This window comes from Ictidomys tridecemlineatus, chromosome 12 (genome assembly GCF_052094955.1).
Source record: "Ictidomys tridecemlineatus isolate mIctTri1 chromosome 12, mIctTri1.hap1, whole genome shotgun sequence".
Lineage (NCBI taxonomy): Eukaryota > Metazoa > Chordata > Mammalia > Rodentia > Sciuridae > Ictidomys > Ictidomys tridecemlineatus.
The window spans coordinates 82,207,519-82,495,876 of record NC_135488.1 but is presented as its reverse complement, the minus strand read 5'-3'; the positions used below and the strand labels follow the sequence as shown (position 1 = coordinate 82,495,876).

At 39.5% G+C, this 288,358-nt stretch overlaps 1 protein-coding gene across 4 annotated transcripts; it reads right to left on the bottom strand.

Annotated features, from left to right (window-relative positions):
* Positions 1–98,945: 98,945 nt before the first annotated feature.
* On the bottom strand, positions 98,946–254,425 carry Fshr (follicle stimulating hormone receptor). Of its 4 annotated transcripts, none has more exons than XM_078029230.1 (10): positions 254,156–254,425; positions 188,161–188,232; positions 148,246–148,320; positions 146,076–146,147; positions 124,544–124,615; positions 123,019–123,096; positions 119,281–119,349; positions 119,096–119,170; positions 106,562–106,747; positions 98,946–102,153 (listed from the first exon to the last, which is right to left on the bottom strand). In XM_078029230.1, the coding sequence occupies exons 1-10, from the start codon at positions 254,308–254,310 to the stop codon at positions 100,920–100,922; spliced, it is 2,088 nt and encodes a 695-aa protein (XP_077885356.1). In that variant the 5' UTR covers positions 254,311–254,425; the 3' UTR covers positions 98,946–100,919. The 4 variants fall into 4 exon arrangements, with proteins under 4 accessions (XP_077885356.1, XP_005324527.2, XP_077885357.1 ...); XM_005324470.3 differs by having other exon boundaries at positions 146,076–146,150; positions 254,156–254,424; XM_078029231.1 differs by lacking the exon at positions 148,246–148,320 and having other exon boundaries at positions 146,076–146,150.
* Between the last annotated feature and the right edge of the window lie 33,933 nt (positions 254,426–288,358).

Genomic DNA, 288,358 nt, shown 5'->3' with positions numbered 1-288,358 from the left:
ATCAGGCTTGGCAAACTATGACCTGTGGGCCAAATACAGTCACCTGCTTGGTTTTGGAATGTAACCATACTCTCTTTTTAATATATTATCTATAAACCTTCAATGAAGAGTTGAGGAATTGTAATAGAAACTTGTGTCCCATAAAGCCTAAATTTTTACTCAACCTAGATGCCCTTCGACAGACAAATGGATAAAGAAAATGTGGTATAAGTACACAATGGAATATTACTCAGCCTTAAAGAAGAACAAAATTATGGCATTTGCAGGTAAATGGATGGAGCTAGAGAATATCACGTTAAGTGAAATAAACCGATCCCCCAAAGCCAAAGGCAGATATTTTCTCTGATAAGCGGATGCTGCTCCATAATGGGGGGAGGGGGGCTAAGGAAGAATGGAGGAACTTTGGATTGGGCAAAGGGGAGTGAGGGGAGGGGAGGTTGGTGAGAATGGGAAAGACAGTGGAATGAGATGGACATTATTACCCTATATACATCTATGATTACACGACCAGTATTTCTCTGCATTGTGTACAGCCAGAGGAGTGAGTTGTAGTGCTCCATTTGTGTACAATGTGTCAAAATGTGTCCTGCTGTCATGTATAACTAATTAGAACAAATAAAAAATAAAAAGTAAAAAGGGATGGGAATGTAGTTTAATGACAGAGTGCCCCTGGGTTCAATCCCCAGGACCACAAAGAAAAAGAAGAAAAAGAAAGTTGGAACCTAAGGGATGAAGCAGATTTCAAGGTGGAGGAGAAATGTCCTGTCAGATAGAGCAATTACCAAGGGGACCCTTCAGGAACTGGAAAAAAAATACAGGATGACTGAATGGCTGCTTAGAATACAGAGGCCAGTTTCTGATTTCCATGTGGCTTAGTGGGATCATGTGACTAAATTCTGACAAATGAGATATGAGTGATTGGTGTAGTTCCCAGGAGGGGTGTTCTCTTCCTACTGGCTAGATTTATAAAATGATAGCTTGTACCAGACCAATCCATTGGCCCATCAGGAGCCTACTGGACATGATGGAGCATTAAGATAACATAATCTGGATTTCAGCCACAGGTCACCTGCTTGAACTTTTACACAAGACAAATATACTTCTGTCTTGCTTAAGCCATTTTTTAAAAGTGTTTGTTATTCTCAGCTGCTTAATCTTTATTCTTCATGGTTGCTCACCCTGTGAGGGGAGGAGGAATCCAGTGACTTTTTTTTTTTTTCAAATAGCCTGCTTTATGAATCCCTATACCTGTTAATCTGGTTTCTGCTGGTTTAGAAGTCTTGGATTCCGAGACAAAAGTCTTCAGTCAGGGACAGGAATGGTTCTAGTGCACAGGAAGTTGAGATAGTGTTAGACTCTTTACACTGTTTGCAAACAGGGAAAATTGGTTATTGAGCTGAATGGGGTGATTCACCATGATTACCAAGAAGACAGATGGCTACTACATTTTTGGATTTTATGGACTCTATGGGTGCAGTCTGAGGAAGTGTTTATTCTGTCATACCAAGTGATCAAGGTTAATGTATAATTACAGAGGAAAAATGATTGGGATCTCAAAATCCTACAAAGTTCACTTCTCCAGTCACTGCAGAATCTCTAGTTCTGTCAGAGGTTCTGGTTAAAGACCAGAGGAACACAGAGTAGATATTAGAGGTGATGGTGGGGCATAAATATCAGCTATAGTTTTATAGCCAGCTAGAGATAGGAAACTATCACTTCTACTTGTTGTATCTTCTTGCTTACTATATATCATTATTTTTTTACTTTCATTGTCTCTTACTTTCTCAGGTGATATTGGCATATTCCAAGCTGGGATTTTTGTTTTTACTTTTTGTTTACTATTTAATCCATAAGTGCAGACCATAAAGTTAAGATAATGATGGAATTTTCCAGGAATTCTAGATCTAAAAACATGTGTGTGTGAGTGTCTGTGTCTGTGTGTGTGTGTGTGTATGTGTGTATGTGTGTATCTGTCTGTCTCTATGTTCTGGTAAGCTACCCAGTAGCAGACCAACATAGTCATTATTTTGATCTATCTGTTATACCTTCCCAACTTTCTTCCCTTCTCTTCTTCTGGTAACAGATGCTCTATCCCTGACATTGTTCCAGACTGGCCCTCCAAATTGTATCCCATACCTTGGCTCTAGGGATAAGTTCATCCAGTTGAATTATTCCTCTTGGAACTTTTAAATTTAGCCAATTCATGGGAGGATGGAAAGCTAAATCTTCATGTTGAAATGCCCTTGAACATTTCCATTGTTGGGATTTTCACCACTTCTTTCTTTTGTGTCTTCTCTAGACTTGACAGTTTAGTTCTTTCTACAATCTAAAAAGTAATTTTAGGCTCCTTCCATTTTTAAATTTATGTTAGCCAGAATAATTTTCTATTGCTTGCAACCAGGAACATTGACATAGAATCTACAAATTCCAAAATGAACATGAAATTCAGATATACCTACTTTATACAAAGAAGAAGGCAAGTGATTGTTTAAGGTCATAAGAAAATTGATGAAGCCAGCACTAGCAATAGGTCATTTGACTCTTTGTTCAGTACTCTTGAAACTAGTTTATATTGTGCTCAAACTGCTTCCTTTAATAAACGCAAATGATTTGCCTTTTTCTTCAAAGCAAAGTGACTATAAACATGATGGTACAGGCTGTGAAACAAGGGAAAATGTGAAGCATCTTTGTTCATATTGGGTTTGGAAGCAAAAGAACAAAAATTAAAAACAACAAATAACAAAACCTGCAAGTGTTGATTAAAGACAGAACAAATTGTCCCCAAAGTTTACAATGTAAAACAAGGCAAATTCTGAGAATTAAGTTGATAAGCATACACAGCAGTGTAATTTTTTCTTAATTAAACTGACAAAGATCCCCAGTTCCACATAAATCAACACAAAGCAACAAACCTATAATGCTAAAAGGAAGGGCATTAAGAGTTGCTGAAAGGAGGATACAGGAAAAAAAATGTAATGAAGTAACCCATGCTTGCCTGACTTTATATTCCTGGGGTAGGTGGTTGGTTGGGGTGGGGAGGGGAAGCAGGGAGACAGAGGAAAAATAGTGGGTTCCACAGGCTAATTTCTTGGGTCATCATTAGCAGGAGGTACATGAGACAGAGAGAGTGGCTAACATCTTCCACTTTTTGAATTAAAAAACCCATGAAATTTAAATAGAGATTAAAAGAACTATCAAAAGAACAAAGAAGAGCTGGTCCAGGAGAACCCCCTGTTCTGAGATGAGACAGTGGGCTGTGAAGGCACGTGGGCATTATTTCCACCTCTGTCCCCCCATCCCTGCTCTGTGAGCACTGACTTCTCTTCTTCCTCTACCCACAGCCTCCTGCCTCCCTCTGGGGCTTGATTCTTAGGAGATCTTTGTGATGCGTTTCTTCATGCCTCTGTGGATACACTGCCAAAATTCAGACCAATATTTTACGATTCATTTCATTCTATATAAGAAATGGCTTAATTTTTTAGTAAACAAGTACAAAATACATGTGCCTTCTGCAGTCAGATGAGCCCTTGCCAATCAATAATGACACCACTCCTCAATGAGTTCCTTTGGCATCAGAATCCTTCTCAACACAACTTCAAGATAGCCACACCCACCAGTTAGAGATGGTCCATGAAGTAAAGTCTGTTCGTCATTTCCAAATTAATTAGGAGGTGGGTTTTGAGAAAGATGGCTGAAGATTCACAGTATCCTTTTCAGCAGGATAGCCTTGGGTAATTAACTGAATGGCTCTGAGCCTCATTGGTAAAAATAGAACATATGTTGTACTAAATAGTATCCTGGAATGATTTTAATCAGATGTGGTTAGACACACAGATATGGATATGACTGTCATGAAGGAAGAAGTTTATATTCAATAGATTCCTAGAAATAGGAGACACAGCATGCCCTGCAGGGCTACACAAGAAGCACCAGGGTGGCCATGGTGGGTCAGGAGGCAGAAAAAAGGTGAGAGGGAAACATGGCCAGAGCCGTTATTGCAGTTTTCATAGGAAGGAGTGGGCGAATAAGAGGCAATAGGTTGACCAGCTCTGGAATTGGCTAGTTTGGTCTTGGCTAGTGAGTGGACTTCAGGTTGTAGGGGCCCCTGTATGATTAGGGTGGAGGATAGTTCCTCCTGTCATATTCCTAGCTGGAGGAGGTAGTTCAGAGTATGGGCTCTGATTGGTTGGTTTGTACATCCTTTGCATATCCTGTTGCTCCAAGGTAACTGGTTTACCCTCTCTGGGAATTAGCTATCCCTGTTTAATCCCTGGATTATCAAGGTCCTGAGATGTCAAACCATCCTAAAATACAGACAATTAGAAAAAACAAAAAAGAGCACAACACAGTTGTCTTAAAGCTTGAAGAAAGATAGGTGCAGCTGGATCATATTTAGAGCCATTAATGGATGTCTTTTTCCTATTTGGAATTCTCTACCCGTCTCCCTTCCTCCCAGCCATGGAAGCATAGTGCAGTGCCCAAGAGGAGCTATGTGGTGGGAACAGAACTGAAGCAGCCTCAGAGACTCTCCTGCTTCTGTTTTAAAACACTATCCTATCAGAGAATTATAGAGGTTTTCCAGAGGAGATTGAATTGCACAAGATAGAATGATTAGAAAAAGCAAGAGCAAGGGAAAGGCTTTCCTCAGAGTAAAAGTGCTGCAGTCCAGCTGCAGCAAAATAACCGGGGGGTGACCAACAACTTGTGTACATTGATACAGCAGGAGTGGGAGCCGTTTATTGTAGGACAAGAGGGGTATATATACATTCTACACAGCTTATCTTAATTAACATAAACTAGATACAGCAGTCAACCAATAATAATCATGGACTCTGATTCCATGAGGCTCCACACTTAATGGCTCGCTGGCGTTACTTCATAAACCACTCCCTCTGGCAAAATGCTAGGCGCCATCTTGACGTGTTTATAGACCCTAACATAAAAGGAGATTCCCAGATTCTTCAGGCGGGGTGGCGGTGGGTGGTCTGCTTGTTTCTTTGGAAGCCAAGAGAAGAATGGCTGCAGGTACACACAGTCCTAGATGGGATTTCCCCACACTGCAAAGGGTCCCAGGCCTGTTCAGGGTGCCTCTGCAGATAGAGTGAGCCACCGTATCTGAAAGGTCATGCCAGCCAGGACAGTGGATGTACCTGTGGAAGTCTGTGCATGGTGAAGTAGGCTGGAGTACCTTGGTACTTTACATGGCCTCTTGGGTTGACAAAATCCAAGAGATGACTGATATGAAGTATTCTGACAGCCTGGTAGGATGGAAATTCAAAATAAAAATTAAATCACTTTATAGAAAATAAGCACCCTTAAGTCAGGACTGAGATTCCTACCCGCTTTACCTGTAAGTCTAGAACGACTGGCCAGGCACATGGTGAACACCTTAAACCACAGATACTGTTATTAGAGAATGTGAAGAAATCCTTTTGTGAAAAAATTCCTTACAATATGCTTGACCATCCCAGCAAAACTACATTTTTCTCTTCATGCACATTATTCCCTTCCCTGCTGTGTTCTGTGTTCCACGGGGCTATCTTTATGGGCTGCAGGACCAGCCTGCCCCTGCTGGCTGGCTTCTGGTTGGGGCTGATGTCAACAGGAGCTGGGACTGTGGGTGTTCTGAACAGTTTTCTCCCTACTAGGCACCGAGGGTCTGGTTATGGCTGCACACCTTGCTGGTGGCTCCCCCTTTCCTATAACCACACTACTTCCTTCCTTGCCTTTCAGGCCTCAGAGTGGGGATGAGCTCCTTATATGGTTAGTTCTGAGAGCTTAATACTTACTGTTGTTCCCCTAACCCTGCCCATTTTTCTGAGGGCAATCCCTTCATTACATCCTCTTCATTTGAAACATTGGAGTAGAAATGCTTTTTGCTAGGACCTTGACTGATAAGGTAAGCAAGATGATTTCTTTGGTTGTTTTCCCAGTAACAAGAATGGTTATAGTGATCTGGTCACTTTGTCCAACTCTGATTCCATGAGGCCCCACAGCTCCTATCAGTCAGCATGAAGGCTGATTGGGACTATGGGTCACTCTGGCTGCTGGCACTGAAGGGCAATGTTTGCATAAAGACAGGAAAATGGACAACTGGGGCCTTCAAGGGTATTGGCATCAATTTGACCTGGGTTCAAGTTTTGTTTGTAGCTATGACTTATTTGCACTTGGAAAATTTGAATAGCCTCTCTAGGTATTTATTTCTTCATCTGTAACATATGCTCAATATTAGCTTTCACCTCCTTGGAGGGGGTAGGAACAAACGAGGCCATGAGGTCAAGTGCTGAGCACATTTGTACTAGCTTTGAGAATGTGAATGTGGTCAGAGGTGTTGCTTTCTGGTGTCAGTCATTGGTTTCCATAAAGTCAAACTCTTGTCCCAGCTGCCTTAGCATCTTGCTCTGAGCTAAAAAGGTACAGGGTGTGATTTGTATTTCTACAATGACTAAGTGATATATATCCTTTCATATGCTCATTGGCCACTTGTGTATCTGATTTGGAAAAATACCTATGTAAGTGTTTTGCCCATTTAAAAAAATACATTATTCTTTTAAAAAGAATAAAATAAAAAGATACAGGCTGTCTCATCCTGGGAATGCCTACACTGAGGTGGAATGACCCTTGCCTTATCTGCTCCAGGGAAGAAACTTTCAGAAACTGAGAATGTGTTGGATCCTCAGTAGTTACTTCCTGGGATGTGACTTTTGAGTCAAAATGGAAGGTTGCTAAGCATGATGGCTTCATTGACTCTCTGACACCTCAAAAGCCCTCTTATAGATTCCGTAGTGAGACCTCAGGCCCAAGACGACCCATAGTTGAAGAAATACCCTAGCTCCTAATTCCCCCTAGGCAAATGACCCACAACAGAGCCTTGGGACAGGCTGTGACAAAGTCCTGGAGGAGCAGTTTAGGGCATTGCATGCTTCGAGAGCTGGAAGGTCACAAAGGTGGTAGGCAGTTTCTCTAGAATTTTTCCAGGAAAGCTCACTTGGGGCTCCTTTAGGTTATGAATATAGCTTTGGCAAAGTCTTTGCTGTGCAGGAACAGAAGTCTAGGTAGTGATTCTTAGCTCTGGCTACACTGGGGATCATCTGAGGAGCTGTACAAAATTCTGATTCCCAGCTCCCAACTAGTTCCTATCAGGCTGAGATCAGGGTTCTTTGCCTCTAATTATCTGCTTGTTTTTTTAAGTTTGTGCCTCTGTCCCTTTTCAGAAGGAAGTAAGGCTTGATTTGAGGTCTTACTAATTCAGGCCAAGATTGAACACTAGGCAAATATTTAGGGAAAACAACTCATGCCTTTGCTGGCTACTGCCTGTAACCCATCGGGCTCCAGTTATGGATTCAGGGCAAGCAAGTGAGTAGGGGAGGGTGGGGAAGAGGAACCCCTTTGTGATTCACTGCTTGTTAGGTTACTTCATCATCCTCCCTTGCTTGATGGGGATTTCCAACCACAGAGGCTGTCTGTCTAAGCTGGTACATTTGTGTTGGCACTCCAGTTTCTTGGCTACTTTTTAATTTTGAATTGGTCTCTGGGTTAGTAGGTGGTATTCAGTCTCTCTCTTCTCTTTTGGTCTGCCCCTCCACTCTCAACCCGTCTCCCTCCCCGGGTGCTTAACCACTAAACCACATTTCCAGCTCTTTACATTTTATTTTGAGCCAGAGTCTTGCTAAATTACTTAGGGCCTTGCTAAATTGCTGAATGGCTTTGAACTTGTGATCCTCCTGCCTCAGACTCGCATGCGCCACTGCCCCCATCACAGTCTGTGTTCCTCAACAGCAAATGAGCATATTCACTAGTGAGTGGATGAATGCGTGCCCGTCCTTCTTGCTGCAGGATTCTCAGGGAACTGTGCTCAAGTGCAGCATTGCCCTCTTGTGCATGGCTATGCATCACCAGCATAAAGATTCTCAGCAGGAGCTCAGCCCCACAGCAGGAGCTTCCTTAGTTGGAAGTTCTCATTACCTGCTCCTCTCTCTGCTCTGGTTAATATCTTCTGCCACCCCCTGCCACGAGTGGTTACTGTGGTCAGCTCGACAAGCACTGCCAGGTGGATGCCCTTGATCTCACTGAGAAATGTCAAACTGACCATCCAGTAGGACTTTGCTAGGGCAGGGAGAAAGCTTTTATTTTAAATGACAATTTGGGAACAAAATAGGAGGTGAAACCTAGCCTGGAAGTCCAGCTGGGATTTTGAGGTAGGTAGGTGGGAAATCAGCTCTAGGCAATATTCTGTCCCTTACTTGAATTAGAGTGTGTAACTTTTGGCAAATTGCTGACCATCTCTGGGCATCCGTTTCCTATTCTGCACTGTAAGGGACTGAAATACGTGATTTTTAAAGTCCCTTCCAAGGTTTATTCTCTCTCTACTGCTCTGCTACTGGGCCTCTCAGACAGATGTTGCCTTGCTGGCTGCTGGACACTAGCTGCAACTAGCAGGTGAGAAAGATGCCGGCAGTGTCCTGGTAGAAAACCCTTCCCTGCTTGAGTACAGTCTCTGCCCCCTAATGGAGTCTATGGGTACCTGTATTCCCTGTGCCATCTCATCTTTCCTCATTAGCTCCTTGCTCCTGGGCTAAATGCTCTGGAAAGCGGATCATTTCAGGGAAAGGGACTTAGCTGAGCTGGGGAGGGTGGCTAGGCTCATGGAGCAGAGCTGGGCTTGGGGGAGAGTTAGGGCTTCCCTCGACAGATAGGTCCTCAGCTTCTTCATGCATCACGTCTTCGTATCTCAGGTGGACACAAATCCAGGCATCATTAATCTTTCTCTTCCTCTTTAAACGCTGTGTCAAAGAGCAGCCTACAAACTGAAGATACTTTTTGAATTGAGATAGCATTTGGCAACAAATCTTTTATAAATGATGGCATTGACATTATATCTCTGTTAGAGTAATTTACTCCTCACAGTAATTTTGACTTAGTTTGTTTGACGCAGAGGGTTATTTTAATCTTCCTTCCAGTTGTTATTGATGAGGGCTCTTAGAAAAAGATTAGAAGATTAGTTTAAAATTATCCCCAGCGAATTTAAAACAATAACAGGGATGTGAACACAGAATAAAACAAATTAAGGGCTGCCATAGATGTATTAGCAGACTATTGTTTGAGGAATTGGGGACATAATGTTGGCATGGAGACAAGGTTTGGACCCACCCTCTTACTCAGCTTGTCTGAGGGTGCCCCTTCCTCTCTCCCACTCCTGTCCCTCCCGTGCTCATCTCTGCCTTTGTGCTCCTGCTTACACTTTCCCTGTCCCCACGGTGCTGGTGCTTAGCCCACTCAGTGCAATGCAGTGTCTTCCAGCATAAAGCATCCTTTCACCCTCACCTTTCTTTAAAAATTTTCTTTGAAACCAATGTCCCCACATCAACTGTCAGACCGATATCACGGGGAGCAGTGCCCGTCATTTTACAAGGAATTGCTACTAGTTTCCTAAGATAATGACAGTTATTCCGAGAAAGATAAGAGGTGGGGTTTATAAACCAGTGACTCTGGGAATGTTGAGTTAAAGGTAAAAAAGAGGTGTTTTGCAGGACTTATGAGAGCCTTTAATGTACTATCAGTGAATCTCCCAACTTGAAGACACAATGTGCAGGTTCTTCCAAAGTCTCCTTGTTTATCTCCAGTAGTGGGGGTGTTTAAGGTAAGAATTCTTAGGGGGGTAAGGAAAACATGAATCTAAAAATGTGACAATCATACTGCTGGGGCTTGTGGAGACTGAGATATTGTTTGAGAACTAGAAGACTCTAAAGAGGTTCTAAGTCACTCATATCCAGAGTTCATGAACTCTGTTGTCTTTTGTTTGTTTTTGTTTTTGTGGTGCTGGGGATTGAACCCATGGCCTTGTGCATGCTAGGCAAAGCACTCTACCAACTGAGCTAAACCCCAGTCCCAACCAAGTTGTCTTTTTTATAAATAGGGCCCACATACTCACTAGAACATATTCCTATGCTACTCTTCTGCTCAACTCTATCTCTAATCCAGATTCATGATAAAGCCAACATGTCCGGGTTGATTGATCACTGCTGTCTCTGCTTGACAGTCATGTGCCAGGATTTCGAAGGGAAGATGGCCAGCGTCTCACTAGGGGGCTCTTTTGCCCAGAGGAATCTAAGCCACCCTAATTAGCCACCCTAAATCTTAATATCTCAAATAATTAACAAATAATAAAACATAGAAATGTATTTACAAAAGCGAAGCCCCTGATAGATCTAGTCCACATGGGTTCTTGAACTAGACAAAGACAAGATAGCTCTGGTGGTTTATTTGAAAGGGAATATCAAAGGCAGGGGTAAGGTGTCAAGGATGGAGTCTTGCTTTGTGATGTCTTGCAGTCAGAAGGTTAATTGATATCTTGGAAGTGCTGTGTGGGATCTTAGGCAGAGTTTGAGGGGGAAGTTCACCTGCTTCAGGCCGTCAGTCCCTATGGGGAATGCCCCAGGAGTTCCCAGTGCCAGACTTATCCCCTCAGGAAGCTACTGTGTGGAATATAGTACACACACAGCCCACAGACGTCTCGAGACACCAGGATACACCAAAGACCACTGGAAGCAAAAGAGAATATGTGGCCCCTTTGGTCTGCAACACTGTCAGTGATTGCCTGTATGAAAAGTCTACCTTAGCATCGCTTCCCGAGAAAAAGGGCTGTGGTCCGTGCAGCGTTAGCTAGAGGAAAGGCGGGAGGCAGTCTCCTCAGTAACTAGGATGGTTTATCTCCCAAGCACCACATACACATATACCTGTTTTCCTCTATATTGATTTCCAAAGATACCACAATTTATTATACTCTATCAAGCCTACGACTGTGAAGGCAATCTCACCCCCATGTGGGAAGCAGTGTAATGTCACAGCAGATAGCACAAGCAGAGAGTCAGGTGACATGGAACCTCATGTGATCATCAAGTCCACGGTCTCCCAGTGATTTGTTTAAAGCAGCAGACCTCAGCCTGGAAAGAGTCTATGCTTTATGGCCTCAGTGTAGAAATGCATCTCTGGCCTCTCACTGAACGTGTTGATTGCTTAGCATCTGGATTAGTGGGTATCTAGTTGGTTCCTGAAGAGTTCATCGGTGTGGCATGAGAAAACACACTCTTTCAGTCAAGGCAAGAAATTGCTTCCTATGTTTGAAGGAAGGGATGATGAACTCTATTTTAAGTTCTCCTGTGGATGGGCGCTTCATTTTAGAGCATGGAGACATGATTTCAGATGGGTCAAATGCATCATTGCTTCTTTACTTCCACACAGCCTCTTCTGACTCTCTAGGAAAACATGCTGCAGGACAAAACTGGATTCAGACCATTGCTTGCGCTCTCTCTCTCTCTCTCTCTCTCTCTCACTCTCTCTCTTTTTAAAAGCCAACTGACCCAGTGCTCAAGATTTGAAAAACAAATTTTTTGTTAGTCTTAGTTTTGGAGGTATTGGAGGATCTGTTTGTATATGGAGATATGAATTCATGGAAGAGCCTTCTTAGCATGGTGGGATGATCAGAGGAAGTGTGGATGAATTATTATGAAATGTTGATAAGCACAGGTTGAGGCAAGGGAAGGAGAAGTCAGTCTTCCAGGCCAGGGAAATCAAAGGCATTTTGGCCCTCATCTATCCAATCTGGCTGGTGTCATGTCCAAAGAGTATGGTTTGTGAGTACACGCATGGCAGAACTCAGCTCTAAAGTTTTACCTGTCTATGGCCTAATTGGCAGTGATTCCAGTTGATTCTGTGGGTTAGGTGTGTCTGGTGGAAGCTACACAGTTGAATGTGAACATGTTTGAGAATCAGACAGACCTGGGATTAAAATTTGATTTTGCTAAGGGTGTGTGCCCTTAGACTTATTTTTTGTGTAAATCTCTATGGGATTCCATATTTTTATCTGCAAAATTAACATAGTAATACCAATTTATCAGATTTTCCTGTGTATAAGATGGTGTGCTTAAACTTTAGAAAAATATTTGGTACCTCACATTATTTGTTCTCAATCAACTTTTATCCTTCTTTTTTAGTCAAAATATATAGGATTTGCCTCTTATTTAACAAAACCAGTGGACTTAATCCTGGTACCTGTATCTTTCTCCACTTCTGCCTTGGTTCCCCAACCCCCTACTTCATTCCTTGCTCCTTTCATTAAACAGATTTTTTCCCCCTGAAGGTGATGAAGAGATCCGTAGTAAGAAACTCAAATTCCACCTGGTATGATTTACCTTTTCCATGGGGGATTTTATAATTCACACATTGCTGGTGCCATCCTGCTTGTCTTAGGAGTATTTCCTCCTCCCCACCATCTCCTGACTTTAAAATTTCCCCATCCCAGGCATGAATGTTCTCAAAACAACTTTGAACTTTTACTTACACACGACTAAACAGGCATTCTATGGAAAGACATCTTTCCCAAGGGAGCAAAAATCCTTCCTTTTAATTCTCACAGGACAACTAAAGCAGCTGGAATTTTTAAGCACTACTAAATATTGAAGAACAAAGGAATTAAAAACAGAACCAAAAACAGTTGGCTTACATACTTGAGATTTCTGATCCTGCACCAAGTAGTTTGCATTCAAGGCTTTTGGGCCTTGTCCTTTGATCTTTTTTTGATAATCAACACTTCAGCTCTCTCTCTGTGTGTGTGTGTGTGTGTGTGTGTGTGTGTGTTTGTGTATGTGGGAGGGCAATCGGTACAACTTTATAGTCTATGAGCTTCTTATACTCAGATATTTGTTTCTCTTCATTTGAAGGGGATAACTAACACCTGTCTCTAAGATATGTCACAGCCATGTTACCATTTTATTTGCAGTTGCTGAGGATTCAGCTTTCAGATTAGGTATCAGTTGATCATATCCCTGCAAATTAATGCCAAGAGTGATTTAGCCTGTTGGTGAGCTCCTACCCCTTTCATACAGGGAGAGGGGTCTTCTTTTTATAAGCTTAGACAATATAAAGGTCACGACGTCCCTGAAAAGACAACACCCATGCATGAAAACTGATGTCTTTTCCATGATCTCTCAAGCTTCTAACAAAGAGTGATGCAGAGGAGCCCAAACATGGGAATCTGGTCAGAGGAAATGTTGGCAGGGTTTAAGCCAGAAGATAAAAGCGTCTCTGTGGAAAAGCTGAGGCTGAAGGGGAACCTGGATTTGTGGCTCCATATAGATAGGCCCAGGAGCACAGGCTGTCACGGAGGTCTGCAATCCCAAGTTAGAGGTCGGGAGCATAACCATGCCTAGGCCTCACTTGATGGTGAAGAGAATCAGCAATTCTGGCCTTGATGGTCACAGGCCTTGACAGGACTGACTGAACTTGCAGAGTGCAGAGGTTATTAGAGGCAGCTGGGAAAGGCATACCAGGGTAATGACTGGACCTCTCTCTCTCATTCTTTCTACCAGCTTTCTTGTGACTATCTCTGTCACTCTGGTTCTAGCTCTTTCTCTCTTTTATCAGCTTTTCCTTAGACCTGAGAGTGTGAGAATACTCTGGGTGTCTCCTGTTAGAATTGCAGTTTCCTGGGACCCATTCCCAGCGATTCTAATTCATTAGGTCTGGGTTGAAATTTCAACAGCCGTACACTGATTCTCAAACAGGAGTCTGTGGACCTCACTTGACAAGGGTCACCTCCAAGTACTACATCTATAAATGGGTTTTATTTCCCTTTACCTGAAGGAATAAAAAATAATCTGTTCTGAAGTCTGCACAAGCCATTGATAACTGTTGGCTAAACATGAACCTGCTGTTGACTTTCTGACTACATTATGGGCATTAGCCAGGAGCTAAGATTCTTGTAAGGAAAAGCTATGATTTTAATTTACCAGCTGCATACATGTGGAGACATATAGTTCATGACACTATGCTTATCCTTGTGTACGCAGAGTTCATTTATCTTGATGTTAAGTAGCAGGAATTGTCATTCAGAAATTAAAACTCATTTCTATAAATTGATAGTGGGTATTGCTGCTCCTAACTGTGGATTAAAGTGATCAACCACAAATGTTCATATTTCTTTATTCACATCATTATTGCTGCAATGTGATGTTTCCCAATCCTAAAAGCCTTTGCAATGTTTTTATCTAATGAGGATATAAATAGCAAATGTTTTCAAGATATTAAGAAAATCTCTCCACAGGGCCTCGGAGTTTAACCGTTCCTCCTTTCAGGCCTTCAGTATAAGAAACACTGCTGTTGGGCTTTAAATCTGTATTATTGTTTTTATTATTTTTTAAAATTTTTAGTTGTAGATGGATACAATACCTTTAATTTGTTTGGTTAGTTTTTTACGTGCTGGGGATTGAGCCCAGTGCTTCATGCATGCTAGGCAAGAACTCTACCACTGAGCCATAACCCCATACCCCTGTATTATTGTTTTTTTTTTTTTTTTAGAGAGAGAGAGAGAGAGAGAGAGAGAGAGAGAGAGAGAGAGAGAGAGAGAGAGAGTTTTTTTAGTATTTATTTTTCTGTTTTCGGCGGACACAACATCTTTGTTTGTATGTGTTGCCGAGGATCAAACCCGGGCCGCATGCATGCCGGGCGAGCATGCTACCGCTTGAGCCACATCCCCAGCCCATTATTGTTATTTTTAAAGGACTTTTTGCTATTGTGCTTAAAGGTTATTTGTCATGAGATTGGAGATGGCCAATACCATGTATGTACTCAAGGGGAGTCCTGATGTCTGGGATCTTGTTCCTGCCTGACACTAGCCAGCTGTGTGACTCTGATCAAGACAAGAGTATCTTACTCTTTGATTTCTGATCTGTAAATGGAGGATGGCACTTGTCTTAACTTCCAAGTATTTGAGAGGGTCAAATGAGAAACTGGGTGGGGAAGTTCTCAGGGAAAGAAGCCTGTGCCAAATCCAAACAACACTATTATTTTAGACCTGGTTTTAATAAAAAGCTGTGGTAGGAAAATGCATCATAATCTCTGTATTGATGCTGGCATCCAGAAACTCAGTGCAAAGTAAGCACCATTTTAATTATGTTTTAAATACAAAAACCAGCAGCATTTGAGATATCTTCTATTTTTAACAATAATTTATTTCTTGTTTTTCAAAGTTATTTGATATTCAGCGATATCTCACCTGAGGAATTCATTGTGTGCATGAGCCCATTTATCTATACCACAGACACAGGAAGTAGCCCAAAAGATCTAAAGAACATGACAGAATCACAGCTCTATAGAAAATAGTTGTTGCAGAGGTGACAGCAGAAGTCAGGGACTTACCACGGAGTGCCAACATTGTCACTGGTCATCTGAAGTTTCCAGATGTGGGATATTTACAGCAGGAACCTTAGGGCCATGTATCAGCTGGGTGAGAGGTGGTTCCACACCAACCCTTAAACAACTAAAAAGATCAGAATTTATTAAGTGTAACTCTGTAAACTAAATGTCATGTCATCTGTCTCATCACTAGGGCACGCTTGTCTTAAGACTAGGTGGTTTAATGTATTTGTCAATATCTACACTATTAAATTTAATTAATATTAGTATCATCCAGGGAAGAATAATTATATACTCTAGAGGATTAGGAATTGCTAGAGACATATTCTGGTACAGAATCCAATACCAATAAACCAAGCAAGTTGCTATTTTTCTATTATTAAAAAAAGGCCTAGGACTGGGGATATAGCTCAGTTGGTAGAGTGCTTGCCTCACATGCACAAGGCCCTGGCTTTGATACCCAGCAACACACACACACACACACACACACACACACACACACACACAAATAAATAAATAAATAAATTTTTAAAAAAGTTTATATTGAAAGCTCAGCCAGGGGCTGGGGTTGTGGCTCAGTGGTAGAGCACTTGCTTAGCATGTGTGAGGCCCTGGGTTCGATCTTCAGCACCACATAAAAATGAAATAAAGATATTTTGTCCACCTACAACTAAACCATAAATTAAAAAAAATAAGAAAAGTCAACCAATCAAAAATTGTTAGCACACTGAATGAAAATGGCCTAGAAAACTTTACAATGTGGGACAAATATAAGGCATTATGTTGATATTTCTAATTGTTTTAGGCATCATTGAGTTCATTCTTTTTAATTTTTTTGCTTTTTTGAGATATAGCATGCATTTCATAAACAACATATATCTTAAATGCAAATGAACTCAATATTTATTTAAACTGTAAATTCTTTAAAAGAAAGATTCCCTGTTGTGCCTTATGTGTCTGGCCAAGAAGAGGCTATTGCAATAGGTTATATGCTAAGATTGGATTTGTCCAGGTACCAAAGTGGATATATCAGTATTGCTGGAATAGGAATCAGCTTTATGTGCACTTCTTTTCAGCCCAGAGTGTGTATGTGTATTTAAAAGCATTTACATTTGTGAGCATATGGGTGCTAAAGAACAATATATAGAAGATCTCTTTTAAAGTTCCAGTGTATGATTTTTTATTTACTTCATGATGATTTGAAAGTGATACACATTTAGTAGAAACTATACTCCAAAGTTTGAATTTTGATCTTTGTCCAAGCTAGCAAGTGTGGTAGAATATTCCTTCTAGATGCTGGGCAATGTCAGTGAGCCACAGCTCCTAGTCATCAGTGGGATCATGAAGGTGAACAGTGGATACTGTAAAGTGCACTGTGTTGCTAAGATGTGATAATCAGTAGGCTAGGTATATTAAATGCATTTTATCTTATGATGGGTTTTCAGGACAAAACCCTATTGTAAGTGGAGGAGCATCTGTATATGAGTTGATAGAGCGTATGTGTATATAACCTAATAGACTCCATTTATCTACAAAGAGCAGAGATCCAATGAAGAAAAAGCATAAGGCCTCAGGTACCTGGACTGCAGCTGGAATAGGAAACACCCAGGACCAGGGGAGCAGGAACCTCATCATCATGAGTCACATGTTTCTTCTCTAAGGCACCTTTGCCTTCCTCTACATGACTGCTCTAGCTTGCCCAGGTTACTAGTCTCTCTGTTCCTTACTCATGGTTTCCTCTCTATCAAAACTATGTGTCTTGTCCATGAACTCAGCATGCCTTTACTCCATCTCCACATTAAGGCATATTTTCAGTTTTGGCTTCTGCTAATTCCATGTTTCTTGATTCAATTAAAAAAAAAAGATTAGTATAGGCATCTGACCAGCCTTCTGATCAATTGACTTTGGGTTGGGAATTCAACATCTGATCCCATTGAACTGTGGCCAGGGGGTAGGAAGATACTCTGGAGGCAAATCATGTCTGTCCTTTGAGCAGGGACCACAGGCTGGGCAGTGTTACTACAATGTCCTGCTGTTTAAATATAGTGAAATGTAAACTAGGACGGGGGCTTCCTTAATGGTGCCAGTGAATATTGGGATCATCTGACAATACAAGGAAAAGAGAGAGAAAAGAGAGAGCACTACCATAAAGGATTCAATTCTTCCTACCCATTCTGGAGAAATGAACCTTGTTCAATGATGAAAAATCATGCACCAAGTCAATTCAGCCAAACAGATAACTGTGGGGGCATGGCTTTTAGAAGTTGCTATAGCAGAGAAGAGCCCGTGTTGTGAGGGATGAGTTAGCTTTGCAGATGTCACTTCATAAAACACTGACTCAGAAAGCAACATGCTTCTGCCTGTTGCCCACATGAGTAAAACCAGTGGCTTCTCCAGACTTAGATATCTCAGGAATTTCCATGTCTTTTTTTGCAGCATCATCCTTAGCACTGAAAATATGTATGTATAATATTGTATTTTTTTAATTGCCTTAGTATAATTTTGTAGAATACGGGCTTCTCTGGTATTTTAGATTTTGGAGGAAAAAGAAGAGAGAATAAGCTGGAGAGAGGGCATGCTGGGAAGAATGCTCAAATTTAACACAAAGGAGCTGCTGTGTGGTTACTAAGGATGTGACCCAGATTTGATGTTGAAAATGTGCATGGAACTAGGGGAAGTGAGCTTAGAGGCTGTAGCAAGAGATATTTTGAATGTCTGTTCAGCCTTAGGCAGAAAGGTCCCTCAGGAGCCTTTTGTCACTGAAATCCCACTTATGTGTCAGGAAGAGGGAGGCCCCTTCTGTCCTATTATGAAACTTTGGGAACAGGGGGCGGTATTTAGTAGTCTCAGCTCCAGCTCCTTGTTTGCAGCCTTAGTGCTTGGCCTGTCTTCTTCTTCTATTGTAGCTTGACTTAAACCTACTCTCATTCTTGCTCAGAAAAAAAAAAAAAACACAACAGCTCATTTAATGCATGCCTTGGTTTTCAAATCTGTCTTGCTAGAAGCAACTCTGGATGCCATATAGTTGTACCAGGACTTCCTGGCAGCTTGTGTCTGGAAGATCACCCATCTAGAGGTCCTTCAGTTGCCTAAAGCTCTCGAAGGTTCCCATGAACATCACAGAAGTCAAAGACTGGGAAGAAGAAAGTGGTTAACATTTTACCTGCTATCAGAGGCATTTACCACCTGTAGATGTGAGAGTTTTACATACATAAAGCCATGTGGTGGTGCTGCAGTTATAGGAGATGAGTGTTCCTTTCCTGACTGTCTCTTCAAAGTCTAAGATGGGGCTGGGGCTCACAAGCAATCAGACAATTGTATCAGTGATGGCGTCTGCAAGCCAGTAGATGTTGATGGCAGAGTCAGTCTGTCATTTTTAAACACATTGGCCAAGGCTGTGTTTTTTTTTACCATAATCCCCAGGAGTGCACTGGAAACATTTTCTAGTGCTTTTTCTCCAGCAGGACTTTAGCTTAAGAAGACTCGAGGAGGAGATATTTGGCCAGTTTTCCTTTAGAATTTATAAGGATGGTTTCAGATTCCATGAAATATGAGCTGTGGAGACTACCTTAGAGTTGCCCTGTGATTTTAAATTGTGGGACAAGGAGAGTTGGGTGATAGAGCCAAGAGAATCTGAAATCTGGACTCCAAAGGGAGAAAGAGATTTCCTTGCCGTGAATGGTAACCTGTGATTAGTGAGTCTCCTCAATTTAGAACATATTCTCCATAATTGGTACCAATACCCCGTCTGCATCCCTCATCCCCCTACGTTTGACTGCTCCAAGAGGTGCTTGCTTGCTCCTTTGCAGACCATGAATGTCCACATATCTTTGCTCACGTCTAAAAGCCCTACTGCTTCCATGATCAATCTGGAGCATAAAGTGTCTTGCAACTGGGTCTCTTAGTCAGCATGTGTAACAGCTTATTTTTTTTTCACACTTTTGAAGGAGTTGAGTGTTTGTTTCATCCAAGCCCCTCCCCTGAGTCACCCAGCTAGTTTCCCTGAGATCTTGCTGTCCTCATGGTCCTTCTTGCTCCAGAACAGAGTCCCCAGTCCTCAACTAATCTCAGGGTCTCCTCCTGTGACCTACCCATTCACATGCTTCTCTAATTCCTTTTCCTGCTTCTCCCCAAATGACACTGTCCTCCCCCTACCCCACATCTGTTGCTTTGTATGAAGTGCCCCCTCTGCCTGCATCAGCCTACGTAGTAAAGTCTAATCCCGCAGAGTCTGCCTGAAATCTTACCATTTTGTAAACCTCCCTCCACATCTTTTTCCTCTCCTGTTTCTTCTTGTCCTGAGTTTTCAAAGAGCCAGATATTTGAGGAGAAAGTTATTGTTGTTTTACAATTATTGTTGTTTGAATATTAAGACAAAAATGTGAATGATTCAAAGAAACTGGTTTTTTGTTGTTGTTTGTTTTAATAATAAACCACAGAAGAGGAGAGAACTCAGGATGATTACTGAGAAGTTTTTGGAAGCAAAATCATTCCTGGATGGTTGATAAGGAGTTTGGAGAGAGAATTAGAACTAGAGTTTAGAGCTACTAATGGGTTCTTATCAGACCCTAGGGTTAGAGGGTAGGAGGTCGATTCTTCTAAAGACTGGGATCTGAGGCCAGAGGTGACATGTGCCTCCCCTCCTGGGGGAACTTTGGGAGGAGAACTCTCAGTGCTGCCTCAGCGTGCTGGCTTCTGATGCATGGAGTGGTCCACAGGTAATTTTATGCAGGAAGAGTGTCTGAGTTAGACATCCTCTTTCCTCTCCATTTCACATGGATTTGGCTCCCAAGAGGCCTGGAAAAGGTCTTAAAAGTCTTTAACGAGGTGATTGTTCAAAGCCCAGTAGATCAGACTGGGATTCATCTATAGACTGGTCAGGGAGCCCAAAGCAGAGGTTGTAGGATAGATATTTCAAGTTTGAGAATAAATGGAAGGAGAAGCTGCCCTGTCTGAGGGTCAGCCAAGCCGGCGAGAGAGCCAAAGTGTGGGCTGAGATGGAAGGAGAAATCCAAGGGCAACCCCAGGCTTTGCTTTGCTAACAGATGGATAACGAGTGAACTTGGTCACTCAATCATTAATTATGATCCATGCCATGAGGACATGAATCCAGCATGGTGATAGAATGATTATAGGTGTAGTGGGTTGTGCAGAGGGCACTGAAGCTACAGGTGGTCAAGCAGGAGGAGGAGCTTAAGGCAGAGAGAACACTATTGAAGTCTCTGGAAGCATAGAGAGTCGTTGGGTTTGGGGAACTAGAAGGAAGTCCAGTAGTTGAACTTGGTGCATGAGGAACAGAGGGAGGCAGAAGAGGCAGACCTGTGGCCCTGGAACTGAGTTTTATTTTTTATCCTCAGTAAAATGGGAAGCTGTGGGTTTGAACAAAGGGGTGACATGGTCTGATTGTCTTTTGAAAGAATACTGAGACCATTCAGGGGAACCTCGATTAGAGGAAGGTCAAGAATAGAAACCTGGAGACAAGAACTTTCCACCTGCACCGGAAAGTTAGGCCTATTTAATTTTTTTTTCCCTCTTGATTCCTGTTATGGTCTGGATGTGGAATGGCCCCCAAAGGCTCATGTGCTGAAAGGCTTGGTTCCAAAATCACCAATGTCCATAGGTGAGGATTTTAGGTAATTATTCTATAACGAGTGTTCTAACCTCAGCAGTAGGCTAATCCCTTTGATGGATTATTGGGAATTGGGACCTAATTGGAGAAAGAAGGTCACCAGTGTGTGCCCTGGATGGGTTGATCTTGTCCCTGGCCATTTTATCTCCCTTTTTCTCTGTGTCTTGGCTGCTGTGAGCTGAGTAGCTTTCTTTTGCCTTTCCCTTCTACCATGATGTTCTGCCTTGCCTCAGGCCCAAAGCAATGAGGTCAACCAACCATGGACTGAAGCCTCTGAAACCATGGGCCAGAATAAATCTTTCCTCTTCTAAGTTGTTTTTCTCAGGTATTTGTCACAGCAAGACAAGCTAACAAACAAAATTCCTTTGCTCAGAGCATTCTTTCTGTCCTGGGGTTTGACATGGGACTGAGGTGCTCTAAAAGCCTTTCAGGAGTTCAGTTCAATTCAATGCATATTTATTAAAGATTTGTGTGTCCTCATCCCTGAGAAAAGCACTGTGGGGGCTACAGAAGCCAAATACCTGATATCTGTCCCCAAGGAGCTTTAAAATGACCTGTATAGAAAAGTCATTTGTTTATTTGTTAAGTATATGGCTATCTTCTACCATCTAGGGGCTGCACATAAGGGAAGACTAAGATATGGTCTTTGTCCTGAAGGTCATGTTCTGGAGAGATAGAAGGTTAAGGAAGTGTTTATACAGCATTATATAATAGTGGTGTATGCTGCATGCTAAGGGTCTTGCTTTATGAGGTAGAGAATCTTCACAGAAGAAGTAACATTTGTGTAGTATCTGAACCATGAATAGAGGTGGGATTCTGGCAAAGGTGAGAAAGAGTTTAGGCCTAGGACTACTATTCAAAAGTAGCATGCTGGACTCTATACTTAATGCAAATCAACAGATGTTATGTGCAACATGAGTCAGCAGTAGAGCTGGCTGCTAAGAAAGCAAGTGCCATTTGGGTTGCATTAATGATATGAAATGGACCCCTTCCTAGAATGAAGGAGATGATTGTGTGGTGCTGTCAATACCGCAGAGAGTTATTATGTGCAGATCAGGTTAATTCTCTTGAAGAATGATACAGAGTTAGAATTAGCTGGATGTGTTAGTCTGGGACCTCTGGGAAATAAAATCCAGGATAGGATTAAATATATGATGAATTTTAAAGGGAAATGCCTTGAGAGAATACCAGGGAGGGAGCCAGAGGAGGCTGGGAGAGTCACCAGAAACAAGTCTGACCCTGAGTTCAGGAGAGAGGTAAGAAAGTTGGATAGAATCATTCTAGACTGCAATGCAGGCTAAGGAAGGGTTGGTAGGACCTCCTGGGAGACTTTGAGCCAAAGTTGGTAAATGGAGATACCTGTATTTCCTGGGATTTAACACCCCAGTGCACTAACTGGGAGCAGCCTGGGGGAAATGTGTCCTCAGTGTAAACGTGACACGGATTTCTGAGAAGCAGCTGGAGTCCTTGCTGATTAAACTCTGTCTCTGTAGCTCATGGATTGGGAGGCTCATTTATGGGTACCCCCAGATGGTGATCATGGCAGTGAGAAAATCAACACTGCATGTGCAGTGTATTTAGCCTAAGTCAGTCTCAGGTGACTTTGATTATTCATTTTTAAATCAGTATTTTATTTGAAATTTACTTATCAGTCTGCTACATGCTGGAGATACCATTAGGAAACAGAGAGATCCTACTGTCTAGGAGTTCTCAGGCTTGTGGAGAACAGTAGCTTTCTATGTGGCCTGGTGTGCAATGCATGAACACAGAACTCCAGGAACACAGCTTGGTGATGATGCTGGTGGTGACAGAGTCACCCAAATCCTGGAAGGGACTGAAACTGGTCTTTTAAGAACAAACTGCCAGTTTTTCAGTGAAGAAGGGGGGAAAGAAGCTCACTAATATTTAATGAGACATTACATATGAGATGACATTTAATTTTCATATGAATATTATAATTGGATTTTTTTTGGCCTCAGCTTGTGGAAACAATGAGAGGATAGGTTTGGGATCAATATAGACAAGAACTTTCTGATGGATGGAACTTTACAAAGATAGGATATAGGTCAGTTTCAGTTATTTATTTATTTATTTTTGCAGCTGTGACCAAAAGACCTGACAAGAACAATTTTAGAGAAGGAAAGGTTTTCTCGGGGCTCATGGTTCCAAAGGTCTCAGTCTATAGATGGTTGGCTCCATTGCTCTGGGAAGATGAAGCATCACATCATGGTGGGAGGAGTGTGGCAGAGGAAAGTCGCTCAAGACACTGCAACAGGGGGGAGAGAGAGAGAGAGAGAGAGAGAGAGAGAGAGAGAGAGAGAGAGAGAGAGAGAGAGAGAGAGAGAGAGAGAGGGGAAGCGAGTTCACACACGCATGAATCATGTCCCCAGTGACTCACCTCCTCCAGCCATACTCTACATACCTATAAAACTCCCCAGTTAATATTTATCAGGGGATTAATATACTGATTAGCTTAATACTCTCATAACCCAGTCATTTCCCCTTTAAACTTTCTAGCATTGTCTCACACATGAGATTTCGGGAGACACCTCATATCTAAATCATAACAGTTGCCTTGGTGAGTTTTAGTGCTTCTAAGATCTAGCTGGGAAGTCATTAGCTGAGGTGGGCTCTGGTTGAGAAAGGGTGGTTGTGGTTTTCTAGGGGACTTGAGATTCTGTGGTTTGAAGGACTTTTTATCTGCTCTACAGTACCTAGAAAGTGACCATGGTGACTCCAAGTCTGGCCACTGTTTGTCATGAGGCCTTGAAAAAATATTGATTGTTCTGGGCTTTAGCTTCCTTATCTGTAAAATGAACGTTAGAAACCTTTCTGCCCGCTGTCCCTGAACCATTGTTAATTCTTCTGTACCTATGGGTCACTCTCTGCAGATTAAAAGTTCCAGACAGAGTATTGGCCGCATCCAGGTGCTCTGCTGACCTCAAGCAATTGATGGCAAGAAGAAAAAAAAAATGTTTGCTCTTTTAGCCTTTAGGAGCCTTCTAAGACTCCCACAGAAGGGTAGTATCCTCACCAGGAATGCTTGGGATAATGGTTGACCGAATAGAAAACAAAACAAATAGCCAAGGGCCATTTAGTCTTTGAGAAATGGATGAATGTCTGTGAAAGTATTTTCTGTACAGTAAAGTGCTCTGCTAATGCCAGGAGTTACTGAGTTGTGGTTATCATCCTTCCACAGTGTTTCTTTTTTTTTTATTTTTCTCCCAAGGTCCCTGCACTTCTTTGCCACTTCAGTTTTCCAGGTTATACTTGGAGTACTGTTGCTTGTGAACCCTCGAAGGAACGATGTGCATGGTTTTCACCCTGGGTTCTGATCAGAGGGCGGGGGCAAGGGAGACTGAAGAGTGATGCAGCCGGGCAGCAGTGTCCGTCTACCACCCAGCAGTCTGGAGGTGGAAAGTCCCTTCAGAGTTGTTGGGAGTTGGGCCAAATTGGCTGGGTTGTTTGATGCCTGCATCCATCACTCATTGAATATGGGTCACTCAGGGAAGGAAGTGTGATCTTGCTTGGGGATGTGATCTCTGTAGCAATCCCTGGAGGATGGACAGCTGAAGGCTATCTGCCACCCTTAGCCCCAGCAACTGCCTTTCTTAAATGGGGATCTGGATGGTGTCGAACATGGTGTCCCTCCCACTCCCCACATCCAGCTTCATCATGAGAGGGGCAGCTCTGCTTTGATCTCTTTTGTAGGTAGAGTTTCTACACACAAGTCCCTTTGAAAGATGAGTTCTTCTGCTAAAAATGTTGACGTCTCTGCTCTTCCCCAACCCTCTTAACATTTTGGGTAAGGAAACTGAGGGCCAGCGTCTCTATTTCTTTTCCATTCTACCATGGCTAGGATCTCTTTATCTTGACTTGCTTTCTTTATATCTGGCACCCTTGAGGACAGACAGACTGAATATGGTTGGTTTCCTGGCAATAATTCTTTTCTTCTTATTACTAGTAGAACTTCAGTTTATGCTTAGGAGCATGTGCCCAGCTAAGGACCTACTTTTCCAGTCCAGTTTACAGCTTGTGGTAGCCCATAGTATAGTTCTAGTTCATAACAAGTATGCTAATGTTTCTGGGAATATATGATTCATTAATGTAAGTACCTTCCTTCTCCTTGTACTTCCTCTCAATACCTCGAATACAGACATCATGGATGGAGGTCTTGCAGCCATTCTGAGAGAATAAGGACAAGACGTATGCTCTAAGAATGGTAGAGCAGAAAGCTAGAAATGCCTGGGACCCAGATAACCATTGTGGAACTCTCATCTGTCTCCTCTGAACTTATGTTATATTAGGGAAATAAAAACCCCTCACTGCCAGATAGATAATGCCTAGTTAATCAAGAAAGCAGACTCTTGGACCTGATGCATTCCGATTAATACCTTCAATTGCCCTGGTTTCTGAGGCATCCATGTATTCCTGAATGAAAATTTGGTAAAGGGAAAAGAGAATGTGTTGAGAACTTAGAAGACTGGGTTCTTACTCTAGTGTGGTCATTCACTAGTCCTGTACTTATAGGCCAGTCAGCTGACCTCTTTGGAGCTCAGTTGGCCCTGTGATAAAGGGAGTGAGTTGCAGTAGATATTAGAGGTTCTTTACAGTGCTCTACGTCATTACTCCTCTCATTCTCTGGCTCAGACCACCCTGGAACAGATCTCTGGAGGGTCGCACTTTGGCTCAGTAATTTTAGGCTGGGAACTTGTGGATGGGACAGTGTGAGAAATATCTATGCTCCAAAAGGTTGTATCTTGCTAAGGATGATCCAGTTTATTAAGGATTTTCTTCATAAGAAATCTTTGTATTTTTGTGGGTTGATTATTGACTTAATTAGTGTAATTAAGCACAATTACAAAATTAGTGCGGATCTGTGTAATCAGGTACTAACAATGTGTAATTAGGTAACTACATCTTGTAATTAGAGACTTGAAAGTGCGGTACCATTTTAGAATCCTTATTCTACTTTGTCAAAAAAAATTGTCCCAAATCTGCACAAAAATCATTTACAAGAAGTTCACTTATTCAATAGTTGAATAGAGTTTCTATTCCTGTAAATCATTAATAGCACTATTTTTTTTCTTATTAGGTAGTAAGAATTTGTATTCTTTTCAAATCAAACCTCTTTTGGTCACAGAATTAAAATAAATTTCCTTCATACTTTTTCATTGTTGTTTGAAAAAGTAGCATATTACTCAGGAAATCAATTAAGGGGTTTGAAAAATGAAAAGGAGAAAATCTCAGTTTCATTCCAGAGGATGTAAAGTAGAAGGTGGCAGGCTTGAAAACAGTAATTTGAATTCTGGAAAAGAAAATCCAGATATAGCATTTCACGAATAATGTTGAAGTCATATCATCAGTCTTTGGAATTAGTTTGATTAATTTTTAAAAGTATTTTGGATCCAAATAACTTTTATGCTTTGATAAATTTATTATAGGGATTCCAAGATGATGGAAATGATCCAAGTCTGTGAGGTTCTCAGTCTTACAAGTAGTTTTGCAAGAATTGTCCTCAAATGAGCATCCAGAAAACTTCAAAGGGAATCTTTGCTTTTCTTCATAAGAATCACGGCATATTTTGTTGTTCTGTGAATGGGCCAAGAGCTGCATGCTGTGGCTAGGTTGGAGAAGAGGGGACTTATAAAGGAGACTCATCTGAGACATGGTGAGGTACAGTGGCATGGCCTCTAATGCTCCCCCTTTCAGAACCTGAGAGCAGCTCCTAAAAGGTACAGGAAGTATACCAGGCTGGGAATCAGCATATGTGGATCTTGGTGCCAGTTCTGCTATTAATCATCACTGTGATTTTTCTGGGATATATATACCTAAAAAGTGTTTTTCTTGTTTTATTTAGTTGTCCATCAAATGGACAAAGGGCAAAGAAAATTATGCAGCACTGTGTTTGTGTTGGGTTATTTCTGTTATTATTTGGGGGGCAGTGTGAATCTTTTGATATTCTTCCATTTTTTTTTAATGTAGATCCCTGCATTACTCTCTTAATCAGGCAAGTGTGGATTTTGAAAGCTGACAGGGGTTTTTGATGAAAGATCCTGGTTTTGCAGTTGGAACTGAGGCCCAGAGAGATCAAGTGGCTTGCCTGGTTAAAAGTTAGCTAACATCAGAGTTCTTTGGACTCTCAACCACGTGCCTTTTGCAGTTGCTCTTATTACACATGGCTAGTGCTGCCCTGGGGGCTGGGTGGAGTTGGGGATACCATCTCCTCTTATTTCTGAATCTTTTGGAGGATAGCAAAATTTTTCTGCACGTTGACATTTTCTCTCTGGTTGTTGTTGCCTCTCAGTAGCTCCCTTTCCTAAAATATGGGAGGAGGCAGGCATTGTACTAGATAAAGGGACACAGAGTTTCCTTGGGGGAATTATGAGAACTTGGGATAAAGATGAAAAACATAGAGGAATTGGCTTTGCTTTATGCAGTGCATGATATTCTGGGGATTTGAGGTGAGAATGAGGGTGGGGGAAGGGTTGTTTTGACTGTGGTAGTTTTTATCCTAGTAGGGAGATGGTTTGTGGCTTTGTTTGCAGCAGGCTGAGGGGTAGATCCCACACTGTGTCTGTTAGTATCCTAATGTCATGTTCCTGAGACATCCAGCCTTCTTTATGTCTCTAGTTTTTAGCGGTTACCACTTGCAAAATCTTAACTGAGATGGTTGGGTCTGTCGATCTGCTTCAGGACCTTTTTTCTTAACAATTGATAGAAAGAGTACTTTCCTTTCAGAATTTGATAAAGATAATAAGAAGATTTATTTTAGATGACTGAACCCACTCTGTGAAATGGATGTATAATTTACAGAGGAGCTAACTTAAATATAACATATAGGCAGAACTATAGTCATTACATACTATGGTTCTTTTTTTTTATTGCCTTATCTCTCCTTCCTAAGAAATAGAAAAAAATGTTAGCCATTCCCGGTTTCTATTCAGCTCTTCTTTTTTCAGCACTTCGTTTTTTAATCTCTCATCTGTGTTCATTACAGTTCACATCCCACCCTGAACTGCCTTAGAATGGTTTCTTTATTGAATGAAAGACTTTAATATCAATTATGGAGACTTTTCAGCATCTTTATAGGCAATTATTCAAGTTGAGACTTCATTTCTTAATGGACTGCATCTCTGAAGCTCTAGCTATCTTAATTCCCATTCCTACTGTTCCATGTTATGCTAAAACTTCTAATTTGCATTTTTAAAAAATTCTTACTACTTTTCTGATACTGGATAAGTCTGTTGAGTTTTTGTTATGGTTTGGATAGTGTCCCCAAAAGCTCCTGTGATAATGCACGAACGTTTGGAGGTGAAATGATTGGATTGGGAGAGCTGTGGCCTAATCAGTCCATCTCAGTCTAAATGGATTGTTACTGGGTAGTAACTGAAGGTAGGTGGGGTGTGACTGGGGGAGGAGGGTCACTGGAAGGGACATGCCCTGGAAGGACTCATAGTCCCTGCTTGACGACCCTTCCCCTTTTCCTCTCTGCTCCCTGGCAATCTAGAGGGGAACAGCTCCCCTCTGTTTTATCTTTCTGCTTCATATGATGTTGTCTCACCTTGGGCCCAGAGTTACAGAGTCAGCCTACTGTGGATTAAACTTGTGAAACTGTGGCCCCAATTAAACTATTCCTCCTCTAAGTTGTTCTTGTCAGGTGCTTTGGTCACAGTAATGAAGAGCTGACTGATGTATTTCTGCATAGGTTTGGACTGCTCAGGCTTGTGCATGGTAAGAAGAGATTTCCCATTCTGGGTTTTTTTTTTTGTTGTTTTCATTGAGATTGAACCTTCCTTGCTGGCCACACTGGGGTAGAAATCCCCTGCATTCCAAGGTTTCTGGCATTTAAAAGTTTAACCTTAAAATTATTATCCAATTCTGGATTCTGTTAGCCAGATGAGAACAATGGTCAGGAAGTTTAGCCTCTGCCTATAGAAGAACATCAAATTGTAAAAAATTCTGTCTTCATTTGGTTTTCTTGAAAAGTGACATCATGTGTTTTATCTATTTGGGGCCAACAGCATTGTGTTTTCTGTTAGTTATTTTAAGCTTACTATGTTATTAAGTCATATACTATGAAGCATCTGAGATTTTACTCTATGGTAAGCTAAAAAGCAATGGTTATTGTTTGTGTAATAAGTGTGTATTTGTGTGTGTGTGTACGAACCTGTGGGTCAAAGATAGATCATTAAGCTCAGCAAAATCTGCAGTTGGAGTAATTTCTTAGAACTAGTTCTCTAAGCCCCATCTCCACAGAGTGACATAGTGAGGGCCAGATGCCACCTGCACACATAGTAGGGTGCATTATGAGAGAGGGAACCCCTAAATCAGAAAGCTCTGATCTTACATAGGGCTGTTGCCAACCTGCCCATCCTGCACTTCTAAAGGAGAAAAACGACATTGTTATTCAGAACAATCACCCAACTTTCTCCAGGTGGGAATAGGATAAATCCTAACTACTCTGGAATGTCCCCAGGAAGGGTCTTAAGTGTTAACTATACTGGTCAAGAAACAAATCCTTCCTCTGACCAGGAGGGATACACTATCTTGAGTTTCCAAGGCTGATTGCTATTTACACATCTTTAAAGAGATATTGTGAAATGTGCAGAAATGCTAGATTATTGGAGAATTACCTTCCAACATATATGAAGGCAGCATCTTTCCCATAAACAAATAAATAACTAAAACCACAAAGCACATAAACATTTGAGGTCTTTCATGACCTACAGAAAAAAATTTAAATTCCTCAGCTTGGCATTCAAGCTGTGTCATTATCTGTTTCATTTCCACATTCACCATTTCTAACTCTCTGCTTGTATACTTAGAGTAGCAAGAGTCTAGAAGACGTTTACTGATCAGGGGGTATGTGTCTGCATGCTTGTGGACATCTGCAAATGCTGTTTCCCTAGGACAAGAGTCCAGAAAATGGACATATTTTCTAGTCATATTGCCTTACTAAATTATCACATGATAAAGTAGAATTTTAAAATTTTATTCTTTTTTGCATTCAAGAAAACTGACTTTAGAGAGGATAAAAAACTTTCTTAAATAAGCAGAAAAACTGGGATTTACAATTATTTTCCCTCATTCCAAATCTGGAGTCTGCACACCACACTAAGGTTAAGACTGATATTTCAGATCAAATGACAAAGATGTAGAAATAACACCTTGATCAGGTCACAGACTCTAAATAGCCATGCCCTGGGTTTAGCCGAGGTGTGCTGTGGAGCAGGCAGTCAGGGGTATATGGTCAGTTGGACTCCAGTTGCCCAGAGCCCTTCATCAGGCAATGCACCTGGTACATAGAAGCATGTTTGAAAGTTGACATAGTTTTTCACGCATTCTATAATTTTGTCTGAATTATTCAGACTACCTAATCCTCTGTAATTTTCAGAACTTAATAGCTTTTAAATTCTTTTCTCAATCTTTATTCATTGCTCTCTTGACTGGGGTACTTAGCTTTTAACTAAATGGCCTTTGCAGGTGAGCAATAAATACCAGGAAACAGGAGTCTCTTGGGACAGACCTAGGTACCACCCTTTCCTTACCCTCCCTCAACCTCCACTCCCTACTCTCTAGTCCTTCTCCAGACCACACCTGTGATCTCTGTGAGGTCTCAGAGGTGGGGTCTAGCCCGTGAGCCATGGGGAGGAGTTATCTTCAGATACTCCCTGCCCCACACCAGGGACTCCCCAAAAGGGCAGGATGCCCTGGGTCCTCAGCTCCATGAGTGTCCCAGCAGGAACAGTGTGCTGGCCACTGGCTGCCCACTGAGCAACGCGTCAGTCACTTGGGGAATTTCATAAAAATACTATTCCCAGCCACACCAGATTTAATAATCTCTGTCAATGAGGCTCCCATACTGTATTTTCAGAAAAAAATCATAGGTGATTATTGACTTGGTTTATCCTTTGACCAGGGTTCAGGAACCTTGTGTGTAGAAGGAAAAACACCCTGATTCCATGCCTTGATTCAGATCAAACCTGAATCTTGTTACCACTTATCTTAGGTCTCTGTTTTCACATCTATACAGAGAAGGGTTGGGTTAGGTAATTTATTTGGCTCCTTAAATTTTTATTTAATTTTTTAAAATTTTTATGTGTATGGGGACTCAATCCAGGGCCTTGTGCATGCTAGGCAAGTGCTCTACCACTGAACTAATCCCCAGTTTTTTTATTTTTTATTTTGCTAAGTTGCCCAGGCTGACCTCAAACTTGAAATCCCCTTGTCTCATCCTCCCAAGTAGCTAGGATTAGAGGCCTGCACCACCACACCCAGCCTGGGTTCTTTACACTTTTAACTTCCTAAGATGAGGTCAGAGTTGCTCTGGCCCTAGAGAAAGCTCACACTGGCCTCAAAAAAACACTTCCAATGAAGACTCTCTGAGGTGTGGCCTCTTGATCAGTCCTTGATCATTTCCTCCTCAGGTAGGACACAGAGTTCTCCCCCTCGGGACTGCTGCAGCACTGTCACTGTGGATGTTTGTGCTGTTTCTGGGCTCCCCTTCCTTGCAATCAGGTGGAAACACTGTTTTCAGGGTAGAATTATTTTAACTGGCTTAATGCAATTTGGCCTAAACTCTTGGAGAGTTCTCTGCAAAAGTTTATGAGCTATGGCTCCTGAAGTAGAGCAGCTTATCATCTGGTTGTGCAAACACAAACGACATTCAACAGTGATTCCAAATGGGATCATAGGTGCTCAGGAACAGGAAGACTGGAAGCACTGGAGGAGTTGGGAAGAAGGTTCCATGGAGAAACTGTTGGGAATTTAGCCAAGTCTCTGGTGCTGTTAGAGGCCAGTGGGGCAGAGAGAAAAGGGGAGGTTGCTGCAGGATGAAAGATCATCCTTTGTCTACCTAGTATAAATTCTGAGTGATGCAAGGATGTGACAAGTGTCATTCTGAGAATATCTTTTTAGGTGGAGGTCTACACAATGGTTGAGACAAGGGAGAAAGGAAATCCATTAGTTGAGGAGTTAATTTGTGGCTATGAACATGGGACCCCAATTCTGGGACTATTCTTGATTCCTTGGCCTGATGAAACCCTTTTGCCTTGGATTGAGTGCCCCTGGTATAACATGACCTCAGTCAGTTCAAAGTCGATTTGCTTAAACACGTCTTTGTAACATCAGGTCCTATAGGGGTCTGAAGGTGATAAGGAGAGGGACCCTCATTTCAGAAAGGTTATAATCTAGTAAATAGCTGTGTTTCTCCCTGCTAGGTCCTGCCTCTGTGCCTGCAAGTTTCAAGAGTTATCTGTTTGTTCTGCTTTCATTCTTCCATTTATTCTTTGAGTACACCAAGAACAATCAAAGGCATGAAGAGGAATTCAAGTCACTATGAAATACTCTTCCTGCTCTCATGGATCTATATAGAAAAAGCTGTGGGCAAGGGATGTCATAATTAACAATCACCTGCTAAACGTGAGACCTCCACTCCAAGAAAAATAGAAGCCATAGGAGGAACAGATAAGAGAGGCCAGAGAAGTCTTCTTGGAGAAGTGAATCTTCATCTAGCAAGATGATAAGAGGATTTGCCTAGATTGGTGACCTCTAAAAATACAAGATGCAAGCCACAAAGGTCATTTGAAGTTCTCTAGTAGCTACTTTCAAAGAAGTGAAAAGAAACAGTCACAACATGTCATCAACTATGTATTTTTATCATATAAAATTTATTCATGAAACTTCTTCACTAAATTTTCAAGATCCAGAGTCTATTTTATACATGCAGAACATCTCAACTTGAACTGGTCACATTTCCCATGCTCAATGGGTGATATGTGTTGGACAGCAAAGGAGGGTGGGTAGGTGAGCCAAGAGATGGAGTTGTGTCACCCTGAAATGTCTGATCTGGAAGGTGGGACCCTGGAAGCTGGTGAGGTGGGTAGAGGGAGGGTTCTGGGCAGCTATTATGGGAACAAAAAGTCTGGACCTGAGAAGCAGAGGACTGTAGGAAAAAGAAGAATAAAAATAACTGTAAGTTCTAGGGAGTAAAAGACTTGGTGCAGGGAGGTACCCATGTTTTCTGACACAACAAACAAATTCTAAATGACTCTGGGAGAAAAGAGGCCTGACTAGGAGCTGCATTTCCAGAGAAATGAGAGTCCTTAAAGCTGTCTGAATAGAAAATAAGGTTATCATTATGCCTTATCATTAGAAGAGAGAAGAATATTAAAAGGACTCAGTTCAGCTTGAATAAAAAAGATAAATTTCAAGTAAACTGGCATACAGTTTATCCATGACTGGATTTGCTGTAATAAAGTCGGCGAGGGAATAAGCCGGGTGATTTACAGGGAGCCTGCTTCTGTAAAATTTACAAACTGCTGTGATAAAATGTCACCTTTTATGATGCATTCCACTCGGGCTGCATATATAAAGGGCACTGCAATGGAAAGAGTTGCAAAAACAAAGCAGTTGCCTGGCTCCCCAGCTGCCACTGTCTGCTTTTCCAGCAGAATTGGGGATTTATGGAAAGATGACCTCGACACTCGCCTTTTATGGTTGTGGATTACAAACTGCCAGTGAAATGGCATCGTTTCCTTTCGTCTTTATATGGCGACCTCAGAGACTGCTTTCAATAATTTAGACTAGGAAAACTTGGGGTGAGGTGGGTAGGGAAGGGTGGGACGAGAGAGAGGAGACCTGTGATTCCAGGGGTCCTAATCCAGTGTGGAAGGTGAGTGTACCCCTGAGTGGTTTAACACCAGTGGAGCAGGTATGAGTGTTTACTACAGTCCATGTCCCAATCCTTCCACTTCCGGACCAAAGTTTATCTATTGTGTGCCTCCATCTGCCTGTTTGGTGGGAAATTAAATCTTGGCCATTTTGGGGTTTCCTTCCCTGACTTTTTCAGATGACAGAAGAATCCTGGACCTACACAGTGCCCCACACTGGGAAGCAGGTCCTCAGTCCATGGCATTTCCATCTGCATATTTGCCTTTTAGACTACATGGTATCCATGGAGGGCAATATGGTCCCTCTGTCTTCCAGTCCTAATGTTCCCAGGGAAAAGCCACAGACATGTCCCTTCTCTACTTTCCCCAATGATCAGACTGCTGTCCAAAAGCCCCCCAGTAAGTCTGGTGGTTTTTCCCTCTCTCAGTGCTGCACTCCTGTCAAGCAAGCCCAGTGTGGTCTTCCTCAATGGGCCCGATGCATTCCTTCCCTTCCGGATCTGTATGTATGTGTGTGTGTGTGTGTGTGTGTGTGTGTGTGTGTGTGTGTGTGTGTGGCGCACAAGTGTGCATGCATGGGTGTGTGTAAAGATCAATTTGGATCTGGGGGAAAAAAGGCAATGTTGGCTTCTTGATCTTGTAGTGAATGTGGGGAAAACAGTGTTCACACTCTTTCTTTCTCAAGAATTCTCCCATTTATACTAGGTAGATAAAGTAAATGGTGTGGTGAGACGTAAAACAGTGCCTTGAGATACTGCTGCTCAGAGAGATTACTTTGATTATGGGGTAGCCAAGAACAGTTGTATGGGAATGGTGGGATTTGATGGGCATTGTTAAGGACAGAATAAGTTCGCTTTGTAGGTGAGGTCATTTCAGCCAAAGGGGAAAGCTTGAAGCAGGGTCACAGTGGGAAGGGTGGGGCCAGGGAGAGAAGGGTATTGTTGTGTGTGATGGGGGATGAGGTGAGAACTGGGGGAGGAGGTCTAGGACTGGCATGTGGATAAGTGGAAGAGAGGTTGGTGGCTGTTGTGTGGGGTGCTAAGCAGTATAAAAAATAACACAGCTATGTCAAGTACTTAAGGTCATCCTTGGCAGTTCTCAAGTAGTGGAAATAATTCAGCTTATAAAACTGGATATGTGGGTGGCATTGAAAACAAGAATGCTTTCCTGAGATGCTTGTTCACCAGATACCAGAGAAAATCCAGGCTGTCGTGTTAATAGATACCTGGCTAGCTTTATCCAAAGGATACTCTTTTAACTTAGCCAGTACCTAATTCTCCATGCATCAAGGTCCAGGGCAGCCTGAATTACTGAAGTCTTTCTGGCTGCCCTAATCCCTGCCCTGTCTACCTTTGCTGCTTCTTTTGTTGTGCAGCTGCTGTTGTCCAATCTCTGCCCATTGGACCTGGGCAATACCAGAAGGGGCCAACTGGCCCTTCAGAGTGCAGAGCCCAGTAAAGCCTCGTGGAGTTGCATTGCCAGGGAGACTGGCAGCTGGAGGCTGGTTGGCTAGGAGACATGGCCATGGAGAATCACTGTGTCAACAGTACAACTTGAGAATAGACAACAGAGCAAACTAACCGACCTTGTAGAGGTAAAGAGAATTGAGAGCAAGTCATTCCAGGATGGGATAAATAAGGTTAAGTGGTTTAGATCTAGCACGAGTTCACTAAAGAACCTCCATTATGAACTGCTTGGTACACATGATGCTGGGTGATCAGGGGGACTTGCAAGGACTGTAGACCTAGCTTCTAACAAAGGGACCAGAACTAGCTGGTTTAAACTCCACTTCCCCTGAGATCTGAGGTGTCCTTGCTGGAGGAGGAAAACAGCAGCTTCCTTGTTCCTTTCCTTCTTGGTTGTAAGACAGTGGCCTGGACATTCCCTTCTGCAATCATGATTGGTCACATCTAGATAGGGCACCAAACTCAAAATCTTGGTTCAGCATTTCTATGCTTTGGCTCCCTGCTTTTCCAACTCAAGTTGGGCTTTGGGAACTGTCCATTAAGGGTCTGTCATTGCAAAAGATGTATCTCCCAAATTAAGAGTTTAACTAGATTTCATTCTGGGAATTGAGAAAGAACTAGCAATAATTTAGCTTATAAAACTGTAGTTTAATGAAAGTATAAGACAATAGGCCCGGTAGAGGATTTTTACTATCAAGATGAGAGTTTCTATGGGCTGTTCTGACAGATTTACTGTTGTTTTAACTTAATAAGCTATTTCTGTTTTAGCGTTGTTATTGTTTCTGTGGTTATAGGATACTCTGTATTGTTTTATTATATTATCCCTCCTCCTCAGATTTATGGTGGCATTTTTCTCTTTGCTTAGCTTGTAAATATATGAATTTCCTCTGATTCTCCCAACTCTTCCAGACACATGTAGAAACAGGCAGTTTGTCAGCAAATGGAGTAGAATTTGCCCTTCCTTCCTCCTTTCTTTCCTTCCTTCCTTCCTTCCTGCCTGCCTGTCTGCCTTCATTCCTTAAGGTTCCTCTTGAAGTTTGTTCCCTCCTCCCAAATTGCTTGCATTTCTTCTTTCAAGCAAACCCAATAAAAGTAACACAAATTCGTTCTTATGCTTGTCAAGCATTTTTAGATTTTATATCTGTTGTGATCTTTATGACCGCTCTCTGTAGTGGGTCAGGCATATTTACTATCCCCCTTTTACACATTGGGAAATGTAATTCTAAGATGATAGTAGATAAACTCCCCATGCTTACTTAGCAGGTCAGTTGCATAATGTAAACCAGAACTCAGGTTTCCTGGCCAGTGGTCTAGGTCCGTTCAGAGATAGAAGTGCTCAGTCAAAGGCAAGAGGCTTCTTCTAGCAGCAAAGATGGATCACCAAAATAAGCCTGTTGGACTCTCTATCACTGGTACCCTTATCTACTCAATAGACAATATGGATCTTTTTTTTTTCTCCTTAATATTATCCAAGAATTGCAGCTGAGGAGAAATAGTGATATTAAACCTGTCTCCTTCACTGTTGGTAGACAGAGCTGGTCAATAATGGGCAAGATGGTGGTCAAAATAAAGCAGGAGAGTTATAATGTCCATGTGGTGTTATTCAGGGAAAAGTATCAAATTTAATAGAAAATAGATGCAAAGAGCAGCAATACCTGTGTGAGGTACATTGTCTCAGTTAATCCTTTCAACAATATATCATGCTAAGTAAAATAAACCAATCCCCCCAAAACTAAGGCCCAATGTTCTCTCTAATATGTGGGTGCTAATGCACAATAAGGGGGGTGGGGCACTAGAGAAGAATAGAGTTACTTTAGATTAGGTAGAGGGAAGTGAAGGGAGGGGAAGGGAGAGGATGTCGGGATAGGAAGGACAGTAGAATGAAACAGACATTATTACTTTATGTATATATGTGACTACATGACCAATATGATTTTGCGATATGTTCACTCGGAAAAATGAGAAATTATATCCCATCTATGTATGATATATCAAAGTGCATAAATGCATTCTACTGTTATGTGTAACTAATTAAAACAAATAAAAAATTAAAAAAATACTGCATGGTAGGCGAGCCTCAGTTTATAAAGAGAAACCTGGGGTTAGGAGAGAGTCAGGGATTTTTTTGTGTGTGTGTGATCAAGCAGCCATGTGGCTGGGATTCAAATATTCCTCTAAAGCCCCTAGCTTTGGACTCCTGACCACTTTATTCACCAATAAGTGAAAACTTTTTGGCTGTGTTTGAATTTTAAAGAAGATGAATTCAAAATTAATCTCTTAGATAAATTTCTTTCTGGAAGTCAATTGGGAAAGGGAGAAAGTGAAATGATTGTTCCTGGAGCTTCGGGCAGCCGATTAGGCTGGGGCTCTAGGACTCATTCATCCATATCCATCACCTTCTGGTTTTTCAGATACAGTGTAAAGATCTTTTCTAGTTCTTACAGTCTAGGTTTCCAGGACTGAAATCTCTCACGTCTCTGCCTTCCAGGATGTGACCTTTGTGTTCCATTCAGGGAGGTTATGAGCTGAGTGTATGCTGACCATCTAGGATTTTCGATTTGTTGGAGCTGGCTCTGTACCCAGTTGTCCTCCTTCCTGTGGAAAGCCTCAGTCACAACTTTCAAAGAATTTCCTGCCCTCAGGAAATCCTGCTTGATTTGGCTGAAAATCCAGAGTGTGGGGCAAAGGGTTCACCCTCTCCATTTTATCTCTTTTAGTTTCCCCCTCCCTCTCCATCCCTCATATTTCAGATTTCTCCCATTTGAGTTTCAATGATGGTTAGAGGGTACTTTTCCTAAATACTGGAAATTCCTGATGGTCTGGAAAGACCCGGTGGACTTCTCTCGTTTACTGCCTTCATATAATGTCAACTTTCTTGCCTGTCTTCCTTTTCTTTTCTTTCCATCATCCCTTCCCTCTTCTTTTCACTCATTTATTCATGTGGTTTTTATTGAGAGCTTTCCTTTATGGTGGTCCTTACTGGAGGAAGTGCTAAGCAGGATGGATCATGGGGTCATTCTAGGGGCCATTCTGATAGTTTTACAGCCTGTACTCAGTGAGGTTCAGAAATGCTGGAACTGCTAACCTGGGGTGAGCTGCTCAATTTCTTATTTTCTAGGAGAGTATTTTCACTATTATTATTAGTATTCTTACGTTCTTTTAGCATCAGCATTCCCAGCTCCAGGTGACTACCTGATTTATCACCAATATTTTACTTTTAGCCAATTCTGCTATTTCTTTGAGCCCTAACTCAGCATCCCAAGTCTCAGTATCGTAACTCTGAGAGGAGACGGTGTAGGGCATAGGCCCAGGATCTAAGACGGCTGGTTTTAACTCACAGGAATTATTCTATAAGCACTGAATTGAATCTGCACCAACACCTAGCCTCCAAGGTCCAGGATAGATCAGGTTTTTGGCAATGATCATGGGCCCCAGACAATAACAAGCTGCTAAAAATTTCAAGGTGGGGACAAATACAATCAATATATGGCTTTATTAAGTACTTACTGAGATTTTGAGATATTCCAGGTCAGCGATTTTTCTTTATTTTCCTTAGAAACCCTAGTGTAGAGCTCAGTACTGAGCATAGAGAGGCCTGAAACTTTGAGTAGCATTAATGAATAAATATGTGCATGGCACTGATTGTCAAGAGGAGAAATCACAGGCTGGAGCATTTTCAAAAGGCTTTTGTAGTACTGAGAAAAAATGACTTGGAGATTGATTTCATATGGAGGAAAGGAAATAATAAACACTGATTTTAGGTTTATTATTAAAACTTTGGAGAATGGGGTGATTAAGTCTTTAAATAAGAGAGCAGGATTGAGGTGGGGAGGGCCATTGCCAACATTCATGTAAGCTTTGAGATTAAAGTGATACCGTGGCATCTGGTGAACATACAGAGCAGGCAGCAGAGAGAAGATAAGAGATCATGACAGAGGTCAGCTCTGGGAATGGGAATGTTGCAGTGTTCTACTAGTAGGTGATATTTGCTGTGGGAGAAAACTAGATATTTGAGGGAGGGATGGATTTCAGAGAGAATGAAATAAATGACTGAAAAAAAGTGAATTAATGAGAAACTAATCCTTATATGAAGTTTATGGGTTTGACTAAATAGTTGCATAAAAATCTAAATTAGTTATGACACTATTTCTAATGCCATATGGTAACTCTTAATGACAATTATTTTAAAATGTTACAGACTGAAAATGATAAATGATTTTTTTTCTATGTGGCACCAATTCATACTCTTACTTATCCATCTACTTATCCATCCACATCCATCTGCCTCTCCATTCATCATGCATCCATCCGTCGATCTATTCATCCATCCATCAATCCATCTGTCCATCCTTCCCCCAAAACTTCCACTACTCACCCAGCCATAAATGCTCCAATATATATAGAATGGCTATTCTAGGATAGGCCAAGGAATGGTGATCTTATCATCTTAGCAATGATGATAAATTTAATACTCAAGTCATATTAAAGATAAATTTTTCTTGGAGCAAAATCGACAAACAACCCTTAAACCCTGAAACTGCTATATACCCCTCCTACTTCTATATCCCCGCCCCCAGGGAAATAAAGCTGAAATGGGATTTTAGAGCCTTCAGAGATCAGATGTCAGTTTTGAAAATGTTTTGTAAACCTCAGCAGTGAGCTTTAGGCACTTCCGTCTTTTTTTTTTTTTTTTTTTGCTCAGCAAATTCCATCGTTCCCTCTTTGTCCCCCGGAGTCTAGAACTGTTCAACTCCTGATCCATGAGAAATACAGTGATTGATACTTTTAATATGAGTGGGTAACCTATGAACATGGGAGTCCTATTGTAGTGGTAGGTGGGGAATGAGCTGTTTTATAGGTAGAGTTTTCTTTCCAGATCCTGAAGAGGGTCATATAAAAATGTGCAGGGGTAGGGGCATCAAAACTCAAGGAGAAGCTCAGTCTGGTCTCTTACTCAGGTCTGAGATGGTGGGAGGGTTTCATTTCCCTCCCTTTTTCTTTCCTCTTTTATCTCTCCTTTACTTTTTTCCTTATTTCATCTTCTAATCTCTTTCTGCTGAAGTCAAATCACTGGCTCACTTTAGTTGGGACTTCTTTGGGGCTCAGGGTCAGTGGTGTCCTCTCTTTGATGAGAATGAGGATTGGGTCAGCTCAGTCGCCATCTCCCCTGTGACTCTGGTTCCTGTCCTGCCACCAGAAGGAAAAGTTTATTACGGTCTGTGCTTAGAGCATAGTAAAGCTCACCTTTTCCCTCCTTGCCAATCAATTTAAGGAACCTCCTTTGGGGCAGTTCTGTAAGGGCCACATTAATAGTCGGCACATATATGTGCCCTGGTAGCACCAACCCCCCACCACATATATCTCCTTTTCCCTCCTTCGGCTCCATACTGACAAACACGATAGCTCACCATCTGCAGTACCCTTGTATTAAATTTTCCATCTGTAACCATTTCTTCCTTAGAGCCTTCCTACTGGTAGCCAGTGTAGCTCTGTCCAAGTCTGATCTTCCCAGATGATACCTTGGTCTCCAGCACAAACCTCCAAAACTTAGAGTAATGTCAATATCTCCAGAATTCTATTCTCTGGTCATCCTTTTGCTTGTTGGCCATGTGGTGATTAGTCAGGGGGGTTCTTATAAAAGGAGTAGACAATGAGCTACTTGACTTTGAGGAGCTACTAGACACTGTGATTGAGGCAGCTGGGAGACACTTTGGGAAGAGGCTATTCCCAGAGACCCTCCTAGCTCTTTGTGATGCTTCCTATGGCAATGTTAGCCTTCAAACAAATTATAGTGATTGAAGGCATGGACTTTTGAATTGAACAGTCTTGGTTTCAATCTGACTTTGTCGGTTCCTGTATGTGTAACTAGATAACTTCTTTTGCTTCTCTGAGATCTGTTTATGCATTTCCCAAATACCATGGTACCTGTCTCACAAGGCTGATGTGAGGGTTCAATGCGATGGTGATATCTAGCCAGGGATGCTTAGTGTGTACCAGAAAATGAGTCTAAGTGGTCCTTACAAGAATTGCATCCTTTAGTCCATCCAATAACTATATCATACCCATTTTGTAGGTGAGGAAGCCAAAACTGAGAGGAGGTAAGTAACTTGCCCAAGGTTTCATCATTAGCAAGAGGCACAGCGTGTGAATCTGATTCTGTAGTGGTTCTCTCAACCAGTTCACCATATTGCCTTCCAGATTATGGGAGTATAGCCCTTGTTAGTCAATGTTAAATATTATGATATAATCACCCCAAAGCATGAATTTATTTAGCATTTTAACTCATTTATTTACCTGTCCAATTTCCAAAAGGAAATTCATGAGGATGTGGATAGGATTTTGTCTATTTTGCTTACTGTTGCAACCCTAGTGCCTAGAACAATGCTTGGAATAGAATAGGGGCTTAATAAATTAATAAATGAATGTATCCACTCTCTCATCCATCAACAAAGGTACTGAATATCCTACTATGTGTCAGACTCTGTGTCAGATGCTAGGATAAGATAACATCCCTGACCTTGGGGTGCTCATAATCTGGTGAGGGAAACAGATTTGTGAACCAGCAACTCAATTTCAGTATGATGTATCTAAGGTGTTATCAAATTTAGGGCAAAGGGAGGGGACAGCTCTCTTTTCTTTTGTGTTGCTGCCTAATTTCATCTAGTGCTGCCACCTGATATCCTTCCAGTCAGCACGTTCCTGTCTACTAGGATTAGATTGCATTCAGCTGGATGAGGTATAATTTCCTTCCAAGAGGAGGAGATGGCAGGGCTGTGACTGGAAGTGTTTTGTCATTCAAGCTGTGAACTGCATGACTCCAAGGGGTGCTGTTAATGTAGACTGTGATGAAAATGGTGCCATCATGGTCCTGCAATGTGATAGTCCTGTGACAGCTGCTTTTAGGTCATCTCTGAATCATTTAGTTCCAAATTTAGGAGATTTAAGATGACTTACATAAAGCCTTTGAGATCCCATTCAAATGCATTTGCTGGGTACCAGAAACCTGGGTGGAGAGCCAAACGTGGTCAGTTAACAGTTAACTGCATTGCTACAGGGAATGAGCTGTGTTGGGTCCTGAGCTATTTAAACCTAGTTGAACATGGGCCACACTGATATCACCATCAATATGATTGTAGTGGTTGAAAGCATGGACTTTTGAATTGCTCCTTATGCAAACTTGGTCCCCTCTTGTCTTCCATACCCATCTCACTTAGTACTATTTTGGGTTCTGACAAGGTAGGCTGTCAAGTTCAGCCCTAGGCAACCTTGTGGAGTTGAAATTAGGTTTCTTTTTGTTGTTGTTTTTAAACAAGCCTTCTCATGTTTCCCAGATCTCTTCCTAACAGGATAGGAAAGTGGAAGGGCTGGGAAACTTCTGAAACTCATCACCTTGGGATGGCAGGGACTGAATATCAGTGAGAGGGAGCCTGAGGTTTTAGCAGACTTTGGAAAATCAGCAGTGCTTAGCCCCAAGAGGAGGTGGATGCTTCCATAACAGAATTTAATTCTTGCTGACCAGGCTGTGTCCCTTACATTAAAGCATATGGAATTGCCTGGTTTTGGGTATAGGGGCTCCTCCTGACCCCTCCGATCCAGGAGCTAACTCTTCTATGCAAGATTTTAAGTCACTCTCAAAGCCTGGCTAATGTTTCTCACTGGGCTCTCCCTCCTTTCTTCACACTTGGTTTCTCCCCTAGAGCTAATTAGTTCCTGTCTCTTATGTTGGGATTCCAAAAATGGGTCAGAATTTCAGCATATGGTAAAAAAGAACAATGCCCTGGAGAATTAGTTCTCATCTTTGGCTGTAAACTTATTGTCCTCCTAAGCTTTGGGAAAGCTAGCTTCCCTCTCTGGGCCAAGGTTTCTCCATCTGTTATTAGTATTTTCCTATCACTTAGGAGAATGTCCTCCTTTTAGAGCTCTTGTGAAGAAAGGTGCTATGGTCTGAATGTGTTCCCCCAAAAGTCACACGTTGAAACTAAATCCTCAAAGCAACAGAGTCAAAAGATGGGGCTTCTCAGAGGTGATTAGGTCACGAGGGCTCCACCCTCACTAATGGGATTAGTGCCCTTATAAAAGAAGCCCCAATGCGCTAGCTCACTCCGCCATGTGAGGACGCAGTGAGATGGTCCTGTGTGAATCATAACGCAAACCCTCAACTAGACTAGTTTGCTGGTGCCTTGATCTTGGACTTTCCAACTTCTTGAACTGTAAGAGAAATTTCTGTTGTTTAGAAGTCACCCAGCTTGTGATATTTTGTCACCAGTACCCTAATCTGACTAAGAGGAGACACCAAGACAATGAATGAGGTATTTGAAGAGGCCTTTGTATTAGGGGAATGTGAAATACGGTTGCTTGTTTGCTATTTCAGCACAGTTTGGTTTGGTTGTTTGTTTTTCCCCAGAGCTGTGGATATAGAGAGGTGCCTTTTAGTTTCCAAACTCCAAGGATTGACCTCTCATCCTATGGCAAAGTAGATAGAACCAGCAAAGAGCATCTGAAGTCTCCTTTGGGATAAAGATAAAGATGTTTCATTAACATTGGATTCATAATGGGCTTTGTTAGAGTAATACTGTCTGCTGTAAAATATAAATTCCCAAAGTATAAGTAGCTTAAAATAGAAGTTTCTCATTAACAGTCAAATGTCTGTGTTCGTTGTCAGTAAATAGCTATTCTCCTTGCACTTTTTAGAGACCAGGTTTCTTCCATCCCCCAAGGGCAGTGGTTTTCAATCTTGGCTGATCACTTGAATCATGTATGGAAACTTAAAAACTGATGCCTGGATCCTACCCCAAGATTCTTATTTAATTGAATTCTGTTGTGGCCCTTATGCTGGGATTTTTTTTTAAAGCCTCAGATGTCTAAACACATAAACATATTCAGCCAATGCTGAGACCCACTAATGTCTTGAGGTCACAATGACTCCATGCCATAGAAAGGGGACATACATTTCAGTCACTTATACATCTGTGTTCTCGGGGCCAAGAGGTTGAGTTCTCTAAGGCCCAGGACACCTGACCTCTGGCACAGACACCTGGAGTAGGTGTTGATTCAAAAGCCTTTTCTGGCCCGTGGGAGAAGAATGGATATCACCTGATTACTCTGGATTTGGGAAACCTGGCCACTCCATATTCCCGTCTGCAGCCTGGTAGTAATGGACAGTTTGTTATTTGTTGCAATAGAGTGCTGCTGACTTGGCAGGCAGGCAAACTTGGTTATGGTACCAGCAAAGAGCATCTGAAGTCTCCTTTGGGATAAAGATAAAGATGTTTCATTAACATTGAATTCATAATGGGCTTTGTTAGAGTAATACTGTCTGCTTACTAAAAATTCCTATCTTGCCTTAAATAAGAGAAGGTTGGTTATGGTGCTGGAAATGACAGGCATGAGGCAGGGGTGGGATCATTATCAAATCTCTCACCAAAGGAAGATGCAGAGGCTCTTCAGTGGCTGGGATTAAGTGAGTGAGAGAGACTGTGTTTCACCAAGAGGCTGAGAAATAGCCCTAAGGCCACACTTTCCCTATTAGATTGGACAATGGCACCATCTTCCCAACAGGCTGGGACCTCCTACAAAGTTGAGGATCAGTCTACTCTAATGAGTCCTGGAGCATCAAATGGTAGGCTGCTCCCTCTTTCCTCTGTATCTTCATTGTCCCCCAAGTAAGGAGACCATCCTGCAGTCCTGGGTGAGAGGTCCCTCTCCAGAAATAGGACAGGACAGGGGCCCATCTGGGCCTGGCTGAAGGTCCCCACTGGGGTGGCTGAGGTTGCTGACCGGGGCTGTTGATAGGGGAGGTGTCAGAGATGGTAGGAAGCTTTCCTGTTAGTATCAGGGAAAGAACAGCTGGGTACAGCTAATGCAGCCTGTCAGTTCTTAGCCTGGAATGTGACAAGACTGTCTTTGTGTGACTCAAATTAATTCTGCATGTGTCTAGTGTTGAGAGAACAGTGGCAGCAGGAGGAAGGAGAGGCAGGGACAGGACTGGGAAATGGATAAAGATGGTCTCTGGGACTTCCCCATTCCCTCTAAGCCCCTGCCCTCTTCAGGTGCTTAGTACCTTTGGACCCTTCTCCCTGGTGGACCTGCATTGAGGCGGGGACTGGGTTACTCCAGAGTCTTCTGAGTGATTGTCTCCTTGGATACCAAGATGGCAAAGGTGAAGCAGCAGCTGTTGAGGGCACTGTCTACAGCTGATGCTACAGGTTTGTCTGACACTCCAGGCAGATGGCAGCCAATTACATCATCATCAGTACCCTTAGGGGAAAAGCCTGCTCATCTTATGATTTATCTTTTGGGGTCCTGAAGCCCTCATCTTTTTGTTTCTCTTGGCATGTTGGAGTCTGCAAGGAAAGCTTCTGTCATATGAATTGCTGAAAATATCAAGTGCCTAGTGTGTGCCATGTACTGTGTTTGACACATTTTCTAGTGATGGTTCAAGCTTCACAGCAGATACTCAGGGTATCTATTTTTGTCCCATTTTTTTACAGATGAAAAAATAGGCTCAGAGAAGGAAAGGAATGTGCCTAGGGTCATGTAGCTTGTTAAGAGGTGTGAAACTGTCTGATTTCAAAGTTGCCTCCCGCCTGCTCTGATTCCCAGCTGGTTTTCTAAAACATCTTTGTAGATGAACAATGAATTATTATATATAAGAGATGAGACACTGTTTTATAAGGCAGAATTTTGCAGTCCTGAATCAAAACACATCATATCCTCTATCCTTTTGGGAAAAAAAAATATGGTTCTGTATCAGTGGCTAGAAAATGAAATCCTAAGATCCCAATGTTCCTACTGTGTCTCCTTGGCCTAAATGTCACCTGTTATTTTGGTATAATCTTCAGCAAGCTCCTTCTCCTTCCCCTTTCCTCTGACCAAGCGATACAAGGCGATTTTATCTTTTTTTGTTCTTAAACTATGCCCTCAGCCAGTTCTAAGATGGTATTTAACCAAGAGGATGGTGGGTGGGTGAGCCCTCAGAGATGAAGTGGTCCATATTTCTGAACAGCATGATATTTCTTTTAAAAAATGTATTCAATATTGTAATTTCTTTGATTTATTTTATTCATAATACATAACTTGTGATAATGTACGTAATATTACAGGAATATATATCAATTGATTTATCAGTTAAGAAACATGGTTTACAATTTTGGGAAGTATAGAAATATTCAATAAAGTGTGAAAGATGAATATAAAATGTCGCACCTTTCTCAGAATATTTTAACATGTGGCTATGACAAAGGAATAATGGGATTTCTATAATAGGCTAGCCAATAGGAGAGATGGAAGAGGAGGAATATTAAGGGTAAGAGGGTTCTTCTCAGCACCTCCAAATCATACTCCATGCAGCCCATGAAGGTTTGAAAGCACATGAGGGAGATTCAAGATTTTTCTGTTCTCCTTGATCCTCCAGATGGTAACTGACTACATGAATGTTCTTTGCTTCTCAGGCTGGTGTGTTTTGGGTGGAGATAGGAGGGGTATGAATGAGAGAAGACTAGCATGGAGGGGGATCCCACCGGGCCCTTTTGTTCTAACTGTCCAGGAGCACTTGATTGGACCAGTCATTGTGATCATAACCAGTATGGGACATGGACGTTTTTTTCCCTTGTGCTACTGGGGAAGTGAACCCAGGGCCTCACCCTTGCCAGACAAGCATTCCACCACTGAGCAGCACAGCCCTATAACCAGCATGGAAGAAGCAGAACTTAGATTAACTTCTCTATATACTTCTCTACACTTAGATTAACTCAGTGGGAGATCTTTCTCTACATCTGCAGACTCCATGGCCTTTCTGCTCATTCTTAGGAGATAGTCTTAGGACTGTATCAGCTCCAGACTAGAGTCAGGAATTAGAACAGCCAGTCCAAAACAGGTATCAAAATTCAGAACTGGACCAATGTGAAATACCCCCCACCCCACCCCCAAGAGCAGAGCTGCCTCACTCTGAAAGTCTGCGAGGGAAAATGGGGCTTTGCCCTCTGTTCCTCTTCCTCTCCCTCTCCAGTTTGATGCTATTTTGATCCCTCCCCCCATGGATTGACGTGAAAGGTGGGAGAAAATTGGACAGTTTTTATTGGCTGGGTGCCTGCATACTTTCTGAGCCTGAAAAGTGGTTAAAGGAAAGTCTTTTTCTATTGAGTCTCTTGTAGTCTCCTTGGGGTTTCCCTGATAGTTTCCTCTCCCTGTCCTGCTCTTCCAAGTATTCCCTTGGGATTTCTTACTCAGCTTCTGGACATTGGGTACATCTCTAGTCTCTTATAGGCACCCCCCTCAGGGCCCACAGTGACTTCATGTCTATTGTCTTTCCTTGATGACTTACATGTGGTCCATGAAGAAGTCTCCTACATCCCTCAGGTATATAGACTCATCTCTGTGCAGCAGCCTCTCAGCTACCACCACGTAGTTGCTCTTTTCTAGACTTGTACATTTCCTAGGAAGCAGTTAAACCTCGCATACGGAGCTTGTGATGTTCCTGAGACATGAGCCAGGTACCAGTCCTCAATCCCTCTATTGCAGAACTCAGAAGTCAGAAGCAGAGCATCCTGAGGACTTACCTTGAAGTCCCTCTCTGGGTGAGTTGTTAGGGGTAGTTCATCCCTATCCCTGGGGAAAAAAAAAAAAGTGGAATGGCAAGTCACAGACTGCAACCACTCTCCAAAGAAATCTCCCAGTCAACCTCTTTTAAAATCCTTCTTGGCTGTAGCCTTGTATCTTGATCTGGTTAAGGGTCCACACATGATGGAACAGGTTCTCTTTCATTCCCTTTGTAAATTCTTACACTGTGTGCCTGCGCCTGGAAGGCCTACCTCCTGCTTCCTTTGATATCCTAAACCATTGTTTTGGTGCTCCCATCAAAACTGAAGCAAGATGCATTCCGTTCTAACATCCTGAGCATGAGCCATCTGACCTTGGCTGTCATACTTCAAGAGGAGACATGGCAGACTTGATAGCCATGGGTGCCAGGATGCTCATCACACCAACCATAAAAGAGTGGGGCTGGGAGGTGACAGCTGAAAAAGACCAAGGAGGGTAACGTGGGGACTAGGAGATAAGAGGATGGAGGAAAGGGCTCCTGTTATCCCCCAAGAGGATAGAATCCTTTGCATGAGGCTTTGACCCCATTTGAGCTGACAGTATTCTCCTAGGAACAGAATATAATCCTTGTATCCACATCAACCCAAATCCCCATCCCACAGACTCTTGGCGAGGACAAACTGCCCACCTAAAAGAAGCAGGAGGGAGCTTTCTGTGATACTAATGCTTTGGCTCACACTGCAGAACCTCCAAGCCCTTTCTTTCTCCCTGGCCTAATTTAGCCTTTGCTCAGCTTCTTGCTGAGGTATAGTACTGTATTCTGTTAAAATCAAGAATAAAGATGAACTGAGCTGCCCAGACTTATGCAACTCTCGGGGGCAGGGCCCAGGAAAGAGTGCAGGCTGCTTGACTCCTGGGGCTGGAAATCAATCCCAGGAGATGTTTCCATGGCCAAGAAACGCCTCCCATATTACAGGCATTCTTCAGAGTGAAGGGCTCTGATCTCCAATTAGAATGAGGACCTGTGTTGGCGCAGAGCTCCGGTGGGGCTCGTAAACTTCAGAACATCAAAGCTGGGTTCTGCTGGCTCCTTGCGGTGGGAAGCAACACCACACAGTGGTTGGGAACCCTGCCCCTGGAGTGAGGAGACCTAGGTTTGAATTTCTATTGTCGTAATTCCAAATGGTGTAACCTGTAACAGGTGATGTTTTTCCTGGGCCTTGCTTTTCTCATCTGTTACATGGTTGTAATAGAACATGATTAAATGAGATAATCCACGTAAACCACAAGGCACATAATTATTTCTGTAACCATTACTCTTATTAGATTACTGTGACAGCTCACAGAAGGAAAGTACGTACTTGGCACTCAGACTCCTGTTTCTGAACTCTTGTGGTAGGCCTCCTATTTCTTCTTTTCTGTCCCTACATTCTCTTTTCCCTTTGGCCTGCAAACCTATTGCCAATGGGTTAGAGAATATATATATATATATACACACACACACACACACACACACACACACACACACACACACACAACACTCCATAGTGACTTGATAGTGTAAGATAATCTGTCTTTGGATAGTTCCTTCATTTGACAACCACAGAATTAATATTCATGCTCTCATGGTTTTAGCACAAGAAAGCGCTGTCCCATTGCATCCGAGTACAGATAGTTCCATCTTTCTTGGAATTGCATTTCCCTAAAAGTCACCTGGATCAGCAAGCAAGGAGTCATGACAGGGAACCCCCCTTAACTGGATAATCTTGTTTGGGACTCAGACACGGTTAGGTTATCCTGGTTGATTTCCTTTTCCCAATCCCTCAACACCATTTTGTTAATATATACAGTTGTAGTTTGCTGTTCCAGTAGAAAAAGCCAGAAGTGCCCATGAATTGCCTCATAAAAGAAACTCCATTTAGAAAGTCTTATTCACTAAGGATTTATTAGCTCTTTACACTCTGGAAAGCTGGAGTTTTATTTTGACTCAGTGTTAATTTGCACCCAGACTGGCCAGGGTAATTTCACTGGCCTGGACACAGCAGGCCAGTTAGAGGTAAGAGCTTTTCAGCTGCCAGCAACTTCCCCTTTGATTTAAGGTGACAGAGGTTATGGGTGTGCATTTAGGGTGAGGGGTCCTATTTCTCCAGGTTACACCCACCCAGGCTTGTTCCTCCACCCAGGCTAAGCCAGAAAGTCTTAAATTTTAACTACTAGAAATAGTCGTTGGGGGTGGGAGTGAGACAGACCACCTACAAATTCACTGCCCTAGAAAATTTACAGGAAAATGTGCAAGTAATGTAAGTTCTGTGCATGGTCAGAGGGAGGGTGGAATAATGAGGAAAGTTCACATTTGGATTGAATGTCAGCAGAAGGCAACCTTGCCAAGGTGGCCTCAGGGTTGCAGGATCGGTATCTGTGAGCAGAGTGCAGGCAAGGACAGGTCAGGGTGTGCTGGGTTGCTCAGGAAAATCTTCATGAAGTGACAGGACTTTGACTGGGTCGGCAAGCATGGGCTTTATTTGGACAGGCCAAGAGGAAGGGAGACACTGAGGATTATTAAAAAGACCTCCCTTGGCTTTGGATTTCAGCCAGGACTCGTCTGCCATTGGAAAGGGAGACTTGTTACAGATTGCAGAGCTATGCTCAGGCTTAGCTGCATGGGACGACACTAAGAATTTGGGAACATATGGAAAAAGAATTGCCGGGTATGTCTCTGTCTCCTCCTACTTTTTGCTCTCCCACCTAAGGCTTAAGAACTAAGTAATTGATACAGGAGAAGATGAAAGGTGAAAGTTATTTTTATTTAGAAATAACCACTTCGGGTATCCCCTGAATTTTTTTATGGGGAGGGGGCCACTTAAGCAATCTGGAAAACATTCACAAAGATGGAAGTCAGGTCAAAGACCTCTGAGGATGAAGGAGAGAGCTGCCACATGCCTGCAACCCTCATTCTGCAGGAGACAACAGCAGGGGCGTCTTCTGGCCAGAATCTATTTTGAGTTATAGTTTTGTGAAAATTAAAGTTTATGAGGCAAAGCCCAAGGAGGGGGTTATGGGGAGGGCAGGAGAATATGCTGCTCAGAGCTGACACTTGTTCCTGAAAAGAGGAAGAAGAATAAAGAATCAATAATAACCTAGAGTCACAATGTAAAAACAGTCTTACAGCTTAATTTTGACCCTGGAATATCAAGAAAAGGCTGAAAGATGCAATTTCATTCTATTTAATAAGTGAAGGAAGAATCTTATGAAGACTTCTCTAAAAATTGGCATGTCAGAGGGTGAGTTTAGATGTCCACATGGGGCAGAAGGGAGCAGGTCTCTCCCCATGCTCTCAGCCATTGTGACGTTCATTTGGTCATCTCAGCTCTGGGAAGGTTTTCTTATTCCATTTTTCCTTTGGGGAAACTGAGAGATTAGTTAACTCATTTGTAGTCACACAGTAGCTGAGGAAGGATTTGAACCCATTTGTTACGCCATTATAAATCACAACACCATTTATATAGCAACCTTATTTTCCAATAATGTGCATAGCACACGTTTTATTATTCTACTTTGTAGGTCTTTTGCCAGGCTGCCTGAAATAAAACCATCTGAGGACAGGCACTGGCTTGATTTAATGTTAGGGATTGGTACCTTATGGTACTTGATGTTTAATAAGCATTTTTAAAAGCTGGAAGGAGGATGAGATATGGTTATTCATAGACAGTGCCTTGCACATGACAAGAATTCAATACATGTTATCTATCATGATGATAATGATGATGATAATGAAGATGATTAAACAGTCTCTTCCCAAAAGGATTTCCTGTGACAGACTATTGATTTCTGCAAAAGAATCAGCCTAATAGAATACAGATTGTCATCTCTGCATCATTAATTATGAAGCACTTATAAAATGCAGATGAGGACACAGGCTCTGGCTCCCAGAGCTTAATCCGCCTTCTATTGCCTCCCAATGGTGCCAGAGGGCTCTGGTCCTAAGCAGTGGAGGACAATGTATGTTTAGGTTTTGGTTTTGTCAATGAAAACATTAGAGGTTCCTCTTCTACTAGAACTAACTTGCTGCGGAGGCTTTCCTTAGGAATATACCCAGCCTTCTCTTCTGAGTGACAGGTGTTCTCCTAGCCAGTAGCTAGCTTTCTTTTTGCATATCCCAGACCATCTCCCCTCGACCAGGCTCTCCTTTCCCTATGTAAAGACAAGATGAGGAAGACTCCATTCGGGGCTAAGGGAAGATGAGGGCACAGCAAATAGAAACACCAAATGGGGAATTGAATACCAAATACATTCTGCTACAAATAATTGCCAGCAGGCCTCAGAGAAGGGGCAGAAATTTGTGCCTGGGTTGGGTGGTTGGTGGAATAGTTTTCTTAGAGAACAGGGCCCTGAACTGTTGGGGCCCCAGCGAGTCCTTAGGTACATAAAAGTCAGTCTGTTTAGCTTTGAATCTCAGCTCCACTACTTTCTAGATGTATGATCTTGGTAGGGTTCTTCATCTTTTTGTGCCTCAGTTTCCTCATCTATAAAATAAGAACGATAAAAATATCTACCTCGTAAGTTGTGAAGGTTAAATGAGTTCTCCAGCACTAGGAACAGTGTCTGGCACCTGGATCTTAGAGACAGGAAAGAGAATTAAGGTTACATTTATGCTTTCTCCTAGCCAGGGCAAGGTCTGACTCATCCCATTTTACTGGTGACATGGCCCAAGGCAAAATGTTTTCCCACGGACATGCCTGAAAGCACATAGGAGTGGCTCCCTGGGTGGCTGCAAACTGGAAAACAATTTTCTGAAGGGCTTAATGTGCAATTTAGGAATATATTTGGGCCTAGGGAGATGTTGGCCCCAAGGGGGGAAATTTTTGTTTCTTTTGGAAACTCAGAAGTCCTGTGCTTGGCTTCCCTTTAAGTGTGGAGCTCAGCCACTGGTTTATGTATGAGCCTTGCAGGGAACAGGGTCTCACCTGAGGTTGCGTCTGTTCTTTTCAACAGTCATTAGGCATTTATTGATCATCTTCAATGTGCCATGTTTCTGCTTTTGCAGAGCTTACAACTTATTAGCTGACACAGATGACTAAAGAGGTAATTGCGCTATACTGTGGCAATCCCTGTCCTGGGAGAAGTGGGGGGCTCCTTGTTCGCAAGTGGGAGGAGCTAAGTGAATCCAGTCCAGGAGAGTGGAAGGGAGGACATGTAAATTAAGTTCCAAAGGAGGAGGAATTAGTCTAGGGTTGTGAGGTTGGAGGTGAGGGTGGAAGTGATCTGACCTATTGACATGGGCAGAAGATAGTACCACGTAGGCACATGTGAAAGTGGTGTGTGTGTGTGTGTGTGTGTGTGTGTGTGTGTGTGTGTGTGTGTGCCTGTGTGTGTGTGTATGAAGAAAGATGGGATGCAGTAGTCAGGAAAGACTTGAACTGGATTAAGGAGAGGAATACAGTTTTTGTAATATTTTACCACCCAACTTTGGGCAAATTATCTCACCTGTATGAAACTCAATTTCTTCAACTGTGAAATGGACATTATAATAACATGAGCTTGGCCTACTTCCCGAGGCTGTTCCACATCAGTAGGTCTGAAACAGTTAAACCTGTGGTATTCCATACATTCAGGGAATTGTCTTTGTGATCTTTTGATTTAGGAAGGTGACTTCTCTCATAAATTCACAGTACTAGGAGGATGTGGAAGAGGTTAGGATCACTACTATGAACACCATCTTTAACATTTCCAGAGCCATCATTAGAGACAGAGCAGTGAAGCCTACTTTTTGGTGGTGATCCTTAGTAGATAAACTAAATGGTAAGCGGCCGCCCATGCTGTCCACCCCCACCCCTTCCCTACAGCCCTTCCCCACCTGCTTTGGCACAATATACAAAAAGATGGCTCCTCCTCTGTCTCTCTAAATCTCAGCTGCAAAGCATTCTTTCTTGCTGTTACTTTTCCATTTCTTATTTGTAGTGATTATTTGGTCAGGTGGGACAGACAATGGTGAGAATGCTGTATTGTGGAACAGTAGGATGCCTCAGGGGCCTTCTGATGCTGCAGAGAGTTGATGGGGAGGACTTCAGACAAATGCTCTAGAGAAAGGTTGTGAGAGAGGCAAGCCCCATGTACTCAGGAAGGTCAGGTGGGGCTGGGGCTGTAGCTCAGTGGTACGGGGCTGGCCTAGCGTGAATAAGACCTTGGGTTCAGTTCCCAGCATAGGTCTTCCATCCTGATCCCCATTTCAAGTTCACTGTGACCTCAGTAGGTTACTTTTCTTCCCAAAGCCTTTTTTTTCCTCTTTGTGAACTAGAAAGAATAATAGTATCAGTTTTATAGTGGGGCAATATATATGGATGTGTATATATGGATATATATATGCATATGTATGTATATGTGTGTGTGTATATATATATGTATTGAAATCATGACTTACAAATATAAAAGAACATGTGTCAAAGACTTTATGTAACTCATTAGTTAATAAAGGAACCTGTGAGATGACATAATGGGCTTAAAGGGGAATTCAGAGAACCACAGCTAATGTAGACAATAAGGGACAGGAAATTGTCACCATACGGGAGATCAAGGTGGCCTCACCAGAGGCAGAGGAGAGTTGTACTCAGAACTTTCAGGCTTTTGATATCACAGAGTGAGGAACTGAAGCTCCAAACCCGGGTTCTTGTGTCCCGACAAAAGGAAATTTAAAGTCAGACATGAAAAGTCAAGCAAGAGAATTTTATTATGAGTAAGGCTCCAGCAGAGACCATGTTTGGGGATGGGGTGAGGAAAGGGGAGGGAGAGAGTCATTTTCCAGCAGAGGATGGCAAAGGAAATAATGCTACTTTCAGATTTATTATTGGTTGATGGACTGGGGTCCACTTTTGTCATCTTTATCAATCAGATGTTTGACTGCTCCTCAATTCAGGAAGGGAATTCTGGACCATAGTTGGTGTTTTTCTGAAACTCTCATGGAGACCATTCCATTGGGGGTGGGGGGTTCATCTTGAAATCCTATATAAATGCAGGTGATGGGGTCAATGATGGGGCAAACTTCATCTTAGTGTACCTGTGCTTTTAACAAAAAATTCCCTTCCGGATAGTCACTGGAAAACCTTTGGCCATATTCTAACTTTACAATGACCTTAAGCAGAAAAGGTGGTGTCTGACAATGTACAGGAGTTAGCCCCATTGATCTTTTTGCCTTATTTTTAATTGGTTCCCTTTGTTTCCATGTAGTAACTCAGTGTTAGTACACCTGTTGTTCTATAAGTCACTTGATTGTGCATTAAAGGCAATTTCCAAGAAACCCTGTGGCCCTGCCATGTTATTGGTTCACATTTCACTGCCCATTACTATTACCTACCACTGACACATCACAAAAAAGAATTTAAGGATGTATCAGGTTTTAGCAAAGAGGAAAGAGCTTTATTAGACAGTGAAAGTTGAGCTAGAAACCTGTGATCCCAGTGACTTGGGAGGATAAGGCAGGAGGATCATAAGTTTGAGGCCAGCCTCAGCAACTTAGTGAGCAAAAGTTGGACTGGTGATGCAGCTCAGTTCAATTTTTAGTAGTGCACATACAAATTTTAAAAAATTGGAGAAAAAGACCAATGAAGTTACAAATACATATTTAAGATACCCAGAACTTTGAGAGCAAGAAGCACTTTTTTGGTGATTTAGGCGTTCATTTTATTTATTTTTTAATTGTTGGTACTGGGGATTGAACCCAGGGGTACTTTACCATGGAGCTACAGCCCTCCCCCTTCCTTTTTTTGGGGGGGGGGTACCAGGGATTGAACTCGGGGCACTCGACTACTGAGTCACATCCCAGCCCTATTTTGTATTTTATTTAGAGACAAGGTCTCACTGAGCTGCTTAGTACCTCACTTTTGCTGAGGCTGGCTTGAACTCATGATCCTCCTGCCTCAGTCTCCTGAGCCTCTGAGATTACAGGCATAAGCCACTGTGCTGGCTCAGCCCTACCCCTTTTTTTCATTTGTAATTTTGAGACAGAGTTTCACTGAGTTGGTGAGTCTGAACTTGAACAGGTGTGTATCACTGTACCTGACTCAGACTTTTCTTTTAAAGGACACTCTGTGAGGGGTGGGCATGGGGAGGCATGTGGGATAAACTCAGTTTTTTTTGTGCATCACAAGATGTTGCTATGGTCTGGCCTTTCTTTTTCTTTTATAGGATCTTTAGGTTGATGTTTTCTGCTCTGACTAATAGATAACTTAGGGATGAACCCATATTAGGTTTCTTAAAATATATCTCCCTTTGTTTTATCTAATCTAAAGGTACATTGTGTAAACTAACAGAGCTTGTGAGCATGAAACAAAGCAATTTTTGTAGATGAGTGAACTTACAGTAACTTTAAGATTTATAGATTTCTCAAGAATTTGAGAGTGACAGCCTAGGAAGAATAGGCCAGGGAGACCCTTGGGGATTTTAGATTTAAAGGTAGACTCCTCTTCCTTTCCTTTTCTTTCTTTTCTACCTTTTATTTCTTCTATTCGTCCTCAAAATGAATTTACAATTAGGTGCAAACTAGGTGTATTCAAGAGGCAATAATCAAGTGCATTCTACTGGCCACATTTCATTTGGATTTCAATGAAAGTTATTTCCAAGGTTAACAATTTCCCTTACTTACCGAGTTATAGAATAGCTCCATAAATCATAACTCAGAGCATGCCTTGTTTTCCACTCAAGGCATCCAGTAATCTTCTTAGTCCATTTCAAAGTCTTTCCTACATTTTCCTCTCACTTATGTAGAGAGAATGTATACAGAGCACTTAGTAAAGATTAAGTGCTCAATAAATGCTCACTATTATAAAAATCATTGAAATTAATAGTAACAATAACTCTGACAGCAATTTGGATTTTTATCTTCCTGAAGTAAAGCTTTGATTATGATATCCTTTTCAGAAAGTCTCAGTGAGGCAGCATTGTTTCTGAAATAAATTCTACACTTCTTAGCTAGACATTTAAGGCTCTTTGATATGTCCCCATCCAAACTTACAAGTCTATTTCCCACCTCTAACTTCCTGCAAGGTCTGTCAGGATGCCTGGAATTTCACTTTTTTTGGTTGCGGGGAGTACTGGGGATTGAATTCGGGGGCACGCAAATGCTGAGCCACATCCCCAGCTCTATTTTGTATTTTATTTAGAGACAGGGTCTCACTAACTTGCTTTGCATTTTGGTTTTGCTGAAGCTGGCTTTGAATTGGAGATCTTCCTGCCTCAGCCGCCTGAGCTGCTGGGATTACAGGCATGTGCCACTGTGCAGGCGTTGAATTTTCCCTTTAAGGATGAATTTGCTTTGATAATGTAGAGCTTTGGTTCTCTAAGTACTCCCTCTGAAAATGCAAATGGCATCAAGGGAGGAGTCTGCCTAGACAGAATTTGTAGCAACACAGTTGTCCAGGGAGCAAGTATACTAGTGTGCTCAGGTTTCCATAACAAGATACTGATAGGGGACAGACATGTGCGTGGTGGGAATATGAGATTAAGGGAATGATTCTATAAACTGGGCCTGCTGTGCTGACTCCCACATGCTCTCAGCTTTGAAAAGCAATTTATCTGCAGCCCAGCCAGGCTTAAGTCAACAGAGTATGTTACATTCCTCAGCAAACTACTTATTGTCTACAGGAGAAATGTTGATTCTGAAATGTCAATGAGAAGCGTATAAGTTACCCTGCAATGTAGGGGTACTTTATTGACCAGATCTTGGAACTTAGGGAGATAAAGATATTCTCCCCACCCATAATAGCTGTAAGAACAAGTTCCAATGAAAACAGATCAGCATGGACCAAAGTGACCTAAAGTTTTCTTGGCTGTAGGAACTCAAAAGTCCTGTAGTCAGTCAAAAGCCAAAAGATGGACCTGGGCAGGACCCTCTGGAAACGGTCCCTCTCCTCTCTGAAAGGACCCACTCTCTCCCTTGAGAGTACCTCCTTTCCTATCCCTTCTGATAAACTCAGGCCTGCTACTTGAGTGACATGTCTGAAATTTTTTTTTTACTTGATCATAAGAATTAGGGTTTGAAGGGGGGTCTTCCTGCTGCCTGTTTCCCAGAAGGCCCTGTAACAATCCCACAGGATTCTTACATCACAGACAGACATTTTCTCACAGTTTGGGAGATTGGGGAGTCCGTGATCAAAGCACGGGTGGGTATGTTTTTAGTGCCGTCTTCCCAAGCCACCTTCTTAAGTGCTCACATGCTCTTTCTGGTCAATGTGAGGGAGGGAAAGACCTCTGGTAGCTCTTCCTCTTTTGTTTAAGATAATTTTTAATTATAATTAATACATTAATTGTACAAATTAATGAGATTCACTCTAATCTTTCCTTATGTGCATGTGTCATGCATTCATCTTATCCATCCACTCTTCCATCCCTCCACTTACCTTCCCCCGGTACCCTCCCCAGTCCTCCTAATAATCCCTCTTCCTTTTTCTTAAGAGATGTAAGATTTTTTTGAGGGATAACTGTGAAGAAGCAGCGGGGGCATGACAAAGACATCTTCCCTAGTAATCTCTCTTCTGTCAGGTACTTAGTTACGAAGGTAGCATTGTGTTCTCAGCCCTTTTGCTTTGGCATGAGAAAATTTTGGGCAAGATACTTTGGTAAAAAGTTTACTAGAAGGGAAAGGAGAAGGAAAAAAAGACACTGTGAAGGCAGAGAGTGAGTCCTCTCAGGGAGGAGAGTGACTAGTACCTTCTTTGTTTCCCAGTTTTATTGGGATCTTAAGGAAGTTTTTTAGAGATTCCTGCTTAGCAACCACCTTTCAACTTTTTTTTTTCCACCTTTCAACTTTTGACTCACAGTAGGCTTGTATCAGATTTTTAATTCCCCACTGTTATTTTATGTTTAGTGGTCTTTACTTTTAATTATCCTGTCTTTCTGAGTCCTGAAATTTTTGGTCTGTAAAAAGGTCATGAAAATCTCTTCTTCAGGGTAATTTATATTCTTATTATCAGGGAGGCCCTGACAGTAGCTGCAGATAACAGGTTGTTTTTGATGAGAAATATAGCATGTCCTATTGACTTAAGCCAGGATAGGGCTGGAGTAGCTTTAGATAAATTGCCTTTTTTTTTTTTTAAAGAAAGTATGTCTGTGTCTGGCTTATCTCACTTAACATGGTGACCTCTATTTCCTGAAAATGACAGAATTTAATTCTTCTTTGTGACTGAATAATATTCCACTTTGCATATGTGCCACATTTTCTTTACCCAGTCATCAGTTGATGGGCACCTAGTCTGATCCTATGTCATGGTTTTTGTGAATAGTGCCAGAGTAAATATGGATACGTAAGTATTTCTTTTGTATGCTGACTTCATTTCCTGACTTTATATACTGAGGAGTGGAATAATTGGATTATATAATAGTTCTACTTTTAGTTTTCTGAGTAAACTCCATATTAATATCTGGAATATATAAAGAACTCAAAAAACTTAACAGAAAGTCAATCATCCAACTAAAAAAAATGGCCAAGTGGTCTGAATAGAAATTTCTCAAAAGAAGAAATGCAAATGACCAAATAAAAAATTGAAAAATGCTCAATATCATTAGCCATTAGGGAAATTCAAATTAAAACTACAGTGTAGGGCTGGATAAATAGCTAAGTTGGTAGAGTGCTTGCCTCACATGCACAAGGCCTTGGGTTTGATCCTTAGCAAACACCAAAGGGGGAAAAAATTCAGTGTGATACCATCTTACCCCAAAGAGAGTGGCTATCATAAAAAAACAAACCAATGCTGGTGAGGATGTGAAGAAAAAAATACCTTTGTTCACTGTTGAGAATGTAAACTAGTACAGCAACTGTGGAAAACTGTGTAGAAACTCTTAAGTTTCTCTAAGATTTCTCAAGTCCTATCAGATTAGGGCCCTACCCTGGGATGTCCTTTAACCTTAATTACCTCCCTAAATGCCCTGTCTCTAAATGCAGATCTACTGGGGGTTAGGGTTTTAACAATTCAGTGCATAAGTCAAAATATAAGATAAGGGTAATAAAAAATGAAGAGAAAATGTGATGTCTCATTGTGCTTTTAATTTGCATTTAAAATATGAAACAGTTTTTCATATGTTGAGCAGTCATTTAAATATCCTTTCTGGTAAGTTCCTTATCTATTATTAATTTTGGGTTATTATTTTGTCTTAATTTATATAAATTCTTTATCTATTCTTGATATAAACTCTGCCAGCACTTTGCCATTATATTGACCCCGATTTTCTAATTCGTGTCTTCTCCTGTTAGTGAATTCTCTTTCTAGTCTCCTTTGGTTTATTTGCTTTTAATTAATTTTTTGAGTTCAATGTATATTTCATGTATTTTTAATCTATTTTGCCTTTTTTAAAGTAAGGCAATGATTATTCTGAATATTATATTTGTTTTTCTTTGGGTTCATATGTAGTGTTTTAATCATCATTATTTTATTTATTGATTTTTATTGCATTGGGACCTGAAAATAATGTTTCTGGAAATTTATTGGCATTTTCCTTTTTATGTAATAGATGACCATTATTATATATCATAACCAACAGGAAAAAGAAAGATGGTGTTCAGAGGAGTAACCACAGATTTATTTATTTTTATTAATTTATTTGATATTTATCCTCAGACAAGGATAACTCTAGTTATTGCTATTATCTAAATGTTTGCATTCCCTTAAAATGCATGTGTTCAAACCTAGTCCCCAGTGTGACAGGATTTAAGAAGTGGGGCCTATGGGGCCAGAGCGGGATGAATGGGAGTAGTGTTCTTATAAAGGAGGCATAAAGGAGCTTGTTGGCCCTTCTACCTTGTAGGGATACAAGGAGAAGCCACCAGAGTCCGTCCTTACCAGATGCCGAATCTGCTGGCAACTTGATCTTGGACCCTCAACCTCAGAACCATGAGGAATGATAAATACATGTCTGTTGTTTATAATCCACACTGTTTATGATATTTTGTTACAGCTTCCTGAGTGGATTGAGACAGCGGGCTGTTTAGACATGGGGCATCTTATGTGATTGATTTGGGAGCATATTTGGCCTTTCAGGTTTTCCTAATTGGAAGTGGAGGTAAAAATTAAAGATACTGGAGGTTATTGATGCATTTTGTGCCAAATGCTACAGGGACTGTTTTTTGCTCTCCTGGATTGATTGCTGCAGAGTATGGGTCTCCCAGTTTTTGTTTTCCCCTTATTTAAATTTTTTTCCTTGGGAATTCTCATTATGTTTATTCTACCTATCTATTACTTGCCTTCCATAGAAATTCTCTTCTCTCAAGTCCTTTTAGATTTTATTTATTTTTCTTTTTTCTTTTTTTTTTTAGTACTGGGGATTGAACCCAGAGGCACTTGGCCACTGAGCCAAATCCCCAACCCTGTTTTTGTTTGTTTGTTTGTTTGTTTGTTTTTTTACTTCAGCCACTCTATTTTTTTTTATTGGTTGTTCAAAACATTACAAAGCTTATGACATATCATCTTTCATACATTTGATTCAAGTGAGTTACGAACTCCCATTTTTACCCCAAATACAAATTGCAGAACCACGTCAGTTACACATTCACATTTTTATATTTTATTCTACTTTTCGTTAGTTCTCGTTATGTACCATTTTTTTGCTTACTGGTGTTTCTTTTCCTCGTTGATCCTTGATTTTTCTATTTCTGTAGTGGATTTACTTTTACTCTTCTACTCCTTTCCTAATGCTTTCCTAATGTATGTAAATCTCTTCACATTTTGTTTATATCCTTGAGCTCTTGTATATGTGCTTTGTGCTCATGTTTAAAAAAAGAAATTGCTTTATTAAATACATTTAAATTTCCATCATATTTTTCATTTTCTTCATGGCAATGCTATTGTGTCCTTCATAGCCATTTACTTTTCTTGATACTTTCTTAATTTTAAAATTTTTATATCATTCTTTTACAATGAGAAACTGAAGGATTTATTCATTCTGGGAGTTAAATCTAAGCAGAAAATGAAATGTCACAAAGAAAAAGAAATACTAATTTAATTATGTATTTAATTTTTTTTACCCAGTAAATTCTAAATGGTGCTTAAAAATACAATCCCTAGTCATAGAATACAACTGTTAACATTTTTTTTTTTGCAAATCTTATGCTGTTTTTTAAAAAATTACTCAACTTTAACCCATTAGGTGTTAAAAGGAGAAACCAAAATAATTCAGATCAGCTGAATTTTTTCTGACCCAAGTTTTGTATGTAAGTTCATTTAGACTTTAATCAGTAAAGAGAGTCATATGTATTACTTTTTATTTATTATTTATTTACTACTATTTTAAAAGCATTTTTTTCTTTTCTTCTGCTGCTATAGATGCATATTGATAACATGGCAAAATCAGACTCTTCTGTTTTTTAGGATCTCAAAGTGTACTTCCAGCTTTGATAGTTTCTTTCTTCCTATTAAAAACTAAAATTTACATCACAGTATGTGCCCCTCACCTTCAAGGAACACGTTTCTTCACAAGTTTTGGAAGGTGCAGTTGAATCTTTGTCCCTAGAATCTTTTCTACCCTGCTCCTTCCTGTATGGATTGTAGCTATTGTGTTTTTGTGTGGTGGGGTGGGGGATGGTGAGGGTTGATATCTTTGTCCATTTGAACTATTATTGCAAAAATACTCATGACTGGGTAATTTATAAATAGATATTCTCTCATAGTCTGGAGCTGGTCAGATCTAGGATAATTGTAAGAGTCCAAGATCATGGGCAGATTTGGTATCTGGTGAGGACCTAGTCTTTCAAGATGGTACCTTTTTTTTTTTTTTTTTTGAGAGAGAGAGAGAGAGAGAATTTTTAATTTTTTTTTTTTAGTTTTCGGTGGACACAACATCTTTGTTTGTATGTGGTGCTGAGGATCGAACCTGAGCCGCACGCATGCCAGGCGAGCGCGCTACCGCTTGAGCCACATCCCCAGCCCAAGAAGATGGTACCTTGATGGTGTGTCCACACATAGTAAAAGGGCAAAAAGGGTCTAGCTACTTCCCTGCAACCCTGTCACCCTGTCATAAGGTTGCTAATCTCATCTACAAAGGAGGGGACCTGATGACCTAATCACCTCTTAAAAGTGCTGCTTCTTAATTCTATTGCATTGGAATTTAAGTTTCAACGGTGCATTTTGGAAGGACACAAATGCTCAAACCATAACACTGGGGATTGGGATTTTAACTGTCTCCCAGTCTTGCTGAAAATGGAGCTTGTCTTTTTCTCTTTGTTCTTGCTACTTTTAGATAATTTTGTGTCATTTTTTTCAAGTAAATGAGAGGGAAATGTTGATTCTGTGCCATCATGTTCAAGTCACTATTCAAGGTTGCCTCGTGGAAGCACAGGGAACAGTAGCATCTGGCAGTGACTGGGAATGATCTTCAAAATTGCTGGCTCAAAAAAAGGGAGCCTACCACTCTGTGAACAGATGAACCTATTTCTTACTATCATCTGTGCCTGCACTTCAGCTGGCATTTAAATGATCACATCAGTCGTCTTTACTTTTAAAAATCTTAATTGTCAGTTATAGCAATCAGATCTCTATTGTTTGCCTCTAGGGAAAAAAAAACTAACCTTTTATTGTCAAATAGTACAAAACAAACCGAAAATTAGTATTTGAGCTAGTACTTTAGGAAAAAATTGGGAAATAAAATTCAAACTTTGGTCATGCTTAATTGGTAGTATAGTAGTGGAAATATTTTATAAATTTTTTCTTTAATTAACTTTCCTTACAAATTATCCTAGATCTAACCTTACAAGAAAGATAAAAAGAAAGATGAAAGTAATCTCTGGTATATGATTTTAAAAATTTTCTCCTTTTAGATATACGTAACAGTAGAGTGTGTTTTGACATATCATACATACATGGAATAGAACTTATTCTAACTAGGATCCCATTCTTTTTTTTAAAAGAGAGAGAGAGAGAGAGAGAGAGAGAGAGAGAGAGAGAGAGAGAGAGAGAGAGAGAGAGAGAGAAGAATTTCAATATTTATTCATTTGTTTTATTTTTAGTTTTTCAGCGGACACAACATCTTGTTTGAATGTGGTCCTGAGGATCGAACCCGGGCCACACGCATGCCAAGCGAGCGCACTATTGCTTGAGCCACATCCCCAGCCCTAGGATCCCATTCTTGTGGTTGTACATGATGTGGAGATTCACTGGTTGTGTATTCATACATGAACATAGGAAAGTTATGTCTGATTAATTCTACTGTCTTTCCTATTTCCATCCTTCCTTCCTTTCATTCCTTTTTGTCTAATCCAGTGAACTTTTATTCCCCCTCTCATTGTGTGTTAGCATGCACATATCAGAGAGAACATTCTGCCTTGTTTTTTGTGTGTGGGGGATTGGCTTATTTCACTTACCTTGATAGTCTCCAGTTCCATCCAAATGCCATAATTTAATTCTTCTTTATGGCTGAGTAATATTCCATTGTGTCTATATGCCACATTTTCTTTATCCATTCATCTGTCAAATGGAACTGAGATCAGTTCTATAGCTTAGCTATTGTGAATTGAGCTACTATAAACATTGATGTGCCTGCATCACTCTAGTATGTTGACTTTAAGTCCTTTGGGTATAGACCCAGGAGTGGGATAACTTGGTCAAATGGTGGTTACATTCCAAGTTTTTTGAGGAAAGTCCATATTCCTTTCTAGAGTGGTTGAACCAATATGCAGTACCACCAGAAATGTATACAGGAACCTTTTCCTCCACATCCTTGCCAACATTTATTGTTACTAGTATTCTTGATAATTGCCATTGCGACTGGAGTGACATGAAATCTCAGTGTAGCTTTAATTTGAATTTCTCTAATTGCTAGAGATGTTGAACATTTTTTTACATATTTGTTTATCAATCATATTTCTTCTTCTGTGAAGTTCCTGTTCAGTTCCTTATCCCATTTATTGACTGGTTCAACATACAGAAATCAATAAACATAATTCATCACATCATAAGACTTAAAGACACGAATTAAATGATGATCTCAACAGATGCCAAAAGAGGTATTTGACAAAATACAGCATTAATTCATGTTTAAAACGCTAGAAAACCTTAGTACACACAACGTTGTAGAAGTTATATATGTTAAACCCAAGGCCAACATCATTCTAAAGAAAAATTGAAAATATTCCCTCTAAAAACTGGAACAAGACAATGACAAGTGGGGATTGAACTCAAGGCAGCTGAGAAGCTGCCTATTTGCTTTCTTGGCTTCATGCCATTGAGTATCCAGGAAAGCGACCTTTTCTATTCCACCATCTTGAAAAAGGCTTCTGGGATATGATTTTTGAGAGTTTCTAGACAATCCCTTGGGGGAAGGGGAAAGTGTCCTCAGTGGACACTTATGGGCTTTTCTTCCTGCTTGACTTTGCAAGATGGCAATGAACTCCTCTTGAGGCCTGTTCCTGCAGGCCTCTTCCAAAATGCAGATTTCCACAGGTGAGACAATGTACCCGAGTCTCATTTATCCAGCACTGAGCTGACCTTGGGAGATTCTTCTACTTACTTGATTCTCATCGCAGTCCTCTGAGAAAGAACTCCCTGATAATTTTCTGCCTTTTCTCCCATGGGTGATCGTCACTTGATCAATTTTAGATCAAGCCACCGATCCAGTGGATTAAGCTCAACTCAAAGTATGGCATTGAAGGTGGAGTTGGATACTTCTGCCTCTCTCCTGGTCAGGCCTGGGACTTGAAGCCCAAACCCTTTTGTGAAGGATCGGTCAGAACCTGAGCCTTTAATTAGCTTCAAAGGGGAGCTCGGAGAGGTTAATTATGCCTAAATAGATCAGAGCCCAGTGTTTACCTTCTCTTTTATGAGATCAGGTTTTTTTTTTTCTCATTCCCAGTTGACATTTATGAACACCTTTGATGCAATATTTAGAACTGAGAGGGAGGAAGTAAAGGGCAGACTTCAATGTGACCTTGAACTCTTAGGAACTTGATCTTTAATCAGACCTATGCACAGCATATAGCATACCTGTGTAGCTAGGAATAAAATGGTGCTGATTTCCATCCTGCATTTGTTCTCTGAATTTCTCCCTCGAATTTTGCTGGGAGGGGATAGGGTAATTAACTGGGCAAAGTTAGGTCATTCTTTGGACCCTGGCCATAATAGCATCATAATGATACCTGGCTATTCTAGGTCTCTTATTTTTCCAGATGAATTTCATAATTTCTTTTTCTATTTCTGTGAGGAATGCCATTAGGATTTTGATCGGAATTGCATTGAATCTGTACAGTGCTTTTGGTAATATCGTCACTTTAATAATATTAATTCTGCCTATCCATGAGCAAGGTAGATATTTCCATCTTCTAAGGTCTTCTTCTATTTCTCTCTTTAGGGTTCTATAGTTTTCATTGTATAGATCTTTCATCTCTTTTGTTGATTCCAAAGTATTTTATTTTATTTTTTTGAGGATATTGTGAATGGGGTAGTTTTCCTCATTTCCTTTTCAGAGGATTTGTCACTGATATACAGGAATGCCTTTGATTTATGGGTGTTGTTTTTATATCCTGCCACTTTGCTGAATTCATTTACTAGTTCTAGAAGTTTCTTGGTAGAACCTTTTGGGTCTTCTAGGTATAGAATCATATCATTAGCAAATAGTGCTAGTTTAAGTTCTTCTTTTCCTATAGTTATTCTTTTATTTCTTTCATCTGTCTAATTGCTCTGGCCAGTGTTTCAAGAACTATGTTGAATAGAAGTGGTGAGAGAGGGCATCCCTGTCTTGTTCCAGATTTTAGAAGGAATGCCTTCAGTTTTTCTCCGTTTATCAGGAAGAGTGAAACAGGTGGTATCGCTATACCAGATCTTAAACTATACTACAGAGCAATAGTAACAAAAACAGCATGATACCGGCAACAAAACAGGCTGGTGGACCAACAGATAGAGGACCAACAGGATAGAGGACACAGAGACTAACCCACAGAACTATAACTACCTTATATTAGACAAAGGTGCTAAAAGCATGCACTGGAAAAAGGATAGCATCTTCAACAAATGGTGCTGGGAAAACTGGAAATCCATATGCAACAAAATAAAATTGAATCCCTCTCTCTCACCAAGCACAAAAATTAACTCAAAATGGATCAAGGATCTAAGAATTAAACCAGAGACTCTATTAGAAGAAAAAGTAGGCCCTACTCTCCATCACATGGGGCTAGGCCCCAACTTCCTTAATCAGACACCTATAGCACAAGAATTAAAACCAAGAATCAACAAATGGGATGAATTCAAACTAAAAAGTTTTTTCTTAGCAAGAGAAATAATTTGTGAGGTGAATAGGGAGCCTACATCCTGGGAACAAATTTTCACTCCTCACATATCAGATAGAGCTCTAATCTCTAGGGTATACAAAGAACTCAAATAAATAAATTAATTAAATAAATAAACACCAAAAAAAATAAATAACCCCATCTACCTGGCACTCTTAACTTGTAAAGTAACCTTACTGAGATGTCGTAAAGACCAGGGGCCGAGACTGCTCTGTAGAGATGAGGTACATTTCACCAGCTGAGAGAAAGAAAGTCCTGGAACACGTGGCAGAGGACCAGGAGAGGGTCTGGGACAAGGGATTTGGTGACAAGACTTTTTAAATTCACTGAGTGATCTGGAGAAAGGAAAAAGCCCACTGGTATACCTATTTTGTTTAAATGCCTCTCCACTGCTTGTTCTGAGGATGAAATCAAATCCTTTTGGCCAGAAATCTCCACCTGACATGGACCTTGTCTCATGTCGTATCACACCTTGTGTCAGTTAGCTCTCTGCTGCTGTAATCTGCTGAGTACCTGAGATGATCAACTACAAAGATAAATGGTTTATTTTGGCTCAGTTTTGGAGGTGTCCTTGGTGGACTGAGCAATTGCAGTTAGGCCTCTGTTGGGGGAGCAGTACCTTGCAGTGGGGGTGCCTGGAGGAGCAAAACTATTTACCTCATCGCTGGGATTTTTCATACCCAAACTATGGCACACCTCACCCCGGGCATACAGCCATACTGACTTTTAAGTGATTAGGCTCAGCAAGTCTCCCAGTGTTTCAGGGCTTCAACCTCACTTGTGCCGTTTCCTGTCAGAAGGTTTGACTCGCCTGGCAGATACCACCTTATCCAGTATGTCCTCACTTAAACTGTCACTTCAGGGAAGTATTGCAGGTATTCTGTGTTTAAAACAAAATTCAGGTATGCAAAAGAATAAAGAGATATTCTGCCTAGTGACAAGAAAAAAAAATATGGTGACCTTGTGAATCCATTAGCCCAATGGCTTCCAGAATTTTCTGTTTCAGAATTAGGTTATGTCAATTTGGATATTTCCCCCACCTTTGGTCTCCATGAGGATGTATCTAATTTGTGAGGTTGCTGGAAAGTTGTCAAGGAATTTGGGAGGGTGTCAAGTCCTTGGAGTCCAATGTCTGTTTCTGTCACTGCCTTTTGCCTGCTCTCTGATTAGGAGCCTACCCTTCAGTCTTTTGTCAAGGTGTGCTCTCTTCTAGGTGTGGGGGGTTCATTATCAAGAGAACTAACTATGTCCTCATGCCATTCATGGAAAGACGGTCCACCACCCAACCTCAGCTAACATGTGGCTTTTCCTGGTCCCAAGACATCCTTGGGATGACCTCACTTTCTCCCTCCCAGCTAACTCCTAGGATCACCTAAATATGTAAATCAACTTTTCAGTTATCCTAGTTTGAAGAATTTTCTTGGAATAGTCTGATATTCTGATCCTCAGTGTCATGTGATTGATACTCTAGTCCAGGCTTATAGAATTCAAAAAACTCTTATTTCTCAATAAGACTAGCCCTTGCCAATGAAAGCTTTCAAGTCAGTTTGCTCTAATAGCAGATTTAAAAGTCTATTTTGAAACTCAAACACTGAAAGTGGACTATTTTTTTTTCTCTTTATATTCTTGCTATAAAAATTGCTTTTTTTTTTTTTATAGAGTATCAACTACCTCTAACTGTATAGGGAAGAACTACAGGAAATTGGGGGATATGGCGAAAAGTACTTTTTTTTTTCCAGGAAATGAGTTCACTATAGAAATATCCTTCAACATCTGGACCAGATCAGGAGCCACTGCTGAAATTATACTAAAGTGACTTGCATCTCTGTCAGTGTAAGGTTCATGTGTCCCACCGAACTCTGAGCTTCATGCAAGATCTGAAACTGTCTTGCTGACCCCCAAAGCCTGAGCTCTAAGCACAAGACTTGGCCACAAGTCCCCATTCATGAATGAACAATCTGAGGAGACACTGAGAAAACAGGATGGTTCTGACACCCAAGGCTGGGGATGCTGAATGGACAAAAGAGGCAAATGGCTCCACACTAGTTCCTCTTGATTAGTACCAGTAATGCTTGTAGGAGCAATGAGAGTTTGAATGTTGTATGGACCTCTTGGTCCAGAATCTTTGTACTCTCCATAGATTTCAAGTTGATGTTGAGTTCAGTTAGGAAGAAATTCTGGTTTTACATGACAATCGGGAAAAACACCCCATCTATAGGTAGGTAGCACTATTTGCATCCAAATATAGAGGCTCCTTATGTGATTCTAACACTCATCCTGTCACTCCCTCTAAACATGAGCTGCATGTAATTCTGGCTCTCTACAGAAGAGGCTCTGTGTTTCCATGGTGAGGACAAGGCTTTGTAAAGTTCCGCACGCCTATGCCTGGCTCTGGGGTCAAAGGTTCCCTGTGGAACAAGCAGACTTGCTTGAAGAAAACAAACACGGTAAAATAACAAGCTGGTAATTTGCTTTCTCATTTTATCAGGTTGTCAGGAAATTTGTGTGTGCTGTATATGTTTTTATAATTTGAAAAGCATATCTGAATCTTTCTTGTCAGAATTGATTATTTTGGGACTTTAAAGGCAATACATTAAATCAGGGAGCAAAACTATGGAAATTCCTGACTTGAAAGCAGATGGCGAAATTTCTTACTCACTTGGCTCTTTGGGAATCCTGGCACGTTGTGGGTACTCTAAAGAAAGGGCTAATGTCATTAGGGTCAGTGTGTCAATATATTCTTTCCCAGAGAGGGACACAAGAGGAAAATATAAACAAGGCTTAGCTAAATCTCTGCATGACCCAAGATCCAGAAGTTTGGTGGCATGATGTTGGATTTGGAGACCGATGTCAGAGAGAATACTTTTATATAATGGATTCAGAGACCAGGAGAAGACCTCTAAGATCAATGATCCATATCTTACAGATATGGAAGCTGAGGCCCAAATATGAAAATCAACTTGCTCAAAGTGAACTCATTGTAATATTTTACTGCTTCTCCTTTTAATTAATAAGCTAAATAAAATAACACATGTTCACTTTATATTTGTGCAAAAGTTGCTTCATTAGTGGCGGGGCTATGATATGATCACTTAAGCCACTGCTTCTCAGACATTTTCATACAAATCACATGAGGATTATGTCAAGAATGCAGATTCTGATTCAGGAGCAGAGACATGGTCTGAGTATTTGCATTTCTAACATGCTTCCAGGTGATATTGATATTCCTGTTCCCCGGGCAACATCGACTTTAAAAAAATTGGGTAGCAGGAACCTAATACTACACCACTCAGTACCTCCTTCAGAGAAGATTCTGGGCTAGAGTGTAGAAACAATGCTCAGGAGTACTCCCCAGTGTGGGTTCTCACTGAGGTAAGTTCAATAGAGGATGATCTGTAAGTCAGGGAAGCAAAGTCTGGCTTATATGGCTCTGTTCAAGTTCTTTTTTAGCCTTTTATTGTTGATTCTCTCACTGTTTTCTTGCTTCTCTCCCGACTCAGGGTCTTACATGTTAATCATGTATGAAAAAAAATTATGAAAGACTTTGCAATGTCTTCCTCTCTCCCGCATGCCCTCCCTCCTGACCTGCCCCTCCAAAAAAAAAAAAAAATTCTGTGGATTTCTAGGTGTTGTTGCATATCCACCTGGATTATCTGATTCTTATGGACTGCTCTTCTAATTTTTTTTGAACTTTTTTTTTTTTGTGATACTGGGAACTGAACACCAGGGGTGTTTATACCACTGAGCTATGTCCCCAGCCCTTTTAAAATTTTTTATTTTGAGTCCAGGATCTTGCTAAGTTGTTAGGGCCTCACTAAGTTGCTGAAGCTGGCCTTGAGCTTGTAATCCTCCTGCCTCAGCCTCTTACATCTCTAGAATTACAGATAGGTGTCACCAATAGTTTCTCCAAAAGAAGTAAGATTATCTCTGATTTTAATATGAAATTTTAGAGTTAATGGCTCAGTGACATTTATTGAATCCTATTTATGAACCCAGCCTTTTTGGGGGAACTGTGAAGTATACAGAAATGCAAACGTCCTCATCCCTGCTTTTGCTGAATGCACAGTGAAAGGAGAGGATAGTAACAGATCTTGATTTATTTTCAACATTTCATGAAACACTTAGTGCCATGGTATCTTGTGGAAACTGAAAGAATCCAGAGTCACTCATGAAGCAACTAAAAGTTCAGGGAAGTGAACAGCTTTGCCTAGGGGTACATGGCTAGGATGTGGTGGAGCAAGGACTGTATTTCCTCATACTACCTTTTAATGACTTGTGTATTTGAAGGACTTGGGTCTTCACTCAGTGACTTGGTCAATGATAGGAGGAGAATAGACATATAAGTGGAGCCTGTTGGAACTGGTGCTCTTTATCTGGTTGAAGGACTCTTCTAGGAATAATGAAGAATCAATGAAAATATGTAGGCGTATGCTTTGCTATGGATAGATTGATATCTCCTATGTCTACCTTGGTCCTTGAGCCTGCAGATACAGAAGGTGACCACAAAATGTCTCTCTGCAGATAAAGAGCTCAATGCCACTACAGATGAGCATGGCTATGTGAAGTGGTGGTGGTAGAATACATAAGAAGGAGCATGTTTTAGAATCACATTGATTGAGTTTAAATTGCATTTCATCACTAACAAGATGTTTACCCTGTGTTGTTTACCTGGCTTTGCTCTCATCAGAACCATATATCAACTGCATCCTATGTCTCATCTCCATAAACAACCTCACATCTCCTCTCCTGGGAACCTGAAAAAAAAATCTATAAAATAGGCTAGCACAATATCATAGAATTATTTTAAAAAATTTAATAAGATACTATGAGAAACACAGTATAGATCCTAGTCAGAATTCATCAAATATTATTTACTTTCTCTTCATTTTTGCTGCTTTTTTAAAAAAATTTTACCATTTACATTCAACTGTTTACCCAGAAGAGAATTAATGGCTCAGTGACATTTATTGAATCCCTGTTATGAATCCAGCCTTTTTGGGGAACTGTGAAGAATACAGAAATGCAAATGTCCTCATCCCTGCTTTCACTGAATGCACAGTGTAAGGAGAGGATAGTAACAGACCTTGAGCAAGTAAAACATGAATACAGTCGGAATTTGGAGAAGTGAGGCACAAGCAATGGTTGGCAAAAGTGATGTGGGCATGGTACCATCAAAGGCCGGGTGGTAGGAAGGAGCATGTTATGGGGAAGGAATGGCTTAGCCCTCCCAGAGGGTGGTGTCGAGGAGCAGTGGGCCAGATAAGGAAAGCAGGCCTGTGCTGTTCCAGAGAAGACCTGTTCACAGAGCTAAGCAGTTGGGGCCCAATGACAGCAGCAGCAGCAATCCCCAGTGATTGTGGAACAGTGGACTAGGGGATGCACTTTGCAAGTCCCTCTGGAGTTTCTCCCATGTGCTCTGTTTGCTGCCATTGAGCTCCTTGTGTCTCTGCTGGAGGTTGGAGACTTCACTTGTTCCTCTAAGAATGATTCTGAGGTTGCCTCGGAGGAATATTGAACACAGCCTTTGTTGTGGGAAGAGATGACAATTTCCATGTCATGTGGAGGCAGCTCTCCCAGATTCCTGCATGTCATGCTTCCTTCTCTGAGTGTTTGTACTTCTGATTACTGTGAATGGGAAGATGTCACCTGTAATCTTTTCATCGTAAGCCTGTTTAATAATAATAATAATTATTATTATTATTATTTTGCTCTCTGGAGCCTCAGTTTAATGAAAAGGTATCATTTTGACTGACTGCTAAAAAATTGGGCTTTGCTGTTCTAATCAATATATTTCGTTACCATTGTCATTTCTGGACAAGCCCCTTGGTAATGGAATTGCATATGATGATTTTGACAAACTTCCACTCAAAACCAAGGCAATTTCAATGTCTTGGGGACCAGATGCCAGGGGCCTTTGGGCATAAGGGAAGGGAGCAGCCTTCTTTATATGGATGCATAACTTCCAAGGGTGAAGCTATTGTGGGCAGATCATCATGACCCTGTATGCACATTCATCAGTGACTGAAGGGGAGGACCTGACCCCTGGAGAAAGGCAAGAGAGGAGACATACACGAGCCACCTGGGAGAGGAGATGTGAGGTCGTTTATGGAGATGAGATGCAGGATGTCGCTGATATATGGTTCTGATGAGAGCAAAGCCAGGGCAGCTACCAGTCCCTACAGTGACCACCATGATAATGAAAAATAAAAATAAAAGATATCCTGGTAGAGTATTTTACATACACTATTTCATTTTTATTCTCACAGTAACCCTGAAAGGTCGATTTTATGAATCTTATTTTATAGGTAATGACAGATCCAGGATTAAAATCCTGGTCTTTCTGAGGTTGGAGACTGAGCTCTCCTCAGCACTGCACTACCTTCCAGGAAGACTGCTAAGTGGAAGGGATCTCGGCTGGAGGTTAAACTGTTCTTACCCTGGATTTAGCATCCCGAGGAATGTGGGCTGTGCTTGCCAACACTCTATTTGCACAGGGGACAGGGATATAGGCAAGAGCTTCTCAGCAAAAGAGAGAAGTCAGTTCTGGCATCCAGGATGGTTGTCTTCCAGCTGAAATTTGGGACTGATTTGGAATATGACTAGCAACTGAGAGTCGGGCTCCACTTCAGTGCAGTTCCCTTGTAATGAAACCCAGAAGTTAGGAATCAGGGTGACCAAACAGGCCAGATGTTTGGGCTGAACAGAAAGATTGGGAGAGGTGTGTGGTAAAGACCACCATAAAGCAATGAAGGAAATAAAGGGTCCCAGATGGAGCTAGGAGAAGGGCTTTATGAAGATCATGTGGTTGAGAGATACTAAAGGAACCTCAGATGTGAGGAAAGTGGTTGGGGTTGGAGAGGGGACTTCATGAACAACTTTGCCTTTCAGATTCTGATAAAGGCAAGCAAGCACAAACTTCTGTACTTCTTGACCACATGTCAGGGGCCACTTGTTAGACTTTTCATAAGTAACCACATCAAAGGCAAGAAGAGACCCTGAAAATCATCAGAAGTAACTCCCTTTGGGACATATCTCTGCCTATCGTGTGTGGTGTTCCTATTGTGATAAATATCCTGTGTTATAGTGAAATATGTAACTCAGGTAACTTAATTTCCCTAGACCTTGGTTTCTTTATCTGTAAAATGAATGAACTAGGCTAGATGATTTCCAAACTATTTGTGAACTTTAATGTTCTGAGAGTCCATGGATTTCAAGCATAGGCAATTAGGCAATGAAAGTCTCCCCCATATTTTCCCAATTTATGGAGATGAGATGCAGGATGTTACTGATATACGGTTCTGATGAGAGCAAAGCCAGGGCAATTCTAGCCCTGGTCTTGAATCCTCTATTTAATGGAAAATCAAATTAACTGAGTGAATAGTTCTCCCCCCCTGTAATGTTAATTCTGGCTAAGATTTTTCTGCAAAAACACCCAACTTCCTAAATCTCTCCTGAAACCCTTCTTGGGTGGTCACAAAGGCAGGGCAGGTCAACATTAGTAGAATTTAGTGAAAATGATGGCAAATGAAGAGGTCAGCTATTGGTACAGGTTAACCCTGGTCAGCTTCCCAGTAATTCTGGAGGTAGCATAGGAGCAGCACAGAACCAAAATAGTAGAACACATAGGCACTGGGAAACTGGGATGGGAATGGAGATATCACCAAGGGTTCAGCAAGAATGCAGATAAAGCTGCTGAAGGCAGTGTGTCTGCTTTCTGCTTTCCTGCCTCCCTGAGGGATAGGGTAACCGTGAAACATAAGCTGGGGTAATTCTGGCCACCATAAGTGGTCTCTCTCAGTCTTTCCAGATTAGTTCTCCCCATACAGAACATGGGGACAAGATCAGCTCTTGGTCACCTTGAACAGGCTGACACAACTTCTCTTCCTAAGCTCTATGGTGGTCACTAAAATCCGTCACTCAGGTACTGAGATGTATAAATGTTGTTTGAAAACTAACACTTATTTTCTGGTGATAAAAGAATTGCCTTTCTTTCATTATTGTTCCATCAACTCCAACTCGCACCAGGGCTCAGGTTTTGACGCACACTTGTGTAATTGCCTGCTCCAGCAATAAAGAAGTTATATTCTCTTCCGTTGTGATGGCAACAGAACATTTTAGGAATTTCAGCTCCCCTCTGGCCTCTCCACCTGTGATGTGCTTGTTGGGGGAGGGATGCTGGATCTGCTTCTTTGCCCATTTTCTAAAATTAAATTCCCCTATAAATTCGCTCCAAATAATTGAGATTAAGGGTGAGATCATATAAACAAATAAAGGGTTGTAATCCTGTGCCCACTGGTCAGCAGTAGTGAAGCATCTCTTGGTTTTGCAGAAGGGTCCTTTCAAACCACTTTCTGGGAGAGAGAGCTCTCCAGCTTGGTTTGGGATGTCAGAAACACTTCCCTCCTCTCCCTTCAGTATTACTCTTCCTGTTTGTTTCCCTAGACTGCCAGGGTCTGCTCTCAATTTAGCCTGCCAACCTTCGTTCTTGTGGGTCTACCCTTCAGGAGCAGGCCGCACCATTGCTAGCCTCGAGACTTGGCTAGATTCCTTTTATGGTGGAGAACAGGTAATTGGAGGGAGGTGGCCTTTCTCTCCTCAGGTTCCTCTTTCTTCTGAGTTCTGCCAGAGAATAGAGAGATCACATAGCTTGTCCAAAATGGGGACAACTTTTAAAATTCCATGTAAACACTATGGATTTACATGGAATATTAAAAATGTTCCTTTTTATTTATATTTTTACATGGAATATTAAAAATGTTCCTTTTTATTTATACGTGACAGAATGTATTTTGACATGTAACACATACATAGATGATAACTTCTCATTACTGTGGTTGCACATGGTGTGGAGATTCACTGGTCGTGTATTCATATATGAACATAGGAAAGTTATCTCCGATTCATTCTACTGTCTCTCCTATTTCCATGCCCCTTCCCTTCCTTTCATTTCCCTTTGTCTAATCCACTGAACATTTCTATTATCACAGGAAGTCCGCCTGATGGCCCTGACCAGCTGTTTTGTTCTCATGGGATATTTGGTATCAGTCTGGATTGAGGCATGAGGAGTTAGAACTGAGTGTTCGTAGTCCCCACAATATGCATGTGTCAAAGTTTGCTTAAACTATAATCTATAGATAATGGATTGAAAACCATTTTCTGTAAAACCCATATAGTACATTTTTGGCTATGTGGCCATATGGTCTCTGTTGTGACTATTTGACTCTGCTATCATACCACAGTAGCACCCATAGACAATACAGAAACAGTATATCTGTGTTTCGATAAAACTTTGTTATACAAACAGGGAGTAGGACAGATTAGGCCCACAGGCTGTAGTTTGTCACCCCATGCCTTATACAGCCATCTATTTTTTTTTTTTCATGGAGCTTAGAAATATATTTGGAAAATTCAATTTAGGTACATTTTAGAATGACCAAATTCTTTCTCTTTTTAAAACTTCAATATGCAAGACTTCAAACCGACATGAAAGTAAAGAGAACAGCATAGTGGATCCACACATTCCTATCACCTAGTTTCAGCAATTATCAATAGACGGCAAACATTATTTTTGATGACCCCCCCTATTATACATTTTTTAGTGCATGAGACTATGTGTCAAAATGCAGCCCCATTTCAAAAATCATTTAATAAAACAGATCTTTTAATCTGGGCAAGTCAAACATTGGATATTTTCAAAAACAAGCATATTTTAATAAAATTTGACAATCATCAGTGACTCCTGAGAGTCATACATTCTAAGCTCATGCTCTAAAGCATCTTGGCTTCCCAGGAGGGTGGCTGTCCCCACGTTGGTTGTGTGAGGTGGAATTGCACACTACGGATTTACATGGAATATTACAAATGCCACAGGCTGTGTGCAGCTGTGGCAGAGCGCTTCTGTTTCCTGGTGTTCTTACAGCCCCTGGGCTGTTCCTTAACAAGCCCTGTCCTTGTCTTCAGGGAGTGACAGCTGTGGACTGCAAGGCTGGTGTGAACTGAGCAGATGTTCAGATGCAGAACATTCTTCTCCCTCTCCTTGGCCCTTGCCACCCCCACATCTGCTGGGAGAAGCCTCATGGTGGGCTTTGTTCAGTAAATAGAAGCTAAGAGAGTTGGAATGGAAAAGGGCCTTCCTGAGCATGTTGTTCAGCTCTCATAGATGACAGGCAATGAAGGAGAGAAGTGAATGATTTACCCAAAGCCACACAGCTAGGTTGCAACAGAGCAGGATCTCAGACCTCCATACTGTTCAGCATTGCAAGAAAACAAAGTGGGGGAGGGGAGTCCTGCTCCAGATCACCAGCTGATTCTTTCCTCTATCTGAGTTCTCATTTGGGTCCAGCTAACTCACCTGGCTTTCCACTGATTCTTGAGTAACTAATCTCTGGCTAAAGCATGTCACCAACTCAAACAGCCCTCAGAGAAAATCGTGTACTAACAGCGGAGGCTTTGGCATAAAAATCACGCTCTGTGCTAAGTACCAAGCAAGGCCTTTGCTTTCATCCTTCCTTCTCACAGGATCCTTCTTGCCGGTTTAGGCCAAGCTCTGCCATTGGAAAACCTATATCTTCCTCCCCAGCACCTACACATCCAGACACTGCCCCACTGCTTGAAGTTGAGGAAGCTTCTCCCAACTGCAGGATAAATTGTTTCCCAATGCAAATCCTCCCCTCTGCCCCCCAACAGCTGGTGCTTCTGGTTGATGTCACATTTAAACTTCAACCCAAGTGCTTCCTCCTTCTCTGGACTCCCATTTTTATCGGAGAATGGATCAGTGACCGAATCAGTAAATATGATGAGTGATTCCCAGCACCATGATACTTTTTCTGCTGGGGGCTTTTGAAGGCTTCCTGTTTGCACTGGAGCAGAAGGCAAACTCCTTCACCCTCCTCAGGGCCCTGCATGCTGAGCCCTGCCCACTTCTCCATTCTTCTCTCATTGACTTTCTTCTTTGCAATCCATCTTTCTAGGGACTGACAGATGTCCCCCACCTCAGGGACTTTGCACATCCTCTTCATCTATATAGAACACTGTTTTCTGACTTGATGGACTAATATCCCTTCTTCAGGAAAGTCTTGTATGCCAGATCCAGAATTCAGCTGCTGTTCGTTAGGCTGTATAAAACACGTGCCCTCTGTGCCACTCATCTGCTTGTTTGTGTTTTTCTCACGTAACACCCTTACCCCTAGGCGGTCAGCTCCACAAGGAGCAGGACCACACTTTATTTATTTTTTTATTTTATTTTATTTTATTTATTTATTTTTTTATTGATTGTTCAAAACATTACAGAGCTCAAGACATATCATCTTTCATACATTCGACTCAATTGGGTTTTGAACTCCCCAAATACATAATACAGACTCACTTCTGTTACATACTCACATTTTTACATAATGGCATATTAGTGACTGTTGTATTCTGCTACCTTTCCTATCCCCTACTATCCCCCCTCCCCTCCCCTCCCCTCCCATCTTCCCTCTCTACCTCCTCTGCTGTTGTTCAATTCTCTCCCCCTTTTTTCCCCCCACCCCCTTGCCCCTCATAACCTCTTATAATTTTGTGTATCACTGAAGGCAGGACCACACTTTATGACTGAATACCTCAGCCTATCGTTATGTCTGGAATTTGGGTGTACCTAATAAATATTAGCTAAGTCTATTTTTCTAATTGTCTATGTCCGTCTCTCTCTACCTATCTAAACATTCTCTCCTTCCCAGATTGCGAACTCTGTGTTTAGGAACCAAGATTTCTATTCCTGTTTCTACCATAGGGATCATTCAATAATTATTCACCCAGAACACTGTTTTTATACTAGCGGGGCTTTGGGGGGATCATAGCTCATTTGAGAGGTTGTTTCTCTAATTTTGTGTTTTTTTGTATTTAGAATATAATGTCGTTTTTTTAATAGACTTTATTTTTTTTTTAAGAGCAGTTTTAGGCTCACAGAAAAATTAGACAGAAAGCACAGAGCTCCCATGTCCTCCTGCCCCTGAAAACCCACAGCTGCCTGTACTACCAGCATCCCATCTCCCACCAGAGTGGTACATTTGCTATACCCGATGAACTCACATTGACACATCATTATCACCCACAGTCCATAGTTACATTAAAGTTCACTTTGGGTGGTGCACATTCTATGGGTCTGGACAAATGTATAATGACATGTAACCATTATTATAGTATCATACAGGGCAGTTGCATGGCCCTAAAATTTCCCCGTGCTCTGCCTATTCATCCTTCCTTCCCCCTAACCCCTGGGAGCCATTGATCTTTTTACTGCCTCCACCGTTTTGCCTTCTCCAGAATGTCACATAGTTGAAATCAGATAGCACGTAGCCTTTTCAGATTGGTTTCTTTCACTTAGTAATGTGTATTTCAGTTTCCTCTGTTAATATGCTTTTTAAAAGTTATAAAATGATCTAACCCAGTATTTTTTTTTAATGTGTATGTTTTATAGAAGGTTCCTGAGTGTTTTAGGTGGAAAAGTGACTCATGGCCAATTAGATTGGCACCCCTGACTATCTGCTCTTCTTTGGGGAGGGTCAAGTTCATGATAGCATTATTAGCATTGTTGAACCCACTGTTGCTTCAGAGATTTTTTTCTGGAAAGAGCTATTAATTATTTGTCACAGGACAGAGTCCGTGTAGTCCTTATCTAACACAGTCCCTCATTTCACCTCCTCTTCTGTTTTAATTCTTATTCAGACAGTAGCCCTATCACATTATCTTTAACTGCTTTGGTGAAAATAGTACCAGAAAGCACCTCATGAAGTAATATTTTAGCAGTACCACATGTTATGTGCCAAATTTATCCATCCAAATGTTGCTGTGGTAACAGCACAAACAGCTGAATACTAGATAACACAAACCTGTAAGCAGAACAGAAATTTCTATCAATAAATTCATGGCTGCTTGGGAAAAACTGGTCACATTCATGATATGTTAATTTAAGGCCTTGGAGGAGTTGTGAAAGGGTTAAAGGCAGAGTCAGTAGTTGAAAGTTTATCAGCAATTAATGCTTTGGAGTAGATCTGTGCATATGTTTATCCATATTGTCTGTATGATCTTTGGTCATTTGAGTACATGTCAAACAAATCAGCATCGGGAACTGGCCAGGGTCTGCTCATTATGTGCAAGGACAACACCATATTGAAGCTTCTGTTTATTTGATGACTAGCTCATCATTCACTCTGTTATCTGAAGTAGGGACTCTTCTCTAGTCATGTTCTAGAAGTTGCCCACTGGATAGTATCATACTCAGCACATCTATTTCTTTATGTCTGTAATATCATTCTTCATCTTGACTGAAAATACTCATCCTTCAAGACCCAATCTAGTTACTCTTTCGGTGAAGCTTTGCTTGATGCCTATCTGTCCTATTCCAGGTGGAACCAGGTCTGAGTTTCTATTTATAGTGCCAATCTCACTGTTTCATAATTCCTTGTTATGCTAAGCTGCAGATTTCTTAAGGATAATTATAACATCATCTTTATGCTAAAAACCATCCCATGTCTGGCCCATAGTAGACATTCTATAAATATTCTATGAGTGAATGAAAGAAATAATGGATGAATCAATCACTTAGGTACCTAAGACCTTCAAAATCAGCAATTAATATTGGGAATATGAACAAACACGAATCTTGTTGATTGCTTTTTAGGCTCCATAAGTATCAATTTGATAAGCTAATTCTTCCAACTATAATAAGCATAATTTAGATTTTTAGGTTTCCAACAAAAATGATCAAAACTGGGATGCACTGCTAATTTGCCTCCTAGTAACAAAAACTGGTAGTTTCACAGTTTTTGCTATGGCAAGGCACATGTACAATTTTTTGCCTAATTAACTTCATCTACCCTCAAAAGTTTAGAAGTTGTTTCTTAATTTATGAAAATGACTTAAAAAGTTCAGCAAAGATTTTGAGGTTTTAGAAATCAATTTAGGCATTTTCTTTCTTTTTTTTTTTATGCCACCAACTATGTTAAATGTCTCCCATTGTTTCATTACAGTTCACTTCCTGGGTAGTCCAGGATAAGGTGTGGGATGGGGATAGAGCACTGGGTCCTGTTGAATAAAAATGAAAAGGGTGAGAAGTGAGAATTCAGCGATTTCTCTTTAAGACATTCCTCATTTCTTTGATTTCTCTCTCCAACTCAGAAACCGCATCAGAGCAAGACTACTGTCTTGTTGGGCCCCGGCTATACTCCCGGTGCCTAATTAATGCCTGCTCTGTGATAAGTTTTTGCCAAGCCTATTTAGAACAAAAATATGCTGAAATGTGGTCACAATGGGAGCGAGTGAGAGCCTGAATAGACCCTAGAGAGAGACGGGAAAGTGGGATGACTAGTGTTCATGCAGATGCAGAGCCCACTGCCCTTAGATCTGACTAGGAAAAGGGCATTGGGAAAGGAAGGAGTTAAACTAGCTGTAAACTGTGGAGGCTGATGAGTTGAAGTGGTTAATGGAGAGGAGTGGAGTTTGGAGGTGAATCTCTGATTTAGGTAAAAGGAAATGAAATTTGAAATTTCAATGAGTGACAGATTCTAGGTAGTTAAAAATATGAAATAGATCTTAGAAGAGAGGCTTCCACGGGCTAATGAGTAGTGGGCAAAAGCAAAACTGCCAGAGGACTATTCAGTGCTTATCAAGGATACATCATATTATTATTTTTAGTCTTCAGTAGGCGTTCAATAAATACTTGTTTGAAAGAGAAATCAGAATTTGTGTCTTTTTTTAGAAGCAGCTATTTTTGCTTGAGTTATACTTCTTCAATTACCAGACAGTTGCTGAGATTGATCCTATACTAACTTCAGTGAAAGTGAAGCATTCACCCCAGACTATGGTTACCTGTAATTATCTACAAAGTGGTTCATATTTGGTGTTCACCTGGAAGCTTTAGGCTGCTAAGAACAGTCTGTTGGCAGGGTAGCACATCACCTCTATATGAATCTAAGTGTATTGACTTAGTAAGTGCCTAAATTTCAAAATAATCTCTTTTTTTTGGTAAAAAGGGACATATACATTTTGTGGCACTATAAATTAGCATAACCACCGTGGAAATCAGTATGAAGATTACTCAAAAGAATGGAGCCACCACATAACCCAGTAATACAACTCCTTGGTATTTAACCTAAAAATTATAGCAGCCTAATTCACAAGAGCCAAACTATGGAGCCAGCTTAAGTGTGCCTCAGTAAATGGATGGATAAAGAACATCTCACAAAGTTTTATTCAGTCATAAAGAATAAAATTGTGTTGTTTGCAGGCAAATGAATGGAACTTGAAAGCATTATGTTAAATGAAACAAACTATACTCAGAAAGTTAAGAGTCATAAGTTTTCTCTCATATGTATAAACTAGAGATTAAAAAGGGGGAAAGGGAGAGGGTCTCATGAAATAGAAGGAAGGCCAGTAGAGTAATGTGTACAGGGAAGATATAAGGGAAAGGTGAGGTATTGAGGCATGAAATTGACCGATTTGTATTACATTACCAGTATGAATGTGTCACAATGAACCCCACTACTATGTATAATTAACATGCATCAATAAAACTAACTATAAAAATACAATTGATTTTTTATATATTAGAAGATTCTTGATTTCCTTAGAAAAATTATTGCTGGATGTTTGCTGAAAACTTAGCTGGGGTAGGGGACCAGAGGGTGGGGAAAAGAATCAAGGACGTGCTGCAGTTACTACTTTTACCACTAGATGGTGATCTTGTACTGATTTGGTGGGCCACCTATTGACCAAGGGTGGCATACTGCCATTCTAGGTGGTTGAAGCCCACTACGGTGAAATAAAGAAGCTTTTTTTTTTTTTTTATGTGAAATAAGATGATCACTGAGATTTGAACCAATAAATACTTATTTATTGAGACTTACTTATACAAAATTCGATGAACTGAGAATACTTGAGCATCTGAGTACGTGGAACGGGGTGGAGAATACTGTTTTAGGAAGTACGAAGCCTGGGTTCTTGTTCACCTGTTGCCACTTGCTTGTGGTAAATTTGGGAAGCCATTTAACTTCCAAGAGTGTCAATAACTTCATTTGTAAGATGGGAGATGATAAAACCTAACTTGTCATCAGCTGGGCTAATTGTTCCTACAAACTCTCTTGTCCTCTGGGATGGGGAAGGAGAGGTAGAGATTTACCGTTTCCTTAGAGGAGAGATGGCATCAGAGTGGTTTGTTATTGTCTACTTAAAAAAAAATTTAACTTTCTTTCTTGGTTAGGTGGATAAAGGCTTAGTAGAAGATATTTTCTTTGTTGAGAGAACCATGAGTCTTTGCTATAGAATGAGAGTACAAAGGGGGATGGTACTGTCATTTGTGTGTGTCTGCTTGGGTCTAGGACCATAGACAGGTGGAGAAGTAGACACTATTAATTATCATTGGGAATTATGATAATATTATTGATTTATCAGGACACTCTTAATTGTCACTAAATCCTTACAACAACCCATGATGGTTGAGAGATTTAAAGGAGTTCTTGTAATATATTTTTATTCAATGTTAAGAGCTTATTTTGAATCTCATCATTAACATAAATTATAATGACAGTGTTTTTATTTCAGGCTTAATCAAAGGACCTTGCATATAGGATACCTTATCCATTTATCCAGAAATGATTTGGTTTTTAAATTAATGCTATTCCACTAATATGTCTCTAGTAGGGCAAACTTCTAGGAGGCTTAAGTTACTGCAGTTTTTCTCAGTTTTCCACAGGGTACTATGCAAATGCTGAGTTGCATTTGGCAGAAAGAAGGAGCTATCCTAGAGAGAAAGATTCTAACCTAGTAATCCAGAATTTCCAAAACTGAGCCATAGAAAGTGTCTTGCTGGATCTCAGAGTACTTAGTGCTTACACAGAACTCATTGAAGAAATGAAATAATAAATTTTCTGAGATGTAACCATGGAAGTGTTCTAGATTAAATGTTGTCTGGATCTTCTTACTGGAACAGAATAAGTAAAATTAGAGTAGGGGAGTATTTGCTTTTTTTGGGGGAAGGAAAGGAACAGATATGGAGCTATGGAAGTTTGAAAAGATACACTACAAGAAAAGATGAATTAGATGAAGGCAGGGATGTTCCTAGAGGGTATGTGTCTGTGACTATCTGTTCAGTCCTCTTAGGAGTTAATGCCTTTGAACAATTTTTAAAAGTAGCCAAATATTCTCTCTCTAGTGTCCCTGGTGAGCTTTGATCAAATTAAATTGATTCTGAAATTCTCTCTTTGGTGCGAAGACGGTTAGGAAAGCTGTGTAGCCTGAGTCAAGAGTTAACAGTTAATTTAACCTCTGCACTAAGTCACAAATACCCTCCGTCTTAGGGTTGAATATAATTTTTTTCCACACAAAGTTTTTTATTGTGTACCCTTAATATTTCTGGAGTCTTATATGGTCCAGTCTTTGCATGGTAGTGTTTTTCCTCCCTCTGAACCTAACAATAGAGATGTCATAGGGGGAAAAAGTAAGATTGATAGATTTCTGCCATTTTTTCATTAACTAACACAAAAATGTGAGAACCCTCAGGGAAACGAATGTGTTTGGCTGCCAGGGTGGAAGGAATGATGAACTGAAGAGGAAGAAAGCCAGAGACGTCCAGGGGATTGACCTGCAGAGAGTTCTCCAGCGTGGGTGTGCTTTCTTTTCCTGTGTTACTGTGGGCGTTGACCCCTGGCTGTCTCTGGGGGTGGGGAAGCTTCAGCACCAGGCAAAGTGGCCGGGTAGCTTCAGGGCAGCTCTAGAAGCCAGTAGTGACAACACCTGGATCCCCCCCCTCCCCCCACAGCATTCTCTTACTCTGGTTCTCCTTCATTTCAGAGTTGATTACAATGGAGGCTGAGTATTCTTAATGAGACCACGAGACTGGGCAATGAGAGGAGGGGAACGCTTGGTGGTGGCTGGGGAATGGTTGAATTCCGATTGCAACTTTTGAGGCTTTCTGTGTTGAAAACCAGCTTCCTTCCACTCCCCTGGAGAACAAACAAGGCTAAAGTATGTCCCTTCTCCAAGGCAGAGATGATTTGCAAAAGCAGTTGATATTCCTAAGGGCCTAAGAGATTAGTTTAGCACCCCCCTCCCCGCCCCCAAAGTGTGATCTTTGAGAGTCAAAGTTCCATGGGAGAGATTTAACAAAATACATGTTAAACCAGAGAAAACAGATGAACAACCATTAAAAAAATATGCAAGTATATCAATTAACCTTAGAAAGATAAAGGAGAATATTGAAAAGTTAAGCAGGGTGAAACCAATTAGATATACTGGGTTTACACATAATTGCAGAAATCAAGAACTCAATGGATGGGTTGCTTATCAGGAATGGCCAGCCAAAGCACATGCTGGTGGATTGAAATCCCAGAACAGGGAACTTTCTTAGAATGAATTGGAAAAGGATAGAAAAATTAAAGAATATGTTTGGGAGATTGAAGTAGAAGAGTAAATATTCCCCTAATAAGATCACAGAAAAAAAGACCCTGAACCGAAAGGATATGGAGAGTGCTGAACAGGAGAGGAGACCCCACACAGATATTCTGTAGTAATAGTAAAGGATATCAAAGAAAAAAAGAGGAAATTCTACACGTTTTCAGAGATAAAGAACATATTACCTAAAAGGAGGAAGAAATTCAGATTGCAATCATATGTTTCAACAGTTATTCTAGATATGGGGAAAACAGTGAATTAATAGCTGCAAAGTATTAGAGAAAAAAACACCAGTAAAACTAAAATTTTATAATGGGCAAAATTATTATTTAAATGTGAGGTTGAATTAGAGACATTTTGGGGCATGTAATGTCTCATAGTAATCCCTACCAAGGCATCAATTTGAAAGAACTTCTGAGAAATTAATCTGGGAGGAGGATTCAATGACTCTAGGAATAATGGTAAAGAAATAATGAACAAGGACAGAATATATGTTATTTTGAATATACAAAGATTACTTTTTTAAAAACCTGACAGCAAAGTTAGCTCCCAAAGAAGTTATCATTAAATTCCCAAGATCCAACCTCTAAACTACAAATAAACAGTTTAGCCATCAGAGAAAATTAAGACCAACTTATGTTTTTATTGATAGTTCCCAAAGAATGGCACAGTAGTCATTTTTGTATATGTCATCTTATGCCTAAGAGAAAGACTTCTCCTTGGAGTATGTTCCAAAAAGTGGGTGTTTTTTTGTTTTTGTTTTTGTTTTGCCACTGTGACCAAAAGATCTGACAATTAGAGGAGGAAAAGTTTATTTGGTGGCTTATAAAGGTCTCAGAAGCCTTTTATGGTGTCAGAAGTCTCAGCCCATAGATGGCCAACTCCATTCCTTGAGGCCTGAGATGAGGAAGAACATCGTGGCAGAAGTGTGTGGTGGAGGAAAGTGGTTGGAAAGTGGTTGGCACCCAGGAAGAGGAAGGGGAGGGGGAGAGAGGAGCAACCCTCATGGAGGGGGAGAGAGAGATGGGGTGGAGAGAGATAGAGAGAGAGAGAGAGAGAGATAGAGATATCACACTAGCTGTCCTTGTCACTACAAAATATAATTCTCCTAAAGGCACCTCCCAATGACCCACCTTCACCAGCCACACTCTACTTGCCTATAGTTACCTCCCAGTTAATCCCTAACAGGGGTTCAGTGCACTGATTTTAAGGCTCTCATAACCCCTCTAAATTTTCTTGAATTGTCCCACACATGAGCTTTGGAGGACACCTCATATCTAACTGTGGGAATTCTAAATCTACGATACATGCATTTTTATTCACAACCAAACTGATCTCTAAAGATTCATGAATCTCTGCTTGTAAATTAAAGTTGGGAATTTCATTGGATTTACACATTCTTTGGGGGGTGGATTGTTACCTTTACAATACTGAAACTTCATATGGATGAATATATTTCTTTTCTTTTTCTTTTTGAGAGAGAGAGAGAGAGACAGAGAGAGAGAGAGAATGAATTATTTTTTTTTAGTTCTCGCGGACACAACATCTTTGTTGGTATGTGGTGCTGAGGATTGAACCTGGGCCGCACGCATGCCAGGTGAGCGCGCTACCGATTGAGCCACATCCCCAGCCCTTGGATGAATATATTTCACCCCATCATTTATTTAGATTTGTTTTCAATAAATTTTATAATTTTCTTTGTCTTGCAAAGTCCTAGACTTTGTTATACTTCTAAATCCCTGATAGTTTTTCATTATTGGTATGAGAGTTTTTCCCTTCCTCTACTATAATGGCTAATTATTAGTAAAGGAACACAATGGATTCTATGGATTGAAAAATATACAGATATAATTTACATACAATAAAATCCATAGATCTTAAATGTCCAGTTTGGTAGTTTTTTACGTGTGTGTAATCAACACAAAATGTAGTTACTTCTATACCATGGAGGTCCCTTTTCAGTTAGCCCTCTAAACTAGAGATAACTACTTTTTGATTTTTTTCAGACTTTAATTTTTTCTTATCTTTTTTTTTTTACTTTATATAGGTGGAATTATGCAGTATTTATTCCTGTGTGTCTAGTTTCATTCATTTAACAATATTTTTAAAGATTCATTCACCATTGTTGTGGTATATTATCAGTAATTTATTAATTTTTATGGCTGAATAATATTCCCTTGTATAAATACACCACAATTCACCCATTCACTTGACATTTAAATTACTTGCAGTTTAGAGTTTTTATGAATAAGGCTGCCATATACAGATTGTTTTGTGATGTGTTCTAAATTTTCTCTTATGTAAACTGGAGGTGGAGTCATATAGTAGATATGTTTATTCTCCCCTTTTTATTTGTTGGGTTGTTTATCTTTTTATATGTTCATTTGTAGGTATTTATATGTGTTCTGTACACGAGTCCATTGTCAGATACGTCTTGAATGTTTTTTTCCTCAGGGTTTGGCTTGTCTTTTCATTTTTAAAATGTGTTTTTCAGTGGGCAAAATACTTAATTTTGAGGGAGTCCAATCTATGTTTTTTTAATGATTAGTGCTTTTTGAGGCCTGACTCGAAATTTTGGTTTACCTAAGGTCATAAAGGCAAATTTAGGTTTCACCTAAAAGTTTTTATAGTTTTTAGCGTTTATTGCTGTAATTTTTATTTTGTTTTGTGTCTAGTCAAGGGACTGCTCTTCACTGTTAGCATATATTCTTTTTACCCCCTTTTTAGAGAGGTGGGTACTGGGGATTGAACCCAGGGACATTCTACCACTGAGCTACGTCCTCAGCAGTTTTTATTTTATGACAGGGTCTTGCTAAGTTGCTGGTTGGCCTTATAATCCTCTTGCCTCAGCCTCCTAAATTGCTGGGATTACAGGCATGCCCTGCTGTGCTTGTAACAGATTCCTTTTGTTTCACATTTTTAAATTGATGCATTATAGTTGCACGTAATGATGGGATTTGTTATCACACATTCATATGTGTCCATAATATAACAATATAAGTTGGCCAATATTCCCTGAAACATATATTCTTAAACTAAAAAATGTCTTCCATGTCTAAAGGTAGTTTAGTTTGACCATCTTGGTATTATTTTTTAAGCAACTAAAAATATTGATTTCTAAAGAGTCAGTAGTTAATTGCATGTACCCATGTTATTGTCTCTATTCTTAGCATTATGTGGCTCTCCTCCATTTCCCTCTGGCCTTGTTTTCCAGGTCTGGGGCAGTGGACTCTTAGTCACTGTATTCCAGAAAGTCTGCTCTGTCTTCCCAGTGCTGGCAGAAAGAGTTCACAGCTGTGCATTCTGGGTTGACAGCCAAGGAAGCTGAGTTGATTTCTGTTGATAATCCTGCTTTGCTGGTGGTTCTTGAGACTGACTATTTCTCAGCTGGGCCCTGACTATCTCCTGGGCTATTCTATGCTGCCTGAGAAGTTCAAATTATGTGACGTGGACTCAACTTCTCTTCATTTTACTTTGTCTGTCTTCTCGTGCAGCCCAAAGCTGCAATGCTGCCCACCTGAATGCCCTGTGAGCTCCAACTCCACTCGGTTCCACCCTGGCTCTCAGCACCCTGCCTTTCCTTCCTGCACCGCATGAGTCATGTGCCTCATCTCCTAAGGGTAAAGCAATAGGGGGTGGCTGGAGCTCAGCTAATGAAGTCACATTAGTAACTTTCCCAAGCAACCTTTGCATTTCAGCTGGACCAGTATTCATGATTGTGTAGTTTCTGACATTCTTTCACACACCAACTCACATGCTTTTTAGATAATCGTGCATTTCCCCAAATTTACATGAGAAGAAATTGAGAATCCTAGACATTAAGTGACTTCATCAACGTCACCAAATAGGTGAAGGATGAAGTGCAAACTTCAAACTAAGGCTTTGGATATGTGTGTGTGTGTGTGTGTGTGTGTGTGTGTGTGTGTGTTTTCTTCCCATCACAGTGTGATTGATAGGTTAGTACCATACCCTTTTGGGTTGAATGTCTCCCAAAGCCCCGTGTGTTAAAGGCTTGGTTTTTAAGGTAGCATTATTGGAGATGATGAAACCTTTAGGAGGTGATACCTTGTGAGAAGATCTTGGGTCATTGGGGGTGTGAACTTTAAGGGAATTGTGGGTCCACTGCCTCTTCCTCTAAAAAAAAAAAAATTATGTTTTCTCCTGGTTCATGAGAAAACTGCTTATTTTCTCGGCTACACATTCCCACCATGATGTGCTTTCCTTGTTAGAGAGCTAAAGAATTATAGTCACCTGATTTTGGAATGGAATCTCTAGAACCATGAGCCAAAATATACCTTTTCTCTTTAAGTAAGTTGCCTCAGGTATTTTGTTATAGTAATGGAGAGATGACTAATTTAAAGATAATATAAAGACACAGAGTTCAGGTGTTGGAGGACACTGATAAGGAGAGCCTGGATTTGGGGTGAGGGAGAAAAGAAAGCAGAGGGAGAGGAAGCTTTATTCTCTTTCACATCAAATCATGGGACTGCAGGGGATTGTGCATACACATTGCAGCCTGCATATCACAGTGACCTAACTAATTTATCCACTGTCAGTGGAATTAATCATGCATTTCCTTATGATCCCTCCTCTTTGGTCCTACACCGATATACACACACACACATCTTTTTTTTTATTCTAGTGAAGGTAAGAAGCATTTTATGAATTTTGCAGCATATTAGGAAAATAATCTGAGGGTCAATGGCAATAGTAAGCTTTGCAAATATTTTGCTGGATTTGCAATTAGTGATAGAATATATGGAACCAGAGTTAGTTGCCACATAAACTGAAGAGAAATGCTAGAGTGACAGAAGGGATTGTAGAAAGAGCTGTGCTTTGCCACCAGACAGAATTTTGACTGTCCTGTCTCAGATAACATCCACCCCCTTCACAGATCCTCCCCATTACATTTTCTATTCATTTATTTTTAGCACTGTTCCAATATGTTATGTTGCCTCTTTATGGACTTAGTTGTTTGTTATCTGTCTTCTTCATCAGAATGCAAGCTCCATCTGGGTAGTAGCCACCTTGTCTATTGTGGGTAGGTCTGTATCCAAGGAGTCTGGCATACTTAGTCCACACTAAGAGCTCAATAATCATTGAATGAACAAATGAATGAATAAGAAAATCCTGTTTTAGCTAGTTACCAGCCATTTAATATTGGGTATTTTTAAAAGTTTGTTTTAGCTCATAGTTTTATAAGTTAGTAAAAATACTGCTCATCTGAGTGCTGGGTTGTGTTTTTTTTTTTTTTTGTTTTTTTTTTGTTTTTTTTTTTTTACACTTTTTGCATCTGTAAATTTGGATGATACTTAAATACTTGCCTTGCAGAATTGTCGGAATAATGATTTGAAATCATGGTGTGAAGTCATAGCATGACATCAGACATATTAAGAGCTGAATGAATATTATTTCCTAAGGCAAACTTCTGTTCAAGTGGTTTACCAATAAAAGAAATCAGATGAGATCAGATGAGATGTTCCCATTTGGCAGAGAGAGAGAGAGAGAGAGAGAGAGAGAGAGAGAGAGAGAGAGAGAGAGAGAGAGAGAATATGCGTGCACACATGTCTCTGTGTGTGTGTGTGTGTGTGTGTGTGTGTGTGTATGTGTGTAATTTCAAAGAAGGTAAACATATCCCTAAAACACCAGGCAGTTGTCTTTCTCTCTTACTGGACATGGTTTCCTGCCTGGTAAAACTGAATCTGGTAAAAAAAACCCTCTGATCCCATGGTAACTTTAAATGACCACATAAATGAAAATATATATTTACTTGTCTATTTCCCGAGTTAATTTCTGTGGAAGAAGGAAGACATTCTAAGTTTTGTGATACTGCTTCCTAGTAAGTGCTTAATCAATGTATGTTGAATTGAAAGCGATGCTTGAGCTGTTTTCATAGATGCAGACGCTGTCTTGGCAGACAAATGTAGGGAGGGCCTTCTGGGCAGGGGCATGGCAGCCGGGGGATGAGACATGCTCCTGGAGGGAAGGCGTGAGAAAGTCAGTGAAGTAGCTGGAGATTTGGGGAGGAGAGGGTTTCTAAAGGGAGAGACTTCAGAGGGGTGAGGGTTATTTTAGAAAATTTGAAGATCAGCCTGTGGTTACAAGTTGCCAAAATCCATGAAAGTGTAAGGCCCTGAGAATGAATTGGTTCATGCATTGCAGGGCTGAAGCTGAGTCTGGCTGAAGGACGTGGAGTCACTAGGTGCAGAAGTGGGGAAGGACATGGAGACTCAGGTGCCAATGTGTGTGACTCAGTTTTCTGTCACTATAGCAAAAAAGCTAAGTTAGTCAACTTACAATGAGGAAAAGTTTGTTTTAGCTCCTAGTTTTATAAGTTTCAGTCCACGATTGATTGGCCTGTTACTTTAGGCCTGTGACAAGGCAGTATATCATGGGTAGGAGCATGTGGCAGAGCAAAACTGCTCATTTTGTGGCCAAGGAACAAAAGAAAATGAGAAGGGTACGGAAGTCCCTCAATCCCCTCAAAGGCGTGCCCCCCAAGACCTCCCACTAGGCCCCACCTCTTAAAGTTTCTGCAGCCTCCCAGCAGGACCTCCAGGCCTCACCACTTGGGCCAGGGGGACACTTGAGATCAAACGGTAGCAGATGGGTTTTGATAAATATGTCACAATGAGGCAGAGATGGTGAGATGATCTGGAAGACAGAGCAGGGTCAATGTGGATGTGTCCCACGTTCATATGACAACCCAAGACTGTCAACTGCGCTTGGAGTGATTTTTCTCAGCAGTGGCATTTGCGGGATACCAATTCAGTAGCACTGCTTCATGAATTCCACCACTGACATTCACAGGGCTCCAGGAAGTGCTAACAGAAGGACTGGCCTGTCACACCCCCTCCTTTCCACCCTAACTCTATGGAGCATTCATGAGGCCATTCCAGCCCGCATCTCTGAGATCCAGTAACACCCTGCAAACAGCCAGCCATAGGCCTGCAGTGTGCATAGTGGGGGTGCCGCCCTCTCTGCGCATGACAAGACAGACCTTGGGTATGTAGGCAGATTTTGTATCAGTATGTTCAGTGTGGGGTTGGGTCATCATGTCCCTTTGGCTTTGTGGGCTCCCAGACTCCTTGCTTGTGTTTAGAGCCTGGCCAAAGGGCAACCAGCATGGGCCCTGTGTGCTCAGGCCTAAGGACACTTCTGCTCTTACATTGTTTCATTACCAAACATTATTCATTTATGAAATGATACATTGCTGCAGAAAAATATGGTCAAGTCCATGCAATGGTCTTATTCTCCTCCAACAAATGAGCTCTTTCAGGGTTGAGCAGAGATACTCTTAAATTAAAGGTTATTCTCCTCTTGAGGAAACCCCTAGGAGTTTTTATACTCTTAACCACGTCGGCTCACTGCCAAGATTGGGCCATGAATTAGGGATCTCTTGGGCCAGAGTACACTTTGTGGTCTTTATCTTTGTCTCTCTCTGGCTTTTACTGAGTTCAGCCACATGCCAGCCAGGGGGCTCCTGTGCTTAGGATCCGAAGGAAAAATGGTATTACAGGGAATTAGTAAAAATACTGCTCATCTGAGTGCTGGGTTGTGCTTTGTGACTCCATTTCCCCTGTTCATTTGATGAATCATACCATCAAGTCTCTGTCTGACATGATCAGTGAGTGTCTGTTGTGTGAGTGCCCAGCAGCTGGCCAGCTGTCGACCTGTCTGGCTGCCAGAGGGGTCTGATCCAGGCCAAGGCCCTTTATTCTTGTGGAGACTGGAATTTCCAATAGCTGTACTTTTCTTTAGGAGGTGGATGCATTCAGTGTGACAATCATTTAAGAGACAGTTTGAACTGGAACAAAGGAGTTTGAATTCTACTCTTATTCTGCCATTGCATAACTGCATGACCTTGGATTGGTCACTTGACCTTATAAAGGCAATTTTTTTCTGCTTTTGTTTTTCTTTTATTGATTTTTTTTTAGTTAGATATAACATTGGGATATGTTTTGACACAATCACAAAAGCATGGAATATAATTTGCTCTAATTCAGTTCCCAGCACTTCTCCTTTGCTTCCTTCCCTCTACTCTACTGATCTTTCTGAAAGTATGTTTTTTTTTTTAAATCAGTGTCTTGTGGACATACTTGATGTTGAGATTCTCTGTGGCATATTCACATAAACACATACAAAAGTTCGATCAGATTCATTCCACTGTTCTTCCCTTTTCCCATCCTCCTTTCTCCCCCTCAATTCTCTTCTTCTATTCTACTGATCTTTCCTCTGTTTTGATGAAATATCTCCCTCACCCCTTAGTTTGGATTAGCATCCGCATATTAGAGCAAACATTCGACCTTTGACTTTTTGGGTTATTCTACCTCACAGGAATGTTTTAAGGATCTAATGAGCCAGTGCAAGTCCAAGTCTTCCAGAATGTGTAAAAGCCCATTGAAATGTAAGAGATTATTATCACTGTGGTGTGAGTCATTTATCATCTCCTTTCCAAAATGACAGCTCCACAGGAGAGCGGCTTTGCTGTAGGAAGGCTGGAGGGTTGACTACAGAGGATTAGAGTGGGAGCTGGGACACCAGGATGACAGGGAAGGGGACGATGAGGCAGAGCAAGCTGTTAGAGGAAACGAAAAGTGACTGAAAGTGAATGGAATTGAAGATCTCCTAGTGTTAAATACTAGGCTCTGTCATCAGGGTGTGTGTGTGTGTGTGTGTGTGTGTGTGTGTGTGTGTGTGTATGTGTGTTTCCACTTAGCACCCACCCTTTTAGAAATAAGGACATCCTTATTTCCAAAATGTCTTCCTGTATTTTTGGTCTTGCTCTCTTACTACTTTCCCTGACCCACTTTGCTGGGATCTAGCCCCATGATGTTTTTCTGGAACAAACCAGGCTCACTCAAGCCTGTGATCTTGTGCACCTGTTCCTTTTACCTGGGACACCCTTCCCTCCACATGGGCATGTCCCATTTTTCTGCTTCTTCAGGTCTCTAGTCTAAATTCATCTTCTTAGGGAGGCCCCTAATTACCCCTTGATGTTTCATATCACACCCCTTTGCCCTGATTTTTGTCATCAGCACTTGTCACTGTGTAACATCAATGCATCTTAATTATTTATCTTGTATGTCATTTGTCACCCCCAACTAGAATGGAACATCTTCCAAGTTTTGTCTGTTTACTACTGTATTTTCAGTGACAGGAATTGTGCTTGGGTTATAGTAGGCATTTGGTGAGAATTTGTTGAATGAATGAGTGAAGTGGAAAAAAGAACTTGTGTGGGCTGCTTCAGAGTTAGAGGTGGTGACCAATGATATGATTTATCACAATATGTCTTTAGATTAGATTCTCTCCCACAAGTGAGTTGGTTCTTGAATTTTGACCTAAAGCTATTCACTGAAATTCGTGGAAACCCAAGCTGGTTTGAGCATTCCAGACTCCTAGCAAGGAGCACTTGGCACAGAAGCCTGGTTAAACCGTGACTGGTGTTCCAGCAGATCAAGGTGGATGGGCGTCTACCTGGAACATTTCCTGAATTGGTACCTTGTATTGTGGTATTAGGAGCCCAGATGGAAGCCATTCATGCTGCACAGAGAATAGAGGGGAAGGAAGATTTCCTTGGTGATTCTGTAGGGACGTGGTCTATGAAAGGTTTCCATCACTCCATAGACAGAGACAGTCTATTCTTCATGGTATTTTTCACTTTTCTTTTTTCTTTCCTTTTCTTCCCTCTCCTGCTTCCTTCCTTTCTCCTCTCCCTTCCTCTACTCAATAAAGGCCAGGAGTGTCCTGTGGTGGTCACCCGAAGTCAGTGCACCTAAACTTCCCTCTCCCACTGGAGAATTTTGAGCAAACCAAAATGGGAAATCAATACAAACAGAAGAGGGAGAACGTGAATTCTTATAACTCTTTGACAGTCTTACAAAACCACCCTTGGTATTTAATTACCTAGAGTGGATGTTTTTTAGGCTCACCCCTCAATTCCAGGAGGCTGGCTATATAAGTACGGGATATACTTGTGTCTTGCCTGTCTTTGGGGATGCTACTAAGCCCCTTGACTTAGGAAATTAAAAGGAAGAGCTCAGGCCAAATTCCAGTCCTTGCTGTGAGTCATAAAACCCTGGAAAAGTCACTTCCCCTCTTTGTCTTCTCATCTTTGTGTGCATTGGAGAGTGCAGCCAGACTGTCCTGAGTAGTGTTTGGTGCTGATAAAATTCTCACATTTCTCAGGCCATCCTCCAGCCTGAATTGTGAGGACAGATAAGAACAACTCTTCCAAGTTCTGGAATACAATCCCTTCTAACTTGAAAAATTTCAGGAAGCAAGGAGCTTTTTGGGTGGCCAAAGTCTCACCAGAGGCCCTGGGTACCCTTCCCTTTCGCCCTGTCCTGACTGCCTGCTTTCCATAATAGGAACACAAAGTTGTTTGATAAATTCACTCTTTAGAAATAGAAACCCTGTGGTATAGCTTCTGCTGTTTGTAAAGCAATTTAAAATCGTCTCTGGCCAAACTATATCCTTATGCAGCTCATTAATACCTGGCAGTTTAAATGACCCGCACTAATGATACCTGGGGGGAAAAATTGCCTGAAAGTTCTCTAAATGTAGAGCTCCAAATATTCTTTGCATCTTATTATGTGGTGAATATCACAAAAATAAGATGACTTTTATTGGCATTCTCCTTTTGTGTGTATTTATAATGTCTCAGGATTCAGGGAATACTGTGTTGTAAAAACAAAAACAAACAAACAAATAAACAGAAGAAAAGGATACGAGACCACAATAAATACAATAAATAGAGCACCTTATAAACCATGGGATTCTATTCATTTTTGAGGCCTGCCTATCCCAGAACAGAAGGAACAGGGGCTGTGGCTCATGCTGGAGAGAACATGATGAAGATCTTGGATTTTGAAAAGGAAGAAGCCATCTTTACATTGTCTGATGTCTGAGGTGAGGAAGCTTTGAAGACCTTCAGAAATATTTTTCCGTTACTTTAAACTAGATCCGGAGACCCAGATGTTTGTGGGTGTAGCCCTGGGAAACCTGGAACGTCACGGGGATGCTGGGCCTTTCTGCTGGGATCTAAGCCTGGGCTCATTCATGGTTGACCTCCTTGCATCAATTTTGCAGGCATTTTCTTAAGACAAAGATGCATAAGTACCAGCTTAATAGGGAGCAGAATCAGGGCTTGGTTTTCTTTCCATGGCCCCATTCTCTTTTCTCCTCATCTCTTCCCTATCCCCCTGCTAATCCATTTATCTTATTTATTATTCTCCTCCACCCCTCCTCCTTCCTCTTTCTCCTTTTCCTTTGCCACATTTGCCTCAGATGGAATTTCCTGGGCAGTGTCTACCTCTAGTGGTTGTCTTCATATCTTGGGTTTGTTCTAGAGAGGGATGGAACAGAATAACATAGGGAAGATGAGCTGGGCTACAGATACTAGGTGGAGGGAAAGGGGAGAGAAGGTGTGAGGGTGCCATATGTATCTTGACCTTGCACCCCTCTCCCTCCCTAACTTCATCCCATGGGGGAGGATTTTGTTTGGTTCAGATTGGAGGATGAGGTTGACCACCCAGCCATATCTCCTAATCCAGCTCCCCCTTCTACCTTCGAATTGGAAGAGCCTGTCTCCCACTGGGGGCTGAAAGTGGCAGTCTCACTGTGTCACTTCTCTTGTATCCAGGGCAAGAGTCTTGGATAATGAGTAGGAAGGAATGCTTTTTTAAGGGTCTGAGGGGAGAAATATTCTCCCCATTGAAAAGGTAGATGCATGGAAGGAAAGACAGCTCTTCTTTTCTCTGGATTTGATCATGACTGCATGTGGCATCGGAAACTGCTAAAGCAGCTTTGCTACCAGGAGGAAAGACGTGGTAGAACACTCTGGGGATGGCAGGGCAAGAGGATGGAAAGGTCCCGGGTCCTTGAGATCATGAAGTTTTCAATCCAAGCCAAGAACATCTTATGTAACTGTCCTTACGTTCAAATTACTTGCAGTTGGTGTTTCTGCTGTGTGTAGCTGAAAGCATTTTGATGAGAACCTTCGAGCACAACCTTATGGTTGGGCTGTATTTTGTGCTGACTCTTAATTTAGTTTATTTACTAGACTAGGTGATATTTTCAACAAACAAAACATTCTATATATTTGTCTCTTCTCCCCAGTGCCCTTCTTATGCAGAAGCTGAAAGTTCATTGCTTGCTTATGCCTTTATAAACTTCCCTAATAAAACACTTTATGAACCCAAAGCTTGAGGCCAAAAATTTCAACAATCTTTTTTCTGATTTTCTAATGAATGTCCTTTGATGCTGGCCTAAATAAAACACAGTGCCACTTGTAAGAGCCGCAGCCTCTTGGTGGTATAATATTTCCTTTGGTTTTTTTTTCCTTCCTCTATTCAGACTTCTCAGAGATGAGACCCAAATACATGGACCTCTTGGGGAAACAATGCCCTCCAGTGCCCTAGCCCATCCGTCACTACTGCTTCTGTATGTGGCAAGATAAAAATGTTTTTTCACAGTGTGTACCCATTGCATCTCTTTACTTTGCCACCTAGGAACTTCTGGATTTTCCTATTCAGTGTCTTTGTTCCAATCCCTCTAAGAAGGATCCTACCTTGTCCAACTACTTGCTGGGATTCAGTAAGGAAATATCTGGAGAAAGGGAGAAGGGAGGAAGGTAATAAAGAGGCCAGTCAGGTTAGGGCTGAAGGAGTATATGGGGGTTAATATTTGAAAGACACAAGCTCACAGTCCACGGTGAGATCAGGGTAGGGGGCAACACACAGGGCTGGCATTTATCCAGTTTGTACCCTGATGGCCAAATGGAATTCTCACAGCCACTATTCATCCTGAGAGATCAGTACCTGGGTTATACAAGCAGCTGATGTTTTAAATACTTAAATATTTAATATTATGGAGACATAGTATTTTAAGAAATCTCTGGTTGTTTTTAGTCCTCATCATGGTGTTTTGAGATTTGAAATAAAAGCTGAAAAGAAAAAAAAAACAGAAACCAGTATTATTTTGAAACTTCTTGTGGTTATGTGTTTATGTGTGTGTATGCATGCATGTGTGTATATGTGTGTGTTTCTATCTGGTTCACCATCAGGACTGGCCCCACCACTCTGGAGTCACTATTTTGACTGTATAACCTGAATAATCACACTTAAGGGAAGTGGGATTGTTATACTGGATTCTAGCAGGTTTTATCGCCAATACAGGAGGTATAGGTTATGTTTCTTTTCCTAGAGACTTATCAACAGGGTTTACCAAACCTGAATTAAGTTACCCCAAAATATGTTTGCTTATGCAAGAAGAGTTTCGTCTCTTGCCTGGCAGCACTGTAGTGTCAGAGCGATGGGTAGAATATCTTCTGAGCTTCTCTTGGTGTATATTTGTCTCTGAACATATTTTTGCTTGTCAGAGTCAAAATCTCTTAAACCAGTGTGTCATTAGCAGCTGTGTTGTGAGGTAATTACTACTCAATCATATTTACAATTTAGCTTCTACTTGCTTTTGAGTCCAAATTCAGAAATGTGTTGCCTCTGGCCATAAACAAGGAAGAAGAGAGACAGAAGATGGAGCTGGGACCACCCAACAGTGCTGCAAACTGGAGTGCAGAGGCTGGGGAGGAAAGTGCTAAATAAAAATCCTTTGTTTGTTTGTAGAGCTTTAGATCATTTCTCTTCAATAGAAATGTAATGCAAACCACAAATGCAAACCACATATGTAGTTTTAAATTTTCTAGAAGCCACATTAAAAATGTAAAAAGAAAGAATTGAAACTAATTTTCAATGTTTTATTATGTCCTAGTATGTCCAAAAAAGCATTATTCCAGTACATAATCAATGTAAGAATTATCAAGCTATTTTATAGTCTTTCTTTTTTTTTCCCCATTTGTATTAAGTACTTGAAATTCAGTGTGTACTTTATACTTATAGCAAACATCAATTCAGGCTAGTCACACTTCAAGGGCTCAGTAGCCACTGGTGGCTGGTAGCTACTGTACTAAACAGTGGAACGCTAGACTATTTACAAGGAAAATTATTTTTCACTTGATGCTCACCATATACTGAGATGTTGCCAAGTCAGATGGGCGGAGATGACTTTTTTTTTTTTCTGGCTGTATAAAGGCTTCCTTCTTAATGCATTTGGGATCAACTTTTGAAATGTTTGCCCAAGGGCAAGAGGAGGAAGGACTGGCTTTGACATTGAAAGACGATACTGAGAGAGGAGACTCCGAGCTTTATGGGCTAGCCAAGGCACAGTGCTTGGTGAAATTTATGGTGGATATTTATGATTCAATTATTCAGATGGGGTCATTTATGAGAATAGATGTGGGTGGTATGGTTATTTATCAGGCGCTATATGCTGTAATGGAATGAGTTCTAGACTGAGGGTCATGACAGCTGGTTATTAGTCCAGGCACTGGTGTGAGAGGAGAGAATGAACTAACGCATACCAAACCAGTTCCAGAACTAGGTAGGATGTAACCATTTTCTTATCCACTCAACATCATGGGCCCAAAAGTTAGTTAGATACACACACACACACACACACACACACACACACACACACATACACACACTCACAAGAACTTGAACTTGAAGAGGTCGAGTCCTGCCTTATTATGGAGTCTGAATAAAACCTCGGCTCTGACTGATTCCAAAGCTGATGATAATGTTAATGTTCTTAACATTATAATTCATATGCATATCAAATATTAGGTATATCTTCTGTTGGGGCTCAACTAGAGAAGAAGAATCAGTCATACCTATGTATGTATGCATATATCCATAGGTGGTAAATATTTGTTACAGAGAATTGGCTTATGTAGTTGGGGGCTGGATGAGCAATCCGTAAGAATGTTATATCCACAGCTGATGCTGGCGCTTAAGTCCTCATGGCAGGCAGTCATAAAAGACAGATCACGAACATGCTAGAGGCCGCAGCATAAGGTGCAACCTCATGGAGACAACCTGGGTCCTGTTTCCATTCGGACTGCCTCCGAGCCTGGCAATGAAAGAATCCTGAAGAAGTCGGGCCTTTCGTCATGGACCTAAACCCACATGCAAGGCCCAGGAGTCCAACAAGAAGGATCCAGGGGAAAGTGGAGCAATTATAAACCCAGCTGCATCTTCAGAGTAATGAGCTGAGTCAGCATCATCAACAAAATATATTGAATTGCAAAAATGACTGTTTCTTTCTTCTGACTTCCCATTATCTCAAGGAATTTCCTTGTGATCCACCCTAACTGGAAATACACGAGAAAGAGAATTCTGGGAAATGCAGTTGAGTCTATTACGAAGCCATCATGGGTGTTTAATGAACATTTTTTGAATGAATGAATGAATTCTGTGGTGCATCCCTCCGAAGTTCTCTGGGAGTCACAACACCTAATCCTATCTCTACCTCTTACAAGACAGTCAGTCATGAGTTCTTTGAGTCCTGATTGCTTCATTTGTAAAACTCAAAGAATAATCCCTGTCCTGCCTGTTTAATAGAATTTTTATAAGGATCAGTTGAGATAATCTGAACAAATCACATTGAACATTATAACGCATAAGACAAATGTGATGTAGTGTTGTATTTTAATTTTTATTATTAATAATTCAGTTTCCTAATGTGTCACATGAAATTAGTAGTTCCTGACCCATTTACCTTACAGGTAGCTAGAAATTCAATTAGATGAATCAAGTAGAAATGCTGATAGCTCTTCCTTGGCCTCCTCTTCAAAGGAAAATGTAATTGTCATGTATCAGGGAGATACATTCTCACACTGGCTTTTACTTCTGGGCTAAATGGCTTAGAGGGACAAGTGTGTAACTGGAACCATTGGCGACTCTCGGAGCTGAAGAGCAGTGGCCATTCCTTGGATGGCAGTTGTGGGCAGTGGAGGAGGTTTCTGTCCTGTAAATTTGGGCTTGCATTTCATAACAGCCAAACTTGCTCAGTAGAATAAAGAAATCCCTTCGAAAATTCTTAGTAAAGATGGCATAAAGGAAAGGGTTGGCACATGAGTTGATGGGGTAGAACAAGACCAGGAGGATCTTTGCTTTGGACACAGTGATGAGGGGCACCTTGAGGGAGGCTGAAATGGCAAAGAAAGAAATGGGCGCCATGCAGAGGAAGTCGGTGAAGATGAGCGTGGCCATGCGCTTGGCAATCTTGGTGTCGCTAGAGGAGGACACAATGTTAGGATTCCTCACTGTGAGGTAGATGTGGGTGTAGCAGCCACAGATGACCACAAAGGCTAGAACATTGAGCACAAGGAGGGACATGACATAGAGCTGTGACAAAGGGCTGTCGATATCCATGGGCAGGCAGATGCTCACCTTCATATAACTGCTGATGCCAAAGATGGGAAAGAGGGCAGCTACAAAAGCAAAGATCCAGCCCATCGCCATGACACTGGTAGCATGGCGGAGCTGCACCTTGCAGTCCAGTTGCATAGCATGGGTAATAGTATGCCACCTTTCCAGGGTGATGGCTGTCAGGGTATAGACTGATAGCTCACTGGCAAAGACAGTGAAGAAGCCAGCAGCATCACAACCTGCTCCAGTTTGCCAGTCAATGGCATAGTTGTGGTATTGGCTCTTGGTGTGGATATCAACTGACGCTATGAGCAGCAAGTAGATTCCAATGCAGAGATCGGCAAAGGCCAGATTGCACATAAGGAACCGGGGCACTGTGAGTTTGTATTGGCTGGTAGTCAGGATCACCAGCACTATGATGTTCCCAGTGATGGCCAGGATGCTAATAAACCATATCAAGACTCTGAGGATGTTGTACCCCATTATATCTTCACATGGGTTGAATGCATCTGGCTTAGGGGAGCAGGTCACATCAACCACTTCATTGCATAAGTCATAGTCAAATTCACCATACATCATGTCAAATGCTCTGCCATAATTGGACTCATCGTCTTCTGTCAAAGAGACTCTCTGACCCCTAGCCTGAGTCAAATAATCCACTTCTTGTCTTAAAATAGATTTGTTGCAAATTGGATGAAGCTCAGAGCTAGAAATAAAAAAAAAAAGGAATAGAATCAACATCCTGGATCCAAAATGGCAAATATATCACCATCTTTGCACAGGATAGAAATAATGAGGTTTTTTTTTTTTTTTTTTTTTTTTGTGAGACTGTTTTTCCTTCTAACATTTGTCTGCCCTTGAGGCTGAGCTCATGGGTTAATGCTGCTTACTGTAAATGAACAGAACAACTTGTATGTATATATTCCTAGAGTTGGATGGCCCACGGGGGAAACCATCTGGCCACAACCTGAATGTGGGGAGGAAGGCGTCTGGGACTAGCTAAACCTTGCTGTTAAGTGCAAATAATTTACAGACTTGGTATCATCTCTACCCTTTTCCTTCTCTGATCTCTATTCAGCTATATATTAATATGCCAGAGGAGGACATACTCTTATTACTCTACTCTATATTCCAGTCACTGGAAGACCAGGTTGCTCTCTAACACAAATGAGAACTTGTTTGCTTGTTTTATATACACAAATTAGAGAATCAGAATCTGTAGTTAGTTCCCAGTCAGCCCCATCCCTTAGCTCATTGGTACTCAGGCTACTGGTAGGCTAGATAATTTGCCTGAAATGTTACCAGGGTCCTGTTCTTTATTATCTCTCTCCCCAGGGACCACAAGAAGTTTCAGGCATGTGTTTGTCCTTCAAGGTAAGCCTGGTTCTCTCATGTTAAATTGTTCCCTAGTGGATATCCAACAGAGCAAAAGAAGGTTGCAAAGGGGCCTGGTTGATTGCAAGATTATAACATTTCACAGGGAAGCTGGCATTTCTTGGGCTCAATATTCTGCCTTGATTTTACTCTCAAACCCAAACATACAAGAGTTCATGTCAACAGGACAAAGGCACTTACACAAGGCTTTGAATAAAGTCCAGATGATAAATATTCAACCCATGAATATATCAGTATATGCATAAATACTCTACCAATTCTCTGCATGTAGTAATTCTGTTTTGAAGCAAAGGTTTAAAGGATGAATATGGTTCATGTTGGAAGTATTTTTTAATGGAAAAAAAATTACACATGTCTATCCCTTCTTCTCTTTCCTTGTTGGGGGATGTTTACAGCAATATTAAATGATGCATTTTCTCAAAAGCGAACATAAGTTCAGCTAGGATATGAGTATTAAGACCCTTCAAAAAGCCCTCAATGAGCAGGAGACAGGTGACTAGAAAAGTGAAAGAGACACAGACTCTATTTGCTTCTACAGGAGCAATACTTGCTAAGTGCCTGACACACACAGACTGAGCCTCCCCATCTCAGCCTCACAAGAAGGGGCTTTAATAGGGAGAAAAATCTCTCTCCTCTCCTCTCCTCACCTCTGGGAAGTGAATTGAATCATCAGGAAGTCATTATCTCTTGGCCCAGGGGATTCTTTCTTTCTTTCTTTTTTTTTTTTTGGCTGAAGAAAGTGCCATCTTTTAGTTTATAAACAGTTAGGGTTTCTCAAATCAGTCGCAGGTTGCACTAAGCAGGCTAAACATGTAACACATAGGTAGCTAAAACTGAACCACAGTTCAGAAAATCTTTTGGTTCAGCCAGAAATCTTATAAGAAAGTGAATCAAGCTCTGAGATGAGCCCAGAGGAGACAAGAGGGCCATTCTGTGGTTCTTACTCTAACTCCTAAATCTTGTTCCTGATTAGCTACAGCCCAATTCTAGGAACAGAAAGTAAGTAACCTGGAGCTTACTGTAATTTGGTTCATTGGAATGAGATCTGACTAAACTATCTAGAGACAGCTAGCTCTAGGGGCTCACGGTTGGCTTGTGTGAAGATTCCTACTGCTGACGCTGCAACCAACATATTCTAGATATCGATGCTTCCTGTTCCTGAAATGAAAGTGACTCACTGACATGAGATAGGGAGTAAGGTAAACTATGTGTGTTTCTGAGATGAGAACAGAAACGAAATTGGAAGCTGAGGGACATGTAGTCTTGCCTGTGCAATACCTTGGTAAACCCTAAGCATGGCAAGGAGTTGGGAATTCATCTTAGGGTCAGTTTGGCGTTTGTGAACTGCAGTCAGTCAATGAACAGATGCTTAGAGGGTAGCATAGCCAGTGTTCCAGAGCCTCAGTTTTGGAGACAGAAAGAGTAGAGGGTTTGGATATGAGTTTGGTTGATGATAATAACTTAATCAAGTGATTTAATATCTCTGAGCCTCAATTTCTGCCTCTTTGAGAAGCAAATAATATTAATAACGATAATGATATTACCTTTGTAATATGAATTGAGCTAAGTGTGATTGTATTATGGCACCTGGCTGTGAATACTCAGCATTATGAAGACAGATGATGGTGTTTACTTATTGGGTTCTCGTTGGGGTCTTAGCCCTGTGCAGGTACTTAGAAAGATATGCCACAGTGCATCAATTTAAAATCTAATTGTGAATAAATGGACTAAATACAAGAAGAACTGAAGAATAAATTAAAAACAAAATGATACAAGCTGAATATAGAACTATGATAAGAAAATATCTGCTTCAATGACAAATGAGGGGTGTGGTGGATCCACCTAGAGTCCAGGAGGACCAGCAGCCAAAACCTCCCAGTAACAGGGGCCTCCTGTTTACACTGTGGGCATTAGTTCCAAATGAGGAGCAGGAGAACAATCTTATCTTACAACTGTAAACTTGAATCTCATTACCAACCATACCTCCTATGGTATATAATGAAACGACACTAATTCATGAATAAACCCCAGGATTCTCTTTTGAAAAGCATTATTATTTTGTATCAGGTTTGTGCGTGTGGACTTGTTAAATGTAAAAACCAAACCCCACATTTTGGTATGTTGTAGAAGAAGTGTGGGCCTCCCCTGGCTGTACCTTGACAGGCCCTGATGTGAAGTTCTACTAGGGACCTAGAGGATAAGAACCAGCGGGTCTGGAGGGATCAGAGAAGGTTTCCTGTCATGAGACAGTGTAAGGCAGAATGGAGAATTCTGGTTGGGAGAGGCCTGAGGCTATGTCTACACAACCAGGAGGTGGCAAGACCGGAGAAATCTGAGTAGCATGGTAAGATGATAGGTTTCCTGTAGCATGTGGGCACAGGGCCAGGAGCAGGCCAGGAGCAGCTCTTACAGTGATCTTGACATCCTTTGAGTTTCCTCCTGAGAGGTATCCAGTTGCAGGGTCTTGGCAGCAAATTGGAATCATTTTTTGGCCTGACTAGGATAATTCCTGTCTGGAAAATAAAAGAGATAAACCTTTTGCCCAAACCCAGGCTCTTAAGAATTCTAGTTGTCAGGAAGAAATGCTCTGGCTTTTTGAGCTAATCTGTGAGGACTGCCTGATTCTGGATAGTTTCCAGAACTAATTCTGAAAAGCAGCTCTTTTTTTCTGCAAATCTTTCAAGTGGGTCTGAGTGCTCCTAAGTTACTTTGAAATATTCTGGGGTAGGGACTGCTGTGTTGCTTTTTGTTTTGTTTTGCTTTTGAGTAGGGGGTATTTCCACATTTGCAGTTCAATATATGTTGAAGCTTGAATTATTGAGGAGTCTGTTAAACAGTGAGATAATATCCCAGGGCAGCTGTCTTAGTTCTGGGCTACTGTACAAGAATAGCGAAAAGGCATCATTTGATTGAGTACAACTACAGGGTGTGAGTTTTATCAGTGAGCTAGGGAGAGGATGAGAGCTTTGAGAACTGATATTCAGTAAGTTCTTACCTCCAATAGGTCCTTTAAATGTCTGAAATGTGTGTAATCTCCAAAGTCACTGCTCTGCTCTCTCCAGATCCTGTCTATGGTTACCTCAATTTTTTAACCAGTAACCTACTGGGCCTTGCCTGTGTTTAGGTTATCCTCTTTAAATTGCACTTCCTGAAGCTGCTCTTCCTTGAAAGCCACAGTGAAGAGATGTCTCCATTTTTGTCCTCTCAGTGAGTTGATAAGATCTGTAGGTGGGTTGGAGAGGCTCAGAGTGGTCGGAGTGTGTTACAGATGTGCACATTAGTCTCTTGGACGGCATTTTTTGCTTCTCACCTCCAAAGCTGATTTTGATGTTAGCAGGATGGGACATTATGGGGTACAGAGTTTGGGACTTGAAAGGTAAATACATATTGGTACAAAGAGAAAGAATATTAAGCATCAATTATGAATCAGGTGCTATGCTTGATGTTTTTCATGTTTTCTTATTTAATATTTGGTAGATGCTCTGTTATGTGGCTGACCCTCTCTTATGAGCCCATTTTCAAAGAAATTATGAGTCCAGCCCTCCCTAGCCCTCCATGAAACTGAATCTTTCATCTGGAACATGCCTCGGGACTTTAATCAGGGAGCTCTCTCTGTGCATGGATTCTCTTCATGTCACAGACAGGTAGACGGTATGGACTGAGTTCTACTCTGGGGAAATGCCCAAGTCAGGCTCCAGGGATGGACACAGAAGACTCACATTTGCCGTCTCCAGTTTGCAAAGGCACAGCAGTGGCTGGGGTAGGTGAGGCTGGCCTCCACGAGGGCAACAAACTTTTCCAGACTGGGAAGCTTTTTTAAGTTGTAAGCGGACCTGGCCCTCAGCTTCTTAAGATTTTCTAAGCCATAGCTAGGCAGGGAGTGGATCCTTGTTCTCGAAATATCTCTACAAGAAGAAAAGGTAAATATAACATGATTACTATGGGCCTAAGTATTTCTGCTCTCAGCAGGCTAAATAGCAGACATTCTAGTGTAGAGGATGGGAAGGGAGTTTATCATACCTACCTTGGTCAGATCAATAGGTGGCTAACAGGATATTTGGTTTGGATAGGATCCCTGACCCTGTGTTCCTGGTAGGAGGAGTTAGATAACAGCTTGCTCTGCCTCCTGGATACACTTGCTTCCTGGCCGATTTGGGGCTCAACTCCTGCTGGTGAGGAGAATTAGTCACCTTCTCCTCTGTCATCTGTCTGTTTGTGTCCAGTGATTTACACAGGTCTGAGAGATTGAGGCCATTCCCCTCCCCCATAAAACTAGCTATAAACATCTTTCCAGTGAACCATGATGAAATCTGTGGCCAAATTTTAGAAAAAGGTGAGAAGAGAACACACCTAATGGGAAGAGGAGTCTGGAGGGCAGAAGTGGCAGATAGAGAGGTAGTTAAGAGCTTGTCCTCCTATGCCTGTTAGATTGGTGACCTTGGTCAAGTTATCTCACTTCTCCATGTTTCAAATGTAAAATGAAGGGGTAGAAGTCATATTTACTTCAGAGGCTGTTGTGGGAATTAAATGAATTATTGAATATAAGGAACTTCCAGAGATAGTACTTAATGATTGACAACTATTATTAGTAAACATCTCACACAGGGAGATTGGGGTGAAAGATGGGAAGAGGGAGAGAGGGGAGGAATGAATGATTTATTTATAAATGAATGTTTAGGGAGAGGAGGACAGAGGCAGTTGTATGGTGAATCAGCAGAGGTCTAAGGGGAGCCAACACAAATGCACAGTTCATCTGGGTCCCAGTCCCTGCAGGGATCCGAGTTCCATTCTTTTTGGCAGCAACACCATTGATGTGGGTACTTTTCTGGCAGCACCAAAGGCAGCTGCAACCCTCAAAACAAAGACCAGGTGTTGAAAATGAGAAGATTTAAATGGTACCACCTTGGACCTGTTGAGACCAGGATTTGGCTAAGAGTGGGTGCTTCTGAAGTGGGTGGTAGCAGGTGAGTTCATTTAAGCACCCTTGGATATACTTGACAAAAAAAGAATCTTTTAATATGGGCTCTCCCTGTAAGTCAAAGCTGTAGGCACTCAGGGCAAATGAACCTTGGGGGTGTGAATATATATCTTCTATTCCATATGTTCTCACAGTCTGGTGAAAATTACATTCTTCAAACCTTTTTTTTTTCCCCCCACTGTCATTTCTCTTGCTAAAAAGTTGATCATGGTTTCTTACTGTCCACCCAAATCCCCTTTAACTGTTGCTTTCCTTGTCTGGAATCTAGAGGGCAGAAGTGTCAGAGTAAGTTTGGAGAAATACCAATTTTAAAGAACAGCTAGAAGAGATGTGAAAAAAAAAATCAGAAAGAAGTCAAAGGAGATGTCAGAAAAAAATCCAGAGGGATGTGATGCCAAGAATGAGTATCTCAGAAAGAAGGGGTGTTTTACCTCATTTAACCAAACCTACACTAGTATTCCATACGTCATATCATTAAATTCCTCATCTCAGAATCCAATCAAGTTGCTCCCCAGCCCCTAGAGGTACAAGGCTTGCTACGGCCAACTCTGGCTTCTAGTCTTGATTTCTCAATTATACTGCAGAGGTGAAACACCCCTTCTTTCTGAGATACACGTTCTTGGTATCACATTCTTCTGGATTTTTTTTTCTGACATCTCCTTTGACTTCTTTCTGATTTTTTTCATATCTCTTCTAGCTGTTCTTTAAAATTGGCATTTCTCCAAACTTGGGTTGTACATAATTTTTCCAGGTTTTCATACCTATTCCCTGTGTTTCAGATACCAAGCATATGCTGATGGTTTCTAAATATATATCTCAGTTCAGGTCCTATTCCTAAATACCATGCCAGATCATTAGTTGTCGACTGGGCCCCACCATTGATGACTTATGCAGGCATCAAAACTGAACCTGTCTTTCTTATAAATGTTTCCTTGTTTTGTTTTCCCATCTCAGCAAATGAGTCCCACATTATTTCCCCATTGTTCATAACAGAAGACTTGGAGTCATCCTTGATTACCACTTTCCTCCTCACAGTCTCTTATCCTCTCAAGTCTTCTTTTAAAAGTTTCTAATCAGTCTATTTCCTTCCTTCTCTGTTACTTTAGTGAAGGTCGCCATAATCTCTGCATAGATAAATGTAATGGTCTCATAACTTTTCTTCTTATGACCATCTATTTCTTTTTCCAGTGCCATCTTTAAACTATAGGTTGGGTGGTGTTTTAATGATGCCAATCAGATTGTGACTACATGATGAAAATCCTTCAATGATTCTCCCATTGCTCTCAGGACAAAGGACAAATCACTAGATATGGTGTGCAGGTCCTTTGCCTGGTTTCTCTTGCATTCATTCCAGGTCCTTATTATGTTCTGTCCTGTATTGCAAGAGGGATATATCTTGCCAGTTCCACTTCACAGGTACCACTTTGTTAATCAGCTTCTAGTTGGGTTTAGCAAATGGCATTGACGGGAGGTTGGAGGGTGGGGAAAGGGAATTTCTCATCCCTCCTCTGTCTTATACTGCAGCTGAATCTCTGCTGTGGCCCTAGCTCTCATTGGACAGATCTGCCAAAATCCAGCTTCTGCAAGTGCTTGGGCTTTAGTAAAACCACTTGTCACTTGCTTCTAGAGACCTCAGGTTAGAAGTGATTATCTGACATTGCTCATCTCTGGACAGCTGATCCCCTGTTGGATACTCAGGCAGATTTACATTTTGAGAATTCATGATGGCCTTCATTAGTACCTATAAATATTACACTTATTGCCTTCCTTGTTAGATGTCAATTAGATCAAATTTGTTCATACTAATTAAAATCTTCCATATACTTACTTACTGATTTTTTTAACTTATTCCATCAGTAGTGGAGAAGTACATTAAAATCTCCAATTATGATTTACCAACTATAGTATACTTTTAGTTAATTTTTCTCTATATATTATTGATAGCATACTTTTAGGCCCATAAAATTTAGAACTTTTATAGCTTCTTGGTGATTTTCTTCATATCTACTAATATTTATCTCCTGACTCTTTAGAAGTTTTCTGTTATTTTCTAGTGCCTCCCTGACCTCCAATGGTTAAGAATACTCATGGTACCTTTGCTTCTTCTCCAGTACCTGTGCTTCTTTTCTTTTCTTTTTTTTTCACTTACTGTTTAGGTGAGCTCATACAGTGTTATGAGCTAAACACCATTTCTATGGTAGAATTTTTTAGTTCTAGTTTACTTCTTTCCCTTGAATTCCAGACTCTTATATTCAACCACCTCATTATATAGACACCTTCACTTAGACACCTATGAGGCAGGTCAAGTTTTTGGATACAAGAAATTGAACTATTGCTCTTCTCCAAAACCCTTTTCCACCTGCAGCAGGTTGGAGCTTGTTCCAACCAGTTGTTCATGCAACAAATCTGAAGTCATCCTTGATTCATCTCTTTTTTTTTCACATCCCATAACCAAACTCTTAGCAAAACTTTGTGGCTTTAGGTACCAAATATATATAGACTTTAACTCCTCATTGCTAATCAAAGGGAAATGTTTCTGGTGTTCTAAGTTATCTTTTCTAGTTTCCTTCTATGTATTATAGCTTTCAATCTGGGGTCCCTTCAAATAAGAGTCTGTTCCATGAAATCTTGCGGTGAGTGTGATGAGTCTACATTCTCAGCTGTTCTGATCTAGACTTTCCATTGTTCCAGAGCTTCCTAACTTTCTTCTTTGTTGTAGGAGGTCTTTCTGGTTTCTCATTTCAGGCAGTCCCTCTTCTGGCCAGTTCTGCTATCAGAATTCATCACTTTGTTCTCTGTGACCAAGTTGACACTTCATCTGGCCTTTGGGTTCTTCTTTTTTTCTCAAGTGTAGAAAGAGCACAGACTGAGCTCCAGCTCCCTGTTTTGTCTACAACAGTTCAAGGATCTCCTCGAGGAATGAGATAAAAGTATTTTAAAAAGTCCTTCAGGAACACTTTAAACCAGGGCAATAATTACCTGTCATGAACATTTTTTTTAAAGCAAGCAATACAAAACAGAAGACTATTTTCTCTTAATTATGCCTTTCCCTAGAGTTTAGAATATATGAAAAAAAATCATAGTATTTGAAGATTTCCAGAGGGAAACAAGTTTTCATATGGAATACCATCCTATTATTTAACATTCTCGGTGATGGATTAAAGATGACTGGAAATCTTCAGCACTATTTCCACGGAGGATCTGTTTGCCCTCCCCTTGAATCTGGGCTGAATGGTAATGTCTCTGGGAAGCAGAATTTGAAGGAAGTGTTGCGATTTGAATTCTAGGTCTAGACTTTAAGAGCACTGACAGCTTCTATATGGATCTTGTAGAGTCTGAGTTTCCATGAATGAACTCTGAATACTTTGAGGCTGCTGTGTTGGTAAAAACCTCAGCCATGTGGAAAGGCTCTGGAGGATAAGATGGCATGTAGACAGAGAGACCCAAGACTTCTCACTGCATTGTGTGCACAAACACGCCATTGAGCAGATATGTCAGGCATGTGAGTGAAGGGGACAACTTGAAAGAGGATCCCCCACACCCAGCCACCTGATCTGACATCCCATGCATCAGTGACAGGCCATCCATATTCCTAACATGAAATTGGAGCAAAATAGAATGAAAGTTTTCAGTAACTAAGTTTTAATGCAACAAAAGAGAACCAAAGAAGATTCCAATGAGATTTCTCTGTGACTTCATCTCCATCATTTCTTTAACAGTTATAGAGGTATTTTTTCCTTGACAACCATGAAGTGTGCAAAGGCATTATATTCTGTATACTTTTTGCTTTTATCATCACTTACTCTTTTGCTTTGTGTTCTAGCTATTTGTATTTGAATTTTCTCTCTCTTTGAGGGTTGAAGACTCTAGCATTCTTAGCAATTTGCACCCAGAAAATTGTTGCTTTATTTGATTATATGTTTTGGAGTGCCATTGGAGAAGAACTGGAAAGGGAATAGATCCATTGCCCCAGTCAACCATGATGTCCTTTGACCTCCAGCAGTTTAAAACAAACTTGTTACTTTTTCTATTATTTCAAATTTTTTGACTTTTCATGTGTTTGTTTCCTCAGGTAGATTTCCTATGCCCCAAGAGCAGAGATTATTAAGACATTTTGGGGTTCTACATCATTTCTGGTATAGGGCAGGACTCATGAAATCTACCATTTTCTGATAATCAGAGATGCTTCAGCTCTGTTATAAAAATGACAGGTTGAAGCAAGTCTTATAAGAGAGCTGATTCTGAAGGGAGAAGGGCACAAAGAATAATGAAAAAAATCAGGATTTAAAATGAGCTCACTGAAATGATGCTTCTGCAGTAGACATTGTATGTGCCTAAGAGTATCAAAGTTACCAAATGAGGGAGTAGCCTTGGGCAGAGTTCACAAGGAGATAGTCATGCATTTGGAAATAAGCAGAATGATGTGTTGGGTGGAATAACTTGAATGCAATCCAATGTTAGATTGGGAAGCTCCCTTGGAAACTTGTTCCATGTTCTGGAGCTAGTTATTTTGGATTCCTCTTTATCACAGATACAAAATATGTGTACCATTGCTCTTTGTACAAGATAGCTTTGCAGCTGTGAGACTAGGTAAGGCTTCTTGTGAGTATACTGGGATCTAGGTTTGATGGTGGATGATGATGAAGGGAATGGTTGATAGGAGAGAGATACAAGGTCGCTTAAAATTCAGTAAAGCAAATTCTTTAGCAGAAATGGTTCCTGAATGATAAGGAAAGAGGTGTTTACTTAAAGCTTACCATATATATACTTGCTGGAAGTACCAAACATATAATCTGTTAAGATTTCCAAATTCTAGATTGGCCAAAAGATTATTCATCTTGTATTTCCATAGATTAAGAAAAATCCATAGTAATTCATATCAACAGAAACCAAGATAAGTTGATCTTGTTCAGTGTTGTTTGAGATTTAACTACTCTAGTATTCCCATTTTTCTTCTCTTCTCCTCTCCTCCCCTCCCCTCCCCTCCCCTCCCCTCCCCTCCCCTTCCCTTCCCTGTCCCTCTCTCTCTCTCTCCCTCTCTCTCTCTCTCTCTCTCTCTCGTCTATGGCTATGATCCTTCTGTAGGTCCTGGAAATATGTTGTTTGATTTTATAACTCCTTTTAATAGTACTCTCTGTTCTTAGAATGCAAATATCCCTGGAAGTGTAATTTTTAAAAAGATGTTATTATTCATTTACATCTTTATGAAAGTAGGTTATTGTAACTTTGATTGTTAATTTTTAGGTGTCAATTTGGAATTAAGGGATTCCCAGATAGTGGTTAAAACATTATTTCTTGTTGTCTCTGAGGATGTTTCTAGAAGAAAAACAGAAGAGATTGACGCTTGAATCAGTGAATTATAAGGAGGATCTGTCCTCAGTGTGGGTAGCACCATCCAGTAAGCTGGGGTCCTGGATAGAACAAAAAGGGAAAAGGCAAATTCTCTTGCTCTTTCTCCTAGAACTGGGACATACTTCTCTTGGACTTCAAAATTTTGGGCTCTTGTGCCTGTGGACTCAGAAACTTATACCAGCAACTCTCTGGGTTCTCAGACCTTTAACTTTGGACTGAGAATTATACCAGCAGCTTCCCTAACTCTGAGGCCTTTGAAATTGGACGAACTCACACTACTAACTGCCAAGGTCCTATGGTTTGCAGATGGTCTATCATGGGACTTTTTAGCCTCCATATTAATTTGAGCCAATGGCTCTAGTAAATTCCCTCTTGTATATCTCCATCTATCTTTATCCTATTGGTTCTATCTTTTTGAAAAAACTCTGACAAATATAGTGACTATTGGACACATCTAGGCTTGGATAGAGGTGTAGAGCACAAATCATGGCACAATGTTGAGTATTTAGAAGAGTTATTCTGGGCAACCATATTTTGAGAAATATAGGGAATCATGGGATGGAATTTGGTCTCTGAGTCTTGAAAGTCAGTCAGAAGATTTTAAAATTTATATGAGCTGAAGAATGACTTATTGCGATCTGTATTTTTGTAAGATTAGTTTTAAAAGCCTTGAGACTGGGGCTGGGGTTGTGGCTCAGTAGTATAACGCTTGACTGGCATGTGTAGGGCCCTGGGTTTGATTCTCAGCACTACATATAAATAAATAAAGATCTGTTGACAACTAAAAAATATATATATTAAAAAAAACACATGTCCTTGAGACTGACATAGAGTAGGTGCTCAATAAATACTTGTTAAATGAACTGGAAGAAAAAGAATTGAAAGTAGAAAGAGGATGAGTGGCTATTACAGAAATGCAGGTCTAGGATGATAGACTCTCTTCTTCCCATAGTGTAACTTCATCTGTTAAAAGTCATGGCATCACGTGATGAAACCGATGTATTGGGTATCTGCTTTGGGTTACTATAGCCTCTGAAAACTCCTGCAGTGCTTATTGTTGTGGGTGATAATGCTTATCCCACCACCAGGTCAGGCACTGTTTTGTTTCAAAGTCTCTTACATCTTGCCTGGTGCCAGACACACTGGTGTCTAAATGTTCACCGTGTCGGGCTCCATGTCTTCAGTGAGCAGTTGAGAATATTTACTTGCTTTCTCTCTTTATTCTTGGAGCTAGTGGGTGGACAAGGGGGAAGGGACAGTGGTGGGCTGGTGTTTTTTAATCCTCGTCTTGGAAGCTGGTTGGGTCGAATGACTGTGGCTTTTCTTTGTAAAGTATCGCTTCAGTTAACATTTCAACACATGCTGTATTCTGGAAGTGAGTGGTTTTGAGAATTTAAATCCTGAAAAATACCAGTGGAGACACCACGGGCTGATGGTTGGCTCTGAAGAGATTTAGTAATCCTAAATGGTTTCAACATTGTTAGGCTTCTTGGTGTGGAGTTAGAGTGGCAAGGAAGGCAGCAGTTGATAATGACAGAGTTAGGAGAGGCAGGAGTTAAATAGCGCTCTGTGCCCCGTTTAATAAAGTGTGTTATAGCCACTGCCACAAATTTGATTTGAACAATTTCTATTTTTCCCAGCAAAGATGTTATTACAGGTCAATCATTTCCATAAGTGAGAGCACATTTCTGGTGTATGCTACACTGACAGATGGCTAGAAGACCTCTCTTTCATGATCCCAGGCGGGATAAAAAGGCAATTTACTATCTATAGGACTGTGGGTACACTGGTAATGGAAGAGAATCATTCTTATACAAATAACTCAGTGTTTGAATCTGAACTATCAAATGAATCTGAGCTATAGCCAAATCAATTTGATAAACCATCAGAATATGATTGTACTGGCTCCAGCCTGCAAAGGCAATGCATTAAATTTTCCCCACAGGAAACTGTTTCCCAAGGAAATGGCAATTGCTTGATTGCTTAAAAAAAAAAAAAGTTCAGTGAGTTCAAGATATCAGGTGAAAACTTCGATGGCTGCTGATGTTCAAGGTCAAGACGCACGAGAGGGAAATGAGGATGCTGGGCCTCCCCTCTGAAACTTCCTGGACCTTGTCTGCATGCCCGTGGCTTCTCGGCATCACTTTCTCTTTACAGTAGAATCATTCATTCTTGTGTTCTCAGGTGTTCTTCACTCCACTAGAAATTTTGCCTTTGGGAAAGGAGCGCTCATCAGTTTGGATGCACTTCCCTGACATCCAGTAGAATCCCATGTATGTGTGTGAGGGAGACAAAGGATGAACCTGTGGGGGAAAGAAGATTCTTCCCTGTGGAGGTGATATTTTGGGCAGGGCTTCTTAGCTCTCAACATGGAGAATCTCATCTCTAGAACCAGAGTTCTCTCTGGATCACCAGCATGTGGTTATAGACCTAAGCCCCTAGTACTGACTCTGCTGATCAAAAACTCTTGGGTTGGGATTAATAAACTGAGGTTTCAAAAGCCCTCCAGCTGATTTTTGAGGCCCAATCAAATTTAGGACCACTGCTCTAAGCAGCTGAGAGTCACTCACACTGAAGTGGTGCTTAGCTGGCTTCTACTCTGGGAATTACGCAAGATCGCCTCCTTCCTGGGGATAACCTGAACCCAATGTCTGTTTACATGAAGGCTTGGCCTCTGTCTTAGTTCAGTCCAACTTTGAAGGCTCATCTTAACTCCAGAGCTCCCTGTGGGATCAGCTGAGCCTTCTGTTGTAAATGCAGTATGGTTCAATTTCCCTGGTAGCCTGATTTTGCTTCCGTCAGGCATCCTCCACATGTTCTGAGAATATCTTTCGTTAAATCTCCTGAATTCATATATCTCTACTAAAGTCTTATCTGGGGGGTTAGGATCTGACTTAAAGCACAGACATAGCCCTGGTTCAAGCAACATCTGTGTGGGGCTGGATAGTCCGCACAGATTCCTAGTCCTACCTGTTCACTCATAGCACCTGAGATTAGCTGGTCCTCTGCACACCTACCCAAGCATCCCTCAGGCTGGTTTTAACTGAGTTGGTGCATCAGGTTGCAGAAGTGGGAAATGAGATAGGCCATTCATCAGACTGCATCCCAGGTCAGCAGGCAGCTTAAAGGGCATTTGGACTAACCTGAAATCTCCAGAAGGAGAAACTTGATGGTAAAGTGATCAACTTGCCCCCAAGGTGAGAAGAATGAAACTATCAATTATAGGCCGGGCTTCTGGCCAGGATCTTGCACATATATTCTCGTGCATTAAGATGAAAAGATGTGAGAAGGCATTATTACTCTAGACCCTTTGAGTCATGAGTGGTGCTTTTTAATTCCATTGAATTTTCTATAATTTTAATTCTGGCCATATATGTTTCTATAGTAAAGGGGATAAAATAACGAGCCTGTAACTTAAGGACCCCACAGACTTGTGTCTTGCCTGCATTCATAGGAAGGCTGGCTGGGAGACTTGTATGTTGAGTTTTTCTCTTAAACATTCTGATGAGATACATTGTGTAGTGCCTTAGCCTGGAACCCTGGAAGCCAATTCTGCAAACTTAGGAGATGTTCCTCAGGGCTGTGATTATGTATTCCTGACTTGTATTCTTAGGCTGAGAGGCTGGTATAATAATTATCTTTCCCTCTATTTCAGTTCCCCACCAGTTGCAGGGGGCCTTAATGAATAACATTTAGATGCGAATAGATGTATTCATGGAAACATGGTAGGGTGGAAACATATGGGAATGTGAGGCAGAAGAGCTAGTTTCTGAAACGAGCTCTGTTGCTCTGAGTTCTGCAGTGTGATCTTTAAAGGGTCACTTCCTTCCTCTGGGCCTGGATTTCTCAAATGGATAGTGAACCAGTGGGGGGATCTTGTCCAATGTAAACATTTTCAGGAGCCCACAGTGGGTTAAGGTGCTCTAGATTCAATGTTATACCTGTCCCAGGTCACATATGGAAACAAACATACTCCATAACTTTTGTATTCTGAACAGTTAGTGGTGCTTATTTAGAAACATCCAAAACTCTTAGGACTTTTTAGCTGAGTGAAATGGATAATCTGCTCCCTAGCCAGAGTATATCAGAAGCACTTTGTCAAAGTCCATTTGTCTCTCAAGCACTCTAAGAACAGGGAACATTAAGCATTATAAGCTTTAAGTACTTTGTATATTTGAACACTTGGACTGGATACCTGGCACTCTCCATTTGTTAGGCCTGTGTACTGTTTTCTACTTCATACTACATGTCATGATCTGATATATTAAGTTGTATATTTAAACTATTGTCTGACTCTCCCTCACCCCATGAGAATATTAGCCTTCTGTGAGGAAGAACTTCCTCTTGTTTCCTGCATTAATGTATAGGGTACACATGCTACAAAGGTGGCACTTAAAAACCTATTCAATGAATGAAAAAAAAATACATATGGACACACACTTTATATATACATTTAAGCTTCAGACAATAATAGAAAATTGATATTACTGTTTTTGCCAGTCTTTAGGAGGGGAAACAGGCTTACAGAGGAAAAGGACCTGGGTTTGATCCGAGGCTGCTGCTCTGGCACTTCTTTAATTATGCAGACACAACCTCCTTTTGCATACATCGCTGTCTCCAGCCAGGCATTCTGGAGTAATCTTTGAACTTGGTCCGAATGATAAATCTATCTTAAAACACACACACACACACACTGCTCTCTTCAAAGGGGCAGAGAGCCATGTATGGGGAATAGCACACTCTTTATCATCAATAATTAACAATTGTGGAGTTTTTGCTCTGCCATGCATGATTTAATTCAAGAGATAGATTCCAACCTGAAGGAGAATATAAGATATTTGGTGAAGACAAAAGTGATGTTGATAGAGGGTAGATAGAAGGATAACCATCATTGGCAGCCCATGCCAACTACTAAGAGGTACAGTGTGTGCCTCTCAAATGCCTGCATCTAGAAAGCATGTTTATTTCTTAGCTCACCCTTCCTTCTTTCATCTCATTCCTCCTGGGTGCTATTCTTCTTCTTGAAGTACATTCTACAGTAAATTCAGTAGTTTTTGCTTAGAGCCCAGGAAAACACATGTTTAAAAAGCCCTTAGGTAATTATGATGCAGGCACATCCTACTTCAATCCATAAAGGCTGCTGAAGTTGCAGGAGGAAGTCACTAAAGGCTCAGGTCATCAGAGAGACTTGAAGAAGAGATGGGTCTCAGAAAGATCTTTAATGGAAAGGGCAGCAGGGATAAGAAAAGCAGGAAAAGTCATTTTTGGCAGGAAGAATCAGGAAGAGGATGTGCCAATAGGAGGAGTCATGCTGATGCAGGGCTGAGGGGCACTGAATGCATCCCAAGGGATCTGGAGAGAGGATCCAAAAATAATGTGTGTGTATGTTGGTCTCACTGGATTGAATAGTGTGTACCCACAGGTCTCTTAGGTGTGGAGGGTAAGGAAGGAGAATTGTGCTTTTTCTTCTAGGATAGACACATAACAGAGTGGTTAGTTTGTATCACGAGTCAGAACAATTCAGTTTTAAATCCCTGCTATTAAAACTTGCATGACCTTGAGTGAGTTAGTTAATGCCTCTAGGAAATTCAGTTTTTCCATCTCTAAAATGGCAATAATGGCTCCCACCACAGAGGGTTATTCTAAGGATTAAATGAGAAAATGCCTCTTAACTTCTTATAACACTTGTCTGGCACTTGGTAAGTGCTCATTACATGTTATTATTATTGTTGCCATTTTATTGAAAGCCAGACTGCAGATCAGCCTTAAATTGTCCTTATAAATCTTTGCAGATGACATGAATAAGAATCAACCTTGACTGTTAGTCCTATCTTGGAGCTTTTTTGAGATGGAGAGAGTGAAGTTCTAGCTTCTACAAGCCGAGCTCTTCCACGAAGATAAGAAAAGAGAGAAAGTTACTCACAGAATGACTGGTCCAGAGGCTCCCTGGAAAACATCGTTAGGCAATTCTTCCAAATTATTGTTATCACTTAGATTCCTGGGGATGGAGTTAAGGAAAGAAGAAGGGAAACAGAAAGCTACATAAATATCACTGTTGTAAGAGCCATTTCCCTCTAAATGGCCTGGAAGAATAGCCAGGCTACTTACAGCTCATCTAGTTGGGTTCCATTGAATGCACAGTTGTGTATTTCTTGAATTCCATTCTTATTCAGCCATCTGAAATAAAAGGCCCATTAAAAAACCAATAATGTCAGATTCAAACAATACAGGGGTTTCATAATTGGAAGCACTGGGGCAAGATCAGACAGCACAGGTTAGTGGCATAAATAAAACACCATCCTTAGTGCTCAGGAATAGGGGCAGGAGGGAGACTGATTTGTCACTGTATAACCTTTTGTAACTTTTAAAGTTTATTTTATGTGTGAATATTATCTATTCAAAGGAGGAAGCGAACTTCATGTAGAAAAAAGGAATAAATAAAATTTAATTTCAAAAAGGCACACTTAGGCACAGCAGTCTGGATCCTATAACTATAAGGTCTTTGCATATGTCTCCCTTGGTGGAGAAGATACCAAGGGATAAAGAGATGAAGATCTTTCTTGTTCTGAAGGACAGAAATCATATAATTATCGAACCAGTGTTTCTAAGACAGAGAAAGAACATTTTGTGCCACCTTTCTCTAAGGCCTTAAGGCTTTCACCCATGCTCACCCATAGCAGCTGCCTGACTGTCATCAAAAAGTGATCGAATTAAGTTGTCATAAAACCTGAACAACTCCTGTGACCCACAGGGACATGGTTATTGGAGGCTTGTGGGAGTGACTCTGGGTTAGCCAGATAGGAAGAGAAATCAATTATAGAGCCCGTGGCTATGGCAGGGCAAGGTGGTGTGAGTGGGCATGGGGGAGGCTCTGGGGGATGTTGGGGTGAGTGTGGAACAGTTATGCTCACTGTGCGAAGGAGCAGGTTTGCCTGGGCGCAGGAGCCCAGGGACACTGTGGGCCAACAGTCCTGCTGTTGGGAAAGGTTGGGGGAAGTCAGCTCAAAGGGCCCAGAGCAGCTGCTCTTGTTTGTGTGTCAATTTCTTTTCCCTGTGTGGCTTTACAAAAAAAACTGACCCAGAGAGGCTCCTGTGTATCAGGACTCAAACTATTTCCTGGGTATGACGGGTATCTAGAAAATGCTTAAAATCAATGCAAAACAACTGCACATCTTTCTTCCCCTCCTCTGTAAGTCCAGCTGGCTAAAAAATTCAGAGGAGCAAGGTACATCTTTCAAAACATTAGCAACCAGTTAAAAGGTTCTGTTGACAAAGCTGTGATTGAGCACTGTATCCTGTTCACCCCCACATGCCCAGGAGAAGGCCTTTCCCGGGCCTCCAGACTCCTAACTTCTCAGCCTGGCCCAGAGTAGTCAGTACTGGAGCAGCTGTCCCTAACCCATGGGAGGTACATCCCTAGGGGTTTGGGATCAAACCACAAGGGTCAGCAAACTTTTTCTAAAAAGAAGTAGATAGTAAATCTTAGGTTTTATGGGCCAAGAGGCAAGATTAAAGATATCATATAGAAATATAAGTTCTTATAAAACAATTTTCACAAATTTTTATTGACCAAATTCAGAATTTAATAGTTTGAGTTCAACTTTTCTTTCTTTTATAATATAGGTCTACGATTGAAAAGAATATAATTCTGTTTTTAAGAGCTATGATGTTTTGCTTAATTTAGGTTCAGTGTTAGCATTCCTGATCACAAAAAAAAAAATATGATCTTAGCTCATAGGCTAGATTTGGCCTGTGGATAGTAGTTGGTTGATCCTTAATCTATTCCCAGGAGTGTGCGAATCCATATGGGCTCCTCCTGTTTGTCTATAGACAAGATAATTTTTTCCTGCTCATATATATTCTGCAAATAGCTATTGCTATGATTGAAGCGTAGGCTAATTTAAAATAATTATTGTTTTCAAAGTAGAACTTTGTCTTTATGGATTTATCAATCAATAGATATCATCATGTGGGGAGGGAAATAGTATTTTTTAAAAAAATTTCAATGACGAATCATTTCACAATAGACAAATTATGGCCCAAACTCCTTAATTTGGTTTCTGTTAGGCTAAAGTGGACTCCTAACAAAGGGAAGCCAACATTTATACAGCTCACTCCTAGTCTCTTAAGATAGGAGGGTCCTATTTTGAAATCTGTTGGTGACAGTGATGGTGACAACTACCTGCACAGCTTAAACCCTCTTGGGTCCTGAGGGACAAGACCATGTGCTCCCTCAGCAGAGGCTTCTCATCCTAAAGAGTGAAGATAAAGGGGGTCCTGGTCCATGAAAACTCACTGAGGGCAGGTAAGGGAGATGGACACTGATGGAGGAAGGGAGAAAATTTTATATGAAGGATGCCTCTCCAGAGGCCAGTGTGTGCTGGGAGCTGTCACATATGTCATCTCACTGTGTTTCTTCTGAATTAGGCCATTCTTCTGGCCGGCCATAGCTGAAAGAATTCAGCCCCATGAAAGAATTTCTTTGAACCATGTGGATGTTTATATTATCTTGAATGTCTCTGGGAGAGAGTACAGAAAAATTAGCTGGGAGCTTTCCCCATGTAGATCCTCTGCTTGTGATGGCTTGTGAGGGTGTGGAAAGGCACAGAGGCCTCCTCCTCACTATGGCCTTTCACTGCTCATTGCCCTGAGTCACAGGGTCTGATAATCCTTCATTGCGTGTTTGTTAGAAAACTTTCTCTGTCTTCAGTGCCGTTTGCCATGCTTTTCTCCCTATTGGGAGAAAGCACCTCTACGTTAGATAAAACACCCAAACTAAGAACCATTGGAGACTTAAGCTGCATTGATTATGAATCTCCTGATTCTATTATCTATAGATTAAGGATCAGTCAAGGTAAGAACTACAGATGTTGTCCTCACAAGTGTGCAAGTGTCCTTTAGAGACATGTGTCTGAAAAGTGTGAGTCCTAAAGGTAAACCATTCCCTCTTGAGGAGTGTGTCCCGAAATTCTGGGGGAATTCACACGGTGTCCATAAGGAGTTAGAGAAGGGCAGAAAGGAACTATATGTTTCTTTTGTTATCTTTAAGTTAAATATACGCAATAAGGTTTATTTAAGAGAAACCAAATTATGAGAAATCGTGTCACAAAAAAAAAAAACACACACCCACTAAAGTTTTCAAAATGGAAAGATAAAATATTTTTCTTACAGATGTAATTGCAATTACTGGTTCCTCAAATGTCATTCTGGACATCTAACTTTGATGGATCCCATGAGTTTTCTGGTAGCCCAAAACAGGCCTGTTTTTTTGGCTACCTTAGAGCATGAGTAAACTGCCATGCTAGATACCGGCACAAAAGATTAGAAGGCTGTTCATTAATGATGCAGAGCGCATTTAAAAACTTGCCCAGAAGTCAGAGGGAGTAACTTGAGCTCATTAAAAAACGTGATCATTCCAAGAAAATGAGAAGTCATCTTTTGCTCAGCGTGGGCCTGCTTAATATGGTTAGGAGGGAGTAGCCATATCTCCCCGCTCCAGCCTCCTTCCTGGTCTTTTTTCTTTAGGCAACAGAAGCCTTGCCAGGCAATAACTAGCTTTATTGATGCATGAGTTATTCTGTCCTTTGGAACAGATGTTGCATCACAGGAGACCATCATTCAAAGAGCAATTTTAAATACTTGAATCACACCACGGCATCATAAATTATTAACATGACTCCATGTTGTGATTCTGAAATGTAAAGATGAGAGGAAAACACAGAACCAGAGAGAGATTTAAATGGTGAAATGCCAGTTATCCAAACAAAAGCAGAGTATCCCATTATGAGAAAGATCATTAAGTGAAAAATCAAATGTTACTCTGTTGGATTTCTTCCCCTTACTTACAGAATCACACTCTCGAAACTCAGCCCCATGAAAGAATTTCTTTCAACCATGTGGATGTTTATGTTATCTTGAATGTCTCTGGAAGAGAGTACAGAAAAATTAGATACCAGCATTGGCTCCACTTGGGAAACCTTTCCTCGTTTAGTTTACTGGGCAGGATGTTATCTTTAGCTGAGGTAATGTTTCAATATAATTTTTGTTTGGAGGATAATGAGTTCAAAGTTTGGGAACCAAATGGTCTCTTATTTATCTTTCGTATGTCAGTTCTTCTTATAGGTGGAACTGCAGATGTGCAGTGTCTTCTCTCTGAAGGGTTTCTTAGCTAATGTCATTGTGTTCTAACACACTCCTTCATAGCCTTGTTTACACAGTTGGTCTCTCTGCTCAACGTGACAAAGACACTAAAACTGACCTGCCACCTCCTACCAAACTTCTCTATTCATCTTAGGTGGGCCTTCTTCCTCCAATCTCAATCCCTTTATTATACTTTTTTTTTTCTTCTGGTTATTCTCCTTGGGTCACAGAGCAATTCTTCTCTTTTCTTGAATTAAAGGGTAGGTAAATCTTATATCTTTCTGTTTGTATTCCTTAGCCTGTTGTCAAACTTATAGAGTAGGTTTGTTCTAACATATAAATATAGAAGTAGCAAACAGCTTGAAACAATTTGAGAAGTTCTAGAAGATTCTTTCTCCACTCCTTACACTGCTTCCTAATTTCTTCCTTTGGAGGTCTGTTCATATTCTTCTAATTTTACTATTGCAAATTAAGCTGCCATTATACCTTGATTTTCCCCTCCATTTTTGAAATACAGGTGGTGCTTTAGGAAAAAGCGAACACACCAAGTCACTAATACTTTAGTATGAACTTGCCAGTTCCCTTAAGGATAGGGCAGCACAGGAATGCTGGAGGGAAGAAGAAGGAATGATATGTACAGAGGGAGTTTCAGGGGACAGGAACAAAGCATTTATTAGTGAAAAAAGGAGAGACAGTGATTTTGCTACAGGCTTCTTTGGTGTTGATAACACTTGTGGAGAAGTCTGTTGACTTCCTCTGAACTGAGACTGGCTGGCCTGCACGTAACACCAAAGACCTTACGGCTTAGTTTCCGACCTCATTTGGAGGTACACAGACTATATAATACATGTTAGAGGCCTAGAAGGCTATGGAGTAAGACCACCACTGAGTTGGCTAACTGCTTGCTATGGTTTGGATTTTGAATGTCCCCCAAAGGCCAATGTTTTAAAGGTGTGGTCCCCATCTTGGTACTGTTGGTAGAAACTTTAAGAGATGGGGCATAGTGGGAGGCCTTTGGGTCATTGGCTATGAGATGAGAAGTTTTGCTTGACCATGTCCTCCTGACATGATGTGTTGCTACAAGCCCAAAGCAACAGAGCTACCTCATCATGAACTGCAGTCTCTAAAACTGTGAGCCAAAATAAGGCTTTTCTCTTCATAAGTTAATCATCTCAGGCATTTGTTATAGTGACAGAAAGGTGACCAAGATACAATTTAGTGAAAAACTTACAGTAAAACCTTTTGGAGAGATTGAATCTTGTGAACAGCTGGCAAGTGCTTAATACCTGTATTTGATATTAACCTAGAGAGAGACAAAATGAGAGGGAAAATGAAACTGCTATTTAAACAGTTGTTAGAGTATGAACTTTCCAAATTCAAAATATCAATTTTGAACTATCAGAAAAATCTGCCAGAAAAGCTCATAATCATCCTAAATTATGCTTCTGTTCTTTATTTTAAGAATCTAATCAGGATGGAGTATACTGTTGATTCCTTAGAGCAAAGAAACTTACACTTGGGTCACAAAGAGCCACAACACATTATTTTTTAAAGATTGATAAGTTAACATGATCCCCCAATAAATTCTAAGTAGGTAACAAGTTTTTCATAAATTATTTCCAACTTCCAGCCTTGGCATACTTTTTGAAGCACTGTCCCTTCCCCACTCCCAGTGATTCTTTTGGAAGTAGAACATCAAAATCCATGCTGTTTGACCTCATATGCATATGACCTAAGTTAGGCAAATGTCATCTCCTGGGAATGATTGGAGGTCAGTTAAACCTGAGTCTTCTGCTACTGTCACCCTAAGGGATAGTCTATAAATTTCTAAACCTGACAATTTCAGACCTATCCTGGCTCCTTCCCAGGGCCTAGTTGTCTTGGCTTGGCTTGCTCAGGAAGTAGGGCCTGAGAGCCTGAGATGAAGGCTGGCCTGTTTGTAATAGAATTGGTTATATGAGTCAGAGCATCCAGGACAGGAAGTGTGAAACAGGGAAGGAGGAAAGCTAATCAATATCAAGATGAATTATCGAGTTGGCTACCACTACTGGTGATTGTTCCTTAATCTCAAGGACTTGATTTAGGAGATTTTCAAAACGTATATCAGACTTGTCGATCGGAGCAGAGGAAGGTAGTGAGGGGAAGGATTTATTCACAGACTTCAATTTCCTATTGGTCAAAAGTGACACCGTCGTATTAATGCTTCTGGCTTGGATGTTTGTGAATACCTGTGAGTTCTGATGGGCCTCCTTATCATGGTACAGAAGAAGCCCCAGAGCAGGGAGTGAGAAGTAGCACACAAAGTCAAGCCAGGTGTTGTGCAGTGACACCTACAGTAAGCTAGATGAAATCTGCATGGAAGTGGCTGCCACAGGTCCCAAGTAGCCTATGAGAATTGTCTGACCCGCTGTTCTTCAGCATTTCCCTCACTCCCGTGAGCTACTCAGAAACTTTCTAGTATTGCTCTACTCCCATTTCCTCCTGTGTGTGACTTGTCTAAACTAGAGTTGGTCTTTGTTGTTTGAACTCTACAGAACCCTGATTGATATACTCATCATTATAAAGGACTGTGAGCTTTTTGGAATTTATGACTCTGAAGTGGACTTTGGTGTCTTTTTATCTGTTTCTGTATCTAGAGAGTCCGTGAATTCTGTTTGAGTTCTCTGTAATGGTTCTCAGCTGTTTTTTTTTTTCCCCCACTTGGTTCCCAATGATCCATGTAGAACCCATCTTGGGATGGTCTCCTTCTGCTTTTTAATTTGGAGAAAGAAGTTTTTAATATACTCTTATGGTTGATTTGTTGCAATGTTATTTATCTTTGAAAAAATTTATATGCATAAAAATTAATTCCTTTTGGCATAGAAGTCTATGGGTGAAAACAAATGAATATAGCTGTGTAACCACCAGCACAACCCAGATACAGGACAGTGCCATCACCCTCCAAATTCTTGTATTTCCTCTTTGTATTTAACTTCCTTCTATACCCTTGATTACTGACAACCAGTGATTAGTTTTATATTCCTATAATTTTGCCTTTCCCCAAATGTCATCTCTGTGAAATAATTTAGTGTGCAACTTTTGAGACTGGCTTCTTTCATGTAGAATAATGCATTGGTGATTCTTCTGTGTCATTGTGTGTCAATAGTTCATTGTTTTCTATTGTTAAGTAGTATTCCATGAATTTTCCACAGCTTTTTAATCCATTCTCCAGTTGAAGGCTACATATGTGTGTAAAAATGTGTATTATATGTGTTTGTGTATATAGTATGTGTGTGTGTGTATGTGTGTGTGTGTGTATATATATATATATATATATATATATATATATAAAACATATACACACATACATACATAAAATCTGCTTTAAAAGTTTGTGTCCATTTTCTTTAATGAGAACATGTTTTTTCTTTTTCTTGGGCAAATTCCTGGGAGTGGGATTGCAGGCCATATGGTAAGCATGTGCCTAATTGGAAAACAGTTAAGAAGGTTTTTTTGTTTGTTTGTTTCTTTTTTTACAAAGTGATACCACTGTGCATTCCTACCTGCACTATATAAGAGTTGTAGTTGCTCTGCTTTCTTGGTTATTATATATATAATAGAATATATATAATATTTATTTATTGTGAGACTTATGAAAAAACTAAAGAATCACCTATAATCTCATTAGCCAGTAGTAGCTTCTGTTAATGTTTGAAGTTTGAAGATTCTGCAAAAGAACTTTCTCGATTACCCTCCATTACCCAATAGTCTCTTCAACAGAAACAGTGCCATAACTTTATATACCTGCTGACAGTCCTATTGCACATTTTTTATTTAATCAGATCCAGCCTTCTATGGTCTTTTGATCTTTTCCCATGTGTTTATGCAGTATTCTTTTAATGAAACCTCAAAGCAGAGACCATGTTTAGTATTTTCTGACTGTATGTATGTAGGTTTGGAATGCAGAATGTACTCATAAAATACTGGGTTAATTGCTTGATGTTTCTAAAACATTTCTTGCTTCTGTCACCAGAATGTATCAAAACCCTGATTTAGTTAATTTTCTTGTCAGGTATCACTGCTATATGGGATAATTAGTCTTAAACAGAGACAGGGAGGTTAGGAGGCCAGGAATCAGGAGAACCTACACACCAACTCTGGCATGAACTAGACACAAGCCATTTCATCTCTCCAGGGCAGAAAGAATGTGGAATAAGAAAGTTAAGGTAGACATTATCAATCAGCTCTGTATTCTGCTTCACCTCCTCATGGTTCAACTTTTACTCTCGATGTTACCATGGCAATAGATGCTACCTGATTTTACTTGGCAGAAGCTTGTCTTAGCTATACTGGGTATCTCTTTTTCTGTTCTGGACTTTTCCACCATCTTCAAGTGAGTTATAAGAACCCATTTAGCCATTCTGAGACCTTTGCAAATGGGGAAGTAATAGGGATTTAACACCTACAAGGGCAACTCTTGACTAGTGCTGAACTTCTTTCTTTTATTTCTTGGGCAAATAACTCTGAATATATTATATGTCATACCTTAGAGGACTCTAACATGACTGAGTCCACAAATAGCTGGTTGTGTTCCTCCTGATAATACATTCTTTAGTTGACTTTCTCTCCTTCTGTTTCCATCTTCCTAGCCATCCAAACTCTTTCCCTGGGTTTGGATACATAAATAAACTACTTGCTTGTAAGTCTTTGCTCAGACATTTTTTGGAGAACCTAGACTAAGTCAGATACCAACTTGCACTGAGTTTGATATTTTACATAGATTTATTGTCTGACTCTAATTGCATTGCAGCCCAGTCCTATTTCTCTTATTTCTTCCACAGGAATGTTTTTAGAATGTCTGCAAATGTTTTCTTCATCTACTCTTACCTCATTTACCTTCAACCTGCCTTACATCTATCTTTCCATGCTGCATCTCTTCAACAAAACTGTAATGATCATGCCAAAAATCTACCACCCAACTAATTACAAATCTAATAAACATGTAATACCTTTGTTTTTTAAATTTGTTTATATATGGTGCCAAGGATTGAACCCAGGGCCTCGAATATGCTAGGTGAGCTCTCTTCTGCTGAGCCATAACCCCAGCCCAACATTTAAAATTCTTATTTTATTGGACTTTTCTGGATCATTAAAACTCTCTCTTCTATTGCTTTCTGTCATGTTGCGCTCTTCTGTTAAACCTCCTCCTCTTCTGTTCCTCTTTTTCTAGTGTGCTTTGTTTGTTCCCTGTCCTCTCTTTGTACTAGGGTCTCCCCCATTCCCTTTTCTCTATAATCTCAGAGCCGGGGGAAACAAGATCTACCTACCTAAGTCGTGTGGATATGGTGACTCCTAGACTATACTTGTCTTAAGAACTTTCATCACTAATTAAATCTCACTCCACATATTCTCCTAAGTGTTTCATTGACATAATCAACTAAATTCGTTCCTTCACTACACCTCTACCAAACCATTCCTCCATAATTGTTCTCCATGAATAGTAGTGCCATTCATCAGTTGTTCCATAGAAATGTGACAAGCTTGGCTGTTGCTTCCTCCTATTCCAATATCCAGTCCATCTCTCTCTCTTTAGATTCCATTTCCAAAATAGATCTTGATTCCATACAGTTTCGTCCACCTGTACTGACACCATTCTAAAACAAGACATCATCCTTCCTCTGGATTTCTGCAACAGCCTCCTCCTGTTTTCCACACACTTAATCTTGTCCTTTTAAAATCCATTCTCCATATAGCATGCAGAGCATTGTTTTAAAAACTGTAAATCAAATGGCTTTACACCACTGCTGTGAGGGATTTGGTCCTTTCCCATAACACTCAGGGTAAACTTGTAGTCTTTACTGCCTATTCTTGCACCATCATCTCATGCCATTCTGCAGGACATGTTAGCCTCAGTGGCTCTTTCTCAGCTCCTTAGAGCATTGAGTTCTTTCGCAGTCTCCAGGTGTTTGGGTGTGCTTTATCTGGAAGTCTTACACTCAGTCTTCACCTGGTCAACTTAGAATCAACCTTCAGAGTTTAGTTACAAATGTAATTTTTTTCTCCATAGAGAAGCTCCCTGACTGCCAATCTAATTATAGTTCCTAATTTTTTCCCAGTATAATTATATTCTTTTTGGCACTTTTTCTTTTTAGTCACCCATTACAGTTAAACTCTATATTATTTTGTATTCATTTATCCAATGTATGTCTCTTCATTCAGATTTTGAATGGTATGAGGGTAGGATTCATATTTTTCCTGAAGACTCAATATTGGCACAGTGGTTGGTGCTATGCTTACCAAGCTTTTTAAGCCAGATAATGTGCTAAGAGTTGTCAAGAGATATGCACACAAGGAATTATGTACACGCAATTGATTTGACCTAGCAACTAGCTCATATCTCTGAGTGAAAGGATGTGAGTTATTGGAAGGAGGAAGACTTCATGATTTTCCAATGAGAATGGTATAAATGCATTATTTAACTAACATGAATAGTATGAATTTCCATAGTCACTATACTTGTGGAATGAATATCCATAGACATCTACGGAAGCACATCGAAATCTTTGGTCTTTATATAAAAGAAAAAAAATGCTGCAAAAATGGCTAAAATTATTCCTGTAGTGCTGAGTTTAAGACACTTTTAAAGATCTAGTGACCATCCACTGAGATGGATTATTGGTTATAACTCTGTAGCTAAGACTGTCTATAACCCCAAGATAACACAGGAAATGGAGTTCGGACGAACACTTAGTTTTCATTTCATTTTTCCCTTCTGATCAATAAATTCATGTCTGATGGAGACTGGAAGTGGGTAATCAGGTAGGAGCTCTATGTCTCAATAGGCTTGCTTTGGTCAAATGACTGTTTGCTGCAAAATTATTTTGATTCACTCAACTACAGTTTATCTTCAAAAACAGTTAAAGGCCTGGGGGTAAAATGTCAGCAAATTTAAGTTCTGCAAATAGGTCTTTTAAAGAAAAGTAACTGGCTCAGAGCTCTCTTCTGTCAACAGTCAGTTTCACATTCTAAGCTGGTGTTAGCACCTTTCCTGCCTGATTGTCCCTAATCTTTAGGTTACAATAATGACCTTGAGCACTGCTCCTGTAAGAATAAATTTATTTGGGTCCTTACAAAGGCTAGGAACTATGCTACCTTCCTGCCACAGGGTGATACATTTGCCTTTCATGAGCAGGTGTCCCTTTGGCTCTGAGGCTCATGGAATCATTAATGCTTTCATTAATCTTCAATAGTAGCAGCACGTTCTTATTTTTTTCCCTTAAGTTAGTAGGGTCTGTTTGTTTGTGTTGTTTGTTTGTCTGTTTTTCTTAGCTCTTCTAGTCTAAGACTTGAGGCAGCACAGAGTTTATGCCATGGTTTGAAGTGACCATTGAGATGCCTTAGGAGAATTTAACTTAGGGAGGGGATGCTACCAATTGTGTGGCAAGTATTGACTTATGGTTGCAAATGAATATTAGCAGGTCGTGAATTAGAAAATATGGAATGTGCAAAAATGAGGATCAAGTGTATGTAAAAAGTCTTGTTATTTTATGAGGCCTGCTGATAGAGATTTTTATTAACTACAGATCTTTATTAACTGGGAATTTGAGTAACTCTATACAACATGATAAAAGATGCTAATATACGCTTCTTGCTCATTAAATAAGGATTAGTCTGGGTATAGTAGCACAGAAACTTGGTTGTAGATGTCAGTGTGTAAGAAACTGGCCCAATGACTAAGACCTTAGACATGAAGATAGACCCTGGATTCATGTACCCTCTTTTTAGCTAGGTGAATGACACCAAACAGTTTACTTACCTTTTGAGAATCTCAGTTTCTCTTTGGTAAGATGATTTTGTGTAAGGAATTTCATGAGACAGTAGAAGACCCTCATTTCCTGCCTTCCCAATCTCACACCTTCAAAGCTAGGACTATTTAACTGTCCTATTCCGTTCAAACTAATCTCAGTCTCCATGGAAACCAGACTCCTTAATAATCAGGGGGACTTTAATTAGCCCAGGGACAGCATTTCCAAGAGCTCGGTTCTATCTGCCCTGCCAGGTTGCAGTTCTATTTTGACCCAGTGTGTGAATTTAGCAATAAGTTTCTGTTAAAGTTGGCATGTAGCATAGCTTCAAAGGTAATGATTCTAGCACCAGAAAATCTGGGTTCAAGTCCTGGCTGTATGATTCTTTATGATGTGTGTCTTGGCTATTTGTTTAACTCTCAAGGACTCAGATCCTTTATTTTTTATCCAGTGAAATGAGAATTATCTTACAGGGAAACTGAATGCCCTGTCCGGGCCCCTTCACTGCCACGGTCACGTTCCAACCTTCTATTCTAGTTGCTCTAACTGTGACTATGTTTGATTTCCCAACTCTGCTAGGCCTAGGTCACAGCTTGCATTTCCCCATCGCTCTTGGGTGCTGCTGTGCTATTTTGGTGTTTGAGTTGCTGTTGTTCCCGTGTGACCTCTATGACTCCTAAGTAAGAAAGCTACACCTGAATTTCCCAGATTCTTCCTGGGCTTTTCCTCTGATTTCCCCTTGCTTTCTTTTGATAAACCTGCCTGGATCAGCCTTCTTACCTGATTCTGTTTAGTCTCTGAGTCCTAAATTTTTCTTGTCAGGATCATATTACCACTTAGAGTTTTGTTGGCTATCTCAAAGAAAATTACAGAGAGTTGACAAAATTAGAGATGACTTACATATTTTTTACAAAAAGACACGTGATCCAAATTTGACTTTTCCCATGATGACAAATGGCTAACTGAAATAATGTTACGAAGCAGATATTTTCCTACTGGACACATTTATATTGTGTCTTTAAGGGAAAGGTGCTATCTTAATAAGGAGGTGGAGTACAACAGCATTTGAAGAAAAATTCATGCTGTGAACAGAGCATTTGGAAAAGAGTACTGGAGAAAACATATATGCAAATGGTTATTTTATGGTTGAAAATGATGTAAGTATGTCAATATGTGTGAAAACCCTTACACTGCATATTTTAAAAAATCAGGAAATATGTATTTCTAATCAGTTTTTTTTATGGGATTTTGAATGTTTTCATTAAAAGTCTAAAAATGCAACATCTTCCAGACAGTTTGTAAGAGTATCTGATTGACATTAAGGAAGGAAAATTACTAGCTGAATTTCATAAAAATATTTGTATAAAAGGAACATAGGATTGAAAACGAAGGAGTGCTGTTGCATTGATCTACCTATTTTTGTGAAGTTTTGTTTTTAGCATTGACAGCCATTAAAATCTAGTATTGATATAGCCTATGAATAGCTTTTGTAAGTGTTAAAAAGGATTAAAAAATACTGAAACACACCTTGTGACCTTGCTTTTTCTAAATTATTGTGGTTAGAGTAAAATAGACTTTTGGTTCCATGTTAATATATAATAAGAGGAAAATGTGGAAACATTATTTATAAATTGTTTAATACTGTATTTTGTATGTTTATAATATTTGTAGTACTATAGTTGTGAGTATGTGTGTGCATACTTTACAATTAAATCAACCTATTTGGGAATATGCAGTTTGTTTGTTTGTTTGTTTGTTGTTTGTTTTTGCATAGAAGGGTGAGGAAGGAAGACCATACTGTTTAACAAGTAGGATATTTTTCTTGGGAAGAGCAGTCCACATTTCTGAAGAGCTGCCAAGTGGAAATGGTAATAGATTTGTTGTGCTGTTCTGGAAAGTAGATACAGGATTCATAATAATAATGGTCAACATTTATTGAACACTTCCTATGTACCATGTACCACACTTAGCACTTACCATTGATTATTTTATTTATTTCTTGCTACCATCTCAGGAGACAGGTATTACCATCTCAAGGTTGAGAACTGAGAGAGGTCCAGGAACTTTCTCAAAGCCACATAAGGAGATCTAGAGCCAGAGGTTGAATCTAGGTCTTTCTGAATCTAAAGCTTGTGCTCTTACCATTATTGGGTTACCATGATGAGATTCTCACTGTGAGAGTTGCCCTATACAAGAATGAATGGGTTGTGCTGCGAAGTTAATGGTGTCTCACCTCTAGGCATGTGCTCAAGTAACTGTGTGGAAGAGTGCCTTCCTGGGGAGGGAATTGGACTGTGACCTCTAAGACCTCTCAACTTAGAAACCAAGCACTTCTCTAGAAACACTATTTATAAAGGAGACAAATGCTTTGTTTAAAAAGGAAAGGTTGTAATAGCAAAATAAACTTGGGGAACACTAGGTTCCTGGGGCTAAGCAGTCTCTTTCCTTTAGGATTCCCAGAGCCTTTACCACAATATTACCCATTGCAAATGTCCAAGAGAAGAAAGAAGTATGCAGGCTTTCCAATACATGTCCCTGGGTTCCATCTTGATTGTAGAGTATCTCCTGAGTTTGTCGCTTCCTAGTCAACCTTGGAAGCCCTGCTACAAGCTAAAGCATTCATGCCTTTTCTGTAGACTAATTACAAAAAAAAATGGACATGGTTGATAAATCTCTCTTAGGCAGCACCCTCCGTTATGCTACCATGGTACAAATAAGATCTGTGTAGTTCATATACTCAGATGCAGATAAAACTTGGGTTCACTTTCTATTAGCACCTTTCAGATCATTTTAGGGTAGATTATTGTAGATTATAATCAGGATAAGTAAGGCAAAAAATTGCACAGCTCATCTAGAGTTGCATAGAATACCAGCCCCAAGATCTGCTATTAGCCCAATAAATAACCTCAACATTTATCTATGTTTGGGTCAAAAGAAATCATTGTAAAGTGAATCGAAAGGAAACTTAACTGAATAGACATATTTGACAAAATGAACCTGACCTCAATGTGATAACAATAGTAGTAGTAATAATAATAAGTCTCTAAGTGTCGCTCTCGCTGTGACATTATTTGTCCTTTTAATTGGGAGCATGCTATAGGATGCTTTTGTGGATGAGCAGAGTTCAGTTGGAGTTTCCCCTGAGACCCTGAGGTCTAAGAGCTGTGACATTCCAGCTGGTTATGTAATTCTTAGCCTTTCACATATGTCATCATGAACTGATGCAGAGTTAAATCTGGGGGAGAGCTTGTGAGACAGGCTTCTGGAGACAGCTGTGCATCTGTCCTTTTTATTCTCCCACTTTAGAAAGGGTGTAGGCTGCTGGCTGATCCACTGAGGTTGAAAGAGATGCTTTAAGAAGACACTGTGGCAAGCTTCATACCTGTCCTCTCCATCTTGGGGACACAGTGACTGGTGTCTGAAGTTGGTCTGAGTGAGAGGCTCGCTAAGGTGACCACAAACCAGAAGGCTGCTATTTTGGAAGTAATTGAACTCTTAGAATCTGGTTACATGAGTCGCAGAAAATCTTCTGATTTCTCTCCTAGGAAAAACTGTCTTGGAGATAGTCCGGCTTGTTATTTGCATAGCATCTGGGCCTGACAGACTTATTTCATATTATCTTACTAGGCTTCTAATGGATTTCTAAGACAAGCATATTTATGACTCTCATCTTTCATAGAAGAGAAGCAAGGCTCACAAAAGGTAACTGACTCTCCCAAACTTATAGACTTGAACCAGAAAGAATAGTTAAGACATGTCTATTCCATTGCTACATGTTAAGCACCACTGTAAATGCTTTACACAAATTGAAATCATTGAGTCCCAACCACAAACCTATGAGGTAGATACTATTATTAGTTCCATTTTATAGATATTGAGACTGAGGCTGGGAGAGTTCAAGTTGATTTGTATGATAGAAAGTGGAAGACGTGGAATCTGAATCCATGCCAATAGGTGATGATGCTCTTCCCATTATATCACCCTGGCTGCATAAGAACTTTCAAAGCCTAAAGACCTCTCTATTTAGGCTCATGGCTAAAAATGTTGCCAAGTCATAACTTTTTAGGACCTTTTTGGATGCTGTTGTAAGAATGACTTTAATCAAACCACCAATTTGTGTCAAGTGGTAACTTTTAAATACACAGTAGGGGATTGCAAAGAGTTAATATTTTAAGCAGTTTGAACATCTTTCATTGCAACTCATCTCCAATATAGATCTTTTAGAAAGCTATTTCTTGGTTATACTTCAGTGTTGCCTGGGTAATGATCACAAAATCCAAATGGCAAATGTCTTACTAAGGTGACCACGTTGTACTTTGAACACTGGTCATATTTGCTTTCTTCCACATCCTACACCTCCCTGCCTGTGGTGTGATGGAGAGCACAATGAACTGGTTGAGTTAGACTTTTCTGGCCTCACTTCCCATTTCTATCAACTATATAATCTCTGAGTATCAAAATCCTCATCTGTAGATGTGGGAAAATACCTATCTCGCCATTTTGGAAGACTAAGAGATGAGCTAAATTGTGTGAACAACATGCCTAGTTCTGAATCTGCCCCATAATAGATGCTCAGTTTTCCTGGGCCTCCTGTCCCCAAAGAATTCTTAATCTAATATTTGAGCTCAGGCAATTCAATCACCATGTCTGGACCTCAAACTTCCTGTAACATGGAGCCCTCACCAAATATTCCACAGGGCTTTTGAAGAAAAAAAAAAATAATAATACAAAGCAAAAGTGCTTTCTAAATCGATTCCTGTTACCCAGCAACGCTTTGTGCAACTACCAGTCCTTGCAGTTGCTTTCTACTTTTAACTTGAAAAGCACCCCATACCCTGTCTTGTCTTATTCTGTTTCTTCTTTCCTTTACAGAAGACAGAGCAGTGATTTTTCTCTCCATTTTTCTTGAGGCCCAGGGAAATTATTTTTCTTCTGACTTGCTTGCAAATTCTCACAAGCAGGATCAGGGCTGGAACTGGGCTCATGAACTGTCCCATAAAGATAAGAGCTTCTCCTTGGTGTCTTACTGAGTGAATCTGTGTCCCTGTGGCACTGTTGGGTGGTGCTGGATGAACTTTGCCAGTAGGGTTGCTTAGTTGCTTCCCTTGCAGGTCTCCACCCAAACATCTGTTCTCTCTTCCAAGTACTGCTATGTCCACATCCCAAGTGGGTAAGGGAAGAGCTCACCACCCCTTGAGCTAGACATTATTTGCAGGCTGATCACTGTGGGTGAGCTTGTGATTAGACTACAGCAGAACATTTTTGAGATGTCTGCTGAAGAGGAAAATATTCTTTCTTAGAGCATTTGTCACTTGGTGTTCACACTCCATAACGCCCCAAGATATTTCTCTAAAAACAGCAGCTGCTCCCCTCTCTCTACCCAAACAGAAGGCTCCCATGCCAGGCCCATATTCTCAATAAGGGCCTACTGTGTGCAGACTTTCATTCTGTGTGGGCCCAAGACGAACTGGACATAGCCCTTGCTCTAGATCTGGTGTCAGTGGATTCTGGGGGTGATACCTTCTGCCAATTCCTTAGTCCCTGGTCCTGGCTGACTAGTGAGTCCCCAGTATGTGTTCCTCCTGCGGCTGTGCTCTGGGGAGGGCAAATCCTTCCACAGACCAACAAGACCAGCAGCTGGGTGTTCAGCTGGAGCATGCATGTTCCGGGAGCCCACAGTCTAAGAACACACATTGTGTAAGGTAAGATAGAGGAGATGAATGAATGTATGGAAGCAGGGAGAAAACACATCTCCTTCAATAAATATTGCAAAGTGAGGTGAGAACCAGACCCAAAAGGTCTAGATCACAGCCAGGTTGCTCCAAAAGAGAAAATGAGCTTCCCTCCTCTGGCCCCTCTGCCCTTCCTTCCTTCTCTGCACTACTCCAGGGTGGGGATGAGGTTTTCTTTAGCACTATGTCCTCAACACTTGGGGGTGGTGAGAAAAAAGAGTTAATTTACTTGCATAACACTTGCCCTCTTCTCCATGTCCTGCCTACCCTTGCCACCCACAGTCACCTCTGGCTCATCCCTAAGGAGATGTGTGGTCTCTTCCAGGGATAACTGCAAGTCTGAAGTGGTGTACTAGGACAAAAATGCCCTTTGAAACTCTCATGATGTTGCAATGGTGCAACAAGAGATGGCAGTTTGTTTTACACAGAGCAAGGCTTTCCCCTACACCCTTTCATGTCCCACTGTCCAAACTCTCATTCTGTCTGTGCCTGAGGCAGGCCTTGCCAAGGATCTATCCCCCCCCTAGGAGAGCTGCAGTGGCTGCTGGGTGCTGTATGCCTCTTAAAACCTATCCCCATATCTAGTGTCTCTCAGGCTCTGCTAAGGTAGTGTGCTCATTTGTGAGGGCTGAAATGACAGGAATGCATCCCAGGACTGTCCCTGTATTTTCTGGACTCAGGACAGGCAATGACACTGAGTCCCAGATTTGTGTAGACCACAGTTCAGAAGCCAAGCACTTGTCACCTAGAGGAGATCTTGGGGCTGTAGAGTTCATTTTTCTCCTTGAACTATAGCTTCTTGAAGCATATTTTATTATTTCCATTTTGCAGATGTAGAAGCCTAAAGGAATTAGCACATCACTGGCTTCACGGGTGTGTGAGGCTGATACTAACAATAAGGAAGAAAGCAGAGCTGATCTTTACTCAGCCAATCTGAGACTTGAACCCAAATTGTATTTGATTTCTAGTGATGACAGAAACATAGGCCTTATTTCATAATTAAAGAGATAAGGATACAAGTATCTTGTAAGAAGGAGTATCCTATAAAAATAACATTGCTCAGAATATGCAAATGGGTGGCACAGATGGTTAACTATGTGCTATTTGAATGACTCCTGTAGATATTTTCTCTTCTTGGGAGCCCTTATTCCTGGGAGCCTAGCATTATCAACTTCTTAGTTTATATTACCTTTTCTAGGTTCCTGTTTTATAAATGCAAATACTCCTGGGAAGAAAAATCTCAGGACCTGAACACATTATGTGAATCGATATATTGAATGATTTACTCACTGGTGGAAAGGACTTGAGGTTATTGCAGGAGAAAATACACTGGACAGGCAAGAGAGGTTAGCAGCATAAAGTCCTCACCATCTTTACCATCAAGAGGAAGTCCTTGCCCTGCCTGGAGTGGACATGCTCAGGTTGAAATCTCACCTTGAACATCAGTGTTCCAAGAAGGAAAATCTGGCCACGTTTTCTTTGAGTTGACAACAGTGGGCAAGTTGGATCTGCCAGACAGGTTACTGATAGAAGAAGCAATTGTATACTCTCCATTGTGCCCAGACTTCCTCGTAGTCATGGCAACATCCTTAGATACTTATGACACTGACAACCAGGGAGATGGCTAATATTTTTTTTCCCTCCAGCAATCACAGTCTCTGTGTAAGATGACTCTATTCTTGATGAGTACCATCTACAGGGTGACTCGGAGTGGGAGGTGCTTAGTGGAGGCCTTGGGGGTGAGAGTTTTTTGAGGGTGTCTGGAGGTTAGTGGGCAAAATCAGTGCAGTCACTTGGATCCATTTCTGACCTGGAGGTAAAGCATATGCCAGTCATTCTTCTTTATTTATTTATTTATTTATTAATTCTGGAAATGTGTCCTCCATTGAACCATATCTTTCTGCTCTTTTTGGTGCTACCATAACTGTAGCCCTGGATTGTGGCAAATTTCATTTAGCAGCTCTCCCTTGAGTATAGAGTGCATCCTAGTAATAATAAATCTACAGTCCAAATCATTGCCACAAACTGAGTATGGACTCAGTTCTTCTCATCCTCTGCCTATGACACAGTCCTTTCTCTCTCTCTCTCTCTCTCTCTCTCTCTCTCTCTCTCTCTCTCTCTCTCTCCACACACACACACAAGAGGAAGTCCTTGCCCTCTCTCACACACAAACATACACACACATGAAATTTGTCTTTCCAAACATATTCATCCCTCAAGTTACAGCTATGCTCTCAAGTTTTCCCTAACCGAACCCTCAAGAAGCTTTCCCTGACTAGTCTGATCCAGAATACTGGGGCACCGCTCTCATCCATATCCAGTGCCACACAGCTCCACAGATATAGGTTGCTTTTGGGGAGTTACTTGATGATACTCTTTTTCTTCCCCTAAAACATGGAGCCACTTAGATGAGAGCTGTCCATGGATATCTGTTGTCTATCACTGGGCCATTTTTGCCATCCTTTATCAACCACCTTTCCTAAAATGTTACTCATTACTTTCCTGCTATATTATTCTACCGTATTCTACCCCAACTAGAGTGCCAGCTCTTGGAGGGCAGAGGTCTCATCCATTCTTTCACATTTTATAAGTTCTTACTGATTGGCCAATTTAGGTCTAAAATGATGGAGGACAAATGGAGAAGCACCATTTGTCCTACCAAGCATGTGGTAAGGGGAAAGAGACATTATCCCCACCACCACCATGATTGCCATCATCAAATAAGAAACATTTATTTTGCTGCCATATTTTATAAAAATGAGCCTTACTAGGGCTCTTTTTATAGCCTCTAAAGAGAGGGGAAAACATAGATGAGCACCAAAAGTATCAGAGTGATCCACTCTGTAGGAAAATTGCATGTTTCTGTCAGAAAAGCCTCATAACCAAGGACTATAGATGGGTCAATTTGCTTCTCTTATATCAAGTATATAGGGCTCTGACCACCTCAGGGAATACTGCGATTTGTAAGTGCAATAAAGTAGGATAAAAATGCTAATCATAAATCAACATACAAATAAGAAGCATGATCCAACCCTCTGTTTGAGAATAGAAAATGAGCTTGTAGATCACAATATTGAAAATAAACATTAAAAGGCAGAATAAAGAGGTCTCTGTTAGAACCGTTTAGGGTATTGTAATTTTGTTTGTTGGAAAGACCTTTCTGGATATGTCAGAGGTTTTATGAGAAGAATGTCTTTGTCCTTTGAGAAATACAAATGATATATTTCCTTGTTTGAAGGCTGGTTGATGTATTCTGTCTAAAAGAAGCAGTTAAAGAGCCTTCAAAATCTTATAATTATTAAAAGGGGAAAGAGACATTATCACCACCACCATGTTATCATCAAATAAGAAGCACTTATTTTGCCCCAAAGATATACAAGAGGCTTTACAACCAGTATCTCACTTATACTTGCACCATTCTTAAAAAGTAGGTATTGTTATCTTTCATTCTTTTTTTTAAAAAAATATTTATTGTTTAGGTGTAGATGGACAGAACACAATGCTTTTATTTTTATGTGGTGCTGAGGATCGAACCTGGGTCCCGCCCATGCTAGGCGAGCGCTCTACCACTGAGCCACAATCCCAGCCCCTATCTTTCATTCTTTAAGCAGAGGAGAGAACTTAGATTCAAAAAGATGAACTCCTTTGGGCAGTTCTAGTCATGGACAGGGTCCAGGATTTAATAAGTATTGCTATCATTGAGAATTTTCAAAATGCCAGTCAGTTTTCTATGTAGTTCATTTGATTGAACTCTTTTAATACAATTTAATAATTCAGGCAATGCCAACATTCCTATTTTGTAGAAGGGAAAACTGAGACTTAAGAGGAGCTAGCCTAGCTATCCAAGTTTTACACAGTTGGCAAGGGAATGAGTTGAGACCTGAGCCCAGACAGGAGGCACTGGAGTCCATGTCTTTCTTCAGTACTCTAAGTGGTCTCTTGAGTCCCTGCCCTCTGTCCCTTTACCATGCTACCTCCAGCAAATGATTTAGCTTTTACAATCAGAAAAGCTACTTGCATTATTTCCAGTAAACCACATGAAACAGAGGAAGTCAGAAAGAGAGAGAGAGAGAGAGAGAGAGAGAGAGAGAGAGAGAGAGAGAGAGAGAGAGAGAGAGAGAGAGAGACACTTAGCTGAGGGCTGGGGAAGAAAAGACTTAGATTGCTAAGAGTACCAATAAAGAACCTCCTAGAATTGTCTCCAGTTGGAAAAAGCAGATGGCTTGGCAGCCATTATCAGGCATCATAAGAAGGTCTAATGGGCCACATCTGAGTGGAAGATGGTTTTCAGTGGGGGTTGTGGGTGGGGCCCACACAGCTGTGTGACATGTTTTCTAAGATGGAACTATGGTTTATTGAGTAGCAAAGAGCAACACCCAGCTGCCTGAGGATTACATTGACAGAATGCAAAGGCAAGAGAATATTGTGTAAATCTTATTTACAGATCAATAGATAATCTTTCATACACAAAAGGTCAGCTCCAGGAAGGCAAAGCCGTAAAGAAAGAAATATTGCAGGCAAGTACAATATTGACTGTAAAAATTCCACCCAGATGAATCCTTTGATGCATATTCTGCTAAAGAACGTTTCTTTATTCATGAGGGTTTTTTTCTTTCTTCCCTAACCACTTCAGGTTCCTCGCTGAAGCATGAAGGCATTGATGAAGAGCGCTGATTTCTGTTGTCTTGAATTCTGTGCCATCAAATGAACAGCATGAAATGGAATCAACATGGAGAACTTGAGTACGACATTTCTAAGGATGTGTGTGCAGCAATTAGGATGCTGAAGTCAAATAGCAACTCACTCCCACCCCCCTTCTAATCCCCTGCTTTGGTGGCTTTGATATTAAACATTTATTCTGGCTCAAGATAAAACAAAACAACAACAACAAAAACCTAACAGCTCAACCTCTACTGGTCCTCACTGGATTCCTTAATTCACTTTGTGATTTTTCTTTGCCTAGAAGAAAGTAGTTCATTAACTCAAAGAATATCTGAAATCACCATGCATTGACCTGGCTGCTATATCATGAAACTATTATGACTGCTGCTCAGACACAAACATGGGTGGAGATATGCTATGGACTGAATTGTGTCCCTGAAAATTCATATGTCCTTAAGGTCCTATCTCAACATAACTATTTGGAGATAGGATCTAAGGGAGATAATTAAGTTTAAGTGAGGTAATCCATGTGGGACTCTAATCTTATAGGATTAAGAATAACATCAGAGACTTGTTTTTGCTCATTCATTCTTACTCATTTGAATGATCTCTAGTTTCTGTTCTTTTTCTTTCTCCCTCTGGCATCTGAGGACACAGGGAGAAAAGGTGGCCATCTGCAAGCCAAGAACCTAATCAGCCAGTAACTTGACCCTGGGTTCCCTAGTCTCCAGAATGGCCTGAAATAAACTTCTGTTGTTTAAGCTGCTTAGTCCGTGGTATTTTGTTCTGGCAGCCTGAGTTGACAAATACAAGATAGAAGCTTAACTGGGCATTGTTTTCCTGATACAATCTTTCAGACTGAGAACTGACAGTGAATTTTTCATGATCCTCCTTAGCAGTTTAGAAAATATTTCAAAGTGCTACAGTCTGAGCCCCCAATAGATGTATTGCTGATAGAAGTGTCATTGGAAGGCAGAATATTGCAATCTCCAGGGCCACCACAGAGCACATGCTGGGGAGGAATGCACAATTTAGAAAGGTTTAGTCTGTGCAAGAAATGAGAAGGTTTAACATAGGTTACTCCTCTTCTCAACTTCCTGGCCGTGGATTCATATGGCAGTAGATGTTAAAAGAGTTTGTACAGTGCAGAATATAGCACTGCCATGGTCTGGATATTTGTGTCATCCAAGATTTATATTTTGAAACTCTAATCCTCAAGGTGATGGTATTTGGAGGTGGGGACTTTGGTGGTACATGTGAGTAGGGTTAGGTAAGGTCACGAGGTTGGGTCTTTCATGATGGGATAAATATTCACATAAAAAAAGCAGAGGCATGGTTATCTTTCCTTTTCTTCATATACATATTCCATATAAGGGCATCATGGGAAGAAGACTGTCTATATATCAGAAAGAGGCCCTCCCTAAGAACATACCCTGATATTAAATGTCCAGCCTTCAGAACCATGAGAAGTCAAAATTTGTTGTTTGAGCTATCCAGACTGTGGTTTTCTGCTATAGCAGCCAGAACTGACAAAGACGATAGCATTATTTTCAGAATATTAAAGGAGAATCTTCTTCCCAGCGAGAGAGTAGATTTAAAGTACTCTGAGAAATAACCTTCTTTTAGACTAGAATATGGCTGGGAACAATCACCTCCAGCTTTATGTCAACCGCAAAGGGGACAGGTGGGATTGAGGACTACTCAAAATGAGAAATGGATATGCAAGGGAGGTGGAACTCAAAGACAGATGACACAGATTTTGTCTTCTTCCAGGTCCAAAGCATAGCTTTGTCTCCCCCTATCTTTCTCCCTGCCCAGATCCTTCCAAGTTCCTCCCTTCCTGAGGGCTCTCATTACGGTGATGACTACGAGGGGTTGGCCAGTAACAGGATCCTTTGGTTTCAAGTTTGTAGTGGTTCCTCAATCCTCATTTACAAGCTCTAGTCCACCATTTTCATAGACTATGAAAATGTGTGTGAGGGGACAGTTTTCTTCATGAGCTTATTCTCTGCAGGGGCACTTGACACTAACCCTATGTGATAGCTTGTGAATTGAGGTACACCCAGGGATTACTTTGTACTCCTAGAGTGTTTTTTGTTCTTTTACTGAAGGGCTCTATGAACCCCCATATTCCTCTCAGGCATTTTGTAAGAGGAAAGGGAGACAAGGACGAAGGGAGGGAGGGAAATTAGAAGGGAAAGAGGAAGAGAAGAAGAAAATACGAAAATCTACCGAGTAACAGGCACTAATCATTTTATATTTGTATAGTTATTTATAGTTTTCATAGTGCATATTTTGCAAAGTGTTTTTTTATAGGCATGATCTTATTTGGTTTTCATAACCACCCATTTTACATATAAGGAAACTTAAGTTTTACAAGGTAACTGGGTATGTAATTAATAAATGTCAGTGTCCTATCTGGATTTCAGTCCTTCTGGATTCCAATATAGTTTTATTTTCTCTTTCTTTTCTATGCTCCTCCATTAAGTGCAAGGCATATTCCATCTTTCTCTTTTCGAACCCATGCCAGAGACTCTAGGTAACAACGACAGGACTTAGTGGTCACCATAACACTCTATTCAACATTTACTGGAGTTTTCCTGAGGATAGACAGGTTGACTAGAAATAATCATTCTGGTTAAATTTTTTAGCACTTGGTAATTTGTAAAATATTTTCATATGTAAACATTTTTATGTATAAATTTCACTTAAGGCTCATACAATCCACGTACATTTTAGAAGTTCAGTGATTGGCCTCAGATTTCTCATCTAGCATATGATAGAGTCAGAATTTCTGATTCTAAGATTCATGCTTTTCCTATTACCACATATATCTTCCACTGTTGTGTTAGCCTCTGCAAAGAGTCTCTGCCCCTTAAGGAACAAAAGTTCACTTAAGGAGTCATAATCCCAAGCCTCAACCTAAAAGAGACCATGTCTTCTGAGCACACTAGCTATTTAATTTGCAAAGTACAGTTTAAGGTAAAAAGGCAGGGTCTCTTGCTTAAAAATGCTCAGACATTTAAATCTTTCAAAATGGGGATAGCTAAGAGTTGAACCTAGTGTTAGACCCTCTAAGAGTGAAATTAATGGGTGGTGTGCCCATGAACTCAGTCTGCCCCCGACATGAACTCAGGATCAAATTGCCTTCTTTCTTTGTCAGACCCTTTCTGGAACTCCTATCAGAAGGCAGGGGTTCTAGATGATGTGGACTCTTCTAATAATTCCTTGGCCCAGGTTCAGAGAGCTGATGCACACAATGGTCCAGTGTCCTTTATTATACCTGTGCACTCCAGTTCTTGATGACCAAAATTTAGAAATCAAGTCATGATATTTATTGAGCACCTGATGTGACAGGCACTGTGGAAAACTTTCTACACACTTTAAATGATTGCAAATGTGGTTTCGGGTCTATATCCTTCCATATATCTACACTGCAGTATTGTGACCATGCAGCTGCTTCCATCAAGTAGTGGCATTGATTTTTTCATCTCTGTAAACTAGAATGTTCAGTGAACTTCTTTGGTTAACAAAAATGCATCAGAAGAGACCATGTGCTAGTTCAGGGTGTTGGACCAAAGAGGCTTTCACTCTTCAGCTGTCTTTCTTGGAACCCAGGGTTGCAGTGGAAACAAGCCTATGCCAACTTACTGGAAAGGAGCATCACCAGGAGGAGAGCTGAGTCATTCCAACTGAGACCTTCCAGAGGAGCCAGCCCCCAGCTCATCTGCCAGCTAACTACAGATGCATGACTGAGCTTAGCTGAGGTCAGGCAAACCATTCCACTGACCAACACACAGGCAGGAGAAAATGAATGGCTGTTGCTTTAAGTATCTTTAGGTGATGGTTGATCGTGTATCATTATTATGTTAGTAAATATACATATGCATCATTATTATTTTCATTCTTTTGGTGTGGAAACACATTTTGAGAAGCTAAGTCTTTGCTTGTGATTGGTAACTAGTAAATGGATCCAGAAAATTTAGAATCTGGATTCTGATCTATTATTTTGTGAGGCCCATCATAACACTCAGGGCTCTGTCAAGTCTTCAGCTAATTTGAAAGCCATTCGAGTAGAAACAGTGTTTTTGCCAATGAGATCAGGCCCAGTGGATGGAGCTCAAAGACCAGAAGTCTCTCTACTGATAAATACCATATCTGTTATTAACCAAAACTTACCAAATGAAACACTGAAATCTCTCAAAGAAAGGAATACACGTATGCAAAACAAGAGAGGGAATATCTTTGAGGTCAAGGTCACAAACTGAATCATAGCAGAAATTTTGGTTGCATCTCACACTAAATTCTGACTGAGTTTTGTAAGAGGCTTGCATGACATTCCCATTAATGCAAATGGCATCCCTTATTTCTGTTTTTACAAATGAAAAACAAAATGCAATTATATTAGTGAAATTTGCTCATTTAACTAAAATCTACACTAAGTGCCTCCTTACCTCTGCTTCTACCCCCTACCCCAATCTGTGATAAAAAGCCATTATGCCCCAGAGTAGCACCTGGGCATTGTGCTAAAACAAGAACACACAATTTGATAATAGAGACGGTGGTGGAGTATATGAGTTCTTACAGATATCGAAGGTTGGGAAGGTTCTGGAAGGCCTCAGGGTCGATGTACAGCAGGTTGTTGGCCTTTTCAATTCTACTGTAAAAGAGGAAAGCAGATGCAAGTGAAGTAGACAGTATTTTTCATATTATGCTGAGTACATCAATACATCATTTATCTATTCATTTGTCTACCCATCTCTCGTTTCAAAAAATATCGAGCAAATTGTAGTGCCTTTTGTTATATTAAACTGTGCAAACTATTAACCTCATCCCGTTTAATGCTCACCACTTGGGATCTCCACCAGAGTCATGTCACCCTGAGCAGAGCTGAGTCTTTAACCAGAAAAAACCTCCCTAGGCCAGAGGAAGGTAAAAGGGTGGTGATGAGATTAACAGGGGAGAATTGAATTTTGGTCTGCAGAAAAGGAGGAGGTAAAAAGAGGGTGTAAAGAAGAAGACAGAGGGAGAGGAGGGGAAAGGATTAGGCAGGAAGAGGAGACATTAATAGGGGTGAAATGATTAAAAAAAAACTGAGAGGAAAAACCCAATTACTATTGGTTGCTATTTGTTGTCAGCTGTGAACTTCAGCAGGGAATAGACCAGTGATTCCTTTTCCTGCTACAGACAGAGGCTGTTCTCTCATGGCCCCTGGGATGTGGTGACTTCTGCCCTGTGTTGGCCTGAACTGTTTCCTGATCAATAGTTGGGAGGTAAGCATGTTCACGTTTGGATTTCAACAGAGAGAGCACATCTTGTCCACATCTTGCTGGATCAATGTATATTTGCAGACAGGCTCTTTGTTAATTACTTCCTCCCTGTTTCATTAGCTTTTATGTTGCAGTAACCTGTAGCTGCTTGGATCCAAGTACCAGGCAATTAATCATTTTAAACACAGTCAGTGTTGCATGGGGGTGAGCACCTCTCGATGCAAGGAGGAGATGAAAGAGCCATCTCATTAGCCCCCACTTCCCAGTGGACTGTGTGGAGGGATGTCTGCTTGACCATGTCCAGAGGGCTGTCTGTCCTTTGGTTCATTTCTCTGATATGCTCCATGGGTTCTAAGATCAGGACAAGAGAAGTCTAAGCAGAGAGAGGAGAAGAGGCATGAGGGTAATAACAATGAGGAATAATTAGTGTGAGAAGTAAAGTGGGTTGGAGGAAGGAAAAGGGAGGGGAAGTCTGCCAAAATGGGAAGGCTGATTGTCATTCCTAATCAAACTCTTCCACATATAACACGTGATATATAACAGGTATGTATATATTCTATTTGGTTTTGTCCCCTATTGGTATTTGAAAGATCCTAAAATCCTTATTTTTAAAGAAGATACAAAGGAGCAAAGATATTTATGATGAAGTCCTTAATCTGCTGTGGATTTGGCTGAATGGCTTTAGACAAACCTCACAACTTCTCTGTGCCTTTCATTCCTCATCTGTAAAATGAAGAGAGGGGCTCATTGGCCTTCCTAAATGTGTTCCATGGGAATTTATGAGAGGTTAATAAATGCTCCATGAAAGAAACCTTTCTAGCAACATTAGTTCAGAAACACTTAATACATAATCATCTTGGAGATTCCAAATGTATACTTTCATAAAAAACTTATTGAAAAGTTTTCCTAGTGAGTGAACTTGTATTATTTGCCTGTGTATCCTAATCTTATTTGATCATAGAATCATTTTCTTTCTTTCTTTCTTTTTTTCTTGAACACCTAACAATATGCACAATATACTTTGGAAAATTTTAGACTAGTCAGTCTATAAACTCCCTCATGGCCTTGACATCTGATTGATGCTATGAATTAATTTATGATAACTATAGACTGGAATGAAACAGAAGTGGATCAGTGTATTGCTATTAAACTGGAATGTCAACAAGAGAAAGTAAATTTGGGATATATGTTTGGACTTGGATGCGATGGAGGTACATTCTCATAGTCATAGGGTAAGGTTCTCAGGTATATAATACAAAAACCATGAGAGGCAGTGAGCAAGATGTTAGGCTCTGGACTGGTACCTGGACCACCAGGAAGAGACACAGGGCTGTACCTTTTCAGTTGACTTGGATATATTTTATAATGACAATCTAGAGATCTAAGGCAGAACAGAGTCACAGCGTCCCAAGAATACAAGAGAATGCTAAGGCTGTTGCCAGTAATGGCCATGAGATGTCCCCCACCCCTAACTTTCTTGCTTACATTTCATGTAACTTGGGCAGGTTGGAGAACACATCTGCCTCTATCACTTCCAAGACATCATTCTGAGAGATCTCTCTGCAGAGAAAGAAACATAGGTTCAGTTATACTCCATGTAGGATTTTAGGGTTCAACTAGAGCATTGGGCTAGGGAGGATTCATGAGCTGCACAAAACTCCTTTCCTGTCCTCAAAGAAAGATATAATAATGGAACAAAATGTACTAGATGCTAAGAGGTACAAAAAAATGGGAGGAGGAGTTCAAAGCAGGGGTGCAATTTAGAGATTGTATAGTGTGCAGATATAGAGCCTGAAGCCCTGAGAGGAAAAGAGAAGCCATAGATGGCAAATAAATGGCCCAACGGGATACCAATAAACCTTCATTCATAGGAACAGGTGGTAGGCTGCCTTTGACCTGTGGTTGTATTTCAATGACCATGCCCTAGACCATGGGTCGATTCTTCTCTCTGTTAATCTGGCTTTAGAAGATGAGAACTTCGATTTGGTCTCTTCAAACATAGATTTCAATCCTTTTCACCTCCATGCCTTTATCCTAGTGGAAGTTTTGATCACAAGGTCTTTGACATTAATGATGTCTTGGCCTAAAATACCCAGAAAAGATCCTTCAGGACCCAGCTTTTTGTCTCCCGGAGTAACTTGAAGGCAGCGGAGAATCAAGTCTACAACATGGAAGCCCAGAGCTTGTGAGGACAGAGGGCGGCTTAATCAGTTAATATTTATAAAGCGGCTCGCAGATGGAACGTGCTATTATTAGGCCCCCTGAGAAGACGCTCAGGCAGTTTTAATGCGGCTGCTGAGTGTCTCAGGGACTCGCACAGGCAGTGTGCATCCAAACTGGCTGAGGCATAAGCCTGTCTGCTGGCCTGGGATTTAGCTGAGAGTTCTAGAAAGGCTCAGGAAAAGTCCTGCAGGGCAGGGAAGGGAGAGGCTGGATGGAGAGGGGGTGAGTGAGACAGTGAATAAGCAGCCATCTCAGTGAGAGGAGTGGAGACACCTGGGACTTGTCAATCTGGGGTGGCAGGGCCCTTCTCACAAACCCTGTGTGAGAGAAGACAATTTGTAAGAGAAAATATTCTCTTATTCTATGATAGTATGGAAAAGACATTTGTTTGAACATCTAAAGGAGTGAGGGAAGGAGTTGCATGGGTTGAAAATACAAGCATGGTGGAAAGCAGGGTCTAAACAGAAGTGAAGCCATAATCTATTTCCAGGCTCACTAACAATTAGCCATAGATTTAGTCACCACTCATGGTACTATTTCAGCCTACTACTAGGATATTTCTCTTTACTTGCATTCATCTATTGAGAGTTCACTTACCTGGATTTTTCTTTTCTTTTTTGGTTCAAATAAACTAGAAAATATTAAAGCAATCAAGAAACACTTCTAATTTAAATATTTCAGAAAATATTTTAAAGTCTCCGCTTCAGACACAGGAAGGGTGGTTGGGGTTGGCAGCAGGACACCTTTGTCCTTAGTTGGGGGAGCAGACACAGGGTGTAGCCGTGGAAAATGCTTTACTGAGAAATTCAGAGTTCTCATTCCAGTTTAATCCAGTTTTGTCTCCATTTCTGTTACCTTTTATTGGGTGTTTACTATTTATCAGTCACTTTACATACATCCTCTCCAATCCTTTGGACATGCCTGTGAAGTTGGCATTTTGGTGTAAGTCAATGGCCCTGCCTATTTGCAGAACCTACTCTGGCTGGCATAGGGCTCACACATTGCCTCCTGTACACTCTGCCTTTCTGAACCTTGGATTCTTCATTGGAAAATGAGGGGATAGGTGAGATGATTTGCCAAGTCCTTAAAAGGATAGTGCAAGGGACCTATGTCCTTCAGGACAGAAGCTCTGCTGAAGGCTTGTACCAGAGATAAAGCTCTCCTTATCTTCTAGGATGGAGCTTCTCAGACATTACCCCAGCACCAGGCACCTGGGGACCTTGCCAGAATGCTAATTCCCATGGTGAGGGCCTTGAATGGAACCTGAGGGTCTGTTTTTCTTACAGCTCAAGTCTCAAGACCATTCTCGGAATTGCAAGGTTTTTCAGGGGAATAATAATATCCCGCCAGACTTTTCCCCAACATGTATATACCTAAGTGGATACAGAAAGCATGGCATAGCAGTCTGAGGACATCCATTCAAGTAGAGTGAATTATTTAGTTTAAAAAAAAAAATCTATGTTCTCTCTGGAAACCTTTTCTTTGTCATTACAAGACTTTTTTCCCCCTCAGTTAAAGCAATTCCCACATTGTTTAGTCATTGCTTCTTTCTTTCCTCCCTCTCCTCCTACCTGCTCTCCCTTCCTTTTTTTTTTTTTTAATGTCCCAACCTGACTTTGGGTTCCTAGATGATATCATATTCCTCTTTATATCTCCAGCAACTAGTGGTGAACTATTTTGCATTTAGGGCTCAGTAAATGATAGGTAGGTGGACAAATGGCTGATGGTAGGTGAAGGAAGTGTCTTCACTTCAGTCCTATGAATGGCATCTGGTAAACCGCAGAGGAGATAAAGTCGGTGGTACTCTCTTATGCCCTTTATGTTGGCAACATGTCCAACTCCAGCAGTGACGACCAAGCCTAGCTTGTCTATGACTCAGGCTTCTGTCCCAGGGCGTTTTATTGTTATCTTTTAATACACAACACACAAAGAACATACACAAGTATTTGAGCTGCTACTAATAGAGGGAGGCCTCTATCTCTCCTTCCCCATGGTACTGCCTCCCCAGCTCCTTTGCCTGTTAGACAAAGTCCTTGAATTGACAGAGAAGCCACAGAAGAGAAAGGAGGGGAAAGGACTGGTCAGTGAAGGATTTATAAAGCATTTGATTGGGGATTAGAGAAGCTGATTGTAAAGGTTCCTTCCATACATGAGATTCCTTGTTGGCATGATGGAGGGGAGAATGTGCTTGCATGAGGTCCTAGGGATTGTGAGGGCATGCTCTCTGGAGTGGATTTCAGGGAATTATGACACTCTCCTTCAGGTTTACATTCTTCTCTTCAGTGAAGTGTTATTCTGCTGAGGGCCATTGCCAAGTAGGAATGAATGGGCTTGCCTTTGGACCCAGGTCATTTGCAGTGACATTGCATGTATGCTTGAGTAAGGTGACCTTGCTCAAGGACCAGGGCGGATCCAGGTTTAGGGTGTATCCTGCTGGGATTAGGGAGTATCCTGCTCCTTGGGTTTAGGGCGGTTCCAGGTTTAAGGTGTACCCTGCTGGGAATAGGGCGTATCCTCCTGCTGCCTCAGGCTCCCCTGCTCCGAGTTCCCGTTGAATTCTCGTGGGATTAAGAAAGTATTTGGAATTCAAAGCCTGGTGGAGTATGTGAATTTTGCGGCAGAACGTGAATTTCCCCAGAACGTGTGTAGAGTGCCGGTGTGAGTTCGGGAATAAAGAGTTGCTGTTTGAATCTACAAGGTGTGAGTGGCTCGTGATTTTGTGCCCAGCCAGACTGAGGCAATGATTTTGTCCATTAGGAAAAAGAGTGGGGTGCTGTGTTTTCCAGTAGGGAGAACGTTAGGGAGCAAATGATTATTTTGAATGTAGTCAAGGCCAGCATAAAGTTTCAACCTGTACCAGAGTGATATTAATTCACCCATCATTATAGCTGGTACTCATTTACAAAGGCTGGGACTGTTTCATTTTGAGCAGAGTTGTTATTGGTTTTATTGGATAAAGGAAAACTGAAGGGCTCTGACCAGTGGCTGAAGGCCTCATTTGCATTTCCATGACATGAGTTGGAGAACAAGATATAATTAAATATTAAATACTGTTGAGGGTTGGATATGGTACAGATGTGTCCCCCAAAGCTACCTGTGCTGGAAACTTGGTCCCCAGGGTAACAATGCTGAAAGGTGGTGGAACCGTTAAGGGATGGGGCTAGTGGGAGGTGATTGGGTCACTACTTCCTGTGTGAAGGGATTCCTGCTGGTCTCAAAAGGTTGGTTAGGTCTCACAGGAGGGGATTAGTTCCCTGAGAGTAGGTTCTTATGAAACCCTGAGCCTGGCCTCTCCCCCTTGTTTCTTTGCTGATATACATGCTCCTTCTTTCTGCACATGGCCTGTTCCCTTTTTACTTCTCTGTCATGTTGTGACACAATCAGATGGTGGTGCCATGATATTGGGTCCTTCCAGCAACCAGAATCATGAGCCAAATAAACTTCTTTTCTTTGTACATTACCCAGTGTCAGGTATCTGTTATGGCAACAGAAAATGGACCAAGACATTCAAAGAAACTTCTTTGTGTCCTTTCTGATATAGAAGATATTCTCCAATCATATGTTCCCCATATTTTTCCTTCTCCAATGCCTCTATCTTTACAGAGCACTTTCCCCCAATATAACCATAGATTCCTCCCTGACTAGGTACGTTAGGGGATTCAACTGCTTTAAAATATTTTTAATATTCACTGAATTAAATTTCTTTCTTTTCTTTTTAATAATCTCAGACTAAATTTAGTTGACTGTTTTCCTTCCCTGAGTCCCTATAGTCTAGCAAACCCTATAGTCTATCATAAGTTCTCGCATATTACATTAGATTTGCATTCTGGAGATGTACTTTGTAGTTCAAATAAATAAATCTTCCTCTCTAGGCAAGGAACTTCTGGAGGACAGTGACACTGCCTTTCATCTTAGTATTCCTGTTCCCAGCCAAGTGTTTGCTAAGTGAATGAATTATCTTTGAAAGATTATAAAAGATTTTCCAACTTTGTTTTTGTACAATAAAGCTGTGTTCTTGAAAACTTGCAGTAAACAGAGTCTTTGCAAATCAAATTGTGTATTAACACAGGAGGGAAGCTTCTTGTTTAGCAGAATCTTGGAGAGAGATTTTAAAAGAGCGGAGAACTAATTCAACAAATGTTCAACAAATTTGGATTAAGCAGCTTCTGTGTTTTGGGTCCTGAGATCAGTGCTGGGAAACTAAAGATGAATAAACTGGGTCCTGAGTTTTATCAATCATCTCTAACTCAGAGTCTAGTGCTCTAGGTTTCCTTAATGTGGACTACCTTTCTTTGCTGTGCTACATTGAAGATGCTGGAAAAGAGAAAATGGATTTTTGGTTTATTGCATTTTAATATAATGATATATATGCTATTATAATACACATGTATATATATATATGGTTTTCTAGTACTTCAATTCTTCTGGAAATGTGATATATAGTTTTTATATATTCTTTACATATACATATATATGGCATATATACATATGTGTTATATATGTATATGTAAAATATGTAAGCATATACTATTTATATATACATATATGGTATATACTTATATATAATATGTTAATGTATGTAACTATCTAGCACATTTCCAGAAGAATTGAAGGACTAGACATGGTAGAAATACAAAAACTCACCTACTATACATATATATTACAGGTATATATATTATAATTATAAAATAAGCAATCAAATATTATAAGTATATAAAACTTATATATATAATATAATAATGTATAATAATTATAACATATAACATGTAATGTGGTACATCATTACCTATTAATGCATATGTACTATGTGTTATAAAATATATGTATATATCTTGTACATGATAACACATATATACTATATGTATAATTTCTTGTACTTCTACCATGTCTACACATCAATTCTGGAAATATATAGTTTTAAGTCAGGAAAGAACTGATGAAAATATATCCCAGAAAAATTCATAAAGCTCTGCAAATTGCTTTCCTACTCCCATTTAAAATCACTTACTGTTAGATTTAGAGACCTTACAATAAGAGTCCTGAATTTGAATTGTGCAGCATTTGTCACTAGTTCTATGACTGTTCAGGTTACCAAGTGTCTCTCTGCTTCACTTTCTTGTCTGCAAAATTGGAATGATAACCACTTCACAGGGCTGCCAAAGGGAATAAATAAGGTGGTATGTGTGAAAACACAGGGTTCTTCCATGGTAAACACAGACATCACTGTGCCTGCCCGACAGCCTTCCTTCTTGCCTTTGTGGAGTTTATGGCTGAGTTATCAGGAGCTTTTAGGCTGCATAACCAATGTGCTGGGGAATAACTGTGCTAAGTGAAGGACCTAAACCCTTCTTTCAACTTTAAACAGAGCAATTCAGGTTATTCCTCTTGTATAGATCATTTTGATTCTTGAACTGGGCTATGGTAGTACCCCAAACTTCAGCCCCATTCTGAGTCTTGCAGTAAGACTAGCCATCCATGTGGTCTATTGGCCGTAACAATGAGAACAGGCAGAGCACATAGGTGCCTCCTGGATCATCCCACCACTGAAGTCAGAACCTAAAGATCATGCTGTTCCCCTAGGAAGAGGGTCAATACAGGGTGGGGCAAGTTGTCAAGGTGTGGTAAGAATATTGCCAAAGGGCTCTTCCCACCTCCCAGATGGCAGAAAGTCAGTCCCTTCCTTTTCTAGAGTATCTGAGACTGTTTTGCCTTCCCAGATCTGTTTCTTTATCAGGGGCAAGTGAGTCTTTGCTAAAGATGCTCTAAAGATGTCCTCCAAATGACATAGAAATTTCGAATCAGCCACAGTAGCTCAGCCTAACTCATCCATTTGAATTTAACTCATTATTTTATTAAAAATTTGTTCTACTTATATACATGACAGTGGAGTGTATTTTAACATATTATACATACACAGCATATAACTTCCCATTTTTATGGTTGTACATAACGTGAAACCTGATATGGAATACTGGTTGTGTATTCATATATGAACATAGAAAAGTTATGTTGGATTCATTCCACTGTCTTTCCTATTCCCATCCCTCCTCCCTTCCCTTCATTCCCCTTTGTCTAATCCAATGAACTTCTGTTACTTACTTACACACAACCCCCTTACTGTGTGTTTGCATACACATATCAGAGAGAAATTTGGGCCTTTGATTTTTTGGGATTGGCTCTCATTCACTTTCAAATACATCAACAATAAACTATTGTGTCCATTTTATTTTTATCTTGATTTGAATACTAAGTCATCTTCATTTTTAAAGTATTTCCCTTGCTTCCCCCAGCAAATGAAGAAAGGGACTAAAAATCACTATCATGATAGCTAACATTTATTAAGCACTTACTATGACAGGCGATTTTTCTGTGCTTCAAATTTATTAGGTTGTTGATCCTCACAACAGCCCAATGAGGAAAGTGCCATCTTTAGCCCCTTTTACAGAAGAGGAAAAAGAGATACATATAGGTTAACTAATTTCCCCAATCCCACCCAGCCACTGTGTGAAGTCAACCTGGAATATAGACCTATAATTCAGGGAATCTCAAAAGGATGGCAGAAATCAGCTAGTTTTCAATGGCTAAAAACAAACAAACAAACAAACAAACAAAAAACCAACTTCCATTTCAGAGAATCCTGTTGCTTTTTAAAAATTTCTAACATGGTAGAAATCTTGGGGAGCAATATTCCCACAACTTAACTATACACACCCCTCCCTCCATGATGCAGAGTACTTGAGTTCTGGCAAGGCTTTTATGTGAGTTCACATGCAAATTTACCTTCTTCAGATAAATCAAAGTTCCAAGCAGCAAATCATACAATAAGTGCTTTTTTAGCACATTTTAAGTGCAAGTATATAGCAGATAAGACAGCGAAAAGTACTGCTCTTGCTTTCTAAGACGTCTGCAGTTTAGTTGCATAAAAGCCACATGCATGAAAAGTTGAGAATGCAAAGTCAATAGAACAGAGTGGGGGAAAGAAGAATGCCAAATGCGAAGCTCAGAGCTGGGTAAATAGTTGGGAGTTGACAATTTTATTATTTTCCCCCCTCATGCCCTTTGAAATTATCATAATTATGGCTCTTTGCAATTTCTGCCAGACCAGCAGTTCTTAACTGCTTTAGCATCTTGCAAGCTTTCCTGGTTGAAGTCTCCTTATTCCCAGACCCTTTCAGGTAGGACCTCTTTGCTGATGAATCACATCACTCTTGGATCAGAGTCCCATGTCTGTAGCTGCCCATGGCAGCCTGTCCTGTGAACTCTTCATGAACAGCAAGTCCAAAGCAGGCAGATTGTTTTCCATGCCGACGACCATTTTTCCTTCCTTGATCCCAACTCCATGTCAACAGCGCCATCTGACATCTCTGTTGATTCACTGGACCAACTCCAGTGTTTAATCCTGAGGTTATCTCTGACTTCTCTTCATCATTTAGTGTCCGAGCAGATCCTAATTCCTCTCAATGACTTTTTTTTTTTTTCAGGATTTCTTGCAAATGTCCCTTCAGTTCCAACCATCATTATCATAATTATGGCTTTCTGAATTTCTGCCAAACCAGTAGTTCTTAACAGTCTTGTGGTGTCTTAGGAGTGATTTGATGTGGGTCATGGGTCATTGTTTTTCAAACAAATTAAGTGCCCCACTGATTTGCATAGAAATTTGGAATAGTTTCTAGGTTAGGTGTACAATACGTGAGACAATAAGAACAGAGTAGTGTGTGAGTTGGTGGTGTATGAGTCCATCGCTGCCTGGTACCTAGGCTTGGCAGCTATGTATAAAATGGTTATTTGGGAAAATAAATGGAATTAAAAGAGGATGATAAAAAGGGAAGTGGGGAGAGATATTTTCTATAGGTAGAACCAGATTAATGTTGGAAGCTAGAAAAAGTAGACAGTTGTTTTGTTAGTCTGTGTGTGCTTATCAGAAATTGTTTAAAGAGGAATTCTCTGTTCTTAGTAATGAAAGATGAGTTTGTAAGGTAGCAAGGGAGTGATTGTTATAGATGAGAAAAGAAAGCGGTGTTAATTGGGTCACTTGGTTTTAGAGTGGCCTACCTGCTTTGGAAGAGGACTAAGAAAGGGAAGTGGGAGTATAGAGCACCCTTTGATACATTGAGGGATGGGTACTGTCCATAGGCTCAGGGCACTTGTAAGCTTGAGCTGTGTAATTTGAGGCTGCAGGAATAATGATGATGGTGATAATAATTAACCTTTATTAGACATTTGCCATGTAGTAAGCATAGTACTAAATGCTCTTTGTGAGTAATCTCACTAATGGTCTTGTTTCCTCAGGACTCTGCTGATTTTTCATTTTGTCTCAGTTCATGTTCACATGTGAGTGGCAGCATGAACCCGGAATTTGAATTTGGATTCAAATTCTAGCTTTATCATTGCCTGGTTTTATGACCTCGGACAAGTCAATTAATACTATGATACTTGTTTATTTTAATGGGGTATTTATACCTACCTTTTAGGGTTTTTTGGTTTTTAAAGAATTATGGAGATAATATATGGCATGAAAGAGATTTACTTGTCTTCCAAAAATCTGTTTTCTCCCTCTCATTCCTGCAAGCGCAGCTAGAGTACGTTTCTTAGCCAATTTTGCTGTTAGGTTGTAGTGTGTGAGAAGAAAGCCTCCTTCCCCATGGAACGTGAGCAGGAGTGATGTACTACCCTGGTGTTTCTCCGCACCATCTCCCTCTATAAGCTGTCCACTGGAAGTGCTTGAAAGGCAGAATTGAAGATGGCAAAGCTGCTGTTGTTCTGAGATCCTGAATAGAATGCAGAAGGATACCACTCCACACTACTAGATGAGAAAAAGAAACTTATTCTTTAAGTCCTTAACATTTTGGAGTTTGTTGTTGTCATCTATCATACTCTCAGACTGAAGAGTCCAACAGCCTACATAGCAACTAGTTCTTCTCCACCAATGTCCTTCCCAAGAGGACAGGGTAAGAGTTTCATACCTACCATCTTGTAAAAAGTGAGCATGTTGGGAAGTGGGCGTGTTCTTATTGGCTGCTTAGTTAGGAGTCATAGAGGAGTACTGCTTGGCCAATTACAAGAAAACAAATAACAGTAGCAGAAAATAATCCTTTTGAAACTGAATCTCTGTTTGACCTCATTTAGCCACAGAATACGTGTCCTCCATGACACAGCGCTGACTCCCTGTGATGGTATCGCCTGGCTGCTGTGGCGAGCTGTTCATTAATATCTGGGCTCTTGACTTGTTTTCTTCCCCTTTTCAATTATTTCATGAAAAAGAAGGAAAACAAAACAAAACACAAAAAACCTTCAGCCGGCTGGAAAGAACAACTTCTTAATAATGGGACTTCCGAATTCATTAGCCCACACAGTTTAGGAGGGAGTTCAGGTTAAGAAATTCCAGTAATGCAGAGCTGCATGAGGCAAGGTCTCTTAAATGGGCTACAGGGAGCCCTCCATCACTTTGGGCAAATCACTGGAGCTGTCTGAGATCCATTTTCCACTGTAGGATGTTGCTAAGGCCCTCTGTCCCTCAGTACGCTGTGTCTTCAATCCTGTGTAGCTGGCTGGGCTGTTGAAGATTATATGAATAATGCATGTCATACGCTGGGGGAAAAGCACACAGTGCTACGCAAAGGTCAGGCGGCTTACTCTTATTTTTCTTACTTCATTGGAGTCAGAAGACCTAGGTTCTAGTTGTGGCTCTGCCACTAATTAACCATTCTCCTTGAGTCAAATCAGTTACCTTCTCTGGGCCTTTGCTTCTCATCTATAAAATAATACTGTTGATCCAAATGATCTCCAGCGTCCTTTCTAGCCCTAGAATTCTGTGATTTTAATTATTTCTGTGATTCTGTTTTTAGAAGGCAGCCAGCCACATCATAGGCAGTGCCCCGTGACAGCTAGCTTCCATTTCTAACAAGCTGGGGCAGGGTGAGGCTCCACGAAGCATCTTTTCAAGACCCTTGTGACTATTCCCTTGGGAGGCAGACCCAGGAGAGACTGGCAGTAGGGTAGCCAACAGGGCCATTGTTTCTAAGCCCTGAACAAAGTGAGAAAGTACCCCAGCCTGAGTCATTATCCTCTTGAAGGTAGTGTATATTTTATTTGTAGATGGCTCATAGAGGCTTATAGATGGCTTATAGCTTACAGAGGGCTCCATTGTTACCTCCTATAAGCCAGTATTGGTTTTCTTCTTCCGTGACATGTGTCTTGAACCTCTTTGCCAAAGAAACAGCAAGTGTGTGTATGTGTGTGAGAGATTGCAGGCCAACCTGCCCACCGCTTTCAGCCCACAGCACCCCAAAACCTGCCTCCCTATTTCTCTCTGGGTTTATTGTGCCTTATCGCTAACCTCACCACACCTATAACATAATCCTCCCTCCCCCACCTGCCTTTCCTCCTCCTTATACCTTATAAAAGCCTCTGTTTTTACTCTGTAATTCATAATTACTTCATCTTTTATGCCCCTCCATTTTCCACCTCATTAACTCTCATTCTTGGCATGAAAGTGTTTCCTTTATGAGCTGCATCGAAGGAACAACAAGGAGCTCACATTTGGCTGCTTCTGAATTTAAGTCACATGGATGGCCTTGCCTTCCTCTTTGGAATACTTGAGGGTAGCACCCTTATAAACACCTGGTTATGGAGCTGTTGTTTGTCCTGCCCTTTGCGAAATGCGGAAATTTGGGAGACGTGCTCGCTGATACCACATCTAATTGACTTCCATATCTGTTTTCGAGCAGTAGATTCTCCCCCCCCCCACCACCCTTCAGTGGTAGCTCCAAGGCCTTCCTCTGCCTCATGTGGGTTCCAAATTGTCCGCATTTTTATGGCAAAAGGACCCGCATACTCAGGAAGAGTAAATGAAAGGTTTTAAAACTTCCTATTTTATGAGACTTTGTCACTGTCTAGAGAAAAATGTCATCAATTGAGGGAAGGATATAGGGAGGTATGAGAAGAATAAATTCTCTTTAGCATGATTCTTTGGATTCAGCTGATTAAGTCTACCCAAGATGCCAGAAATCATCAACCCAGTTCAGTATATGCTCAGGCCTTTTGTGTGCTCTGGACCCCTTTCTTTAAGCTCAGAGAATAGCAAAACAAACCACAGAGTTGTTCCCGTTGAGGAAGGAGGATGCTGACCATGTGGGGACAAAGGCCCAGATTCCCTTCCTGGGGTCTTCTGAGTATCTGAGGGGCTCTTCTGTACTGCTCTGGTTGTGCATAATGTAATTCTCAAACACACACTTGGCCTTTGCCAAAATACTTCCGAGTAATGGTGATCCTGTTAGAAGGACTTTTTTTTTTTTTTTTAGAACTGTTTTTAAAAAATTTTCCAATGTTCCTAAAATTAGAATTTCAGATAATCCACAAAGAAAGGGAACTTACCAGCTCTCTTCCAGATTTATTTTCCTATAAATGCCTCTTTTTTCTTTTTTTTAAGCAAAGTGACAGTCATAGTAAACTGTAATTACATGGCTAATTAATAATTGAGTCTGTCTAGGTTAACAGCCTCTTTATCTTTGATAGTAGAAGTGTGTTTTCATAAATGTACCCAAATTTCATGACATGAGTCTTCTTGCTGGAGCTGTAGAACCAGTGAGTTAAGGCTTGTACTTCCAGGGAAGGGAGGGCCTAATTTTTGAGCCAGGCAGAAGAAGGGCAGCATCGAAGACCCACATAAATACTCACTAGCTGTGTGAAGCTGGCAAAGCTTTTAGCCTCTCTGAGCCTGTTTCCTCAACTTTGAAATGAGGATAATGGTATTTACCTTGTGAGAATTATGTACATGAAATAGTTATGCGTTAAGTATCTGAAGCTTAGGAAGTACTAAAGAATTGGCTTTTATTGTCATTGTTATTTTCTACTAGAGACTAATCTTTGTTACATTCGTGGTTTGTATAAGCCTTCAAGAAGCTTCTAGGAAATTGTACAATTTTCTGCAATGCATTGTAACCAAAAAGACTAATTTTCAAGGTTTCCTGGAATCTGCCTAGAACAGGGTAGGTAATCTCTAAATGATTGTTGGTAGATCAAATGAATAAAAAAGCTATTATTCCATTTACCAGTGAAGAATGATCATGAACATAAAGGCTCAAAAAACAGAAAAGGTAGTTGACTTACCCCAAGCCACAGAGCAAGTTAAAGAGAGAAGGAGGAGCAGTGGGTCTGCCACCTCCTTGCTAGTGTTCTTTCAAGCACAGGATGTAGTATCCCATCCATACCTGATTTCCAGCTGTGAATAGCCACCCCATTCCTGAGTATGCTTGATACATTTTCTTTGTTTCTTTTCTTTTCTTTTCCCCTAAGAATATAAGTATTTTGGAGGAAAGAAATACATTCTGACCAAATGTGCCTTTGGTAGAAATTCTGGGACCAGTTTATTACATCAAATCCTGATTTAGATTTCAGAATTCATTTGAATACATTAGTTTTATAATTTGCATATCTAATTATGTTTTTCTCTGTCACAACCACAAGCAATTTCCCTCCTTTTAGGATCATTGTGTCTTTAAATGTAAGACATAAGATGCAGGAATTACCATAGCAACTTGCTTTCCAATTAGACTGCAATTGCTGACAATCAATATGATTAGACAAGGTCAGTGACTGAGTAAGCCCCGTAGTATTTAAAGAGAGCCAGGGATGTGCGGGGACAATGGGAAACGAGGAAACTATTGGAAATCTCTCCCCAGAGTTGAGTGTGGTTCCTTTATTGCTCATTGCCTGTAAAACCTGAAGTAGCTTACAGTAGCAACAGTTTAACCCGCCAACAAGAACCTGGGAGGGGAGGAGGCTGGAAGCTATTCAGTTGGGGTGGTTTTCTCTTTCATCTAGTTCCCCCAAAGCTTTCCAACACTTAAGATTGAAAATCACCAATTTGAAAGTGAGAATAAATAGTAGCTGAAGGGGGAGTTAATGAAGAGGTAAATGCAGGAGAGTTATTTGCAGCTCAGGGAGGAAACAAGTTTCTTTGAGAGCAAGTGGGAGGGTCTGTACAAGCTTGCCTGTGCTGGAGGCTGTGTGCAAGCCAGAGCCTGGCTCAGGGCATCGTGGAAGCACAGGTGGCCTTGAACCCTGCATTGCATGGGCCCCTTTCAGGGTCCTCCTCTTTCCCTCCACTACTCCCTGCTCTAAAGAATCCATTCACATCAAAGTGTCTAGTGTCAAGTTCAATTGGGGGGTAGTTTTACTTATTCACAGGGTGCAGGGCTTGAATAAGAGTCCTCATGAATGCTGGACACAAAGAAATAGGTAGTGGAGGTGTTTTTGGTAACTTTGGGCCTCTCTGGAGCCCCTGATGTCACATCTGTGACCTACTGCGATTGCAGAGCAGGTTGGTTATAAATGAGCCATGGGTCTTTGCCACTGATGGAAAGATAAAGCAGGCAGTTGTCCTAGTGGCCAAAGTGTAGATGCCTCTCAGGCACAGGGCAAGGGTTAGACCTTGTCTAATCATATTGATTGTCAGCAACCGAGGAAAGCAAGCAGAAAGCACACTGTCTGGGAACATTCGTGTTGAGCAGACAAGACCCTGAGTCTGTAGGGCTCAAGTGTTTGATATCTAGTAGGAGTTAGGATGATTGGCTTTCTGCCTGACTGTCCCTTTCCTCCTCCCTCTTTCTTTCCCCATTTATTCTTAACTTGAGGGCTGAGTGGGAGGAAGTGGTTCTAATGGGAGAGGATGAGGGCTGGTGAGATGGACCTTAGATTATCTCAGCATTGCCTGACCTCCAACAAAATCCTGAGCAATTACGGAAAGTCTGACCTGCCAAGCCTGTGGTTAACGTCTCCAAATATTGCTCCTCTACCAGAATCCCTGTGACTCTGCAGATACCTTTAGGATAAAGCAAAGTGTGTTGAAGTCAATATCTGGAATCTGGTTTACATTTTCCACTTGCTTATGGTGTGGCCTGGGACAAGATCCTTCTATTCTTTAGAGCTTATGTGCAAAGTGAGTAAAAACTCTGTTATCTACTCACATGATAAAAATTAAATGTCTGTGAAAACATTTGGTGAACTACAAAGCAACAAACAAATAACATATTTTTGGAGTGATTGGAACCACGATTATCATATACCTATGATAAAATTTAATTTATAAATTGTGCACAGAAAGTTATTAACAGAAATCATGAATAATAAAATAGAACAATTAAAACAAGTTAATTTAATAAAAGCCATGTGAATCTCTTCTCTCCTTCTCACGATGGTGCATAAGCACAACAGTTAATCTCTAACTAAGTAAGTGATGAAGGGGTAGTGTATACAGCATGGATACACTAAACAAAGGGATAATTCACATCCTGTGATAGATGAAGCAGGATGGCATGAGATTTTATCAGGCTACTCAGAATGGCATGCAGTTTAAAACTTATAAGTTGTTTATTGATAGAACTTTCCATCCAATATTTTTAGACTGTAGTTTACCGTGGGGGATGATTGTACCATTATTTTTCTCTGATGACACCGCCATTCCCAGACCCATTCTTCACTCTTTTCTTCCTTTCCATTATACTTTTTCTCCAGACACCCATTTTTGAGGTGAAACTCATAACCAACTTGATAAATTCGCACCCTAGAGCTATTTCTATAGATCTAGTATTTCTCTTCCCTGGAAAAACAGGAAGAAGTGTTAGATACAGGGGGATGGCTAATGCACAAAATGATGTCGGAAGGAAAAATTTAGGCATTAGGGATAAAATGAAGGAGGTGTTTTATTTTAAAATTCTGTCTTGTAGCAATGACCCCCTTCTAGGGCTCCTCTCATAATTCTGCCAATGCAGCTGCTTCCTTTACACACAAGTGGCTACCCACTGTCACATTTGGCATGTTTCAGTGTGTTTAAGCATCAAGCCTGGCTTTTTTTTTTTAAGGCTTTATACTTTATACAAAGCATTACTCTTTTAGAAGTTAGGGCATGACTATGTTAAAAAGATAAACTGCATTCTTTAATGCTGTTGAAAAGACACATCACCGAAAATTATAGGAGAGGGAGGGGGACAGAAATGCTAATAGTGTCCTGGGGAAGGTCCTCATGTGCAACTTTCTCCAGTTGGCAGAGTATTCTCAAGTATTTTATTGATTTTATTCTGCCTTTTGTTTTTAAGGAGCCTGGTGACAGAAGTGGCAGAAGGGATCAAGGAAACTGAGCATTTTATATACATTAATATTATGTCCAACCGGGGGGGCAAAGCTGTGGAGTGTTACTACTCAGCAGCACCTTCTCCTCTGCCCTCTGCCAGGGAAGTTTGTAACCAGAGGCCTGCATGGCTATGCCGGTCCTGACTATACCACCCCTCCATGCCAACTATCCCAGGTGAAATTAAAGGCTCTGGATCTACCCTGATTCTACGTCCTCCAAGACTTACCTGTGAAGCCATGATATTACAGAATTACTGAATAACTCTGAATGTGAGGGGAGACTTCAGAGATGATTTGTTCAAATTCTCTGAGGAATATAAAGCCACAAGAAAGAAGTGACTGGTCCCCAGCAGCTCAAGACACTCATGGGTGGTGATGGTTTATATGTTATTATTTCCAAGCAATAACTTTGAATTTTAATAAAGGACTGTAATTCTTAAGCAATGAGCAACATTAGAATTTCCAGCACTCTGGCTTGCCAATAGGAGAGATCTTTGAGCAAACAGAGCTTTAGATGTGTATTCCTTGGATTATAAGATATAAGACTTGATAAACTTTTCATTACAGTGAACATTAGTAACAAGTTCAAATTTTATTTGAAAAGCTGATCAATGCTTCTTTTCATTCCTCTCTTTTTTCTCTCCCCATCTCCATGATTAATATGTGGATAGGTAGATATGAATACTACGTATGCTGGTTTCTAATGAAAAGTAAAATAGATATGTGTATCATACATTGTAGGTTCTCTGCTATGGTTATTTAACCAACATCTTTAGCCATGTTTATTTCCACTACATGGACACACATCAAGGTTAATTACTGATCATATTTCCCATTGGAACTATGTCTAGAAGTTGTGATGGAAAGAACAGTGGCTAATACTTTGCAACTTGCCTCATCTTCTCAAGTGGGTTTTGAAGCTCCAAGACACAAGCATTGTGCCAATTGAAAATTTTCCTGGGGCTTTTGGCTTCAAAATGGTACATTTACCATTCTGAGCATGATGGGATTGGCTAAGTGCTTTTTAAATGTTTGACGTATCTTATTCAGCATTTCTATGTATGTAGAGGTAAAGAGGCCCTCATCTCAGACTTCCGTATTAGCTTTTTTCTTCTTTTGGGATCTGAAACATCACAGCTAAGGAAGGATTAGACTTGTTAGCTTTCATCTGCTTTATAATCTCCAGTCATCCTTTGTTTATGTTAATTTTTGTTTGTTTACTCTCCTCCCTACACTGAAACATTGCACCATGTTGAAGCCTTGCGTGCTTCCAGAGATTTACTCAAAAAAAGCCTGGATAGACTCTCTTCCTAAGAATTCTGCTGCCGGCTATCAATTTAACACAATCTGATGTTGAAACTTCAAAAATCAACTTCTCAAAAGCTGATTGAGCACTGAATTTTGTAGTTGATCATGGTTCTATGAGTCCAAAATATGATTCTTAAGGCTTTTCTTTCCCAAGAGGACTTATGAATGTAACACCCTTGGAGCCAGTGGGAGGAGAAAGCTAGGACAGGATTGATGCTGAGAAAGGCTGTCCTCAAGGTCAAGCTTAGAAGAGCAACCATGTGTCAATGTTCTGTCCAGACTCCAAGTCAGCTTCTCTTCAATGGTGTCTAGGTGTAAACTGGTAAAGATAGTGTAATGCTGGGTGCTAGATACAGCAAAGGGTCAGGAGTCAAGAGAAGCCATTGGCCCATGGGATGCTACATTAAAGGAAATGTAAGTGGGCTCATGATTTATGTGAAAATGATAATACCCATTTCATCACTTTTCTAGGATGATGAGATGACCAACTTAGCAATAAATGCTGAAAGGGTAAGTGAACCATAGGTAGGAAAGGGCTTTGAAAAGTCAGTTCATATTTTTTACAAAGGCAAGTCACATAACTAATACAGATATCATGTCATTACCTGGATGTAGCACTGTGATGGTTGTATGAATTGCTTAGTTTGTTATCTGACTTAGTTCTCATTCTTAGATTCATTATTCCAATCTACCTTCTTATTCCATAGTTTGAAGATATTTGTCTGTCCTGTGGTTTATGTTCCCTCCTAGTCCACATATCAACAACAGGATTTAGCTTATTCAGTTTCTGTTGTCGAGTACAATCTTTGATGTTTAGGTATTGTTTATATCAGAGTTTTGTTTTCATTCATATATTTATACATATATGTCTATGTTGAATATGGATATGATGTATATTTTTATATGTATTTATATGTCCATATGTTTATCTGCATCTGTCCCTCTCTCTATACCAATATATAGGACACAGCCAGATCTGGATCTTCAGACAAATTAGACTTTGGTATTTTGGGCATCTTATTTCTAGAAATTCTTCTCTCTTTTTACTATTTCTTCTTTGTCTAGATTCTTAGTGCCATCAGGCAGCCCCTACTTGTAGAAGATAGTCTGAACTATGGATTCCAAGAAGGTACTGGTTACCTCCCTCTGGCATATTTCCATCTTCAAAGGAGAAAAGGAGAGGGCAATGCACTAACACATGTTAGAATTTCTGGCTAATATGGAAGTCTGAGATGAGGGCCTCTCTATCTCTACATACATAGGCACGCTGAATAAACATTTAAAAAACACTTAGCCATTCCCAACATGGTCAAAATGGTAAACATATACTGAAGCCAAAAGACCCAGGAAAAATTTCAATTGGCATAATGCCTGTATCTTGGAGCTTCAAAACCCACTTGAGAAGATAAAGCAAGTTGCAGACTCTTTTGTCTGGGGAAAGCTGTAGCTGAATCACCTGCATAAATCAGAATTTAGGAAGGCATCCTCCCATCAGTGACTTGTGACTCTCTAAACCAGGGGAAACATCAAAGGAGCAACTGGACTTGGGTGAAAATAGTCACCTACCAATATTTATAACACCAGGCCAGGGACACATGCTTATCTTGGGTAAGATTCACAGCATTGCTGGGTGCAATCAATGACCTCAAGCCAATAATCCAATAAAAAGATCGTCACAGAACTGAACAAAATGGAATTGTTTGATGGCAGCAAATGAGGAACTGGGATGTTCCATATTAGAGCATGGGATTCTCACAAATACAAATGTCTCTTAGGATGGGAGATGATGGTAAGTGTCACAAACCACACAAGAAAATATCGTAGTAGACAGGGCATTTATACCTCAAGACTGGGGGTTAAGATAAGACTGCAGGAAATCTTAAAATAAGTATTTTAAAGTGCTCAATGAGATAAAGATATATAAATTACAAGAGAAACAGGACACTCTGGGAAAAAAGATTTGAAAAAAAATGATTGGTAAATACAAACATAGGAACAAATAATCACAGTAGTTAGATATCAATAAATGGATTGAATAATATTATGTATGATACCTAAAATTTAAAAATGAATGAATTAGAAGATAGATGAATCAGTGATTCATAATACAGTGTATAGAGATAGGAAAGACAAGAGAAGAGACATAGAGGATAGTATAAGAAGTTACAACACAGGTCTTGAAGGAGAAAAGAAGAGTGAAGATGGGAGTAGAGATAATAAATATTCTCTGGAATTAGGAAAGACACCCTTTGTTTGAAGAAACCACTAAGTCATAGCATAGAAAAGTAGAAAAAAAATCTGCATCCAGAATAAAATTATAGACAAAGAAAAAAATCTGAAAGCCTATCAGAAAGAAAGGACAGATTGCCAGAAACTGACTGAAAGATGACTTCACATAAAGCAACGTATGTCTACCAGAAGATAATAGTATTTTCTGCTGAACAGAAATTATGGTCAACCCAGATTTATAAGCTGTTATAGTTTGGATGTGAGGTGTCCCCCCAAAGTTTACATGTGAGACAATGCAGGAAGGTTTGGAGGAGAAATGATTGGGCCATAGCCTTAACCTAATCAGTGAGTCAATCTCTGATGGGATTAAGTGGGTGGTAACTGGAGTGGTGTGGCCATGGGGTATATAATTTGTATCTGGAGAGTGGAGTCTCTCTCTCTCTCTGCTTTCTGATCAACATGTGAGTTGCTTCCCTCTGCCACAAACTATTCCACCATGATGTTCAGCCTCGCCTTGAGCTCTGAGGAGTGGAGTTAGCCTTCTAATGGACTAAGACCCCTGAAACTATGAGCCCTCAAATAAACTTTTCCTCCTCTATAGCTGTTCTGGTCAGTTTTTTTTTAGTCACAGCAATGAGAAAAAGCTGACTATTACATAAACATACCTATTAATAGTTTAAGAGGGACAGAGAAGATATTTTCAAATATTTGAAATGTATTCAAAGATATTTTCAATTATTTGAAATATATTCAAATATTTCAAATTTGTAAATGATAAGTTCTCTTCACTTATTTGTAAATGATAAGTTCTTCAGAGAAAGGAAACCATATTTCTTCAACAAAGAAGAAATTGCCCCCAGAAGAGACAAGGAGAGTTCAAGAAGCAAGATCTCTGGCAAATGATAGTAATCTTAACTGGATTGAACTGAATCCTTATTTAATTGAATAATTATTCTAATAATATAATTTTCTAGTTTAGAGGGATTTAGAGACAGGATAGACCTAAAATGCTGGTCGATAATGACCTGACAAATTGCAAAAAGAAGACCAGAGCTAAAAGATTCTAAGGTTCTCATGTTGCTAAAATAGAGCAAAGTGATGTTGATTAATTTGGGGGCTTCATAAGTCTGTTTTTAAGAAATATAAAGTAACTATATTATAGATAGAAAAATATATTTTCTGGAACAGTAGAAAGGTAGGAAAGGGGGACTAAAGAAATTATAATGGTGACATTTCAAATTTTGCCAGTAGAAGTTTTATTTTGTGTGTGTGTGTGTGTGTGTGTGTGTGTGTGTGTGTGTGTGAGAGAGAGAGAGAGAGAGAGAGAGAGAGAGAGAGACCATGTAGGGTATGGGCTGCATACTAGATGTTCTTTGCTGGCTCAAGAATCAATTGTATTACCACTACACCCTGCACATGTCTTAACTGTAAATCAAATGCAGTTTTTATACATTCATAGACCCAGACTGACAATTTTTGCAGATCTTTGGTTACAACTAATACTATTGTACATGCAGCTTTGGTCAATAGGTTTTTCATCTTTGTGAAACCAGATGAAACCAGACTGCAGGTCCCTCTAGGGACCCTTTTACATCTTTGTTTTCTGGTCAGTTTTTTGAAGGAGTCCAAGGTCATCTTTACTCTTATGTTGCTAGGCTGGTATTCTGGGGATCTGACATCTTTTACATTGATTTCCCTCTAATGACATTCAAAGTCCATTGACTATAAAGATAACTTACACCAAAGCCCCCTTCAGAGAGGATTCTATCTGTAACAATGTCTAGACTCAGCCATCCTGAAGGAGGCATAGCCATTTTGTGAAAAGGAAATTGTCCCTCTACTTTACTTTTGTTGTCCTTCCAAAATGATTAGCAAATATTTACTTTCCTCAGAAAAGTGCCTTCTTTTTTTTGGGGGGGGGAGGGCATTCTGCAACACTTTGTGTTCAGAGGTGACATGTTCTTTATGGCCTCATACTTGTCCCCTAGTTGGTATCTGACCCCTTCCACTATCACAGTCATGGGTGCACTCCAGTTTTCTTGAACTGGGAATTCTCATTCATAAATCTCTTTTAACACTTTATTGGCCATCTATTTCCTCTAGAGTTTCTTTTTTTGGGAGCATCATACAGTTAAGTGAAAAAAATATGTTATAAATGAGTATATATATTATAATCCCATTTAATTTTTTCTTAAATGATGTGTAAGCAAAGAAAAAAATTGTGGAAAGTTTATCAAAATATGAACCATGGATATCTAATTGTGGAGTTTTTTTTAAAATAACTTTCAGCAATGCTTGATTTTTTTCTATAGTAAGTATACAATCATTTTCATAATCATAAAAAAGTTCCATCTCAAATGTGAGAAACAAAACCACAAGCATTTCTGTCAGGGGCAACTTCTCTGGCTCCACAGCTGGAGAAGTCCATAGGTTGTCAGAAAGTACATAGTCAGAAAGGACACCATGTGCTGTGGGGCAGTACACACTGGAGTTTGGAGGAACAATTGAAAACCAAAGTTGATGCCTGCTTCATTTTCCCCATTCAGTTGCATTTAGGGAACTTTATTTTAGGAAAAGACCTAGTGAACTTACTGCAGCCATGGAGATACTATGACCATCATGGAATTAAGCTCTTGTGGACTACATACTTCAGACCAAGGCAATACAACTTAGAAGAAGAACTTGCTATCTCCTTTTACCCTGCACTAAGTTTTGTCTCCCCAACCCCAGAACTTATCATCTTACTCTCTAAATCAGCTCTTCTTCTTCTTCTTCTTCTTCTTTTTTCCTTCCAAAGGTTTATTATCTGTCGCCCACTCCAAAGATCTAAACCCCACGAAGGCAGAGATCTGTGTCTGTTTTGATCAGTGTTCTCTGTAGCATCTAGCACTTAATAGGTACTCAGTAAATATGTGTGGAGGGAAGGAATAAATGCAAAATGGTTATGAATACATGGAGAGTGTGGCATATTGTAGTAAGGGAATGGCATGAGTTGAGAAGCGTGGGTATGAGGCCCCGAGGACTCTCACCAGGCTGGCTGTGGGGGGCCGGGGGGCCTTGGAGAGGAATAGTAGCAAACAATGTTAGATGGTTGGGCTGGGTAAAGATGATAAATGGGGCTTGAGAATAAAATGGGAGAATTAAAGGGTGAGCACACTCAGGATGTGTGAGAGCAAATGCAGGACTTCTAATGTGGCCTTAAGTTGCCTCCAGCATTGATGCAGAGGGGACCATCTCTCATCCCATTCACAGTAAAGGGAAAAGTGGACACTGGTACAAAGTTTAGGAAAGGAACAAGAATGCTGATTTCTTTGATTGTTTTTCTGTGGTAATACTACCTGAATCAAACATTCAGGGTTTAAAGGCTTTGCATTTAGAATCATTTTCAATTCAAACCACCTGATGATGCAAGACAGCTATACTGATGCAGAAAGAGAACACTTAAGGAGATACAGACCTTTTTCCTTCAGGCTTCTCTGAAGCTCTAATTAAATGAAATGGATCTTGTGCTTAGCTCTGATTTTTTTCATACAGTGCATTTGGGAGGCACACCGTGAATATGTATTTGAGCATTTTGGTGGTGCTCATTTGTGATGAGTATGGATAGAAATGGAATTCACTCAGTATAAAATGTTTACATGCTACAATGAGCACGCCTTTGCTATTTCTGAAAAGAGACAGCATGCCTTTTTGCTTAGTCCAGCTTCTGAGAATGACATGTCAGGGAGCTCCTCCTGCCATGCGGAAATCATGAATTATACTAGAAAATGGAAATTGTAATTAGGATGGGCAGAACTGAGACCTTGTCTTCTTTCCAGATATGTGCATATCTGCTACAAGATTTCCAAACTGCATGAAGAATCATTTCTGTCCTCATGTTGTTTGATGGCCAGGAAGGATTTTATTTTAACATGTCTAGATTATTCTGAAGATGACCCAAGATAAGGATCACTGGGAAACATTGCAATGGAATATTCTAGAATTGAAATGGAATCTGAGGAGGTCTAGGCCACGCAGTGCATTGTTTCCTTGAGATTATCCCTTTGATGTCCTCATGTGAAAGGAAGAAAATAGACGCTCTCAGCTGCAGAAGGTGCTTCCTTCTCATCTCAGCATGGGACAGTTACTTTTTAGAAAGTGAAGGAGAAGAAAACACAGGAAAGAAATGGTGCAATGATAGTAGCTTAAGATACCACCCTCCCACCATGTACATAACATTCATTTGGGAAACATTTCAAGGGGCACAAGCAAGTCAAGTGCATGTTCTTCCAAACTAAATTTTATACTGTACCATCCACAGTTGGGAATTGTGACATTTTACCATTTACATTTACCCAATCATTGTCTAAGTGGCCTGGAACATTTACCATGAGACTCAAAAGTGGTCAGCCATCCCTTTAAGAACTATTTGGATCGAGAACAAGACTAGACTAAATGTTAAAGGGGGATAGTAGAGATTCTGGATGCCGAAGAAGGTATGATAGAAGAAGAGTAGAGAAGTGCAACAAGTTGACACTAGATCATCAGAACGGCGATAAGTCTCATGTGGGGACAGATGAATTTAACAAAGGCAGAAGTCAAAATTTACCATTGTCCTTGATAATGATGTAAAAATTCATTACCCTTATCATTTTTTCCCTCCAAATATGGTGACTGAAGAAACTTTACTGAATCTTCTGAAGTCTTTTGTAGTTTTGCTTTTTTTTTTTAATTCTAGGACTGGGGATTGAACCCAGGACCTTGCACATGCTAGGCAAGTGCTTTACCACTGGGCTACACTCCCTGGCTTTGTAGTTTTGCTTTTAAGCATATATTAGTGAACACAGGTGCAGAGGTTTTCTTTTTTTCATGGCTTCAAATGTGGCATATGACTCTTGCAAGAGCCAAGTGTATATCTGTAAGGTTGATCATTTCTATGCTCCAGGGGCAGGGACAGTTAGAGCTGAAGAGACAGAGTTAATGAGGAAGGTCCAAGGATGTGGCATATTTAGTTCAGTCCAAGCTGCCATTTGTATTGTTCAAATAGAGGACTGCCAAGAGGCAGAGACCAGCTGTAGTGTTATGCCACCCATGAATTCACTGACCAGACAGCCTGTTTTTTTTTTTTTTTATGTCTGACACTGACAACAGTTTATGAAAAAAATACAGGACATAATAGACCCTAGAGCATTGTGAAAATTATGCCAAGCCCTTTCCAGATTCCTACAACTTAGCAAACCAGGCTTGAAGGTAGTGAGCATTCACCTAATTGCCTCCAAAGGGGAGCAGGAAAACGTTGTTATTGTTCTTTGGATAGGAACAGAATATCTCCATTTCTGATTTCATTCTTGCCCAAGTTTAGTGGGAATGGAGGAACACTACTTTATCTTCATAAAGGAGAACTTCCACTTAGAACTAAAAGCCCTAATTGCACTGAACATGGTGTGCTTCTGGTGGGTGGGCAGGGTTGGGGGAGAGGTAGTGGTGTGCATGCTTATTACTTACTCAGTGAATGTAACTCACAAACCCAGAGAAATTAGACAATGAAGGCTCTGAAGTAATTAGGCTGAGATAAATGAATACATAAATATCTTCCATTTTCTTTGGTCCTTATAAACCCAGCCTATGAGATATATGTTCCATAGACAGATGACTTTCTGAACACATGCTCCCCTAAATCAGGCACTTAGCACTTTAAAAAAAAATTATTTGTTCTTTTCAGTACTTAGCACTTTTTGATTTGTGTATTCCACAAAGATCTCTACACTATCAGGACATGGATGGACAAAATCCTCACATCTTGCTTACATAATTAGTGGTGAAGCATAAGAAGAGTCAATATTCTGGTGGATTTAGAGTAGTTAACCCAGTGTATGGAGCTTCTTCTTTTCTGTTTGAAATTTCAGAGCTCAGGGGGAGCCTATTGTGAATAATATGATCAAATGACATGGACTGTGAAAGTCTATAACCTTTTTAGGGAGGCCTCAAACCCCCATTATAATTCTGAATGTGTTTTAATACGATCTGCCACACAGAATGCTTTCCTCTCTCCTTCTGATTAGGGAAATTCTGTGGTCTACATAACATCTCTTGCTTTTCTAATCTTGCTTTTCCATCTGTGTGAAGTCCTTCAGCACCCAATGCCTGGACAGTAACATTTAGAGGTTGCTTGTGTTCCTGTTTGTATCTTTTCACATGAATTCTGACTTCTGTAGCTATATTCCCTGATTTAGAACCAAATTCTATCTTTTCTTGTAACTCCTAATGTGAAAGACTGAGAAATGAATGGATAGATAGATTCACAAAAGCAGCTTAGGAGGCACTAATAAGAATGAATCTGAGAATTTAAGTGATGTGCCGTTCTTTCTGTTTATACAAAGTCATAAACAGGTGGGGGAGAGTCACATTTTCAGTTGGCAATGGGCACCTATTCTGTTTATTACTGTTCCCTCTAGGAACCCTCTCACCCTCCCACCTCCCCTCATTCCCTTTATACACCACACTTAAAATTGGAGGCATAACCTTGTTCAAGATTGTGCAAAACAGGAACATGGTAATGAACTCTTGTTGCTGCTATAAACTTGATGAATGGCTTGTGGAGGAAGGGCATTAAATGGCAATCTCAGTCCAGTGATTAGCTCTGCAGCATTCCTCCTTTGGCCCTCATGCACACCAGCATAGATTCATTCTGCTCTAGGTTTTCTGTGGGCTCCATTGGGTGTACAGGGATGTGACTGGGTCTTGAATGAGAAGGGAAGGAGTGGAGAAGTTCTCTTCATTTCATTTCAGCATTACCACTGCCTTTCTCCATCTTGCCTTCCCCAACCCACTTTACTCATACACAATTCTAGCTGTTTGACCTGGAAGAATCCTTCTAATTTGCCTACCTAAGACTTCCAGGACATAAATGCAGGTTTTCTGCCACAAGAAGAAGTGCTCAGGCTCAGTTTGCCTAGATGAACCCTACTATGGGCCTGCTCCTGAAACTGTTGTACCTAGATTGCATTTTTCAGAGTCCAGCTGTGTTTCCAGAGCACCAACAGAGAGGCTTTCAGAAACTGCAACAGTACTTTCCTAAGTGACTAATTATACTCAAAACTGAGGACCATTTTAACTTTTACATGGGATCTGACAATGACAAAGAGAATAAGAAAACTTTCCACAATCTATCATTCATTTGACGAATAGCAACAAAGCATGCATTGATGGGTACGTTCTGTGCTTTTTTTCCCCAACTGTTTCATGTGTGCATTACCAACAATGACACTGGAACAGAGGTCATGAGTCATTCGTCTTGTGTGCTGTACAGTTTCTAAACAGGACCAGTATTTTGTGGATCTTGTAACTCAGTATGGGCTATAGACCTGCAGCATTGGTATAACCTGGGAGCTGCAGAACCTTAAGTACTACTCAGACCTGCTCAATCAGACTCGCCTTAGAATTAGATCCCTAGGTGATTTGTCTGAACATTAAAATTTGAGGTGCCTTAATGTAGAAGACACTGAGCAGACACTCATGAAAGGCTCACTAAATTCAACCCTCCCCCAAATAATCTTTTTATACAGAGAGAAAATCCTGTATCTTGGTTAAGAACTTCTGGTTCAATCTACTCGTAACTAGAATGTTAATTTGAAGAGGAGTTAGACACAAGTCGGCAAAAACCAAGAAGAAAGAAAGCCAACACATCTAGTAGAGTTAGAATGTTTTCTTTAAAAGGATATGTTTTGTTGAGACAGCTTGGGCCAATTTTTAATCGTGGATATATCGTATTAGAGCATTTCCCCTTTGGCATGGAAAAGACCAGTTTTGCACTTGAATCTTTCACTGCTTGGATCAGATGCTCTTCCACTTCAAAAACATCCCTCTTTTCCCATTGCCAAGTGCTCAAGACTCTATTAGAAGCATAAAAGTGGGGAAGGCTAACCCAACGCACCTGCATGTAAGGTTACCTACTTGATAGAAGTCTAAGGGCTACTCTTTTCTTTTGACTCAGACACTTTCTTACTAACCTGTACTGACATGACCATAAGACTCTCAGCATCTAATTTCTTTTTTGATAGATGAGAGGCAACCTGGCAAGTAAAGAATTGTATGGAGAAAATGCACAGAATATGGTGTCAGAAGAAAATTTTCTCCATGATTTCCTTGCTGTTAATCTCAGACTAGTTACCAAACATCACTGAGCTTCATTTTCTCCCTTGTGAGGTGGTCACAAATACTTGCCCTACTTTTCACTGAAGAGTTGATGTGGAAGATTAATAAGCTAATAGTTATAAGAGGCATTTTGAAAGCATATTATAGGATATCAACACAAAGGTATTCAAGTTACTAAAATAAATCATATAGAAAATAACTCCATGAATTTGCATCTCTATATGTCTGTTTTCTCAGCTTACTTTTTTTTTAACCACTATGATCAAAAGACCTAACAAGAACAATTTTAGAAGAGGACAAGTTTAGTAGGGGCTTATGGTTTCAGAGGTCTCAGTCCACAAACAACTGACTCTATTGCTGAGGCAGAGCATCGTGGCATAAGAGTGTGGTGGAGTAAAGTGGTACATAGCCACCAAGAAGCAGAGAGAGACAGATCTCCCCTCATCATGGACAAAATATAAACCCAAAAGGCATATCTCCAGTGATTCACCTCCTCCATCCACACCCTACCTACCTATGGTCACTACCAGATAATCCCTATCAGGGAATTAACACACTGATCAGGTTCAGACTCATAAGCCAATCATTTTACCTCTAAACTTTTTTGCATTGTCTCAGACATGAGCATTTGGGGGACACTTCATATCTAAACCATAACAATGTTCTACTTCATTCAATTAGAGATCAAAGTTATTACCCTTCTACATCATGTATTATCTGAATTATACTTCTTACATTCAGATATCACAGATTAGTAGGTTGCTGCATGAGTTTCGCAGTAATAATGGCTGGGTTCAAGTCCTGGCTCTACCACTTATGAAATGTATGATATATCAACTTCTTCACTGTGAAATTGAGATGCTACTTAGACTGTTACGATAATTAAATTATAAAGTGCTTATCTCAGTTTCTGGCACAGTAATCCCTTGACAAATGACAGTTGTGATTGTTGTTGTTGTCGTCAAGCAATACAGGAATTCCTTGAGAGCTAGGACTGTGTCTCTTCATCTTTATTGCCCATGTAGCTCTGACTGGCACATAAGCATCATCAAATCATTCTCTCATGTAATTAACACCCATTTTGTGGTGCAAGAGGAATTTTTTGAATTATTGATTAATATGCTTTTCTTCGTCTGCATGGTTTCTCCACAGTTGCTCACCAGTAGAACAGAGCAAACGTAGCGGTGCATATACAAGTCAGAAGGAGATGTACCCAGCTTAAGGAAGCTCATTAGTTCTGCAAGCCTTATCCTCACAGATGTACAGGGAGTGATGGAAGTCACAATCATTTACTCTGTAAACTCTGATAAATCACTTGATGGATTAGCTGGTGTCATCCATCAGTCTGCACTTGTCTTGAGTATTTGACTGAAGTCTATAAATCTCCCTTTGGAAAGGTTTAACCAGTAATCTCTGTTTGGCTTCACTTCCTTAAAGTTAGCATGGAGCTTACTCTCTATGCAGGACATTCTTATTATTATGGGACTTGGGACTGCAGTAAACCACCATTCTTTTTCCTCAAAGCAAATGCTTGCTTTACTAAATAAAAAGTCACATCTTAACTGTCTACTTGATTGGACTAAGAAGTCATGTATTTATGTGAGGAGAAGCTGGGAAGATAATTTAAGGGAAAGTAGTATGTGACCCCACTTAAAATTTTAAATAACTATGTGATAACTGGCACCAGACAATGAGGAAGCCATTCTCGAAAGTACTAATGTCAATGTGATTGCAAGAAGATCATTCTTTCCCAAATTTAAGTTCATGTACACATGGGCATTGCAAGCCTGAACAAGTCAGTCAAGATTTAGCTTTTTATGTATTGCAGCAAAACTCCTTAAGCACATGTGACACTTTGACTAAAATCCCACTATTAGCAATTCAACTCTTCAGATTGGGCATTAACCACTTCATGTTTTTTAAAAAGGACAAATTGTCTTAGAGGAGCCAGTTCATGAGCTCCTTAGATTTTGGTGTCATTAAGTGCTTCGGATGCTTTTATCCTTACTGAGAAAGAAGAATCAAGAACAAGATATAAACAATTGAGAACCTGTTTTAATAAAAATGAGGTGATATATGCGTTCCTTAGGTTGATGGTGGTCATCATTTCACAATGTATACTAATATATCAAAATGTAACATTGCATATCTTAAATATAAATTTCTTACTAAAAATATATTTAATTTTTATGTGTTAATCATACTTCAATAACACTGATATAACATCATAATAATAATAATAATAATAATAATAATAATAATAATAATAAATAATGGAGGTAGTTTTCTTATAGAAATAAAAAAAAGCCCAGAGGTTGGGAAAGAAACCAACAGATAGCACTGACAAATTCAGTGACTCTCTCTGCCATTATCACTCCACTGTGCCCAGTCCTGTGCTAGGTGCTTTGGAGCAATACAAGAAGAGCAAAAGGTAAAATTAGTAACGAGTGTGTGGTTGGGCTGAGACACTATGAATGGGAATCAGAACAAACATGCTCTCTTTATTATTCATACCTTACATTTGTGTGGTCTTTTAACTTTGTAAAGCATCCTCACATCCAAGTGAAAATTACATGTTTATAAAACATTTGGCATCGACAATCGCTATCTCTGTGCCCAGAATCTCAGACCCACTGGGATGGTTAAGTTGTACTTTATTCATTTAGGCTCTTCTGGCACTTATTTCTCACTCTTACACTTTTCCTCTCTGCCTGTTTAACTTCTGGAATCATCTGAACTCTAAAAACACATTTGATTTCTGTGTAGACTGGCCGGTGTGGATCTGATCTGAGTACCGAAGGGGAACCTCAAGAAATGTAAGATTCAGGTTGTTTATTTATTGGCCGGGGGGTGAGCACGTGAGTGGGTCCATATTTTACTTGAGTCTTTTACCATTTTAAGCATCTTATGAAGTCTTAAATAGCACAGATGGATGTGGTTGTGATGGGCATGGACTAAATGAGGAAATAAAAATAAATAGTTTGTGTATTGATTAGAGCTTGCCTTTAGATTGCATTTTTTATTTTAATACCATTCTTAAAAAAAAAAAAAACCTAGCAAGAGTCCTCTGAGTAGAGCCAGGAGGATATTTTAAACTTGAGTATTAGGCTGACTTAATTCTATCTTCTCTGGGTAGACACACACATTGAGTTACTGGCAGGGAGGGAAAAAGGCCAGTTCATTTTCCAGTACATCTGTGAGTGCTGACACGTGCAGCATGCTGGAAGGTCTCTCCCATGGTTTGGCTTGTCAAAAAGGGTCAGAAGGGCAAAGATACAGAGAGTGGCCTCACCTGGAAGAAGATTGTGTATGATGGCAATTCTTATCACACCTCTATCAGTCTTGCCACCTGGAAGCCTTAGCTGCTCCATGAAAGACACCAAGCAGAAATCACTGGAACTAATATAGCCATGGAGAATGAGATGGCCAAGATGGCGGAAGATCTTAGTGATGAAAGGACCATCTCTAACTCCCAGCTTTATGACTATAAGCTTGCCCCTTCACAGTGTGGCTCTTACCTGTATCCCTCCTATTTTCTTTTCCTTGTAATGCTTTCTGGTCAAGGACACCCTATTATACTTTCATGGATAAAGCATAAGGTACTCAGGTGGGGACATTTTAATGAATAGAGGGTTGGAGTTATCTATAAAATTATGCATTTCAGGAACTCTGTTTCCTTTATCAGACTCACCCCTCACCCCAATAAATAAAAAGAGATCAAAGCAGAAACAAAAGAAAACCCCAAAAAAGCCAAGCATATAATTACAAACCTAATAAATTATTCTCTTTCTTAGCTGGGCAGCTCTTAGATATCACAGAGTTTATTTTAAGGACCCACGGAGAAATGGTTGAAAATAACGAGACTTAATGCAAACAGTAAAACCACATTAACACAAAAATTGACAAGAAAAGAGTTTGTGTTCTTGGTTAAGGCAATAAATACAACAAAAATACTTTTTTTCAGAATATTTATGGAGAATAGGAAATGAGATAAGGACTTTCGCTTTCTAGACACTAACTCTTGCCTGACCTGGGTCAATAATGACAACTTAATTGGCCCAACTCTTACATTTCCCAACTGCTGACTAAGTTATTTTGCAGCTCAACGAGCAGCTCAGTTTGCAAACCTTTGGACCAAGACTACTCTTAGCAGGAGCTTTGCCCAGAAATGAGTTGGCACAATGGTACTTCAAAGCAAAAAGATTCCAAGAAAAGGATTCCTTCTCTCTGTGACTGGAGCAATAGAAAATGACTCCAGGTTCTCATTTCTGGAGGTTTCAAGTGCTTGAGCATAGAATTCCTCTCTTTTAATTATAAAAGACACTGAAGGAAGTTTTCACAGCCTTCATTTTCCCCTTGGTCCCTCTTTTATCTAGTAGAATAATTCTGCAAAATTGTAGATGTCCATCAAAAGGAACCCTGTGTAATAGGAAGAACCAGACTACTTTGGGCTTCCCCACATCAGGACCCATTTCTGGGTGTTGATGGCTTGTCCTCTCTGAGTGTCAGTATCCTTGTCTGGAAAGCATACATTAACTGAAAGCACCTGGCTCATAATAAGTGCCTAATAATTATTGGTACAAAAAATCAAGTCTGTTAAAGTATAATTTAACAAATAAAATGCAGTCATTTAACTATGCAATGAATCTGTACAAAAGGATGCATTCTGAAATTACCACCACAATTGAGATATCAAATATCTCCACCATGATAAAAAGTTTTCTGTTTTCTTTCCTTAATAATCTAAATCATCATCCTGGGTTGCTTTTTGTCATCATAGATTAGATTTTTTAAAATATGTTTATTATTAAATAGAATCATATATATTATTTGTGTCTGGTTTCTTTGTTCAGTATTCTTTTGAGAGATTTATCCACGTTGCTGTGTGAGAATTAGCAGTTTTTTTTTTGTTTTTTTTTTTTTTTTTTTTACTGATTGGCATTCTTTTGTATGAATGTAACAATTTGTTTACCCTTTGACCTGCTAATGGGTATTTAGATTGTTTTCAGTTTGGTGGTACTATCAATGAATCTCTCATGGATATTCTTAAACAAAACTTTTTGTGGAGTATGTATTTATTACTTTTGAGTAAAATATAAGAAATCAAAAGAATTGTTTTCCAAAGGGGTTTTATTATTTTATATTCTCACCAGAAATGTAGGAGAATTCCTGTTGCTCCATAATCTCACAATACCTTGCATTTTCAGTTTTGAATTTATGCTATTCTAGTGACTATATAATGTTATTTCATTATTCTTCTAAATTACATTTCACTAATGATGGATAATGAGCTCTTTCCCCACATGCTTTCTGTTCATTTGAAGAGTTTCTTCTGGGGAGTATCGAGATCTTTCTCCCATTTTTAATTGGATTGCTTACTTAGTTTTAACTCTAAGAATTCTTCATATATTCTTGATACAAGTCCTTTTTCATATTTGTGGATTGCAAATATTTTCTTTCAGTCTGTGATTTGGTTTTTCACTTTTTTGATTGTATCTTGAAGAGCACAAGTTTTTATTTTGTTAAAGTTCAAAATAACACCTTTATTTTATGTTTTCTTGCCCTATTTAAGAAATCTTTGCCTATCTCAAGATTATACAAAATAATTTTCTTTTGCTTTTTTTCAAGTTTTAAAGTTTCAGCTTTTTATATTTGAGTCTTTGATCCACTTAGAGTTAAATTTTGTATATCACCACCCCCAATAGATATAAGTTGATTTTTGTGGGCAAAAATTATTCTTTCCCTCTTAAATTCTATAAAACAAATTCTTTCAGGATGTAGCTAGTGAGGAGGTTTTGCCTAACTCATTTTTAAACACAAGTATCATAAAACCAAACAAAGAAATTATATGAAAAGAAATATGTAAACTAATATCCCCACAAATACAGTTACAAAAATCCTTTTAAAATGTCAGCAAATAAAATTCTGTATGTGTGAGCAATCTTTAGCAAAAATGCAAACTAGATACTTTCCCTTGGTTGCTCAAGAGCATCCTGTTTAAGTTTCATCACACTATGATACCTAAACTTGTCTCTATGACCTACAATGTGCTATGACTTCAACCCTAGCTTCTTCTTTAGCCAATTTCCTGCCAACAACTTCTTTATTTATTCTGCTCTACCTTACCTACACTGTGCATGTTCAGACTTAACTACTATCTAGTTAATTGGATTCAGACTTAAATACCATCTATCTTAGTAGTTTTGGACACTGGAATCATCAAGAAAGCTTTAAAAAGTGATTTCTGCTTGTACTGCCACCCCTCCCTCCAAGAAAGGAAATTTAAGCAGTCTCTTGGAATGATATTCAGTCATGAGAATTATTTTAAAACTCCCCGGGGGATACTAAAGTACAACCTAAAATGAAAACCACTGAACCTCCTTATCCTTGTTCTGCACAGAGACTCAGATCCCTCTTCCTGTTTGGTCTAACCAGTGTGTAGACTGGCTTTCAGCTGCTGCTTCTTGCTTTACAGTAAGTGGGACTCAAGGTTCCTTTGCCTCTCACCTCTCAGAATCCCAGAAGTTCTGTGTAAAAGGGGCTCAGGACCTCTAACCAGGAAGCTGGAAAAGGCAAAGCTAATTTCTTCCCTCTCTTCTTCTTTTCTTTTTATTTGTAATGAGTGGGCCCAAAGAACTGAGAATTTGGAGGATCCTCAACTTTTTAATTGCATTTATAGGAGTTCTTACTCAATAAATCTCTTCCTCTGAAAGTCTCTCTGCTAACTTTTCTTTCCTGAGTGATCTGGGGTGGAGGGTGGAGTGTCAGACTAGTGTTCTCATTTTTATATGCAAATAAATCACTTGATTATATTTTTTGTCCTTATGTTATCATGAATATTTCAAATGAATTTTATATGGTTCATATTTATGGTGTGGGAGCTAGTTCACTTTTTGGCTCGATGCCGCCTCATCTGCATATACCATATCTCAGCTGATGTTGATTGGTCTCATTTACATATTCATCACGGTCCTATTTTCAATGATATTTTGTTATAAACTGGCTTTTCTTCCCCCTCCAGTGTTATAATAGCACGTAGATGTGTTTTTAAATTGTACTCATTTCCATACATAATTTTTCTGGTTACCATAAATCACCACATTGTCACTTACTTCCCCTACCCTAGTCAGTGTAATCTTCACACTTTATACCAAGCTGACATATGGCTCCGAAGTAATTAAAGACAATGTAAACAGTTTACAGTGCACTTTGCAAAGCCACTTCACATTGCAGAGAGCTTAATGATTTCTTCCCCAGCAAGTCCCAAAGCAAGGAAGGGTAGGGAGGTGTGAGGTAACAATGTTGACTGACGGAAGCTAAGATGTGGACCATGGCCATTTCATTTCTAAAGGAAAAGCTTCTGTTCCAAGTTTTACCCCCAAAGACTTCTTTTCCTTTTAACTTATGATAGAAGGAGAGGGAATGAGTTAGGCTGGGCTAATGAGCAAGGAAGAATTATCTATCTGCAATGGCTGGGGCATGTACTTTCAGTCATTCTAACAGGAATAAAGATGAGAAATGTGGAGGGGGGGAGAATCAAGCTCTTCAATGCCATTATTGTGCCACTGAGATTACATATTTCTGTTCCTCGATAACCCTGTGAAATAGGCCATACTATTAATATTTTTATAATTGATGCAGATGGGGCTCAAAAAGTCAACACAAGTGCAGATGTGATGGGAGAAGGAAATAAAGAGGTCTGGTCTCACAATCTAAGAAACTAGTCTAATTCCATGCAGATGAGGCACATTTCATTCTGGAATATCTTTTTCTGTTGCTTATACTCTGTGTTACTTGGATAGGGAATTTGGTCTCTATACTCTGTTTCCTCATCTGTAAAATGTCACTACTGATGGGACCTACCTTGCATGTGACTAGAAAGAGGAAACAACTATAGCACTTGATAACAGTGGCAGTCTTCTACTTGTGCTGCCTTGGTCCATGAGCTTGCTTTCCCCTCAGTCCCATCCATGATCAACATAGCAACTAGAGTGCTCTTCTGAGTTCATATCTGATTGTGTCATCCTTCATACCTGCCCATCACCCCAACATACACACATATACATTCTTTTTCTCTCTCTTTCTCTCTCTCCATGCTTTATCACTGTTCTTACTATAAAAAAGGAGATCCTTAATACAGGTAGGGGTGCAGCTCTACATAGCTGAACCTCCTGCTCTCATAGCCAGATTTCAGTTTATGGAACATACCACGTAATGCAGCCCACCATGAGCCTTGGCATATGCTATTCCTTCTGACTGTAATTCCCTTTTTACACTTGCCACCTTTGTTTAGTTGGCCACATCTTACTCTTCAGATTACTGTGTCAATGTCGCTGGCTCAGAAAGACCCTTCATAGCCTTGCCAGCTAGGGCAAAGCCCCGACTACATACACTCTCAAATCACCTCGAATGTCTACAGAGTGACTGCCATTTTAGCAATTTTATTTTAATTTATGTGATAATTTAATTTCTAACCACACTATTGGACTTTAGATTCCAAGAACATAAGGGCATGTTTGTTTTTATTCAGTGTTGAATCCATATCATTGAATTGAATTGAATCCATTTAATAAAGCATCAAATCAGGGACATACAATAAATATCTGACAAGTGCCTGGATAACAATGAGTGAGTGAATGAGTATAATTAGCAGGGGGACAAGATAAGATAGCTCAATATAAAAGTAGTATACTAAGTAATATGAATGACAGTGATCAATAATGAAGGAGTTGACAGGCAGATGAACCCTGGCTGAAGATATATTCTAGGCAGTTCTACAGTTATAAATTAAAATATATAACAAAATGTCTGAGAAGTATACACAAAACAAGTGATATGGATATTATATCTGTTTAGACTCTTTGTGCTGTGAGAGGCTAAAGAAAATAAACTCCCAACAGGCTTAAAGGGGAAAAATGAATTTAATGGCTCATTTCACTTGATGGCCAGAGAGGAGGAATGGCTTTAGAAAGAGTTCTATTCAAGTTCCAGTGTCCTCAGGATTTAGGCTCACTTTTGTATGCATTTCTCTCTCTCTCTCTCTCTCTCTCTCTCTCTCTCTCTCTCTCTCTCTCTCTCTCTCTCTCTCTCTCTCATTTCCCTCCTGTTAGCTCCATTGCTCATCCCCACCCCTGGTGGAAGATGACTATAGCAGTCCTGGCTTCAAATCTTCTCAGGGTTCTATTCAGAAAAAAAAGAGGTGGCCTTTTCTTTACCCAATCTCATAAAAGTCTTAAGACTTAGTCTTGCTTACATCACACACCTGCCCCTGGTAGATCCACTGCAGCTAGGAGAATGTGGTGCTCAAACTGGGTTTCTCCTGAGTCATGGGCACCATCCTTAGAGTTGGCGATACCCACCCCAACTTGGAATGAAGGAAAAAGGCCCCCAAACAAAACTTAAAGGACTTTCTGACAGGAGATTGAGGGTGGGGGAAATGGAGACCAAATCCTGGTGGTCGGGCAAACAACTAGTGTCTCCAAAGAAAATTATTTCGGTTATCATGTAGAAGACAAAGGTCTCTGTCTGTGGCCTGGGTAGTTGAGGAAGGCTTTTGGAATTAAACTAAGACATGAAAGATGAATAGGATTTCTTTTTTTTAATATTTAATTTTTTCCTAACTAATTATATATGGCAGCAGAGTGCATTTTGTTTTATTGTACACAGTTGTAACATAACTTTTCGTTTCTCTGGTTGTACACGATGTAGAGTCACACCATATGTTCAGTCATACATGCACCTAGGGTAATGATGTCCTTCTCATTTCACCATCTGAATAGGATTCTACTAGCAGGACTTCTAGTTAAATATTTATTGAGTGCTTGCTGTGTGCCAAGCACTGATAAAAGCCTCTTATGTTTATCATTTTTTTTCCTCCCATTCTCCCAGTAGGAATCATTGGGTCTGGCAACCATAGTATTGTTGGGATCTTTGACAGACTAATTTAATAGTGTTGAAAAACAAGTGGGCATAGGCTGAGCAGTGATTGAAAGAAAATCAGGGAGGCAATGAATGCAAGCTGTTCTTTCAGAAGAATGATCTTAATGAAGAAAGAGGAAAAAGTAGCATGGTAGGAAGGCAGAATTTATACAGAGAGCTTTAAAAAATATTTTGTAAAGTATAGGTGAACTTGGTCTCATGGGCAGAATGAATGAAGACTGTGATTTGTGAAGAGGAAGATGTTGAAGGTACAGTCAGTATTTTCTAATTCTGGAAACTGGTTAAAAAGTAGAAAGAAGGAGATAAATGTAGGAAGGAGATGAGAACTGATGAGCAACCAAGAATGTGAAGGTGAGACAATGGAGTGAAGGTATATCTGGTGACTAAGGATTCAGACAGTTTCCTGAGAGTTCAATTCATCCCCTGCTAAAGGATGCCTTAAGATGAAAAGAAAAACATGTTAAAATAAGATTATTTTATTTTTGCCATCTCATTGTGTCAGTACAGGCTGATTAATAAAGACATTCAGTAGAAATGAACAAGCCGTTTCTGAGGAATTTCAGTTACTGAGCTAGTTACTCTGGCTCTTGACTTATTGCTGCATCAGCTCAGCTCAATAGTCACACAGCTACAGAGAGGTCCCATGAATGCTGACCCCCAGTGAGGATCAGTCACACTTGCTGGATTGAAAATTTTTAAGGTGGATTATTTGCCAAATCTGATATTTCTGCCTTTATAATATGTCTCTATGAGATTATAGAGATGTTTGGGGACTCATGAGTGTTCATTAGCCATCCAGTCTGTTAGCAGGGCTAAGCAGTCCAGGAACATGCCTTCCTTTGTAAGTTCTTCAATTCTGTGGTTTCCCTGGTGAGTTCTGTTCAGGTGAAATCCCTGTGAGTGTTGAGGGTCCTTAACACAAGGTAAGCAGGTATTAAGCTGGGCTCCCATCTGACTCCGAGATAGAAATTCCTGATCACATAAGCCCCCTTTGAAACTCCTTTCATAACACACAGATGGAGAAGCCAAGCCCCTGAAAAGTAAGGTGATTTAATCAAGGCCACGCAGTAAGTCTATATTAAAAGTAACACTCAAACTCAGGATTCTGACCACTCTCCTCTAAGAGGGTGGCTTAGTTGCTGAAACACATCGCTCTCTCTGCACTTTGTGCTCCCTTTGTTAATGGATTCCTTTCTTGATTCCCTAGACCTCAGCAAGTAATATTCTTAAAGGGGGTGGAGTAAAAGAACTAAGAGGGAAATTGAGTAACTTCAAAATGGAGAAACAAATGAACTGGAGGGTTGCTTTCTCTTACTGCAATAAAAATGATTTCTTTCTGAATTCTGTATCTGTTGCTGCACTTAGTGGCATTTAAGTTCTGAATCCTGAATCCTGAGAATTGAGACACAGTAAAGAACCATCTCCCTCCTCCTATGGAACAGGAGAAAGGACCAGAAGCCTTCAAAAGGAGGACAGGGTACTTTAATTGTGAGTGAATTTGCTCTATTCTTTACTGCTGTAACTCACTATGAGAAAACCTTATCTAGGTTAAACCCTAAATTAATTGAGTCTAATAAGAAGAAAATGTTTGAGTAATGAAGTAGTCTTCTCTTTCCAAAGGAAATCTCTGTCAGTGCTGTAAAGTTACCTATACTTTTAAATGTTTATGACAATTACCACTTGCCTGTGTGCATGGCTTGGGAACAAGAAGTCTAGAGAGCACAAATGTTTGACCCTGCTATCACTTATAAATTATCTAGAAATAATAGAACATATCTCCAAAAGAAAAGGGATATAAGCAGAAGAGTTAGGCTTTAGTTTATGAACATTCTACTCACAGGGACTTTGGAAGCAACTCTTTAAAAAGCGAGAGAGAGGTTGAGGGAGACAAAAAAGAAAAAGAACACTTTTTGGATAGACTTTTGTCAATTTCAATCAATGGTCATACCTAGAAAGCTTCCCCATTATTGCTTAGAAAGCATGGTAAGGAAATTAAATGGGAGGAGATGCATATGGTTTGCTTGGCACATCAGTTTGACTTCTGAGTACATAAGTCCCCATGAAGGATTGGTTCTAGGACCTATCTGAGGTACCAAACTAGGGATGCTCAAGTCTCTCATATTGGTGTAGTATTTGCATATAATGTATGCACATCTTTTAATATACTCTCATATAAACTATCTCTAGATTACTTATAATAATATATATCTATGTAAATAGTTATTATACTATATTTTAGGGAGTAATGACAGGAAAAATTATGTACATGTTGAATAGACATATTTTTTTCAAAAAAATTCTAATTTGCAATTGGTTGAATTCACTGATGAACCTGTCAATCTGGAGGGCCCACTGTACAGAGTAGCATAGTAGATCTGATCTGAGATTGCTCCCTAAAGCCCATAGGAGGCATTGCACACAGCGGTGCCTGATACATACATTTTCTCCAGGTCCCCAAATCCTGCAAATGCTCCTTTGGGAATGACTTGAAGCTTGGTGAGGACAAATCTCCTGAAAAGAGAGTGGATATAAAATATCACAACTTATGCATTAATAAGTAATCAAGTGCCTATCATATAATTCCGGTGAACAGCCAAGATTTACCAAGTGCCTGCCATTGTGATTGAGATTGCCTTTATATTCTCTCTCTCTTCATCCTCACCACAAAGCAGTGATGTTGACACTCTTATTCTCCCCATTTTTCATGAGAAGTGTTTAAGGAGGATAAAAATCTTGTTCAAGGTCACATGGTAAATGGCAGGGCTGGGACATGAGCCTTGCTTGTAACCTCTGCTCTATGCTATTTCCTAACCCCATGCAAAGCTGCTTTTGTTTGTCTATGTCAACTCCCAATACCTCTTCCTTCATTGTCATGCTCTACTGACCTTGCATCCTATTCTAAAGGGAAAGTGAAAACAACAGAAGAAAACGTCCTCATGCTCTCAAGTGGCTCGCTGTCATCAACATTCCATAGGCTCTCATTATATCAAAGAAGACATTTGGTATTTGTTTTTTAGGGATTGACTAGCTTCACTAAGCATAATCTGCTCTAGTGCCATCCATTTCCCTGCAAATTCTATGATTTTGTCATTTTTTATTGCTGCATAGTACTCCATTGTGTATAGATGCCACATTTTTTTTATCCATTCATCCATTGAAGGGCATCTGATAATGAGAGCAACTATGAACAGAGCAAGGAGGAAGAGCAGGAAGAAAAGACTAACATTTAACAGAGTCATGAGATGGGAGGGAAAGGGAGAGAAAAGGGAAATTGCATGGAAATGAAGGGAGACCCTCATTGCTATACAAAATTATTATAAGAGGTTGTGAGGGGAATGGGAAAATAAACAAGGAGAGTAATGAATTACAGTAGATGGGGTAGAGAGAGAAGAAGGGAGGGGAGGGGAGGGGAATGGGGGATAGTAGGGGATAGGAAAGTTAGCAGAATACAACAATTACTAATTGGGCATTATGTAAAATTGTGGATGTATAACCGACGTGATTCTGCAATCTGCATTTGGGGTAAAATTGGGAGTTCATAACCCACTTCAATCTAATGTATGAAATATGATATGTCAAGAGCTTTGTAATGTTGTGAACAACCAATAAAAAAAATAAAAAATAAATAAAAAAAACAAAAAAAAACATTCCATAGGCTGCCCTCCAATACCATGGAGAACTGTCCAGGGTCCTGACGGAGAAGAGCCCTCGCGATTCATCCTCTATCTCTTTCCTTCTCTTCTTTCTAGTTCAGGTAACCACTACAGCAATTTCCTTTTCTTTCATTGTTTAATAATTTTATTCCTCTATCTTCCCTCCACTACTAAATTCTTCCCATTAATAGAAAAATATTTTAAAATTTCTTCCATCTAAAAAAGTCTTCTATTACTATCAGTCATCATCTTCAGTTTGGCCATTTTCTTCTACTTAAAAAACTTGTCTCACCCCTGCCAAAAAATTCCATGCAGTAGCTCCTACCTCACTCAGGGAAAAAAAATCCAAATTGTTTATAGTGACCTTCAATACCTTGCAGGAGCTTCTGGCTCTCTATTCCTCTAACCTCATTTTTTTTTTAAAGTTTGGTATACATTATAATTCACTCTGATAAGAGAGTTTGCAATGTATGCTTTAAATAATATTCCCAGATTCATCTCCACATGTGTGTATAATCTCCTAACAGTAAGGCTTAAAATGCAGGGGTTAGGCTGTCCTTCCAAGAAGCAGGAAAGAATACTTCATTACAGAGTTCCCTTTTCTTATCCTGCTCTTGTCACAGAACCCTCTTGCTATTCCTTGGTTATAGCAGGTTCCTAATGATTCTGCATTTACAATTCTCTCTGTTTAAAACATTCACCTCCCAGATATCTTCATGGCTTGTTCCCTCAGCCATGCAGTTTGTTCTATTGCCATTTTCTCAATGAGGCTTTCCTTTACCACCCTATTTAAAATGACAATGAGCCAGGCTTAGTGGTGCATGTCTGTAAACCCTGAGGCTTGGGGCTGAGGCAGGAGGATCGTGAGTTTAAAGCCAGCCTCAACAATTTAGTGAGGCCCTAAGAAACTTAGAAAGACCCTGTTTCAAAATAAAATGTAAAAAAAGAAAATAGGGGATGGGGATGTGGCTCAGTGGTTAAGTGCCTCTGGATTCAATACCTGGTACCAAAAAAAAAAAAAAAAAAAGATATTTCATCCCACATGGCTTCTGGCTCCTCTACCTGCTTAAATTTTTCTTCATAGCAATTCTGATAGTTCTACATTCTGTTTCATATATTCTTGTATTTATTTCTCTGTTTTTCATAACTAGAATGTAAGCTCCATGAGGGCAGGGATTTTCCTTTGATTTGTTACTGCTGTAACACAGTGCCTGGCACACAGCACTAGCTGAATGGCTAAATGATAGCTATGATACAGTCTAAAACTTATAGGCTCAAGGGTGAAATTACAAGTGACCCTTTGGGAATCTCTACAACGGGAATACTATTCTTTCTGTGTCTTTCTTCCTTCTGGCTTTGTCTTGCTTCACAACTGATTAACAGGGATTTAGTTTATTTCCCATTTTAACTCTACCTTCCACAAGGCAGTCTGCAGGCAGGAACTGTAATGAAACACTGTGGACTAGGATAGCTTCATAAAATTCACTACTTTAGTCTCTTGTCATCTGGTGGTGTTCGTGAAACCAGTTTCAGATAGAGCTGCTACAGAGGCAAACTGGTTTTTTCTTCCCCTTTGTCTGCATTTGGCTATCATGTGCACCTGCAGTGAGGAATCATGAGAGAGGATGCTTTGTTCTGCTCTGCTCTAAAGAAATTTCTGTACTTGTTGAGAAGGCAAAATCAGACTTTAGGACTGACAGGAACCAGTTTTGTGCTATAGTTGAAGTAATAATTGTAAGTGTTACTCAAGGGAAAAAATGAGAAAGGATCCAAACTACACAAACATATAGAAGAAAGGTTAGCTTTGAGCCTGGGCCTCAAAACTACCATGTTATACCAAAAGTATCATCTCTATAAAATCATTTAAACAAAAGTGCTATGATTTAAAATTAGATGTAATGGATCTGGAGGAGCTACAAGACAGCCACGTGTTCAGGAGGGTGCACAGCTGCTATTCTACCGTGTGAATTTTTCCAGGGTATCCTAGGATGTTCCTACCCACAGGATGTCAAAATCCATGAATGTTCTGGTCCCTTATACAATTTGGTGTGATGATTGTGTATCGCCTATGCCTATCCTTCTGCATACTAATGTATAAGTCATCTCTACATTACTTATAATCTAATACAATGTCAGTACAATGTAAATAGTTTAGGGAATAATGTATAATTTAGGGAATAATGGCAAAAAGTCTGTACATATTCAATACAGATGTACTTTTAAAAAAATATTTTTGATCCACAGTTGGTCAAATCTGTGGATGTGGAGGACTGATTGTACTGTATTGCCAGTATTTGGGTTTAGATGCAAATATTCAGCAATTTATTATAAAATAGGATTTGAATTAGATGGTTTTGCCAAACTTCAGGCCACTGTAACTGTTCTGAGTACATTTAAGGTAGGCTAGGCTAAGCTATGATGTTTAGTAGGTTAGGTATATTAAATGCATTTTTGATTATTGATATTTTCAGTTTATGGTGGGTTTATCATGTTGTCAGTCTAAAAGCATCTGTATAGATTAAGTTTAATTTACATTAACTTTTTATTTCACAATTTCAAGTTAACTTTTTGCATATATTTATTCTTAAGATAGACAAGGAATTTTTCTGTAATATTGAACAGTTTATTAGAATAATTTTAAGAATGCTTGTAATTTTACCACTAAAGATGATTTTAATAAAATTTATATTTACTTGAAGGTTTATTGGAGAAAATTAAATTTTCTACTCAAAGATGTACACTCTATTTATTACAGAAGGTATATTTTAACCAGCAAATTCCTGATAATGCATTATAACGTTGGTGATCTAGTTGTAGTCAACTAATTCAAAGGATGTGTGCAAACTTCCTTTAAACCAAGAACACAGGTAAAGGCATCATCTTGATGAATTTTAATTTTAGAAACAAAGTAAATGAAAGTCTAACAGATTAACTTTAAAAACACATTGCAGCATTTAAGCTTGCCTTGAGAGAGTAAACCTAAGTAGAATGCAGAAAGACAGCAAAGAGGATCAAGGAAAACAAAAGCTAGTTCTTTGGAAAGATTAATAGAATGGAAGAAAATCTGTCCAGATTGACCAAGGGAAAAAATGAGAGAGAGAAACAATGAAAGGCATGAAAATGTGCTCAGCTTCAGGTAGAACGGGTTTTAAATTAGAGAATTCTGATAATGATTTATAACATTAGATTTGAAAAATAAAATAATATGGGTAATTTTCAAGTTGGGTGCAGTGGCATAGGCCTGTAATCCCAGTGGTTGGGGAGGCTGAGACAGGAGGATTGGGAGTTCAAAGCTGGACTCAGCAAAAGCGAGGTGCCAAGCAACTCAGTGAGACCCTGTCTCTAAAGAGGGCAGGGGATGTGGCTCAGTGGACTCATTCCCCTGAGTTCAATCCCTGGTACCAAAACAACAACAAGAAAACAATATGGGTAATTTTCACAGAAATGCAATTTTATAAAAACTGACTCAAAAAGATACAGAAAATTGAATAGATCCATAACTATTAAAAACTGGTTGGTACTTTAAGAGCTATCCACCAAAAAACAACAACAACAACAAAAAAACCCAAGTTCAGAATAATATGATTTTAGAAGTTAACTTTAAGGAATAGCAAATCCAAACATACAAACTATCTTAGAGACCACTGTTTTAAACAAAGTACAACCTAATTTTATGTGGATTGTTAACATCAGCAGCAAAAATAGACTAGAACAATAAAAGAATAAAAAATTATGCCAAATAAACTTATTAACATAAATGGAAAATCTAAAATAATATAGTGGCAATACAAACTGAATTGTATATTCAGTTTGGGTTTGTCTTGGAATTCAAGGGCTGCTTGATGTTATAAAACTTCCTCAATGAAGTTTTTATATAAATAAATTAAAAGAGGAAAACCATATGATTTAATTAATAGGCACAGAAAGTGTACTGATAAAGATGATACTCATCCATGCTAAAACTTTTTGACAAAAAGGAAAAAGAGATATTTTAAATCTCGAAAAGAGCAAAATCTATCAAATATTAAAATATCATGCTCAATGGTGAAATACTAGACATATTCCATTTAAAATTGGAATAAGTCAAGGATGCCTGCTATTAGCTCTTCTATTCAATATTGTTCTGGATACTCCAGCCTACACAGTAAGAGAAGAAAAAAAAGAAATATCAGGATTACTGAAGAAACACTTTTCATTTTCCATAGAAAAGATAACTGTCTACACATAGGAAGAAATTCTACTGTATAACCATCTGAAAGATCACTGTTAGAACTAACAAGAAAGTTTAACAAGGTAGATGGGTGTATGATTAGTGCAAAAAATTGATTTGCATTCTTTTGTTCTAATTCTCCCACATTAAAGTAAATCAATTAAATGTTACATAACTTGAACAGTATGAAGAAATTAATATAAAAAAGACTTAAGACTTTGGGAGACTTATCAAATATTTAATTGAAAGAAATAAAAGACCTGAGCAAACAGAAATAGGAGGTTTATACATAAGAAACCTCAATATTGTAAATAGGTCCATTTCAATCTATTTTAATATATATAAACTCAAGCCTGACTTGTCTAAGTTAAAATAGTTCTAAAGAATTGGAATAAGATTGAGAGAATCAGCATAAAAGGCAATACAATTTTTATAACACAGTGATTAAAATACTCTAGTATTAACATGTATTCAATCAACTAATAGAAGAGAAAAAAGAGCACAGTAACACACCACAAACAAAAGAATATGAGAAATGACAGGGTATCATTAGAAATGAATGGAGGAAGATAACTATCAGTAAGGGATGATAGAACTATTGATTATTCATGTGGAAAAAATAACATAAGACCTCTGATTGTTACCATATTAAAATCTCAATTCCAGGTACCCTAAAGATCTAAGTGGAAAAATGAACACTTTAAAAGTTTTAAATAAAAGTTAACATTGTCCTCAGAAGACATTCTTTTAAAAGGATACAAAATTAGTGTACCGAAATGGAAAATTTAATAAATTTAACACCATTAAACTTATAATTTCTGTAAAAAAGACAATATAAATCAAGAAGATAAGCTATAAACTGATGAGAAATGTTTTTAACACAAATAAAGTACATAGAATTGTGAAGAACTTTTCAAAATAATAAGAGATATACAGACAACTCAGTAGAAAAATTGACAAAAGATATGAATTGGCAATTCGTGGAAGAGAAAATGCAAAATGGCCAATAAACATAGGAAATACGCTCAACTTCCCTAGTAATCAAGAAGATGCAAATTTAAACAGTAATTAGATACTATTACATAGGCAAACATTAAAAGGAAAACTTCACAGGATCAGTGCTGGCAAGGCAATGGAATGAGAAGACATTTTTACACTCTTGATGGAAGGGTATTTTGCTACAAGTGTTTTCAAGAGCCATTTGGCAATATGTATTAAAGTGGAAAATACAAATGCCCTTAGCCATGTTTATGCCATTCTCTATCTCTATCATATGTGCACATGGAAACAGGTGAAGTATTAATGATTGCAGCATCATTACGAATACCAAAAAACTGAATTCTTACATGTTCATGAATAAAAGCATGAATAAATATTAATATACTGTGATACATTGAGACAATGCCAAATTATAAAGCAATGGAATGAACTGACTATAGCTGCATAGAATAATTGAGATAGATTTCCAAATCATAATGTTGAGAAAAGAAAAAAAAAAGTTGACAAGCTTCATGTAGAATGTGAACGGTATGATAAGAGTTTTATGAAGGTTAACAACGTGCAAAACAATACAGTATACTGTTTTGCATGAATCATGTATTTTCATTCTGTAGTTTTGATGCTTTGATTTTGGGGGGCTTTGCTCACTCTGAAAGAACTGTGAGCCTACTTTTTATTTGCAAACCAACCAATCTATAGTTGAAACCTCCAAACACCTCCTTTAGCAAGCTTTAGCATTCTGTGTCATGATTCTCTTGCTTTTATCACCCCTGGGGTCAGACATCTGGGACAGTCCCCTTTCATTTTCAGAGACTGGAGTTATTCAAATTAGCCTATCTCAATCTGTTTACCTTGTCTGTCCCCTAGTTTGCCCAGATAAAGTTTTTTGACCACATTATTCCCTTGCTTCCTCTGTCTCCTGACTGACAGGGTGTTTCCCTGTGTGTCCCCCTACCCTCCTGTGGTGTGATCCTATTTTGGGGGGCCTGTGAGTATAACAAAACAAACTATATTTTCAGTGGCAGCTGACTCTTGATCTCTTGGCTTCACCTTACCTGAATAACAAAGTCTGTATTTTGAAACATGTACAAAGATGCATGTATGCTTATTAAAAGGGAAATAACTTCTGAGAATGGCTGGCCCTAGAATCAACTAGTATTTGCCAACAAGAGGAAAAGGAGTGGTATGAAACAGTATCTAAAATATTCTGTTTTTTTTTTTAAATAAAAGAACTGAACAATTATGGCCAAATGTTAAGATTGGCTGAGTGATATTCTATGGATAACTGTTATTCTGTATAGTTCATGCTTGCAATATTTCATCAATTTCTCAAGATTAAAATTCTCACCAGGCTATATCCCAAGGATTCTTTATTTGCTTACTTGTTTTTAAACAGAGCTGTTTAAAAGTCATCATCATACCATGTTAGTCAGATGGCACCTTTACCCCACTCTCAGGGACATAAAGCACATGAATGGTTTCTGTAAGTATGCACAATTCACCAAGATGGCTCTGAGAATTTTTTTTCTGGTTTATATTGCAAGTTACTTAATGTTTCCCCCATGATAAATGAGATGGGTGGGATTTGCTTTTCTCTTTCCTGAAATTGGGAAGCTGTAGGATTCCCTTGAACTCTGTCTCTGTTAGAAGCAATTCATATTTTGGGCAATCCATTCACCCTTGGCCAAATTTAATTTTCCTGTCTGGCTTAAAGGAGAATGGTTTAAAAGATTCCATAAAAAGCTTTTCTGGCAGCCTGGAAAATGGCCAATATTCTTTTTGAGAAAGCTGCCTTTTTATGATGGCCCAAGTGTAAATGACACTGTGCTCAGTGTTCTTTGAATTTCACATGAGTTTAAAAATTAAAGTGAGAACAGCTTGGCAGAGGATATACAGAAAATAAATTGATCATCTTCCTGACCTCAAAATGCTGAGTTTTTGTGCTTTCATCTTGTTCAGGTCAAATTCTTACCCTAATTGACTTTTGGGGATTGTGTTTAGGAAAATTCTCCAGAGAAGTAGATGGAATTGAATAAACAAACCATATAGGGAAAAAAAAAAAAAACTAGTCCAAGTAACTAGAATTAACTCTTTGCCATGCTCCTGCAGATAAACACTGCACTTTCAACATCATTCGGGATCTAACCGGTTGCATTTCTCATGTTGCAACACATGGGTTTGTAGCTAGGGGGTGGTGGGAGCAGTTGTTCAGTAGGAAGAGGTGGTTTCAATATATAAATTGACCTTAAGTTAAACATTTTTAAAAACTTCTTCACATTTTGGCTCAAATCCTAACTGTCTAGGTCATTGTCAAATACAGAGAAATTGATCCAGCTAGCATTAGCCCCTCACTCACTTCCGGCTTGTAAAAGTTAAGGGCCAAGGATTCATTGGGGGTTATAAAATCTCCCAGTGAGGACATCTTGGTACAGAAGCATTCATGTTCTCTGTATCCCTCTTCTATGGTATGGGAAGGATGCTTGTTCTTCACATGAGCTGTTTGAAGGGATTGTCACGCATTTTCTGCATTTAGGGGGAAGCAACATGATTCAGGTGTTGTGTGTAAGATAAAGGGTGACCAGTTTCTTTGGGAGAGAGTTGCAGATCTGTAGACAATTAGGCAAGGATGTGGATTTCTTGGTGAGCCAGACCTGGACCCAGCAGAAGGGAACAGCTTATCCTGAGAAAAAAATGGATTTGCCTGTATAGAGAACTGACACCCAAAGAGAAGTGGACACTGAACTCAAGGCAGAGTCAAGTCTGCAGTAGGTGGGCACTGCCAACCCCACGGGATCTCCCATGAAGAATAAGCATTAGCATTTGGATACCTGCCACACTTCAAGGGTCCCAAGGGCTGATGGCCACTGTGCCATTAATGATAAATCCAGGTCTTTTCTCTCTAATCTCTCTCCCTGTTGGGCCCAACCCAGTTGGGACCAGAAACAATAGCAACTGATGAAAGAAAGAAAATAAGAGAGAAGAAATGTCTTCCTCCCCAATTGTGGGTTTTCAAGCCTGAGGAAAGCTCATGCTGTGGAAGACTGCTTTAAACAGGATGAAAGAGTGAAGCTTTGATACTAAATAGTGCTGGACTTTAATTATATTTATGCAACTGGAACAGCTGTGGGGCCTGTCCATAGCTTCATCTGGGGCATAGAAAAATGAGTCAAGAGTGTATATTTGCCTCCGTCTTGATCAATACGTTATGATTTCGGAGTTGGTGAAACCCTCCAAGTCATCCTTTGTGATGCTCCATCTGTGGGCAAAAAAAGTGTTATGAACTTAAGGGGTAGAATGAGTGGAAATGCAAGCAAAGCCTATTTATTTAGCTCCTATGATCTGGGATGGTGAGCCATTTAGGACAGAGAAAGCAATTTGGCTTATCTCTTGGCACAATTTAAGATAGTCAAGAAACAACTGCCAGTTAGATGCCAATGGTGGGGACTGTGTACCTGATACCAGAATAGCTGAAGGAGGGGGGACCATTTATTCGGGTAAACTACCAGGTTTACCTGACCAGGGAAGACGAGGCCCTTGTGTTAACTCAGCCCATAATGCCAGAATGAGTTGTTTAGGGAGATTTATTAAAACCTCACAAGATAGAAACTCCAGTGAGGTAGGCACCACACCAATTAAGCCTCCAATCACACCTCATTGTCCCCTGATTCTCTGTGACTTCTCCTCAACAACCTTTCTGGAGTGATGATTCTTCACTTTTATCATCTCCTTGGGAGCCCAGGCCTTCTAGTAGCTGTTTGAATCTGCTTTCCTTTTACTTCCTTTTGTGTCCCCTTATCTCAACATCTGTGCTGGGCTGATAGAAGGGACAAGAAACCACTGCTTACTGTGTACCACTCCTGAATTACCTCCTCCTTCCTGCAACCTTTCTCCAAGGTGGTGAGACTTCTCTTCCTAACTCCGCCCTCCCTTGTTTGCAGTAACTGGTCACAGAATTGCTCTCCTCACCAGTTTATCACCTGCTCTCTTTCATCTTCTTACCTGAATATGATACTTCGTTTATGATTCATTTTTCATACAAAATCTTTGGATGAAAAACCAGCATGATGAAGAAAAAACATCACTGGGATCAAAATCAGAAGTTTGAGCCCTATTCTGGCTCTGCTACAAGGTACTTAAGTGACTGGGAAAAGTCAAGTCCCATCTGTAAACTCTGTGAACCGGACAAGTTGCACCAGTTGATCTCTAAGGCTCTACAGGTAATTTTTACAATGTGGTTAACAGTGGGATTCTCTTCAAGTCAGAGACAATTTTATATTAAGTACTCAACACAGCATGAAGCTCATCCTAGGGGATTAGAGAACAAGGGCTAGACTTACTTTTTCTTGAGTCAAGGTCAACATCTCTTGAGCCTGCTGCTTCTTCCCATCTCTGCCACTACCCAGGACCTGCTCTCATCCCCTCATGTCTGTAGCCTTGGCTGTGACAGTAGGTCAGGTCCTCCTCCTCTGATCTCTAGTGTCCAACCTGGCTCATTTATGATCAGAGAGGTCCTCCTAAACACTGCTTACCATGATGTTCTCCCCCTCAAAAGCAAGATAGAGCAAAAGCCAACAAAAATTAAAAACAAAGCCCTTCTGTTGTCCACTGCTGCCTCTCCATCAACCACTTGAGGCTTCCACAATTTGCCTCCCCTTTCTTTTTTCTTTTGGTACCTGGGATTGAACTCAGGGGCACTTGACCACTGAGCCCCATCCCCAGCCCTATTTTGTATTTTATTTAGAGACAGGGTCTTGCTGAGTTGCTTAGTCCCTTGCTTTTGCTGAGACTGGCTTTGAATCCTCAATCCTCCTGCCTCAGCTTCCCAAGCCACTGGGATTACAGGTGTGCACCACCTGCCCCCGCACCCAGATCTCGCCTCCCCTTCCATTCCAGCTAAAAGCTCTACTACTTCCTGCAAGTGAACTCAACTGTCCAGACTTTTACCACTTGATGGCTTGTGTTAAGTTTTGTTCTAAAGTAGTTCCGGTCTTGATCCTCTCTCCTAAGCCTATGGGATGGTCACACAGAGTAGAAACTTGTTTGGATTCCATAGAGCTCAGTCAGTGCTTTGCACACCTCACGTATTCATACATGTTAGTAGATGGGGAAGAGTGATGTTTATGATGGAAATTGTTCTTAGTTTCAAGGCATCTGAGTATCTCATACTGTAAATCAAAGAAATTTTCAGTCCATTTAAAATTATTCTTCCCATACTGATCAGTTTTGTTCAAAACAGCATCTAGAATATTTATGAATTATAAATAAGGAATCTAAATAAGAACTTAACACAGACATGGTGAAAAATGTGAAAGTATTTTTATGATCTGAGAAAGTAGTTGGTGTAAAGTAAAAACTGCAAATCATTGACCCATCAATGAAATCTAGCCCAAAGCAGATTTTGTTCAGTCCACATATTATTTTTTAAGAATTTGAGTTGGTTGCCAGCACTTCAGATTTGTGAGAGTTCTTCTAAATTGTAGATTTATAGCTAAATTTGTAGATTTATAGCTATATAGATGTAGCAACACTGGGTTGCATTCCCACATAATCACAATTGGCTACAGCTGAATTATGTGTGATACCTTAGATGTGGCACAAACTGCCAGCTGGCCAGTCTTGCTGGTATGTTTTGCTGTTTTCTACTTTAAGACTTTGAGATTGGGATTTCTGGTATCTGAAAACTCACATTGTGAATGGGCTTGAACTCTCTAAAACCCAGGGATTCTCTCCTGGCTGCTTGTCATCATGGCCTGGGGGAGTTTTTACATGCTCTAAATCCCTAAGCTTCATCCTGGAAGGGGGTGGGCCATAGGCATCCTTATTTTAAAAGCTCCCCAGGTGATTTTAATGCATAATGAGGTTGAGGACCCCCTGCTTTGCAGCAGTAAACTGCTGTGATCAGTAGTTAGTTGGCAAGCACCTGTGAGAGTTGATGGGACAGGCTTTTATAAAGCTGCTCTTTCCTACTTCTCTCTCCTTTCTGCATGTAGTTAAGGCATAATCTAAGCTGTTCCTGAGAACCTAGGAAGAAGGAGAAACCCTAGATTAACACATTGATATGATTTTTTTTTAATAATAACATAAATAAAGAAGTACATATTCCCTCGGAGACTTCCTTCTTGGATCCAAAGAATTCAATTTGTATTTGGGTAACTTGGCCTGGATCTGAGTGGGGAGGACTCTACCTCAGGTAGGTAGTGCAGTGAAAAGGAGAAGTGTGCACCCTAATAGAGAAGGAGAACATTGGGGTGAGATAAAACAGGCCAGAGGAGCATGCAGGGTTAAGAACCAGAGCAGCTGTTGGAAGTCAGAGGGCATCCACTTGCTCTTTTGACAGACATTTGCTGTGTTCCCATTCAAATGTCAGACATTGTTTCAAGCCCTGATGAGACGATGGTAAAGATATAAAAACAAAAACCAAGTGTCTGCCATAATGAGCTGTGTTCTTCATGGAGAAGTGGGCAATTAGAAAGAGTTTGATAAAAAACAGGTGTAGTAATGGGGCAATTAATTAGATTGAAAAGAGGGTCAAACCCACATAAAATAAGGGGACAAAAAAGAAACATCTATTTAAAAATTACATACATACTTACATATGTATAAATAGATGGATGGAAAGACAGGGAAGGAGGAAGGGAAGAAGGAAGGTGGCAAGTGTAACTATCTTGCATGGTTATTCATTTATAAATTATTTAGGCAGCATTTACTATATGACACATTTATCTAGAGTTTTGATAAACAGTGGTGAACAAGATGTATTTCCTTCCCTACCAAGTTTAATTCCATTGTGAGAAACACACACACACACACACACACACACACACACACACAATGTATCTAATAATTATAGTTCAGAGTGTGTGTGGTGGCAATGATGATGATATTTTCTGTGTGAGGCACTGTGCTAAATATTTCATTTTCAGCATTTACTGTAATCCTCAAAATCACCTTATGAAGTGACTATAACTGTGTCCAGTTATAGAGCAAGGCATTGAGTGGTTTACTAACTGATCAAAGGCACAGCTAGTAAGTGGTAGGTCTGGTTCTCAAACTTGAGTCTGACCCAGATCCATGCTCACAAGCCTCCATATATCTATGGTGCAAAGAGATAGGAGACTGGGACCCAGGGCTGGTAGTTTTAATGAGAACAAGTGGGATGAATGATAACAAAACAGGCCTGGAACTTAGATGTTTTATTAGAAAGGAGGCAAACTGATTCAAAGGGAGACAACTGTCAATAGGAGGTTGTAGTGTGAATTTGGGGAAACATGAAGATATTCCAAGAAGGTGAAAGGAGAGATTTGACTGCAAATTCTTCAGAGGCCCAATCTATTATCAAATTAATTCAGAATTGAGTTTTTGTTACTGAAGATTCTGAATCTTGATCTGGATAGAATTCAGTTCCCCCCTCCCTATTACTCTGCTTTGTCAGAGTGAATAAACAGGATTCCATTTTAATGACTCACCATTGTTTCGGACAGTATGTGATAAAATGGCAAATATATTATGCCTCTAAAGCAGTTCTTTCAATCCTCTTGGTTAACATCAACCTGATTTAAATGTTACTTTTATTGACAACATTTAGGTCAAGATGCAATAATGAAAGACAGCTGTCACTTACGGGTCAGTTTGGGAGTTACTTCTGCTCAGATAGGAAAAGATTAGCTAGGAATAAACTCCCTTCTAGAATCTACGGACTCTGGCAGTCTGACAATTAGCAACAATGAGACTAGAAGAAAAGCTGATCATTGCTCCATGAATCAAAGATTAATTTACGTCTTTCATAAAGCACTTACAACTAATTTGTTTTTATTTACATGTTTCACACATTTAATTAGAAAACATATACATTGAATAATCATCTTTTACTGACTATGAAATGCAAATGTAGAATGTTCAAATGAACTCTGAAACAAACAAATGGATAAATTTATTTAAAATAGATACAAAGAAAAGTGAAAAAGATTTAGTGCTCAGAAGGCAACCTTGTGTCCAAATTTACTTCTAAGATTAAAAAAAAAGTTATTATAGGATTTTGAAGAATAACTTTTAAAATTATTTAACTTTTCTGGTGATAGCCTGGTGATATCTATATCTAATTTTTAAGAACTACATATGAATTGACAGAGGGAATGATTCCCTGAAAAAATTAACTTTCTCTGGTAATGGAAAGCATTTTTTAAAGCATTGGTTCTTTCAAATATGAATCAGAGATTTACCAAAAATCAAAGTAAATAGTTCTGCTTTGCATCAGAACACAAATAATTATCAAGCATGCATTCTATTTTTCAAGATACCAAGTGCAAAGCCCAAAACAGGTCCTGAATAGATAGTACATACACTGAAGTAGAGGAAAAACAATGTTTGTCTTTCATAATACTTAATTAATAGAAATAACTACCAATGATTAACCAAAACACAAGAACTATTCATTAAAAAGGGACTGAAATCTACAAATGATCTTCTCTAGAGAGTAACTGTGTGTGACACAGGAACAGCTCACCGGGGCTGCCGTGCAACAGTGATATAATCATATCAACACTTTGCATTTAACAAAGTGCATGTCTTCAATTTCCAGAAAACAGGAATATATTTCATGTTACTCCAAGAATGAGATCTGTGTCTTGACTTCCGAAGACGTTTCCTATTTTGACAACACCCATTGATCTAAGAAATGAATGGATATGTTAAAAGAATCTCTGCACTAACTTTACTCTGAAGTGCGGAAGCAAGGTGCTGAGTCACTGCTGGTGAGGATCCAGGTTGACATGGCCTCCACTGGGCTCTTCTCATTCTAAACTGTACAAAGCACATGGATTCTTCTACTCTCCCCACTGACCACTTGAAAGGGGCTTAGCTTTGGCTAAGAAGAGGAAGAAAGAGCCAGGGAAATGAACATGGATTGAAAGGTCCTAGGATGTACAGTTATTGGTCAAAACTGTTTACCATATGAGGTCCCTGTTAATTCTCAATGCAGTGTTGCAAAGCAAGATTTAAAAAAACCCAAAAAACTAACATACAGTAAAATTGTGCATGTGTGTGTGTGTGTGTGTGTTTGTGTGTTTGTATGTGTGTACACACAGGCATAGATCCATGAAACTACCACCACAATCGGATGTGGAACAGTTCTATCACTACAAAACTCCCTTGAGGACACACTATCCCCACTTTTAATACCTGCCCCACCTCTGATATCTTCCCTGTCACTATATTTTCACCTTTTCTAAAATGCTACCTTTGTGGTTTTATATAGTCTCTAATCTTTGAATCTGGCTTATTTTGATCATGATAGTTCACTTGAGATTCATCTATTTTATTATGTAGGTCAGTAAATTGTTGGTTCCTTTCTGTTGCTGAGTAGTAAGTACTCCATGATCTGGCTATACCATTGTCTGCTTACTTCTTTTCCTGCTGAAAGATTTTGGAATTGTTTCCGTTTTGGGGTGATTATGAACAGAGTTTCTATGTGTATGTTTTCATATGAATATGTAGTACTTATTTTTTTCAGAATAAGCACTTGGGAGTGAAATTACTCAGTTATATGGCAAGTTTAACTGTACAAGAAAGTACTTCAGTGTTTTCGCAGAGAAGATGTACATATTTACTTCTCATCTGCCACATTGAGAGTTTCAGGTACTCTGTGTCCTTGCTAACACTTGGTGGTGTCAGTTTTATTGTATTTGCATTTTTAGCTGTCCTAATAGCTGTGCAATTTTATTACATTATGGTTTTAATTAATTCTTCAGTGGCTACTGATGTTGAACATCTTTTCATGTGCTAATTGTCATGGCTTCTTGGGTGAAGGGTCTATTTAGTCTTGCTATTTTTTTTTTTTTTTAAATTTCCTTGTTTTCTTTCTGTTAAGTTTTGAGGGTTCTTAAATATTCTGGATATAAACCTTTTGTTGATGTGAGGTTTATAAATATTTTCTCCTAATCTGTGGTTTTTTATTCTCTTACTGGTATCTTAGAGCAAAAGCTTTTAATATTGATAATGTCTATCTTTTTATGTATAGTGTTTTTGATGTCATGTCTAAAAATTCTGCTTAACTCTAAGTCATGGAGATTTTTCTTCAATGTTTTCTTTTAAAAAGTTTATAATTTTGTTTGATATTCAAATTTGTGATCCATTTTGTGTTAATTTTTGTATAAGGTATGAGGGGTTTTTTTTTGTTGTTGTTGTAGGTACTAGGGATTGAACTGCCCAGAGGCACTCTTAAGCACTGAGCCACAACCCCAGTCCATTTTAGAAATTTTTACTTGAGACAGGGTGTTGCTAAGTTCCTGAGGTTGGCTTTGAACTCACAATTCTCCTGCTTCAGCCTCCTGAGCCACTGGGATTACAGTTGTGCACCACTGTGCCCAGCCATTGTTTAGTTTTGATGTCACAGTAATGCTGGTTTTATAAAATAAGTCAGAAAATATAATTTAGATTTAGTTATCTGATAATTTAGCATATTATAAGTGTTTTGAGAAAAATTATAGGTATTGTTACCCATCATAAAAGAAGAAAGATCTCTAGCCCATAACCTAAACTTCTACAATAAGAAATTATAGAAAGAGAATAATAGGTAATAATAGAGTATAGATATATGAAAGAGAGAATAAAAACCAGGGGAAAAAATCAAGAACCCAAAGTTTCTTCTTAAAAAAAAAAATCAATACAACTTGACAATTTGACAAAACTTTTAAATGACCAAGAAAAATTGGGAAGAGACTCAGATACTAAAATTAGCAATGAAAGATGGGACTTTATCCCTTACAGAATGAAGAGGATAATAAGTTATGCTGGATAGTATTGTATGCCAACAAAGTGGATAACTTAGATGAAATGAACAAATTCCTAGAAAGACACAAATAGAAGAAATAGAATATCTGAATATATTTATAGTAAATTAAGAAACTGAACTAATAATAATAATAATAATAAAAACTTCTCACAAAGAAAACCCAGAAATTCACTGGTGAATTCTAGTGAATATTTGAAGAACAATTAATAGCAATACTTTATAAGATCTTGTAAAATATGGTAGAGAGTCTAATATTTTCTAACTTATTTGGTGAGATGAATGTTATTCTGATACCAAAATAAAACAAAGACATCATAAGAAAACTACAGACCAATTACTTTTTAAATACAGATGCAAAAATCTTCAACAATATATTAGAAACCCAAATTTAGCAATATATTAAAATGATAATACACTGTGATTCAAAAAATTTACCCCACAGATGCAAGGTTGGTTTAACATGTGAATGTCAATCAGTATGCAACACCTTATTAATGGAATAGAGGACAACAGTGACATCTCAGTAGATACTAAAAAAGCAGTTGGAAAAAATTCAACAATGCTTTATAATAAAAAGTGCTCAATAAATTAGAAATAAAACCAGACTTCTTCACCCTGATAAAGGGCCTTTACAAAACTCTCATGCTTAATGGCATAAGACTGAAAACTTTCTCCCTAATATCAGGAATAAGAAAAGGATTCCCACTCTCACCATTTCAATTCAACGTGAATCTAGAAGTTCTAGCCATAGCAACTGGGCAACAAAAGATAAAAAAAATGACATCCAAGTAAAATTTTTAGATATTTTTATTTTTAGATAACATGGTCTTGAATATACAAAATTCTAAGGATCTCTCTCTCTCTCTCTCTCTCTCTCTCACTGTTAGAGCTTATAAATGAGTTCAACAAAGTTGCTGAAGATCAATATACAAAAATCAACTCTATTTCTTTACACATGCAATAAGCAATTCAAAAACAAGAAAATTCCATTTACAATAGAATGAAAAATAATGAAATACTTAGAAATAAATTTAGCAAAGTTGTAGTACACTTAGCACTCACTCTGAAAAACTATAACACATAGTTGAAAGAAATTAAGAAAATCAAAATAAATGGCAAGATATCACTTTGTTTCCCCTTTGGAGTGGAAGACTATTCATTGTTAAAATACCAGTGCTTCTCAAATTAATATTGGTTTGAATGCAATTGTTTGTTTTAGAAACTGAAAAGCTTATCTTAGAATTCATACAGAAATGCAAGGGACTCATAATAGGCAAAATAATGTTTTTTAAAAGAACAGATTTGAAGGACTCACACTTTCTGATTTCAAAACTCATTACAAAGTTATAATAATGAAGAGAATGTGGTTCAGACTCAAAGATAAACATGTGGGTCAATGAAATAGAATTGGGAGATGAGAAATAATCTCATATATTTCTGGGAAATTGATTTTTGACAAGGATGGCAAGACATTTCAACGAGAGGACAATAATATCTCCAACAAATGGCTCCAGGACATCCAGACAGACTCATTCAGAAGAAGAAAATTGGATCCCTACCTTACATCATTTGTACAAATTAACTCAAAATGGATCAAAGAGCTAAATGTAAGAGCTGAAACATAACTCTTAAGAGAAAAAGAGAAGTAAATCTCTCTAACCTTCAGTCAGTTAATTATTTCTTAAATATGACAACAAAAGCACAAAAGAAGAAGAATCAGATCAATTAAAATTCTTAAGAAATTGTGCTTCAAAGGACACGATCAGGAAATTGAAAAGGTAAACCACAAAATGGGAAAAAAATAATCGCAATTCATGTATGTGACAAGCATCCTGTCTCAGGAATACATGAAGAGCTGGGCACGATGGCACACACCTGTAATCCCAGCTACTCAAGAAATCGAGACCAGAGGATCATGTTTGAGGTCAGCCTGAGCACCTTAGAATTTGTCTCAAAATAAAAAATGAAAAGGGCTGGGGATGTAAGCTCAGTTGTAGAGTGCCCTTGGGTTCAATTTCTACTACTGAAAAAAAGAAAGAAAGAAAGAAAGAATATATGAAGAACTCAACAATAAAAAGACAACCTAGTTTAAAAACTGGCAACAGATATAAGGATGTGTTTCCACAATGAAGATATACAAATGACCCCTGGGAATATGGAAAGATGCTCACCATCAACAGTCATTAAGGAAATGCAAATCAAAGTTGCAGTGAGATGCCACTTCACATTGACTAGGATGGCTGTAATAACAAAGGCAGACAATAAATATAAAGAGAGGAGAAATAGATAAGTGATTGCCAGGTGTGGGGGTGGGGTAGTGGGGAGTGGGAAGGAAAAGGAGAATGACTGCGAATGAGTATGAGATTTCTTTTGTCAGGTGATGGAAGTATTTGTGAATTAAATTCTGGAATGGGTGCAAAACCTAGTGAATGTACCCCAAATCACTGAATTAATTGCTCATTTAAAAAGAGTGATTTTTATGGCATGTAAATATCTCAATCTAAAATAATAATAATAATAATAAAACAATAAAATGTTCTACTTCTTTCTTGTGCCCATGGGTTTTTTATTATAAATTTATAGTCATTTGCATTGTTGTCCTCTTATATGAAATGGGTGTTTTTTTTTCCTTCTTTCAGTAAATTTTCTTGTCATCAGTTTGATTATTTTGTTCTAGAAATGGATTTCTTTGATTGTTTTTTTCTGTTTAGGGTTTTCTAAGTTTCTTTCTTTCTTTCTTTTTTATGGTACTGGGGATTAAACCCAGGCATGCTTAACCACTAGACCATATCTACAGTCCTATTTTATTTTATTTTTAAAATTTGAGACAGAGTCTCATTAAGTTGCTTAGGGCCTACCTAAGTTGCTGAGGCTGGCTTTGAACTTGTAATCCTCCTGCTTCAGCCTCCCAAAAATGCTGGGATTACACAAGTGTGGGCCATTATTACACAAGTGTGGACTCAGAAATTTTCTTGAATTTATAGATTTATGTCTTTTATAAAAATCAGGTGAGATTTGGACAATTTCTATTGCTTTATTTTTAAGTTCACAATTTTTTTGTGTGTCTTCTTCGTTCTTCTGGTGAGTCTACCAAGGAATTAAAAATAATTTTTTTTCTGCATGTTTGAGTACAAGGACAAGATGAACCCCTATCCCACCGCAGGGAACAAGGAATAAACTATTCACAGAAGGAGAAGAGGAGAACATGGTTGACTTTGGATGAACTACCAGGAGTAGAGAACTAAGAAAGAACCAGGTGAAGGTCTTCAAATCTGCTGAGATAGAACTAGCTGTGCATTTGGAGCCAAGACCCATCTTGAAAAATACACCTCTGAGCAAGGTCTGGAACAGAATGAAGTTAGGACAGAGGGAAACAGCCAGAGGCAGACAATCCTCCATCCACCACTGCTCTGTGGTAGATGTGCCAATTTCTGAAGCTTAAGATAGGTCCTGGAGAGCAGAGTAGAGAGGGAATTAGGAAAAAAAAAAAAAAGTATACTAGGAACTAAATTTTAAATTGTAATTGATACATTGCTAGACTGAACAGAGTTTTCATTTTTTTTCTATTAGATGTAGAAATTCATAATAGAGAATAAACGTTGTTTAAAGAATAATGGGAAGCTGGACACGGTGGTGCACACCTGTAATCCCAGTGTCCGGGGAGGCTGAGGCAGGAGGATCAGAGGGCCAAAGCTAGTCTCAGCCAAAGAGAGGTGCTAAGCAACTCAGTGAGACCCTTCTCTAAATAAAATACAAAATAGGGCTGGAGGTGTGGATCAGTGAACAAGTGCCCTTGAGTTCAATCCCTGGTACCCCTCCAAAAGAAAAAAAAGAATCATAGGAAGTATTTTATTTTTATATTTGTAATTTACAAGGTGCATACATTTGTACTTATACCCTCTGCCAAAATTTTCTTTCTTAAATTTTCTTATCATTTAATGTCTACTATTACACATCTATACTCTCGTTCATTCATCCAATAAACATTTATAGAAGTTATATTTTGAGAAATATGTAGCTAATATAGTTACTAACTAGAATACAGATTGCCCAAATAGCTTTTATTTATTTATTTTTTTGAGTTTAAGTGTACCAGCATATTTTGTGGGGTATATTTGCATTAAGATATTTTTCTTGGTTTTCCAAAATGAAAAAATTTAACTGCATATTCTATATTTTTATTTGCTAAATCTGACATGCTCAGATAGTCTCCAAGTTATAATGGTTTTATTTATGATGTTTTTGGCTTTATGGTGGTGCAAAACTGATACACAGTCAAAACTGTACTTGAATTTTGATTTGATCTTTTCTTGGGCTAGCAATCGGTAATACCTAACTCCCTTGTGATTCTGGACAGTGGCAGGGATGCCCAGGCAGCTTGAAGGTAAACAACTGATACTCTACAGTGTATTTATTGTATTTAATAAACTAATGAGATAGTCAACACTTTGTTATAAAATAGACTTTGTGTTGGAGCTGGGGTTGTGGCTCAGTGGTAGAGCGCTCACCTAGCATGCATGAGGCCCTGGGTTCTATCCTCAGCACCACATTAAAATAAAATACTTGGGAATCAACCTAACAAGAGAGGTGAAAGATTTATATAATGAAAATTACAGAACCCTAAAGAAAGACATAGAAGAAGACCTTAGAAGATGGAGAAATATACCCTGCTCATGGATAGGCAGAACTAACATCATCAAAATGGCGATATTACCAAAAGTTCTCTATAAGTTCAATGCAATACCAATCAAAATCCCAATGGCATTTCTTGTAGAAATAGATAAAAGAATCATGAAATTCATATGGAATAATAAAAGACCCAGAATAGCAAAAACAATGCTAAGCAGGAAGTGTGAATCAGGTGGTATAGCGATACCAGACTTCAAACTATACTACAGAGCAATAGTAACAAAAACAGCATGGTACTGGTATCAAAACAGGCGGGTGGACCAATGGTACAGAATAGAGGATACAGTAACCAATCCACAAAACTACAACTACCTTATATTTGATAAAGGGGCTAAAAGCATGCAATGGAGGAAGGATAGCATCTTCAACAAATGGTGCTGGGAAAACTGGAAATCCATTTGCATCAAAATGAATCTGAATCCCTATCTCTCGCCATGCACAAAAGTTAACTCAAAATGGATCAAGGAGCTTGATATTAAATCAGAGACACGGCATCTGATAGAAGAAAAAGTTGGCTATGATCTACATACTGTGGGATCGGGCCCCAAATTCCTCAATAGGACACCCATAGCGCAAGAGTTAACAACTAGAATCAACAAATGGGACTTACTCAAACTAAAAAGTTTTTTCTCAGCAAAAGAAACAATAAGAGAGATAAACAGGGAGCCTACATCCTGGGAACAAATCTTTAATCCACATACTTCAGATAGAGCCCTAATAACCAGAATATACAAAGAACTCAAAAAATTAGACAATAAGATAACAAATAACCCAATCAATAAATGGGCCAAGGACCTGAATAGACACTTCTCAGAGGAGGACATACAATCAATCAATAAGTACATGAAGAAATGCTCACCATCGCTAGCAGTCAGAGAAATGCAAATCAAAACTACCCTAAGATACCATCTCACTCCAGTAAGATTGGCAGCCATTAGGAAGTCAAACAACAATAAGTGCTGGAGAGGATGCGGAGAAAAGGACACTCTTGTTCATTGCTGGTGGGAATGCAAATTGGTGCAGCCAATTTGGAAAGCAGTATGGAGATTTCTTGGAAAGCTGGGAATGGAACCACCATTTGACCCAGCTATTCCCCTTCTCGGTCTATTCCCTAAAGACTTAAAAAGAGCATGCTACAGGGACACTGCTGCATCGATGTTCATAGCAGCACAATTCACGATAGCAAGATTGTGGAACCAACCTAGATGCCCTTCAATAGATGAATGGATAAAAAAAATGTGGCATTTATACACAATGGAGTATTACTCTGCATTAAGGAACGACAAAATCATAGAATTTGGAGGGAAATGGATGGCATTAGAGCAGATTATGCTAAGTGAAGCTAGTCAATCGTTAAAAAACAAATACCAAATGACCCCTTTGATATAAGGGGAGTAAACAAGGACAGGGTAAGGACGAAGAGCTTGAGAAGAAGATTTACATTAAACAGGGATGAGAGGTGGGAGGGAAAGGGAGTGAGAATGATATATAAGAGGAAAGGAGGGGTAAGACAAGATAATACAAATGGAAGAAATGATTTACGGTAGAAGGGGTAGAGAGAGAAAAGGGGAGGGGAGGGGAGGGGAGGGGGGATAGCAGAGAATAGGACTGACAGCAGAATACATCAGACACTAGAAAAGCAATATGTCAATCAATGGAAGGGTAACTGATGTGATACAGCAATTTGTATACGGGGTAAAGTTGGGAGTTCATAACCCACTTGAATCAAACTGTGAAAGATGATGTATTAATAACTGTGTAATGTTTTGAACGACCAACAATAAAAAAAATGAAGATATTGTGTCCACCTAAAACTAAAAAATATATTTTTTAAAAAGATTCTTCTTTTTAAAAAAATGGACTTTGTGTTATATGATTTTTTCCAAACTATAGATTGACATAAGTGTTCTCAGCATATTTAAAGTAGGCTAGACCAAGCTATGATGATTCGTAGGTCAGGTTAAAAGCATTTTCAATTTATGATATTTTAAATTGATGATAGGTTTATTGAGGTGAAAATCTATCATAAGTCAAGGAGCAGTCATTTGTATTCAAATATGAAGAAGAACAAGGTACATCCTCTGTCTTAAGGAACTCACAGGTAAACTGAGAAAAGATGCATAAAAGTAATTATAAAGGCACATGATAAATGCAGTGATGGAAATAAGTATAGGTTTTTATGGAAAAGGTGAAGGTCAATCTTGGAGGGTAAAGTGCGGAGAGAGAGATGGTTCCCTAGGGAAGTGTTTCATCAGGTCAAAATCTACGAAGGGTCAGTAGATTTTGACCTGATGAAAAGGAAAATGGAGAAAGGTATATCAGGGTATGGGAACAATTTGGGGGAGGAAGAACCAGTAAAACACAGGTACCCAGTTCTGGAGGACCTACATGGATGTCAGGTTATAGAAATCTGATTTTGATATTTCAGTGGTGAGGAGGAACTGAGATGAAATAGAGCAAATGCTGAAGGGGTTAAGAGGAGTCAATTGTGTGTGTGTGTGTGTGTGTACACACGTACACACAAAAATGTGTGTGCAAATGCATAAATGTGTATAATATATGTGGCTATACACATACATATTTGCATACACATGACTCAGCAGGACTTCGTGATTCATTTGAATATGGGGAGCATGGGACAGAGGAGAATTGGTATCTATTATTATATGTAGGCTGCCTCCGTGAGATCTATTGGAAGTTGAAATGCATTCCCTAAATAAAATACTATCCTCTCATACTAGCGAATGTGATTTTATTTAAAAATAAGGTCTTTGCAAATGTAATCAATTAAGGTTAGCTCATATTGGATTAAAGTCTACCCTAATAGACAGAAAAGCAACCTAATCCAACATGACTGAAGTCCTTAGAATAGAATAGAGACATAGGAATGCTACGTGAAGACACAGACGTACATACATACAGGGGTAAGGACCCTACAAAGCAGAGGCTGGAGTGAGGTATCTATAAACCGAGGAATGTCAATGATTGCTGATCATCTGAAAATGCTAAGAAAGAGGCTTGGGACTGAGGTTCTCTTAGAGGAGTTTCTCAGATGAATTCTAGCCCCCAGAACTATAAGAGAATAAATTTTGGTTGTTTTAATCCACCCAGTTTGTGGTACTTTATTGGGGCAGCCTTAGGAAACTAACACATGTAGTGTCCACTGAGCAGTTGGCTACAAAAGTCTAAGAACCAACTTGGAAACTACCTTGAAGCAAGGACTGACATAGGATGAAGTTCATTATTGCTTTCCAAAGAAGCCTTTCTAGACAGATATGCACCTCCCCCTGGAATCTTCTCTCTGCCCCCATGAAATTTTAATACCATGTACTGTATAAAAATCTGTTCTTCATACATAAAAGGAGTAAGAACCATTTCTCTCTCAACATAGAATCAATTTTTGCCTTCTTGAGGACAATATTGCCCCACTGAGAAGTAATGTTCTATGCAAATAAGTTTGGATTTTACTTGGGGGGGGAAATGGGAGCCCTGAAGGAAATCTGGGAAAGGATTGCTCTTGAAATGTTTGTATTGGTTCCTCTAATAATTTGTCAGATCCTCTATCCTAAAGAAATTATATGACTATAAATCAACTCAGGTTCACATCAAAAGGTAGTGTTGGCATTTCTCTTAACAGGATCATAAAACAAGATTTAGAAACTAACATCTTGCTCCAAGGAAGATTCTAGAGGTTGCCTTCTGCTCTTCCCCAAAGCCAAGAGCTTAGAGTTGACTTTGTAGAGTCCCTCAGGAATAGTCGTGGATCTCAGCCCAGATCTGGGGCAGGGGCCAGATAGTACCTGGCATCTTAGGACAAAGGGCACATTCTAAGATGTCATCTTCCAGAACTGGGGGCCTGCCTGTGATATCTGCTCATCAGTAGAGGGAGACATTTCCTCTGTCTTATTAAATAAGGATAAAGGTGTGTGTGTGGATGGAGAAGGTGGCTGAGGTCTCTAAGCAATTCTCTCTCTCTTGTTCTTATGCAATACTAACTCCATAAGGGTCAGGTTCCTCTCTCATGATGTTACTGACTAGAAACAAGAAAGCCCACACTCTCACTCAATGCGTAGAATGAAAGTGGAGTAAAGACAGATCATCAGCTCATTCAAGTCACGGGCAACAGCTGCCTGGTTTTCTTTTAGTGTGACTGAGTCTGCACTAATTTTCCCGGAAGCACAAGTGCGAGGATTATTGTGATGAGATGGGATGTGCTTTCCTTATCCTCTAAAATAACATTGAAAGAATTCACCATTATCATTGCAATTTCAGTCTGTAAAGGCTGGGGGGAGATGATAGTATCAGTAATCATGCCAGAGAGGAGAATAGGAAAGCCAGGTCATTACCTAGCAAACCTTTACCTGGAAGAAGATTAGAGTAGATTTAATCTTTGTAAAAATGCCCCACAGGCCTAATGACCCCTCAGAGAAAAGGGTAGTCCTTGAAACTGGCAAATTGCTTTTCTCCAGCATCCTAGGGACTGGTGAGATGAATAGGCACCCCTTGGCTTTGTGGTCAGTCATTGCCATATTTTTCCAGCAAAGGGAAAGAACTGTTTTGTGTTGGGAAGAAACAGGTGATGATGTACAGAGGCCACATGAATGAGAGCTTTTTGTGAAGGAGGGAAAGTCCTTTTGTTTAGTCATACTTTGTTCTTTCAATTCCAAAAAAAAATTGCCATGGAAAGTTGTTCCTAGAGCCATTCTGTTTCTATTCTCCTGTATCCATCAAGGCTTTTCTTTTAGATTGAAAAAGAAAATTTTAAGAAAGAGAAAATGTTTCTGTTCAGTCTTTCCTTTGCATTCTTGTCAAACTATGATTTTGCAACCCTCAGGCTGATTTGCAAGGTTAATAAGGAAAAAAGCAGTTTGCAAAGAGATACTCGTTCCAAAGGGCATGTGGCATGGAGTAAGAGAGGGATGGGAGATGTCAAGAATGTAAAGAGGACCTCAATGGCTTTAGCTGTGTCTTTCTTCTTATTCTGTTCTCCTTCTGTCATCCCCAGAGAGCAGAGTAGGGAGAGAAGGAAGCTGTCAACTCACAACAACTAACTCAGCAGGCCCAGCTCTGCTTGGCCCAGAGGTGTGATCCCCTTTCAGTGTGGGGAAACAGAATACACCTGTGCCAGAGAGGAGACCACCTTCTAAAACCTACTTGGGGCAGGTGGAAAGTGAGAAAGATGAACCTATAGAGACTCAAGAATTAAAGGGAAGAAAATTCAGGCAGTGGATAGAAATAGAAATACCTGTTTTGAGTTAAGAAGTTCACAGGTACAAAAACTTTGGGGTAGGAAACTCAAGCCATAAATCCTGCATAAGCCATAATCCACTCCTGAGACTGGATGCCGGATTTCCAAAGTTCAACAAAAAGGTGATGGTTCCAAGAAAACTCTCTGTTAGTCACTTCATGTGTTAGAAAGCCAGGCACCTCCTCTTTTGTGCTTAAAAAGCAGAAATCGGCAATTAAACCTCAAGATCTAGGAGGCTAAGGGGGAAAAAAAGTGGAAAAGATTTAAACAGGGAAAAACAATGGAAATTTGAGCTTTTTCAAAAAGATCCTGCTCTGCCAGCCAACTCCTATCATGTGCTGTTGATTCCCATCCCCCGGATGGCCCATCACAGTCTCAACACTGATACATCAGGAGTTTCAGGACAAAGCACCACTGTCCTTGTGAGCTGTGCTCCCCTGCCAGCCAGCTGGGAGCTGCCCAGCTCAAGGCCACCGGGCAGACAGACTGGGCTCTGTGAGGAGGTGCGCCTGGGTATGTTGACCTTGCTTTACTATGTCAAACTGGCTAGATGTTCTAATGAAGTGGAAGTCGAGGAACTGGTAATGAATCAACAAAAGAGTTTTACAGTGACCTGAGGTGGCCCCCTTGCCCCAGTCAGCAAGCTGGAGCAGACTCCAAAACTGAACCTTGTAATCTGAAGCAAATCACGCAACTCTCCGAGTCTCAGTTTGATGCTCTATAAAATGAGCGTAAGGACACTTGCTCTGGATTCTGACCAGGGTTAGGAAGGTCAAAGTTGGCTATATTTGGTAGCTTTTGGAGACATTTTCCTAGTGCGATGCTAGGAGTGTGCAGATAAGGCTCTCTGCTTGCACACCTGTCCTTCCTGAGCCCTCAGGCCTGGAACACCTTTAACAGGAAGCAAGCCTTTATGTTAACCTAGATGCCCTCTAAAGACCAAATAATCCAGGGAGAAGGTGACCAATGAGAGAATTACACCTAGGGTGAAAGACTACATCAGAGATGTGTCAGGAAGTCAGGTTTGTTAGAAGAGAGCAAGGGAGAGCTCTTGCACTGGACCACAGATAGGGGAGGTATGGTGAATGGGGAGAATAAGGAAAGGGGGAAGGCAAGAGCCCCAGAACTGAGCCACACTAATTTTATAGTTTAGCTGATGAACTGATCCGGCCATTCCTCAGAGGTACAGACCAAAATCAGTTCCAGAAGAAGGAAGACGTATTTTACTCCATCCTGCTTGTTAGGAAGTTTTAGATCCCATAAAGAGACATCTTATTAAATGGTACCAAACATCAGGCCCATGGGAATGGAGCAACATTCTTAACACTAAATCTGTGTCACTGGCTGTTACCTGCATTTTGCTCATTAGAACTCCCCCCTGACAAATGATTTCAGTGTAGTTTATTCCTCAAAACACTTCTTGCCTGATGATCTTGCCAGCCTCTAATCCAGAGCTTCCTTGCTTTATGTCACCTCATGCTGGTGACTATCAGAAGATTATGTATTACAAACTATGACCCCTCTTTAGCCCTCTAGGATGTTCTGAGAGGCCTGAGGAAATGCCAATGCTGACTCAAGAAGCCAACCTTTAATACCCTATTCTACAAGTGCCATGAAAAAAAAAAATTGAAAAGCATTATTCTGATGCACTTTCTTTATATCTAAAGAAAACTTTCTAAATGTGAATCCTATTTAGTCACTGCCTTTCAACAATTGCTTATGACCTCTACTATAAAGTTTAAATTCCTCAGGATGGCAGTGGTGAACAAGTCCTTTGTGACTTGGCTTTGGCTTTACTCTTTAGTCCTGTTTTCTGGTCACCTCAAGCTTCTGGCTCTTTTCTGAATGTACTACGTTATTCTCATTTCTGCTTTTTGCCTACAATGTCCCTTCTGCTTGAAGTGGCCTTCCTTCCTGGTTCTCATGGGTTTTTTCTCCCTGGCTTTGAAATTCCTCTTCAATCTCATCTCCTCTGGGCAAATGCCCCTGTACTTCTTAGACTCTGGGAAACCTTTCTTCTTCTGCAACAAGCCTGGGTCTTGCATTTCCTGTCTTATAACACTTATTTCACTCCTGTGATTATTTGCCAACCTGGCTGTTTTTCTATATTATAATTAGCCCCAGGAGGACCTGCTCTGTATATCATTCATCTTCTATCTTGAAAATTATAAGTGTTTAATAAGTACTTACTAGGGAATAATTGATCCTTCTATGATGGTGTAAGAGAAACTATCTGGTTATAAAATGCAAACAGATGGACAATGGAGAATCACAAATTAAAATTATCATCGCCTTTCACTGGGAATCAACTGTGTGTCCAGAACTGCTAAGAGGGTTGGTAAGCCCACTTTGTAGTCTTCTTAATAATGATACAGAATAAGAACTGCTACTCTCAACTTTATATATGAGAAAAAATAAGGTTGAGAGAGTCCATATGATTTTCCAAGTTCATACAATTTCTTAGCAGAGATGAGTTTGGGGCAGGTTATTTCTTTTTCCAATGCTAGAGCTTTCTTCTCCACCATGGTTTTCAAATGCCCATTGAGATTTTTTTTTGGGTATCTGTTCTTTACCTGAACACATCGATATGGGTGTGGTTAATTTAATGTGTCAATTTGACCTTTCAAAAAAATTTGTGTGTGTCTATGAGGTTGTTTCCAAATATGATTAGCATTTGAATCTGTGGACTCAGTACAACAGATTGTCTTCCTTAACGGGAACAGGCATCATCCAATCCATTGAAGGTCTGAATAGAACCAAATGTTAGAGGAAGGAGAATTCATGCCTCTTCTTTTTTGCCTGCCTACTTGAACTGGGATATTGGCCTTCTCTTCACCTGGTTCTCTGGATTCATAATGGAATTCGACTACTGGCTTTCCTGGGTCTCCAGCTTGTAGATGACAGATGATGGAACTTCTCAGTCTCTATGATCGTGTGAACCAATTTCTCATAATAGATCTCTTTCTATAATAGAGCTGTTCACATATAATGGGTATTCATATTCTTACCTGAGTGCATGTGCCCTCCAAGTTTTACATGTCTTTTTCTTCCTCACTCGTTTCTCTTCCCTACTCTGGCCGACCAAACCCATCTTAGATTTTTGGCACCTTTGGATCTGGTTCTAAAGCAGGCAGAGGGCTGGGGACGAATCAGATGTTGACTAAGTCTCATTTATAATTCTGTCAAGAATCTCTCATGAAAAAGCTGAGCATGGGCATTTTCAGAAATGGAAGCAAAACAGAGCAAATCAGAGTGTAAAGGGGAGAGTACAGAGACCTTCACTACTGTAGGGTGTGCTTTTGAGAATACTGAGGATGAATTGCAGTCTGAAGAGGAAGGAAACTGCAAGGATATGAGGGATGGGGATAGTTTAAAAGGTCACAAGTTTGATCTCAATAATTTGAGATACCTTAATAACTTATTTTATAAACATATATAACAACGTGTCAGGAGGGGGATGCGGGGGGACGGTTAGAACCAAATTTCTGCCTTGGAGGTACTTATTGTTGAGTAGAAATTCTCTATCTAAAAAGATGGACAGTGTATTTTAGGTGGAGGGAAAAGCTGAGAGTTTTGATGAGCTTGGGGAGCAGAGCAGCTTGGTGTTGGGGGAGCAGAGAGTGCATGGGGACTCTGAGGCCTGAGAACTAGGTGGTGGGAAGAGCCTTTCAGGCCCTCCTGTGGACTTTATTCTGTGAGAGATGAGGTCTCATTTGAGGGTTTCATGGGGGTCAGTGAAAGTGCCATTTATGCTTTTTTTTAAAAATGCAGATCATTCTGATCACAGTGTCAGAACAGACTGGCGTGGGCAGAAGTTGCATGGTGAGAGAGCATCCCTTGAAGTCACACATGTGGAGAGTTGTGGTTGTTCCTTCAGGGGTTGGCCTGGGAGGATGGGCTGTGGTGGAATAGAGCGAATCCAGCTGTGGCTGTTTGGACCAGACAGGTGATTGAGAGAGGGCCAAATAAAGAGACAATCACCTGCCTTGGAAAGCTTCCTGTCTCTATCACCATCCGGCACCACTCAGGAGCACTACTAAGAACCCTCTCCAATCCCTCTGGCCGTAATTGCTTTCTCCCTCATGTCACCATGATAGGGAGAAGGAAGGCAACTTGGCCACACTAGGAAAACAAAAAAAAAAATTAATTAGGAAAAGGATAAGATGTCTTTTAGGGAAGATACATTCTTTTCACTTTTCCTAGGATTTCAAGACAAATCCATTTCGGTGGGACCAGTGTTAAAAAAAAGTAAGTGAAAGGGGTCATCTGGGATGAGAGTGTGGATCACACAGGTGGCAGATCACCTGAGAGTACCTGAGAGGAAGGGACAGTTGCTGAAGGGTGACAGGAAGAGTACATCTGGTAGCATGGTTGGCATGGCGATAATTCACAAGCTGAATCGGGCAAGAATTGTCATGTTGTTTACACCTTTTATATTTCAGACATCATTTCCCAGGAATAGCAGCCAACATTAATGTAGGGCTTACTTTGTGCCAAATATAGTTCTAAGTATTCTACCTTTTTTAACTTACTTCATCCTCTCAACAACATGAGATAGGGACACTCTCCATCCTATCTGTATAGGTGAGAAACCAGAGGCCTGGAACAGATAAATTCTGGAAAGCGACAGTCTCAAGATTTGAATACAGGCAGTCTGGTTCTAATGCTGACTCTCTTAATCACTTAATTTACTGCCTCTGCACATTCAGTTCCTCAATAAAACTTTCTGTGCAGAGCCCTTGTATTTTAAATCATTTATTTCTAGATGGAAATACGACATTCATCAATATTCCATTAAAGGAAATTAGCTGGCACCATTCAAAGAAAAAAGAATGGACAGAGGTTCAGCTTCTAGTCGGTGGTTAGTTGACTGCATATTTGTCACCCTCCCTAGGTCTTCAGCCTCTTAAAGTGTCCCTTACTCGGTGTTTCTGTTATAAAAGCTGGTAGAGGTTTTTGTATAAAGGAGATACTCACAAATGCCTATTTGTCAATTCCTTAATATACTTCCCTCCCCAATTTAATAATCCTAAACACAGCCAGGATTTGTCAGAGTCCTCAAGCTGCTCCACCTGCCACCCTTCTAGTACGGAATTGTCACTGGCAAATGGCTGTCCAGCCAAGGACATTGCCAGCCACCTTGCATCCTGGTGGGACTATTTGAAATTCTGGCAATAGAAGGAGAAGAAGAGTTACTCAGACTAATAGATTTTACTAAAAGGAACATAATTTGTGTGTGTGTGTGTTTGTGTGTTGTGTGTTTGTAAGCCACAGTGGCTTTAGGGAGGTTGCTTATTGTAGAAACTAATCTACCCTTATGAATATATAGTGAGTTTTTAAACAATAATAAAAAAGGGCATCCTGTTTCACAAAGGACCTGTGGCCATGTAGTTTGACCTGAGGCAGAAACTCCCTCGGGACTTGTCTTTGTCCTGATTAGTTCAGTTGTCACCATCTTGTCCTCCTCGAGCAGTTAGGACACATGAGAGCCCGAGTTCTGAATGTCAGAGAGAATGGCAGCCCCAGAGTGCTTCTCTGACAAAGGGCCATTGTGTAACCAACCATCATTCCATTCCTTCCCAGTGCCCGTTCTGCCTCTTGTTCTTTTTTGGCTGGCCCTGTGAGGGAAATTTCTGTTTAAATCCACTGTCCATTCTTCTCCCCAGGTGTTTTTGCCTTTAAAATGCATTTGGTCTTTGAATTCAGACCGATCATAGTTTTTGCCCAAAAGAATAATCATCTACTTGCGGCTCAGCTGGTCACTTCATTTCTCTGGCTGGCTGAGGAAAGTATTATTATTAGACAATTTTTCTTCTCTCTAAGGGGAAAGAGCAGCGATTTGTTCCTCTGTTGAGGTCTCCAAAGAAGGTGAAAAATATACTTTTTCTGGTGGCTTTTGTGTCTGAACACCCCGCACAGTGGAGGAGGTAGTCGTCATTGCCCAGGATGGAGGGTTTATTGATGGAGATCATATATGAGAGGCCTCTCCTGACACAGCTCTGCAGCTGGTGCCCTTGCTGGCACCTCAGCAAACCTCCATTATGAGCTTTCACAGAAGGCTCCAGGAACCATAACAACAGAGTTGGCAGGGAAAATCTCCCTGATTTTTACACACTCCTGCTGAGCTCCACTTCCGAAATGTGTCTTTCTTTTCCCCCTCAGGAAGTATTTCTTACCCTTGAACAGTACATTGTCTTTACAAAGAGATCCCATGTCCCATGTGGACCGTCCCACGGGATTTTCACAAAACCTTAGCAAAGTCAGGAGGGCAGAAATATTTGCCCAACTTATAGAAGGGGAAACTGAGGAAAGATAAAGCAACGTACTTAAGGTAACATAGCTTCCAAAAATAGGGTAGCAACTAGAATCTCTTGTACCTCCTTCTCCCTTCATGGTGTCACTTCTCATAGAAAATGAGATTAAAGCTTCAGATATGTGTGGGCTTCCTTAAATCAGAGTCCTCCAGCTCAGCAAAGAGAAAAATCTCATTCTAATCATTATATTTCCATTTACAAAAGTGCAACTAGGTATGCCTGAGGCGCATTGGAATCATGTTATATATATATATTGTAATAAAAAGGTGAAGCTGGGTAAGGGAAATGTCATCTTTTTTCCTAATAGAACATACTTGAAAATATAGATGAACTAATAATATCTGGGACTTGCTTTAAAATAGAGGGGGAACGTGGTGGACATCGATGAAATGAAATTAGCCACTTATTGGTCATTGCTAAAGCTGAGTCTTAGTTACACTGGGTTATGTTGCTTTCTGCATATTTTTAAGTGTTTAAAACATTCTGAAACAAAATCGTCAACATATGAAGATATAATGGTAGGTAGAGAAGGCCTTATATTTGGAATTTTGAAGCAGAAGTCGTAGACCATTTGGTGAGCAGATTGAAGACAGCATCAGCTGCAAGGATTCCTGTAATCACTGGCACTGATACTGACTCCTGTTTCATTATTATTTGTGGGAGAGAAATTTCCCCCTATTTAACTAAGCAAAGTGCTTCTTGCCCCTGTAAGTTTTCATTCTTGCTAACAACATTTAATTTGGTTTTTAAGTTACACCAAGATGTTTTGATGAGCTGGTCATGGGCCACTAATGATCCAGCCTTCAGAACTTGAATTCCTGAGACAAGTTGCAAAGGGCCTGTTGGGAGAAAGTAATTGGAGGGAAAAGAAAAGACCCTATGAATGTTTAAAGGAAGGAAAAGGGGCTGGTTAAGAGGCCCTCTTCAAGGAGCAGGGAGCGGGAGAGCCAGGGCAAGACTCTGGGAGCTATTTCCAGAGGGGAAAGTGGAGACACCAAGGCTCTTCACCATCAGCCTTAACTATCGGTGACCTTGAGCAGAAGCCAATGCCTCCAGACGTGTGAGGCTCAGAGCTCCCAGAGCCGGCTCTGCCAGACAGGGCTAAGCCATTTTAACATATTGCTTATCTCATTGGCAAAAAAAAACAGGTTGGAAAACTCTGCAGGTGTTCTCATGGGCTCCATGCAAGGGTGGTGGGTATGGGGGTTGAGAGGCTGCACCCTGAAAAAGTTACTTCTATGGGTTTTTATTATCCTCAGTTCTGGAATTTAAAAGGATGATTATTTATAAAAACAGTTCATCCACAACATCTCACCTTATGTTCTGGGAAGCTGTGGATTCTTAGACAAGGTGTGCATGGATGTCCGTTAACTCAGCAGGTTAGGAGGCGAGGTTTAAATTGAAAACCATTCAAGACTTTTTTGTTTTGCTTTCGCCCAAATGCATGTTTTCTTTTAAATTAAACCTGTATGAATGTTATTCATTCTTTTATCTCTCCCTTCTCCCCCAATAGCTAGTTTTAATTTAATTGAATAGTCCCACTAGAGACAGATTCTGGTTTCCTACTTTGACAGTGACATTTTGTGGGAGGTGGTTTCTGAATTGAAACTGTAAGAAAAGTCCTCTGAACTCTTGGAGGGAGGCCTTGGCACTCAGGTACCTGGGCCCTGACAGATGCCAGACTTGTTGGCAGTAAGTTCTGTGTCTCTATTGATTAGATGCAAAGAGCCTTAAATGCATCCACACCCATTATCTCTTGTCATCCTCAAGTGACCTGATATTATCTCAAATGAGCCTTATCACCCCCATTTAGAAAATGGAATAATGAAGACTTACAGGGGTGGCAAGTAGCCAAGAGCTCATTTCTCCAGCTCCCAGGTCACACCAGGAAGCACGTTGCTGTTCCAATCTGCAGGATGGTTGTCCTCTCCTGCCTCTTATACTGCAGATTTGCTTTCCAGAAAATCCATCTTTTTTACTCTTCTCCTTGGTTACCAGAGGATGACAAAGAGACCGCTTTGCAAATGAATAACTTTAGAACCCCAGCTTCAATATAACACCAGGGTAACCACCTGCACTTATGGAATCTTTGCTGAATTTCATGTCCCAGGACGGGGTGTTATCTAAATGCCAAACATGGTGATTGTGGAACAGCGCACTCCTCATCCCAGGGAGCCTCTGCAAACTCACACATTTTTTTCTAAACTGAGAAAAATTCTCCTAATGCATCACTTGAACACAACTTGTCAACAGTCCACTCTATTTTCTTTTGTTCACAACCCCCAGGATGGCCTGGGAAGGGGGGAGAACTTCATAGCAAAAATGAATGAATGGGAAGATTTGAGCATTAATTTGAGTCCCATGTTCAAATGTTGGCTCTTTGAGCAACCCTGGGTGAGCTATTATTCTTTCCAGGTCTCAATTGCCACAACTGTAAGAAATTAAAAGGAAAAAAGAAGGGAGATCTTGGGAGTAGAGGAAAGGAATTGAGGAGGGAGGGAAAAGGGAGGAATTGGAGAATGGGATAGAGAAAATTATGCTGTGTCTGTATATGAATATACCACAGTGAGTTCTATTTTTATGTATATTTATAAAGCACCAGATTCAAAAATAAATAAATAAAAGGAAGACCAATAGAGTAGAGGAAGGGAAACAGGAGGAGAAAGGAGGAGGGAAAGAGGAGGCACTGGGGACTGAAATGGAGCAAATCATATTCCATGCATGTATGATTATGTCAAAATGAACCTCACTATTATGTGTAACTACAATGCACTAATAAAAACATTTAAAAAAGAAATACAAAGGAGAGTAAGAGCCTTAATGGGGTTGCTATGGTACTTAAGAGGGGCAAATGTATGAAAAATACCTGTATCAATGTAATAAAAACAATAGTGACAATCTCAACACTTTCATGTTTTTGAAGAAGTCGCACATTGGATGGTTCCTCTCACTCTGCCTTTGAGAGGCTGAAGCACCCTGAATTAAAATAAAAGCAAAAATCTTCTTGAGGGGTGAGGAGGGAGTTTTAAAAGCATAGTTGGCTCAGAGACGAATATTGTTATAATGATCACAGAAACCTTTGATTATGGGGAAAAATGACTGTGACATGAAGGAATAAGGATCCTTGGAAAGGTAAGAAGGTTTGGAAAAAAAAAAAAAAAGCCTCGTTGCCTAGTGCTAAAATACCGAGGGCTGGAATTTGGTTTAAGTCATTGAGCTGAAAAAATTGGCCTCATCCTTGTCTTAAGAGAATGATCCAGTGTAAGACTGACCTAGGGGTCAAGGTGTGCGTGGTAGCTGGCTCCTTCAGGTGCTAGCATAGAGAAAATGGCTTATGGAAGGAAAGATAGGCATAAAGATTTGGCTACTCTATGACCTCTTGACCACCGAGGGACAAAAGTGGAGACAGCATTGTAGCTGGACACACCTCTTTAATATCTTCAGAAATGAATGCTTCAAGCACCTCTTCTGAATCCAGCATTTTAAACTTGCAAAGCATTATGTGATACTCATTATCTTACACCAAGGTCAAGTTCACTCAACTCACATTGATTACCTTCTATGCACCAGGTATTATTCTAGATTTGTAGAAAGAGAGAAGCACAGGGCCAGCATGGTCCTTCCTGATTTTTATGAACTATGCAATCTGTTAGAACAATAATTGCCATTCAGGGCTAGGGTGCAAACAAATATGAGGCTGTTGCTGAGGAAACGAGAGAATTGCAAGGAAAAACTTCTTTTGGCAGTGGCTCATTTTAGGGAAGTCTTAGTGATGGAGTTCAGGTTTGAACCTAGGGGGCTCATGCTGCTTGAGACACAGGCCCCTCAAATTATGCTGCAGTTGATCATGAAAAGGGTTAAGAGGTCATTCTCTCATTGTCTGCTGGCCTTGTTGTATCATTAGCAAGAATCGCCTGTAGAGCCAACGTGTCTCCACTCGACTGGTTTATGGAAGGTCTGATTTATGCCAGTCATGGTGGTAAATGCTGGGGCTAAAACAATGCACACGATACAGTCACTGCTTTCAAGGATCTCAGTTGAAGGGTAGGAGGGAGAACTGCAGTTTGGTGTTCTATAGGCAGTGACACAGGTGAAGGGTGGCTGTAGGAACCCAGAGAAAGGGAGCAGTTAGCTGAGCCTGTGGGGCCTCAAAGACTTCTGGGAGGATATGAATCAGTGCCCAATCTCGTGGGTGCATTGCATTAGAAAAAAACACTAGTGGATTATTTTTGGTAAGAGGAGTATCTCCTACCAAAACCTGCAAGTAAGAGGAGTTTTGCTATTTTCAATCATCTGCAGGGGAAAAAAAAAAAAAAAAAACAGGGGTAGAGCAAAGACATGAGGAGCTTGCAAGAACAGTCTGATCTGTGAAAAGTCAAAAACCCCTTATTGAACCCCAAATGGGGAATTTGGACTTTGTCCTGAAGGAAAACAGTTTAAAGCAAGGTGGGTCTGGGGATGGAGACAGAGGCAGATAATTTCAAAAGTCTATGGTGAGGTGGGGGACATGTACTTTGGCATCAGACAGATCAGGGTCCCTGTCTTTGCCAAGCTCCTTATAGGCTACGTGACCTCTGAACCTCAGTTTTTCCCTCTGTAAGATGAGGATAAAAACAGACTTCCTCATTAGGTCGGTGTGAGTATTTAATGAGATAATACAAATGCTCATGAAGTTCCCACCAGGGTGCCTAAGACAGTTAAGTATTTGATAAATGATAGATGAAAAAAAAATGAGCTGGAATTTTCATCACCTCTGGTTCTGTTAGCAACAGCTTTTTATCCACCCACACTTTATTATCATGTTTCTTAGAGTAAGTAACGTTTTTTAGTTAGAAATTCCAGTCTCCTTCCCCAATATCTGCTTTGTTGGCATAATTAGAAGGTTAAAAGAAAACAAGGGGGCAGACACCCTGCCCTGTTCTATTTCTGTTGGAGGCTGGGATAAGGTGGAAACATTTTCAGTCCTGCCAACTCGAAGAGGAAGAAAAATGTGAGAAATTGGAGCCTGGGCAAGGGGAGGACTCGATTCCTTCTTCATCTGTCGCTGTGCAAAACACAGCCCTGGCACTTTGTAAGCACCCATCAGTGTTGGCTGGGATTGTCATTGATCTGGGAGTGTGCAGAGGCTGCCAGCCCAACAACAGGCCAAGAAAAAGGCTCACAGGACAGATCTTCCTTTGTTTTAGATTTTAAAAATATCTCCATGGACAATTATGAAGTGTCCAACTTCTGTGTTTAACGCTCACCAGTCCAGGCGTCTGGCATAGTTTTCCCAAATCAAAGCAATGCCTTCACCCCTCGCTGCATGCATTTGCATCTCTTGTGTATCCTTAGTGTCATTAGGGGGAACCCTCTAGGGAAGGGGGCACATCAACTAACACCTTTAATCCCACATGGCTTACTCTGGTTCTATAGACTATCTGTGTAATAATAGTTTATGGACAAGTTAGGAGAAAAGAAAACTGAGTTTATAAGTGGGTAATCATTTTACCTTTCCTTTCTCTGGAACTCAATCTGACTCAGGAAAACTAGCAGCTGCTCCTATTTATGTTGAGGATCAGTGCGAGCCCTAAAGAGTAGGGTTTTATTTTAGATGAAAGGAGTGTCCTTATTAGAGCATCAAGCAATGCAGTTGACGGGAAAGGAAAAAAGCTCAATAACATCAAAAGCTCAATATGTTATGTACTCATGAGTTAGATTGAGTGTAGCATCCAGGAAAGCATTTTAACCTTCTTGTTCTTTCTTGTCTTTCTTATTCTCAAACTTCTTTCTATATATGTTCCTATCTCTAGCTTCATTGTTTATTTTGCTTGACTTCTTAAAAGTGAATTGTTTCATTTCAACTTTTTTTTTTTTTTACCTTATCTCAGGTTACCATTTTTATGTAATTTCCATGGGTTGCATTTTGTATCACAGTGATACCCATTTTAGCAAACAGGTAGAAAATGCAACACAAAGGAGAGTTATGGGATTATTTTAAGGAAATATAAAGTGACCACAGCTGGACTGCTGAACAAATATGATTGAGCAATGGAGTAGGAACCAGAATGAGATACAGAGGCATGACATCCAGATGACCTTGATATTTGGAGACTTACAAGTGATCAGCACAGCTGATATAGCCCATAGCTCTGGGGCATCTTTTTGAAAATGTGCATTTGATAGTGGTTGGGTACAGACAAAATGCTCCTAGAAAATGCATGATTTGTGTAGGGGGTGACTGAAGGCAAATGAGCCAAAGAAGAAGCCAGGAAGATGTGGAGCTGTAGATCCACACCCAGGCTATGGGCCTGGGTCTAATTCCCCTGCAGAGAGGGGCCTGAGGCAGAAGGTGAGAGGGGCAGTTTCAATGGAGACAAAGGGCATGGAGGGAGGACAAGGGGGTTAGGGAGGGGAGGGGAGAGGGAGTATTTTGGTGACACAGACAAAGCAGGAGACTTACTGTGAATGTTGCTTGAGCAGGACCAACGGGACCCACTTCTCAGTCCCAAAAGAGGCACAGCACCAGTTGTGCCTTGAGTGACAGTCTCCTGCACCACTGCTCCTCTCATGTGGCAGCAGTGGGATTGGAGAGGTATCATGTGAAGTGGCTTCATGGGCTGTGAACGTCAGTGAAAAGGATAGGAGTGCTTCTATACGCATGTGACACATCTCCAGGAATTTTCAGTGTAACTCAAGAGCGAGGTGAAGTCTGACATTACTGGGGAGTGGGGAAAGAAGCCATGAACTTTGTAATATACTGTTATTTCAGAGTGATTTGTTGTTACTATGGCTGCTACAGTATATGGGTTGGTAACATTCCAGAAGGAAATAACACATAGTTTGGCCAAACATTGAGACAAGAAGCATAGCTTGGTTTGTTTAGGTTTGTTTTTTGCTTTATAAAAAATTTCCAATCATCTTTTCTTCTTTAGAAACTTCCATGCTGGAAGACAAAATTATTTCCTTAATTTCCCTTTCAAACTCGTCGATTAAATTTACTTCACCCCCTGCACAATTTTGTTCCTTTTTTTTTCCTTTTTGTGCAATGGCACTTTTTAAAAAAAATCACTGGTTGGTTTTGTTTTGTTTGACCAAATCTGTTAGCACTGAATTACCTTACAGGAGTCTTGTGCAAATATTATATAAACATTTATAATAGATTGCTCCTAAAGTACCAGGTAGCATTTATCATCCTAGGACCTGCTCCCTTTGCAGTTATGATTCTTAAGAGGCAATTCTCAATCTGAAAGAAGGAGACAGAAGTATTAAAATGGAGCAAGGAGCCCAGACTCAGGGTTGTGTCCCATTGCACACCGAGTTATATAAGCCTGCATGTGGCACAACCTGAACCTCAGTCTCCCCATTAGACTAGAGCTAATGACAGTCTCTGTCATAGGACACTATGACACTGTGTCATAGGACATTATGAGGGTTACATGAGAGACTGTGATCTTAGAATGTGGCAGTGGCAGGTATCTAGGGAGGTTCAATGATGGGCTCTTGAATGAGCAAGGGAAGGGTTATAGCCCTGTGCTCTTGGTTCAGGTTTTAACCTCCTAAATCAGGATGGAAGTAAAATTCATTATAAATCAAAATTGAGGTAAAATATATTATGTTCCCCTGTGGATGATACTAATGAATTTTGGTTTCTGTCCATAGACAGGATGGTCTTTTAAGCTGAAACTTCAAAAGTCAGGGGAGAAACCAACACTTCAAATTGTATGGATCCGGTGATGTAACATTATGTTTTTGAAATGCCGAGAATTTGTTGGTTTTAATTGCACTCTGCCGCAACATTCTAGTCATCTCCAGAATCAAGAGATCCTGGGCTATTGTTGAAATAGGATGGGCTTGTAGCCTGACACACTTTCTGGCATCAAATCCTGTCTTGGTGACATATCAGTTATATTTTGGAGATAATTTAAGACTTTTCTGAGCCTTCCTCTCTTCTGTACAAAAGAATTGCAGTGCCCACCACCAGATACATCATCGTTTCCTTTATATATATATACATTTTTTTTTTTTGGTGGCCCTGGGGATTGAACCCAGGGCCTTGTACATGTGAGGCAAGCACTCTACCAACTGAGCTATATCCCCAGCCCTCCATTTCCATATTTTAAATTCCAAACCAACATTAAGGCAGACTAATCAGGTATTAGTATTTGAAGGTGCAATGCATTGTGACATACTAAGAGGACACTTGGAATTTGAGTTTTTCTTCACAGTGTCATAAATGACCAGGAAACAGAAGTTCCTTAGAGACTTTCAGGCAGTGAGAGATAATGCACCAAATCATTCTGTGTTAAGTAGTCATCCTTTGAAGGAAGAATTGGTAAACCTGGGGCATAGTTTTGGAGATATATGGTCAGTGGAATGCTTGTATGTTGGGAAACAAGATGCTGCTATTTACTAAGCAACTTCTATATTCCATTCACTGCCAAGTGATTTCCGTGAACTAGTTTTGGTTTTCACAGCAACCATGGATTCAGAGTCTGTTTCATTATTTATGAAGTGTTCAATTCTGGACAAATCATTTAACCTCTCTCACCTTTGGTGTTCTCCTCAGTATAGAATAATAACCTCTTCGTTATGCATTGTGAAAACCAAATGAGATAATACCAATGTGCTTTATCAACTGTAAAGTGCACAGTAAATGGTACCTATTGTTATGAAAGAAAATAACTCACAGGCACAGAAATCTGACCACTTTTGATATTTCAAAAAGCACCTAGCACCATGCATTTCTATAGGAAAAGTAGTGTAGAAAGGGGCTAACTCATTTATTGGGCATCTACTATATTTCAATGTTTTGTGGGGTCTTTCACTATTGACAGTGTATGAGTGGCAGATTCTATATAACTGTATACCTTCCTGTTGTCATCTTTAGTGCCACAGTACATAAGAAAGAAAAAAAAAGAAATTTGGGAGAGATACTTGCATAGCAATCTTAACCCCAGCTTTGGAGTCTGTTTTAGGAAGGCCTGCAATACTACATCAAAGTCGCCCAAATTTTTTTCTTATGAAAAAAAAATGTTCATAAGGTAATATCTATTCTCTGCCTCATCCCTTTATGATGAAGACAAAAATAAACATCCTTTCACTTGATCATGATGTTTTTCCATTTATTTATTTATTTGAGAAAATTCTCCTCCAAAGCACTTCAATCAAATCTCCTTTTGTATTTCCCCTCCCCAATGTCTGCTCAGCCAGGCGGCACGCATGACACCGCAAATTGCTCATGACTAAAGAATCAGAACACTTGCTGTAGCTTATTTTCTTTTATCCACTTTTTGGTGCTTTCAAAATCCTAGTACTGATGGCATGAGAGGTGAACTTTTCCTTTCTCAGCTTTGGGATAAAATATGCTTTGCCTAAAGCATGCTCTGAGCATGTTCCTTTGTACCTTCAAGATGGAAGGAAAGAGTGGAAACAGACTGACAGACCCACCTGAGCACGTTTCTGGTTTATAGGGAGTGAGCTAGTGACTCACTGATTTTCCTGACAGAACTGTCACCTTCCTGATGCACAGGTGGGGGACAGCTCTGGCTGTTTCTAGGAAGGAGTCCACAGGGTTTCTACAAACTTGCGAAGCAGGGAGTCAGCATCTGTGGGCACAACAGTCGGGGCCTGCTTTGACTTATCTCTTGTTCTCAACTCTCATTTCCCCAAAATCTGATCACTTCTTTCTTGGAAATATACCTTGGATCTAACTTACTTCTCTATTTCTTGTTTTATTCTGGTCCAGAGACTTGTTTACCTCCTGATCAAATAACTACAAAGGCTTCTACTCTGTCTCCGTTTCACAAATATTTCCCTTTTCAAATTTCTTTTGGACACCTGCCTTCAAGAGAATGCTCTGAAAACATGACTTTCCATTCCAGTTCCACCACTTTCTATGGCTTCCCATTATTGATTATATAGAATTTATAATCCTCTGTCTTACTTTTAAGTAAAGAGGGCTCAGATCTGCTAAAAAATTAAGTTCCAGTCTTGGGTTGCATTCTTGGCCTTGCCAAATCTTGGCTCCGTGTCTTTGGGAAGGTCATCTCCCCTCTCTGGATCTTTACTTCTACATTTATAAAATGAAGGTTGGCATAGACACATTGGACTCTATGTGCCTAGTTCACAATGATCCTCTTTTCACAAAATCATAACATCCACCTCTCCCTACTTCCCTATCTCCTTCTCTCTTTCCTTCATTTTCTCTACATTTCAATTTGAGATTTTAAAAATTCTGGGAATCATAGAAGTTAATGGCTCACTTGAGTCATATAGTCTGTCTTCCCACATTATGTCCATCATCTCTGATTTAAAAGGAATCAAGTCCCCTCCAGCAAGATTCAGATACCAGAGACCTCCATCCAGAGTTGCTTTCTGGGGCAGGGTGTGGGAGGGGGAGAAGGGAACCAGCAGAGACACTGGAACTGTACCAAAGAAAGCTAAGAAGAAGGGCACAGAGTGCTGATGATGAAATGAACAGATCCGGCAGGTATTAGGGAAGGGAGGGTCTTTCCTGTACCCTTGCTAGATGTTCTGGGGTACATGGCTTTTAGTGTAACATTCTAAAGGCAAAAGATGAGCAAAAGTTTAGTGGGAGTAGCATCAGAAAACAAGGGTGTCATTAAATCCCAGATCATAACTGTGGCCTAAGGAATAGTTTTTGAAGACTTAAAGCTCTTTCTTCCCTAGGGTTTAGTCTAGCTCATGGTTTTTATCCTGCTAGCCCGGTGTCTCCTGCATTCTTCCTAATCTTGCTAAATGGCAACTCCATTTTTCCACTCATTCCGGTTTATAACCCTATAGCCATCTTTGACACTTTTTTCCCCTCATACCCCACATGCAATTTGTCAGCAATCTTGTTTTCTGTACCTTCCAAATATACCCAGAAACTGACCTCTTCTTGTCACTTCCACTGTTGTCACCTTCATGTGATCCATCATCTCCTCTTCAATGGATTATTTTAATAGTCTCCTAACTGGTCTTCCTGGATCTGTCATGACTTTCTTCCTTTATTTTTAACAGTAGCTCTTTTAAAGCATAAATCAGATTACATCCTTTCAATGATTTCTCAACTCACCTTGAAGAAAATCTAGTGTCCTATTAGGGGCGACAAGCCCTTCATTACACTCAACCTCTTACTCTCCGACTTATCTTACACTGCACCTTCTTCATGTGTCTGTTTCCCTCATGGAATTCTTTGCTTTTTCTTGCACATGCAGATGTGTTTCTACCCAGGATTTTTGCTATTGTGAATTCTTCTCCCAAACAATCTTCTCCCAGATGTACCATGATTTATTCCTTCACTGTATTTTAGGTCTTTACTGAGTTGCTTTTTTCTCTGCTGGCCTCCCTGACCAGCAAAATCTACCATGTCTCACAATCCCTAATTTCTTCTTCGACTTTTTTTTTTTTTTAGAAGAATGTATCACTACATACCACATTATATATCTGATCCATTTTCCCCATTCATTATCAGTCATCACCTGTAGAATGTAAGCTCCATGAGAGCTTATCATCTGTTCCTGTAGTCTGTCATGTTTTCTGCTGTGTCTCTAGCATATAGAACAATATCTGGCAGATAATAGGAAATTGATAATCATTGATTGAATGAATGAATGAGTTGGTTCCAAGCAATATTTGCTTTCTTCTTTCCTTAGAATATAACTCTGAATTACTTAAAGGCCTTTGCTGCCTCAAATTTGGTTTTAAACATTGGACTTAGATAAAGAAATCTAGGAATGATCATACACTTCCATTTGAAGTGAACCTCACTCCCTCCCCAGTCTTGACACTGGATGAGTGATGCAGATGAAATGTCAGTTGCTCACAGACCCACAGACTAGAAAACTGTGGATGGCTGATGAGCTCAGTTAACCTCTGCTCTTTGTCCTCTCTGAGCAGTATCTAGAAAGCAAACTGTCAATGAAAATACACTGGATCCTTTGGCTTGGTTATGCTGCCTCTTATTCATAATAAGCTAGAAGAAAGGCATCAGAATGAGACGCAGGATTTTCCACTATCCATGGGGTATCCTAGAATTACAAATAACAGAGCTGTAAAGGGCCTCTTAAAGTGGTGAGCTGGGAAAAACAATGAACTAGACAGGAAACAAGTTCTATTTTTTTTTTTTGGCAGAGTTCTAGTTTATCACCTTTCTTTCTTTCTTTTAATTGCTTTTATTTTTTAAATACATGACAGTGGAATGTATCACAATTTTTATTACACATATAGAACACAATTTTTCATATCTCTGTTTGTATGTAAAGTATGTTCACACCAATTCGTGTCTTCATACATGTACTTTGGATAATGATGTCCATCACATTCCACCATCATTGCTAACCCCCTGCCCCCTCCCTTCTTCTACCCCTCTGCCCTATCTAGAATTTGTCTATTCCTCCCATGCTCTCTCTCCCTATCCCAATTCCATCACTTTATAGAAGAACAAACTGAGGCCCAGAGATGATTTTCCTAGATTGTATAATGATGTACCGTGAGTGTCACAAACACACCCAGGTCTTTTCACTCACTTTCTTGGCTCATTCCACCAAGCTGCTTGACCTTCTTGCCCTAGGACATTCTACTTGAGACAGGATGATCTCCTCTAAGTGTTGGGCTAGATGAAGGTATTCTGCCCTCATTTATGGGAGCACCAAACCTGGAGGTGGGTGGGCCTCTGAGTGTACAAGGCAGGAAATTAGCCCCATGTCAGAATTCTTGGTCGTTCTGGAGATGATGATACAGAATGGTGTCCAGCACTGAGAAGCAGCTCTGAGCCCAAAGCAATTAACTGACTATTTTAACATTAGAGGATTATGTTTTGAAATGAAAGAATAAATATAAATATGAGATGATGTATCATTTTTTAAAAGTTTTTACCTTATGGTATTCCTGTAAATATAAATTAGACCCTCAATACAACTTCTAAGGCTCTGTATAATGTAATCTGAAAGTGCCTACTGAGGCTGAATCTGAGGTAACTGAGAGATATATAATCTGGATATTTTAAAATGTTGCTTCAGGAGATTGGAGTAGTTTATAATCTTAAGTTCTCAAAAGGGGAAATATGCCTGTCTTTCTTCCGTTTCTCCATTTTCTTAAATGTTGTTATTTTTTCTTCATTATAAATTCTTATTTAAGATATGTCATCAACTCTTTTCCTTAGCTGTCCATGATGTCTGGAAATGGTAAAGAGATACATCTTGGAGTCTTGCTTCCTGTGTCCAAATCCTAGATGTACCACTTGGGTTACTTAATTGCTTCATGCCTCTGTTTCTGTTGGCATGAAGCAATTAAGCAAGTGGGTTGTTATGAGGAATCAATGAGATGAGGCAAGTGACATTGGAGCTCTGCCTGACATACAGTGTGTACCCAATGTGCCTGAGCCCAATAGGCACATATTGTCATGTCTAGAGTCCCAGCTGTGCTCCCTTTTTGCTATCTGTCCTTGAGTAAGTCACTTAGTCTCAGTTTTCCTCAATGACCAGGAAGCCTGGACTCCCTGATTATTCCAGCCTTGATTATCTGGTGAATGGAACACCCTGGCTTTCTTTCTGGCTTCTTGACCACCACCTGTCAGTTCACAGATGCTCTATTCAATGTAATTCAATTCAGTTCAACTCATCAATTTAGTGCCCATTATTAATTATAATTATGGAAAAAGTATCTCCTGAGGTCTAAGACACGCGTAACACTCGGCAGACCTGAGACAAATAGAAATGAGGCATGGGGATCCCGGTTTCTGAGGTTCTTACCTATTTGAATGCTTTCTATAACTGTACCTCCTTTCTTAGTGGAGAGAAAATAAGAAAGACTGTCCTCTTAGGGGCTTAAAGGACTTTTTTCTTTAAACAATCTTGAGAAAAACAACGTCTAGCCAGTTGCTGAGAAATGTGCTTGTGATAACAAAGTGGTTCTAATTATTCCCTCCTTGAGGGGGAAGTTCCTAAAAGCTGGCAAGCCGTCCCCCTGAGGCTGCAGCAGACACACTACTCAACTTTGGTTGAAAACAAGAGGGTGGCTGTTATGGGGTTCAAACAACAGCAAAATAAACAAAGCTCCAATTATGATTCGAGGGAGGTAGATGGGCTTTTCTATTTAGTCAAAAGGAATTGATTTCCCCTGAAGTGTCACTTACACATAATGATTATTGGAAAGGAGACAACTTAAGGAGAGCAATGCAAAAATGAAATGAGGTGGGCTGCAGATCACTAGCTGATCTTGACTGCTTTCCCTGAAGGCAGAGTTAGAAAAATACAATAAAAGGGGAGGCAGGATATTTGCAACATTTTATCGATATTCATTTTTTATACTCATTTTTTTTCCATTCATTATTATTTTCTTTGTTTAAAGAAAGGGGTGAACTGAAGACCAACACACAAAATGGTAAATTTCAAGTTAACTTTGGGGGAAAGTTATCTATCTTTAATTGGGGCCTATTTATTTCAATGTGTAAAAGACTAAATTAACCCCATGTTCAATTAAGTTTCTCCAAAGGAATTCTTTATTTTGGAAATCATGTTGCTTCAGATTCAAAGATTTTCTAGGCGTATTGTGATCTCAGTCCATCCCTTCTGAAGGCAGTTAAGATAAATGAATGAAAAAAATCACTTCTAAGCTAAAATAGTTCTAGTGACTTAAGTCATTTATTTTTCTCAATTGCAAACTAAGGCAGGATCTCGTTTGTTCTATACTTAGTCACAGAGATTTTTTAAAGCCATTCATTGCACTTCACCAAGTTTCTCTCAAGCTCACCTTAGTTCTTTCTATTCAAACCTTCACAAACTGTTAAGAGAACACCTTTTTTTCCTACTGGATAATCTTGAATTAAAGACCTGGAATAGAAATGCTTCAGCTTCCTCCCTTTCACTCATGTGCTATACTTGGTACATTTCTAGAAATGAAGTTGACAATTCAGAAGTAATGCTTTCTCATTCAGAAGTAAAAGTTATTTCTTTGATTTCCTGCTATTAGAATAGCTCTCTAGGTGTTCTTTCTGCCTATTGCACAATTGTCTCACAACCATATATTTAAATCCCTTTATACCCAGCACATGTCTCACCTTTTTCAAGGAAGTGCTACACTATATTTATTCTAGCATAGGTACCTCTCCCTTCAAAGGACTTCTCCAGGACTCAAATATTGTTCTTCTCATCCTATCCTAATGTTGTCACATGATACACTAGAAAGTCTTGTTCTCTTTTTCTATGTTTGTGCAAATGTGTACCTACTCTCTTTAGCTGCATTAATAGAGTCTATGTCAGTGATGATGAATACCTGTAACCTCAGCTACTCAGGAGGTTGAGGCAGGAGGATTGCAAGTGTGAGGCCAGCTTCAGCAACTTAGTGAGACTCTCAAAATAAAATGAAAAGGACTAGGGATATAGATTAGTGGCAAAGCACCCTGGGTTCAATCCTCAGTAGTGGTCAGCAGAGGGGCGGGGTGTAGACAGAGGGTCTGTGTGTCAGGGCTTGCTCTTATATCCTAGAGAATTGCTGTGTACACTGAAAGTGTTCAATAAAGATGTGTTGCCTGTAGTTATGGGTTTGGGATGATGTATGGCTTCTGTTTAGAGTCTCGGTGATTTGCTGTTGAAGATGCTGAACTCGAGATTTTGATATAACTTTTGACTTGTTTTCCACTCGGTACAACTGTACACTCTCTGTTGCTGAAATTACTTCAACTGAATGGTCAGGACTGTAAATACACAGAGAGAAGGTCATTTTGTCTCTATTCTGCTCAGGAGAAAATAAATCTGTTCTTTTCCTTTGTTCTAACAAACTGAAGCAACCCTGGAAAACATCCTTTCAGTCGTAATTCCCTTTCCATGTGCTTTGCTCACCATGTCACAGTGTTTAAGAAACTGTAGTGCCTGCCAAGAAGAGCAGTCAGTGCTCTTATTTTGTAGGCGATAGTGTCATTACCATTCACTAGACCAATATTTAGGACGTGTGTACTGAATTATTTAAAATGAATAACGCACAGGGAAAATATTAAAATAAAAAATGGGATGAATAACTTCATTGTGATAACATTTATTTCTTCCTGGCTTGCCCAACTGTTTTTTTTTTTTTTTTTTTTTTTGGTGATGTTCAAGGACACACCAAGAACTTCGGAGATGATCATTCTGGGTGCCTGACTACTCTGCTGTTTTCGGCCACAGCCCACTCTGCCTCTGCTTTTCTTGGTCAAGAACATGGTGGTGGGATCGACTTCCAGCATGACAGTGTGAAGAGACCTGCTGTTGGGCTCCTTAGTGAAACTGATGAAAATCACAAAAACAAACATAAAACCTATTCAGAGCTTCTGGAAATAGCCCCCGCAAAAGCAAAGAGTTTTCAAGAATTTAGAAAAATGCAGTAAAAACCATAAGGGTCTGTCTATTTGAACCAAGACCATTGCCTCATCCTCCTCTCTGACCTCAAAGAAGTGGAGACCCAAGTCCAGACTGCTGTCCTGTTGTCAAGAACTCAGGGTTTTCTCTCTCCCAGCTTCCAAGAGGGGCAGCACATCGGCATTTCTCATCATCCCCCTAATCCTGTTGGGGAGGCGAAGTTTTTGGACAAGTGTGGTTAAGAGGTGCTGACTCACTTTCTTTTCATCTCCAGTGTGGCCTACTGAAAATACTGGGGCCCTGCGAGGTCTTGCCCCCATTCCTGGTACAGGTGCTCCAGCCCCTGAGAATCAAAACAAAAGGATCTTGGGCCCCTATCCCTGCTCACTGAGCACTCAGCTACTGGAGTGGTGGTATCAGAGAGAAGCCTCTTATTGAACTCATCCCCCAGATTCAGAGCCCTGGTTCAGAGAGTTTGCCTCAAGGGAGAAGCAGGTTATAAAATAGATAGTGGTACTGGTCCTTTAGATTTTTTTTTTCCCCAATGCAGCTGACTTCACGCACATAACATTTTAAAGCCAGTTGAACACAGTGAAGTTCAGCCTAGGAGCACTCTCAGGAACAGTGAAGGTTGTGGTGAGAGGCACTTGGGAGATTCATAGAGCTAATGGAACTCTAGGGCAGGCCAGTTAGTTTGTAGGAGGTGACTGGGAAAACAAGAGAGCTAGCAAGAGCCATTGTTGGGTCTGAATAAATATCAAAACTCTTGACTTTTAGAATGATCTCTTTGACGGAGCAACAATCTGATTGGATTATTTTAGAGAGGAATTTATCTCAAAGAATTATTGAAAGAATAGCACAATATGCCTACAAATACTGAAGTTTGACAGTGTGGATGAACTTTGAAAATATTATGCTAAGTAAAAGAAATATGTAATGAAAGACCTCATATTGTGTGATTCCACTCATGAAAGTCCAGATGAGAGGAATCTACAGAGACAGAAAGTAGATTAGTGCTTGCTTAGGGTTGAGTAGAATGTGGGCAGGTTGAGGGGTGATAGTTAATTTGTATGTTTTCCTTTTGGACTGCCAAGAATGTTTTAAAATTGACCATGGTGATGCTCATACCTATCTTTGAATATAAAAACCATTGAAATGTACACTTTAAATGGGTAAATTGTTTGGTGTATGAATTATGTCTCAATTATTTTTGTTTTTCAAAAAACAAGCTACAGTAAAAACAAGTCAGCAGTGGAATTCTTGTGTTCATAATGTCCAGAAAGTTTTTTTTTTTGTCTTTTCTTTTTTCAACCTGGGGATAGAACCACCCAGAGTTTCACACATGCAAGGCATGTGCTTTACCACTGAGCTACAATCCAGCTTATGCCTCAGAAGCTTGGAAATTGCAGGCTTAAAGTTCTTAACTTCGGAAACAGAGGATAGGCAATGCCTTTAATTAACCATATAACCTTAGACAAGTCATTTCATCTCACTAGTCTTCATTTTTCATTTCTAAAACAAGGGGAGAGAAATAGTATATACTGTCTCAAGTTCATCTAGCAAAATTTCTCTGATTTGAAGAACAAGGAAGGTTTGCAAAGGAGACTTGGCCTATCTAGGATTTTAAAAAGGAATTTTTGTGTCTATGACCTATTTCTCAATGTACATACTGCCTTTATTTGTCAACACGTTAGTTCCTTTGAGTACTTATAAAAGTCCCATTTGCCAAAATATGTTCTTAGTTAATCAGTCACCATATCCATTTCTTGAAGTGTGTTTTATAAAACATGGATTAGACAAAGTTGGACAGCCTCTGAGAGTCTAGAACTGGGGCTATACCATGCAGCATTTTTCAAATTCTTGATTTCACCATGGAATTATGTTTTTATGTAATGTCTTACGTAAATAGGGCTGTGAGGAATGCACATTTTTAAAAGCCAGAGCATAGGGCTAGCTGTTAAAAACTTGGGATCCAATCTCACAGTAAGATTTATATTTCAATTTCAGAGACTTAGAAATTAGAGAAATCTTTAAGGTTCTGAAGATAGATTTATTAACGATGGTATTGTGACAAGTAGTAGAAGAGATATTTTCAGGCAACTGAGCCACCTTGGTGCCTCTCATATGGTATTATATAGCAAGCTGTGTGTATTGGCCTACATGTTAAATAACAACCAAAGTGAGAAAATAGGGATACAATTCTCCAAATCTAGAAATACGTCTTAGAAAAGAGACTGTGAAATCATGTTAGATCAATATAAACTTTTTTTCTGAAACTCTATGGAGTTCTTGAAACATCATCATCAAGGTTCATTTCATTCAATGAGGACCATTTAGGGAGTATGTACATGACTTCTGAGCCTCCATCAAGCCCTCTATTTCACACAGCGTTCCTTCTGCTAAGCCTCTGCACCTGCAGAAGATCAGCTACTCAACCTGCCGAGCGTTAGCTATTTCTGGGGAGCTATCTTCATAGAAAAAGTGTGAAAGGCAACAGAGAGTTGGAGCCAGCCTGTCAACTGCCTCCTTCACAGGCATAGAGATGCTCAAACAGCTCCTTAACGTTAAATGGTTTCAGATTATTTTGTATTTTACCAATGGAAGCATGCACTGATATTTACTTTTTCATCTTCATCCTACTTATTCATGATCCCCTGAATCACTCTTTATCTGTATTCTTGTCTCCTCCTTATTGGCTGGTTACGAAGTACCTAACCTGGCTGGGTGCAGCAGAGGGTGCAGTGCTAACCCTCACTTTGTTAGCTCTGAGGGGCAGGATAATAGGTAAATTTTGTATTATAAATGACTCCAGCCTCACACATATATAAATCCTCAAATGAAAAACTTAGACTAGTTCAGAGGAGAGGGAGATCCTCTGTTCTTTTTTCATGATTAGCACAAAAAGGTACGTTTTAAAATCAGCTCTTTCAGGAATGTAAATTTAAATTGTGAAACCAAGAAGTTGGTGACTTTGGGCTATTCTTCCTTTGATTTAATTTTTTTCTTACTTCCAAAATTGGAACAGTGAAAGCTGTAGTACAAAACTATTTTGTAAGACAGTGAAAGGGCATATAGCATAGTGACATAGTAGGACTAGGTGTATATATATATGACATATATATATAATACATAATACATAATATATATGTAAGGTTTTATGTAAATAGGGATGTGAGGAATATATAATATGTGTATCATATATATATATATATCACTCAATTTTCCATTTTAAATATTTACTTGAGAGGGCTTTTCATTTATTCATTCAATGCACATACATACATGTTGAACATGTACTTTGTACCAGAAACATTGCAACATAGTGGAATTCTTACCATCACACAACTTTAATTCTAGTTTATAGTGGCTAAGGGTGGGGAAAAGAATATATCAAAAAAAACCATTCAAGTTGCAGTAAATTTATGAAAGTAATAAGAGCATTACATGCTAAAATAATGGAGGATGGAATTATAATACATTGGACAAGAAAGGCCCCTCTGTTGGGGCAGCATTTGGTGGAGACTGGAAAGATGAGAAGCCATGTAAAAAGGAGAGAGAAAAACATTCTGGACAGAAAAAAAAAAAAAACCCAAGTAAAAACACCTCAGGTAGAAAGAAATTGGTGTACTGGAAGAGTAGTAAGGGGTCCAGGTGGGTCCAGGGTGGCTAGAGAACAGTGGTGATAGGTAAGCATTACAGCATGAGCATTATGGAAAGCAAGCAAAGGCCAGACCATGTGATGATTTATTGTCATGGAAAAGCACATATGCTTTCCATATTCGAGAAGAATTTGGTCTATTTTGCTCTCTGTTAAATCTCCAGTACCCAGAACACTGCCTCTCATGGTAGGTGATCAAAAAACATGGGTTGAATAATTTTTATTCTAAATGGAATTTTAAGTAATTGTATGCCATAATGTTTTAGAAAGACACTCTTGCTGTCACATGGGGGGATGGACTGTAGATTCAATTGAAAGCAAAAAATGGAAAGTGATGGGAGCTATTGCAGTCGCCCAGATAAGAGATGATTGTGGTCTGAGCTAAGGTGGTTGTAGGGACAATATGGAGAAGTGCAGATTTTAGAACTGTATTTTGGTGGGCTAAATCCTCAGAATCTGGCCATGGGTTGATTTGAGGGTGAGGATTTGATGACATATGCATTTATACAGATAGCAAAGACTAGGAGAAAAGTATCTATAGGGCTTGGGAAAGGAACATTTGGTGCATTATTTTTGTTGTTGTTGTTGTTGTTGTTGATTGTGAGATGACAGTTAGGGATTCAAGTGAAGATGTCAAAGTTTGAGTTGGATATTCCATGTCAAAGGCTCCATGGAGTGGACAGGCATGCCATATACATTATGAATGTAGGTTATATTTTAAAACATGGGACTGGATGGGATCATCTTACACAGTCCAGATACATGAGAGAGGAGGGTCCAGGGTGAAGCCAGGCCCTGAAACACTCAGAGGCTGGCTAGCAGTACAGAACTCAGAAGAGGAGATCAGGGTTTGGAATGAGACATAGGGCAAAATGTAGTGTGGTGTCGCAGAAGTCTGAAGTCAAAAGGAAAAAACAGAGCAGGTGGATGGTCAGCTACCTGGTGTGCTCCTGAGAATGTATAATACGTGAAGAGAGAAGAGACCACAGCCTTTGTCATATGAATTGAGGGTATTGCTCTGCTACCCAAACTTTTATGTTTTTATTTGAAAAATAATTTAAGCAAAGTATAAAACATACTGAAAATAAAGAGGTTTATTGACACTTGTGACAAGAAGAATTTTCATTGGAACCCATAGAGACAGAGCCTGATTGAGTGGGTTGAATAACTAATGGGGATTCTGGGTAGGGATGGCATATTAAATAAAAAACTATTTTTTCCTCCTGAAACCACACTGAGACGATAGTAAGAGACTTTTTTTTTAAAGGCATAAAACCACAAGGAAACAAGAATAAGATTAACAAAATATTAGGATCATGCAGAAGATGGATGTATGTGGATTTGAAACTAACACTGCCAACATCTCCTGGAAACTGGTTAGCAACATAAACTCTGAGGACCCTCCTGAAGTATATTGAATCAGAACATGTATTTTCACATTATAGTCCTCTCATTTGCATGTACATTGGAGATTGAGAAGGGCTAATTTGACAGACTCAAGAAGACCTAATCCTAAAGCAATGTGATTTGTACTACACCATCCTTAATATAACTCAGGAATTGGAGCCACTGGGTACCTGTGGAAGTGGGGCAGGAGGTGGAAATAAGGTGAGAGGGATAAAATAAAGAGCAAAATTTAAGATGCAGTCAGATTTCCCACTCAGAACAGTTAGGTAAGAGGTCTTACCCACCTCAGCAAAACACTAAAGATGTATTCTTTAGAGACAGTAAAATAGAGTTCCTGGGCTGGAGGGTACCAGGCACCACTTGTAAGTGCTGGATACTGAGATCATACCCCCACCCCAGCCCTCTTCCCAGCTACTAGAAGTGTCAGAATGTTGGCAGGGAGGGCTTTACCCTCTAGGTAGGAGTTGGGGAGCATCTTCTCTAAGGAATTTGACCAGCCTGAGTCAAGACCTGAAGATTGTGATGCAGGAATTTCTGACTTAATGACCCAGCTGATTCTTTTGCTGAGGTCCTTGTAGCTTCTGTTGCTGTTGTTGCTTGTCTTCTTTCTCCAGGATCTTCCCTGAGAGATCTGCTTCTAAGAGCTGCTTTGTTGTTCTCCTATCTGGCTACCAGAACTGTTTGTTCTCTTTCCACTTGTCTCTAGTATTTGTTTGGGGGAATTAGATGCCTTTCCAAGACTGTGTGTTCTTATTGAAGGGGTTCAGCAGTTTTTCACAATCAGAGGCATGATAAGCAATTTTGCTGCTGTACATAGTATCCCCAGTGACCTCTTTGCTTCTTCATAATTCTTCTATTTTCTTTTGTTGCTTTCCCAGTTTGTTTTCTAACTTAAAACTGTCATGTGTTTTCCCCCAATACCTATACTTAGAGAAATGCTGCAGTGCTTGCCCACAAACAAATTCTGTTAAATGAAGATTTCTTCCATTTCTGTACTAATCGGAAATCAATTAATTAACTAATTAATTAATTAACTAATCAGAACCAGCTGGGTCATTAAGTCAGGTGGTCAAATGACAGTGACAATGGTTTGGGGCTGAGTGTTGACACTTGATCAGGCTGTGATCTGATGATGGGTAGCGATCATTCTACATTTAATTTGCTTTTCTATTCTAAAGCTAACACAACTTTCCAAATAGTTTGAAATTTAGAGGAAAGGGAAGTAATCTATAAGTTCAACAACATTCAATAATTCCGTATTAGTGTCCCCCGTATGCCAAAGCAGGTGTGTCATTTTCAGAAGCCTAAGGGCTTTGTTAAGGCAAACTCTATGTAATTACCGGTTTCAAAGACTATACCCTGCTGCTCTGGGGGGAAGCTGGCATACAGGGCCCATTGACAGGCAAACTCTTACCCATAATAGCATTCAGGAACACAAGTGGCTTTAGGAAAAATTATGAAGTTGGAAAAGCAATAGAGTAACTTAAATTTCCCCCTTTGGTGCATTTTCTCCAACTTCTCTATCAGTCCCTTTCATCCAAACTCAAAGGATCCAGTCTCTTGGATTTTCACAGTTTGAAAACGTTTAGATAAACTTAAATATTTGGATATCTGCCAGTTAAACTCTATCATTTATTTGCTGGTGTTAATTTGTCATTCTGTTTTATTTCATAGTTTGTAAAGCAGATATTTGGGAAGTGGCCCTGCCCAGCTCCTGAAATCAACACTAGAGGAGGCAGAGGTGCAGGTCTGGATGGGTCAGGCTGATGATTGCCTTCTCATCAACTTTCTTCCGGCATCAGACAGACAGCTACCCTCTCATTGGCTTTCCCTGGGCATCCATTTCTTTTAGCTCTCACAGTCTGTGATTCACATCACACAAAGAAACATGCAATTAATTGTCAAATTAGTGGTTTTGACAATGACTATTCTGGGTTCCAATGGAGATTTTGATTATTGTGGGTAAGAGTGAGGAAAAACATTATCGTTATTACTTTGTTTGATGTTCTTTTTTAGCAACTTCATAAGAGCAGGGACCTTGCCTCTCCTATTGATTGTTTTCTCCCAAGTGCCTAGTATAGTGTATTGCACATATATAATCAATACGTATTTGCTGTTGAAAGAAAACTTCATGAAAAATGAGCCTCTCTACTGTGGTCTCAAAGGTGAATAATACTGGAGTAGGAGAATATATTCAGTTTGGAGAAAATAGGACAGGCTCAAGTTGAGAATATAAAGGTGTACCTGGGAGCCATGGAAAAGAAAGTAGTTTGTAGAATAAAGGGCCGAGAACATGGGAGATGAGAGAGGAGACACAAGAGTTTATCAGATACTGAAATAAGAAGGGTATCAATGCCAAATGTATGACTTTAGCTTTTTGTCCTGAATATGGTCATTGGAGTTCAGAGTAGGGCAGAGCTCAGGACAGGAATCTGGGAGGGGAGAAGACAGAAGGCTCAAAGAGCAATTGAGAGGTTAGAAAAGCACAGTAGAGGTAACACTCTTTTCTAGGGATGTGATCCTATATACTGAACCAAATTTTAATGAACTATTATAAATTTAAACTAAAGCCACTCATGAAAATCTAGTACTCAAGGCTATGACTCAGCCATCTCAGAGATCTCTGTCTCTCATGCCCTTCTTATTCCAAGAGGATACTAGAGGAGGTGCAGTGTTCAGTGTGACCTGTCAGCCTTTGTTTATTTAAGTACAAAATAATTGTTGGAGCTGGGATTCCGCACACATTCTTTTTTTTTTTTTTTAAATCCCTACCAAACTGAAAGTAACAGGAGGGCTGTTTGTATGTGGGTTTCCATGTTGCTTTTCAAAATAGCAGAACTGTCCATTAAACCAAAGGCAAACGTCCTCACCTCTTAAATCCCACAGCTGTAATCACAGCATTGAAGCATTCAAAAGCTGCTGGAATCTGAGGCCTAGGAAAAGCTATTGGTTTGGAGAAAGTCAGTGTTATGGGCCAGGCTATGGGCAGTGACCAAACAGACTCCATTTTACCCTGAGACTCCATGTCATGTGAGAAATACTTCTCCCATGAGAAAACTCTGCCTTGGCCAACCTGATCCTGCTTAGCACACCCTGCTTAGAAATGCAAATGCTTCTGTTCTTCTTATGCAATGTAAAATTGTTCTCTTTTTGGTTCTCATTTTTCTTGGACAATGTACGCTGTCAGAAAATGATTGTCTAGATATTAGTAACCATTATATAACTTGTACTCAACTAGGATCATTTTGAACCACTTCCCCTTCTGCTTAATTTTAGATCTCATGATGTTTGTTTGTGGTTTTGAATCATAGCAACAGCCACTATGATTAGTGTGCTTTTGGACTGTAAAGGTGTATTGTAACCCTTGGAGGTGGTTGGAGGGTGTAGACTTTCAGCCTGTCCCTTGGCCTGCAAGCTGGTGAATCCGGACTGCTAGCTGGTGAATAAATGTGCCATCTCCCGTTTTAAGATCAACTTGGTGATTTATTGCAATCTCACCATAACATTTGTACCTGAAGATGTTTGTGAAGTCAAAGCATTTTAGATTTGAAGTCAACAAAGCATCACTTTGCCTCAATCTTTCAACCAACATCTCATAAGTTTTCTCTCTGATATCCTTAGCTAGCTGACCTTTATGCTTTGCTGAAACTTAAACTTTTGGGATCCCTATTTTGCAGGGGTTTTCACTGAGCTGGGCATTAGGGAGATGTTGTGTCTTTTCCTCTATTTCTAACACAGGATTCTGTGATGGTTCTGGGTTGGTTCTTGCTGAAAGAGGTATAGAGGAAGACATGAAAGAAAGTAGATTCAAATCACTCATAGACTAAAAGTATAATTGAGTTCAAATCCATGACAAGGGTTTGGTTGCTTTTTGAAATAGTTTTTTTGCAAGCCCTCATGAAGATTTTCAGATCAGCTGGCATATTCCATATGAAAGACCAAAGTAATGGCATGCTCAGGTCAGAGATATGAAACACACTGTGAGATACTTCAGGGAGAGGTCAGATTAAGAACCAACATCCAAATCTCATTATAATCAGATCCTAGGCAATTAAAAATAATTACTCTTTTTCCTAGCTGACCTTGTGGGATATATAAGCTAGATCTAGTCTAAATAAAGCTAAATTGGAGAGTCTACATCTAACAGCTTTTAAAAAAGCATAGTCCAATCAACCACAGTAACTAGATAACCCAATTAGTGGCTTTGGAGAATGATAATCAAAAGTTAAATGGTTTTCCCATTTTCTGCCATGATGTCCTGCTTCTGAAGCTCAAGTTTCTTTAGTAGAAGACTTGGATGAGGAAGGACAGCAAGCACCTTTAGGTAAACAAGGAGATTTTATCATTACCAAGTGAGTGCAGTTCTGTACTTTCAAACCCCTACTTTTCAATTGCTGATAATGACTCTGTAAATTATAGCTCTTAGCCAATTCTCAGGGTAGAGTTCATCTTCTACTTTAAAAGATTCTTTCCTTACAATGTAATTGCCACTTTTTCAAGGTACTGCATTTCTATAGCTATTTCTTTCGTCATTTTTTTTTTCTGATTCCTCTGTGGGGAATAGAAACCTCTCTTTCCCCTAGCCCAATTAAATTCTAAATGTTGGACATAGGCATATCATTTCTCACTAAAGTAGAGGATTTTGCATTAAGAAAAGGGATTATGTATTCATTAGCATGAATGCTGTGCTATTTGTTTCTTTCAAAGAAGTATCTAGACATGGAGGCAGGAATGTGTGGACTTGGATACCTAGGGCAATATGAACAGTGGAGTTTTTGGTTTTGATAACCAGAGAGAATGTCCACAATTAAAATATATCTAGGGAATATAGGAAACCATTCAGGTGCGCTCTGATCCTAATTGGCAAAATTATTTTTCTTTGAACATTTTTTCCTGGTTTAAATTGATTTTGTTTAAGCAGTTTCATTCATTTTTTTTCTTGCTAAGTAGAGAGAAGCAGATACTATTATTTAAGTCAAAAGAACTGAGTGACGTGCCTAGAGTATGGAATATTCAACTTTTAACCTAGGAGACTTGTTTCTGTCTTTCTGAATGTATTAATAGATTCTGGAATAACACCAGCATTTTCTTAAAACAAACACATAAAAAAGCAAGGGAAACAAGAAAACTATCAAATCCTATAGTAGTTCACCACAGGAGAGAACAATAACCATCTTTTATAGAAATCTTTTCTTCAATACTGAGAGCAGAGCAAATAAACAGATGTAATTCCCCCTGATTTATTAAATCATTTGTTCTACACGTAATTGAGAGCCTGGAACATACATTGCTTTGAACCAGGCACAATAAGCAGTACAAAGGAAATTTTCACTGCAGTTGAAGAAATAAGACACACATGAAAAATTAAATGCAAAGCAAGATTAAGTGTGAAATGCACTGCAGCAGGGTTCAGATGATTGCAAGATTAAGTAAAGACAGGCCGATAAGAGATGACATAATGAAAGAGACAAAATTTGAGTGAGATTATAACTAGCATGCATTGCAAGAGGCAAAGAAGAAACTTAGGAGAGCACAATGCAAGAAACATACCATAGAGATACAGGGAGATGAAATGCACACACGGTGCTTAGAAAGTCCACATCAGCCTGTGGAGTAGGTTCCTCCTGAGAATGGTGAGAGGTAAGTCATAAAGGTGAACTATTGAGCTCTTGAATGATTTCGAACTAGGGCATCATAACATGGTGGTAGTGGTGTTTTATAGAGGAAATGGAATGATGGTGTGCAGGTTGGTTTGGAAAAGAGGGTTTGGTAGGAAGGAGATAAATTAGAAAGTAATTAGATGGTCTAAGCCCAAGCAAAGACAATGGCAATGAAAAGAGAGAACTCTTGCTATCAGCAGTATGAGAGGATTTTGTGAAATGATTAGACATGTGATTGGAAAAGTTTGAAACTTACATGACATTAACAAGTAACAGCTAGTTTCCTAATGGCTGTAGTCAATACTTTAGAATCATTTTCTTTATGAGAATACAGCACATTCTTTAACAGCTGCTTCTCAAGCACAAAGCAGTGAAAACCCACTTATAGGTCCATCTCTAGATATTATTGAGAACTGAGTGTGGAGTCAAGAGGTCTGGTTGTGGTTCAGACTTTATGAAGGATTCTCTCTGAGGTTGGATATACCAGTCTTTTAATCTTTCCCAAAGTATGTTCTGTGAAATATTATCCCCAAAGATGTTCTTAGGAACAACATTCCACAATTAAACCTGTTTGCAAACATCAAAAGCTCTTTCACTTGGAGATCACACAATTTACTGGCTTCCCCTTTTGCACAGAACACTAATACATTGCTCAGAACTAAGGGCCTACTAAGGATAGACTATAAACTAGACACACTATTGAGCTCCTAAATAAATAATAATCTTGGGTCATGGAGTATGGAGAATGATCTAAACCAAGACAACACCACAAGGGTAGGAGGCAGAGAAAGAAAATAAAAAAGGAAAAAGATAATTAGATAATTCAGAGTGCTCATCAAATGAGATTGCAGAGAGGTGTGGGAATGTGCTGCAGCCTACAATACAATCCCTGTGCAGATCTCCCTAAGCCAGGAATGACCACCAGTGGACCCTTCTCTTCTTTGGTGTTATGGTCATCTGACCCTGCTGAATAAAAAGATGGTTGTAAACATACAATTGCCTTGACTTAAATTTTCAGATTTAGAATGGCTGTTTACATCTCCATAGAAATTCTAACTCTAGAAAGAATAAGGCAAGATTAAAAGGACCTTTCTAGATTCACTGACTGTCTCCAGATGAAGTAGTTTTGACAACAATTCAGAAATCAAAATTCTTTTGACAATGGTCTGAATGAAGCTGTTCCCTGGGTTCTTGGCAAATATTTACAACCTTAAGAACTATATATATATATATATAGTTCATATATATATATATATATATATATATATATTTTTTTTTTTTTTTTTTACTTAGAAAGTAATCGCATAGAGGTTAAGGGCTCCAGCCAACTGGGAAGAGAAGATTATTCTTAAATAAGAGGAAGATTGCAAACTTTCTCAGAATTATAAAAAAATCTTTATATCAATTTTCCAAAGCAGTTTCATTCCTCTTGACTGATTTGCTCCTCATGAAAGCCCTGTGTGGTAAGTAGCTTTTGCCTAGTGTTTTGCAGGTAAGAACGCTGCCATAATCACTATCAACAGCATGAAAGACTTTGTGCAAAGTGTTTTACCTACATTGTCTAATTTAGTCCCCATAGCAATTCTGTGAGTTAGGCACACAATGTAATTTCCTTTATATAGCCAAGAGCCCAGAAGACAGAGCCAAGACTTAATGGCAGAGCCTCAGTTTAAACTCAAGTATCTCAGATTCTAGATGCTGTCCTCTACTATCTCTGACTCATCAGAACCAGTTAAAGGATGACCTGGAAATATTGCCTCTGAGCGACCCAACTCCTGATCTACTCACCTAGTGTATTGCTCTCTGCATCTGCTTGTCATCTCAGATCCATTCTCTTAGGTATAGCCTAAACCGGAAGTGGGTGACATACAGCCTGTGGGCCAAATCTGACTTGCTTTATGATTTTTTTATGGCCCATCAGCTAAAAATCTTTTCCATCTTTTTACATGGTGCAAAAACTCAAAGGAATAAATTTTTGTGATGGGAAAATTAAAACCAAGTTTCAGTGTCCCTGAGGTAAGTTTTGCTGGACCACTCTATGCTCATTCGTCTATCTGTTATCTATGGCTCCTCCATGCTGCCATGATAGAGTAGTTGTAAAAGAGACTCTATGTCCTAGACAGCTAACTTTTGGTCCAAATTCCTAGAACACCACCCTAGAAGAACCCAAGTCATGCATAGGAAATATAAACACAGATTCAAATCCAGTTCCCAGTTCTGCTATCCAGGAGCTTCAGGGTTGACTCTGCGCACGTTATTCAACTTTTCTGTGCTTTGGCTTCCTTCATTTGAGAAACAGAGCTGTCTGTAATGCCATATTTGCAGTACTGCTGTGAACATTTCATGAAGCAGTATGTGTAAGTATGAAGAAAGTTGTAGGTGCCATTTGGTAAATGGAATCCACCTTGGTTGGTGATGCCTCTGCATTCTTACCAGTAGGTGCAGATCGCAGGGTATTAGAAATCTTTGGTGATAACTGGCAGATATATGAACTGAAATGAAACTGCTATGAAGTATACAGAATGATAGGATAACAATATATATGTGGTAAAACATAGGAGTTGTTTTCCTAGTGGGCCCTCAGTTATAATAAAGGTTTTTCATGTTGGTGCATTAAGCATATACAATCAATGAAACCCAGATATTCCATCTACCTGCACCGGACTTGATCATCATTAAAGCCAAGACCCAAACTTGGAAGACTGCAGGGCGAATTAGAATACTTCTAATTGAACAGAACTTTCAGCTCTCTTCTGCCAACATTCCAGATAACCCTGATCTAGTCCTTTTAAGGAGGAAAAATAAAGTAATTGTTCTTTCATAGTAACAGGATGTTGAATTCTAGTTCACTCAGTATTTAATCTACTCTTTAGCGATTAATATACTAAAAAAAAACCTTAAATAATTTCTCTACTTTTTTCTTTTTTTAAAATATTTGTTGTTTGACCTTTATTTATTTATTTATTATATGTGGTGCTGAGACTCAAACCCAGTGCCTCATGCATGCCAGGCAAGTGTGCTACTGCTAAGCCACAACCCCAGCCCTTTCTCTATTTTTTTTTCTAATAGTCAAAGCAAATTTTCTCTACTTTCCCTCAATATACCTTGCCAAGAAGATTGCCAAGCCAAAGTCTAGGTTTGTCCAACTTAAGCCCTACTGAGCATGCAGGCGAAACAATCTTCTAAAGATTAGGCACCTGGGAGACCGTTAGTACTGGGAGCTCTCAATCCTACTCATTCCTCAGGTGGGAAAAATGCCAACAACTGGCAAGTACTTTCTTATTCCTTCCTCATTTTATGCAGCTTTGTCTTCTATTGTACTGACGTAATACCTGATCCAGAGCCAGGTGTAAGGAGCATGAAATTTGTATCTGGTGCTCTTTCCAACACTCTCCCACAATCTCTGTCTATAAAATTTAAATGCCTTATGCTTTCTTTCCTCAGCTAAAAAAATGCTTTTGGATAGATATGTATTTTGGTTATTTGTGCCTTAGTATAACGTAAAAAGAGCACACTCCTGCTCCTTCTATACGCATTCATGCACACACACTGGGGATTTGGGGTGTGGGAGTGGATTTTTCCTTTCTTTCCCTTCCTCCCCCTTTCCCTCCTTCCTTCCTTCCCTTCCTTCCTCCAGCCCATCCTTCCTTCCCTCCCTTTTCCACCTATGTTTCTGTGAAGAATGAAACAAATTTTTTTTTTTTTAAATTCTCTTCTGGCAAAGAGGTTTCAGATAGACAACAGACTGCAGCAGAAGGGAGTTTTAGTGGGTAGAGGAGCTCTCTCTGCAGATGCCTCTGGATAGGAACCCAAGACTAGAGGACACCAAGGGTAACCTGGCAGGCCGACTATCATGTTGTCACCATTTGTCCCCGAGTGAAAGTCTGAAATGTGGCACCAACATGTGGAGTGGCATTATGGCAATTGGTGAGCTGAAAAGATGACTACCTTCTACAATGAAATTTGGAGGTGGCTGTTTGCTTTAGCAAGTGGACGGCACCACTTGACCCAAAGGGAAACACTGGAAGAAATAGGGAAGGTCCAGGAGAGATAGGAATTGTGGGTAGGGAAGGAGGAAAATCTCTATCTTTTAGTGTTCAAAACAACCCAAACTAGCAATGTATTAAAATTAGTTTAGAAGAGAGGAAGCTGTGGCTCAGAAGGGGTTAAGTCATTGCTCAGAGTCACTTAGGAGCAAGTGACTTCTTTTAGGAGACCAGGTGCCTTGGTCTTCTCTTGTGTTTAGACCCAATAAGCCAGGCTGTCTTTGTGCATAGGTTTGCTCTTCAGCATGATCAGAAATAACTGTCTCCTCTGAAGCGGTGGAGCCAAAACAGAGTCGGCCAGTTATTTTTCCTGTCTCTGCAGCTTCCTCTGGATAGGAACCAAAGATTGGAGGGTGTCTAGGGGAAAGGGGCAGGCAGACAACCACGTTGTCACCATTTGTCCCTGAGTGAAAGATCTCACCAACATGTGGAGGGTCATCATGGCGATTGGTGAACTGAAAAGATGACTACATTCTGCAATAAAATAAACGTCATCGATAGCTCTAGGGGACAAAAGGTGAAACACACCTCCGTCCAAAATAGTGGCTGCTGTTTTAAAATCCTTGGGATGGAAACACTGAGGATGCAGAGGGGTAGTAATTTCATCCTCAGACGCCCTGCCTGGTGGTGGGCTTATGTAATCAGGCACAGGTCCTGGGGGAAAGAACTGCTTGTGAGTTGAAGGGCTGATTTCCAAATTAGGTTCTGCCTCAACTCACTGTGAGAGTTTGGACAGCAGATTCCTAATTTCCAAGATGAAGAGATAGAAGAAGAGGATGTCTCAGTTGGTGCCAGGCTCTAGGAGACTGATCTACTTACTTCCTGTTAAAATGGTTTTATAAAAATTGAAAGTGGGCATCCTGTGTTTCTCCCTTCCTCTCTCCTTCCTTCCTTGCTTCTTTCCTTTTCTTCTTTATGCCTTTTGCCCTCTTCTCTCTCTCTCTCTCTCCCATTTTTCCTCAGGAAGCAAAATCTCCATGCAGGAATTATCTGCTGGTACCTTCAAAGACAGAGACTCTAACATTCATGAATTCATTGTCCTCAGGAGAGACACATTGTTTACTCTGCTGGCATCAGCCATCTTTCTGCCTCCAATTCTAGGTCTCCTAAGTTTTTTAACGTGGCTTCTGGTTTTGCTTTTCTGGCTCCACTAAAGGGAGCATGGAACCTTCGAGTAAATGTGTCGAGAAAAGACTAAAACCCCTTCCCTTTGCCTTGGGATTTAGGTTTCTACACCACCCTTCCCTGACGAATGCTGGTACAAACTCTCACCTAAGCTCCTCTGAGAGCCACAGGCAGGAGTGTTGGGCTGGGGGAGTTTGTTTTATTCAAGCCTTTGGTCAAAGCAGAAATATTTCAGCCCAATCGATATCGTCTCATGTGAAAATAATAATAGTACTCCACACACAAATGCCCGTGGTGCGGCTATTCCCGCTGATACTCACAGTTCAACTGCATTCCGGGGGAGGTCGGAGGGAATCTCTGTCACCTTGCTGTCTTGGCAGAGGAAAACTTTGTTAGAGCAGTGACAGAGCCGATGATAACATCCGGAGCCCAAGCTCAGGAATGCCAGCAAAGAGACCAGGAAGAGCAAGGCCATACTTATTTATCCATCCACCTGTTTTCTGCCTGCATTGGCAACAAGAAACTGCCTCAGATTTCAGGGACTCCACAGAGTGTCCTTCTGAGAAGAGATCTGCTTTGAGAACTTGTGAGGTCATGTGACCCACCAAGGGATGCTTTTTTTTTTTTTTTTTGTCACATCCAGTTGAGTAAAATTCCTCTGTCCCAGCAGTGATTTCTAAGGCAACATAAGCTATACCTTTATCCTTCAAGATTGGGTTTCTTATACCCTGACCCAAGGATGACAGTAAATAGAACCTTGATGCCTATCTAGAACAAGTTCCTGTTATTTCACTGCAAAAGTGTCCCTGCTGCTCACTATTCTCTTCTAACAAAGTGACATGATCAACTTTCTCTCCAAAAGACGCAACCATAAAAATGACACATCACTAAGAGGGGTACCAATGTGAAGACGGATGGGTCTTATTTCAGTCTTCAGCATCAGCTTCTTCCTCTGGCCCATCTAGTGTAAAATTAGACCATCTGGATTGAAGTCATTGATCCTCTTTCTCACTGTAATTAGTGACATTACTCAGACATAAATGGGAGGGTTAGCAATCCTCTGTAGTTATCTACAGAGATAACTGTCCCATCCGTGTGATCTATGATCTAAGGTCTGAGCTGTTACTGATGGGAATTTGGTAAATACCAACATGCTCCACCCCTTCCTCCATGTCCTTTCTGAATTCTCTCATTTCTAGGTTCTGAAGATTGCCCTTGACTTTTAGCAGTTGGCACAAATGAATTTATTAAATCTGTACTTTTAGCTTTAAGATATTTCCTGTAGGTGACAGCTTGACGCTTTCTTTGGCATTCGTAATCTCCTTGATGGTGAGGGATATAAGGACTATTTGGCAGTGCTTTTAGTAAAGTGGTTTTCTACTTTCAACTCCAGAATCTATGAAGATTAAAAGACACGAAAGTCTCTAAAATCATGCCTACAGCTTATTACCTGCTAAAATTAGTTTCAACACCATCTTTAGATAATTAGTTGCACAAAATTGAGTCTCATGAAAATGCTAAAAATATATATCTATCCCCCACTTCAGTCTCCCTGAATGGATTAAATTATCAGGAAGAAAACAGAAGTAAGTGATTTTGGGGGTGAAGTTGCTCCTTAGCTTTTTCTGGAAACAACTGATTCATTCTAATTCTGGGAGTGGAAGATAAGAACAGTATTAGTATGGATTCCATATTGCTAACAATTTTGGCTAACATGAGCAGTTAAATTAGTTAACTCAACAATAGATCCAAGGAATTAGTCTTTCAGATGCAGAATGTTGGGTTTAATTCAATCAGTCAACTAACGCTTAAGATTATTTTAAAATAGTCATATCAATATAAAAGGGATTTCTTCCTTGTGCTTGAATAACTCCAGTGATGAAAAACATCACCAACTGAATCTCCACACCCATACCTCTGCTCAACAAACCCCCAACTTAGATTTTGGAGAGCTTCAATTATAGCTAAATTAGTCTTTGTACAATAAACCAAAAATTTTTTTTAGTTGAAATTTTTATTTTAAAATATATGTCATGCTGGATGCAATGGCACCACCTATAACCCTAGTGACTCAAGAGGCAAAGGCAGGAGAATCACGAGTTCCAGGTCAGCCTGACCAACTTAGTAAGACCCTATCTCAAAATAAAAAATAAAAATGAGAAAGGCTGAGGGTATGACTCAGTGGTAGAGTGCCCCTGCATTCAATTTCTAGTATCAAATAAATACATAAATAAAATAACATCCATCATATTTACAATTTACAGATTATATGTATAACATGCAATTTATAAAGCATAATAATAAACTGCTGTGGACTGAAGAGTAAAAAGATATAACCCATCTGGTTGCACTTACTCAGTAGATTCTCACTTACTCGTCTTATGTTCCTATGCCCAGAAGTGACCATTACTCTGAATTTTGTATCATTGCTTTTTTAAAAAAACATCATTTTATCACTGAGGTATGAATCTCTAAATATATGTTGCTAAATTTTTTACTGGTTGGATTTTATGTAAATTATATCACTTTTTAAATAGTCTTGCTACTTGCCATTTTACACTAATTGACATTTCTAAGATTCAGCCATGTTGATCTGGGTAGCTGTAGTTATAAATCTTCACTACTCTCTATAATCCACTTTACAATTTATGTTTTCATTCCCTTGTAATTTTTCTTTTTCCTGAGGTCATGAATCATGAAAATATTCTCTTATGATTTCTTCTAAAAGTTTTGTAGTATTCTCCTCTGTGGATTTTAGTCTTTGATCTAGTTGGTATTGATATTTATGTATGGTGTGAGTCAGGGACTCAATTTCAGTTTTTATGTAATAGCAAAATTGTTTTTATCCATATGGATTAAATAATAAATGGTTCTAGAACCATTTATTGAATACACTGTCCTTTCTCCTCTAATTTATAAAAAATAACTTTCTTTATATCTCAAGTAACTATTTTGCAGGTTTGTATCTAAGCCTTTTCATATTCCATTGTCTTTTTTATCTATAATGCACCAATGTTATACTGTCCTTAATTACTAGAACTTTAAGGTAAGCGTTGTTATATAGTAAGAAAATACCTCTAACATTTCTTTTTTTTTTAATTTTTATTTCTTTTTTTAGTTTTCAGCAGACACAACATCTTTGTTTGTATGTGGTGCTGAGGATAAAACCCGGGCCACACACATGCCAGGCAAGAGCACTACTGCTTGAGCCACAGCCCCAGCCCCGTTCTCTAACATTTCTTATAGGAGTATCTGAACTATTTTGGACCTGTATGAAAGAATTTTAGGATCAGCTTATTAAATTCTTTGGGAAAAAAAATATAATTGTATTTGGATGGACTTACATTGATTGTCATCTTTAAGATATTAAGTCTTCCTATACATAAATATGGTGTAACACTATATTTTGTAGGCCTTCTTTGATGTCATTCAATAAAGTTTTAGACTTTTATCCATAAATGCCTTAATATCTTAAACTTGTTTCTAGACATAGCATATACACAGTTTTATATTATTGTTAAAGTTACCAATATTTAAAGTCACATTTTATGTTTATTGTTACATTGTAAAATGCAACTGATTTTGGACTATTTATCCTTATATCCAATTATCTTATTACATTTTCCATGTAGACTATCATCAACATCTAAATAATTCCATGTGTGAACATAATGAAAATTTATTTATTTTTGATTCCTTCCAATGTCCTTTCCTCCCTCTCTCTCTTCTCATCCCTTCCCTCTCCTATATCTTCTACATCTCCCTCTCTTTCTTTATGACTATAATCTTATTCTATTAAACTACTCATATTCCTGGTATTAGCAAACTGGGTTATGAGTTATTGTTATTTTGTACAGTGAAAGATTTGATTTTATGTTTTATATAGGATTATTGCACCTATGTTCATAAATAATTTACAATTTAGCAATGAATAATTATTTTAAATTTTATTTCTAATTTTCCTTTCCCATATTGTCCTTATATGGTTTATTATAAGATTATATTTGTCTTATAGACTGAGTTGGGGAATAATCTCTTGCATTTTGTTTAAAAAAAAAACTATTTTAGATTGGATTAATCTATTCCTTAAAGGTATGGCTATATTTGCCTGTAACACCATTAAATCTTGGTTTAATGTATGTGTATGCATGCACACATGCATTTGAAGACTTAAATATTAATTCAACTTTTAAAATTGTTATCAGACATCTTTTATTTCTTCTTAAGTTCATTATTACAATTTTTCTAGGAATCTTTCATTTTATTCAAGTTTTAAATGTTGTCATAAAATTTTTAGTATTCTCTTTTAAAATCCTCTCCCAAACTATTTCTAGTTTGTTGAATTCTGTATAGTTTCTTTTTATTGATCAGCCCTATCAGATTTCCCTTATTTTATTTGTCCTTCCAATGAACTGAATTTTGCCTTTACTGATCCTATTCTATTTTTGTTTTCATTCCACAATTTTTGGTCTTTTTTCCCCTTTTCTTCCTTATTCTTTGTTGCATCTCTTATTTGAATGTCAGCTTAAAGTTTTTAGTTTTTCCTCCTTTCTAATGTATGCACTGTAATTTGACTGTAATGTCTGTCTGAGCTCTATTCTTCAAATGTTGACAGTTAAATTTTTCATTATTGTTTAATTCTGAGTTTATCTTAATTTCTTACTATTTTGATGCACAGATCAATTGAAATATGTACATTTGAATTTTAAAATAGTAGAGATATTTTAATATCTTTTTGTTATTGACCTCTAATTTAATTGCATAATGATCAGAGAATGTAGTCTATGTTGACTTTATTTTTTTCCTCCAAACATGTTGAAAATTTTTATGGCTTAGGACACAGTTAATTTTTGCAAATATTCAATGTGACCTTGAGAAGAACTAATATTCTGTTTTCTTATTGTCAGGTTTTATATTTACCCAATAAATCCAACTAGTTATTTTCTTAAAATCTTCTATGTGTTTACTAGCATTTAAAATTTAGCTTAAATGATTGAGGTATTTCTACTGAAATTTCATGAGTTATATTTTTGTGTCTGTAATCATGTTCATTTTATTTATGTTTAAAGTTTATTTTATTTGGGGAAAACATGTTTAGAATGATATTTCTGGTAAATTAAACCTTCTATCTTTTGTTGCACCTTATTTTATTTGGAATATTGCCTTTTCTCTTGATTTTTATTTTATCTGATTTTAATATAGATATGCCAGCTTTTCATTTTATAAATATATATTTATTTATTTTTTTGTCCTTTCAATCTTTCTGTGTCTTTATGTTTTAGGCATGGCTTTTACAACTACTTACCAATTGGATTTTGTATTTCAATCCACTCCTAAAATCTCATTATTTTAACAGATGAGCTTAGTTATTTGTACTTTATAAATATTGATTGATGTGGATGCCTTTATTCTACCATGCCACTTACTTTCTATTTGTTCAAATTTTATACTTCATTTTTCTCCTTTTTTATCATTTGTTTTATTTGTTAATTTTTTTGTTTGTTTCCTTTATTGCTCTTTTTGTTTTGTTTTCTTATTACACTTTGTTCATCATTTTACAAATTGAATGATCTCTTTATAAATTTTCATGGTTACTTAAATTTTTACCTTTGATTTATGCTTTTATTATATACATATACCTTTTATTTAAAAAATTAATTTTATCAACATTTTAACTCTCTCCTAAAAAAACCCCCACATGAACATGAAATTGAAAGTCTAATCAGTGACCATATAACATGTATTTATTATTATTCAGTATTTTTTGTTCTGTCATCATTGAGTATCTTTATTGTTTTATTCATTCAATGTTTGCTTACACTCCCTGACACTTTTGATCATGGATTTTGTAGGAGTTTAGATTATTCTCATTTGCCTTAATAAGTACTGTATTGGAAAGTTTTGAGTAGCATTCTTAGAACCAAAAATAGTCTCCTCCCAAAGAAAAGCCTTAAAACAACCCAAGACAGCTAATTTCAGTGGTTTGGAATCAAGTGTTTAACAATGGCTCTCTAGGAAAATAAAAGTATGTCTTTTGTATCATTTGTTTTATTTCCATGGTATAAATTCTCCCACTCTAGCCTATGTCAAGTGCACAGTGTGTTGTCAACCAACTTCAAAACTTTGACCATTTCTCAGTCTGCCTAGATGAGCTGGTAGGGGCTAGTTCCTGCTTATCACTGGTTATTTTGTACTTCTTGAACCATGTTTTCACTTGTCCAGGCAACCCCCAAGTTCTTTAGCCATTCTTCATTAGACTTTCATGACCTAGAGCTTATCTGAATCTTCACTTTTTAATAAACTCTAATGTAGGTCGTTTTACTTTAGTAGCTGAAGCTTAAAATACAGTTGTGTATTTAGCTCCATTATGAGTTCTCTGAGCTTTATGAGTGTCTGGCTGGACAGAAAGTCTTTTAGGGTAGGGATATATGTGTTTGGGTCTTGGAAGCAGCTCTCTGGAGTTAAATGTTTCTTTTATAGCTAGGAGAAAGACTACTCATTCTATAACTAAAGATGGGAATAACATAAAGAGAAATTAAATTATGGCATTTGCTGGTAAATGGATGGAACTGGAAACTATCATGCTAAGTGAAATAAGCTTTCATATTCCTCAAAACAAAAGCTGAATGTTTTCTCTGATATGTGGGAGCTAACTAACAATAATCGAGGGGGTAGGGGTTGAGGGAAGAATAGAAGTACTTTGGATTAAACAAAGGAATGAAAGAAAGGGAGGTGAAATAGGAAATATAGTAGAATGAATTGGACATTATTTTCCTATGCACGTACATGATTACAAGGCCATTGTACAACCAGAAGAATGAGAAGTTATACTCCATGTATGTATAATATAATATAATTTTAAAAAGTGGACATAACCCTTGAGACAACAATGTTTGACAAGACCATGAGATACAGATAGAGAGGAAAAAAGCCCTCTACTATAAAAGGGACTCAGATGTAAAAAGTGAGATTAGTAGTGTAAACCTGAATTAAGTTTCTTATTATTAAATATTTCACCATGAAAAGTATATGTGTAATTCAGATCTTTTTTCTGTTTCTGTAAAAAAATCTCCCCTTTGACTTGCATCCTTTCCATATATTGTCACCAATGTCCTTGCCTTTCCTTCTATTTATTCTGTTTTAGGAACAGCTTTCTTTTGAGTCACTGCCAGTTCTTCCTTACATGAGAGGACCCCTCATACTTGGTTTGCTTCCAGGTTGCTCAGGATTCCCATAGATTTCATAGTTAGCAAGAATCTATGCACACATCAGGTGTGTGATCATAACTATGATTATGATGGTCTTGGGAATCTGTCTCTTAGGAATTCTACATCAAGGTCCATTTGACTTCATGAATTCATGACATAAAGTTTCTCAAACATCACAGATCTCAAATCTCAATAATGAGACAGAAGCCCAGCTTTGCCGTGCTGAACTGGAAGAGGAATGTGGTATCTTCAGATAGATTTTATTTCTTGGACTGTCTTCACAAACCTGTTTGTCATAGGTCAGAAATTTGAAATGGTTTGTAAATAAATCTGAAAATTAATTTCCGAGCCAATTTTATTTTCCTTACTGGGAATTTTCTTTTCCTTGTTTGGAATTCATGTGAAGACAGCGTCTCTGAGGTTGGTGGGAGAACACCTGGATGCTCCGTGGCTGGGAATCAAGGTGTTCTAACGGTAGAGAAAATAGCCACATAAAGGATAAAAATCTTACAGGTCTGACTGAAAAATGAGTTGAGGTAGAAACACTTGTACCAGAAACTCTTCTGTCAGAAGAAAACTAAATTTAAAGAATAGAAGATGATGTTGGTTTCTTTCTTTTGTATTAAGATATTAGATTTTGATACTTAACAAAGTATACCAAATTATTATGTCTTCAAACAATCACATTTTTTTTTTATTTATTGTTTTGGGTGTCATCAGCTCTGTCTGGGTTCAAATGGCCAGGTTCACTCATGTGTCTGTGGTCAGTGCTGCTGGGTGAACTGGGATCTGGCTGGTCCAAAATGGCTTCAGCCTGAATCCGTTACCTTACTGCATATCCCCAGCAGGCCAGCTTGGATGCATGCACATGCTGATAGTCCAGGAGGCTCAGTGTTAGTGCACTGTTATGGTTTAGATATTAGGTGTCCCCTTAAAGCTCATGTGTGAGATAATGCCATAAAATTTAGAGGTGAAATGATTATGTTATGAGAACCTTAACCTTAGCACATTAATCCTGTGACAGGGATTAACTAGGTAGTAATGGTAGGCACGTAGGGTGCAGGAGATGGGTCACTGGGGGCCTTCCTTTGGAGTTCATGTTTTGTCCCTGGTGAGCAGCGCTCTTTCTTGGCTTCCTGCTGCCATGCCTTCAGTGGCATTCCTCCACCACACTCTTCTGCCATGATGTGCTGCCTCACCTCGGGCCCACAGCCATGGAGTCAGCTGTATATGGACAGAGACCTCTGAAACCTTGAGACTCAAATAAACTTCTCCTTCTCTAAAATTATTCTTGTCAGGTCTTTTGTTTACAGCTACAAAAAGACTGACTAAAACATACACCCTAACATTTGCTGTGGTCTATTGGTCATATGAAGTCACAAGATCAGAGACAAGATTCAAGGGCTGGGGATGGGGGAGACAGAGTCTACCTCTTGATGGGAGGATCACAATGCCACATTGCAAAGTGTTGTGCAGAGATAGAAATGACTGCAACCATTTTTACCAACATTTTATCACAGGATCTAAATATTTAGAAGACACCACTGTCCATGCTAAGTAATTTTCATTTTTTTTCCTGTTGTTTTTCAAAGTACAAGTAGGGTCACCTGATTGAAATGCCAACAATGACAATGTTGAAGATTTATTTTCAGCTTTTAGTAGTTTGTGGAATGACTATCATGCTGTTAACCAAAGAAGAAAAATAAAATAAGGTAGTCTTTTTAAAATTACATTATAAATTAGTCTAAGATACTTATTTTCTACTCAGAAAGTCTTATTTCATAGGTCTATATTTATTTAGTAAGAAACAAATCCCTTTCTATTTCCAACTGATCTACATTATCATCAAAATCACAATGTTGATTTGTTTTCAATATGCTTTTTTTCACACATTGAACTTTATTAATATTTTATTCTTCTATCATATTTATGATAAAAATCAGATGAGATTATGAACAAATAGGAGGATATTAAATATAAGCTTAGCATACCGGTTCCATCACCAGCCACACATGGTTGATGGGCCAAGGCACACCTTTTCCATACTGAAATGGCAGTTAGTGTAAGCTGTAATGTTAATGAACTCTCTTGGGTGGGCAGGGCACAACCTACCCACATGCACCTGATGGTCCTGTATTGGTGGCTCAGGATGGGGGTCAGGGACAAGTGCTAGACCTGAGGAGGATAAATTCACTGGATGCCAGCAGTAGAAGCTAAGGAGAAACAATTGACAGAATATTCAGAGTATGGGGAGATGGTTGAGAGGAGCATCCTTTAGGACCTATGCATTGATCATCCACATCACCCACTCTTAGGACCAGCAAAGGAAGGAGCAATAGTCTGGAGTTTGGGGACCTGGGCTCTGGTCATCGTTTTCTTACTGCTATGAGATTTTCAGATATCTGTGATCATCTGGAAGTCAGATTCTTCTCAGGAGAGAGAGGTGTGAATACTTATCTCACAGGGCTCTTGTGAAGATGGACTAAAATTAACAATTAAAAAAAAGCACTGTTGGAGTGTCTAGTGTCAATGTATAACATTCTCCTTACCAGCTGTCATGAGAGAGAGAGAGGTAGCCAGCTCGTCACTACAAGGGTGAATCTTTTTGAAGGTAACTTCCAAGTTAGTTTATGTGATGAAAGGGTAGGCAGACAGCTTTGGTCAGTGCTTCTGTGCCACTGACCCTGCCAAGCCAGTTATCACGAATATACCATTGTTGGCATGTACCTGCGCTTCCCCTTAGGACTCATTTCTCCTACCCAGGATGTGGGGAGGTCAAGGCCAACTTACTGTGGCCAGAATGAAGATATGCGTTCCTGGACTTGTCCTTGACCACTTCAGATAACAACGTATATAGGCAAATTTGTATCAACAAAAATGTTACTAGGAAGACTAGTGATAGGTGGAAGGAAGGCATTTTTGGAAGCTTGTTTGGGGAATTTGGTGCTGCTTTTGAGTGAACAAAATGGATTTTGAAGTTCTTTAAAATTCTGTGTCATTTAACGTGTCACAGAAAGACACAGAGTGAATCTGGATCTTATTTTATTCATATCCTTGGGTCAGTGTTTTGATCCCCAACTTTCTAGGTTCAGAGAAAGAAGAAATTGAAAGGGACTGTGCTTGGGAATTGGGGTATTGTGATGTGAAGGTCACATGCTTTAGGTGTCCAGATGCCAGGAGCCTGTGGGAGTGGTGGAACTGTAGTTTTTGGTAAACAGCTTACTGTGGAAAGTTTCATAAAAAAAATTCAAGTCAAACAAATGTTCTCAGGAATGCTTGTGGTGAAGCTAAGAGTAATATAAATCTACACCCAATGTCTACCAAAGAGGTCTAACCCTAGGAGTTGATATATAGGATGCTGTCCCTGCCCTTGAGGAACCCAGACACTGACTTATGACAATGTAATGAAACATATGACAGACATTCTTTCCTTTATAGGAATATACTTGAATTACAGAATAGCTTCATACTTTGTTGTAAACCATGTATACCGCCATAGTGCTTAAGGAAACTGATTTTAAGCTTAGTCTCCATAGCAGTGAAAATAACTAGATTTTTAATTTTCTAGCTATTTGCTTCTTACACCAACTAGATCCATCAATCAAACTCTTAGTTAAACAGAAAACTATATATATATATATATATATATATATATATATATATATATATATATATATATATATCCTACTTGTACATGTATTCAAAACATACCAGCATTTTGGGGCAGGGTCTTTGCTTGTGAAAATGTGAGCAATGATTCTCAGGAACACTGTGCTACATATGAAAATCTAAGGCCTGTTCTCTGTTTTCTTTTGGAATGAAGAAAAATAATACTGAGATTTTAGTATTTGTGAACATATTATATGTCAAGATCATTGTACTGTCATGTTTAACTAATTAAAACAAATAAAAAAAAAGAAAAGAAAAAGCAGTGAAATTCTACTGCTTTCAAAGAATAATTCATTGCAATTCCACACAAGACCTTTTGCCTTTGCCTCTTAGCAATCTCCTTTGCCCTGTGGACACCAAAGGCTATCCAGGTATTGTGCTCTGCTGGGCCCTGCCAGGGGAGAGCTGGAGGGCCCTGAGTGCCATTGTGCACTGGGCTTGGGAGGTAGCTGATGAACTGACCTGTGAGCAAAGCTGGGATGTAAAAATGGAGATTGTGCTCTCAAGATATTTACTATCTATTAGGAGAGATGAGAGCCAGCCTATAAAAATAGGGACCCACTTATAAGATATGAAGAGTCATATTCTAAACTGTTCAGGGTTCAAATCTACATATGAAAACTGCTTCTATTTATCTGGACTAACTTTGTGCTAGACTTCAGGATAAGTACGTTGCTATATAATTTCTGATCCTTCTACCAATCTTATAGGGCAGCTCCAATTATTCTTATTTTGTGTGGAAAGACTGAGGCTTACAGAGGTGAAGTGAATGTGCCCCAAGTCACACGGCTTTTAAATGAAAGTCCAGAATTGAAGCACTAAAGTCAGCACCTTTGCTAATGAGAAGCAGCCCCATCCTGGAAAGCAAGGGCAGCCTGGGAGCCGGAGAGGGAGCAGCAGCTGATGCTGGTTGACTGGCAGGCTGTGCTCAGTCGACCTTGCTGGGGAGAGGAGCCCTTCTCTATGTTGCCTTAGTGACCCTAGAAGACTGGATTCCTTACTTGTTTCTGCCAGATAGTCCTGCTGAATCATTCCAACCTCACTGTGGCCAAATTATCTGCATCAATGCTCTATTTTTATTTGTGTGGTTCTGACTTAGCTGAAAATAGCCCAGTTTTAATACCTATTCTGAGTGAGGTTTTTAAAATAATGGTTTAACTTATCCTGTAAACCAGACAATTTTAAGAGTGAAAGGGCATTCTGGTAGAAATTATGCTAGGACAATCCCAGGCACCCAGACTTGAGGGCAACCTACTAGCATGGGACCAAGGGATACAGTAAACACAGAGACAGAACCATGTTATTCAGAAGTGAACCTCTTCAGGGCAAGGAGGAACAAAATGGAAACAATCTTCATTTGCTATGCAATGACTATCTCCTATCTGATGTCAGGTCATGGATTTGGGCAACTTAGTCCCTCAACCTTCACCCACCCCTTACTCAGCCAAGGCAGCTCTAATTTACTGTGTCAGGGTGACATGTGGAAACCTTTTGCTTACTGCCAAAGTTAGTGCATTTGGACTGGTTTAACTTATGAGGTTTAAAGAACTTCTTTATTCTCAAGAGCCTTTTAAGTCTTCTGTTTAAAATTTACAAATTGGACCATAACCAAAAGCATTAAGAGTTTCTCTTAACAGAAAACTTGGCAACAATCTGTAAAATATCCCGTACTATTGTTCTAGTTTCTAAAAACAGGAAGAGAGGTGAGGTGTGAGGATGAGAATAGGAGAGGGAGGGAGACAGTCTAGGTGTGTTTTAAACCAACAGGATCCAGGAACATCTTCAATGTGACAGTGACCTTCTAACCCAGGCCCCTCCTCTCTTCATCCCTTACCCTCTTGTCATTTATTCTCTTGGAGCTGACAAATGGGTGTTGATTTATGACAGCATCATCGATCAAATGACATGCTGTCTTTTGTTACGTCTGGTAATAAAGAAACATAAAAATGCTTCTTGAAGTAACTTGACAGTATCAATCTAGATAGTAAGCACCAGTCCTATAACTGTCTGAGAATGACAGCAACTTCCCTTTGTCTAAAATATGAAGTTCTCTTCACTAATGCCAAAAATAATGCTTGCTTGGAGATGAGACTCCTTGACAATTTCCATCAAACATCTCTAATGAGGGAGTTTTCCAAAAAGATCCCTAAGAAGGCCACCATTTCTATGGAGTCTCTTATATTATACGTGCATGCAAATTTTACATTCTACTTTACAATACAGTCACATTTACTTTACTATCAAATTTCTCAATATATTTTTAGTAAGAGTTCTGTGCAAAGAAGAAAAGATGTGCCATTTTTTACTCTACAGCTTCATATTTTCCTTTGGCAAAATGCCATATACTCCAGTTTAAGAATGTGAAGACTAAACCACCCCATAGCAACTGACAGAAGGGAAGGGGTAATTATTTCTAGCATTGCAGACAAAGAGTTTTGATTTTATAAAAGTCAACTAAAGATCTGGAACTATTTATTTTATTTCAAAACTTTTTTTTTGAATAGTTCATTAAACCACAAATACAATACCATACAGAGAAGTTTCTGTAAGGAATCAAGGGAGAGCACAAGAAAAGAAATATCACATTAAAGTCTTTGTATTGACCAACCTGGGGGAATCCAAGATGGCAGAATTGAGGGGTCCATCACTCACTTACTTAAAGAAGAACCAAAGCAACAAACGAAAGGCTACATTTTGAGGTGAGTAATCATGGGAAAATGATGACCAGATAAGATGTAGTGACTCTTTCTCAAAATGTTCTATTACCACTAAATATTTCATTATTTTTTTAAATCATTATGTCAATTTACAAATTATAATTTCAGGATACAGAAGAATTAAAGTCAAATCACAATGTTTTGTGGGGATCCTTAATAATTCACCTGAATTCATCTGAATTCACCCTCCTCCTCTTGTTGATGGATATTTGTTTTTCCTTCTCTGAGGTAAGAACAGATAAAGATGAACTTTGGCATTCTTGAGACAGACTTTAAATACAAAACAGATGTACTTTCCAAGCTCATTTTGATTTTCTGATAAGAACAATTAACCTCAAGATAAATCTGTTAACATAATAAGGTCCTTTAGTATAGACATGACTGTCAGCATCCTAAAATCAACAGCAGGAACAAACAGAAAACAAACAGAAAAACTGAATGACCACCCTAAAACCAAAACAAAAGTGAAACTGAACATGTTGATAGTATGAAAGGTAAAGGGTAAATTTGATTTCAGAAAACATTTCTCTATTTTCTTTAAATTTCAAGTAAACATTGATATAGATGATGAAATTTATCCTCCACAGTAAGAATCTTTCTACATTCTCTTACCCACTGGAATTCAGTCTTGATGTATGAGAAATTTTGTTCTCAAAGAATGCACAGCACTCTTTTTCCACCCTCTGCTGTGAGAATGATTAAAAATCTAAATCCAAATCAGCAATATCAATGCTCTTCATTTATCCTGATACTGGTCTCAGAAATCAGCATCAGGGCCTCATTCTCCCAGTGTTTAAGACCAAACCCTTGAGGAATGCCAAGGCAGGAGTAGAAAGCAAGTTTTATTTAAGAGAGAGACAGACTTCTCTGGAGAGAAGGGGGCCCAGAGCTGGTTATCCCTGGGTGGTCTTGTCTCTTTTATAGATCTCAGATTTCCTCCCCTCCACCTCCTCTTTTTCCAAGGGCAGGAAAAGAGCTGGGGAAGGGGTGGGTGGGTGGAGGGTGGTAATCATTGGCAACTCCTTGTGTTGGGAGGAGTGATTCCCTAGAATTATTAGCAACCACTATGTGTGTTGGGGGTGTGGGGGGAGGTTCTACGGAGGGGTTAGCAACCTAGTAACCTATTTCTTTTTTTTGATAATTATTATAATTATTATTATTTTGATGACTAGCTCTCATCTTTCTGATGGATCTTTTACTATCTACGCTACCTGTCCTTTGTCCCTGTATTAATCCTAGGAGACCTCTGTTATTGCCTCATGTCTCAGGGACAGGGCATTGTGCTGAATAGTTTAAAATGGATAAAACATATTCCCTATCTTCTGACCTCACAGTCTAGAGTACAGACAAATAAGGTGTGCTGCACTGTGGTAGGTGAACTTGGCGAAATCTGGGAACTGTCTTTTCCAGCATGACCACCTTTACTGTTTTCGGAAAAAAAAAAAGAACTTGAGATTTGGTTGTCAGAAATGAAGCAGAATTGATTGTTTTCACATGGTTGTCTCTTAAATGGTCAATGCACAGGGATTGACTGGGCTCCAGCTTGTTCTTTCCTCCATGACTCCTCCAGGTTGGCACCAGCCTGACCACAGGTATCTGATTAGGGACTCTTTGAATGCTGGAGCTCTGTTGAGGCAACTTCTTCCCCAGAAGGACATTTTCCATGGACTTCTTGGGACATTTTCTGCTTTTGGTCCCACTTCAGTGACTTCTTGGATTTCCTTCCATGTTCTCACTGACATGGGCACACTTTTATTATAGGGTACCCGAATAATGACTATTTTTGTGACTCTCCATCTCTCCTATCCAGGTTTTCTCCTCTTTCACTCCTTTCTTAGTTGTGTGAGATCAAACTCTTAGAAAAAGGCCTTTATTCCTGTAATACTAATGGTGAATCAATTTCTTTGTCCCAAACCCATTTAAGTCACCATCAGAGGACATTATAATGAAGAAAAGTAGTGGGAACAAAGGAAAATCAGAACGAAATGGCATCTCACCTAGACTGTGTGGTGCCATGACATGGTCAAAGAAGGCTTCAAAGACTGGGGAGGCTGAAAAACAGGGCAGAACATTCCAGAGAGATGACGTGAAATATTTTAGAGCTATAAGTAAATCTCTAAAATCAGATCATAAGACACATGTTGAGAGGTGTAGTGGGAGGTAACTTTGGAGAGGTTAGGCATGAGCCAGATCATGAAATTATTTTATGCCTGGCCAAAGAATCTGGGTTTTGTGGCCAATGGGGAACTTTGGAATGCATTGAAGTCAATAAGCGATTGATGAGATTTAGTTTGGAAAATTTCTCTGGCAGCTATGTAGAAGCTGATTTGGAGAAAAGTAAGATCAAAGCAGGAGGATAAAGAAGGAGCCTGTTGTACCAGTTCAAATTCCAACAAAATAATATGGACCTTGTTCATACAGAGGAAGACGAATCAATGAGAAAGAAGAGATACCACCATACATGGGCTGAAGGAAAAAAAAATGTGAAAGAGGTTGTAGGAAAATCAGAAAAGAGTAGAAGAAAAGGAGGGGAGGAGACTGAAAGAGGGAAGTAGTTGTCTTAGTCCGTTTTCCATTGCCCACAACAATGCTTGAACCCTGGATATCACATACAACATTCATTCCACTCAGATAGTCCCAAAGGTTCAACTCCTTCCAGCATTAACTCAATGGCTCAAAATCATTCATTTGAGACTCAAGGTCAACTCCTTTCAGTTGTGATATCTGCTTTCAACATACAGTGGTGGGACAGGCCCCGTGTGTGTCTGTTCCCATTTCAAAACAGAAATAGAAAGTATTCCTCTTTTAAAGAAATTGAATTTTAAAACTCTAATTAGCATCCTGTGCACATTGGGGTTCTGTTGGGACCTCCAAGGGCTCAAGCAGTTCTCCTTGCCCTTATGGGTTCCTGGGCTTAATCCACACTCCAGCTTTTTCCATTGGGAGTCTCAAGGCTAGAGACTTCCCAGATTGGTGTGCGTACTGGTTGTTCTATGGTTTGGGTCTCAGTGTCGGCCTGGCCTCTGTGGCTCTAATTAGTCACAGCCCCAGAAAAAGTGCTCTGTGGCAGTTCCAGCCCTGGGCGCAGACCTCTGCCTGACCTTCTAGGTCCTAGGCTGCCCAGGAGAGTAACCCAGGATTCCCTGAAGCATTCTGTTCTTCTAGGCCATTGTGATAGGAGATTTCTGAGATGTCCTTGAGGCCTTGATCCCATTGTCTGGACTTTATCCCTTAATGTTGTTGTATCTGTAATAATCTCTTTGGCAAGCAATTGCTCCGTCACACCCTTACCTAGTACCCACCAAAGGGGGCCTAGGGCATCACATGGTGAGAGACAATTATCTTTCGTTTTTTTCTCTTTCTTCTTATAAGTTATTCTTCTGAGTGCTCCACTCTGTTGACTTTATGAAATTCTAATGACCTCCCAAAGGATCCACCTCTAACTATCAGGGCTGAGTTAACTGCCCCGCCCCCCAATACCTCACAATAAGAATTCAACTGCCATTCAGAGGGGGGACAAACCATGTTCAAACCATAGGAGTGCCCAATAAATAGTATAAGGAAATTAGGAGGAATAAAAAATTGCACATTCTATTTTAAAACCCTGAAGATATCACTGGTGAACATAGGTCAGATAGTACTAGTGGTATTTCTTTTATTCTTTTATTGGTCTTCTGGACATAGAAATTTTTGAGAAAATTGTTTTATGTATATAATAAATATTTTGGTCAGCTTTTTCAATGCTGTGACTGAAAGCCCTGACAAGAACCACTTAGAGGAGGAAAAGTTAATTTGGTTCAGTTTCAGAGGTTCAGTCCATGGTCAGCCGATTCCATATCTCTGGCCTGAGGTGAGGCAGAACATCATGGTGGAAAGGTGTGGTGGAGAAAAGCAGTTAGGGATCTAACAAACAGGAAACTGAGACCAAGCTCTGCTCACCAGGGACAAAACATAAATCCCATAGTCACACGCCCCAGTGATCCACCTCCTGCAGTCACACCCCACCTGCCCAGTGATCACGCAGTAGATTAATCCGCTGATTAGGTTACGGACTCTCATAATAACCCCAGAACATTCTTACATTGTCTCACACATGGGCTTTTGGGGGACACCTCATATCTAAACCATAGCAGCAAACTTCTACAGCTAAAGGAAAAATGCAGCCTTGGCATCAGCAGCCAGGTGACTTTTCTCCTTCAGAGGTCACCTTTTCCAAATCGAGTGTGCAGATAAAGGTCTTAGATAAAGGTCCTTCCCTCCCTACCTCTACTCCAAGAGAACTTGATTCTCACTCACGTATGTGGTAAGCCATGAAAAAAAGCTTTCAATAACTTGTCAATAAATTGAACGATGATGGCAGAGAAGTGGGAAGAGAAGTAGCGTAGCTTTTTCTAACTCTGATAAATTGCTTTGTCTTTAATTCTTCACTCACAAACCGTGTTTCCTGGTTTCTCGGGTGAGCCACAATCATTCTTCATGAGACACAATGCAAAGGGTGATTCTCTATTGCTGTCTGCACTGGGAATCATAGCTACTGCCCTCAGACCAGGCGACCCCAACGTGGAAACTCATGACTTCGCTACATAGATGGAAGAGGCCAGAGAGGACAAAATTCCTCGTACTGATCAGTAGATGGAGTTAATTATATGCTTACTCTGCTCCTCTTTGGCATTTGGTTCACATGGAAAATTTTTTCACTTGCATTCTCCTGATGTCTTCATAAATGTTAATGTTTTTTTAAAAATATATATCTCTATAGTTTGTAAGGAGTGGGATAAACCACAGCCCTGGAATAATCTTTTCCTTCTGGGAGTCTATGATTGAGACATGGCTTCTGCTCTTTTTTTTCAGGATTCATGCAATGAGACAGGGCACTGGGGCATTCAATAGGAAGCAGTGTTTATTTTGTGCCAGCACAGACTCAGCAGATTCTCATCCAAAGGCTGAGCCCCAAACACAGCAGGGCTGTGCTTTATATAGCTCCTGCTAGTCCCCTTCACCTTGACACCTTTACAAATTAGCCCCTTTGTCTCCCTCTGTGGAAAAAAAAATACATTTCCTGTGAGTATTCTATACTATAAAGCCATAAGGAAGTTACAATAGAGCGGCACAGTTGCCCTGGGGTAAAGGAGGTTGATAGGGTCATGCGTGCACCTTGAGTGTCAGCAGGGTTGTACATGCACAGCGAGTGTGCCATTTTGCCTTTCTTTTGTCTGGGAGACACATACACACATGGTTACTAAAGGTGCCATGTTGTCCTACAGAGTTGCAGATGCACACAGATACTGGCCTCACCATGTTGTTTGACAGTCGTGCATGCGTGCACAGATACTAGCCACTCTGGGCTGCTGTGCCTGTTTGGAGAGGGCCCATACTTTGCATGTGTTGTTTTTAGCCTACTGCTTAATTTAATCTGTGGCTTGTTATAATGGAGAACATTTTGAGGTACCAAATATTTTCTCTTCTCTAGACCAATAAAGTTGGAAACAGTCAGTCATACTTTCACATCCTGTTGTTAGTCAGCTTTGTGTTGCTGTGACCAAAATACCTGACAAGAACAAATTGAGAAGTTTATTTTGGCTCACTGTTTCAGAGGTTTAGTCTATCTCAGATGTTCTATTGCTTTGAGCCCAAGGTGAGGTGGAGCATCATGGCCAAAGGGCCCAAAGGAGGAAAGTTACTTACCTCATGGCTGAATCAGGAAGCAGAGGGGGCTTCTCATCTTAATTACTAATGTTTATAACACTCAAGTCACACACATGCACTTTACAAGGAAGATACACCCTTCCAGGGCCTTCCCCTAGTTACCTCCACCAGTCATACCTTACCCGCCTACAGTTACCACCCAATCAGTCCTTTCAAACTAGGATGGACAGATTAGGTTACAACTTTTACAATCCCACCATTTTACCTCTGAAAATCTCTTCTTTAACACAGGAGCATTTGGAGGACACCACTTGTCCAAACCATAACTAAATGAAACTCTGCCAACTTGCCTACTGTCATGAGCAATCTATGCCATTATCATAGACCAACCAATTTGTATCTTTCCACAATGTCAGAATTTGAATAACAATAAATTCGTAAACTACACCATTTTCAGCAGATATAATTCACTGAATATTCATGGGTAACCTGATATAGGCCATGCAACCACAGGTCCTTTTAGTCTCATCTTAATTACTAATGTTTATAACACTCAAGTCACACACATGCACTTTACATAATTTATATATATATATATATATATATATATATATATAAATATATAACGTGTGTGTATATATATATATATATACACGTATATAACGTGTGTATATATATATACATATACACACGTTACAAAAAGGCTAAGAAAGGGTTAAGGTGACCGTAGGAGTTTCAAGGGCTGCATTGAGAGCAATTTGAATATAAAATGCAAAGAGTCACTGTAGGTGGTCAGATAATATTTTTAACCTAGTTCTACGGAATTGTCAAGGCAGATGGTGTGGCTAGATGGCAGTTTCAGAGTGGCAGCTTGAGATGATATATTAGAGTGGGCAGGCTCCTGATGAGTAACCAGATGACAGGATCAGTGTGCTACTGTATCCAATCTTGGGGTGCTCCTCTTATGAGTTTCAAGTAAGGGGCTTGCTTTATATGGTGGTCTGATATATTTGATAAGCTCATGGACCTTGTTTTTCTGATATTAGACTGATACACCCATGCATCTGTGTGCTTCTGATTAATTTTATAAGTTCACAGGGGTCATTTTTATTAGCACCATTAATTTATTTTTCAGTATGTGACTTATGGTTGTGCTGGGCAAATGGTAGTTGTTACTAACAATGTACAGAATCATTCTACCCCAGCACTGAATAAGGAGAATCCTTACTCAAAATGGAGTAACTCATAGCAAACTGCTGGTTTATAAAAGGAGTAACTCAGGGTTAGGCACAGCCTGAAAATGACTATTCTATTCATAATGGAATAACTCCGAGCAGGGTATAGCCTGCTATCTACACCTCACCCTCACAACACACACACACACACACACACACACACACACACACACACACACACACACGATCACCCACCAGATTTAAAATGCCTTATTTACCTTTGTATGTCCAATTCCAGGCATTGGGTCTGGTGCACATAAATGATGAACTTAATTAGAAATGTTGCTTAATTTACTCCTAAGATGAGTGTAAAATATTTTACGACTGAAATTTTAAAAAAGTCAATCCTTCTTTCATATTTCTGTTCACAGTGGTCTCAAATGAATGTTTAGAGGTTCTTCAAATTAATCTTGGTAGTCACTTGTTACTTTGTCTATCAACTCAGCTCCAAACCATTGCTTCCCCCTGTACCACATTATCATGTTGTCTATAATTCACTCTCTGGGCCGCTGGCTCTCTCTGTGCTAAGAATGGGCACAATGTCTTCCTTTGTCTTCAAAAGCACAGCTAAAGTTAGACTCATTTATGGATTGCTAATGGAATAATAGAAGAACAGTCCCAAGTTTAATGTGCACTGTCACAGCAGTGGTCACTTCTAGGATCCACAGGCACTAATCCCTGAGCCTGGAGAAGGTTTTATGTCCTCTCCAATCCATTTGTTGAATGTGAATAATCAATTTGTTTCAGAGGAATGCTAGAAAAAGGCTGTTGCAATATTAAACAATGTATTTCTCAAAGTCTGAGATATTCAAACTTAAATAATGTCATTTAAGGAATACTAATTGTTAAACCTGCTATTTAGAACAGTTATCTGAATCCTTAAAGGTGTAGGCCAGCTTACAAATGGGTGCACTTAGTTTATTCAACTGAAAAAAAAAATGCCAAGTTGAATCTATGCCATCTGTGTTTGTGAGGAAATCAGTTTTCTTTGGGAACAATTGTCAGCATTTGCATTATCTATGTAACTCAAGGATCTATCTTGTTAATTTCCCTCAAATCAAGAAGTCTGTTTCAAAAAAAATATTCTAATTATTCCCATTAGCAGTTTTCCATTAAAATAAAATTAAAACATTTAAAGTTTGTCTCTACTGGCAACTCATTACTTAGGTATTTGTTGAATTAACAAATAAATTTTGGAGTTCTGTGATTAAAAAAAAATCCACCATAATTACTTCTCAAATAGAGCAAATAGCAATGACCAGAGAAGTTAATCTAAAATTCTCCATGTTCAGCAGTGTTATTGTTTTTATCCTTAAAATAGGAGGTACCAATATTAAATCCTAGTCGAGTTTCAAATGGCTCTTGATTCTTCCTTTGATTTTGTACACCTTCTTTCCTCTCTAATCATGTTAAGAATATGAGAATCTCCTGCTTCTACATCTGTTATGAAGCCGTGTTTTTAACAATAAAAGCATGCACTAAGAAATCTAACTTCTCTCAGTGATTTTAGACAAGTCAATTCTTTTGGTTCTTTCATATTTTTATTGGTATATGATAGTTATACATAATGGCGGGGTTTGTTGTTACCTATTCATACATGCACACAATACATCAATATAAAGACAAGTCAATCCCAAGGGTACAATTTCCTCATCTGCTCACAGAGGGTGATGAGCTTTATCTCCTTAGAAAACAAATCAATATGGAACTCAGAGCCATCATTTACTTATGGATGGACCTCTCTTGGGGGAAATCTGGAGGCTGGGAAACAGGAGTTTGTATGCCTATAGGTAGGGCATATAGAAACAGGTATGCGGGTCTGTGTTTAGGACCAGTACAAAGAACAGAGCCTCCATGTGTATTTGAGAGATGCCAGGACCAAGTTTGTTTTTTTTTTTTTGTTTTGTTTTTGTTTTTTTAATAGTGGAGAATCCTTGGAAGAGCTATGATACTCTTTACTGGAGACTGGAGAATCAGTATACATGACTCATGTTCCTCAAAATGGAATCCATGGTCCAAAATGCTTTCAAGTCCAAATGCTTCATAAAAGAACTTTCAAAAATATGTGTTGCATCTCACTGATGATCTGGCAAGTTATAGGCATCAGATCAACCGCTGTACAACTTTGATGTGGACATTCGCATTTGTTTTTATAAACTTATTTTTACTGTGTGAAAGTCAAATGACTTTAGAGAGCAACACACTGATAAAACTATCACAGAAAGAAATGTGATGGGAAGGCTGTATCATCAAAGGGCAGAGGGCATCTGTGCACATCATACTCAAGACAATATGCCTCTGGGTGGCAGCTCCCAAATTGTATAGATGATCTCTACAGGTCCCTTCTTTGAAAAAAAAAAAAGAAAAGAAAACCAAACTGTCTCTGCTCCTTTATGGTAAGCATGGCCAGACAGATGAAATGAGACCTATTTCTGGCAATCAGTATTTAGTGAATCTTTCAATAGTGCTGCAATCATAACCTTTTTTTTCAAGTAAACAAGACAGCATTACAGAGTTATCAACTGACACTTAATGAAAATTGACATTTGAAGATTATTTGTTGGCAGTGTTTTGGAAAAACGTGAGATCTATTTATTGTGAGCCAGCAAGTAAAACTTTGAGATAATTAATAACATACTTATGCTAACAGGCATTATCTGAATTACTGAAGCCAAAATACAAAAGAATTATTCAATACAGAACCTGACCTGGGGCTCATCTTTCTCCTATTAAAACCAACACCAGTGATATAGTTTCTGCAGAACATCATTCATTATAGTGACTTAATGTTTTTAATATGAATTTTATTGTCTTATAGTTTCGTTATTAAATGCTTTTAATATATATATATATATGTTTGGTTGTGGTTTAATGATATTTAGAAGCAGTTCATAGACAGTTTTAGTCAGCACTGGGTCACTGCTATAGGTATCAGGAAGAGAGTTCAAAGTCAGACCTGAGTTCAAATTTGAGCTCTCACACTTAAAAATTGTCTCAACTTGAATGTGTAACTTATCTGGAATGTGTTTCATTTTCTTGATCTGCTAGAATGGGCATCATCATCATCATCATTATAGCACCAATATCATGTGGTTATTTTGTGAGGAATAAATGATCCTCAGTATAAGGATCTCTGACACATACTGAGTTATCATCATCATTATCATTATTACTCTTGGGCTGAGGAATCCAAGAGATGGCAGAGCAAGGCAAGGAAATAAGAGATGCAGTAAGAGATGCTGCTACAAGGCATTGCTTTCCATAGGAGAGAGCTAGAGTGGTCACAGGAAATACCATCTCCAGATCAACTGAAGATATCAGACTGCTGACACTTCATCACCCAGAAGTCCCAACACTTTCGAATAGCCTACAGCATGCGTCACCTCTGGGGAGGAAAGTGGTAGTTTGATCCTTCATTTTAGATGGTTTCCAGAACTTTCTTGACATCCTCAGTAGGGCTGCCTGCCCTGCACTTTCTCAGTCACTCTATGGCCCTTCATATAATTTTGCTGGTCTTGGTTCTTAATTTTCCTCAGATCATATCTGTGGGTCATTAGGAGACATTCTAGCCTCTCCTATTAGTATTACCTGGATCCTTGTGATTGTCTTTTCCTGTGGGCTTCCTCATCTTGCAATAGGGGAAACTCAACACTTTTTTGTGGGAATACGATGGCTGGTGAGCCGATTTCATAGAGTAAATTATATTCAACCATTGTTACTCTATTTCAGTACCTGGAAGTTTGTTGAAGTATATCGCTAAGATGTATTTCATAGAAATACAGATAAGATCCAGTGGGGCTCATTCAACCACAGTGTCCCTCCTGTGGTTGCTGGATCACAAGTTTCTCAGATTTGATTCAGGCCTCTCAGAGCTAATCCCAGTGATTCAAGAAGGCAGAGAGGGTAGGTGGTGAAAACATCAGTCAGTAAAACTAACCTGGAGAGAAAGGAGAGAGAAACCTACTAGGATTATTTCTTTCACTGGGAAGAAGCATTTAAGTTTGAATCCATCTCATTTTATTGATTCTTGGTTTTAATTCATATGCTGTAGGAGTCTTATTAAGGAAGTTGGGGCCTAATCCAACATGATGGAGATTTGGGCCTATTTTTTCTTCCATTAGGTGCAAGATTTCTGGCTTAATTCTTAGGTCATAGATCTACTTTGAGTTGAGTTTTGTGCATGGAGAGAGATAGAGATTTAATTTCATTTTGTTACATGTAGATTTCCAGTTTTCCCAGCACCATTTGTTGAAGGGGCTATGATTTTCTCCAATGTATGTTTTTGGTGCCTTTGTCTATATAAGATATCTGTAGTTTTGTGGGTTAGTCTCTGTGTCCTCTATTCTGTACCACTGATATATAGGTCTGTTTTGGTGCCAATGCCATGCTGTTTTTGTTATTATTGCTTTGTAGTATAGTTTAAGGTCTAAAATAGTAATACTACCAGCTTCACTCTTCTGGCTGAGGATTGCTTTGGCTATTATGGGTCTCTTACTTTTTCAGATGAATTTCATGATTGCTTTTTCTATTTCTATGAGGAATGCCATTGGGATTTTGATGGGATTGCATTGACTCTGTATAATGCTTTTGGTAGTATGGTCATTTTGACAATGTTAATTCTGCCTATCCAAGAACAAAGTAGATCTTTCCATCTCCTAAGGTCTTCTTTAATTTCTTTCTTTAGTGTGCTGTAGTTTTCTCTAGGATATATAAACACTCAAAAACCTTAACACCAAAAATAAATAAATAAATAAATAACACACTCAATAAATTGGCCAAGTAACTGAACAGACACTTCTCAGAAAAGGATATACAATCAATCAACAAACATATGAAAAGATGTTCAACATCTCTAGAAATTAGAGAAATACAAATCAAAATTACTCTAAGATTTCATCTCACTCTAGTCAGAATGTCAGCTATCAAGAACACAAACAATAATAAGTATTGGTGAGGAGGTGGGGAAAAAGGCACACTCATACATTGCTAGTGGGACTGCAGATTGGTACAGCCATTATGGAAAGCGGTATGGAGATTCCTTGGAAATCTGGGAATGGAACCACCATTTGACCCAGCTATCCCACTAATTGGTTTATACCTAAAAGACTTAAAAATAGCATACTACAGGGACACAGCCATATCAATTCAATGTTTATAGCAGCACAATTCACAGTAGCTAAACTGTGGAACCAACCCAGATGCCCTTCAGTAGATGAATGAATAGGGAAACTTTGGTATATATACACAATAAACTTTGGTATATATACTCAGCATTAAAAAAGAATAAAATCATGGCATTTGCAGATAAATGGATGGAGTTGGAGAATATCATCCTAAGTGGAGTAAGCCAATCCCCAAAAAACAAAGGCTGAATGTTTTCTTTGATATGAGGATGCTGACTCATAATGGCAATGTGGGAGAAGCTTGGGAGAAATGGAGGAACTTTGGATAGGGCAAAGAGGAAGGAGGAGAAGGGATGGGGTAAGGGGCTTGAATGATGGTGGAATGAGTTAGATATCTTTACTCTAAGTACATTTATGAAGACACGAATGGTGTGAAAATACTTTGTGTACAGTGACTTGAAAAATTGTGCTCTGTATGTATAATATGAAATGAATTGCATTCTGTCATTGTGTATAACAAATTAGAATAAATGAATAATTTAATTTTTTAAAAAAGAAACCTACTAGGATAATAAGAAAGGAAAAAGGGAAGGCACCTTCAGCCTTGCAGATAACACAGATTGTTCACTGTATGATGATTAAAAAAAAAACTGGGGGAACTCCCACTCAAAGCCAGCCTGATTCCTTATCACATGGTCTGAGGTGAGATTTACTGATCTGGACACCTGGTTAGAGTTGTGTTAACATGTAGTATGCATAACTTTCTCTTTCCCAAACCACAAACCCCTGTGGACAGATTTTTTCCCCCTTCTTTTTCCTAGAGCATCTCAAAAGTCTTTCTGTGATCCCAAAGGGCATGAATTATTCACTATATAGAGCACCAAGCTTCAAAGTATACTTTTTGAAAACTAAAACTGCCTAAACCACCCAGTACTTTGCTTTCTGGCTTCACTTTCATTCACAGAACAGCATTTGTGGAATCATTGCCTACATCCCTTCCTGGCCTTCTTTTTGTGGGTCTGATTCTCCTTCCCACTTCATTGCCTGTCCCTCAGTAACATAACAAGGTTTCATCCTGTCTTTTCTCAGATTTGTCCAGCCCCAAAGTGCGGTTTTACATATAGTCAGGCTGCATTTAAATGCATGGACATATATGGAAAAATAGTATCTCTGTCTCATTTAGTGATAGCCAAACACAAATTCTATTGACACATGGACTGACCACCTACCTGTATCTCCTTAACATATTTATTTATTTACTTAATTTTGTGGTAATGGAGAGTGAACCCAGGGCTTTGAATATGCTAGGCAAATGCTCTACTACTGAGCTATGTTCCCAGCTCCTCTCCTTAGCCTTTATTAAGATTCAGGAAGCATCCATAGCTCAAACTAATATTCCTACTACCTAAATAAGCCAACAGTGGAAACTCTGAGCCTCAGTTTTCTTATGGGTAAAAGGGAATAATAACTGTTCAGCTGCCTAGCAGCTTGGTGAAATTTAGAGATGTGATGCACACCCATCACTTAAATATAGAGAAAGTACTTAGTTAATAATTAATCAATGGCAGTTGCTAATTTATAATCCACATTCCAGATTAATGACATTTAGTTCTGGTTCCAACAATTGGGAATTATGTGAGCCCTCTCACATAAAAAAAAATTGGTATTTTCCTTTTGTGTTTAACACAGTACTCAGCATATTCTGAATGCATTCTGCAAGTAGAGAAGAGCCTAATGGAGACTGGGGGTATGGCTCAGTGGTAGAGCATGTACTTAGCACACACAGGGCTCTGACTCAGTCTTCAGCATTCACAAAGAAAAGAAGACCGAGGGATAATATAGCAACATGAAAACTCAAATATAAAAATTTTATCTCAAGAGCTTACCAGTTTAGGCATGTTCACTCATCAAGTTTGAGTCCAACTCCTGCATTGGCCACATAACTTAGCATGCAACTTCGGGCAATTTCATCAGTGAGTCACTCACCTCTCTAAGTTTACTTTCTCATGCATATAAAGGGAGACTTTAAAAGAGCCCATCCAGTTGCTTTTTGTCATGACTTAAACCAGATATTGGATATCAGGTCCTGAGTCCAGGGCTTGACACATGATAAATGTTTGTTTTTAAACTGCAACTTACATATATTAAGTCTGCCCATGCTGTGCTTTCTCCCTAACTATAGAGAAATGTTGAAAAACGTGTGCAGAGGGAGAGAGGGAAATGGCCATAGGCAAAGCAAAAACTGATGTTTTTCCAGAATGAGCTCATTATTTTTTTTTCTCATTTTATTATGAAGAATTTAAGACATACAAACCAGTACATATAACACATGCAAGTTATGAATCCGAATAATAAAAAGGTTACCTATGAAAACATTATTAGAAAGGAAAGGTTACTTAAACCCTTGAAACTTCTGTAGTTTTTCCTGACTCTTTTTCCCTGCCTGCCATCAGGTATAACTGCTTTTTCTCCCCCTCGCTTTTCTTTATACTGTTACCATGATATGTATGTGTCCCTAAACACCATGGTGTCTAGTTTTCTTCCTTTTGAACTTTGTGAAAATGTTATACTGTATGTGTGCCTATGAAACTGTCTTTGGTTGCTCCACTGTTTGTTTCTAAGATTCATTCCTGCTGTTTGTGGCTGCTCTTCTTTCATTATAATTGCAATATAGTATTTCCTCATATGAACAATCGATAATTAAACCAAACAGTCTCCTGCCAATGAGTATTTAGGTTGTTTTCAGGTGTCCCCTTTTATGAACAGTACCATCATGAATATAAACATCGTTGTACATGCTTCCTGTGATTTCTTTAGTGACAGTATCGCATATGGTAACCACTAGTCCACTAGTCATAATTGGATCTTGAGAACTTGAAAAATGGCTAGTCTGAATTGGTATTCATTGTAGGTATCAAATGTCCATCATATTTTAAAGGCTTAGTACAAAAAATGTAAATATCTAGTTTAGTTTTTTTCATATTTTATTATATGTTGAAATGATATGTTGGTTATATTAGGTTAAGTAAACAGTATGAAAACAATTTTAAGAGAATTTCACTTTTGTTTGTTTATTATTTTGGATATGGCTTTGGGGAAATTTTAAATTCCATATATGGCTTGTATTAAATTTCTATTGGTCAGAGATTTTTTAGAGTATAAAATGTATTCTTAAGAGTGAAACTCTCAGTCATAGGGTTAAGATCATCCAGCTTTTCAAGATAGTATCAATTGTACTTGCAATCAGTTGTAGTAATTTGAATTCTCATCAAGAATGTATAATCCTCATTGTTCCACATTCTTGTTATACATGGTATTGTCTGATTTTTAAATTTTTGTTATATTGGTAACTGTACATTGTATTTCATTGTCCTTTTTTTTGCAATTCTCTTATTGTTATATACAGTGAATCTTTTTCTCAAATATTTACTAGTCATTTGCTTTTCTTCTTAGAATGCATGTTAATATATTTTAGTCATTTTTATGAAGGCTTATTTGCCTTTTATTTTATTTTTTATTTTTTGGTACCAGGGATGCTTAACCACTGAGCAACATCACCAGCCCTTTTTAATTTTGAGACAAGGTCTCACTAATTTATCGAGGATCTCACTAAGTTGCTGAGACTGGCTTTGAACTTGCGATTCTCCTGTCTCAGCCTCCTGAGCTGCTGGGATTACAGGTATGTGCTACCACACCTGGTTTACTTCTTATTGTTTGAAGAATTTAGAAGTGTAATCTTTGTTCTAAGCCTTCTCAAAGTTTATGTATTGTATTTTCATTTTCTTCCTTTAATATTTTGATGACCAAAGGTTTTTTATTATTAATGCAGTCATTAACTTTCTTTTTAATCTAATAAAATACTTTCCTTTTATAGTTAACTCTTGTTTCTCTACCCCAAAATCATAGAGATGTATTTCAAAGTTTTGCTTTTTTATATTTAAATCTTCAATATATTTGAAATTCTTTTGTGTGTATGCCTTGGCCTTGGAGGTATAATTTCAATTTTTCCATATGAATAACCAATTTTTCTACCATCATTTATTAAACAGTCCCTCATTTCCCCCTGTGCAATGCTACATCCATCAGAATAATAAATTATACATATTCAGGACTTTGTTTCTGGATGTTTTTCTCTGTTCTAGTATTGTATTTGTTTATCATTGAGAAATTTCTCATTCTTTTATTTTTCACATCTTTATTATAATTTTTTTTTCTGGTAGAGCAAGACCCCCTTACTTAACAGTATCAGCTCTTCTTGGCCATTGGTCTATCGTATATCTATTAGAATCAGCTTGTTCAATGTCTCTTTAAAACAATGTTTCTTGAAATATTTATAAAATTATAGTAAGACTATATATAAATTTAGGGATAATTTAATGTTTTAATAATGTTTAGCCTTGAGTTAAAAATCATGGTACTTCACTGACCTCAAACATCATTTATTTAGCTCTTCTTTAATGTCTTTCAATCAAATTTCATATTTTTTCAACAAATTATTTGCATGTTTTGCTAATTGTGTTCTTAAATAAAATATACATATATATGTGATACATGTATATTATATTACTGTTATTATTATATGGCTACCTTTTTAAAATTGCACTTGTGAACTGTTGTCAATAGACAAAAATTTATTTAATTTTATTTCAAAACTCTTACTAATGCTAACATTTTGTATGTAGAACTTTTTTCATTTTCATTGAAGACAATGATATCACTCTTTAATAATGAAATTTTGTGTCTTCTATACCAGTCTTTATAAATTTTACATTTTGTTATTACCTATGATATCACTAAGATCTGCAACATAGTGCTTAATAGAATAGGTTGAAAATGAGGATTCTTCTTATTTTGTTTCATTTTAAGTAACTTTTTCATGTATATTTTAATGTTAATTATAAAGAAAATATTCTAAGTAGAAAACTACTATACATTAAAATAGTTTGAATGGTCAAGATTTTAGAAACAACTGATTATAAATAAATATTTGAAGGACTATAGTAAGAGCTATAATATGTAATAATCCAAGTATAGTATTATGAAAAATTAAGCAGGTTTAAATTCCCCTCTGCCATTCTTCAGTTGTGTGGCATTAGGCTTAATTTCTAATCTCTCTTGGCCTCAATTTCCTTGTCTTTAAATTGGAGTAGGACAATATTACATAAGATCAACTGAACATTAAAATAGCCTTGACTTATTCTTTATTTGAAAATATAATATACAACAGATATTGTGTATTAAATATACAACAGATCATGGCTGGAAATTTTTTGGTGGACACACAATCAGTTTAAGGAGTGTCCAGTGTTTTATTAGTTGTATAGATATTTTTATTATAAAGAATGTTGAATTTTATCAGATGCTTTTCTGCATTCTTAATATGATCATTTATTTTTTCTCTTTTACTGTCAGTATGGCAAATGCCCTAATAGATTTTCTAATGCTACATTAGTCTTGCATCCTGGTGATAAATCCAATTTGATCATGATAGGATTTCATTTTCAAACACTGCTGAATATATAGTCCATTGTTACTTTGTTTCAGGTTTTTGGTCCTATATGCAGTTATCCATTCATCCTACTTAACCTATAAACTGCATTGAATGGATTTGCCACTCTGGTTTTCTTCTCACATGTCACACCACTCCTCTGACAGCATTATTATGTCCTTTTTACCTTCCTAATTTCAACTGTGAATTGGCTCCAATATCAATTCTTAAATTCTCCTCTTTTGAAATCTACACTTACTCCCTTGATATGCTCACTCTTTCATGGTTTTAAAAACCACTCATATGATGACTGTCATGTTGGATAAGAAGAGTTTCCCCAAACAGCTCATGTTAGAAAATGCAGCAATGTTCAGAGGTAAAATGAACAGACTAGGAGAGCTATAACGTAATAAGTAGATTAATCCATTTTGTGGATTAATAATTTGAATGGATTACTGGGTAGTAACTCTAGGAAGGTGAGTGCATGGCTAGAGGAAGTAGGTCACTGGAGTTGTGCCCTTGAAGTTTTTATCTTGTCCCTGGCTCCTTGCACAATCTATCTCTCTGCTTCTTGGCTGCCATGAGCAAAGAAGCTTTCCTCCTGTATGCCCTTTGGCCATGATGTTCTGCCCCATCTCAGGCCCAGAGCAATGGAGTAGACCAACCATGGACTGAACCTCTGACACCATGAGACAAACTTTTTCGCTTCTAAGTTGTTCTTTTCTTTTTCATTTGTTCATTTGTTTGTTTGTTTATGTATTTATTTATTCTAATTAAGTTTATATGACAACAAATGCATTTTGATTCATTGTACACAATAGCAGCACAACTTTTCATTTCTCTGGTTGTACATGATATAGTGTCGCACCATATGTGTAGTCATACATGTACCTAGGTAATGATGTCCATATCATTCCACCATATTTCCTGCCTCCAGTCAATCAAATAATTCTAAGTTGTTCTTGTCAGGTATTTTGATCACGTTGACCAAAAGCTGACCAGCACAACTGTTCTCTAAACTTCTGGTAGACAAAAGCTGACGTGATATCTCCTGAATGTCTACTCAACATTTAGAGTTTGACATATCTGAAAATAAAGTTTCTTCTCCCCCAACAGGCTTCACTTTTAGGAAATATCAATATCATCCTTGCAGTCATTTAGACAAAAGAACCTTGAAGTCTTGCTTGACTTTCATACCCCAAACCCACTATGTTAGCAAATTTCATTGATTCTGTTTCACAGTAAATCTGGAATATAACCATTTCTCATTGCTTTGTATCACCCAGTCCCAAGTGACAATGATTTCTATCTTAAGTTTTAGAATAGCCCATAACTTGCCTTTTTGCATCTGAATGTCCCTTTAGTCTATTCACAGCATGAAATCCAAAGTGGTTTTAGTAAAATACAAAGCATATCAAATCCTCTCAATATTGTCCTTTCTTAGTCATAGTGAAAACTAACATTTTCTTATAATAGTGTTGGAGCCCTGCTTGATCCAGCATCCATTATCTCTGTAACTGTATATTTTACTATTCTCCCTTCAAGTTCATTCTGCTCCAGGCTTCAGCCACACTGGTCTACCTTGCTGAAACAACCTAGACATACATTAACCTCAAGCCTTTTCATTTTTTGTTCTGTCTGCTTGGAATAATTTCCCTCCAAACAAAACATTGCTCCATCTGACACTTTCTCCTGCTCTTTACTCAAATCTTTCTCAGTGAGATTTACCATGGCCTACTTGTTAGGAGACAGACAGATGAGGATGGTGGGAACAAGAGGTTAAGAGAATAATTCTATAAAATCAGCCACTGTGCTGACCCCTAATGCTGTCTTTTCTAAAAAAGCAATTTACCTGCAGCTCTGCCCAGCCTAAGTGGGCAGAATATGTCACATTCCTCAGCAAACTACCTGTTCACTGCAGGAAAAATGCAGGCCCCAAATAATGTTGATAAGAGAAACCCAAGTTACCCTGAAGGAGACTTTTGTGATGAAATCCTGAAACCCTGGGAGATAAGGTAGTTCCTCCTAACCATAAAATCTGTAAGAATGTATGGTTAAGAATCCAATTAAAACAGGTCAGCATGGGTCAAGTTGACCTAGAGTTGCCATGATAATGGGAACTTGAAAGTCCTATGTCATCCTACCGTCCCGCTGTCAGCCAAAAGTCAAGAGATGGACCTGGGTGGGATTCTGTCTGGAAACTTCTCTGGATTCTCAATAAAACTGGAGTGCAGGGGAGGCACATTGTCCCTTTCCTTTCTAAGAGGATCCAGTCTCTTTCTTGAGAGTGTCCCTTGTTTTTTTTTTTTTTTTTACCGATTCCTTCAATAAACTCATGACCGTTACTGTGAATGACATGCCTGAAATCTTCCTGACTTGGTTGCAAGAATTGGGGTTTGAAGAGGGGGGGCTCTTTGCATTGCCTCAGTTTCTCGGAATGCCCCAGCTCTGTTACATACCTATCTAAAATTGATTCTCTTTCCCATCCTACAGGCTTCCCTCATTTCCAGGTTTCCCTCATTGTTTATCAATACCCCATATATTATATAATTTATTTACTTATTTATTGTTTATATTCTTGCAGGGGAATACAAGGTTGATGAGATAGTAGTCTCTGTTAACATGTATAAATATTCCATGTGTACTTGAAAATGAAATACAACATTTTTTTTATGTTTGTATTCCTCATTCTTTATATTCATTAGTTAGGCTTGATAATATTTAAATCTTCTTCATGCCTACTAATTTTTGGCTTGCTTGATCGATAAATCACTCATATCGAATGTTAATATCTCCTACAAATTTATAGAGTTGTCAGTTTTTCCTCATCATTCTTTCAGTTTTTGCTCTAGATATTTTAAGGATTGAAGAGCTATGTAAATTTAGAATTATTGTCTCCTCCAGGAAAACGGAACCTTTTTTCATTATGTTGTAACTTTCTTTAACTCTGCTTATATATATATATATATATATATATATATATATATATATATATATATATATATATATATATATATATTTGTGGTAAAGCCTATTTAGGCAAGCATGAGATAAGCAGACCAGGTATCTGTGGCTAATATTTGCCTAGTTTGTTTATTTCATCCCCTTATCCTCAATATTTCTGTCTTTATCATAAGGCTTATTTCCTCTGAAGGGTGTATATTCCCTCTTCTTTTGTAACCAAGTCTGACAGTTCATGCTCTTTACCCAGAGAGTTCAGTTCTTTCTCATTTACTATAATTTTTTTTTTAAAAAATGATTTATTTTGACCCTTATTTTTAAATAGTTATGAAATATTTTTATTGAACTCTGTATTATTTTTGAGGGGTTGGGTTTTTTATTGATGCATAATAATTATACATGATGGATTCATTATGCCTTATTTGAACATGCATAAAATGAGTTTTGATCAATCTCTGTGTACCTTCCCTTTCCTT

Bases quoted from the DNA above. Each gene is read 5' to 3' on its own strand.
- Fshr (XM_005324470.3), bottom strand. From the start codon at position 254,310: ATGGCCTTGCTCTTCCTGGTCTCTTTGCTGGCATTCCTGAGCTTGGGC. The intron at 148,321-188,160 runs GTATGTATCAGG...CTTTCTCTGCAG, and splicing joins TTTGGGGACCTGGAGAAAAT to AGAGATCTCTCAGAATGATG. The intron at 119,171-119,280 runs GTAAGTAGCCTG...CTCCATCCCCAG, and splicing joins GGAACCCAACTAGATGAGCT to GAATCTAAGTGATAACAATA.